This window comes from Ranitomeya imitator, chromosome 5 (genome assembly GCF_032444005.1).
Source record: "Ranitomeya imitator isolate aRanImi1 chromosome 5, aRanImi1.pri, whole genome shotgun sequence".
Lineage (NCBI taxonomy): Eukaryota > Metazoa > Chordata > Amphibia > Anura > Dendrobatidae > Ranitomeya > Ranitomeya imitator.
In genome coordinates this window covers 339,606,207-339,894,564 of record NC_091286.1, presented here as the reverse complement: position 1 = coordinate 339,894,564, position 288,358 = coordinate 339,606,207, and the positions used below count along the sequence as shown (strand labels likewise).

Here is a 288,358-nt window from a genome sequence, read left to right as displayed (position 1 = left end):
CACAATTCCCCCCTTTGACATTTTCTTTTATTTATTTTATTACCACAGGGCCAAAGACAAAGCCTTTATTTGGTATTACACATGTACATGCTTGTATTCAATAAGAGAATCAAATCTAGTATTAATTCTTCCGTTTAACTCTCGCAACCTTTTCTTTGTTTTGCAATAAGTACAGATATTACAAAGGGATAGCAAAATAAGCGCAATAATCAGTATTAGCAAAGGATAACATAAGAGAAGAAGGAAAAAAAACTTTATACTCTTGCATCTATTACACAAAGTTTATCTGTGCATACTGAGATACTCTTGAGCACAATCTGGAATAGTACGTATATGACTACAATAATCATAACTATATGTATTATGCTCTGCATAATCCCAGCAACCCACCCACCGATTCCTCTGAACCAGTTGGCTGGGTTAAGAAAAGAAAAGGTATCTGACCACCAGCTATCCTTATTCTGGTCATTGTCTTTGTCATACTCATAGTACTATTCGGGTCTATATAATGACAGCAGGTGGGTCCGATGATTTGACACATACCCCCTTGTGAGGCAGTTAGGTAATCCAATACCAGGGTATGTTGGTTGACGACTATTATAAGCTGATTCTGTACAGCTATACTAGTGTTTAATATGTCCAATATATCCCAGATCTGATCATCTAGATAATCCGTGGCTCTAACTAATTTATCCCACATCTGTGTTAACATAGGATAAATAAAAATGGTACTAGCAATTTTGTTAGGAATTCCCATTTGTACTATATGTGGCCTCCCCGAGGGACGTGGTGAGTTATCTGCAGCTCTTTTATACAGTGTGTGCTTGGGCACGGCTTGCATATTCACTTGTTTATTTGAAATTATGAATGTAGCCGGGGTTAGGCGTCCTAATGTACAAGTACCCTTTATACCTACGGGAAGCCATTTATATGCTCCTTCTCCGCATATCCAAAATGTACCTTCAGGCAGATCCCATAGAGCTGAGTGCTGCAATACCAATCTGTGAGCCAAGTCCACAAATCTAGATACATTCTGAAGCATACACCAAGAGGGTTTTTGTCCCAAGGGGCTACAGTACCCGGCTGCGGGATTCCCACATACAGGCATTCCTTTGATATACTCATTGGATTCATTACAAACCAGGTTCCCCAGCTTACTTGTACAACTGTTTGCATCACCTTGGGGGAACAATTTAGAATGTTTCCATTTTCTATTATGTATGTATCTTTCCAATACTACAGGTTTGAAAGCATCAGAGGGGGGGACGGTTGTACTGAAACTAAGCTGTAGATTTTCTGTGGGGACCTGTCCTAAATTAGTTAATCCAGTCTTATTTCTAGGTACCCATTTTCCTCCCCTAAATGCTAAATATTGTAGATGTGTGTTACTCCCTGAGAGATTACCCTGCCACCAAGGAAATTCTACCCATCCCACAATTGGTATGGCGATTGTAGTATTCCACAGCCTAGCATTACCAATTTGGTTGTTGGCCAGGTTGTCTGAACAATTAGGCCAAGCGAATATTTCTTCTGCTAATACGGGAACTGCTAGAAAAGGTATACTTGTGGCTGATACCGGCGAATGGGTACAGATCCAACAATCTGTCAGGGTTTGTGTATTGTTTAACAAGTCATGCACTAATTTTCTATGATGTTGTACGAATCTATTGTTCAAAGGGGCTAGAGAATTCAGTCTATCCCACGCCTCCGTTGAGGTTATCATTATTAACATCAATATCATGAGTTTATACTGCTTTTCTTGCAATGGCTTGCATGTATCCATGATGCCTTTCCTTCAAGCTTGACTGATGTAGGTGTTGTCAACAGGACTTGGAAGGGTCCGTCAAACCTTGGTTCTAGAGCCTTTCTGGTGTGTCTTTTTACATAGACTTGATCACCTGGTTCCAACTTGTGACTTCCTTCTGTGTTGTCAGGATCTGGAAGGGAAGCAAAAACTTGTGCATGCACCTTAGTTAATTGTTTCTGAAGATTTTGCACATAAGAAGTCAATGACTCAATATTTAACACAAGTTGCTGTGGAAAATAACATCCTAAATTGGCAGTCCTGCCAAACAAAATTTCATATGGAGACAGTTTAGTCTTACCCCTTGGGGTATTGCGTATTGAGTAAAGGGCCAGTGAAAGGCATTCTGTCCAAGGCTTTCCTGTTTCAGCCATGGCTTTCTGTATTTTTAATTTTAAAGTTCCATTCATGCGTTCCACCTTACCAGAACTTTGAGGATGGTACGGAGTGTGTAACTGACTTTCAACACCCAACATTTTCAGTACATTTTGAAATATTTCTCCAGTGAAATGAGTACCCCTATCTGACTCGATCACTTCAGGGAGACCGTAACGGGGTATCAGTTCGGCAACTAGCTTTACAGCAGTGTTTTTAGCTGAAGCCTTCCGAACTGGATAGGCCTCTGGCCACCCCGAGAACATGTCCACACATACCAACACATACTCATACCCATTACTTTTTGGCAGCTGGATAAAGTCTATTTGTAATCGCTGAAACGGGTAGAGAGGTCGGACGTGGTGCTTCATAGGGGTCTTTGTTGTCTGTCCGGGATTATGTGCCAGGCATATAACGCATGCAGCACAATAGTCTCTTGCATAGTTGCCAAAACCTGGAGCCAACCAGACTTGCTTTGCCAGTAGTGTCATTGCATTTGCAGACACATGAGTAGGGTGGTGCAGTCCACCAACTACAATCGGATACCAGGCTCTAGGTAGACATATTAGTCCATCTTTCTTCCAAATTCCCGCTTGTTCTTCTGCCCCTTCCTTTTTCCACCTGTCCCTCTCCTCTTCTCCTGCATCTTCCTGTGCTTGTCTCAGTCTATCTTCAGTATTTTCTGTGGGGTTTACAGTATGAACCTGTTGTAAGGGTTTGACAGCTGCTGCTTTGGCTGCTTTATCAGCCCTATCATTTCCCCTAGATTCCCTAGTGTCGAGTCTCACATGTGCAGCTACCTTGATTACTGCTACTTCTTTTGTTTCTTGTGCAGCCTCTAAGATCTGTTTGATCAGAGAAGCATGTTTTACAGGTTGTCCTGACGCTGTCATGTAACCTCTAGCTCTCCAGATTACTCCAAAATCAAACACAATACCATGTGCATACCTAGAATCAGTGTATATATTAGCTGTCTGGTTCTCAGCTATTTTAAGAGCTTCAATCAATGCTGTTAGTTCTGCTTCTTGTGCAGACTGTTTCGGTGGAAGTGGTTCTGCTTTGAGAGTTTCAGATTCTGACACAACTGCATACCCTGTATGGAAGTTACCTGTGTCATCTGCAAACCTACTACCATCTATAAACAGCTCTAAATCTGGATTTTGAAGTGGTGTTTCGGATACATTGGGTAAGCCTACCGTTTCTTGTAAAATGAGCTCTGTACAATCATGTGTGTCTGTAGGGAAAAAATTTGCGTGTGGATCAGTGTCCTTATTCCCCCCTTCAGACTCGAGAGGTAGCAGTGTAGCTATATTGAGAGTCTGAAGCCTAGCAAATGTGATAGTAGAGGGGAGCAACAAAGAACACTGTAGCCGCAAATGTCTGGCCATGGAAATGTGTTTTGGTTGGACCTGGTTTAATATCCCATAAACATCATGTGTAGTTTGAACTGTGAGTGGATGCTCTAGGACAATTTCTGATGCTTTGTCCAACAATAGTGAGACAGCAACAACTACACGTACACAGGTTGGCGCTGCTCTAGCTACGGGATCTAACCTTGCTGAAAGATATGCAATTGGTCTTTGTTTCCCTGCATGCTTCTGGGTAAGAACTCCTGTAGCATGGGAATCAACTTCTGCAGCCATAAGCTGAAACGGTTTGGTGTAGTCTGGTAGCCCTAACGCTGGAGCTGAAACAAGGGCATCTTTTAATTGTTGGAACGAAATCTGACCTTCTTTTGTCAACAAATAAGGTTCACTTTTTACACAGTCATACAGTGGTTGCATTAGTTGACTGGCATGTATAATCCATTGTCTACAATGAGACACTATTCCTAAAAATGCTCGTAGCTGTTTATGATTTCTAGGCTCATTCATCTGTCTTATTGCTTCAGTTCTTTGTGGTGTAAGATGCTTTTTACCTTGAGAAATGCAATGACCTAGAAAGACCACTTTGGTCTGACAAACTTGTAGCTTTTGTCTATTCACTTTACACCCTTCTTTTTCTAAAAAACATAGTAAACTCACAGTGGACCTTTCTGCAGTTTCTAGATCTGGGCAGCAAAGTAGTAGGTCATCCACATACTGCAAAATTACTACCTGTGGTTCGGGTTCAAACCTCTGAAGGACTGTTTGTAGGGCATTTGAATAAAGAGTAGGGGAGTGTATCATTCCCTGTGGAAGGCGTGTCCACGCCAACTGTTTGCCCTTAAATGTAAATGCAAACAAATGCCAACTATCTTGGTGTAAAGGAACCGAGAAAAATGCATTTGAAAGATCTATTACAGTAAATACTTGAGAACTGGCTGGTATCTGTGATAGTAACGTATGAGGATTGGGTACAACTGGGGTGATTGGATCTAGAACTTTGTTTATTTCTCTTAAATCATGTACCATACGATATTTGGGCATAGAACTCTTATCAAGAGTTCTCTTCTTGACTGGATACAGAGGAGTGTTAGCAGGTGATTGTATCTCTACCAAAACTCCTTTCTCTTTATATCCCTCTATCTGTTTTGTAATCGCTAGTTCCTGCTGGGCACTCACAGGGTATTGTCTGAGCTGTGGGAGAACAGTTCCTGGTTGCACAGATAGTTTTACAGGAGAGATATGCAATAGTCCCACATCGGTGTCACCCTGTGCCCACAGTGTTTCTGGGACCATTGAGAGGTCTAGATCTGTGGTGTACTCTTTTTCTTCAGCATAATCCTCAAAAGCCTGAATTCTAACATATTGTTCTAATGTTTCTGCATCATCAGGGATAGTCAGTATAACTGTGCCATCTTCCCTAAAATTGATGTTAGCTTCTAATTTCTTTAGGACATCAGTTCCTAACAAACATGTTGGGGCACCTCTGGCATACAAAAATCTGGATGCAAAACATTTAGGTCCTAATGAGACCTCTAGGGGCACAGTATATGGCAGTGTTCGAATTACCCCATCATAACCCTCAGCAAAAGTTGTTTGTTCTGAAATATCTTCCGGATTCGGAAGAAAATCTTGATTCAAAATTGAGGAAGTTGCACCTGTATCTATCAAAAATGGAATCTCTCTCCCCCCACATTCACCTGTATCATAGGTCTTCTAGCTGGTAGGGAAGTTTGTAACACATCGAGTCAATCTGAATCTGGTATGGGACCATCTATGATGGTAGATTTCTGCTGGTTGTCCGTTTGGGGAGGGTTATTTCTGGGAACAAATTTGCCTGACTTTATATCTGCCAACTTCTTCCTGCACTCTCTTTGGAAATGACCTGGCTTTTTACAGTAGTGGCAAGGAAAGTTGTGTCTCACTCTTCCTCCTGTATTAGCTTGTGCTATTCTAACAGGCTTACGATTCTCTCTCATATCCATGACTATTCCTAAACATCGTTGTTTCACAATATTTGGTTGTTCAATTGTTCTCCAATCTGGAGTAGAGGATTTAAATTTTTCTCTGATTTTCGGATCTAGCCCCTCTATTAATTGTTTTGTAAAAAGTCTCCTTACTGAAGCATCAGTCAAATCCAATCCTTCATCCCTAAAGCTATTTTCTAATTCTTGACTATATTCTTCAATACTTTGCCCAAATTTCTGCATAATCACACCCGTAGATCCCCTTTCCCTCTGTTTTTCTCTCATGAAAATTATTAATGCCTCTGTGAACTGGGTACCTGATGCTTCTGTCTGTAAGGCACCCCCTTCTGCCACTGGTCTATTGGGCTGTAGGTGTGTCAATAATTCCTGAAAAAGTCCGGGGGACATTTTCATTCTACATAATTCTTCCCCGTCCGCCCAGACCCCAGCATGAGTCTGCATGATTTGTTGTATGTATTGTGCAAATCGGATGGGATATTGAGTGGGATCAGGCGCATTATGCAGGAGGGACATACCTTCAGCAGGGGACCAAGGAAAATACTGTCGGGTCTGGTGATATCTAGTTCCCATTACCCCGTCAGCACCAGGTTCCCTAAAGGGTCTTGGTACTACCCTAACAGGGGCAAGTACAGCGCCATGTCTAGGTGTACCACAGACTAGGCAATCATTTCTCCAATCTGGATTTTGTTGTCCACAGTGTGAACATACCCATCCTCCTACCCCACCAAGATTGGGATACAAGGCTGGAAATTGTTTTCCTCCTTCTGCTCCTCCAGATGGTACAAATGATTGGGCTTTTGGATCTAGGTAAGGTGGTGGGATTATGTCACAACTTTTTCCCTTCCCCATAATCCATTTGGAAGTGTCTGGATCATACTTCCAATTCTCCTCTTTAGCTGTTTTTGAGACCTCTATCATACAGTGTATGATTTCTTCCCACCCATTGTCTTTGATAATTCCACCTCGTTCTTTACTCAGTCTTTCCCATTCAGTGCTAAACATAAGTGCTTCTGAAATTCCCAATTTTTCTCTTACCCTTCTAATCTGACTTCTGACTGTCTTCCCACATCTTTCCTGTATGATATCTGCTGCTTCCACTTGTCCTAAGACGGTTTTTGTCTGTTTATTTCCCATTTTTCTTTTTTTTTTTCAATATTAGCTATTTCTACCCCAGGTGACGTTTGGACAATCACTTATCCTAGGTGATGTCTCGTTGCCTTCTCTCCTAGGGAGCTAAAATATTGAAGGGCTGATCTGCTCCATTCTTTCTAATGTGCAGAATGTACTTAAGTGCTATTATGCACGCAAACAGACCCAGCAACACCATACAGATCACAAAACTTTCTGTGTCAGTTAGCATACTTGTCCCAGGCTCATGGACCCGCGTCCTGGGCTCATTCTATCAAACCTTATCCAGAAATGAAGGAGGTTAAGCACTTAAATGAGAGTCAAGCATGGGCGGAGGTCTCCCCGAAAGGACGCAACCACATGACCCAGTTAGGCTGACTTCCGTGTATAAGGCTTATACCCCAACTATTTCGGCTTATTTTTCTACGCACTTTTGCTCTTCTTTCACAACATACCACAACCTTCACTCTGTTCACACACTGCCAGGGACAGGACTCATAAATCTATACAATATAGTAACCCGAGTTTTATAGGTATCTACTCACTACTAGACTAACCCAGCGTGACACGGCTCATAGAGATCTTTCGGATAATACAAGGCAGATAAAAGAGAACTAATAATGTCTCTTACCTGGCCAGGTTTTTCAGTTCATTTGCCGTCCATTATCCCAGATCTCCGTTGTCCGTATCCGCAGGTGAATCTCGAGCAAATACTCTCATCTCGGGTCCCTGTTCGGTGCGCCAAAGAAATGTTAAGTCCTTCTCAGTCCCTGGCTTACTAGAGGTAGGGATCCAGAGTAAATGACACGCAAACAAGGTATTGTGTGATCATATACAAGGGAAGCCCAGGAGCACATCTCTCTCTCTGGGCTTTGCCCTTCCTTTATATAGAAAAGAATTATTCTTTTACAGACATGCGTACAAGCGCTCATATTTCACTATCTCTTACATAAACAATCTATACCAGTCTTTATCAGTAGAAAGTTACATCATCTGGAAGGTGAATGAAAGGCTGCTATTGAAAGAAGGAATGCACACATGATTACTTCCATAAAAGGAAATGTCAAGTCAGCAGAAATGTATCTTGTTGTAAGCGAGATTTCTCAGGAAGAAGATAAGATGGATTCCTTTAGTTCAGTCTGATCTCCACAACACCCCTCCATCTTTTCTATCTTTCCTGTCCTTTCTAAATGTAGTGTAACCCTCTATGTTTGTCATCAAGTCATGGCTTTCGTCCAGCCAGGTTTCTGTAATGCCCTCCATATCATATTCTGTGGCTGACATCAGAGTCTTCAGTTCATTCATTTTGTTTTTAAGACTTCTTGCATTTGCCAGTAGACATTTAATGCTATTAGCACATGTATTACTCCTTCTCTCCTTCCTAGGTTCCTTACATATCCCAGCCCTCTAAATCCTACTGTCTCACTTTCTCTGTCTACTCTATCCCTTTTTAACACATCTACCCTCCCTCCCCATAGATCCTAGTTTAAAAGCTCCTCCATCCTTCTGACCATTTGTTCTCCAAGCACAGCTGCACCTTCCCCATTGAGGTGCAACTCGTCCCCACCTTAAAGCCTGTAGCATACAGATAAGTAGGTCCAGTTCTTCATGAACCCAAACCCTTCTCTCCTGCACCTCCTTGTCTATCTAGTCCGCAATATACCGAAGCCGAGCACCCGGCAGACAATACACGGTTTGGCATTTACGTCTCGGCGGCAGGTGACCCTGTCTGTTCTCCTAATCACAGAGTCCCCTACTACCAACATCTCTCTGGCCTTTGCTGCAATTTTATGTCCCTTCTTCCCACGGCAATCATTTTCCAGATTGCTAGTGTGACGCCCCAGGGTCCTGGTTGTCACAGTGACATTGCTTTCCTCACGGGGAGAGTGATATTACGTTTGGAAGCGATGAAGGAAGATCTTTTATCAGGTAACCACAATGCATACAACATGTTCACACTCCAGATCAGAAGGGGGAGCTCTAAACCTGTTTAACCCCTTTCTGACCTCGGACGGGATAGTACGTCCGAGGTCAGATCCCCTGCTTTGATGCAGGGCTCCGCGGTGAGACCGCATCAAAGCCGGGACATGTCAGCTGTTTTGAACCGCGATCTGCCCGCACCTATTAACTAGTTAAATGCCGCTGTCAAACGCAGACAGCGGCATTTAACTACCACTTCCGGCCGGGCGGCCGGAAATGACGTCATCGCCGACCCCTGTCACATGATCGGGGGTCGGCGATGCATCAGGATGGTAACCATAGAGGTCCTAGAGACCTCTATGGTTACTGATCACCAGTGGCTGTGAGCGCCACCCTGTGGTCGGCGCTCACCGCACACCTCCATTTCTGCTACATAGCAGCGATGAGCAGATCGCTGCTATGTAGCAGAGGCGATCGAGTTGTGCCAGCTTCTAGCCTCCCATGGAGGCTATTGAAGCATGGCAAAAGTTAAAAAAAAAAGTTAAAAAAAATGTGAAAAAAATAAAAAAAATATAAAAGTTTAAATCACCCCCCTTTCGCCCCAATCAAAATAAATGAATAAAGAAAAAATCAAATCTACACATATTTGGTATCGCCGCGCTCAGAATCGCCCAATCTATCAATTAAAAAAAAGCATTAACCTGATCGCTAAACGGCATAGTGAGAAAAAAAATTGAAACGCCAGAATTACGTTTTTTAGGTCGCCACGACATTGCATTAAAATGCAATAACGGGCGATCAAAATAACGTATCTGCACCAAAATGCTATCATTAAAAACGTCATCTCGGCACGCAAAAAATAAGCCCTCAACTGACCCCAGATCACGAAAAATGGAGACGCTACGAGTATCGGAAAATGGCGCAATTTTGTATTTTTTTTTTAGCAAAGTTTGGAATTTTTTTTCACCACTTAGATAAAAAATAACCTAGTCATGTTAGGTGTCAATGAACTCGTACTGACCTGGAGAATCATAATGGCAGGTCAGTTTTAGCATTTAGTGAACCTAGCAAAAAAGCCAAACAAAAAACAAGTGTGGGATTGCACTTTTTTTTGCAATTTCACCGCACTTGGAATTTCTTTCCCGTTTTCTAGTACACGACATGCTAAAACCAATGATGTCGTTCAAAAGTACAACTCATCCCGCAAAAAAATAAGCCCTCACATGGCCAAATTGACGGAAAAATAAAAAAGTTATGGCTCTGGGAAGGAGGGGAGTGAAAAACGATCACGGAAAAATGAAAAATCCCAAGGTCATGAAGGGGTTAAGGTGAACTCCCCTATTATGACATCCTGATCTGGAGGGAAAGGAGAGTTCAGTTTCAGTTCAGAGAGTGAGAGACACAAAAGAGAGCAGACTGACATAGATTGTCAGAAGGTCCGAAGGGGCCTGTAGTCTGAAGTACTGCAGCTCCAGGAGGAAGAGACATACAGAAAGCCGAACATTGTTCAGTGAGTGTGCAGGAGAGCGAAGCACAGGAGAGTAACGTCAGGGGAGACCAGCTAAGATCAGGCTGCCTCCCTCTGAAGAGCAGATAACCGGTAAGTGGACCACCGAGGTTGTAAGGACTCTACGACTTAGAGCAGAGACCGGCAGGACAGCTGAATTGCAAGTTATCGGTCCCCACATACACCTGAAGGCACGGTGACATCCTTAGAGGCTGAGGCATGCTAGAGTCCCTATAAACTGCCTTAAGTCACCAGTCATACGGGTCGTGTCCTATCCTATACGGGGGACAAAGAGAGAACATCTGTGAGGACCTTATCTGAAGCCACAGGCAGTAAGGAACTACAACACCACTGCGCTAGAGGAAGGCTTTTAACTCCGCTTGGTAAAGGGGACTCTGGATTTGCTTCCAAGCTGACCGGATCCTGCCTGCCCTGTGATCTGGTGCCCTGGACTGTGGCTCCCGAAGTCTTCAGTAAATAAGGTAAAGAGACTGCAAACCTGCGTCCTCGTTCTTTACTGCGCCATTCACCATCTTCCATCTACACACCGGGAGCCCTGGGGATATACTTCACCTGTGGGAAGTTATACCATCTAGCTGCCATAACATCACCCAAGAGGACCCCTTAAAGCAGCGTCGGACCCCACTGACGGAACACCACAGGTGGCATCATGAACATAAACCTTATTCCCTTTAAAGACTTTTCCCTTTTACATGGGCGCCCAGGGCCACGGACCGGGTCGCAGCCAACGTGACACCCCCCTGTGAACCGCCGGACCCGGTACAGAGTACCCCACGGCCCTGGCGGGTGACTCACTAGTAGCAACATCCTGCTGCTGTGATCCCAGTCCTGGGCCTGCATTCCTAATATCAGCCAAACAGGCATATTTACAAGGTTGTGCCAGATCAGGACTGTGCTCCCTGGCACTTTTCCCCCTACCCATTCTTGTGAAAGTTATCCAGCTACATACTTCTGAGTCATGTTTTTCTCCACCTACACCCTCCTTCATATCACTGGCCTCAGCCAGTGCAAGCTCAGTGAGCTCTAAACGCCTCTCCAGGTTTGCAATGTTCCTGAGTGTTGCAAGTGTAAGGTGGACAGGGTGGTAGTCATGGTGAGGGGCTGTTGTGTTTGCGCACACTGGCACCCCGCAAAGAAAATATAATGTCCCTCTGTTGTGTGATGTGTGTGCAGTGTCAATTACTCACTTTTGAGTTAGAGTCTTCCTCAGTTTGTAGAGTCCTGGTTTCCATCAGCATCACACATTATGATTATCAGAGTCCAAGTTCATTTTCAACAATTCAACTTTACCTGGCTCATCCAGTTCAGTCACAGGTATCACAGGTATCGCACAATAATCCTCATTGAGTATACATATTCCTTCCCCTGTGCTGTCCCTTGTTCTTCCTGCTATCCTTTGCTCCTATACTGTACCCTCCAGTACCGCAGCTTCCGGGCTACCTGAACTAACTCTTGCCTGGAGATCCCCGTCCGTTTTCCCCTCCGTGGGTGAAACTAAAGGATGGCACTTCCAATCCTTCTCAGACCATAGGTCTCTGATGTTCCAGGATTACCCATTAAGCCTAGCCGCTGTCACTCTCATGCTGCCCTGGTTCTCTCATGCTCTTGTGACTTCCATTCCCAAGGCCCTGGACTGCTGGGCTTCTCTGCTTAAATTGGTTCCTGCAACAACCTTATGTGTATCATACTTTTATCCCAATCCTATCCATAACATCTCTCCGTAATCCTATCATAAAGTCAAAACATACAAAAGTAGATATAAAACCCATACACATTATAATAACCACATCAATAAAAGTATGATACACATAAGAATCATTTACATTACCACACATTAACTGTAAGCACATGGACATTAGGGGGAAATGTGTATGACACCTCTTGTCACACCCTTACATTACTCCCTCCTCAAATATGGTCGTCCCCTACCCTGTCCCCCAAGGTGCACATTTAGATCCATTAACTGGCCTTTCAATCATGTAACTGTCTGACATTGAGTGCAGATATATTCACCCTCAAACGGCTGTTCAAAGCATGCATATGCGATGCCCACTAGGGCCGTGTGGTACTTGGAACCTGGTCGGACGATTCTTAAAGGGGTGGTCATGGCAGCGGTGACCTGGTCTGTGGCCCTGGGCGCACAATAAAAGTGATGAGGGAATGTTTGTAGGGGATTTCACATGACGCCACCTGTGGTGTTCAGCAAAGAGTAGCCGACGCTGCTTAAAGGGATCCTTGGGGCTGATGGTGTCATAGCCAAGATGATTCTGCTCCCCACAGGTGGAGCAAGGCCACAGGGCTATGAGTACAGTCTATCAGGGATCGTGGATGTTAGGGTACAGGACTGAGGGTGTGGGAAAAGGACTTGAGGACACAAAGACTGTAGTTTCTTTTACCTTTATTGGCAGATGCAGTCCAAGGCACTAGTGACAGGTGGTCATAGAGAGTCGGGCAGCCTGGAAGCATTTCAGGATCCACCTAGCTAGGTGGATTTGGAGGCCTTCCCTCTGCGCTGCTCCCTAGGTCCTTGGTGCCTTAAGCTCCCCACAAGACCCTGTTACAGTCTGTCCATGAAATGGAACATTTCCCCACATGGAAGGCAGCTTGAGCCTGTTCCAGGTCTCACTCCCTCATGGTGACTCTTGTATGCTGCTGTGCCTCAGGGTGTCAGTTGGGGCCAGGAGACTTGCAGTCTCCTGCCCTCCAGCTTTAGTTGCTTGGTCTGCAGTTCACACAAAACCATGGACTCCGGTGTCCAGTCTTTGGTGCTCAGTGCTGGGGTGAGCTCAGTCGCAGCTCCAATCCCCCAGGTTCTCCTCACTTACCACTTCCTCCTTCAATCACTGTTTCCCAGACTCACACTGACTCTGACTCTTCTAATACCTCCTCCAGGCCAGAATTTATAGGGAAGCTCCCCTAAAACAGGTGTTAGAGCTCCCCCTTCTGGTCTGGAGTCTGGAAAGGTGTTGTATGCTGAAGTTGCCTGGTAAGGTGACCCCTCTTTGCTTCCAGGCATGACATCACCCTCTGTGATAAAAAGGGGGTAAAACGAGGATTTAAACTGTGCTGTTGAATGATTCAAGATCCAAATGTGTAGCCATTAAATCGTGGATTTATTCAACGCGTTCCAAAGTACAAGACGTCTTCATCATGACACCACAGTATTCATCAGATACTGTGTGGTCCTGATGAAGAAGTCTTGTACTTTGAAAAGCGTTGAATAAATCCACGATTTAATGGCTACACATTTGGACCTTGAATCATTCAGCAGCGTAGTTTAAATCCACATTTTACCCCCTTTCTTATCTCTGGTTGGTCACGAGTGGATCGGTGGTCTGCTGCAGCAGGATACATCTATGAGCCTGTCTTTCGGCTCAAATTGGTGAGTAGAATTTGATCTTTCTAATCAATTGTATCTCGGATAAGACCCTATTGACCCTCTTTTCTCCAGCAGCATTTAATGGATCACCCCCTGTGAGGGAGGCAATGCCACTGTGGCAGCCGGACTCATGGGCTGCCACACATACATTTCAAAAGATGCACTCTGGGTAGTATTGTCCATGTAGCACAAACTAATGGGGATAAACCGTAGAGATAAAAGCAGAAAAACATCAAACTATGATCTAGAGTTAAACTATTATATAGTGTTTAACTATGCACTTACCTGCAGCTCTGTGCTTAAAGGCAGCCCTCTCTCCACTCAGCAGTCCTCACTTACAGTACATGGCACTTGTCATCCTCCAACCAGCAAGCACAGGTGATTACATTTCTGGATTTCTTGACGGGGTCCAGCGTGATGGAGCAGCAGCCAATGGATTACACGCCCCAGCCTGCTCAGTGTTGTACAAGAAACAGAAAAAAAAGCATTTCAGCTCACCAAAGATTCATCCAATTGTGGTCACTCTGGAGTTAATAAAATGTGGTGCATGGACATGAAGATCCTGAGCCGACTCCCAAGTGAATGAAACATATAGACAAAAAGAAGAAGGAAGTCCAGTCATTTGACAAAGGACCCTGTGTGGTCTGAAATGGCGCAAGCACAATGTTTTTATGAAATTACAATAAAGGACAAAGGGTTTCTTTTAAATCATAGCCTAATTTTCCTCTACCTAATACGTCATTTTTGCTCAGTGTTGTGCCTGCTGCTGCATAACCTATTCAGGTGACACTTTCATCATCAGTGTTTTTTTTTTTCAAATTGTCTGTTGTGATCTGTACACGGTGCACTTTATCTTTCTTTTTCTCTATAGTCCCTATTCTTAGATTAGGAGATAACTTATGGGGATTTGACAGCTGGGACCCCTGATGTTCGTCCTTCGTTTTCGAAGATGACCGTGACTTCAGGGTTAGAAGAGAATTAGTAGTTATGGGTCCGGAGGTGGCTGATGAGTCCAATCCGGGCCCTGAAGGTTCGCCCACATACTTGACATAAGAAGCAGATGTGGTCAGTACACCAGATTCTACTTGTGCCTTGCGTACAGCGCGCTTTCTTTTTGCGCCAAAGATTTTCCTATCTTCAGCTGCACGTGCTCCTGAGGTGATCCTGCCCCGCCAACCTGGACGATCCAGGGCAAGATCTTCCCATTCATTGGTGTTGACTTCCAGGTTTTTGAGAGACACCTTAAGGCAGTCTTTATAGCGCTTCTTCTGCCCCCCAACTGCTCACTTTCCTTGGCACAGTTCTCCGTACAGCAGTTGTTTCGGTAGTCGGCTGTCAGGCATTCTGACCACATGTCCAGCCCACCTGGCTTGGACTTTCAGCAGGAGAGTGTAAACGCTGCAGAGCCCAGTTTGTTCCTGAATTGCCGTGTCCGGGACATTGTCTTGCCGCCTGATGTGGAGGAGTCTGCGGAGGCAACTCATGTGGAAATGATTAAGCTGTTTAGCATGCCGACTGTACACTGTCCAGGTCTCGCTAGCATAGTGTGGTGAGGACCACCGCGCAATGGACCTTCAGCTTGGTGGTAAAGCTGAGTCTCCTTCATTGCCAGATGTTCTTACGCAGTCTCCCGAAGGCGGCACTGGCTTTGGAGATTCTGTCATTTCCCCCCCGGATATATGGTTACTTCACGGGAAAGTGTGCTGCCTAAGTAGGTGAAGTTATCGACTGCTTTGAGGTTTTGTTCCTTCACCGTGATACGTGGCTCCTTGTACAGTTTTCCTGGTACCGGTTGATACATGACTTCGGTTTTTGTAATGTTGATCTTGAGATCAAAACTGTCGCAAGCTTGCGAAAAACAGTCCATTTCATGCTGCATCTGCTGTTCCGTGCTAGCGTTAAGTGCACAGTCATCAGCAAATAATAATTCACGGATAACAGTCTCATGCACTTTCGTAACCGCCTTCAGGCGTTTTGGGTTGAATAGCTTGCCATCAGTCCTGTACGTAACCTGGATTCCATCTTCACAGTTGTTAAAGGTATCACTTAACATTGCAGAGAACAGCATACTGAACAGGGTTGGAGCAAGCCTTGTTTTACGCCGTTTGTTACTGGGAAAGCCTCAGATACGTCTTCATCGTTCAGGACCTTCACCATCATGCCATCATGGAACTGCCGGATGACTGAGATGAACTTGCTCGGGCAGCCGAATTTTGCCATGATCTTCCACAGGCCATCTCTACTGACTGTGTCGAAAGCCTTGGTCAAATCAACAAAAGTTACATAAAGGTCACGGTGTTGCTCCTGGCACTTTCCCTGAAGTTGACGTGCTGAAAAGACCGTATCTACTGTTCCACGTTTAGCATGGAAACCACACTGGCTTTCTGGTAATAGTCCTTGCTCAAGGTGATGTAAAAGGCGGTTGAGCAAGAGACGAGCCAATATCTTGCCTGCAGTGGACAGAAGGGAGATGCCTCGATGGTTGTCACAAGATTGTCGATTACCGTTCCTCATGTATATGTGAATTATGCTGGCATCTTTCATCTGTTGTGGAACCTGTTCCTTTGTCCACATACTGTATATTGGAATAGTTTAGTCACCGTTTGCATCAGAACAGGGCCTCCAGCTTTATATACCTCAGCAGGTGTAGCATCATTTCCGGGTGCTTTTCCACAAGAAAGTTGTTTTACTGCTTTCCTGACTTCATCTTCACTTGTAAGAACATCAAGCTCCTTGTTGATTTCTACCTGGGGCAGGCGAGCAATAGCCTCATCATTGATATTGGCAGAGCGATTAAGAATATTATTAAAGTGTTCAGCCCACCGTTCCAGAATTTGTTTCTTTTCTGTCAGCAGCTTAGTTCCATCTGTGTTAAGCAGAGATGAAGAGTTTGATGACTGGGGTCCATATACAGCTTTGAGCGCATCGTAGAAGCGTTTCTGGTCATGGGTATCTGCATAGCCCTGAATTTCGTCGGCCTTCTTGCTAAACCAGATATCCTGCATCTCGCGTAGCTTGATTTGTACCTTTCTTTTTATGTTGATAAAGGCACCTTTCTTAGCTAACGACGTGGGGTCATTTTGATACACCTTGTACCGCTGATGTTTCTCTTCTAGGAGTGTCTTTATTTCCTCCTTGTTTTCATCGAACCAGTCTTGATTATTTCTGGCTGCTGATCTGAGATGCTCCAGAGCAGTATTATAAATAGCATCTCTCAGAATTGTCCACTGTTCCTCAATGCCAATCTCCTCTGCCTGTAGTATATTTAACAGTCTGCCATCAAGGTCATTGGCAAATTCCCTTGCAATTCTTTTATTTTGCAGCTTATAGATATTCAGCCTCTTTGTCGTTTTCTGCCCTTGGGGTCTCTTCGCAGGCAGGATGCAGAGCCTGCACTTAGACACAATGAGGCGATGGTCAGTCCAGCAGTCTGCACCACACATGGCCCGCGTCACTCTAAAGTCCATCTCATCCCTTTTCCTGGCAATGATGTAATCAATGAGATGCCAATGCCTCGAGCGTGGGTGCATCCATGATGTCTTCTTGCATGTGGGTAAGCGGAATAAAGTGTTGGTGATGACAAGGTCATGTGTGGCACACATCTTGAGGAGCAGCAGGCCATTACTGTTACACTTGCCAGTGCCATGTCTCCCAATGACCGCTTCCCAGTTTTGATGGTCTGTTCCCACTCTGGCATTAAAGTCTCCAAGTATAATGAGCTTGTCTGCCTGTGGGATTGCTGAAATAAGTGTGCCAAGTTCATCGTAGAACTTATCTTTAATGTCATCCGGATTAGTCATCATAGGAGCAAAGGCACTGATCAGAGTCGTGTGTTTCTTGTTTGTAAGTGGGAGCTGAAATGTCATCAGACGGTCATTGATGCCCTCCGGAAGCCAGGTAAGTTTACGAGCAAGATGAGTTTTGATAGCAAATCCCACGCCTGCTTCTCATTTTTCAGTGCTGCCTCGACCACTCCAGAAGAATGTATATCCACCACTATGCTCTGTCAATTGACCGTTGTCTGCCAGGCGTGTTTCGCTGAGAGCTGCTATATCAACCTTGTAACGAGCTAGCTCCCGAGCAACCAATGCCGTTCTTCTCTCTAGTCTGTCTGCCTTGGTATTATCCAGCAGAGTTCTCACATTCCATGTGCCAAGGTTGAGTACCATCATTTTCTTTTTCTTTATTGTGTGTCAACCGCTGTATGGGAAACCCGCCAGCTGCGGTAGGCTGGGCAGGTGAAATGAAGCAGACTGTTTGAGGCACCTTTTCTAGCCCCATCCTCGATTGAGGTGAGCAGTGATCCTGAACAGGACTGCTCAGACACCCAGGAGGCTGCCGAACTCCACTGCTGCTTTGGTCCAGTGGAGAGCAACCATATGGCCTGGGCCGCCTGCGTGCAGGTTCATGACTACAGCTTCCAGTGACTCCACACCTGCTGCTTTGCCACTCTCCCATCGCCACAGGACTTTTGATACGCAGTGGTTGAAGTCATGACTTGCGCTTGACTTGGATTAAAGTGAGGAAGAGTTGCGCAGTCGTCAACCTCACTCTCTCGCCCATACCTATTGAGCTCCAGTGGCAAGAACTAGGTGAGACAACTGCAGATAGGTCAGGGTGCAGTGGATGGCCAGCAGTGTCCTATATGTGCCTTGCTGTGCCCTCTCAGCGCTCCACAACGCTGTGCTGTAAATCGCTTGTCTGTCCGTTGAATCTTGGTTTCTTCCACACAGTCTGCTATATCCAGTCTTCACATGCAAGGGTAGGCAAAGCCTTGAAAATCACTGTAGGTCTCAAAGAAACCCAACAGCTACCCTCACCTGGTTTGGCCCGCCTGCCGAGGCGGTGTTCCGGGGTGTACCCGCTGCCGCATGCTAGCAGCTACTTGGAGGTACAGGTGAGAGTTGAGCATCAGATGAGGACCAAAGATGGAAGAGCTGTCCAAAAAGGACATGGCAAGCACTCCAACAGAGGTGCTACCTCTATCTAGATACCCCATATACCCCTAGTGATTCCAAGAATGAAGATTGGCTCTGGAGAGCCCTACCTTAAGTGGAGTGGTGATGCACAACATCCAGTCCATTCATTGTCCATGAAACTGCCGGAGAAAACTGAGTACATCATTCAGCTATTTCTGACAGTGGCCTTTGTCATGTTGTAGTTGAATAAAGGAACAGAAGGTATTATCAGAGGGTAAAATCTAGCCAGGTTCTTACAATGCCCAATATATAAAGAATATTTTGAACAGTACGCAGGACCACTGATCTGGTTTCTTCTGGACATTCTTAGAGGTTAATTAAAAAGTTACCATCAATTCTAATGGACAAAATTTGATGTGCTGCTGGTAACAGTGAAGGCTGGAACCATTGGTTTTACATAATTATCCTGTCAGATAATAGATATTGAGCTCAGTAACAGTCATATCTGTGCAGTTTTGGTTCTTTCAAGCAAAATACTTTAAGGTAGGGACATAAGCAGCCATATATAAATGTTTAATCTGGAGTTTATGGAGCGCCCCCATGTTAGGGCAATGGGGTACTCAGTACCAGGTCCTTCATTTCTAGATGGGGATGTCACATGGCCCAACCCGGTCCGTGGCCCTTCGAGGGGCATCCAATGAAATCAGGAGTTTCTATGAGAATAGTGTTCGTGACGCCACCTGTGGTATTTGGTCAGGGTGACCGACGCTGCTTAGGGCCAGAGTCTGGCCGGTACAAAGGCAAATCCAGAGTTCCCCTTATCCAGGTGGAATTTAATAGCCTTCCTCTAGTGCCTGTGTATTGTAGTCCCTCCCTGCTGAGCTTCTCGGTGAGGTCCTCACAACTATTGCAGATGTAATGTCTCTTTCTCTCTGTCCCCCTGATGGATAGGATAGGACAAACCCATATGACTGATGGCCTGAGGCTTTTTACAGGGACTCTATCATGCCCCGGCCCCCACAAGTTGCCACCGTGCCTCCTGGGTATAAGGTCGGGTAGCCAACGTGGAATCAACTGTCCTGCCAGTCTCTGAAGTAAAGCATAGAGATCCTTACTCCCTCGGTGTTCTGCCTACCGGCTCCTGCGCATCAGAAAGAAGCAGCCTTTTGCAGGGCAGAACTCCTTCTGGTTTCCTCTCCTTTGATATGACTTTGTTTCTCACTCACTACAAGACAATTCCCTTCTGATATCTCTTTCTTAGGATGCTGCTGCACGTGGGGCAGGCGCAGCTCCGTGGACCCTTGTCCTTCCCAGACCTCAGTCTGCATCTGGCTCCCTCTCTCTCCAGCCAGCTTCTCCTTCTCTGCTCTCCAGACTACCAGTTTTACCTAATTGTGAGGAGTGCCCTAATAGATAGAAGCATGGCTCCCCCTGGCGGCCTAGAGTGTGAAGTGTGTTGTGTGGTTTGTGATACCTGGAAAGGTGATCTCCTTTATTGCCTTCAGACGTAACATCACTCTCCCTGGTGGAAGAATGACATTACTGCAACGACCAGGACCATGGGGCGCTGCATTTACAGTTCGAAATGTATGCATGTAGACGCTGACCATCATATGTAGCAGTATATGTACTGTAAATAATGTCATAATCTAGCACCAACATGGATTTACAAGGGATAGATCCTGCCAAATTAATCTGATAAGCTTATACAACGTAAATTCGAGACAGGACCAGGTTAATGCCATAAATGGTGTATTGTCTATCTGGACTTTCCAAAGGCATTTGACACAGTGCTCCATAAAAGTTGGTACATATAATGAGAACAATGGGACTATGGAAAAATCTGTGTAATTGGGTGGGCAGCACGGTGGCACAGTGGTTAGCACAGTAGCCTTGCAGCGCTGGAGTCCTGAGTTCAAGCCCCACTAAGGACAACATCTGCAAAGAGTTTGTATGTTCTCTCCGTGTTTGCATGGGTTTCCTCCGGGCACTCCAGTTTCCTCCCACATTCCAAAGACATACTGACAGGGAATTTAGATTGTGAGCCCCAATGGGGACAGCAATGATAATGTGTGTAAAGCACTGCGGAATATGTTAGCGCTATATAAAAAAAAAAAAAAATAAAGACAAGAAGAAAGAACTCCTGTACCAGTCGTGACTTGTATCGTTTAAGATTACTGTACTTGTTTTTATTATGTATACCCCTCCTCACAAGTAAAGCACCATGGCATAAATAAGGTACCTTGTTGTAGGGACATCATACAATGTGTGAGGACATCATACTATGGAGGGCTTTGTGGGGCATCATACTGTGTGAGGTGCTTTGAATATCATATTGTATTAGGTCACATTATCTTATGTGGGGGTTTTGTTGGGTCATCATACTGTGGAGGAGCTTTGTGGGGTCATTATACTGATTTAGGGGCTGAGTGGTGACATCATACTGTGTGAAGTGCTTTGTGGGGACATAATGTATGGGGACTTTGTGGGGACATCATACTGTGTGAGGTGCATTTTGGGGACATCATAATACTGTATGTGAGATATTATGCGGAGACATCATACTGTGTTGGGGTCTATGAAAGGACATGTATTCTGTGTGTGGACATCATACTGCTTGGGGGGCTGTATGGGGACATCACACTGCATGTGGCCTGCGTTAGGATATCACACAGTGTGAGGGGACATCATATTGTGTGAGGGGTTTAATAGGGACATCATACTGCATGGTGTAATCTGTGGGGACAGTGTGGGGGATATCATATTGTTTGAATTACTTTGAGGAGACATCATACTCTGTGGAGAATTGTATTGGGACATCATACTCTGTGAGGTAAAATCTGGGGACATTATACTGTGTGGGAGCTTTGTGGTGATATACTGTGTGTGGGGTCTTAGTGGGGACATCATTCTGTTCGATGGACTATGTAGGAATATCATACTGTTAGAGGGGACATCGTACTGTGTATGGTGATTCGCAGGGACATCATAATGTGTGCAGGCCTTTTTGTAAGATCATACTGTATTGGAAGCTTTGTGGAGACATTATACTCTGTGGGGAGCTATGTGTGGACCTCATACTTTGTGGGGACCTGTAAGAGGAAATCATAACACTAGGGAGGACATAACAATGTGAAAGGTGCTTTGTGGATACATTCTATTGTGCAGAGGGTTTTGTTTGGTCATCTTTGTGGGGACTTTATACTGTGTTGGGGTCTGTGAAGGGATTTCATACTGCTTGGGGGCTTGTGGGGATATCATACTGCATGAGGGGCTGTGTTGGTATAGCTTGCTGCATGCGGTCTGTGTGTGGAAATCATACTGCTTGGAGTTCTGGATGGGGATATCACATTGCGTGGGGGCTGTGACAGGATATCATTCAGTGTCAGAGGCTTTGTGGAGACATACTGCATGGGGTGATTTATGGGGACTGTGTGGGAGATATCATATTGTGTGAGGGCCAGGGCTTTGTGGGAACATCATGCTGTACAGGTCCTTCTCAAAAAATTAGCATATAGTGTTAAATTTCATTATTTACCATAATGTAATGATTACAATTAAACTTTCATATATTATAGATTCATTATCCACCAACTGAAATTTGTCAGGTCTTTTATTGTTTTAATACTGATGATTTTGGCATACAACTCCTGATAACCCAAAAAACCTGTCTCAATAAATTAGCATATCAAGAAAAGGTTCTCTAAACGACCTATTACCCTAATCTTCTGAATCAACTAATTAACTCTAAACACATGCAAAAGATACCTGAGGCTTTTATAAACTCCCTGCCTGGTTCATTACTCAAAACCCCCATCATGGGTAAGACTAGCGACCTGACAGATGTCAAGAAGGCCATCATTGACACCCTCAAGCAAGAGGGTAAGACCCAGAAAGAAATTTCTCAACAAATAGGCTGTTCCCAGAGTGCTGTATCAAGGCACCTCAATGGTAAGTCTGTTGGAAGGAAACAATGTGGCAGAAAACGCTGTACAACGAGAAGAGGAGACAGGACCCTGAGGAAGATTGTGGAGAAGGACCGATTCCAGACCTTGGGGAACCTGAGGAAGCAGTGGACTGAGTCTGGTGTGGAAACATCCAGAGCCATCGTGCACAGGCGTGTGCAGGAAATGGGCTACAGGTGCCGCATTCCCCAGGTAAAGCCACTTTTGAACCATAAACAGCGGCAGAGGCGCCTGACCTGGGCTACAGAGAAGCAGCACTGGACTGTTGCTAAGTGGTCCCAAGTACTTTTTTCTGATGAAAGCAAATTTTGCATGTCATTCGGAAATCAAGGTGCCAGAGTCTGGAGGAAGACTGGGGAGAAGGAAATGCCAAAATGCCTGAAGTCCAGTGTCAAGTACCCACAGTCAGTGATGGTGTGGGGTGCCATGTCAGCTGCTGGTGTTGGTCCACTGTGTTTCATCAAGGGCAGGGTCAATGCAGCTAGCTATCAGGAGATTTTGGAGCACTTCATGCTTCCATCGGCTGAAATGCTTTATGGAGATGAAGATTTCATTTTTCAGCACGACCTGGCACCTGCTCACAGTGCCAAAACCACTGGTAAATGGTTTACTGGCCATGGTATTACTGTGCTCAATTGGCCTGCCAACTCTCCTGACCTGAACCCCATAGAGAATCTGTGAGATATTGTGAAGAGAAAGTTGAGAGACGCAAGACCCAACACTCTGGATGAGCTTAAGGCCGCTATTGAAGCATCATGGGCCTCCATAACATCTCAGCAGTGTCACAGGCTGATTGCCTCCATGCCACGCCGCATTGAAGCAGTCATTTCTGCCAAAGGATTCCCGACCAAGTATTGAGTGCATAACTGAACATTATTATTTGATGGTTTTTTTGTTTGTTGTTAAAAAACACTTTTATTTGATTGGATGGGTGAAATATGCTAATTTATTGAGACAGGTTTTTTGGGTTATCAGGAGTTGTATGCCAAAATCATCAGTATTAAAACAATAAAAGACCTGACAAATTTCAGTTGGTGGATAATGAATCTATAATATATGACAGTTTAATTGTAATCATTACATTATGGTAAATAATGAAATTTAACACTATATGCTAATTTTTTGAGAAGGACCTGTATGTCGGATTTGTGGATACATCATACACAGCGAGGAGCAAAACTAAAAAAGTGGAGTAAGCCATAAACCACTAAAAATTGTACACTAGGTAAATTTTATTAGTACAAAAAAACAGACATGTTAAAATAGAAAACATATACAAGAATATAATAGAAACGTGGAGGAGATGTAGGGAGGTGGACCAGGCTAACGGTCCCTCTTGTGTGTCTGGGCTGGAACTGTTGGGACTGTCACCATTATTCCTGGGGGAAGAGATTTCTGACCGGAGCAGGCCAGTACACCTGACAGATGGGGGCGTGTCTGATATAAAAGCAACTGAGCATGAAAAGACAGGGTTTTTCGCGGGGAACCTGTGCGTGGAGACAGAGACGGTGGACTCCTTTTCAACTGACCTAAGCTAGCTAGCTGTGCCTCTTCACCTGGTTAGCAATCCCACCCAGACGGATGCTGCACAGCGCAGAGAGACCCCCGCACCATTCTGTGACCGAGACAGAGTCCACGAGGCCGTTCTGCTGACTATCGTGGAGGCCCGACTCAGTATTTCCCCTGCCTGGACTCCATCGATATCTGTTGCCGGTACCCTGGACTGAGGCTGTCCATCGTCAGTAAACCAGGTAAAGACTGCAACCCTGTGTCCTCCATTTATTTGCTGACATTTACCATCCCTGCCAAACACACCAGGAACCCTGGGGACCCCAATTCACCTGTGGGAAGTGTCACCATCTTTGCTGCAGTAACACCGCCTTAGAGGATCCCTTTAAGCAGCTTTGGTCCCCTCTGACCAAAAACCACAGGTGGCATCATGAATACTAACTTTATTACAACTCCGTTAAAAGACCTTTCCCTTTTACTTGGGCGCCCAGGGCCATGGACCGGGTCGCTGCCACCGTGACCACCCCTTTAATTGAGACTGGACCCGGTACCAAGTACCCCAGGCCCTGGTGGGCGACTCAGAAGAATTAAGGAGAGAACTTATGAGTATAAAGGGAGAATTGGTCAATGTAAAGAAGAAAGCGGAGGCTACTAGCAATCCACCAGTAGCAATCCACCAGGGGACAGAGAAGGCCTGCACCTCGCCGTGACTCCAGAATGTTTCGCCGGCAGAGACTTCTCACTTGCTTCAACTGCGAAGAGAGCGGACACATTGCGCAGGAATGCACCCGCCGAGGAAGAGTGATGTCTAGTTGCCCATTAAACTAGAGGGCTCCGAGTCGGGGGGACACTGCCCGGAGCCAGAACAGGTGAGGAAGAGTAGTGGAAGTCCTGCAAGTTTAGTGTTAACATGCCCTCTGATATGGGATGAGATGGATGGTTGGGCAGTGCGATGCCTAGTAGACACGGGCTCACAAGTTACAATGATGCCAGAGACTTATTTCCGGCAACATTTTCCCAGAGCAAAAAGGCCTGAGAGGGGACCTGTGATAAAGTTAATGGCTGCCAACCAACTGCCCATTCCGGTCGCAGGGGTGGTATGGATGCAGGTGTCTATTTGTGGGAAAGAATATAGGTGACTAGCACACTCCAAAGTGTTGTGATGCAAAAGAAGGGGATTTATTACATACAGTAATCACAAACGTTTCGGTCGATACTGGACCTTCATCAGTGTGCTACAAAAAAAATTATATACAAAAACAATTAATGTGTAATAAAAAACAAAACATAGTACAAAAACAAAAGTATGTACATCACGGAGACCAGAGTCATTGAATTAAGGAGAAAAAACAACCATGGACTACAATCAACATATACAGGTCTATATATATATAGTGCTGCAAGATCGACGTCTACACATTTGAACAACAGGGACTAGTACCCGAGAGGGAGTGTGACGGGACTATTGTGATGGAATGTTAGAAGTGGAGAATGGAGTGATGTATCAAAGAAAGGAGGACCGGTGTCTAGTATGGAACCTACCTAAATACACTTGTATGCTTGTATAGGCCCCAAAGAGATTGGTTACTTTATTTTGCATCTATAGTAAGAGAGGTGAGGTAATTACGTATACAATAGTGATGCAGTCAAGGAGTGCTATGGGGAGCTTGACATGGGGGTACATACAAATAAAATAATTCTGGTAAGAAATAGACCCAGCTAGAAAGCATAAGGCCGTCTGTGGAGGAAAGCATAATAAATCATGGGAGTATATTGGAAGCCCCAAAAGGTTATGTGATGTTAACGGTAGCAGAGTGCCATACTGGGCACATTTAAGGGGTACATACACAAGGAGAGGTAGGCCAAAGAATATAGGGCGATGAGGCATCTAGAAGCCATCTGTAGGGGGAGGATATAAATAAATAATTAAGGGGCTGCTCTGGAACAGGCAAATTACGTGACAACCGTCAGTAGAAAAGAAAAGAAGTGTCCCACAAAGGAAGACTTACCAGCGCACAAGGACGCATGTGGGTATACGCGGTATCCACTGCTAGTAAGGTGTAAGGTGAAGCGCCTAGGTCCCCTTTTTATAGTGTGGGGCAGAACATAATATGCGCTGTAAATGTCGGCATGTGAACCGGAAGGGGCGGGGCCGTGATGGCGCAGGTGTCAGATGACCGCAGGGGGCGGTGACGTGAGCGTTCCACAGACGAGGATAAAGATGGAGGTGCGTTCCAGCAGGGAAGGTGGTGAATCACTGTGCACAGATATGGTGGCCGCAGAGTGTCACAAAACGGCAGAGAGGTGGAATCAGAGCGGGCGGTTCTGTAGGAAGAAGCAATCAATTAGTATCACGATTCAAACAATTGCAGTAACTATGTCAAAATAACAATTCCATATATGGCACACAATGGGACCCATACCATGATTCAGGAATTAGTGCAAATACTAAAGACATGCAGGAATATACCCATATCAATCAAATGTCAGATCATGTAACGGACATGAAGGTATAATACAATATAAATCTCTATGAGACATCAGGGTAAAAGGACCCCTATGGGTACATATGAATTGGCCCATAATATATCATTAAGTGGTGATGACAACATAGGGTACCAAGGTGCACTTATGGATATATAACCTGGTAAAAGGACATCATATGAGGTCCCAAACAAGTGGAGGTATTCTTGTCCAGGTGAAATAGCTGCAAGTTATAGATGGTATAAAAACATGAATACACATAATGGGCAATGATAACAGATATATGGTCTGAATTGTGTTTCAGTTCGCCTGATGGTAGACCCATATAATGCCTGACTGATTCAAAGATGTGTCACAGCCTGTATATAAAGTGGGACGAAATAAATAGGAAGAATTTAATGCTCTAAAAATTGAGGTGCTTATTTTAAATAAAGGACATCAGTTCGTAATCCCTATTTAGTCCTTTAGGGCTTAGAGTGTTAAACTCGTGTATCCAGTATGCCTCTCTGCGTTTCAACATAGAGATACGATCCCCGCCGCGCCGGGGTGGTGTCACCTGTTCGATTATTTGAAATTTAAGTTGGGACAAATTGTGGCCTTTTTCAATGAAGTGTGACGGTAAAGGAAGCAGGAGGTTCTTACACCGGATGGTGGACTTGTGTTTGGATATTCATGATTTCACTGATTGGGTAGTCTCACCCACATATAACAGACCGCAAGGGCATTTAACCAGATAGACTGCGAAATGGGTATCGCAGGTAAAGAAACTGTTAATTGGATATCTTTTTCCCGTGTGCGGATGGTGGATGGTATTGCCCTTAAGTACATTGTTGCACTGATTGCAACTGAGGCAAGGGGAGGTGCCTGTTTTGGGATTGCTCAGGAAACGCTGAGTTGGACCAGAGTAAAATGGGCCAATATCTGCACGAACTAGACTGTCCTTGATGTTGCGAGGTCGCTTGAAGCACGGTAGGAAGGGGTGTTGGAACTCTTGGACTGTAGGGTACGCCGCTTGGAGAATATGCCAATGTTGGCGAATGGTTTTGTGTAGTCTGTATGCTGCAGGGTGATACTGGTGCACGAATGGTATGCGTGACATGGCAGACTCCCTTTCCCTGGTAGTACTGCTGGTGTGGACGGTATCGAGTATACGTGGGTGGTATCCTCTCTCTCGGAATTTGGACTTCATCTCTGACGTTCTCTGATCTTTAATTTCTGGATCAGAAACAATTTTGGATTCTCTGTTCAGCTGTGATTTTGGGATGGACTTTTTCATATTTTTCGGATGGAAGCTCTCGTAATGCAACAAACTGTTGCGGTCTGTGGGTTTAGAGTACAAATCTGTTGATAGGTTACCATTGGCATCCTTGATGAGCAATGTATCAAGAAAACTGATCTGGTGAAAATCGTATGTCATCGTGAAGTCCAATCCGGGCCACGAGGTTCTAAGAAATTGAAAAAAATCCTGCAACGATTCGAGATCGCCTCTCCAAATACAGAAGACATCATCTATATAACGCTTCCATATCAAAACATGGCTACGGAAGAGTTCTTCAGTGTATATAGATGTGTCCTCGTAGTGGGCCATATAGGCATTGGCATATGGAGGTGCCACATTTGAGCCCATGGCTGAGCCCTTTATCTGGAGATAATATGTGTCTTCGAACAGAAAAAAGTTATTATTCAAAACGATAGACAAGAGTTCACAACACAAGCCAACAAGATCAGGGTTCATGTGATTGGTAGTGAGAAGCCAACGGGTAGATTGTATGCCATTTGTGTGTGGTATTGACATATATAAGTCCTTTACGTCGAATGATACCAAAAAAGTATCGGGAGGGATGGGGGTTATGCTCCTAATTGTTTCAAGAAAAGCTACAGTGTCTAAAAGAAAGGAGCTGGTGTTCCTGATGAGGGGTGTCAAGATTTTTTCTAAATAAATAGAAATAGGAGCCAAAACCGAATCTGTGGAAGCCACAATTGGTCTGCCAGGTGGATTTTGTAGACTCTTATGTATTTTGGGCAGGATATAAATTACTGGTGTAATTGGATGTTTTTTTGTCAGAAAGGCTCGTGTTTTACAATCTAGGATGCCACGGAATTGGAAACCATCTAGAGTTGTGTAGATGATATTTTGAATGCTACTTATAGGGTTATGAGGGAGTTTTTTATAAGTGGTATCACTGAGTTGGCGATACACCTCATTCCTATAAAAGAGTTTGTCCATTACCACTATGGCCCCTCCCTTATCCGCTGGCTTGATGATAATATCCTTCTCCTGTTGTAAGGATTTCAGGGCCTGTCTCTCAGTTGTGGAAAGGTTTGAAGGGTAGTGGATCCTCACTCTGTCAGTATCGTTCCGTAATTTTTGAAAAGAGCTGTCTACAAATTGGATAAAAGTCTTTAGGGGATGTGACCCTTTAGGTGGCTGGTATGTACTTTTGTCTCTCAGACCGAGGCTTGCTGCAGTAATCCCTACTGGTGGAGGGGTCTGTGAGCTAGATGGTGTTACATGATCAGTGTCGGCGAAGTGTAGTTTTAGCCTTAAAGATCTGTAGAACTTCTGCAGATCCATATCCATTTGGAAGGTATTGTGTTTATAACTAGGACAGAAGGAAAGACCTTTCTGTAAGGCGCTGTATTCAGATACTCCTAAAGATTTAGAGGAAATATTTACAACTAATGGTTGTCTACCTGTGATCGTGTCACTCTCATGAAGTCCATGTTTCTGGGTCCTGTGGAGCCCCCATCTAGTCCTCTTCTTTTCCCCTGTTGTCTTTGTCAGCCTAAAAAACGACCTGGATATGGGTATCTGCCGGGTCTCTCCGGATCTGACTCAGAAGTTGTGTAGTCCACAGATGAGTGGTAGCCATCCTGTCAGGAGGGTTTTCTGGATGTAGACTTGTCTTGCCATTGGTAGACTCTATTTAGTCCATAGTCCTCGAGATCCCTCTGGAACTTAGTCCTCTTCTTGAGTTCGATGTCACGGCAATGTTGGCACTGTTAGACTCGATCTTCTTCTTAAGGGTGTTAAATTCGTCCACCGGTATGGTAGAGGAAAGTTGACTTTCAATACTCTTGATTTGTTCCTGGGTAGTGGAAATCTCCTTGTGCAGGTGTTCTAATGTAAGGACCATAAGATCAAAGGAGCATTTGTTTAACCCCTTCATGACCCAGCCTATTTTGACCTTAAAGACCTGGCCGTTTTTTGCAATTCTGACCAGTGTCCCTTTATGAGGTAATAACTCAGGAACGCTTCAATGGATCCTAGCGGTTCTGAGATTACTTTTTCGTGACATATTGAGCTTCATGTTAGTGATAAATTTAGGTCAATAAATTCTGTGTTTATTTGTAATAAAAACGGAAATTTGGCGAAAATTTTGAAAATTTCACAATTTTCACATTTTGAATTTTTATTCTGTTAAACCAGAGAGTTATGTGACACAAAATAGTTAATAAATAACATTTCCCACATGTGTACTTTACATCAGCACAATTTTGGAAACAAAATTTTTTTTTGCTAGGAAGCAGCGATTTCTCATTTTTACCACGAAATTTACAAAACCATTTTTTTTAGGGACCACCTCACATTTGAAGTCAGTTTGAGGGGTCTATATGGCTGAAAATACCCAAAAGTGACACCATTCTAAAAACTGCACCCCTCAAGGTGCACAAAACCACATTCAAGAAGTTTATTAACCCTTCAGGTGCTTCACAGCAGCAGAAGCAACATGGAAGGAAAAAATGAACATTTAACTTTTTAGTCACAAAAATGATCTTTTAGCAACAATATTTTTATTTTCCCAATAATAAAAGGAGAAACTGAACCACGAAAATTGTTGTACAATTTGTCCTGAGTATGCTGATCCCTCATAAGTGGGGGTAAACCACTGTTTGGGCGCACGGCAGGGCTTGGAAGGGAAGGAGCGCCATTTGACTTTTTGAATGAAAAATTTGCTGCACTCTTTAGCGGACACCATGTCGCGTTTGGAGAGCCCCCATGTGCCTAAAAATTGGAGCTCCCCCACAAGTGACCCCATTTTGGAAACTAGACGCCCCAAGGAACTTATCTAGATGCATAGTGAGCACTTTAAACCCTCAGGTGCTTCACAAATTGATCCGTAAAAATGAAAAAGTACTTTTTTTTCACAAAAAAATTCTTTTAGCCTCAATTTTTTCATTTTCACATGGGGAACAGGGTAAAATGGATCCTAAAATTTGTTGGGCAATTTCTCCTGAGTACACCGATACCTTACATGTGGGGGTAAACCACTGTTTGGGCATATGGTAAGGCTCGGAAGGGAAGGAGCGCCATTTGACTTTTTGAATGAAAAATTATCTCCATCGTTAGAGGACACCATGTCGCGTTTGGAGAGACCCTGTGTGCCTAAACATTGGAGCTCCCCCACAAGTGACCCCATTTTGGAAACTAGACCCCCCCAAGGAACTTATCTAGATGCCTAGTGAGCACTTTAAACCCTCAGGTGCTTCACAAATTGATCCGTAAAAATGAAAAAGTACTTTTTTTTTCACAAAAAAGTTATTTTCGCCTCAATTTTTTCATTTTTACATGGGCAATAGGATGAAATGGATCCTAAAATTTGTTGGGCAATTTCTCCCGAGTACGTCGATACCTCACATGTGGGGGTAAACCACTGTTTGGGCACACGGCAGGGCTCGGAAGGGAAGGCGCGCCTTTTAACTTTTTGAATGGAAAATTAGCTCCAATTGTTAGCGGACACCATGTCGCGTTTGGAGAGCCCCTGTGTGCCTAAGCATTGGAGCTCCCCCACAAGTGACCCCATTTTGGAAACTAGACCCCCCAAGGAACTTATCTAGATGCATACTGAGCACTTTAAACCCCCAAGTGCTTCACATAAGTTTATAATGCAGAGCCATGAAAATAAAAAATAATTTTTCTTTCCTCAAAAATGATATTTTAGCTTGGAATTTCCTATTTTGCCAAGGGTAATAGGAGAAATTGGACTCCAAATGTTGTTGTCCAGTTTGTCCTGAGTATGCTGATATCCCATATGTGGGGGTAAACCACTGTTTGGGCGCACGGCAGGGCTCGGAAGGGAAGGCACGCCATTTGGCTTTTTAAATGGAAAATTAGCTCCAATCATTAGCGGACACCATGTCGCGTTTGGAGAGCCCCTGTGTGCATAAACATTGGAGATCCCCCCACAAATGACCCAATTTTGGAAACTAGACCCCCAAAGGAACTAATCTAGATGTGTGGTGAGCACTTTGAACCCTCAAGTGCTTCACAGAAGTTTATAACGCAGAGCCATGAAAATAAAAAAAAAAAAATCTTTTCTCAAAAATGATTTTTTAGCCCGCAATTTTTTATTTTCCCAAGGGTAACAGGAGAAATTTGACCCCAATATTTGTTGTCCAGTTTCTCCTGAGTACGGTGATACCCCATATGTGGGGGTAAACTACTGTTTGGGCACATGCTGGGGCTCGGAAGTAAAGTAGTGATGTTTTGAAATGCAGACTTTGATGGAATGCTCTATGGGCGTCACGTTGTGTTTGCAGAGCCCCTGATGTAGCTAAACGGTAGAAACCCCCCACAAGTGACCCCATTTTGTAAACTAGACCCCCCAAGGAACTTATCTAGATATGTGGTGAGCACTTTGAACCCCCAAGTGCTTCACAGACGTTTACAACGCAGAGCCGTGAAAATAAAAAATCATTTTTCTTTCCTCAAAAATGATGTTTTAGCAAGCAATTTTGTATTTTCTCAAGGGTAACAGGAGAAATTGGACCCCAATAATTGTTGCCCAGTTTGTCCTGAGTATGCTGGTACCCCATATGTGGGGGTAAACCACTGTTTGGGCACACGTCGGGGCTCGGAAGTGAGGGAGCACCATTTGACTTTTTGAATACAAGATTGGCTGGAATCAATGGTGGCGCCATGTTGCGTTTGGAGACCCCTGATGTGCCTAAACAGTGGAAACCCCTCAATTCTACCTCCAACACTAACCCCAACACACCCCTAACCCTAATCCCAACTGTAGCCATAACCCTAATTACAACCCTAACCCCAACACACCCCTAACCACAACCCTAACCTCAACACACCCCTAACCCTAACCACAACCCTAATTCCAACCCTAACCCTAAGGCTATGTGCCCACATTGCAGATTCGTGTGAGATTTTTCAGCACCATTTTTGAAAAATCTGCGGGTAAAAGGCACTGCGTTTTACCTGTGGATTTACCGCGGATAGCCAGTGTTTTTTGTGCGGATTTCACCTGCAGATTCCTATTGAGGAACAGGTGTAAAACGCTGCGGAATCCGCACAAAGAATTGACATGCTGCGTAAAATACAATGCAGCGTTTCCGCACGGTATTTTCTGCACCATGGGCACAGCGGATTTGGTTTTCCATATGTTTACATGGTTCTGTAAACCTGATGGAACACTGCTGCGAATCCGCAGCCAAATCCGCACCGTGTGCACATAGCCTAATTCTAAAGTTATGTGCACACGCTGCGGAAAGCGCTGCGGATCCGCAGCAGTTTCCCATGAGTCACACTCCCTCTCGGGTACTAGTCCCTTTTGTTCAAATGTGTAAATGTCGATCTTGCAGCACAATATATGTATAGACCTGTATATGTTGATTGTACTCCATGGTTGTTTTTTCTCCTTAATTCAATGACTCTGGTCTCCGTGATGTATATACTTTTGTTTTTGTACTATGTTTTGTTTTTTATTACACATTTATTGTTTTTGTATATAATTTTCTTTGTAGCACACTGATGAAGGTCCAGTATCGACCGAAACGTTTGTGATTACTGTATGTAATAAACCCCCTTCTTTTGCATCACAACACTTTGGAGTGTGCTAGTCACCTATATTCTATACGTCAAGGTTTGGGCACCTATGACTGTGCACCTCCCCTCTTAGGCTGTGCTTTGCATCCTCTATACCACTCTATTTGTGGGAAAGACCTGGGACGGAAAGGTGTGATACTGACCCAGGGAGAAGTGAATAACGGACACACCGTTACCTTGGGTATGAACGTGCTAAAGGAGTTCCGCAGCCTTATCATTGGAGAGCCCTCTAATGAGACTCTAAAGCAGTGGAACAGACATACCCCCCAAAGGATATTTTTTCAACAGCTGGCATGAGTGGCTCAAGTACAAGAGTCTGGCCGTGAGGGAGGAGTGTTGGGAAAAGTGATTGTTCCTGTCTCCACCAAACTTGTTCTTCCACCAGGACAAACGGTACTAACGTTGCCCGTCTGTGCTGTGCTCGTGTCCCCTTGGGGGGGGGGGGGGGTTGAGGTCCAGATTGAACCATCTCTTCCAGAACATATGCCTACAGGACTCCTAGTGGCGCATAAGTAAGCCATTGTATGAGAAGGGACTGTTCCCGTGCGATGCATTCATTTAGGAGATCAGGACATTGCCGTATTTCCCAAAAGTGTAGTGGCCCGGGTAGTGAGTCCACCTGAAGAGATAATACCCCCCAAATGGTGTAACTCGAGCTACAACCAGAGGAACCTTGGACTTTGTCAGTAAACTCCATTTATTCAGTTGCAATGACAGCACCACGAGAGGGGATCCGCCCTTCAGGGACAGTAAACCTGCAGACACAAAAGGGCGGCACCTCTCTCCCGCATCAGTTGGTTTCCTGTGCTGACAAAGGAACCTCTTCAGGCAGGCCTTGTGAAGTAGGTCAAAGAAAAGAAAATAGCCCAGTCCTGGAAGACCAATTCAGGTAGCGGGGATCCCCTACCTCGGTCTATCCAGGATACTGGAAGCACCACACGGCAGGGGGACTGCTGGTGTCGGTGGCAGCAGAGAAAAGCAGCCTTCAAGAGAAGTGCTTGCTTCTTAGTGGCCCATCATCGCAGGTACCTGGTGAGTATGTGGAGCCCATCTTATGAGTCCGTGCCTAGCGGGGCCTCCCGGGGTCTGCTCGCGTCCCTGTGGGTGTGTGCGCGTCGGTCCGGGCAGCGCTGACTTGCTCGGCCACGCGTCGACTCGCAGGCCACGGCCACGACCGGAAGGGGCATGCCCGGATGACACAGCTGGCCGTGCGACCTGATGACGCAGCAGGGCATGCGCAGTAGAGCCGTGTCGGCTGATGGCGTCGCTCTGGGCGTCCGAGGCAGGGCGATCTATCTGGCAATTGTGGGGGGACGGACGCACCTTGGGGGGATCCCTGTGGTCAGCCAGGGGCGCGGTCTTGGGAGAGTGAGGCACTCCACCATTAATCATGGTACCGGGCAGGTCACCTGGAGAACCTGCTGACCCCCATCAGGGGGTGGTACCTTTGGGGGCATATTTAAGAAGAGTATGGTGGCTGCTGGGTGCTTCCAACCCATTCTTAAGATGGAGTCACTGGAGCAAGGAGCACCGCAGCTTGACAAGCAGCAGCAGCTTCAGCCTATTAAGGAGTCTCATCCTATCTCCCAGCGGCGATCTAGTGGTAGTAGTCACGCTGGTGGAGTTAAAAGTACTCAGAAATCCAGGCCGAACAAGTTCTCAAACAGTAGGACATCGCTGGCTAGGAAGGGCCCCCCCCCCCGCTTATTACGGTACCACTTACTACACGTCTTGGGTAAGTGATCTACGTGAAAGTTCACTTAGTGATGGTCTGTTCCTCCTTATGTTCCCTCTCTCCTTGTTAGGGGAAAAAATGTTCTGCCAAAGCCAAACATAGGGAGTGTGCCGAGCGTGGGGAACCACTCCCAGAAGGTTATTAAAAGAGATTATGTAAACTCTGCATACAATGCTTAATTGAGGAGGAGGCCCCTGACCTTACTTCCACTTTAAGGGATATGGTTAGACAAGAAATCAGAGGTTCTATTAAATTCATGTCCCAGAAAACAGACTTCAAAAAGGGGAAAGATATCAGATCCCCATTTTCGAATTTGGGTTCGGACTTGGGTGAACTCAGTTCAGATTCCTTCCCATCATCCTCTTTGTCTGTAGACGCCGAGTCTGGTCTTTCCTGTTTACCGCTGGACAGAGTTAACCACCTTGTTAAGGAGGTAAACAACACAATGGGGTTTGAGGAGACCCAGTCAGAATGGTCCATGCAGGACATAATGTTTAAAGGTCTAGATCGAAAATCCCAAAGGTCATTTCTGGTGGTTGATAAGATAAATACGTTGATTACAAGAGAAAGGAAAAAACCCGAAAGGAAGGGTTCACTCCCACCAGCATTTAAGAGAAGGTATCCATTCGAGGAGGAAGCATCGTCCTCATGGGACAAGGCCCCGAAGCTGGTGGTTTTCCTTTTTGGATGCTGCCCTTCCCGTGGTTGTTCCTTCCCGGTGAAAGACCTGGCTATTTATTGCTTGCATTGAGAAACGCGTGATGGTGTCTCCGCGGCTTTTCTACATGCATTTGCATATTTCCCATAAGGGACGGGAGCAGTGTTCTGGATCACTGCGTTGAGAAACACGTGATGGTGTCTCCGCGGTGTTGGATGTTTTGATCTCCCCGAGGTCATTCATCCTTATGTTTATAATTCAGGCGGCAGCAGCTTTTCTTTCAGATGCGCCGGCAGATTCTGTTAAGTTGGCTGCCAGATCTTCAGCCCTTTCTAACGCAGCCCGTAGGGCTTTATGGATAAAATGTTGGCCAGGAGACTTACAGACCAAATCAAAACTATGTAGCATTCCCTGTGAAGGGGTACATATATTTGGACCGGTACTTGATGAACTGTTGGAGAAAGTGGGCGATAACAAAAAACGATTCCCTTTCTTAGGAAGACCCTCTTATAGATGGGATTACAATAGAGGATGGTTTAACCGCAGAAGGTCAAATAGAGAAAGATCCAGATATGACAGTAATGGGAAAAAAGGTTATATGTTTAATACCTCTCGGGACTATAGAAAACCACAATGACTGCCGGTCCAGGAGGGGGGCAGGTTTTTAGCCTTCTATACTGCCTGGTTAAAAATTTCCAATAGCCCATGGATTCTCAGAAACTGGTCTAAAGTTCGAGTTCCAAAGGATTCCTCAAGACAAATTTAGTTTAACGCCCATCCATTGTTCTTCTGCAGAGCAATTGGCAATGGAGTCAGAAGTCCAGGAACTTCAGCAAAAAGGAGTTTTGATTAAAGTGCCTGCATTACAAAGAGGTAAGGGGTTCTACTCCCCTCTCTATCTTGTCAAAAAACCTGACGGATCCTTTCGTACCATCATTAATTACATTAAGTCCTAAATAAATTTCTGCTGGTTCCTTCCTTCAAAATGGAGTCTGTAAAGGCAGCAATAAAACTTCTAATTAATAATTGCTTCATGGTTATCTTGGATCTGAAAGACGCCTATTATCATGTCCCAATACACGCAGACCACCAACAATTTCTTAGGGTGGTGGTTTCACTTAATTGTACAGTAGAGCACTTTCAATATTGAGCACTCCCCTTCGGAGTCGCGGTCGCACCCCGAGTTTTTACTAAGATCATGGTAGAGGTTATGGCACGCCTTCACGAACAGGACATATTAATAATTCCCACCTATATGACTTATTGATTGTGGGACATTCAGAGTCACATTGCAAGGACCAACTGGGAAAGCTGATGGCGGCGTTTCAGGAATTGGGGTGGATCATTAATCTCAAAAAAATCTCATTTACAGCTATTAAAGGTACAGGAGTTTTTGGGTCTTGTCATAGACTCTAGGCAACAGGAATGTCGCCTGCCAGATTCAAAAGTGGATTGTATTCAACGGCTGGCAACCAGAGTGATTAATAATCCATCAGTCTCTGTAAGAGGGGCAATATCACTGTTAGGTTCACTCACATCATGTATTCCGGCAGTTCTCTTGGCTCAATATCACACCAGAACACTACAGTGGGACGTTTTACATAATACCCGTCGCCTAATAGCCCATCTTGACAGTAAATTTTCACTATCCATTGAATTTATTCAGTCATTACATTGGTGGACACACATACCAAATTTACGTAGGGGTGTTCCCTGGATAAATCATGTAACTTGGATAATAACTACAGATGCTAGCCCCAAGGGCTGGGGGGCACACATGGAGAGTAGTTGGGTCCAGGGACAGTGGTCTCAATCCGAACAAAATTCTTCTTCCAACCTAAAAGAATTATTAGCTGTAGAACGCGCTTTAAGTAGTTTCCTTATACCCCTGCAGGGTCAACACGTCAGAGTTTTCTCAGACAACCAGGTAACCGCAGCCTACATTAACCATCAAGGAGGTACTCGGTCCCGTTCGTTAATGGAGGTCGCGGATCATATTTTTCAGATGGCCAAAAATCATCTACTATCTCTCACAGTTCTTCACATAAAAGGAAAGCTCAATATCATGACAGATGTTATGATAAGGTAATTCAGTACCACAATGGACAAAGAGGTCAGAGCACATACAGTGACCTGACAATAACCCAAAAACATAGAACAGGCTCTGAGACGTGGGAACTCTGCTGACCGCAATCCCTAATCCTCTCCAATCACACTAGAGGCAGCCGTGGATTGCGCCTAACGCTCCCTATGCAACTCGGCACAGCCTGAGAAACTAGCTAGCCTGAAGATAGAAAATAAGCCTACCTTGCCTCAGAGAAATACCCCAAAGGAAAAGGCAGCCCCCACATATAATGACTGTGAGTTAAGATGAAAAGACAAACGTAGAGATGAAATAGATTTGGCAAAGTGAGGCCCGACTTTCTGAACAGAGCGAGGATAGGAAAGGTAACTGCGGTCAACACAAAACCCTACAAAAACCACGCAAAGGGGGCAAAAAGACCCTCCGTACCGAACTAACGGCACGGAGGTACACCCTCTGCGTCCCAGAGCTTCCAGCAAGCAGGAAAAAACAAATAGACAAGCTGGACAGAAAAAAACAGCAAACAAAATAGCAAAGCGGAACTTAGCTATGCAGAGCAGCAGGCCACAGGAATGATCCAGGAGGAAACAGGTCCAATACTAGAACATTGACTGGAAGCCAGGATCAAAGCACTAGGTGGAGTTAAATAGAGCAGCACCTAACGACTTCACCACATCACGTGAGGAAGGAAACTCAGAAGCCGCAGTACCACTTTTCTCCACCAACGGAAGCTCACAGAGAGAATCAGCCGAAGTACCACAGGAGGGAGCTCTGCCACAGAATTCACAACAGACAGACTACCTAAGCCACAACAAACTCAGACAGGGAGATTAGACACTAAATCCGACCATCTTCAATCAAATCATACAATTGTGGGGATACCCAAACATAGATCTTTTTGCCAACCGAGAAAACAGAAAGCTACATCGTTTCTGCTCCTTAAACCCCAGAGACAATCCATATGCGTTGGACGCTCTCCTAATCTCATGGCACTTCAGTCTCGCTTATGCCTTTCCCCCTCTAAATTTAATTCCAATAGTTCTGTGGAAAATATGGGAAGACAGGGCCCGGGTAATCCTGATAGCCACGTTGTGGCTCAAAAGACCTTGGTTTCCTTGACTGAGGAAGATGTCCATTTCCCAGCTGTGGATTCTCCCAGAAATACCAGATCTCCTCTCCCAGGGCCCAATTCTCCATCCACGAGTGGCCAATTTACTTCTAGCAGCATGGAATTTGAGAGGTCATGCGCTTAAGGGGGAAAGGGTTTTCTTGAGACCTTGTAAATACATTGCTAAAGAGTAGGAAGGTTTCTACAACAAACATTTATGTCAGGATTTGGAAAAAATTCTTAGCAGTTTCGGGAGCACGAATTGACCAGAAAGCCTGTATTAACCAAATTTTAGAATTCTTACAGAAAGGTTTAGAAATGGGCCTAGCCACAAGCACTCTCAGGGTTCAAGTGTCGGCTCTGGAAGCGCTATACAATAGTAATATAGCCAGCAATCACTGGATAGTCAGGTTCTTCAAGGCAGCTACTAGATCCAGGCCCGTTATTAAACAAAATGTAGTTCCATGGGAGCTAAATCTTGTGTTCTCAGCTCTAACGCAAGCTCAATTTGAGCCTATTGATACTGCCCCAATAAAAATCCTGTCTTTAACATGGCCCTCTTAGTTGCACTCACATCCGCTAGAAGGATTGGTGATCAACAAGCTTTGTCTAGACAGCCTTCGTACATGCAGTTTAGGGAGGAAAGAGTTATTATGAAACCTGATCCTCTTTATCTTCCAAAAGTAGCTTCAAAATTTCATAGGTTACAGGATGTTGTTCTACCTTCATTTTGTCCTAATCCCACTAATGATAAGGAACATAAATTCCATTCTTTAGATGTAAGAAGGTGTCTTCTTAGGTATATTTCAGCTACAAACACTTGGAAGAAAGATAATTCCTTATTTGTATCCTTCCAGGGAGTTAGGAAGGGACTTAAGGTACCGTCACATTAAGCGACGCTGCAGCGATATAGACAGCGAGCCGATCGCTGCAGCATCGCTGTTTAGGTAGCTAGGAGACGTCAAACACCGGCAACAGCTGAACAATGCAGGAGCGATCCAGTGACGTACTTATCGTTCTCGCTGGTTGTTAGCTCCATGAAAAACCATTGCAGGCATCGTTGCTTTTGCTGTCAAACATGACGAATCACGCCGACCTGATGACCAAATAAAGTTCCGGACTTCTAGCTACGACCAGCGATGTCACAGTGGGATCCTGATCGCTGCTGCATGTCAAACACAACGAGATCGCTATCCAGGACGCTGCAACGTCATGGATCGCTGTCGTTCTCGTTGGAAAGTTGCTCAGTGTGAAGGTACCTTAAGAGTATCTAAAAACACACTAGCTAGATGGATCAGGGAAGCAATCTCTTTAGCTTATACAGTAGGTAGCATGGAGATCCCAGAAGGTATTAAAGCTCACTCCACTCGAGCCATGGCTACATCCTGGGTGGAGAGATCAGAGGTGTCAATTGAAGACATTTGTAAGGCGGCCACATGGTCTTCTCCATCTACTTTCTTTAAACACTATAGACTAGATCTGGGTAGCAATCCCGCCCAGACAAACACTGCACAGCACAAGACTCCCGCACCGTTCTGTGACCGAGACGGAGTCCACGAGGCCATTCCACTGACTATCGCGGAGGCCCTGCTCAGTATTAACCGTGTGGTGCACGCTGAGTGCTGGACTGCGCCTGCGGCTGCGACCGCTGAACTGTGTGCTTCACCTGCGGCCCCCAAACAGCATCTTGTACCAGGACCAGGAGACCATGTGGCGAAGGAACCAGAGGATTACTCACCATACAGAGACAGTGTATTTCCTACCTACGAGACAGGATTGTAGACTTCTCACGCCGCCTGCGGTGCCACTGAGGGATCTTCCAGCCGCCTTCTTCCAGAACCCTAAGACTGATACGTTGAAAGGTTGCTTCCCCTTATTGTTCTTCCCTGCACCTGTAAGCTCATATTTTTACCCCTGCTTTCACCTATATCCTCCCTGTGCGGAGGGACACTGCTACCCCTATAGTTTTGATAAAATATACTTGTTAACCCTTGTTCTGCCTCCTGTGTGTTACTACATCCTACGCACCTGCTAGCAACCTACAGAGACATGGAAGTAGGTGCAGCGCCCCGGGGTCCTGGTCGTTGCAGTAATATCATTCTCCTCTAGGGGAGGGTGGTGTTACGTTTGGAGGCAAAGATGGACCACTGCATCCAGGTATCACAAACATGCAACACATTTCACACTCCAAGCCACCAGGGGGAACTCTGCTCCTATTTATTAGGTCACTCCCCACCCTTAGGTAAAACTGGTGACCTGTAGGGAAAGTTAGTGAGTTGCTGGCTGAGCTTCACTCAGGTAGTTGGTCCCTGACAGGGGTGGGATCCTGTCAGAGATCGAGGAAGAAGGACACAGAGCTGTGCATGCCCTGATAGCTGCAGCTTCCAGAAAGAGACATTGAAGGAGAACTGTATTGCAGAGAGGGTGAAAGAAGTCATAGCAAAGGAGTGGATACCAGAAAGAGCCCAGCCCTACACACGCTGCTTCCTTCTGAGGTGCAGGATACAGCCGGGACACCGAGGGAGCAACGACCCTTTATGCCTTGCTCCAGAGACCGGCAGGACTGCTAATTTCATGTTACCTGCCCGCCCTTTACCTAGGAGGCAAGGTGGCACCCCTTAGAGGCTGGGGCATGATAGAGTCCCTATAAACCGCCTCAAGCCACCGGTCATATGGGTTTGTCCTATCCTATCCGGGGGGACAGAGAGAGAGACATAACATCTATAACATCTGTGAGGACCTTATGAGAAGCTTAGCATTAAGGGACTACAACACCGCAGCGCTAGAGGAAGGCTACTGATTTCTACCTGGACAAGGGAACTCTGGACTTGCATCCAAACCGGCTGGACTCTGTCTGCCCTGTGATCTGGTGCTCTGGACTGTGGATGCTGAAGTCTTCAGTAAAGGTAAAGAGACTGCAACCTTGTGTCCTTGTTCTTCACTGCGCCTCTCACCATCCACCATCTACACACTGGGAAGCCCTGGGGACATAATTCACCTGTGGGAAGGTATACCATTTGCTGCCATAACATCACCCCAGCGGACCACCTTAAAGTAGCGTCGGTCACCCTGACCGTATACCACAGTTGGCATCATGAACATTTCCCCTTTAAAGACCTTTCCCTTTTATATTTTTACATGGACGTCCCAGGGCCACTGACCGGGTCAACCACCGTGACATTCCCCCGTGAACCGAAGAACCCGGTACCGAGTACCCCGCAGCCCTTGGGGGCGATCCATAGGCAAGGAGGAGAAACAGACAGAGATACAAGGTAGAACCAAGGGAAGCAGATCTGTAAATAAACTGTTGCAAAAGCCAATACAGCATCAGCGGCAACAAGTAAATAGACTCAGTAATAAAGTGCATAGTGTGCATCAAAAGTCAAGCCTGCCATAAAAGAGTCATCTGCTTACCTATAATCAGCCTAGACCACTGTCACCCTCCTTGTGGCCCCTGACGCATGTTTCGCGTACTGCTTTATCGAAGGGGTAGGAGGAGGAGGCATTAGACTGCATGAGGGGCTTTATAGTGATATCTTACTGCATGTGGGGATTTGTGGGGATTATGTGGAAGATATACTGTTTAAGGTACTTTGTGGGGATATTATACTGTGTGGGAGGTGTTGTAGGGACATTATACTGAGTGAGGTGCTTCATGAAGGCATCATACTCTGTACAGAGTTGTGTAGAGACATCATACTCTTAAGGAGCTTTGTGGTGCTCTCATACTGCATGTGAGGGCTTAATGGGGACACCATTGTTTTGGAGGGGCTGTGTATTGACATCATACTCCTTGAGGGGACATCATACTGTGTAAGGTACTTTAGGAAAGGCCGTACTGGGCCCCTGGCCCTCAAGGGAAGCCAGCATGATGGGGTCACGGGGAATGGCAGAGACTCAGGGTGGGCAAGGCAAGTCGGGGTTAAATAGTTTGCTTGGGCTGTGTACCTTTGAATTTGGACAGAGGGGGGTGGGGTTTGGATGAGGCAGGGAGGAGCAAGCGGGGGGGAGCTTACTGAGGGGGTGATTTGGATAAGAAACTGCTCCAGGGGAGCTGGCCATGTCACAGCTGCAGATAGGAGCACTTCCCAGCACGGGCAGCGTTACGCTGGCTCAGGCATCTTCACAGCGGAGGCGTCAGCAGCAAGGGACCCTGCACCTTCTGATGGGGTGTCACAGGACGGCAGTCGACAGTCTGACTTACCCGGGGACCAACGGATGGAGAGCTAAGGAGAGGAGCACGTACGTCTGGCTTCAGGATCTTCGGCTGCCGGGTCCACAGCGCTCGGGCAGCTAGGTGAGGACAATCATTTTCTTTCATGTACCCCTGTGTTAGCTCCCTCTGTCAGTGTTAGTAGGGATGTATTTATGGGGGGAGTCGGGGGGTAGGTCTAATCATGCATAGCCTTAGAGATCTGGCGGCGCTATGGGGATCGGGGGGTTCAAACCTGGGGTCTTCTCCTTCTGCGGCATGGCTTGTGAATCCGGGGGAAGTTTCGGGTTTGAGGGGTTCTCTGGGGGGTTCACTGATATGAGTTCTAGGAGTATGTCGTCAGATAACGTGGGGAATGATGCTGCGGTGACGAGTGCCGCCGTACCTTCGGTTAGCGTGTTTGTTGCTAGTCAGGCAGGGGAAGCAGAAAAAGATACCTCAGTGCGTTTGGATGATGAGGCCCGTGGGGAGGTATACGTTTGTTTCGAGGGACCATTGGGGGCACACTTAAAAAGTGAACCTAGGGAAAAAATTTATAAAGGGAAATACGTGGAATTATTCTCCTTATTACCACTAGAGCGTTTTCAATTGGACAGGCTGCGCAAAGATGATTTAAAAAAAGAGGAGGAGTAAAAAAGGCGTTTTAGGCTGATTCCTAGGACGTTTTCTAATTGGTTACAGGCATTCGCCATTTTGGCGAGTATGATTCGTGAGAGGTCCCCCGAGAACTGCTTGGGGTTTTTTTGTTACATGGATGCGATTGGGGAAGCTTATCGGACTTACGGGGGCCAAGGTTGGCTCAGATACGATGAGCAATTCTGGCAACGGAAGGCCATTAGGCCCAGTATTTGGTGGGATCACAAAGATATAGCTTTGTGGATGAAGGTTATGGTCCCATCACGGTTCGGGTCAGGCAGCCAGTCGTTTCTTGGAAGCGCTGGGGGTTCAGGGCAGTCGGGACACTCAGAAGCAATGCAGAGAGGACTGTGCTTTGCATTCAATGAAGGGTCATGTAAATTTGGGGGAAAATGCAAATTCAAGCATGAATGTGCAACTTGCGGGGGACCACACGGGTCATCCAAATGTTTTAAGGGTGGCAAACAGAAGCGGAGACGGTTCTGAAAAAAGGAATGACGCCAATTCTTCTGGACATGATGGTGCCATTTCTAAATAGGTACCCTGATTCACCAGCTGCAGCTTTGTTAGAAGGAGGTTTTCAGGATGGTTTCCATATTCCATTCGTGCATGCGGAACATAAATTTTCCACAAAAAATTTGAAATCGGCTCTGCAATTTCCTGACGTGGTTGCTAAAAAGCTGGAAAGCGAAGTTAAATTGGGTAGGATGGCCAGCCCTTTTCCAGTGGCGCGTATACACAATCTGAGGGTTTCCCCATTGGGCGTGGTACCAAAAAAGGAACCCAATAAATTCAGATTGATTCATCATCTGTCCTTTCCTAAAGGGTCCTCACAGTAAATGACGGAATTGACCATCAGTTATGTTCGGTGATTTACACTTCATTTGATGCGGCTATGGATTAGGTGCGGGTATGTGGGGGTGGCGCACTGTTGGCAAAAATGGATATCGAAGCGGCTTTCAGGCTACTACCGGTTCACCCAGAGAGTATGCATCTCCTGGGTTGCTATTGGGATGGAGGTTTTTATGTCGATCGCTGTCTCCCCATGGGTTGTTCCCTTTCCTGCGCGTACTTCGAAACTTTTAGCACCTTTTTGGAGTGGGTGGTGAAAGACGTGTCGGGCTTGAAATCCTGCATTCACTATCTGGATGACTTCCTGTTTATAGGCCCGGCTCAAAGTACCGATTGCTCGGTGCTATTGCACACTATGGAGAGAGTGTGCAAGATTTTCAGGGTTCCTTTAGCTCCAGACAAAACTATGGGTCCAGTCACTGTTCTGAATTTTCTGGGTATAGAAATCGATACCTTAGAAATGGTGTGCAGGCTGCCAGGGGATAAGGTTAGAACTCTGAGCGAAGAGGTGTCTAGGGCATGTAGTGCTAAAAAATTGAAGCTGAGGGAGGTACAATCTTTGCTTGGCAAATTGAACTTCGCTTGCCGTATTATGCCGATGGGAAGGGCATTCTGCCGCAGGTTGTCGTTGGCGACCAGGGGCGTTCGATCTCCAGTTCATTTTATCAGACTAAAGAAGGACTTGCGTGAAGATTTGGCAGTATGGGCAAATTTTTGGGAGAATTACAATGGAAAGTCTATCTGGATAAAACCGGTTGTGAATTCAGATGATTTGGGTTTGGGCAAATTTTTTGGAGAATTACAACGGAAAGTCTATCTGGATAAAACTGGTTGTGAATTCAGATGATTTGGGTTACATCATTGCCATGGTGGATGATCGTGGTTTTGGTTTGTTTTTTCAAGGCAGTTGGTTGTTGGCTGAATGGCCTGGTTTCTGGCGGGAGCAAGGTTGGCTACAAAATTGGGTTCTTCCTCATTTGTTCCCTATCGTTGTTGCGTTGTCGTTATGGAGTAACAGTGTGCGAGACAGGAAGATTTGTTTTCCATGTGGGTCCGATGCGGTTGCCGTGGCAATAAATTCACTGTCGGCTGATTCACCGGCGGTAGTAAAAATTTTGCAGCGTTTGGTGTTTTGGGGCTTATCTTTGAATTTTTGGATTGTGGCAGAGGTCAGGTCGATGGCTTCTAACCCTGTCTCTGTTGCTCTTTCTCACTTGCAGGGAGATCGTTTTTGAGAATTGGTACCTCAGGCGAAGTCGACAGGCTGGGAGTGCCCAGCGGAGTTATGGAAGCTTCCTGGCGGGCAGTAGATTATCTGTTTCAGAATTCTTTATCGGCTAGGTCTTGGAGTCAATATCAGCAGGCATGGGGTACTTGGGAAGAGTGGGGTGTTTCTTTAGGGGCAGGACTACAGGATGAGAGCAGATTATTGTTGTTGATCGGGCATTTTAAAGAGTTAGGTTGGTCCGTGTCTAGACTGAACAAGTTGTTGGTGGGCATTGCATTCGGTTTCAAGGCTCGGGGTCTTAATTACGTCACAAAGTCTTTTTTGGTAGTTCAGACGTTAAAGGGATGGAGAAAAGGTTGGGTGGTGAGCGATAAAAGACGCTCGGTATCATACGAGGTATTGTTAATTTTGGGCAATCAGTTAGCTTCGGTCTGTTCATCGCAATGGGAAATAATTCTTTTTAAGGTGGCCTTCACATTAGCGTTCTTTGGAGCCTTTCAGTTAGGGGAGTTGGTCAGCCCCTCTAAAAGAACCAAAGGTGGTTTGTTGAGGGAAGTCGTGGACGTGTATAATGATAGGGTAGTCATTCGGCTTCGATTTTCTAAGACAGACAGTCAAGGTAAAGGCTGTAATGTGGTGTTATTTAAGGTGGCCGGTTCCCCGTTATGCCCGGTCCTATGTGTCAATGCTTTCATGGGGATGGGCGGAGGATTGTCCAACCCCCTTTTGGTCCATAAAGGACAGTTCCTTTTTATCTCGATTTCAGTTCATAGCGGTTTTTAAGAAATGTTTGATCGCAGGGGGAATTTCACCGGGGGATTACAGTGGACACTCATTTAGGATTGGCGCAGCTATGGAAGCTGCCAGGAGGGGCCTGAGCGAGGAGGTGGTAAAAAAGATCGGTCGGTGGGAGTCGAGGAGATTCATTTCCTATATCCGCCCGAACATGGTCTAATGGTTTAATAGTTGAATTGTTTTTTTCTTATTGTTGTGTTATCTATTTCAGGCCGTGAGCAGCGGCTGGTGTGGATCATGGGCCACTTTTTTGGGCGGCTTTGCGGGCCGCAATTCGGCCGGACGGGCGGCAACTGGGGTTCTCAAGAGAGACAGCGATTCTGCGGTGGATCGGGAAACGCGGAATGATATGGAGCCAGCTTTCGCCAGAGTTCCACCAGTTTGTTCGTTTGGACCGAGCTCCGGATGTGGTAGTAATTCATTTGGGCGGGAATGACTTGGGCAAAAGGCCCTGTAGGGAATTGATAAAGGACATAAAGTTCGACATTTTAAGACTTTGGGCGACATTTCCAAAGTTGTTAGTTGTCTGGTCGGATATTATCCCAAGGAAGGTGTGGCGAGGTGCTCGCTCAATTTAGGGGATAAATAAGGCCAGAATAAAAGTAAATAGGGCGGCATCTCGGTTCATGTCGTGGAATGGGGCATTGGTAGTGCGTCATGTAAATTTGGAATCCGGAAAGGACGAATATTGGAGGGCAGATGGCATGCATTTAAATGCAATCGGGGTTGACATGTGGTGTCTCGCTGTTCAGGAAGGAATTGAGACGGGTTTGAAGGTTTGGAGGGACACAAATGTTTGAGGTGTCAAACATTTATGTTGGTGGCGGGGGAGGGAGGTCCTCAAAGTTGGTGGAAAGAGGGGAATGGCGGATTCTAGGGGGGGACCTCTAGTGGTCCTGGACTCCCCCGGAGCAGATTGCGAGTGGATGTGGTAGATCAGCCCGTGGAGGGGCTGATTAAAGGATTTGGTAATCGGTTGGATTGGCCGGGTTGGTCATTATCTGCCTCCGAGCTGGTGCTTAGCGGCTGGAGGCAAGACTAAGCCTGGAGGCCAAGGTACACAATTTGAATTTCTTCAAGGTTATTTTTGAGGCTTCGAGGACCACCACTCCCTGGTGGGATATTGTTTACATGTTGTATTTATGTTTAATAAAAGGCTACTGTGGCCATTTAATCCAAATTTGGTGTAATGTCGTTATTCAGGCGGGGATCTTACGATAAGGCAGTTTACGAGAGATCCGATGCAGTAAGTAATTAAGGTTAGGCATTTAAGTCAGTAAAGGAGGTCATGAGTCACGTGTACCCCTTACGTTATGGAAAGGCCGTACTGGGCCCCTGGCCCTCAAGGGAGGCCAGCATGACGGGGTCACGGGGAATGGCAGAGCCTCAGGGTGGGCAAGGGCAAGTCGGGATTAAATAGATTGCTTGGGCTGTGTACTTTTGAATTTATACAGAGGGGGGTGGGGTTTGGATGAGGCAGGGAGGAGCAAGCGGAGGGAGCTTACTGAGGGGGTGATTTGGATAAGAAACTGACAATTTCACCTCAGCAACTGCCACGCTCACCTGCTGGTCCAGCGGTGGCAGAAATCCCCACCCACCCTCCCTTTTTCTTGTTTCGATTTTGTTTAATCACGTTTATTTTAAGGTTATGTTTTTGTTTAAGGGGAAGGAGTAATTTTTGTCATAGCAGTTAGGCGGGGGAGGGAGGTCCTCGAAGTTGGTGGAAAGAGGGGAATGGTGGATTCTAGGGGGGAGACCTCTAGTGGTCCTGGACTCCCCCGGAGTGGATTGCGAGTGGATGTGGTAGATCAGCCCGTGGAGGGGCTGATTAAAGGATTTGGTAATCGGTTGGTTTGGCCGGGTTGGTCATTATCTGCCTCTGAGCTGGTGCTTAGCGGCTGGAGGCAAGACTAAAGGTACCTTCACACTCAGCAACTTTACAACGAGAACGACAACGATCCGTGACAATGCAGCGTCCTGGATAGCGATCTCGTTGTGTTTGACACGCAGCAGCGATCAGGATCCCGCTGTGCCATCGCTGGTCAGAGCTAGAAGTCCAGAACTTTATTTCGTCGTCAGGTCGGCGTGTATCGTCATACTGTGTGTGGAGTTGTGTGAGGAATCATACTGTGTGGGGAGCTTGCAGGGATATCATTCTGTGTGGGGGGCTGTGTGGGGACATCATACTGTGTAGTGGCCTCTGTGAGAACAATATACTGTGTGTGGAGTTGTATGAGAACATCATACTACTGTACTTAGGAGGCTTTGTGGGGATATCATACTACATGGTGAAATTTGTAGGGTGGGATATACCATGTAGGAGGCTTTGTGGGAACATTTTACTCTGAGCAACATATTGTGGGACATCATACTGTTTGAGGGGCTGTGTGAGGACATTATACTGTTTGATGGATCATCATACTGTGTAAAATACTTTGTAGGGACATTATTCTCTTTGGAGGGCTTTGTGGAGACATTATACTGTGTGGAGAGCTTTGTGGATACATTATAACCTTTGGAAAGCTGTGTAGGAACATCATACCGTGTGGGAGGACTGTGTTTTATATTGTATTGGGAGCTGTTGATCAAGGTACAAGGGCAGCATAACAGGAGCAGTATAAAGAGCAGTAAGTTGCATGGTTTTGATTAGCTGCTACTGATAAAAATACATGTTACAATAAGCCCTGTCGTAATATGTATTAGCATTAGTAACTAGTCAACAGAATTCAGTCTGCTCAATATAAAAACTAATATAAACAATAATAATACATTGCATAATTAAGTTCAGCGTGTTGCCCTCCACACAGTCACAGTCGGTCATCTGGCCCCTTTGTGAAATGAATTCCTCACCCCTGATCTATGGTGTATATATATATATATACTATGTAAGCAGTCAGCTATTCCTGGTAAATGTTTGTGTCCATACAGTGCAAGGTCTCTTTATCTGTTGCATTTACGCCTCTTGATTCTAACTTTACCAGAGGAAGCCTGTGCTTACTATCTCCTAAGATGTAAATTTAGTGTTGCCCAAGTCGAACCATATACACAAATTTGTTGATGTAAATTAGCAAGAATACACGTGAAAGTGAAGATTGAAACACTGATCATCAATGACAGCGATATTACAAAGGGAAACTTTTCCTGCAATATGATTCCATCACTGTATAAAAAAAGTCATATCTGCTGCCCGATAGGACAATGGCAATGTTCAGTTGTAGTATTGTCACTTTGAACTTTCCGATATAGCAGAATAAAGAATAAAAAAAAGTTTTTCTTGATGATCTGAGAACACAGATCATACTATTTTAAGAAGACGTTATGGGTAACATCACTGTACGGATTACTAATAACAAATCCCCTAAGAACCAGACATCAGAAGTCAATTCCACTGACTTTTTTTGTTTGTGAAGGAACACCTCCCAGATCCTCCTATGTAGAGTCCCCTCCTTCTGTGAATGAAATGAACTTTATGTTAGCAGCCAGATCAGTGCACAAGGAGTTTCTAGAAGTGCACTTGCCAGCTGGTGGTAATGCAGCTTGTGTCTGTCCTGTTGCTGCTCTGCAGTGAGCTTTGCGCTGTTTCTGCGTCCTTTCAGATCACTATCCTGCATACGAATGATGTCCACGCTCGTATAGAGCAGACCAACAAAGACTCTGGTAAATGTGGCGACCCTACGGACTGCTACGGAGGGGTGGCCAGGAGACTCACAAAGATCAAGGAGATCCGTGCCAGCCATAATAATGTTCTTTTATTGGATGGAGGTGACCAGTATCAGGGGACAATATGGTTCAATGTTTATAAGGGAGAAGAAGCTGCGTATTTCATGAACCAGTTAAACTACGATGTCATGGTGAGTGACAGATATTGCCTTATTATCTTTGCCTTTGTAGCTGAGGCAGTAGAGAACCCTGAACAGCACACATAAAGACGAACACAAGTGCGATTGTGTGTGACACAGTGCAAAGTCTCATGAAAAGAACTAAGCTTCAACCTAAGGCAAGAGTCACATTTTCCGACATTTCCTTTTACGTGTATTTCTGAGTTAGGTACATTCATACTCATGTGCATTGCCAAAAAGCATAAAGTTACAGACAGACTAGAATCAACCAAAATAGCATAATTTCATTTCAAGTGTGCAAGATGTACAGATTTATGTGAACTCGTAGCATGCACTTCACAGAACATTCCTATAGTGTACGACTGTTTTGACAGAGTATGCAAAGGTGAATTTTAGTGTTTCATGAAGTCTACTTTACTGTGGACCAGTCTTTATCCAGACACGATTATCTTATAAAAGAGAACACAATACATGAATTGTGTGAGTATCCGTGAAACTGTGTTCCTTTGTGATTCCTGAGTGATTAAAGTCCCTGAATCTCACCGGCATGCCCTGGGATTTATGCTTGATAGCAGAGGGCAATGCTTAGAATTTGCCAACAATGGAAACAATGTATCACTAAAATACTCAAGGACTGTAAATTCACATATCTCCTTTGGTGAGAACCTTGATGAGAGACCCTGAATTATTTATATTTCAAGGTACAAAACTCATGGCGAGATCCCAATGTGTTATCTGTGCTTCCACATAGGAAGATCTTGCGCACTATGGTGGGATTTATCAAGGCTTTTTTTTGCCAGCTTTCTAGAATCAAAAAGTTGCACATTTTGCCTCATTCAGTTTTTTGGCATTTTTTACAATTTTGACATACTATAACTCTTGCAGTGTTTATCAAACATTGTGTAACACTGATAAATTTGGAGAAAATTAGTCAACTACAACCACTGGTGATCATGTTGAACGAACATGCTCAAATAAGGTGTTATCCAAGAAAGCTCAGGTGCTAACAGAGTATCTTTGGTGTGTTCTAAATACTATGTTCTGGTCCCTGCGGCTGCATGTCTCAGTGCTGTTCAACAGCCACAACACATGTCAAACCCTGCATGTGTTGTTGCTGTCGGACAGCCACAAGATATGCAGCCGCAGGGACCAGAACATAGTATTTGAGCATGCCGAAGATACTCCGAACTTGCTTGGATAACACTTGGATAACACCTTATCAGAGCACGTTCGCTCAATACTTGTGGTTGACTCATGTATCAAAGCTTTGACATTGGTTTAAAGTTGCACATTTTGGCTATGTGCACACATTGCAGAATCGTGTGCGGATATTTGTGCACCATTTTTGCAAAATCCGCAGGTAAAATGCACTGCAGATTAGCTGCGGATTTACCGCAGATTTTGTGCGGTTTTTGTGCAGATTCCACCTGCGGTTTTACACCTGCGGATTCCTATTGAGCAGGTGTAAACCGCTGCAGAATCCCTACAAAGAATTGACATGCTGCGGAAAATACAACGCAGCGTTTCCGCGCGATATTTTCCGCAGCATGTGCACTGCGGATTTGGTTTTCCATACGTTTACATGGTACTGTGCAACGCATGAAAAACTGCTGCAAATCAGCAGCGTCAAATCCGCAGCAAAATCCGCAATGTGTGCATAGCCTTACTCTCACTAAAGTGGACGTAAGGAGGTACAGTGGGGCAAAAAAGTATTTAGTCAGTCAGCAATAGTGCAAGTTCCACCACTTATAAAGATGAGAGGCGTCTGTAATTTACATCATAGGTAGACCTCAACTATGGGAGACAAACTGAGAAAAAAAAATCCAGAAGATCACATTGTCTGTTTTTTTATCATTTTTTTTGCATTTTATGGTGGAAAATAAGTATTTGGTCAGAAACAAACAATCAAGATTTCTGGCTCTCACAGACCTGTAACTTCTTCTTTAAGAGTCCCCTCTTTCCTCCACTCATTACCTGTAGTAATGGCACCTGTTTAAACTTGTTATCAGTATAAAAAGACACCTGTGCACACCCTCAAACAGACTGACTCCAAACTCCACTATGGTGAAGACCAAAGAGCTGTCAAAGGACACCAGAAACAAAATTGTAGCCCTGCACCAGGCTGGGAAGACTGAATCTGCAATAGCCAACCAGCTTGGAGTGAAGAAATCAACAGTGGGAGCAATAATTAGAAAATGGAAGACATACAAGACCACTGATAATCTCCCTCGATCTGGGGCTCCACGCAAAATCCCACCCCGTGGGGTCAGAAAGATCACAAGAACGGTGAGCAAAAATCCCAAAACCACGCGGGGGGACCTAGTGAATGAACTGCAGAGAGCTGGGACCAATGTAACAAGGCCTACCATAAGTAACACACTATGCCACCATGGACACAGATCCTGCAGTGCCAGACGTGTCCCACTGCTTAAGCCAGTACATGTCCGGGCCCGTCTGAAGTTTGCTAGAGAGCATTTGGATGATCCAGAGGAGTTTTGGGAGAATGTCCTTTGGTCTGATGAAACCAAACTGGAACTGTTTGGTAGAAACACAACTTGTCGTGTTTGGAGGAAAAAGAATACTGAGTTGCATCCATCAAACACCATACCTACTGTAAATCATGGTGGTGGAAACATCATGCTTTGGGGCTGTTTCTCTGCAAAGGGGCCAGGACGACTGATCCGGGTACATGAAAGAATGAATGGGACCATGTATCGTGAGATTTTGAGTGCAAACCTCCTTCCATCAGTAAGGGCATTGAAGATGAAACGTGGCTGGGTCTTTCAACATGACAATGATCCAAAGCACACCGCCAGGGCAACGAAGGAGTGGCTTCGTAAGAAGCATTTCAAGGTCCTGGAGTGGCCTAGCCAGTCTCCAGATCTCAACCCTATAGAAAACCTTTGGAGGGAGTTGAAAGTCCGTGTTGCCAAGCGAAAAGCCAAAAACATCACTGCTCTAGAGGAGATCTGCATGGAGGAATGGGCCAACATACCAACAACAGTGCGTGGCAACCTTGTGAAGACTTACAGAAAACGTTTGAACTCTGTCATTGCCAACAAAGGATATATTACAAAGTATTGAGATGAAATTTTGTTTCTGACCAAATACTTATTTTCCACCATAATATGCAAATAAAATGTTAAAAAAACAGACAATGTGATTTTCTGGATTTTTTTTTCTCAGTTTGTCTTCCATAGTTGAGGTCTACCTATGATGTAAATTACAGACGCCTCTCATCTTTTTAAGTGGTGGAACTTGCACTATTGCTGACTGACTAAATACTTTTTTGCCCCACTGTATGTAAATAAAGAGTTAGCCAGATTTCTAAATTGTGACTTAGAAAACTTTTAAAAAGTAGCATAAAAAGCGCAAACTCACTCTTGTAACAGGGTGGTGTAAAAAGTTGTGTAAGAATTCTAGGTAGAAGTGTAATATTTTATTATAGGCTGTATATTACCGTATATTAAGGCTCTTTTGCCAGTTTTCTGGAAAAAAAAGTTGCACATTTTGTAACATGCAATTTTTGGGCATCATTTTTTTATTTTGATATGACTTTCCCATGCTGCTCAACTTAGAGGAAAATAATTGCTGTAGGGAGAAACAAGTATACTAGAGTAAAACCCTAATGGAGGAGGGTAGAAAAAATATGAATCAGTTGTGCTCACCTGGGGTGGTTGTGTGAGACACAACCACTATAAAGGCTTTAGATACCAGCTTCCTGGTGGCTGGGGGAAGATTCAACCACATAATTTTCCAAGTAGGGACAAAAACACACGATTAAAAAAGTGGCTAGGCTCCTGGAAAAAAGTCACTTGCTGTACCTATTTTAAAGGCTCTTGTTATTCCACTACGCGTTTCACTGCTTTTCAAAGTGAAAAAAAACAAGACTGATATATTTGGAGCTAATTAAGTAAAGGCATCTACAAACACTGGTTCCCATATGTGTATAAATCAGAAGAGTGCAATCCAATAAAAAAATCGGATTGTACTCTGACTAATGTTATTCTATGAATTCCTGCTCATTTGCTATTTTTTTCTCAACTTGGATTGGACTGAGATAAAAATCACAGCATGCTTCAAGTGACCACGTATTTTGGATGATACTCTAAAGGGCAAGTGAATTGGGTGCAAGAAGAAAATTGCATGGCACGTGGACCACGTCTGATTTTTACACACACATCTCAAAGGAAACCTGACATTTCATCAGCCAAGTACAGTAAATTCACAGTCAGAACAGAATAGATAGAATAGATAGAAATATGTCAGTGTGATATAAATACCGTAATCAGTGTTTTGCGTATGTAGTCTTCTGTACTAGTATTTAGCTAATAAATAAATATATTAAAAAAATGGTGCAAGGTTCCCCTTATTTTTTATAGCCAACTTAGGGTAAGCAGAGAGCTTGGGGCTGGTGTTATTATTCTGGGAAGGGGCCAATATCCATGGAGCTTCACAGCCTATTAATAACAGCTCATAGCTGCCTGCTTAGCCTATACTGGTTATTAAATGGGGGGACTAAAAAAAATGATGTGGGATTCCTTCTATTTTTAATAACCAGAAAAGGATAAGCAGACAGCTGCGGGCTGATATTTATAGGTTGGAAAGGAATCATGGATATTGGCCCCTTCCCAGACTAATATCACCAGCCCTCAGCTGATGAACAAGCTACACAAATCCGGGCACTTGGCCTCTGCTTTTCCCAATTGCCTTGGTGTGGTGCCAAATGGGGTAATGGTTTTGGGGTTCATATTAGCTGCCTAACATCATGCCCAGGAGTTAGTAATGGAGAGCTGCCTATCAGACACCCCATTACTAGATGCATAGTGAAAAGAAATAAACACACACCCAGAAAAGTCCTTAAATTGTAAATAGCACTCCGCGACAATTACCCCCTTTTACCCAATTAGTACCATAAAAAATAAAATAATCCAATGGGGTCAACCATAAATCTATAATATGTACGTCCCACTACGATCCCTGGCTGGGAAGCTATTATAAGCGGTCACATCAGTGATGTGACCACCCACACGGCCACTGGAACACACTAAAAGTAGTGTGTGAAATGCATTAACCTTAATGACGTCACTGCTTGCAGCATGAGGAACAGCAGTAAGTTTTTTGGGTCCGTCCTTTTTAATAGCCAGTAAAGGCTAAACAGACAGCTGTGAGCAGAATGATAACACCAGCCCCCAGCTCACTGATTTCCCTCAGCTGGTTATTAAAAACAAGGGGATCCCAAATATTTTTTGTTGAATTATTTGTTCATTTAATAGAGTTAGCAAGGATAAACATCCTTTAGTGCCTAATGAAATGCTTTAAAATGTGCTACTTTATTATATGAAAGGGACTTGGGACATTAAATATCTAAAGGACATCCATCCTATTCTGGATGGATTTTGGAGCAATCATTTTGGAGAAATCATTGTGGAAAGTTTTGCCATTTTACACTGCTCTCACAAAAGTTGGCATGGGGATACCTATGAAAATGAGGGTTCAGCCAGGTTTCTGCAAAAAAAGGTGCAAACTCATTCTTAAAAAGTTATGTAACGTTTCGATAGAGAAGTAAAATATCTTAAGATGTGCAAAATGTATCAAACATCGTACAACACTTTGATACTTTGGCCACAAATGAAGGCTATTATTTTTTTATTATTATTATTATTATACATTTTTATAGCACCATTTGTTCCATGGCGCTTTACATGTGAATACGGGGCAAATATAGACAAATACATTAAACATGAGCAAAAAACAAGGCACACGGGTACATAAGGAGGGAGGACCCTGCCCACGAGGGCTCACAGTCTGCAGGGGATGGGTGAGGATACACTAGGAGAGGGTAGGGCAGGTTGTGCGGCGGTTCAGCAAGTTCAGAAGGAAAAGTTTCTTTAAGAAATCCATTTATAATAACTTTGCCGTACTGACTCTAAAACTTCTTCTCGGAGATATTACGCATTTTCCTGCAGCCGCCACAAGGGGGAGATTAGAGCTTGGCGATTATTACAGGTTTTATTGGGCTTTGGGGCGGCTTTATACATCCAAGGCAGTGAGCGTCCCCTAGTGGTGGCTTCAAACAGTTTCTTTCATTCACAACTATGTGAAGATACGTAAGCAGAGGATTTATGGTGTTTTACCAGCTTTTAAAAAAAGATCATTAGATGTGTTTAAAATGGAGGTATACACAGCTAATGCTGGATTTCCATACACAAATTGTGTCCTGTTAGTCGGTCTCTCTCTCTGAGCTCCACACAATTTATGTTGGCGTTATGTGAATTTTATGCACCGGTTCAGCATATGCAGCAATATTAGAAAGCTCTGATGCATGTATGGTGATCTGATTTTTGTGATCAGTTCTACCATCAATTTATCAGCAGCATTTCTATACTTCTATGGAGGTTACAAAAAAAAACAAAAAAACAGATGCTTGATGAATGGAAACAATGCATAAGTAAAATGCATAATTCCACAGCTGATACTATGTTGGTACTTGACTAGTAATGTTCGTGAAGGGGGCTGGCCAGCTAGCTCATTCTCCATTAGCACTTACACACAGTGAAGCAGTATGACTTAGCCTTTGAAATGAGCCACTTGGCCAGTCCCCTTCACTCAAATAACTAGGGATTTATCTACACAGGAACAGGGTCGCCAACTTGACTTTCTATTTTTTCTGAACATCTTATCAAAAAATCATGGACATCCAACATTTTTTTACGGACACATTGGAAACCATAATAAATCATTCTAAGTGATCCATGTCCATTCTTCTGACATGAGACATCAGCTGCATTCACTGTGAACGGTAAAATGCTGATAATTATAGTAAAAATCATCTGTGTAAGTTTTTTCAGCTTTTATTAGTTTTTCCCAGAATGGGCAAAAAATACTGCCTTATTTTTATGGACTGTCTTGGAATTTCCTAAAAGTTGGCGACTATGGAGGGGAAGCTTTCTCCTGGATAAAATCCAATAGGAGGTAGAGCAGCCAGGACATTAGTGGAGTAATGAAAGAACATTAGTGAGATGTAAATATTTCAGTTCTATACACATCTAGATATGTTTTTCTAGGTGGACAACCCTTTTAAGAGATGCATATGCCAATGTGTTTCTGCCAGCTTTATACTGTAAATCTATGGAGAATGACGGCATACAGAGTGAGCATCATATTGACAGAGGCAAGTGACGTTGGCAGGGCTTCACAGTTTGCACCTACACCTTCACCGAAAGTTCTAAAACATTCCTCCACTTTTCTATTTCTCAAAGTGTTGGAAAAGAGTCCAAACTATGTCCCAATTCTTTATTCATTTTGATTGTTTTTTAGCAAACTTTTGGATCTTAGTCATTTGTATATTTGTGTACTAAATTCCATTTCTTTTTCAGCCTGCGGTCATTTCTTTTGAAAATTTTCAACAATGTGACTGTGGTTTATTTTTGACTAATTGATTACTTTTTTCAAAATGTTTCGGGATTCAAGACATATCATTTCTCCTTGCGGAGAGTGACATGATAAGCATGTCGAGATCAGGAGACTTAAAGCCGCAATGCTCCTCTGGGAAATATGCAAATTGTCTCTTCAGAGAGGAAGAGAACTAGAACTCTAGTGCCACATACACAATAAGCATATTTCCCAGAGGAGCATTGCGGCTTTAAGTCTCCTCATCTCGGCATGCTTAACATGTCACTCTCCGCAAGGAGAAATGATAAGTCTTGGATCCCGGTCAGACGCCTCCCAATCACCCAAACCATATTTCCGCTTTGCACTGACGAGGGGCAGTACCCCGAAACACAGTGTCTGCAAATTGAGATTCTGGTTTGGCTATTATCCTAAGTCATATGACAAGGCTCGTTAAAGGGTCGACATTGACTGTTAGGATTGCTACTTCCAATAGGTGACACTAGAGTTCTAGTCCTCTTCCTCTCTGAAGAGACAATTTTCAAAATGTTTGCCCAATGGTACTTGTGTAGAATACAGAATGTGTAACATAGCTTGCTGGAAAGGATTGTGAAATATTGTTTTATAAAAGATACAATAGAGCAAATGCACCATTTTGATGAATTTGGGGCAAAGTCCACAAGCAGCACACTGCAAAACACAGAATGAAGGGACTCTTATGGCCATTAAAAAAAAATACTGGGAACAGTATGGATCGTCATGTGTTCGTACTGTACAATGTGGGAACATTATTCATACCTTTATATATTACATGGAATCTGCCACCTGATCTGAGAGCAGCATGACATAGGGGCAGAGACTATGATTCCAGTGATACCACCTTACTGGGCTGCTTCTTGTCACTAGAAAATTAGTTGTCTACTGCTGTGAAGTCCTCCTGCTCTGTGTAACCACGCCCACACTACTGATTGGCAGCGTTTTGCCTATGCACAGCGAACACAGAAAGCTACCAATCAGTGATGTGGGCAGGTTTATACAGTGCTCAGCATTCAGAGAATTGGAAGATCTGCATAAGATAAAACTGAGATTTTCTCAAAACTGTACCAAGCAGCCAATTAACTGATACCTCGTTGGATTCAGGATCTCTGTCCCTACATCATGCTGCTCTCAGATTACATATCAAAAATCTGGTGACTGATTCCCTTTAAAATGTATAAAAATATCCATCATAGCTTTTTTCAGCAATGACTGGATCAATAATGGTGCCAGCTGTCCCATACTCCCTTTCTTCTTTTTCTCTGCTTTCATTAGCGTCAGTTTTGACACTTCTGTACTTCTAGCATTTTATTAATAAACACATAATCTACTAATGAGCAGACTCCAGTTCCTTTCCAGATGCTTGTGCATTTGACTGAATACTTAGTATAATGAGGGTCCATGGCATGCAGTCTTTCTCACTATACTGTGTCAGAAATTGTATATTTCATCTATTTGTAAGGCTGGAAAATGAATGTAATGCCAAATGAAGATTTCTTTCAGTGAAGGAAGAAATGCTCATCTGTATGCATCTGGTGCCTGGGGTTGTCTGGAATGTATGTCAGTATGTTTTCTGTGTGTGCATACCGTACAAAATACTGCAGAATATAAGAAACAGATGAATCAGAGCACCTCCATCACTGTGCATCCAGCAGGACATGACTGGAAATAGGTGGAGCAGTGGCATTACCAGTTTTTGATTTCCATTTCATGCCTCTGGCACTTCTTATTTATTCAGGGAGCTCATTGAGAGAAGTGACTTGCCGATTTGAAAGACATATGACACGTAAATACATAACTTAATCATTCTTAAAGTGACTTGAATAGGTTTTTTCTTTTTACGAGGCATCTGGAAAACAGCTGTGCTGCCAAATTAAAATAGGACTTGTGCAGACGTATTTCAGAACTGATTGCCTGTGAGTAGTGTTGAGCATTCCGATACTGCAAGTATTGGGTATCGGCCGATACTTTCTGTATCGGAATTCCGATACCGAGTTCCGATATTTTTGTGATATCGGAAATCGGTATCGGAGTGTGCGGTGCGTGTGGTTCCCAGGGTCTGGAGGAGAGGAAACTCTCCTTCAGGCCCTGGGATCCATATTAATGTAAAAAATAAAGAATAAAAATAAAAAATATGGCTATACTCACCCCTCCGAAGAACCCTGGCTGTCACCGCTGCGAGCGTCTGCCTCTGTTCCTGAGAATGCAGAGAGTGAAGGACCTTCGATGATGTCGCGGTCAGGTGAGTGCGGTCACGTGAGCAGTCAGGTGACCGGTCACCTGACTGCGATGTCATCAAAGGTCCTTCACTCTCTGCAATTCTCAGGAACGGAGGCGGACGCTCACAGCGGTGACAGCCAGGGCCCGTCCGAGGGGTGAGTATAGCCATATTTATTATTTTTATTCTTTATTTTTTACATTAATATGGATCCCAGGGCCTGAAGGAGAGTTTCCTCTCCTTCAGACCCTGGGAACCATCGAGGATACATTCCGATATTTGTGTCCCATTGACTTGTATTGGTATCGGGTATCGGTATCGGCGAGATCCGATATTTTGCCGGTATCGGCCGATACCATCTGATACCGATACTTTCAAATATCGGAAGGTATTGCTCAACACTACCTGTGAGTAGCATCAGCCAATTACTGCCCCCTGCCTGCTGTATCCATTTTTTCTCATAGACTTGTATTAGCGACGGATTGCAACGGATGGTCTAATGTTTCATCCGTTTTTTGCCGGATCCGTCGAAAATTTGTTTTCCGGTGGCCGGAGTAAACGGTCATAGTAACGCTTTTTGTGTCCGTCAAAAAAACAGACAACGACGGATCCATCACCATCAGTTGTTTGCTACAATGGAAACCTACGGCGCCGGATCCATCAAATGACAGAATCCGGCGACGGATTCCTTTTTTTTTTTAACTGAGCATGCTCCAATTTTTTTAGGATCCAATTAGCTGGATCAGCTAGTCGGATCCGTCGAAAAAATGGATCTGTCGCATCAGTTTTTCACAATCTGCGATGTGAAGGGGGCTTAATACAGGGAAGGAAGTCACTTACTGATGTAACACTGACTTGTTGCCTACTAAGACCACAATTACCAGAGATTTACATGAACAAGATGCAAAGTAAGCTAAGTTCATCCGTACGTCTGTTCTTCGTCACAAGTTCTGGTATCCTTACTGGAAGTAGACGCACAGTATGATGTGTTTCTTTTCCATTTCCAATTTTGTTTCCACTGAAATAAACACAAAAAGCTGAGTCTGCTCCGATATATGGCAGATCCAATAAAAATCGCCAAGATCCACTGACAATCAAGCATCCATGACCAGCCAAATACACCTCAGCCATTCAGCATCTGACATTGACAGTCAACATATGAAAGATAGCAAAAGAAAAAAGTAGGATGCACTCACCAATCTTCAAAGTAGCAAATTTTTATTGAGTCTTCACAATTAAAACTTCATGGCCGGGGGGGAAGAAAAGGAGCTCGTGCGAGCAGGGGAGACGACGGCCGTTTTGCGCGGTCCTTGCGCTTCAACGGGTCTGTTATTTCATGGTTTTGCACCCGATATCTTTTTCGCCATGGCTGTTGCTGACATGATATAGCTTTTTAGTACCGGCTTTCCTGAAGATTATGGATTTAGTTGGGGCAGTGCCGTCCATATGCTATTTTTTCTCCTTTATTCGTTCAACATATGAAAGAGACTGTCACAATTTTTTCCACACAGTTTTGGTAAGTGAAAAAAAAAGTCTCATCTGAACAGTCAAATTAAATAACTTTGTTCTGAGCATGTCTGTGGTTTAAATGGCAAAAATTCACTACACTCTCTAATGGAATGATTCGCAACCATCTGTGGAATTTTATTTTAGACAAAGAAAATAAGTGCCAAGTTACAAAAATTGGTGCACAACCCAGTAAAATAGAGACACCCGACGTTTCGACCCTCCCGGGTCTTAATCATGGGATTTACTTGGGTTCAAAAGGAATGCGAGCCAGAGTTAGCGAATAGCTGTATATAAGTTTCCATGCGGATAATGGTAGGTTGTAAATAAACCTTTGGAGGATATGAAATGTACCAGGTAATGATAATAGGTCAGAGGTAACGTTAAGAGGCTTTGAATGGAGGCCCGGTAGAGTCCCGTGCAGTAAAAAGCGTTTCTTTTTGTATGTAATATATTTTCCGTATCTGGTGTGGTAAGATATACGTGTTGCTTCGTACTTATAGTCAGAATAATGCCAATCATTGATGGCCAATGGTGGTAACTACGTCCTGAGGCTGTAGAACAGTCCGGGATATGCTTGCGCCCTGCTCCCCTGGCTGTGCTTTGTCAGTTTTTTCACGGACAGCACTCATAGCAAAAATATGGTCATATGAACTTAGCTTTAGGCCAGGTTTACACAGTCAGTATTTGGTCAATATTTTACCTCAGTATTTGTAAGTGAAAACCAGGAGTGGGTGAGAAATGTGGTGACATATTTATATTATACTTTTCCTCTAATTGTCCCACTTCTGAATTTAGCTTACAAATACTGATGTAAAATACTGACCAAATACTGCTAGTGTGAACGTAGGTTTACATTGAATGATCTCTCACAAAAATATATATCAATCTGTTCGGAGCTTCTTGTTCAGATTACAGAGCACTTGCAATCTGATAGGTTTCATTCTACAATGTCAGCTGTTCCTCTATACTAACTTAGACTTCCTTCATACATTCGTATAACATGTACATGCAGGCTCGGACTGGGAACAGGGGAAATCCCCGGTCGGCCCCTGTGCAGACACGGGCCCCCAGCCCCACTATATGGGTAGTACTTTTAATAATTCACTTGATTCACTCTGTAGAGAAAAAAAGCAGCATTTCATTCATTAACCAAACCACCTAGTTTATTGTTATCTAGAGACAGAGGTAAATTTGTGAACCATGGTAGTGCAGTATTTGCATGCAGGTGAAAAGTAGGCCCCCAAAGTCAATGTTATTGATGGGCCCTTGGCACCCCAGTCCAACACAAAGTACATGAAAAGCAGGTACCGGTATCATCCGTGTGTTATCAGTGTGTCTGTTTCTATCATCAGTGTGTCATCGGTGTTTTTCCGGTATGGTTAAAGAAAGCATAAAATTACAAAGCTTCTCCTATAGTTTCCTATACACATACAGCACACGGATGAGATATGGATTCATTTTTCACAGACCCACAGACTTGTATTGGCCCTTGTCATCCTTCTGTTTTCCTTTAGGTCTATGGAGTAACAAGCATACCCGAACACCCAGATGATCGATCGAGTGGCGAGCACACTGGCTCATAACTACTCCTTATTGTAAAAAGGTGGTTGAATTGTAGATGCTTTGTGGTTGTGAGTGGCAGAGACTGGTATTACTGTAACGCAGAAATTTGTGGATAACATCAAGTCGTGTTCTGCTCATTATTGTTTGGTGCATTAAGGTGTAGTATATCATATCAGAAAACTATACTTTGATAGTTTTTTTTACGGTGTTAAAACTTTAAAATTAGCCCTAAACTTTTCTCGGTTCTACATGTCGCAGTCCTGTTTTGGAACCCGGCATAGTAACAGTCACGGTTTTAGGAAATTGACTACTCGCAGTATTGTAGGCCATCACCAGATCTGACAAGCTCTGTAACAGAAATTAGCTTGCCAGGGTCAGTGATGGCAAAGAGCTCTCCTTTGATTGCTGTGATTGGTCAGTCAGTTAACACTGACTGGCCAATCACAGTGATCGCCGGCAAGGGACCAGTTTCGTTATTCCCCGGACAGAATGATTTGCCTGAGACAGTTGCACTTCTGAGCTAGTCACTATGTTCTTAGATATGGGAATAGTTTAATGTCTTGACGTAACTGTCAGATTGAGCTAAAGCACTTACAATCTTGACGAACAGTTACGTCATTTTACAGGAAAAGTGTGCTAGTTTTTGGTAGAGTTCAGGAGCCTGAACACTGTGACACGCAGAATATTATGTATAAGACATTTAATAAAATAGCTTTGTGTATTATACAGCTCAGATAAAAGAGATTTGTATACATGCATCTAAAGGGTTAATCTGCAATAGGAGGACATAGCTGCTTCTAGAGGACTAATCTGACAGGGAAGGAAACAGCCGTTTGTAGAAGGTTTGTCTGAGTCTCTCCTCATGCACACATAACCAATAGTTGCCACAATGAATGGAAGACTGACTGTAGTGATGATCGAATATATTCATTGCCCGGGTTTTCCCGAGCACGCTCGGGAGGTCTCCGAGTATTTGTTAGTGCTCTGAGATTTAGTTTTTGTCGACACAGCTGCATGATTTACGGCTGCTAGACAGCTTGAATACATATGGGGGTTGCCTGTTTGTTAGTGAATCCCCACATGTATTCAGGATTTCGAGCAGCCGTAAATCATGCAGCTGAGGCAAGAAAAACTAAATCTGTGAGCACTAACAAATACTCGGAGATCACCCGAGCGTGCTCGGGGAGACACGAACAATTATGCTATTCGCTCATCATCACTACTGACAGGGTTTACCTCTATTGCTTCTGACATGCTCCTCCTATGCATCCTGATGCTCCATAATACACAAGAATCCATCTTTCATTTTTTTTATATAAAATGTCATAATGTATGAAGTTACACGGTACAGTTGAAAAAAGTCACGTGTCCAAAGGATGAGAGATGATAAAGGCAGGGGTCTATGTACAACCATAATGCATGAACCAGTCTGCCCAAAAGTATAAATATGTCACTCCTGATCTTGAATGTCAGTCAATTGGATCAACATTTGAAACAAGAGTCTTACACATGTACATAACTATTTGGTTACAAATCCTTTCAGAAACCATTGACGACTTTCACTGTGACTAGCTCCTGAGGTAGTTTTTCCTACAGATTATTATTTTTCAAGGTAAAGAAGGCTTGTCTCCTCTGGAGATTGAACTTTTTTTCCAGATTGAGTTACAGCCCTATTGTTTTTTGAGGGGGTATCATATAAAACAGCTTTTAACCATACTTTTTGTATGCACCATTTATATACTGTGACAAAGTCACTAGCAAAGTGCTGTAGGGGAGATATGTTTCACTGAGGCTATTTGCTTCAGTGATTTGAAATCTAGAAGTTTGCTTCAGCACACTAAAGGTACTGTCACACTAGACGATATCGCTAGCGATCCGTGACGTTGCAGCGTCCTCGCTAGCGATATCGTCCAGTGTGACAGGCAGCAGCGATCAGGCCCCTGCTGGGAGATCGCTGGTCGGGGAAGAAAGTCCAGAACTTTATTTCGTCGCTGGACTCCCCGTAGACATCGCTGAATCGGCGTGTGTGACACCGATTCAGCGATGTCTTCACTGGTAACCAGGGTAAACATCGGGTTACTAAGCGCAGGGCCGCGCTTAGTAACCCGATGTTTACCCTGGTTACCATCCTAAAAGTAAAAAAACAAACACTACATACTTACCTACAGCCGTCTGTCCTCCAGCGCTGTGCTCTGCACTCCTCCTGCTCTGGCTGTGAGCGTCGGTCAGCCGGAATGCAGAGCGGTGACGTCACCGCTCTGCTTTCTGGCTGCCCGGCGCTCACAGCCAGACCAGAGAAGCAGAGCGCTGAGGACAGACGGCTGTAGGTAAGTATGTAGCGTTTGTTTTTTTACTTTTTAGGATGGTAACTAGGGTAAACATCGGGTTACTAAGCGCGGCCCTGCGCTTAGTTACCCGATGTTTACCCTGGTTACCGGGGACCTCGGGATCGTTGGTCGCTGGAGAGCTGTCTGTGTGACAGCTCTCCAGCGACCAAACAGCGACGCTGCAGCGATCCGGATCGTTGTCGGTATCGCTGCAGCGTCGCTAAGTGTGACGGTACCTTAAGTGCGAGGTTAATCAGCAAATTTAGGGGCTGGGTTTTATTTGAACAACTAAAGAGTGGGTGGGAGGTTGTTCACCATATCTCTACCCCAGGGCCAGAGTGGGGTTTAGAAAGTAATTAGCCTTGATTGTCTTGTTTGAAGACACAAAAGAGCATAGTAGAACCCAAAACACTCAGTTTCAAAAAATCACAGTAATCCTCAAGTGCTAGTAAAAAGATGTAAAAAACAGGGTATTTGGTTGATACGTTTTTTGCAAAAAATGTATACTAAGCTGCTCCACCAGCCTTGATTGTCTTGTTTGTAGTAAACTGAAACTTGTGTTTGGTAATCCTGAGTGGGCGGATCCCCGCAGCTACACAGACTCTATACCATTTTGTTTTGTTTTCCTGTTTTGCCCGAAGGGCTGTGCTTATTTTTACTTTGCATTGGTTTATGCCACATGTATATAATAAACAAGAGGAATATTTAAAGAGACAGCATACCTCCGTGTGCTGCCGGGTTAGCTGATCTACCACAATATGCGTACAAGTTAGCTATGACGACCTTTTTTAGAAATAAATATATTTCTCTTAATGTTTCTCATAACTAAGATCCTCTATGCTCTTTATCAGTTTTGTGGTTCTTATTTGTTTGTTTTCAAACTCCAGGACATCCTATCTATTAACTGATGCCCAGAACTGAACAATTCGGCACATCTTACTTTTGCATGCCTATCACTAAAACTGTTGAACAAAACAACAGTAATGAATTGAACCCAATAAGGCTTAACACATACATACAGTTAATTTAGCATCAACCCACTAAGCTGTGTTTACAGTCCCAGGTCTTACAATGTTTATCGAGGACTATTTTTTTTTTACTATGGGCCTAAGTACTAAGAGGCAGGTAGTTACTACCTACCTACCTGTATTGCTTGGCGTGGATCTCTCCCAGTACAGACCTGTCACAGACCGCTCCTGTGGGTGACTCAGCGCCTTCCGCTGACGTCACTTCTGCAGAGCAGCAGCTTCTCTTCCACTTTGCTCTGTTGATGGGACGTGACTGTCAGAATCATACTGATTGACAGCCATCTCTCCATTGTACAACTGTGGGAAGCCTACTGTTAATCAGCTTGATGTAGGCAGACCCACCCCATCAACATAGCTGCTGGAAAAAAGTAGAGCTGCTCTGTTGACATGGAGAAGTTGAAGCGGTCAACGACTGCTCTGTGCCAGCACCACATAGAACAGGTAGGTAGTTAGCAACTTCCTGCCGGTTACTTTTATCTTTGAAGGCCCAATGCACTGTGTGTCGCCATATGGTGCCCGTGAATTACACCATATTTAAATAAGGAAAATGATCCAGCTCACCCTTTCCAAAAGGAATCAAGTCAGTGGAGAAGCCAAGAAAGCACGCCACTGCATGGTGTTTTGGGAAGATATGTCCAAGAAAGTTGAAGCATCCAGCTTCCAGTATATATATATATATATATATATATATATATATATATATATATATACATATATACATATATATATATATATATATATATATATACACTGCTCAAAAAAATAAAAGGAACACTAAAATACCACATCCTAGATATTACTGAATAAAATATTTCAGTTGCAAATCTTTATTCATTGCATAGTGGAATGTCTTGAGAACGATAACACATAAAAATTATCAATGTAAATCAAAATGAATATCCCATGGAGGTCTGGATTTGGAATGATACTCAAAATCAAAGTGGAAAATCAAATTACAGGCTGATCCAACTTCAGTGGAAATGCCTCAACACAAAGAAATGATGTTCAATTGTGTCTGTATAAACCAAAGTTCTGAATACATAATAACAAAATCTGGGAAAGAGGAGAAATAGTCACTATAATAATCACCCAGATTATATATCCGCTCCAAAAACTAATTGTAAAGCAAGGAGAAAAACAAAGGAGCATATAGTAAAGGTATCAGTAAAAAATCTTTATTACTATAAACAAGTAAAAACAATCATTGAATGTCGGTAATTATACACAATAACCCACAACAAAGCACATGAAAGGGGGAAGAAACCCCCCCCCCACACACACACACACACAACTAACAACCCCCACCTACAGTACAAAATACTGCCTATGTAAAGAACGTCACACAATATATATACTGGAAGTAAAAAGGAAAAAACAACCAAAACAGGGCCCAGAGAATGAATAATCAATAATGTCAGCAAGGATAGCCTCTGTAACCAAAATATACCCCCACCCAAGGCATATGCAGAACCTAATCAGCAGAATGGGGCAGGTAAAGAGTAACAGCCATAGTGGCCCCTATCTACCCCAAAGGAGTATAGCATGTCAGGAGCCCAACAGGATGGGGGAGCGATGGAAGAATGAAAGAGTCACAACAGGACAAACAATGTCCTGAACAGAGGTGTAAGCCAGCATGCGGTGTCGGCTGGGATAACCCCAGCAACCATAATATGGCCCAGAAATGATTGCTTACCCGTGCAGATGGAGGGGAGGAAGATGAGGGGGGGATCCCACCGGTGAAAGCGCCCCGACGCGCGTTTCGCGGCGTATACACGCCGCTTCCTCAGGGGGAAGTGTAGTGCGGTGAGATAGGACCTGTCTATAACCCCCCTGACCCCGGTCACATGTCTAGAGACTGCCAATCCGAATAGCGCTGTCGGCGCATGCGCGCTGCGGCGGCACAGCCCGACAGGAAGACACAGCGCCCAGCCAGGCACGGCGGCCTAAAAAGCACACCGCACCGGACATAAGGGGCACCTGTCCACACGCCGGAGCCAACCGCACACAAGGCGATGCGCACGGCCGTAAGGAGGCGTGCCAAAAAATCAGGTGACCAGAAAGGTAAAAAATGGAATAAACAATAAGTGGAAGCGATCCACAAATATGCGTATCATGTAAAAACATATGCACATAGTTACACTGAGGGAACTGGAAAGTGGTATACAAAAATATCACTACAGCAGTAAAATATCGTAGATTAGTCCATCATGGAGACAAAATCGTGCAGCAAATCCTGTAGATCGCTCCGTAGATATTGCAAGGAGATATATACGAAAAAGGAAAACCTTCCAATGATGGTCACACATGTGACTGGCACTGATGATTTAGGCAGAAGATAACGGTGTACGACGTGGCCAGGAGCCAAAAGGACCACAGAAGGGCTCACCGAAAATACCTACTGGTGATAAAAAGAACAATGAAATAATTAAAAACAATTAAAAACAACAAAGAATCCACCGATGGTGTATGTTCAAACAGAAAGGAATGGGACACAGCCAGATTAGTGATGTATGGACGGGATTAGAGATAGGGAGCAAAACTAAGGGACTCATTGAGACCCTTAGGAGTTACCGTGTCGAGCGTGGCAATCCACCTCGTTTCGATCTGGGCTAATCTTTTTTTGTTGTCCCCACCTCTAATTCCCAAATGGAGTACATCAATCCCCCGCACTTTAAGTAGTTTCTCGTTGCAATTGTGATGCAACTTGAAGTGACGGGGGATAGTTTTGAGATCCGCCATTGCTGACACCGTCCTCGCCGCGCCAATGTCCCGCACATGCTCCCTGATACGAACCCTAAGTTCGCGGGTCGTGAGACCCACGTATATCCTGGGGCACGGACAGGTAGCATAATAAATAACATTGGTCGTGCCGCAGGATATACGCTGTCTAATCTGAAAAGTTCTAGAACCATCACTAGAGGCAAAATCAGAGCAGCGCAGGACATTGGCGCAGGCAAGACAGTGTCCGCATGGCACACAACCAGCACGAGGGCCGCCGGTACCAAAGAAGTTTTTTTCTGGTGCAGGGATGTAATGACTCCTCACCAGCATATTACTAAGGTTAGTGCCTCTCCTTGGGGTCATAAGAGGAAAGGAGCCCAGGGCAGCACACAGGGAAGGTTCGACCTGAAGAACAGGCCAATGTTTTTTCAAGATAGACCTCATACTCTCCCATTCATGATTGTAGGTGGAGATGAATCTGATATGACCATCCCCACCTACCGCACGACGTTGGGCATTAGAATGTAGTAGATTACTACGTGGTGTTTTACGAGCTCGATCATAACCGGCCTTAATAGACCTGCGACTATACCCACGGGCCACAAATCTTTCCCTCAGATCGATGGCCTGTGCCTCAAAACGGGCCTCGGTAGAGCAGATCCGCCGCACCCTGAGGAACTGTCCGACCGGGACGGCCCTGATGGTGGCTGAATAGTGAGCAGAAGAGGCATGTAATAGAGAATTCACAGCGGTCGGCTTCCTGTACACATCCGTCTGGATGCGCCGGTCAATGTCAACCTCCAGACGGATGTCCAGGAAGTCGACCGCAACTTCGCTTGAATTGTAAGTGAGCCGTATGTTAAACAAATTCTCATTAAGGCTCATCATAAATTCCTCGAGCTGGCGGTGCTTTGTTGTGGGTTATTGTGTATAATTACCGACATTCAATGATTGTTTTTACTTGTTTATAGTAATAAAGATTTTTTACTGATACCTTTACTATATGCTCCTTTGTTTTTCTCAATTGTGTCTGTGTTGCCTCCATGTGCCTGTATGACCTTTCTACAATGCCTGGGCATGCTCCTGATGAGGCGGCGGATGGTCTTCTGAGGGATCTCCTCCCAAACCTGGACTAAAGTGTTATGAACTGGTGGCCTAGGAGCAGCATGAGACGTACTCTGGAGAAGGTGGTACCTGTACTGACCGCAGACCCTGAACTTAGCACCGCAACTAGAAGTAGCCGTGGGGTGTACCTAACACTCCCTAGACACCTCGACACAACCTAAGGACTAACTTCCCCTAAAGATAGAAACGGGAAAACTATTTTGCCTCAGAGAAAATTCCCAAAGGATAGACAGCCCCCCACAAATATTGACTGTGAGAGGAGAGGGAAATGACATACGCAGACTGAAATCAGGATTTAGCAAAGGAGGCCATTCTAGCTAAAAAGAAAGAATATGACAGAGTACTATGCGGTCAGTATTAAAACACTAGAAAATATCCACCACAGAAAATACAAAATCTCCACATCTGACTAAAGACATGGAGGGTATATCTGCATCTCCAGAGATACAGCTTGGCTGAAAAAATCCTTACGCAGACCAAGCTGGACAAGACAAAACATGAAAATGCACTGAACTATAAAGTCCACAGCATGTGGACAGCAAAACAAAGCCAGAACTTATCTTTGTTGAAATGAACAGCAAAACAGGAGAGACCAGGTAGGAATGTGAATCCTCCAAAAACAATGGACAACTGGCACTGACTAAAGAATCAAGCAAGACTAAATAACCCAGTCCAAATTGCAACAAGTGGACACACCGGATAAATGCTGCAATCCAAAGACAGCAGCACTACCACTCATAACCACCGGAGGGAGCCCAAGAGCAGAATTCACAACACTAAAACATCCGCAAACTCCTGGACAGTCTGTGGTGCAACGTGACGTTGGTGGATAGTGTCAGGTCTGGGGAATGGGCGGGCCAGTCCATAGCTTCAATTCCTTCATCTTGCTGGAACTGCTGACACACTCCAGCCACATGAGGTCTGGCATTGCCCTGCATTAGGAGGAACCCAGGACCAACCGCACCAGCATATGGTCTCACAACGGGTCTGAAGATCTCATCTCGGTACTTAATGGCAGTTAGGCTACCTCTGGCGAGCACATGGAGGGCTGTGAGGCCCTCCAAAGAAATGCCACCCCACACCATTAATGACCCACTGCCAAACCGGTCATGCTGAAGGATGTTGCAGGCAGCAGATCCCTCTCCATGGTGTCTCCAGACTCTGTCATGTCTGCCTCATGTGCTCAGTATGAACCTGCTTTCATCTGTGAACAGCACAGGGCACCAGTGTTGAATTTGCCAATCCTGGTGTTCTGTGGCAAATGCCAATCATCCTGCATTGTGTTGGGTGAGCACAACCCCCATCTGTGGATGTCGGGCACTCAGACCATCCTCATGGAGTCAGTTTCTAACCGTTTGAGCAGACACATGCACATTTTTGGCCTACTGGAGGTCATTTTGCAGGGCTCTGGCAGTGCTCCTCCTGTTCCTCCTTGCACAAAGGCTGAGGTAGCGGTCCTGCTGCTGTGTTGTTGCCCTCCTATGGCCCCCTCCACATCTCCTGGTGTACTGGCCTATCTCCTGGAAGTGCCTCCAGCCTCTGGACACTACGCTGACAGACACAGCATCCCTTCTTGCCACAGATCGCATTCATTTGCCATCCTGGATGACCTGCACTACCTGAGGCACTTCTGTGGGTTGTAGAGTGCGTCTCATGCTACCACGAGTGTGAAAGCACAACCAACATTCAAAAGTGACCAAAACATCAGCCAGAAAGCATTGGCACTGATATGTGGTCTGTGGTCCCCACCTGCAGAACCACTCCTTTATTGAGTGTGTCTTGATAATTGACAATAATTCCCATCTGTTGTCTATTCCATTTGCACAACAGCATGTGAAATTGATTGTCAAACAGTGTTGCTTCCTAAGTGGACAGTTTGATTTCACAGAAGTTTGATTTACTTATATTCTGTTGTTTAAGTGTTCCCTTTATTTTGTTGAGCAGTGTATATATAGAACAAATATAATTTTATTTAATCCATTACAAAAATTTAAATATATACTTTGCACGGTACACCACAACTAAGAATGCTGTAGCATTCGAAAAGCATTGTTTTTTATTGAAAATATTCACCTCAAACTTTTGCAAAATATGCAAAATTTTCACTTTTTTAATGGATTACATAAAATGTGATGCTTTTTTTATATATATACTGGAGGCTGGATCTTTTACCTTTGTTGGACATATTGCACCATATTACATAGTCTCCTCATTAAGCAAGTGGAGAATGACAGTGTAATATAATACCCTCATATGAAGTCAAAAGCATAGTTGTACAGATTGCTATGAGTATTAGCATTCTGGATATTTCTACAATTATTAATATTCTACATATGACGTAGGGCAGAGGATGACTGTTTACTTGCTACACTTTAATAAATTAGTATTTTTTATAACTAATTAACTTGCTACAACTATAAATCACACTGCTATCATTTATACTTGATTGTTTTGCCCATTTACAGGGTAATTATGATTCCTAATGGAATCATTCAAACCCTTACCAATAACTACCATGTATATATTGGCTTCAACTCACTCTCAAAGTTGATGTTTGCAAGGGTGTTGTCAAAGTAACCTTTATTAAAGATTGACACAAACGTTTCCTGTATTTTGAAAGATCGGCAACTCTTTGTCCCATGGACAGTTATCAGAATTCTGATTAACAAATGGATTTAGCTTCCTGCCTCTTGCCCTGAATAAGTAGAGCAGGATATATTGTATAGGAAGATTTCCTTACATAGAAAAGCAGGTCGAAAAGGCCTTGCTATTATCACTATCCTGAAGTATGTCCAAACACAGATCTTTGCATAACCCAGTGATGACAATGAGTCATTTTGCTGAATGTCTGGAAAAGGGTCATGTTACATTCAGCTCCTGATTTCACTTGCATTCCCTTAATATTGCCAATGTATATAATCCATTAATGACTGAGAACATATATACAAGTTTCTCTGAGGCTCGGATAAGTTGCTTTGTGGCTTACTGTATAGCTTCATTCAGAGGTACATTTTTCACATGCATTTTCTATCCAAGGTTTTCAAGAATGGAACACACAATTTATGGAACTGTTAGCTAATTTTTGGTGCAACAAATAAGTAAATCACAAAGTGATCGAGATCTCCTGCCGGTGCCGGAAAAAAATGAACACATGCACTGCAGTGAAAAAACAAGTTCTGTTCTTACTTCTATTAACAAATTCAGGTTTCCAAAGATGCAGATCAGTTTAAAGGGAATCTGTCAGCAGGTTTTTGCTACCTCATCTGAGAACAGCCTGATGTAGGCAAAGGGATGCTGAATCTAACAATGCATCACTTAGATTACTGTGTGCAGCAGTTCTGGCACATTCAGTTTTTACATTTAATAACGCAGCAGAGCTGAGAAAGCTAGCCCCGCCCACACCAGACTCTGTATACAGTGAGCTGCTTATCAGGGAAGGGGGTGGATGTCAGGCTAGGGCTGCTGGTGCTAAATCAATCAGGACAACGCTTGATAAGTGAAGCATAGCTGAAATTTGTGATTTAAGCCCTACCTCCTGGTGTCTTCAGATTACATACCAAAAACTTGCTGATAGATGCCCTTTAAGTGACCAGACCACTCTCCAGGCAGCTCTTGGAACACCGCTCACCAGTTTATTAAATACAAGTTTAAAAATAAAGCCATTGTGAAAAAAACAATCCAAGAGATACAAAAAAAGATGCATCAGGGCAAAAGACACTGACATGTTCTGAAGTTTCCTCCTGCAAATCTTGCTTAGTTTGCACGTCTAAAATAAATTGTGTGCACATACCCTTAAAATTCCAAGTCAATGAGTCCATGAGAAATCACTGACAGCACATATTGCCATCTGAGTGCATTCTGTGTGCTGTCTATGATTAACATTGTAGATAAGAGAAGCATTGTAATTTATTTAAAGGGAACCTGTCACCCCCAAAATCGAGGGTGAGGTAAGCCCACCAGCATCAGAGGCTTATCTACAGCATTCTGGAATGCTGTAGATAAGCCCCCGATGTATCCTAAAAGTTGAGAAAAAGAGGTTAAATTATACTCACCCAGGGGTGGTCCAGTCCGATGGGCATCGCGGTCCGGTCCAGCGCCTTCTATCTTCATCAGATAACGTCTTCTTCTGGTCTTCACACTGTGGCTCCGGTGCAGGCATACTTTGTCTGCCCAGAGCAAAGTACTGCAGTGGGCAGCGTGAAGACCAGAAGAAGACGTCATCCTATGAAGATGGGAGGCCCCGGACTGGACCGCAACGCCCATCGGATCGGACCACCTGCCCAGGTGAGTATAATCTAACCTATTTTTCTCATCTATTAGGTTACATTGGGGGCTTATCTACAGCATTACCCTTGATGCTGGTGGGCTTAGCTCACCGTCGATTTTGGGGGTGACAGGTTCCCTTTAATTTTCATATGAGAAAAACACTGATAGAAAACAGACACACTGACCAATCACTGATGAAAATCAGATCAAAAGCACTGATGAGATGTAGACCCTTTTTTGTGTAGGTGAAAAAAACCCTTACATCTGAATGAGACCTAAATGTTGGTATGTATGTAACATTCAACATGGTACAAAATATTTGTCAGGAAATCATCTCCTTTTCAGTTCAGTTCTTTTATCAGTGTTTATTAATTTATGAAACATGCATCAGACACTAATGTACTTGAAGGGTTATTCGCATCTCTTTTTTTTATGGCCGAGACAGGAATCACAGCCGAGACTAGCTGTGCTAAACGATTTGTGTAACTCTCATAAAAATGAATGGGAGTTATGGTAACAGTGATCTACACTGCTCCCACAACTGAGAAGTTACGTTATTGCAGCGCCCCAGAGTCCTGGTTCATTGCAGTAATGTTGTTCATCCACCAGGGGGAGTGATGTTACGTCTGAAGGCAATGAAGGAGATCTGCTGTCCAGGTATCACAACCACACACACACTTCACACGCCAGTCCTACAGGGGGAGCTAAGGGTTCTATCTATTAGGCCACTCCTCACATAGGGTAAAACTGGAGGGTTGGTTAGGAAGTTCGTCAGTATCAGGAGAAGGAGAGGAGAGGCGAGTTCCTGGCTGGGGACCGACGAGGAAAGGTCTCCCGGTCAAGCTGGCTGCGGTGATTCCTGGTCAGATCCAGACTGAAGTCTGAGGAAGAGAGAGGGAAGGACACGGAGCTGCACCTGCAACCCATGCGGCAGCATCCTAAGAAAGGACACGAAAGGAATTGTGCTGTAGTGAGTGAGAAAAGAAGTCATAGCAACAGGAGTGAAACATCAGTGGGAGACCAGCTAGAAGCATGCTGCCTCCATCTGAAGCGCAGATCCGGTGGCCAGAATACCGAGGGAGTAAAGAGCTCTATGCCGTTACTTCAGAGACTGGCAGGGCAGTTGATTCCAAGTTGGCTGTCCAACCTTTATACCTAAGAAGACACAGTGGCAACTTGTGGGGGTCGGGGCGTCTCTAGTGTCCCTATAAACAAGCCTCAGGCCATCAGTCATACGGGTTTTGTTCTATCCGTACCATCTGGGGAAAGAGAGAGAAGTAACAACAGTGAGGACCTTATGGTAGCTTATGCAAGTAGGGACCTACTACGTTACTGTGCGCAAGGGGAAGGCTATTGAATTCCTCCTGGATAAGGGGACTCTGGATTTACCTTCAGACCGTCCGGACTCTGCCTACCCTGTGGTCCCTACTCTGGATTGTGGATGCTGAACCTTCAGTAAAAGGTCAAGAGACAGGAACCTTGTATTCTCGTTATTCACTGCGCCTCACACCGTCCACCACCTACACTCTGGGAAGCCCTGGGGACATACTTCACCTGTGGGAAGGTATACCATCTAGCTGCCATAACATCACCCCAACGGACCCCTAAGCAGCGTCGGTCACCCTGACCGAATACCACAGGTGGCGTCACGAACACTATCTCACTATAAACTGTCCACCTTTTATTGGACGCCCCTCAAAGGACCACGGACCGGGTCAGGCCACCGTGACATCCCATCCCCCGAACCGAGGGACCCGGTACCGAGTACCCCATTGCCCTGACGTGGGGGCGCTCCATTATCACTTTGCTTCTTTCTTTCTATAACTCCTATTAATTTCTATAGGAGATACACAAACACCATTGCCCAGTTACTTTAGGATTTTTTTGCTATGCTGCTTCTGGTAGCCAGAATCTGGAAACGGTAAATCCCAATCTCCAACATGAAAGGCAGAGATGGGAAAAACCCTTTACATATGGTAACTGGTGATTTTTTCTAGGAATTGACAAATTACAGCAAAGATAGCAAAATTAATAAAAAAAAATAGTTTTATCAATTTCTCAGTCTGTAAACCCAACAAAGTGGAGAAACGTGGAACTTGATGAGGACTTACATTTTGTCCTGCTAAAACCCTGATAAAATTGAACTTTGCAGTAATATGGAAAATTACTTCTGAGAATATTTTCTTAACACAGAAGAACGAGAATCCACTCTGACTAAAGGAAATGGGAACTTGGCCGCCAAAAACAAGTCAAACAGGGTGCCTTGAATTGGATGCAGCCTCCATTTGGATAAATAAATAGGGCCTGGATCATTATTGCATTTGTGCCTTTTTCATCAGTTATTTTGGAATTTTTCATCTTTTCCTTTGCACCTTATTCTTCTTTTAACCCCTTTAAGACCTTGGACCTAGAAGTATGTCCATGGTCACTTTCCCCTGTTTGCTGCGGGCTCCATAACTTTTTTGGCACAGGTCAGCTGATATCATCAGCTGAATTGTGCCCCTAACAGCCACGGGTGGAATCCCAATCCACCCACGGCTGTTAATATGTTAAATGCCCTCTGTCAGTCTGACAGCAGCATTTAACATGATTGCACGAGAAGCTCGTCACAAACCCTGCCCATTGGCGCCCATGTCACATGACTTCAGGTCGACCATAGGTTGGCATGACAACCTGTGGTCAGCAGGAGACCCCCATGGTTGTCATTGCTGGATAGGTATGAGTGCCGCCCCGTGGCCATCGCTCATAGCAGGTGATGATGATGCCCTGCTATGTGTAGCACAAGCGATCAGAAGATAGCAGCTTCTAGTCTCTCGTGGAGACTATTGAAGCTAGCAAAAAGTAAAAAAAAGTTTTTAAAATATTTAAAAAATAAAAATAATGCAAAAGTTTAAATTACCCCCTATTCTCCCTATTTAATTTTTTCCTCAGACTTGAGTGATTCCATAATTTTTCCCCTATGCTTGGTTAAAAAAGTTACACTTACTGACTACCCATTTTTGTTCTTGATTTCTTTTAGTGTTTCTTAAAGCCAGAAAGTTGCCATTTGAAATTACTTTAGTTTTGTGCCATGTATGTCATCTGCTTTTTTTCTACAAAATTAAACAACTGAATGAACATCCTCCAAGCTCGGTGATTCCATAATTTTTGCCAGGGGTTGTATGAACTTGTAATGACCTGGAGAATCAAAAGTAGAATCACAGGACCTGTCTGTTGGCACCACGAGCAGAAGAACTTTCTTATGCTCGTGGTGCCATCACATACGTAACTGGAGTTCACAGAGAGACACTGAGTATGCGGCGCTCAGTGTGTCTGCTGGATGACAGGTTGCATGGTCACATCATGCAACCATGCAGCCTGGCATCTAGATGTAGCAGATCTGGACCCATTGTGGGACAAATGGATTAGCAGTATCTCTGTGGAAAGGTGAGGAATATTGTAACTTTTTTTTAACTCTTTTGCAGATGATGAGGGCATTGGGGGAATGGGCATGGTCGTAAGTATGGTTTAATTAAGATTATTAAAGGAGTCTGTGCCTTTCTTTCAATTAAAATACTTTTTTCTGGGTGTCTGTGTTTTCTTACAATATGACTATGGGGCTAGTAATGGCGGGTGTCTTGTTGATGCCTCTCCAATACTAAGCTCAGGGCTTGATGTCACCTGATAATACAATGGGCACATCAACCCCCCATCTATCACCCCACTTGCCACTGCTACAGGGGAAGTGGGAAGAACGAGACTAAGTGCCAGAATTGGTGTATCTTAGAGATGTGCCTTTTCTGGGGCAGCTGAGAGCTGATATTTTTAGCCTGGGGGGGGGCAGTTTCCATTGCCCCTTCCTAGGCTATTAATATCAGCCCACAGCTGTCTGCATAGCCTTTGCTGGTTATTAATTATAAGGGAACCCTACGTCATTTTTTTAATTTCATAGGGTCCCCCATTTTTGTAGCCAGTTAAGTCTAAGTATACAGCTGTGAGCTGATATTAATAGCCTGGGAAGCTCCATGGGTATTACTCCCTTCCCAGGCTATAAACATCAGCCCCCAGATGTCAGCTTTGCCTCTGCTGGTTACAAAAATTATGCGGGAGCCAATGCCATTTTTTTCAGAAAAATCTTTTACTAATTAAATACATGTACAGTAATTTTCACACACACTGTCCTAATTGTATTTGTCACTGACATCTATATATCTACCCATTCTATATGTATTTCCTGTATGCAATCCATCTCTTCTATCCTGTCGACTCCTGCTGTGACTTTACACTATGCAGCAGATGAATTACCGGCTTTTCTACTATTTAACTATCTATGTAGCATCAATACATAGTATAATATGCACACTGACATCTATATATCTATGTATTCTATGTGTATATACAGTACAGAGCAAAAGTTTGGACACACCTTCTCATTTAAAGATTTTTCTGTATTTTCATGACTATGAAAACTGTAAATTCACACTGAAGGCATCAAAACTATGAATTAACATATGTGGAATTATATACTTAGCAAAAAAGTGTGAAACAACTGAAAACATGTTTTGTATTCTAGGTTCTTCAAAGTAGCCACCTTTTGCTTTGATGACTGCTTTGCACACTCTTGGCATTCTCTTGATGAGCTTCAAGAGGTAGTCACCGGAAATGGTTTTCACTTCACAGGTGGGCCCTGTTAGGTTTAATAAGTGGGATTTCTTGCCTTATAAATGGGGTGGGGACCATCAGTTGTGTTGAGCAGAAGTCTGGTGGATACACAGCTGATAGTCCTACTGAATAGACTGTTAGAATTTGTATTATGGCAAGAAAAAAGCAGCTAAGTAAAGAAAAATGAGTGGCCATCATTACTTTAAGAAATGAAGGTCAGTCAGTCTGAAAAATTGGGAAAACTTTGAAAGTGTCCCCAAGTGTAGTGGCAAAAACCATCAAGTGATACGAAGAAACTGGCTCACATGAGGACCGCCCCAGGAAAGGAAGATCAAGAGTCACCTCTGCTTCTGAAGATGTTAATCTGAGTCACCAGCCTCAGAAATCGCAGGTTAACAGCAGCTCAGATTAGAGACCAGGTCAATGCCAGACAGAGTTCTAGCAGCAGACACATCTCTACAACAACTGTTAAGAGGAGACTTTGTACAGAAGGCCATCATGGTAAAATAGCTGCTAGGAAACCACTGCTAAGGACAGGCAACAATCAGAAGAGACTTTTTTGGGGCTAAAAAACACAAGGAATGGACATTAGACAGTGGAAATCTGTGCTTTGGTATGATGAGTCCAAATTTGAGATCTTTGGTTCCAACCACCGTTTCTTTGTGCGACGCAGAAAAGGTGAACGGATGGACTCTACATGCCTGGTTCCCACCGCAAAGCATGGAGGAGGAGGTGTGATGGTGTGGGGGTGCTTTGCTGGTGACACTGTTGGGGATTTATTCAAAATTGAAGGCATACTGAACCAGCATGGCTACCACAGCATCTTGCAGCGGCATGCTATTCCATCCGGTTTGCGTTTAGTTGGACCATCATTTATTTTTCAACAGGACAATGACTCCAAACACACCTCCAGGCTGTGTAAGGGCTATTTGACCAAGAAGGAGAGTGATGGGGTGCTGCGCCAGATGACCTGGCCTCCACAGTCACCAGACCTGAACCCAATCGAGATGGTTTGGGGTGAGCTGGACCGCAGAGTGAAGGCAAAAGGGCCAACAAGTGCTAAGCATCTCTTGGAACTCCTTCAAGATTGTTGGAAGACCATTTCCCGTGACTACCTCTTGAAGCTCATCAAGAGAATGCCAAGAGTGTGCAAAACAGTCATCAAAGCAAAAGATGGCTACTTTGAGATCCTAGAATATAAGACATATTTTCAGTTGTTTCACACTTTTTTGTTAAGTATACAATTCCATATGTGTTAATTCATAGTTTTGATGCCTTCAGTGTGAATTTACAATTTTCACAGTCATGAAAATCCATTGTGGTCCTCCATTGCACCATTTTTCTTTTTTGTTGTTAATATCAGACCGGAAAAGTTCCCATTAAAGTTATGTGCCCAATTTCTTTTCTTCAGCTTTAGGGCTCATTCACACATCAGTTTTTCATGTACAAGTGCTTTCCTATAGCATTCATACATGTGATAGTCTGTAGAGGTGTTCACATGTCCGTCTATTTGGGCTAAAGCAGCCTGTTCATGAAAAAAAGTTATTCTTTCATCTTTATGACTCAATGTTAAAAAAAAATACTCTATAAATCGCCAGTGGATTTAAAATGTTGACTACACCCATTGATAGATTTCTCAGAGGTTTAAAGTTACAAAATGGGGTCATTTGTGGGGGTTTCTGCTTTTTTTCCACCTCAGGCACTCTGTGAATGAGACATGAAAAAAAAATTACAAAACTATATTTTTTTAGGGACCACTTCACATTTGAAGTGACTTTCAGGAGTCTATATGACAGAAAATGTCCAAAAGTGACACCATTCTAAAAACTGCATCCCTCAAAGTCCTCAAAATCACATTCAAGAAGTTTATTAACCCTTAAGTTTCTTCACTGGAATTAATGGCATGTAGAAGGAAAAAATTAACATTTACATTTTTTCACAAAAATTTTACATTAGACCACATTTATTTATTTTCATAAAGCTGACATGAGAAAATGGCACCCAAGATTTGTTGTGTAATTTCTCCTGAGCACGCCAATACACAATATTTGCGTGGGAACCACTGTTGGGGACTCTAGACGGGAAGGATCAACGCTTTACTTTTTTAACTCAAAATTGGCTGGAATCAAGAGTGAATGCCATTCCTAAACAAAGGAAACACATCTACAAGTGTGGTGAGTACCTTGAACCCCTAGGTGCTTCACAGAAGTTCTCAATGTTGTGCTAAGGAAATAAAAGATCAAATTTTTTCCACAAAAATGTTCTTTAATCCCAAAATTTGCATTTTCATAAGGGTAACAAGATAAATTGCACCATGCAATTTGTTGTGCAATTTCTGATATGTGGGAGAAAATTACTGTTTAAGTGCACAGCAGAGCTTGGAAAGGAAGGAGAGTCATTTGACTTTTTGAATGCAAAATATTCTGCAATCATTAGAGGATGCCATGTTGCGTTTGGAGAGCCCCTGATGTGCCTAAACAGTGGAAACCCCCACAATTTAATACATTTTGGAAACTAGATCCCTCAAGGAATGTAACTAGATGTGTGGTGAGCATTGAGAACCTTCAGGTGCTTCACAGAAGTTTATAAATTTATGTTGAGCTGTGAAAATAAAAATTCTAATTTTTCTCACAGAAATGTCCTTTTAGCCATAATTGTTATATTTCCACAAGGGTAACAGGAAAAATCACATCATACAATTTGTTGTACAATTTCTTCTGAGTATACTAATATGTGGTCGAAAACTACTTTTGAGGCACAGTGCAAAGCTCAGAAGGGACGAAGCGCCATAGTGGAGCTCAGATATTGCTGTAATGGTTTGAATGTGCATTGTCACATTCGCAGAGCCTCTGAGGTGCCATAACAGCAGAAACCCTCCAAAAGTGACCACATTTTACAAGCTATACCTCTCAATGAATACTTCTATGGGTGCAATGAGCCTGTTGACACCACAAGTGTCTCACAGAAATTTATACCATTGGGCGGTAAAGAAAGAATAATTATATTTTTACCACTAAAATGTTGTTTTTGCCCCAAATTTTTAATTTTTATATGTGCTAATAGCAAAAAATGGACCTCTCATTTTGTTGTGCAATTTCTGATGAGTACACCAATACCCTACATGTAATTGCAAAATACTTATCTAGATGTCTGGTGAGCACTTTGAACCACCAAGTGTTTCACTAAAGTATATAATGCCTGGGCGTGAAAATAAAAAATCCTATATTTTTCCCATGAAAATGATCTTTTAGTCCTCAATTTTTAATTTTCTCAAGGGTAACAGGAGAAATTGGACCCCAAAAGTTGTTGTCTAGTTTGTCCTGAGTACGCCGATAACCCATATGTGGGAAAAAATACTGTTTGGGCACACGTCGGGGCTCGGAAGGGAAGTCATGACGTTTTGGAATGCAGACTTGGATGGACTGGTCTGCAGGCATCATGTTCCATTTGCAGAGCCCCTGATGTGCCTAAACAGTAAAAAAAAACCACAAGTGACATCATTTTGGAAACCCCCAAGAAACTTATCTAGATGTGCCCCCTTTTTGGAACTAATCTTCTGTTTCCTGTAAAGTAAATTACTAGTGCATGGAGGTGTGGTACAATTTGAAGCAATCCTTCATACACAGGCCAGGTTTTTCGGGGCAGGTTTTCCATTGATAAATGTTGTCCTTGTGTATACCCCTTTTGTAATACACTCGGCACCTTTTTTGCAACTCACCTCTTTTTCCAGTTTGCGGGACCTCTCCTGGGATATACTGACCTGGTACGATACGAGCACCTTCAGATCCGGAATTACTGGGGCCCTCTCCTTCCTGAGTGCCAAATATCAGGGTCTTAACCACTACCTCCTGGAACTGAAGGCGCGACGTATCAGTGTGACATGCACATTGTGACAGCAGGTAAGTGTTGCCATTTGTACTATGTGCACGGCCAGCTTTTTGTACCACACCCTGGCCTTTATCAAAGCACTGTACAGTTGGAGGAGTTGATCGTAGAGATCAACGCCCCCCATGTTTTTGTTGTACCCCAGTACATAGTCCGGTTTGCAGACCTGTGTAGAGGTACCTCGTACAGTGCTGAGTGTGCTGCCATCACCATATATGGTGGTCTTGTCCTTGTACTTGACCCCCAGCAGGTGGTCGCTACATTGGGCTCTGCTGTCACCCGTTCTGATCATTTGCCCAAGTAGAGTTTTTGGGAGGCCTCTCTGATTTTTGCGGACAGTACAATAGGCTGTGGTACCTCGCGCAGAGAGTGATTAAAAGAGTGGGATGCTGGAATAAAAGTTATCGGTGTAGAGGTGATAGCCTTTATCCAGCAGTGGGTGCACCAAATCCCACACAATTTTCCCACTCACTCCCAGGACAGGAGGACATTCAGAGGGTTCAATCCTGGTGTCCTTCTCTTCGTATACTCTAAACCTGTAGATGTACCCTGAGGTTCTCTCACACAGCTTATAGAGTTTGATTCTGTACCTGACCCTCTTGCTGGACAGGTACTGATGAAATCAGAGCCTTCCCTTAAAATGAACCTATGACTCATCCATGCAGATGTCCCTTTTGGGCACGTACACTTCAGCAAACTTTTTGTTGAAGTGTTCAATGACTGGCCGAACTTTGAACAGACGGTCAAAGTTGGGATCATCTCGTGGGGGACACTGTGCATTATTGGTATAATGCAGGAATTTGTGAATGGCCTCAAAAAGTATCCGTGCCATGACCATTCGGAATACTGGAGTGTTGTATAAAATATCAACACTCCAAAATTGCTGAATTTCTGGCTTCTTCGGGATCCCCATATGAAGAACCAGGCCCCAAAACTGCATAATTTCAACTGCATCTACAGGAGACCAGTTAGAATATAATGAACCGGGGTTTTGTTCCAAAAATTGATGGGCGTACAAATTAGTTTGCTCCACCATAAGGTTAATAAAATCCTCAGAGAGAAAGACTCTGATAATCGCTGCTATGTAGCTGAGCCGATCGAGTGGTGCCAGCTGCTTCTAGTCTCCCATGGAGGCTATTGAAGCATAGCAAAAGTTAAAAAAAATGATTTTAAAAATTTGAAAAAATTTTAAAAAAAATATAAAAGTTTAAATCACCCCCCTTTCGCCCCATCCAAATTAAAACAATTTAAAAAAAATCAAACCTACACATATTTGGTATCGCTGCATTCAGAATCGCCTGATCTATCAATAAAAAAAACATTAACCTGATCGCTAAACAGCGTAGTGAGAAAAAAACTCGAAACGCCAAAATTACTTTTTTTGGTCGCCGCGACATTGCATTAAAGTGCAATAACGGGTGATCAAAAGAACATATCTGTACAAAATTGGTATCATTAAAAATGTCAGCTCGGCTCGCAAAAAATAAGCTCTCACCCGACCCAAGATCACGAAAAATGGAGACGATATGGGTATCGGAAAATGGCGCTTTTTTTTTTTTTTAGCAAAGTTTTGAATTTTTTTTCACTTAGATAAAAAATAACCTAGACATATTTGGTGTCTATGAACTCATAATGACCTGGATAATCATAATATCAGGTCAATTTTAGCATTTCGTGAAGCAAGCAAAAAGCCAAACAAAAAACAAGTGTGGGATTGCACTTTTTTTTTTCAATTTCACCACACTTGGCATTTTTTTTGTTGTTTTCTAGTACAAGACATGGTAAAACCAATGATGTTGCTCAAAAATACAACTCATCCCGCAAAAAATAAGCCCTCACATGGCCATGTTGATGAAAAAATAAAAAAGTTATGGCTCTGGGAAGGAGGGGAGCGAAAAACGAAAACACAAAAACGAAAAAGGGCCGCGGTGGGAAGGGAACATGGGTATCTGAGCAAAGGGTCTGAATACTTATGACCATGTGATATTTCAGTTTTTCTTTATTAAATTTGCAAAAATTACAACATTTCTGTTTTTTTCAGTCAAGATGGGGTGCAAGGTGTACATTAATGTGAAAAAATGACCTTTTTGAATGTACCAAATGGCTGCATTGAAACAAAGAGTGAAAAATTAAAAGGGGTCTGAACTCTTTCCGTACCCACTGTTTATTAACTAAATATATATATTCATCTCTTGTATTACTCAAAGTTCATGTGGGTTGCAAGTTACTCATAATGAATAAATAGATATTATACACATTAACTTCTAGCAAGGGGTGCGTCCTCTTATAGGAGGGAGTGTTTGTGATTTTAACCAGATAACATTTGGTATTACCTGAAGCTGCCAAATCCACTATAAATAATGCAGATGGTATCAGTGACTATGGCAGACATTCTGCACTCAAACCTCTCCAAAGAATGCTGCGTTATGTGGCTCCACAGACTTCTGTTGGAATAATATTACTTGATTCCACAATAGATATACAGTATTAGTTAGTACATGGAAGAAGAAAGGAAGTAAATCCCCAGCATGAAACTTGGATAACAGTTCAATTTATTTAGACAAATCCATTAAAATCCTTGTTTCATAGTGGTACAGCAAATAATGGAGTACATGATGCGAACAACGAGTTTCGACCTGTTAGGGTCTTAAAGGGCCACTGTCACCCCCCTGCAGCTGTTATAAACTAAAAGAGCCACCTTGTGCAGCAGTAATGCTGCATTCTAACAAGGTGGCTCTTTTAGTTTTGTGTTCAGGTATTACTAAAATAAAGCATTTTGAAACTTTGCAAAAATACCTATCTTTGTCCACGGAGGCTGGTCCTCACTCCTCAGCTTGAACGGTATTCTGTTGTCACTCACATCTTCAGGGGCTTTCGGCGCCACCCCCTCCGCGCTGTTTTCTTTTCAAATCCGGCGCCGGCGCTGTGTAAATGTTTGCGTGCTTGCAGTGCGGCCACCCACCTCGGTAATCCCTGCCCCGCACTGTGTTATGCATTGTGCACAGTGCGGGGCTAGGATTCCTGGGCATGCGCACTGCACTTCTCAGCCTGTCACCCACGTCCCCCGCCCCCCGCCTTACAGCGTCTTTATACTGTAATCAGCTGATCGTGCCTCCTCCTTCTCTCACTAGCAGTCGCCGGGAAAGAACCAACATTGGAAACTTGCCTGCTAGCTGGTGTGTGTTTTTTCTAGGTGTATTCTTTAGGTGTATGGAATCTGTTACTAAATTGGTGGCGAAATTTACCCAGCGAGAATGAAAGTTATATACTGATGTGGACATAACATACCGCACTGTGGATGCATATTGGTTGTTGGGGGGCATTAGACCACACTGCAGCTGAATATACGGCATATGTGCGGCATAATGCTCCCCAATATCTCCGTATATTCAGCTGCAGTGTGGTCTAATGCCCCCCAACAACCAATATGCATCCACAGTGTATAGAGAAAAAAAAGGGGGGGAAAAAGCAAAAACAAGAAACGTGCACTAATTAAAAGTTCCAACATTGGAACACAAGCAATTGAAATACAATGATTCACAGAAAAATGCAGTAATAGCATTATGGCACTGTATAGAGATTTCCAGATCAAATGAACAATGGAGATAAATATTACCACTAAAGTACAGAGGATAATATATATATATAGGTATACAAGAAGAACATTCTTTTAATCATATTGTGTTCAGACCCAACGGGGTTCCAGTTGCAATTTAACCCCTTCCCGACCTTTGACGCCACGTAGGCGTCATGAAAGTCGGTGCCATTCCGACCCATGACGCCTATGTGGCGTCATGGAAAGATCGCGTCCCTGCAGATCGGGTGAAAGGGTTAACTCCCATTTCACCCGATCTGCAGGGACAGGGGGAGTGGTAGTTTAGCCCAGGGGGGGTGGCTTCACCCCCTCGTGGCTACGATCGCTCTGATTGGTTGTTGAAAGTGAAACTGCCAATCAGAGCGATTTGTAATATTTCACCCATTATAACGGGTGAAATATTACAATCCAGCCATGGCCGATGCTGAAATATCATCGGCCATGGCTGGAAATACTAGTGTGCCCCACCCCACCCCTCCGATCGCCCCCCCAGCCCTCCGATCTGGCCGGTACACTGCTCCGGCTCCCCTCCGTCCAGTGCTCCGCTCCCCCCCGTGCTCTTGTCCGCTCCCCCCGTGCTCCAATAACCCCCCCGTGCTCCAATCACCCCCCCTGCACTCCGATCCACCCCCCCCCCCGGTGCTCCGTTCCACCCCCCGTGCTCCATTCCAGCCCCCCCGTGCTCCGTTCCACGCCCCCCGTGCTCCGTTCCACCCCTCCCGCACTCCGATTCCCCCCCCCCCGTGCTCCGATCCCCCCCCCCCCCGTGGTCCCCCCCCACCCCATCATACTTACCGATCCAGCCGGGGTCCCGTCCGTCTTCTCCCTGGGCGCCGCCATCTTCCAAAATGGCGGGCGCATGCGCAGTGCGCCCGCCGAATCTGCCGGCCGGCAGATTCGTTCCAAAGTGCATTTTGATCACTGAGAAATAATCTATCTCAGTGATCAAAATAAAAAAAATAATAAATGACCCCCCCCCCCTTTGTCACCCCCATAGGTAGGGACAATAAAAAAATAAAGAAATTTTTTTTTTCCACTAATGTTAGAATAGGGTTAGGGTTAGGGTTAGGGTTAGGGGTAGAGTTAGGGCTAGGGTTAGGGTTAGGGCTAGGGTTAGGGTTAGGGCTAGGGGTAGGGGTAGGGTTAGGGTTAGGGCTAGGGGTAGGGGTAGGGTTAGGGCTAGGGTTAGGGTTTCGGTATGTGCACACGTATTCTGGTCCTCTGCGGATTTTTCCGCTGCGGATTTGATAAATCCGCAGTGCTAAACCGCTGTGGATTTATGGCGGATTTACCGCGGTTTTTCTGCGCATTTCACTGCGGTTTTACAACTGCGATTTTCTATTTGAGCAGTTGTAAAACCGCTGCGGAATCCGCACAAAGAAGTGACATGCTGCGGAATGTAAACCGCTGCGTTTCCGTGCAGTTTTTCCGCAGCATGGGCACAGCGATTTTTGTTTTCCATAGGTTTGCATTGAACTGTAAACTCATGGGAAACTGCTGCGGATCCGCAGCGTTTTCCGCAGCGTGTGCACATACCTTTAGAATTAGGCTATGTGCACACGGTGCGGATTTGGCTGCGGATTCGCAGCAGTGTTCCATCAGGTTTACAGTACCATGTAAACATATGGAAACCAAATCCGCTGTGCCCATGGTGCAGAAAATACCACGCGGAAACGCTGCGTTGTATTTTCCGCAGCATGTCAATTCTTTGTGCGGATTCCGCAGCGTTTTACACCTGTTCCTCAATAGGAATCCGCAGGTGAAATCCGCACAAAAAACACTGGAAATCCGCGGAAAATCCGCAGGTAAAACGCAGTGCCTTTTACCCGCGGATTTTTCAAAAATGGTGCGAAAATATCTCACACGAATCCGCAACGTGGGCACATAGCCTTAGGGTTAGGGTTGGAATTAGGGTTGTGGTTATGGTTAGGGGTGTGTTGGGGTTAGGGTTGTGGTTAGGGGTGTGTTGCGGTTAGGGTTGTGTTTAGGGTTATGGCTACAGTTGGGATTAGGGTTAGGGGTGTGTTGGGGTTAGTGTTGGAGGTAGAATTGAGGGGTTACCACTGTTTATGCACATCAGGGGTCTCCAAACGCAACATGGCGCCACCATTGATTCCAGCCAATCTCGTATTCAAAAAGTCAAATGGTGCTCCCTCACTTCCGAGCCCTGACGTGTGCCCAAACAGTGGTTTACCCCCACATATGGGGTACCAGCATACTCAGGACAAACTGCGCAACAATTACTGGGGTCCAATTTCTCCTGTTACCCTTGTGAATCAAAAAAAATGCTTGCTAAAACATAATTTTTGAGGAAAGAAAAATGATTTTTTATTTTCACGGCTCTGCGTTGTAAACGTCTGTGAAGCACTTGGGGGTTCAAAGTGCTCACCACATATCTAGATAAGTTCCTTGGGGGGTCTAATTTCTAAAATGGGGTCACTTGTGGGGGTTTCTACTGTTTAGGCACACCAGGGGCTCTGCAAACGCAACGTGACACCCGCAGACCATTCCATCAAAGTCTGCATTTCAAAAGTCACTACTTCCCTTCTGAGCCCCGACGTGTGCCCAAACAGTGGTTTACCCCCACACATGGGGTATCAGCGTACTCAGGAGAAACTGTACAACAACTTTTGGGGTCCAATTTCTCCTGTAACCCTTGGGAAAATAAAAAATTCTGGGCTAAATAATTATTTTTGAGGAAAGAAAACGTATTTATTATTTTCACGGCTCTGCATTATAAACTTCTATGAAGCACTTGGGGGTCAAAGTGCTCACCACACATCTAGATAAGTTCCTTTCGGGGTCTAGTTTCCAAAATGGGGTCACTTGTGGGGGGTTTCTACTGTTTAGGCACATCAGGGGCTCTGCAAACGCAACGTGACGCCCGCAGAGCATTCCATCAAAGTCTGCATTTCAAAACGTCACTACTTCAATTCCAAGCCCCGGCATGTGCCCAAACAGTAGTTTACCCCCACATATGGGGTATCACCATACTCAGGAGAAACTGGACAACAAATATTGGGGTCAAATTTCTCCTGTTACCCTTGGGAAAATTAAAAAATTCTGGGCTAAATAATTATTTTTGAGGAAAGAAAACGTATTTATTATTTTCACGGCTCTGCATTATAAACTTCTATGAAGCACTTGGGGGTTCAAAGTGCTCACCACACATCTAGATAAGTTCCTTTGGGGGTCTAGTTTCCAAAATGGGGTCACTTGTGGGGGGTTTCTACTGTTAAGCCACATCAGGGGCTCTGCAAACGCAACGTGACGCCCACAGAGCATTCCATCAAAGTCTGCATTTCAAAACGTCACTACTTCACTTCCGAGCCCCGGCATGTGCCCAAACAGTGATTTACCCCCACATATGGGGTATCAGCGTACTCAGGAGAAACTGGACAACAACTTTTGGGGTCAAATTTCTCCTGTTACCCTTGGGAAAATAAAAAATTGCAGGCTAAAAGATCATTTTTGAGAAAATAATTTTTTTTTTTTTCATGGCTCTGCGTTATAAACTTCTGTGAAGCACTTGGGGGTTCAAAGTCCTCACCACACATCTAGATTCGTTCCTTTGGGGGTCTAGTTTCCAAAATGGTGTCATTTCTGGGGGATCTCCAATGTTTAGGCACACAGGGGCTCTCCAAACGTGACATGGTGTCCGCTAATGATTGGAGCTAATTTTCCATTTAAAAAGCCAAATGGCGTGCCATCCCTTCCGAGCCCTGCCGTGCGCCCAAACAGTGGTTTACCCCCACATATTGGGTATCTGCGTACTCAGGACAAACAGGACAACAATATTTGGGGTCCAATTTCTCCTATTATCCTTGGCAAAATAGGAAATTCCAGGCTAAAAAATCATTTTTGAGGAAAGAAAAATTATTTTTTATTTTCATGGCTCTGCGTTATAAACTTCTGTGAAGCACCTGGGGGTTTAAAGTGCTCAATATGCATCTAGATAAGTTCCTTGGGGGGTCTAGTTTCCAAAATGGGGTCACTTGTGGGGGAGCTCCAATGTTTAGGCACACAGGGGCTCTCCAAACGCGACATGGTGTCCGCTAACAATTGGAGCTAATTTTCCATTCAAAAAGTCAAATGGCGCGCCTTCCCTTCCGAGCCCTGCCGAGTGCCCAAACAGTGGTTTACCCCCACATATGCGGTATCGACGTACTCGGGAGAAATTGCCCAACAAATTTTATGATCCATTTTACCCTACTGCCCATGTGAAAATGAAAAAATTGAGGCGAAAAGAATTTTTTTGTGAAAAAAAAGTACTTTTTCATTTTTACAGATCAATTTGTGAAGCACCTGAGGGTTTAAAGTGCTCACTAGGCATCTAAATAAGTTCCTTGGGGGGTCTAGTTTCCAAAATGGGGTCACTTGTGGGGGAGCGCCAATGTTTAGGCACACAGGAGCTCTCCAAACGCGACATGGTGTCCGCTAACGATGGAAATAATTTTTCATTCAAAAAGTCAAATGGCGCTCCTTCCCTTCCGAGCCCTGCCGTGCGCCCAAACAGTGGTTTACCCCCACATATGAGGTATCAGCGTACTCAGGACAAATTGGACAACAACTTTCGTGGTTCAGTTTCTCCTTTTACCATTGGGAAAATAAAAAAATTGTTGCTAAAAGATAATTTTTGTGACTAAAAAGTTAAATGTTCATTTTTTCCTTCCATGTTGCTTCTGCTGCTGTGAAGCACCTGAAGGGTTAATAAACTTCTTGAATGTGGTTTTGAGTACCTTGAGGGGTGCAGTTTTTAGAATGGTGTCACTTTTGGGTATTTTCAGCCATATAGACCCCTCAAACTGACTTCAAATGTGAGGTGGTCCCTAAAAAAAATGGTTTTGTAAATTTCGTTGTAAAAATGACAAATCGCTGGTCAAATTTTAACCCTTATAACTTCCTAACAAAAAAAAATTTTGTTTCCAAAATTGTGCTGATGTAAAGTAAACATGTGGGAAATGTTATTTATTAACTATTTTGTGTCACATATCTCTCTGGTTTAACAGAATAAAAATTCAAAATGTGAAAATTGCGAAATTTTCAAAATTTTCGCCAAATTTCCGTTTTTATCACAAATAAACGCAGAATTTATTGACCTAAATTTACCACTAACATGAAGCCCAATATGTCACGAAAAAACAATCTCAGAACCGCTAGGATCCGTTGAAGCGTTCCTGAGTTATTACCTCATAAAGGGACACTGGTCAGAATAGCAAAAAACGGCAAGGTCTTTAAGGTCAAAATAGGCTGGGTCATGAAGGGGTTAAAAATCCAAAAGGATTCATGGTTCAAGAGTCAAGACCTTAGGTCTGAAGTCCCGTCCCCACCTCGACTCGAATCTTTGTTATTTTTTCATCTGTATTAGTAATATTAGAATTTTTTCATAATTGTATTGTTAAATTTTAACTTGAGGGATGCTACTAGTTTTTTTAACATAATCATTTTATTGATATACTGAAACAAAAAAGTGAAATAAAATATAATATTTAACTGACTTTTTTTTCTATTTCAACTGTGTTTATTGAATTTTTTATAAAGAAAGGGAATGAAAAGGGGAGAGATGTTCTAATCGGACCCACGCTCTTCTATAACAACACGGTAAATAGGTAACACTAAAGGTACCTTCACACTCAGCGACGCTGCAGCGATACCGACAACGATGTCGATCGCTGCAGCGTCACTGTTTGGTCACTGGAGAGCTGTCACACAGACAGCTCTCCAGCGACCAACGATCCCGAGGTCCCCGGGTAACCAGGGTAAACATCGGGTTACTAAGCGCAGGGCCGCGCTTAGTAACCCGATGTTTACCCTGGTTACCAGCGTAAAAGTAAAAAAAACAAACACTACATAATTACCTACCGCTGTCTGTCCCCGGCGCTCTGCTTCTCTGCACTCCTCCTGCTCTGGCTGTGAGCACAGCGGCCGGAAAGTAGAGCGGTGACGTCATCGCTCTGCTTTCCGGCTGACCGACGCTCACAGCCAGTACAGGAGGAGTGCAGAGAAGCACAGCGCCGGGGACAGACAGCGGTAGGTAAGTATGTAGTGTTTGTTTTTTTTACTTTTACGCTGGTAACCAGGGTAAACATCGGGTTACTAAGCGCGGCCCTGCGCTTAGTAACCCGATGTTTACCCTGGTTACCAGTGAAGACATCGCTGGATCGGTGTCACACACGCCGATCCAGCGATGTCTGCAGGGAGTCCAGCGACGAAATAAAGTTCTGGACTTTCCTCAGCGACCAACGATCTCCCAGCAGGGGCCTGATCGTTGGTCGCTGTCACACAGAACGATTTCCTTAACGATATCGTTGCTACGTCACAAAAAGCAACAATATCGTTAACGATATCGTTATGTGTGAAGGTACCTTAACATAAATGCTTATCAGGGTTAATAGTCTTGTAGAAGACAGAATTAGGCCGGCGTCACACTACCGTGTTTTACGGACGTAAGAGAGGTGCTGAAAATACGGATTGCATACGGTACAATGCTTCTCTATGCCCCTGCTCCTATCAGCCGTATTTTACTGATCCATATTATACGGTCTTCTACGGCCGTAGAAAATCGCAGCTTGCTGCGTTTGTCACCGTATTGAGCAAAAAATACGCCAATGAAAGTCTATGGGAGCCAGAAAAATACGGAATACACACGGACCAGCAGTGTGACTTGCGAGAAATACGCAGCGTTGTTAGAGAGAAAAGCCGGCAATTCAGTGCGGTGTACAGTAAAATCACACTGACAGCTTAAAATAGAATAGGTAGAATAAATGTGGACACATAGAATAGGTATATATATAGAGAAAATCTCGCAGTACGGATGCCATACGGATTACATACGGAGGATGCCATGCGCAAAATACGCTGACACACCCTGCCTACGGATGAGATACGGACCACTATTTTGGGGACTTTTCTGTGTATTACGGCCGTAAATTACGGACCGTATTTTTATACGCTGAGTGTGACGCTGGCCTTAAACTGATGTCTAGGAAATATAGAATTCCAATGATCCCATTTTTTTAAAATATTTCTCTAGGCAGCCATTATTTGTGGCAAAGCTAAATTCCATAGAGCTATGCAGGTAAAACATTTCCATATTGCCAGAGAATTTTGGTGTCTCTGTTTTTTCCAGCAGAAAGCTTCTCCTCCCTCGGGAATGGTTTAATCAATATTAATTAGCTTTTATGATTCCTTTTTCCTCTTAAGCATTACTTCATTCTTTATTAATATAAGGTGGACACGCTATCATATCAAAGTCTACATAATTGTTCTAAAACTACTGACAGGTATGATTTCTATCACGTAGACACATAATCAGTCTCTTTGATTCATAGTGTTCATATAAGCATCCATTTTGTATGTATGCAGTCATTTTCGGTATCTTCAATCAATTACTGTACATATCCTTAACATAGTCAACTACAAAACTAGAAAAAAACAATATAAATCTTGCGTTTATATTATTGACAAATAGTTTGAACAATAGCGGGCACAGCAATTAATCTTGAGGTACACCACTTACAACCGGAGACCATTCAGAGTAGCAGTCATTTACCAAAACTTTCTGGTGTGGTTTCTGAGCAAGTTTTCAATCTATTTGTAACCATAGGACCTCCTACACATTAGACTAATACTGAATGACTGGATAAAGTGTATGGGAGTGCTGGCCGACTTATGGCTGGAAGAGTTGTCAATCCCGCATCTCTGATTGAGAACTGCCGTTGCATGTTCTCGGGGAGACAAGCCACCAACCGATGTGTCAGATGGTGGCTTTCTCAGAGAGAATACAGGAGCATTTGGCTGAACAAGCTCTCCTGTGTATGGGAGATTCGACTGAGATGGATGGCAGACAAACAATTAGATGAAGCATCATTCGGCCAACAGCTTTCCATTGTGTATGGCCAGCTATACTTTCTATGTCTACAGACGTTAAATCACTTTAATTTGGTGCCTATGTGGGAGAGTTTCGAATGCTTTTGTAAATTCCAAAAATACTATATTCACAGTTATTCTTCTGCCCAAGATTTTATTCACTTCTTCATAAATTCCTGTCAAGTTAATTTCCCAACTTCGGTCTTTTGCAAAACCATGTTATAATATTTATAATATTATTTCATGTTATGTAATTCCTTAAAAGCCTGTCAAATATTTTTACCAATGGATTTTAAGCTTACGATGTATAATTACTGGAAAAGATCTGGAGACCTTTTTGAAAATGAGCACCACTTTGCTCAAGTCGCTCAGCACAGTACCAGCCCCTAAAGAGTCTCTTAAAATTATGTACAGGAACCAAGCAAAAACTGAGCTGAGTTTTGTAAGAACTCTTGGGTGAAGGCCAACTGGGCCCAGAGTCTAGTTCACGCTAATGTTATTTAGTTTTGTTTGGACCGTCGCAATATTCAGTCAATTGAGTATAGATTTTAGATGATCTGGATAGGGACAGAAGCACACAGAATATGGTAATATCCTAAGGTCAGGAGGGGGTGTAAACAGTGTTACCTGGGGATGTTGTGCGTAGGCACAACATCTGTAAAAGCATAGAAATCTGCTTTTTCTGACTCGTGGCTGGAGGAAATGAACTGTTCCAGCAGTAAATTTGCCAAATTGGATGAATCACAATGAATGGGCTGCGCTGCAGGAATTAAAAAGCCTTGGCAATCAAAATAGTGTTTTTTATTAGTTACCAACACGTTTCAGCACTGGACTGGCACATTTTCAAGATAAAAAAGCAAATGTCGACTTTTTTAACCTTGAAATTTGTGCCAGTCTATACCAAGATGCATTACTAATAAAAATCCTTATTTTCATTGCCAAGGCTCCATCACTCCCACAGCGCAGCCCATTTACCTTGATACATTCAATTTGGTAAACTTAGTATAGATGACATAAGAGATGGGATCAACTACATCCATCAATCTTTCTTTGTTCATAAATACAGAACTGAAGAACCTACAGTATATAATAGTTTTGTCTTCTTTTAATCCTCAATAAGCAACCTCCCATTACCATTATTTAGGGAACCCACATGTGCAGACCTTATTTTCTTTGTATTTATATATTTAAAGGATTTCTTTGAATTTGACTTGTTGTCCTTGGCTACCTACCATTCATTTTCTACTTTAGCTGATTTGATTACTTTTTTCTGCCTTGTCCTCTCTCCTCATCCCTAGTTTAAATACTAAAGGAAGTACTCAACCAGGCTACAAAGTAACAATCAGCAGCAACAATTTTTTTGTAAAATTCTCATTTATTCCCAAGCCACTTATCGTAACTCACATTGTAGTGGAACCACTGTGCCCTGAACCAAGGAGAGCCTGGAGAGACATGCCTAGGTGAACATCTGATTCTTCGCTAGAGCTCCTTTTCGAACTTGGCGTACAGATGTTTCTTCCTCAACCTCTGCAGAACCTGGCGAAAATCCGTCCTGTTTTTGGATAGATCGGGAGAGAACACCAATATGTCGTCTAAGTAGACCACCACACACGAGTAGAGTAGATTCAGGAAAATATCTTTCACCAGTTCTTGGAAGATGGCTGGGGCATTGCAGAGCCCAAATGGCATTATACAATACTCATAATGGTCATCCTGTGTGTTAAAAGCAGTCTTCCATTTGTCCCCCTAACATATTCGGATTAGGTTATATGTATGCCTCCAGCAGATCAAGCTTAGTAAACATGCTGGAACCTCTGAGACAACAAAAAAAACTCAGAGATGAGGGGAAGAGAATACTTATTCTTGCTCATTATCTGGTTGATGTCCTTATTGTCAATAAACGGACGGAGTGAGCCATCCTTCTTCTTAACAAAGAAGAATCCTGCTCCAGCAGAAGAGGATGATTTCCAGATAAATCCCCTAGCTACACTCTCCTTGATATTTTCAGACATGGCTTGGATCTCTGCCTGTGACAAAGAGTAGATACAGTGCCACGTAAACTTAATGGAGTTAGCAGAAGTCAAACAAGATGGCTAGGGACAAGACATTTCTCATGATAGGACTGACCCCAGCAAAGTACCTCTCCAGATCCCCTATCTAAGACAGGCTTGTGCGCTCAAAAAAAGGCAGTCTCAGGAGCAGAGGATGGGACAAACCTGGTACCACATAAAAGGAGATCTCCTCCTAGTGCAAAATTCCTACCTGAAGTTCTACTGGCTTGGAAACAAAAAAGAAAAGCTTTGGATAGAGGTCTCCCATCCACGCATGTTACCACTAAAGGACTGTGAAGACATTGGAGGGGGATCTGATGCTGGTCCAGCATGGCCTATTGTATGAAATTTCCTGCGGAACCAGAGTCCAGATATGAATGTTGCAACAGGAAACGGACACTGATAGTCAGCGGAGGAGAGGAATAGTTCTCACCCAGGGTAGCATCTTCTACAGACAGTAGGCTTTGGAGTTTCCCGGCTTCTTAGAACAGGAGCAAATTAAATGTTCAGGACTACAGCATCAAAATCACCTCCCCTCGGAACGATGGACCTCCTGACGATGCTTAGCCAGCTTCACATGGCCAACTTGCATAGATTCGAAAGGGGGTGTCAAAGCTGAGGTCTGCGGCATGATCGGCCTGTGGAAGGTAGGAACTAAGCGCATAATTTTCCTCTCAGATTATCTCCCTGGAGCGCTCCTGAAACCCGAGGTCGATCCAGGTAGCCTAGGATACCAGGTCATGTAAACAGACAAGAACATCTCAACTGGCCAGTTCATACTTAATTCTCCCAGACAGGTTACCAGCAACTCATTATTTGAAGTAAGCTCAGACGACTGGGCACAAAAATAGACAGCGTATTTGCCCACAGTAAGATTTCCCTTGTGCAGTCTGAGGAGGGAGGATGCTGCGGAGGAAACAAGGCCCAGCTTATCAAAAACCTTTCTGAAAGGCCTCTAGAAAAGCAGATTTACCGCGGTTTTTGTGAGGATTCCACCTACGGTTTTACACCTGTGGATTCCTATTATGGAGCAGGTGTAAACCGCAGCGGAATCCGCACAAAGAATTGACATGCTGCGGAATAAACAACGCAGCGTTTCCGCACGTATTTTTCCGCAGCATGTGCACTGCGGATTTTGTTTTCCATAGGTTTACATGGTACTGTAAACTCATGGAAAACATCTGCGAATCCGCAGTGTCAAAACCACCGCGGATCCGCAGCAAAATCTGCAATGTGTGCACATACCCTTACAAGTTCTGTGCTTTTCACCGAATTTGTAACCTAATATACTCTAATAGGTACTTGGAAGTCTATGGGTCTGTGTTAAAGTCGGAGAGCAGTCGGATGCCAACCATATGCAGTCCGTTTATCACAAACTGATATTAGAAGCTGAGAAACCTACATCAGTTTATTTTTTCACCTGAAAAAAACTGATGAAACTCTGATGGCAAAAGCATGGACCCAGACCAAACTCTGATGAAGCTCTGATGAAACTCACACAGTTTTTAGCATATGAGAAAATTGACTGATTTCTAAATGAACCCTAAAGAAAAGCTAAGTATTCTTTTGAAGTAAGAATTGTACTAATAAATTTGTCACCCATTCAAGGTTAAGAAACCGACGACCATTCATATAATTATTGTAAATGAGCAGTTTGATATTTAATTTTTTTTTTTTCAAAACTCGATGTCATTGGCTGTAGTTTTTATAGAATCATTGTTTTTATCAAAAGATTATCACTAGACATCTGGTAAACCTGCTGCCATGTAGTCCATCCTGCCACCACCACTGATTGACAACTTACAGATGTCCGTTTATTTTCACAAATGCAAAAATATGAGTGTATCGGTGTTTTCCATCTGAGTGCCATCAGTATTTGGTCAGTGTCAGTTTTGACCATCAGTTTTTCATCAGTGATTATTGATAAACAAATCAATTACAAAGCTTCTCCTATACTTGTAATGCTAGTCACTGACAGCACACGGACTGCACACTGATGCCAACTTTGCACTGTAAGTGATTTTCACGGACCTTTTGGCTACCTTCCCGCAATGAGCTTTTGGTGAGTTTTTGATGTTGCAGATTTTCTGAAGCAATTCTGTACCTATTACATAAATTATGTTACTTGCTTTTTTTCACATGCGTTTTTATCACGTTTTTGATGCTGAGGTTTTTGTCTTTTGTTGGTGTGTCATAATAAAGCTGCTCTGTTTTTGATTTGACTTTGATTAAACTTCTTGTGTGGATTACTTGTGTTTTTGACGCGTTTTCGCTGCTGAAACTCGCTAAAAAAGTATGTGCATTTTCTGTCTGTGGATTTTCCACATCTACTGCAAATCTATAGGGAAAATTCACACATAAAAATCAGCATACCTGCAAGAAAAATTGACATGTCGCACATCTGAAACATGCACGGCAGGTTAGTTTACGGTGGAGTAAAAAAGAAGCACCGTGAGCATGAGATTTCTAGAAATCCCATCCACTCTGCTGGAACTGTAAGAAACTGTGAGTTTGATGCAGCGAGAAGAAGCAGCATCAAAAACTCACTAAACAGTCATGGTGGGCACACAGCCATAGACTTACACAATTTTACTCCATAACGGCGACAAAAAAACGACATGTCTCCAGGATTTTTTTCCTGACACACAGTCTGCAAAGAACATGAATAGCCCCAAAGACTACAATGGATGCGTGTTCTATCGGTGAAAACGAGTTCAGACATCTTAATGAGGCCTGAGGGTCCCTGCAGACGAGCGTATTAGAAATGGTAAAAATTTCATCCCGGAAACTTGGACAATTTTTTTCCCATTTTCATCCATGTGCCAATTGTGTGTCTGTTTTCTTACATCTGTGTGACATCCTTGTGATGTCCGTGTGCAATAAGTTTTCATACTTCTTCATTAAAACATATACATGATCATTTACAGTTTCCTAAGTTTATAATAGAGATGTATCCATAAAATTGGACGCCACTCGGATATTCCTTTTGAGATCAGATTTTTTTTATGCTCCCATAGACTTCAATGGATCTCATCTGAGACTCGGAGGAATAGCGCGTGCTGTGATTTTTTTTAATCTCATGGACAGTCGGGCCAATAGAAAAATTGTTCATCTGAACAAACTTATTGAATAACATGGGGCAGTGTGCCGTCCAATCAAAAAACAGATAGCACGTCAGATTTATACACTCGCCTATGTCGGCAGAAATAGTGACTCAACTGCATGTGTGTGCAGCTAACATCTGGCTGGTAGTAAGTTGGGATAGATTCGTTGTCCTGGCGCAGGTTCTACATAACTCTGTGGAGCTGTGAGCGATTTTTGTTTGCTAGATTAGTGCTGTTTCACAAATGTAAACTATGTTCTTTTTATCATGATGTTTATGTACAACTTTGCTTAAAACCCGTTTGATCCTTTTTTTTTCTATCATAAGATAAATGGTGTCAGACAAGGCTGGCAGCCAATAGTCCCACAAGCAAAATATTCACGAGCTGAACAAGCATTTTAGGATCCTTTACAGAGAACTAGTGATGAGCGAGTATACTCGTTACTCATGTTTCACTGAGCATGCTCGGGTGGAAACCGAGTATTGACCCTCGTGTGCCTGTGCTTCGTGCCTGCTCTTGTGCTTGCTCTTTTGGTATATTGACTCTTGCCTGGCTTTTTGACTACCCGCTCTGTCTCTCCCCTCTGGTACCACTCTGGTATCTCTGATTCTGACCCCGACCTGGCCCTAATTACGTCCCTGACTGTCCCCTCTGGTAACGGTGTTGTCTTCTGGTTGTGGCCTCCACCTCTCTGACAGCTCTCCTTCTTTCCCCGCCGGAGCCTAGCTCTTCGGAGCTCAGCAGTGGTCTCCACCCCCAGTCACTCACCCGGTGGTCACGTGCTTCAGGTCCTGTCCACTTGAAGCACATCTCTTCGCCACCTCCGTCCCACATCTCTGGGAATCTAAAATGACCCCGAAATCTGTCGTTCTGGGCACTCGCACTGGGCTAGTCTGTAAGTACCATGCGGAGTGCATGACATATGGCCATGAGAATGAAACTGCAAAAATAGATTTCTTACTAATGCTCCCAGTAAGGATCTTTTGCACCTAGCAAAGTACAGAAGTGAGGTTCATACAGCAATAGTTCTTGCAATCATTCACTTTACCACTTTCAATTTTTAGCAGCCAAAAATAATTTTCAGGTTGACATGAAAGATGTCCATCAAGTAATTGCTGGTTTTGTGTATGTTTATATGAAGTAATGGTTCATTCAGAAAATGCATGTAGCACATACATGCCCTATCCATGTTTTTCCGGATACAACATGTACCCACTATAGTCTATGGGGTTGTTCACATGTCTGCCTTTCTGTCCATGCAAAATTCATGAAGGAAAGTTTATTTTTTCCAGCAGCACAGTTGAAAAGTGTTGATATAAATCTATTGGTCTGTGAAAAACCAGTACAGCACACAGATGGCGTCCATGTGCCATCCATCTGCTGTGCGTGTTTAACATTACATGTATAGGAGAAGCTTTATCATTTATTTATCTATATGTGAAAAATATGTGAAAAACACTGATAACACACAAAACCATTTCTCTGTTACTTTGAAAAAAGCATTTAAATTGTTATGCAAATGAAGCTGGAGACCTATTGCAGATCTGAGGGCTCTGTCACTCCAGCTCTATTTCCTGCTCAACGCCATCTCCTCTCTGCTGACAGATTCCTCTTAAAGGGAGTTTGTTCCAAACATACTGGAGAACTAAACACAGATCTTATGTGTATCTAGGCTTGCAATTGTCTATTGCTGTACATGATTTACAGGAATACGTCGATGCAACTTTGAAACGCGAAGCCTTGTAATCTAATTTTGTTGAAGTGTTGAACTATACTCTGGACTGATGCCCTACTTCAACAGTGCCTTATTCCCATTTTTTCCCTTTTCATTTTCTTAACCAAGTCCTGAGCTTATGGCACTGCTGGACATCCTCTGACTTTTTTTAGAGAATTAAAGGGGTTGTTTGGGACTTTAACATTCATGGCCTATCCTTAAGCTAAGTCATTAATGTCTGATCACTGGTGGTATGACACCCACCACCTCTGTCATTCAGCTGTTCCCAGTATCACCAGCAGTCCAGAACTGCTCGGTTACAGAGCTGCACAGCTCCATTGACTGTATGGTGCTTCATCCAGGCACTGCACATCCGCCCCCTATTAAAATCAATAGGGGGCTAATGTGCAGTATCCAGCAATGGCCACTATTCCAGTGACGGAGCTGTGCTGTGCAGCTCCGTAATTGATCAATTCAAACAGCTGTCGACACAGTGAACAGCTGATCGTCGGGGTGGTGTAGATCCACTAATCACGTATTGATGACCTATCCTATGGATTGGCCATCAATGTAAAAAGTCCTGGACAACCTCGTTAAGCATAATGTGTATTTCATCTGCTGCACTGAGTTTCCTTAGTCAACTATTGTGTCTGCGACCTTGAAGTTGTTCTTTTCTTAGGGTCTTTAACTATGAGTAATGAAGGCAGATACTTAGCCATCATGCATTACCATTAAGGAAACATTTGATTGGCTCAAAAAAAAAGAACAAGGAGGCCTGGAAATGATTATGTTGCCCCACAGAGCCCTCATTTCAACATAATCGAGTCTGTCTGGTATTATATGAAGAGACAGAAGGATGTACACAAGCCTACAACTACAGAAAACCTACAGATAGTTCTCCAAGATGTTTGGAACAACCTCCCTACCGAGTTCCTTCAAAAACTATGTTCAAATGTTCTTTACAAGAATTTATGCCTTTGATGTTATTTTGAAAATATTGATTTGATTTAGATTTTTATTTTGTTCATTCACTTTACATTTTGTTAATACATAAAAATAAACTAACACTTCAACGTATACATTATTTTATCATTAACTGTTCTTAATTTGCAGCATTTTTTCTACACCTGCCTAAAACTTTTGCACTGTACTGTATATACAGTATATATGTGCAAAAGTAATATGCAGCAATAAATGTAATTATATTCACTTATTTGAGTTTTTTAAATAATATAATACATTCATGATATATATCATATATTATAAATAAAAATAGTATAACACATTTAATTACACTACTGTGCAAAAGTTTCATGCAGATGTGAAATAAAAAATGCTACAAATTATGAATGCTTTTAAAAATGATTGATAATAATAAAGTGAAAAAACTAAGTGAATGAACAAAAGACAATCCTAAATGATAATGCTAAACTTAGAAAGAGTCCAACAATGTAGAAATAATCCCATAGAGTTAATATCTATTCTTTAATGGTTAAAATAAATTGTCAAAAAATACAAGAGCCAATGAAGTGGCCTACATGTAAATCAAATATACATTTGGTCTAACCACTTTTTTGCTTCCAAAACAGCATTAATGAATAATTTTAGATATATTTGTACAGTTTTGAATGAACTTGACAATGAGATTGTTCCAAACATCTAACCACAGATCTTCTGTGGATGTAGGCTTGCACAAATCCTTCTGTCTGTTGATGTAATCCCAGTCTGAATTGGTGATTAGGGCTCTATGTGGACCACATCATCACTTTCGAGACTTACTGTCCTTCTTTACACTGAGGATAGTCCTTATCCATCATTTAATACCATCAGTTAGGCATCTGATTTCCTCCAAATGTATTCTGCAACAGGATATTGAGCCCAAAACATACAGCAATCAAGAACTATCTTCAGGGTAATGAAGAACAATGAATCCTAGAACTGATTAAATGGATCCCATAGAACCCTGATCTCAACATCATCAAGTTAGTCTGGGATGACATGAAGATTCAGAAGGATTTGCTGAAGCCTACATTCACAGAAAAACTGTGGTTAGTTCTATGAGATGCTTGGAACAACCTCCATGCCGACTTTCTTCAAAAACGGAGTGCAGGTGTACCTAGAAGTACTGATACTTTTATGATGTTATGAAAGCAAAGGCCGGTCTCACCAAATATTGATTTGATTTAAATTTTTCTTTTATTCCTTCACTTTATATTTGGGTAATTAATAAAATTAAACCATTAACACTTCTATTTTTTTAGTATCTACTGGCTAGCACGGTACCAAGATATATATCTTTTCTATTTTTTTAAGAATTCTTACTTTGCAGCATTTTTTTCACATCTGCCTAAAATACTAATACAATAACATCACAACCGTATATTGTTCTTGAAACTTTAGCCATATAATTGTTAATACTGTGCTACATTGTATAATGCATTTTCATGTTTTTCATTTTACAACAATATTAATCTTCTTCTCTCTGTTTAGTCACTGGGAAATCATGAATTTGACAACAAAGTAGCTGGTCTCGTAAGCCCATTCCTTATGAACGTAAAATTTCCGGTTTTAAGTGCCAACATTAAAGCGGACTCAAACATTGCCTCTAATATCAGTGGATATATTCAGCCATATAAGATTTTGGATGTTGGTGGTGAAAAAATTGCAATAGTTGGATATACCACGAAAGAAACCCCAGTATTATCTGATCCAGGTGAATGCGCTCATTCCTACAACACCTTATGTGCCTAATGTGCATTAAAATGAACGCTTGCAAAGAAGTGATTTTTATACAGATATACTGTATCATTATTTATTAAAGGGAACCTGAAAGGAGGTTCATGCTTTCTAACCCACCGACAGCATGGATCAGCAGTGTATGTTTTACTCTGAAATGCTGTAGCATTTTCATAGATATCATACTTTGAAAAGCCAGCACTGGGGCTACACGTTCCAGATGACTAGTCCAAGGCCAATCTCAACGGCTTCTCTACACTACATTCCCCAAGATTGACAGGTTTCTTCCTAAACATACAAAGGGGTAGACCTGTCATGTTTGAAACCGGGATTGAGAGAAGTCTCTGGGGACTAATGATTATAGTCCATGGCTGGCTTTCCAAATTGTGTGTCTCTGACTATAGGTTGAAACTTCATTTTAGCACAAATGTTGTATAAAACTAATTTTTAAATATGTTCCCTTGATTCAATGTGTTTAGACTAGGACTATGGGCACTTTGTCTGCCATAAAAATGTCAGTCTGTAACTTATGGTGAATATCTGAATCTAATATTAGGCATGTACTTTACAAGATTCTGGAAAAATTGAACTCTTCCACTAAATTATACAGAACTCATGACAGTCAGTGGGGCCTTTTCGTATCCCTGGTGTATTTCCGCTTTTCTGCCAGAATTCATCAGGTGTGTCATTTTCCATCATACCATGGCATGCTCCATTATGGACGTATTCTCTGAAAGAAGGATTAATTCTAGGAAAGAATATCTCTATAAATAGGATGATGTTCAGAGACACTATATGCTACTACATGGAGTATCTGCCATTCTATACCAGTAGCTATTTCAAAAGAAAAGACATTTCTCTTTTCAAATCTATCTGCGACGGTTGCTTTATCATTCTGCTAGAGCTGCAAGTAGGCCACCACCATAGGTTATCCAAAACACTATACATTGAATTCAAGAGAAATTGTTTTAAAATGTGTGACTTTGTTAAAACCTCACACTGCTCAAACCACATCCACAATGGTGTTTGGGACTAGAATATCATGAAAGATAAAAATGCAAAATTCTTTAAAGTGAACCTGTATCAGGATTGTGCACAGTAACCTACAGACACTGTCAGGTTGGCGACATTACACTGATTAAAATGATACCTCGGTTGATTAAATCCATCTTGAGATTGTTGTTTAATCTGTATTTTCAGTTTTCTGTTAATGAGATTCTCGTGCTCCAGGGCAGCACTTTGGGTGGATCCTTTTTGGTACCCTGTTCTTATACTCATCCTTATGGGCTCCCTCCTATCTTAAATACTGTGCTTGCGCAGTTCATATAGTGGTCTTTGGAAAAACAAATTTAACTACAGCAAAATGCACTGACGAATTAAGAATTAAGTCATCTAATCACTTATAACGAGTAATAGTGTAATACATAAATAAAACCAATTCTTGACCAACTATTGATTTGTTCATTCTGCCTCCCAAAGATATCAATGAGGCTTGGCGCACTTTTATCCTGCGCTCTATGCTGAACGCTTATTTTCATGTAAATCTATGAAATACATGATTCAGATGGAACCCTTGGCAGAAGATTCACTATAATGAGGCAGATGAAGACACTGTGGATTCTGTCTTGCCTGTAGTACAGAAGTGCATGTCTTTTTAAACGTGAACAAAAGCACGCATCGGCCACAGGTGTAGTTTTTAAAGTGTGATCACATATGTCACTGGTGTTAAGCTGTCCTGCTGATAGACAAGCAATCCCTGCATGTGTTGTGGTTGTCTTTCGCCACAAAATATGCAGCCATAGGGACTCAAAAATATTATCCGAGCACACCCAATATACTAGGATAACGTTATCCGAGCATGTTTGCACATCAACATCACTTGCTCCTACCCTTCAAAGCCCTTCTGTGCACCAAAACAGTAGTTTTTAATTACATCTGGAGTATCCGTTTTCTCAGAGAAATTGCACAACAAATTGTATGGTCCACTTTCTCCTGTTATCACTGTGAAAATGAAAAATGTGGATCAAAACCAACCTTTTTTATTTTTGCAAAAATGTATTGTTTACTTTTCACAGCTCAATGTTATAAAATTCTGTGAAGCATCTGTAGGTTGAAGTTGCTTACCGCACCTCTAAATAATTTTCTTGAGGGAGTAGTTTCAAAAATGGTATAACTTGTGGAGGGGGTTCCACTGTTAAAGCACATCAGGGGCTATGAAAATGCAACATGGCGTCTGCTATCTCTTTCAATCAATTTTATGTCCCAAAAGCGTTCCTTCTCTCCCAAGCCCTACCGTGTGCCCAAACAGTAGTTTTCCATCACATACAGTTAGGTCCATATATATTTGAACAGAGATAACATTTTTCTAATTTTGGTTATAGACATTACCACAATGAATTTTAAACAAAACAATTCAGATGCAGTTGAAGTTCAGACTTTCAGCTTTCATTTGAGGGTATCCACATTAAAATTGGAAGAAGGGTTTAGGAGTTTCAGCTCCTTAACATGTGCCACCCTGTTTTTAAAGGGACCAAAAGTAATTGGACAATTGACTCCAAGGCTATTTCATGGACAGGTGTGGGCAATCCCTTTATGTCATTCTCAATTAAGCAGATAAAAGGCCTGGAGTTGATTTGAGGTGTGGTGCTTGCATTTGGAAGGTTTTGCTGTGAAGTAAACATGTGGTCAAAGGAGCTTTCCATGCAGGTTAAACAAGCCATCCTTAAGCTACGAAAACAGAAAAAACTCATCCGAGAAATTGCTACAATATTAGGAGTGGCAAAATCTACAGTTTGGTACATCCTGAGAAAGAAAGAAAGCACTGGTGAACTCATCAATGCAAAAAGACCTGGGCGCCCACGGCAGACAACAGTGGTGGATGATCGCAGAATAATCTCCATGGTGAAGAGAAACCCCTTCACAACAGCCAACCAAGTGAACAACACTCTCCAGGAGGTCGGCGTATCAATATCCAAATCTACCATAAAGAGAAGACTGCATGAACGTAAATACAGAGGGTTCACTGCACGGTGCAATCCACTCATAAGCATCAAAAATAAAAAGGCTAGACTAGACTATGCTTAAAAAACATCTAAAAAACACTGCACAGTTCTGGAAGAACATTCTTTGGACAGATGAAACCAAGATCGACCTCTACCAGAATGATGGAAAGAGGAAAGTATGGCGAAGGCATGGTACAGCTCATGATCCAAAGCATACCACATCATCTGTAAAAGACGGCGGAGGCAGTGTGATGGCTTGGGCATGCATGGCTGCCAGTGGCACTGGGTCACTAGTGTTTATTGGTGATGTGACACAGGACAGAAGCAGCCGAATGAATTCTGAGGTATTCAGAGACATACTGTGTGCTCAGATCCAGCCAAATGCAGCCAAACTGATTGGCCGTCGTTTCATATTACAGATGGACAATGACCCAAAACATAAAGCCAAAGCAACCAGGAGTTTATTAAAGCAAAGAAGTGGAATATTCTAGAATGGCCAAGTCAGTCACCTGATCTCAACCCAATTGAGCATGCATTTCACTTGTTAAAGACTGAACTTCAGACAGAAAGGCCCACAAACAAACAGCAACTGAAAACCACCACAGTGAAGGCCTGGCAGAGCATCAAAAAGGAGGAAACACAGCGTCTGGTGATGTCCATGAGTTCAAGACTTCAGGCAGTCATTGCCAACAAAGGGTTTTCAACCAAGTACTAAAAATGAACATTTTATTTAAAATTATTTAATCTGTCCAATTACTATTGGTCCCTTTAAAAACAGGGTTGCACATGTTAAGGAGCTGAAACTCCTAAACCCTTCATCCAATTTTAATGTGGATACCCTCAAATGAAAGCTGAAAGTCTGAACTTCAGCTGCATCTGAATGGTTTTGTTTATAATTCATTGTGGTAATGTCTATAACCAAAATTAGAAAAATGTTGCCTCTGTCCAAATATATATGGACCTAACTGTATGGGGCAATAACGAACTCAAGAGCAATTGCACAGCAAATTATATGGCCCACTTTTTCCTGTTATTCTTGTGAAAATACTAAATGGGAGGCTCAAGCATCTTTTTTTATGGGAAAAGTTGCAATTTATTTTTGTCTTCCAAATTGCTTAAATTCCCATGAAACACTTGAAGGGGTAATAAACTTATTGAATGTGTTTCCGAGCACTTGAGAGGTGAAGTTTTTAAAATGGTGTGACTTTTGGGTATTTTCTGCCACTTAGGCTCTCAACGCCACATCAAATGTGAAATGGTCTCTAAAAAAATTGGTTTTGTAAATAAAGCTGGAAAAACAAATTGCTGATCAACTTTTAATCTTTCTAATTTCCTAACAAAAACAAATTATGTTTAAAAAATGTTGCTGAAGTAAAGTAGACATATGCTAAATGTTATTTATTTACTATTTTCTGCAATATAACTACCGTATCTGGTTTAAAAGCATAAAAAATAAGTTCGAAAATTGCAACATTTTTAAAATTTTTGCCAAAAAAACTAAATTTACAACTAACATAAAGTACAATGTGTCATGAAAAACCATTTTCAGTACCATTTGGATGTGTTGAACCGTTCCAGAGTTATTACCGCATAAATTGACACTAATCAAAATTGGAAAATTTGGCCAGAAAGGTGAAAACAGGCTGGAAAAGGAGACAAACAAAAACAAGTATAGAGACAGAGAACTGATAAGGAAAACAAAAGGATCCTCCAAATGCACAATAGTGTCTAAAAAGTATCGATTTTTTTATTTAACAATTATTTTAAAAAAGGACATAATTAAATAAAGGAAATGGCAACACATACAAACAGAAAATGAAAAATAAACTGTGCAGAGGTTATATTAAGAAGCACTCCATTAACATGCAAGGATTAATATGCAATAAACAAAGTGCTGAGTGCTTAATACATACACATGGTGCTGGAAGATTATCATTATTATTATTACCGTATTTATTTATATAGCACCATTAATTCCATGGTGCTGTACATGTGAAAAGGGGTTAAATGCAGGGTAATAGATATCGTTAACATTAAACAAATTTACAATGACAGACAGTACAGAGGGGAGAGGATCCTGTCCTTGCGGACTTATATTCATCGGGATAATGGGGAAGAGACAGGAGGTCGGTGTGCTGCAGCACTGGTGGTGGTGAGGCGGCAGCTCTGGTGGTGGTGAGGCGGCAGCTCGGGTGGGTGGTGAGGCGGCAGCTCGGGTGGTTGGTGAGGGGGCAGAATGGTTATTGCAGGCTGTAGGCTTTCCTGAAGAGATGGGTTTTCAGGTTCCATCTGAAGGATCCGAGGGTGGTGGATAATCGGATGTGTTGAGGCGTGGAATTCCAGAGGCTAGGGGATATTGGAAGAAATCTTGGAGGCGGTTGTGTGGAGGAGAGTAGGAGGTCTTGGGAGGATCGAAGATTACGTGAGGGAAGATAGTGGGAGATTAGTTCAGAGATATAGGGAAGGGACAGGTTGTGGATGGCTTTGTAAATCAGTGTTAGTAGTTTGAAACTGGATTTGTTGGGGAATTGGGAGCCAGTGGAGGGATTTGCAGAGAGGTGATGCAGGGGAGTAGCGAGGAGAGAGGTGGATTAGCCAAGCATCAGAGTTGAGGACAGACTGGAGTGGTGCAAGGGAGTTAGCGGGGAGGCCACAGAGGAGGGTGTTGCAGTAATCGAGGTGGGAGAGGATGAGGGCATGCACAAGAGTTTTGGTAGATTGTGGGCTGAAGAAGGGACAGATTCTGGCAATATTTTTGAGTTGGAGGCGACACAAGGTGGCAACAGTTTGGACATGTGGTTTGAAGGGCAGAATCGAGAGTTACCCCGAGGCAGCGTATTTCAGGTGTGGGAGAAAGCGTGATGCCGCTTACCATAATAGATAGATCAGATGCTGGAGTCTGTCCTAGGTGTGTGGTGCAAACCAGACGGCTTGGATATTAGAAATAGGCCAGGGTCACACTTGCGAGTGTGATGCGAGAAATTCGCACGAGTCTCTCGCCTCAATACCCGACACTGCCGCCGGCACTCGGGATACATACTGCATAGAAATACATGTAGCCACACACTCCGGTGCCGAGTGCCGGCGACAGTGCTGGGTATTGATGCAAGAGACTCGTGCGAGATTCTCCCATCACACTCGCAAGTGTGAACCCGGCCTATTTCTAATATCCAAGCCGTCTGGTTTGCACCACACACCTAAGACAGACTCCAGCATCTTCCAGCACCATGTGTATGTATTAAGCACTTAGCACTTTGTTTATTGCATATTAATCCTTGAATATTAATGGAATGATTCTTAATATAACCTCTGCACAGTGTATTTTTAATTTTCTGTTTGTATGTGTTGCCATCTCCTTTTTTTAATTACCGTATGTCCTTTTTTAGTGTCTAAAAAATCAATACTGTTTAAACACTATTTTGCGTTTGGAGGATCCCTTTTTTTGCTTATCGGTTCTTAGTCTTTGCGGTCCGCCGTGCTACTATTTAGGAAACAAGAGGCCCATATACAGGTAAGTGTTAAAATTGTTGCAACTGCATGCCAGTTGCATTTTATTTGCACAAGTCCACACAAAAAAATCCAATTGCAATCTTTTTTTATGTGTTTTCCCACTTTTTAATACGCTTTGGGTATGGATTCGACTTTTTTATGTTTCAGTTTTCTTTTCTTTTACTACTATCCCACAGCTAAAAGCACAATTCTGATAGATATCAAAACTCCCCATAAAATGCTGTGCATGAGTTTTCAAAACATCCAATCCAATTTGCCTGAACTACTAAAGTAAGTTCACATGAAGCAATATGGCTGACTGTTTTACAGAGATTTTACAAAATTGTTCTATAAAGAAGTCGACCCATGCTGTCTCAGCAACTTCTATTCATTCGTGTGGGAATTGCGGGAAACAGTGGGGCTCAGCCAATCATGGCTTTTTCTGCGTAGTTCCATCTTAAGTCGATTGAATCTAGGTTAGTTCTATTTCCATCTTGGTAGTGAGAGACTTATAAAGGAATAACCCTTTAAAATGTGACTAAACCTTTAAAGGTTTTTATATCATTACAAGCAGACTGGTGGGGTCCAGGTCCTCAAAACCCCACAACCACTCCCCCAAATCCTTTCTTCCAAGAGATGCACAGCTGAGGAGACAGGAGCACACAGCTTCTACTGTGCGTGCGCATTGAGCAGCTTAGGGATTCAATAGAAATCACAGACAATTATAGGACGCTATGAAGCCTATATTCTCTATTGAACCCGTACTCTTCACTATAGTAGGAGCTGTGTGCTCCTGTCTCCTGAACTGCTGCGTACCTGGAAGGGTAGGGGGTGAGCGATTGGTGCAAGTCTCAGGACACAACTTCGACCGGTCCGCTTGCAATTATTAAGCCAAATAAATATCAAAAGACATTACAATGGTTTAGTTACTCTTTAAACATTGGCTAAAATTAGAGAATATGAGAGAGTTGTAAAATATGATAAGTATCAATCACCTTATTAATCCCCAATGATCTCGCCGAATTCTAACGCTGCCACAAGTCACTGTCCTCAGAGGTCACTTGCCCGTCATCCTTGTGTGGCAGCAAGAAATTGACAAATGCTCGTCACCAGATATTTTTAACAGGGCCTAGTATCACTTCAAGAAACCAGACCTAAGACGTATTTAATGCATATTCTGTTGTCAAACTGTCATGGTGGAAATAGTCCTGTACGTAAGAATATTGCAGGCATAATTATTGGGATGACCATGGAGGTGGCCCTGCAATCAAACATGCCAGTCCTGGTATGACCTTTAAAGAAAAGAAAACATCAAGGCAGTTGCGTTGTGTCTGCGTTACTGATTTATTCCTAAATTTTGTTTTGCAGGTCCAAATCTGATTTTTGAAGATGAAATTGATGTGTTACAAATTGAAGTTTCAAAAGTGCTAACCCTTGGTGTAAATAAGGTCATAGCACTGGGACATTCCGGCTTCGAAACTGATAAGCTCATTGCTCAGAAAGTGAGAGGAGTGGATGTAGTAGTAGGAGCACACTCACATACATTTCTTTATACAGGTTAGTAGTAAACTCAGTAACATCAATGGCTCTTGGAACCATGGAAAGGGCTAATCTTCCACTACTATTATATTTCTTACATTAAAGGGAATCTGTCACCCCAATATTCACCTATAAGCTAAGGCAACCGCGATCAGGGGCTTATAGTGCTGTAGATAAGCCCCCGATGTAACCTGCAAGATAAGAAAAACAGGTTATATTATACTCACCCAGGGGACGTCATCGTATGAAAATGGGAGACGCCGGACCCGGACCGCGACGCCCATTGGACCGGACCGCACCGGGACCGCCCCTGGTGAGTATAATATAACCTGTTTATCTTATCTTAGAGGTTATATCGGGGGCCCCTGATGCCGGTGGCCTTAGCTTATAGGCGAATTTTGGGGTGACAGATTCCCTTTAAAGAAAATCTATCTGTAGAATCATTTACATACAAAAAAGCAGATTTCTCTGGAAAAAAACCATTGGATCACAGATATCAAAGTATCAATTTATTCAGCTTCCTATGACCTACATGCCTATATAGATGGTGTAGATGGGTTGATCCTACTGACAGATCCCTTTTACCTTATTGCATTTAGGATGGATTCACACACTAATTAAAATAAATAAATCATTATTCTTATAAAAAAAAACATGCTACAGCTAGATGTTTGCCGAAAGACAAAATGAAACTTTGAGATGCACTATACATGGTGCTTTTTTATCTGGCATTTTCTTTTTCCTTTTGTATTTTGTGTTTTGTGATTATTGCTTTTTATAAGAAAGCACAGTATGTTACAAGTATAGCTTTTTTTCCATGCATTAAAATGAATACAGCTCAGCATATGACATATCCCTTGATTGTTTTGAGCCCAGAGACAGCGATTAATGGTGCGAGGTCACTCAAAAACGTGTTGGTGGTGCCTGTCATTTGAAGAAGCCTTGTTTTATCCTCCACTTTGTATCCATGGGAATAAAAACCGTTCACAGTTCATTGAGATGGAACCTTGTTCTTCCTCTTTGTTCTTTTACCCACTTTGTAGCTTTCTTCTTTCGCACACCTCCATCATTATACACAATAGTAATGTTATCCTAACAATGTCTCTGTATCTTCATTGGATGCTGTTTATTATTTGTACAGAAGTGTTTGTCTGTACTCCCTATGTCCCAATATAGGAGAAATTCATGCCAAATGCTGAATGAGTGCCAATTTTCTCCCATAGAAATCAACAAAGATAGAAAATTGCAATTATGTATACAAATTGTTGTGAATTCTACTGTGTACTGTACAAGTATTGTTTTTCAAGAAGCTTGGTTCGGAAGTATGAAATACTTTAGGATACATAAAGCACCCATACAGGACAGTATCTGTAATTCATGCTATAGTAGACATGGCACCCATATGGAACACAAGGAAATTTGATCAAGCACATGCTCACGATAGAGGGACTGATTAAGAAAAGTGTTCTAATAGAAACTGATGTGGTTGGGGATTTTGCAAGATTTATAACAGCAGCTTGTCAGGAGCTGAAATTGAAGGTGAGAGAGGTAAGAAGATAACTGCTGTATAGAAATCGATGGGCTGGAGCGAGTTGTCTGGAATGTTAGGTGTTAACCCCTCTGCTGGAATGTAACTACTGTGAGCTATTGGTCAAGGTCTGGGAAGGCACTAGTAGCCAAGCTCCATGGATATAATGCACAAGAATGACAGCAGATAGAAAAAGCAAGTCAATTGTAAACTTGCCTATGTTTATGCTGCTCAGCTAATTAAAGCAATTTAACAACTTGAGAACACACCTTTAAATGCTGTCTTTATAACAGATTCTTATTTTATATTGGTGAATGTTTATGATTACAGGCACGCCACCTTCCAATGATGTACCTGTCGAGAAATATCCCTTTATGGTAAATTCTGACGATGGTCGAACTGTGCCAGTTGTTCAAGCATATGCCTTTGGAAAATATCTTGGCTACTTAAATGTTACTTTTGATGCACAAGGAAATGTTTTACATTCTTCTGGAAATCCAATTCTACTGAACAGCAGCATTCCCGAAGGTTAGCAAAATATCTGTTCTTTTTTAACTCAGCTAAGGTAGCTATGCCCATATGTTGAGAACTTCATCTTTGTACTTTTGAAACTGGGTCAATAGTGCATTTGCATTATTCATGCACGCCTAGAAATGTCATGAAATTTGTTTGGTATCATATAAACTATGTCTTTAACAAAAAATAAATACATTCATAAATAAGTATACATTTTCTATAGTAGTGACATTCTATTATAAAGCACCTTTGGTGAATGCAAAGTTGGCAACAACTAAAAACTAGAGAAATATACATAAAGATACTTCAAGGGAGAAACCGCATGGCCAAAAGTGTGTGGGTTTACATCCACTCAGTTGCAGAACATTTCACTGAAAAACATTGCCTGTAATATTGAGTTGGTCTTTTCTGCTGTAAAAGTCTATAGTCCAGGAAAGGCTTTCCAACACAGTTTGGATATGTCTTAGGAGAATCACATCCATTCAGCAATGTTAATGAGGCCGGGCACTGGCACCGGCTGAAGAGGTTTGGCTTCCACTCGGTATTCCAATTCATGCCAAAGGTTGTTGATGGAGTTGAGGTCTCGTCTCTGGTCAGGCCAGTCAAGTTTAATAAACCATTTTTCAAGGATGTACCTAGTACATGAGGGGCTTTGTCATATTAATTTTGTTGCAAAGTGAGAAGTATACAAATCTCTTCGATGTATGATATTATACTACAATTAATCTTCACTGTAGCTTTGAAACCCAACACAAACCGTAAAAAAACCCCTCATAATTCCTCTTTCTCCAAATGTTACAATAACTGTTAATCAGGCAAGAAACATTCTCCTAGAATCTGCCAGACTCTGATATGTTTGCCAAACAAACAATAATAGAGTGTTTTTCATTATAGCTTCAATAGGAGAGCTTTGAATAAAATAACATTTTTATTTGAGTTTCACAGAATGATTACAGGAGAACAGTTGAACATCACACAACTAAAATTAAAAATAGTTCATATAGGGTCATGGTGTTTGGGTTACAGTAGAATATGAATTTAATAGACAATGCAAAAAAAAGTGTATTGTGTGATCAAATAACCTCACTGATTGGCATTTGCCATTGAACATTCTGGATGAAGAGGATAATCAATTCAAAGTTATTTATTTAAAAAAACCTCTTTATGGAATGCCATGTAAGTATAAGGCCGGTGTCACACTTGCAGCTGCAATGCGAGAAACTCGCCTCAATACCCGGAATTGCTGCCGGCACTCGGGACCGGAGTGTGTGGCTGCATGTATTTCTATGCAGCTGAACGCTCCCGTCTGAACTGCCGCCGGCAGTGCCTGGTATGGAGGCAAGAGACTCGCTCAAGTTTCTAGCATTGCAGTTGCAAGTGTGACATCGGCCTTACTTGTATCATCTTGTGAAAAGTCATTAATTTTATTGATGATGAAATTTAACTTCAAAAAAACCTTGATTAACCCTTTCCCTCAAAATGATGTATATGGATGTCACCAATGGGATTGTGACTGGGATTGATTCCCACAGTGACTGCCAGAATTGTAGAAAACTCTGATCCCTTTTGTTGAACCTGTGATACACCACAACCAGTACTGATGGATCTTACTTTGTCCTGTCTTCCGATCAGTCTGACTGACTGAAATGTACTGAACCTAATAAAGCTCCCCAGGGATGTTGAATAAGTCATATATCATTTTGTCTGTTTGGCAGATGTTACATTTTTTTATGTTGGGTGTTTTATTGTTTTATTTTCTTTGTTCCTTAATCCCATGAAAAAGGCAATGTAAATATTACATAGATACTACAGCATGCACAAGTAACTCAACTGAATAAATATTAACTTGAACAGGAAATAGAAGTCTGGTCAATTTTAATAGGTTTTAGAATAACAGGTGTGGAGTAGAAATGAGTGAATGAGTGAATAAATTCAAGTGGAATTGAATTCAACTCGAATTTGGCGAAAATAGAAATTCGACAAAAATGCTAATTTTGGAGGGATTTCATTTTCACGTTGACTTAGCAAAATGGCGGCTGCTTGGCCACCATATTATTGAAAAATGATGAGCCATCACAATGATAAAAAAATATTCGGCCTCTCTGCTACTCACCTACACCTGTCCAGTCATTGATGCATGTTCTGATCTCCTAGCACTTGTGATGGAATCTTTAGGCCTCTCTCCCTGTACCGGACTTCCAGATGTAATGGCAATTGAGAAGGTGATGCGTATGTGCTTAAAGGTCAAGACACACATCTTGACATCATGATGCCATTGACCTCTAGCGTGGCTGTGCAGTACCCTCACCTGGAGGTCCAGCAGAGTGAAAGAGGGCAGGAGATTCAAATGCAAGTGGTGGGGAATCAGAAGATGGGGTGAGGACGGGCCAAATGTCGGTGAAAAAGCGGAGGGGCAAGAGAGATCAGCATTAAGGTGATTTTTCTTATTTTTTTAAATATTACGTTCATGGCGTCTGGTGACACCTCAAAGTATAATAAGCGACATTTAAATTTTTCCTGACTCGGTCATCTCAAGTGAGGAGATTTTAACTTGTAGAATTTAGCTTAGATGAGATGAAACGATATATGATCTGTTGATGGTGAATATTGCAGGCAAAGTTGTATAGCTTGAATAAGTGCAACGTGATCCAGGGGAAATGCCATCATAATTGACAATGCCTGTGAGACATCTGTGTATATCTCTTTTCCAGATCCAGCACTTTTACTGGAAGTTAACAAATGGAAGGAGCAATTAAATAACTTTTCTGCACAGGAAATTGGAAGAACCTTAGTGTTTCTAAATGGTTCATCTGTGGAGTGTCGATGGCGAGAATGCAATTTGGGAAATCTGATATGCGATGCTATGGTACGGGGCTGTAAATATATTTATTTCTTTGTTCTAAAATTACCGTATGCAATGAAACACACAGCAGGGGCCCAATTAATTATTGCATCTGAGTCTTTTTTGCCTAGTTTTTCATGTTTTAAGGCTACTTTCATTTTCACAAAATTCTTCTTTTAATTTCTGCTTTTTTTAAGTCTATTTTATATGTGTTTTTATTTTGCTTTTTCCTTATCTGCCAGAATTGCCCTTGTTTTTGTTTTCCAATTGTTTGCGGCCAAAAGTTTAAAAAGTTGCTATATGTTTGAGACCTTGTACTCCAGTCCCCTGTGGAGTGATTTTTGACACATTTTGTAGTATTTTAGCAGAACATGCAGCTTTTTGTTCTAAAATGGCAAAAAAAAGTCAAACACAAAATTAAAGAGTATTTTTTCTCTTTCACAAAATTCATAAACCATGTGTACATGTACCATGTGCTCGGTCCTATCAGTGATTGGCAGCCACCTGTGTGTGCACTTATACAGAGACAGCTGTCACTCCCTGATGGGATCACACACTGGACAAGAAAGGGCAGAGGATTAAATGCTGAAAAAACAGGTTATACTGAATCTTCTGACAAAACTGCTGTATAGATCAATCTTCTCAGCTCCTCCTGATCTATAACATGGGGCCTGCAGCATTTTCATGGTGACAAGTTCCTTTTAATCCCGGGTGAAGGTTAGCATACAATTCCATCCAGGTCATACTAATGTTTCAGGGAAATCGAGATCTGGGTCTCAGAGTTCTCACGCTAGAAAGCTTAACATGGGTTTTCAGTCTCTGAATTTGAACCGGCATGTTCTCATTTATTGACCTCAAAGATATTGAACAAAGCATATTAGAAAGCATAGTATAAATGCATTATAAATGTATTGTTCAAGGAGTTGTACTGGACTTTTTTTTTTTTTTTTTAATTCTGGGCCTAAAAACTAACAGGCAGGTAGTTGCTAATAGAGGCCACTACATGGCTGCTCTACCTGGTGCCAACTCAGATCAGTCACCAACCACTCCTGTTGGCAATTCTGCTGCTCAATGTCAACAGAGCAGCTCTTCTTCTTCCAGACAGCTCTAAAGAGTGCAAGAGAAGATACTATTCTGTCAACGTGACATCAGTGGAAATCACTGAATTGCTGGCTGGAGCAACCTGTGACCACTCTGTGCCGGCAGAGATTGGCACCGGGCACAACAGACAGATAGTTAGCTTCCTGTTAGTTCTTAGGCTAATTTTCCTACTGCCAGAGACAAAAAATGACATAGTGAAAAAAGTAATATAGTCTTGTATAACCTCTTTAAATTTTAGTATACAATATACTGTATCTACGTATAAATATAAGTGGCATGTAAAAGGTTACTGTTATTATGAATAGTTAAACAACTTAAAAATGAAATAATCTCTAAGAGGCCTGAAGTTAAAGGGAAGGTGCCGCAATTTTGTTTTTGTATTAAAAATGATGGTTTATATAAACAATTATTTTTAATACAAAATTAATTTTTTGAACTTTAATATCTTTTTTATTATTAATTATTTTTGCAGCCACTGGGCGCCGCCATTTTGCTTTGCAGGAGTGTAAGTGTAGCTGCACGACACTTACACTCTGCAAATATGGCAGCCCTGGGCATAGAAGTCAGCAGTCGGCGTCCGACCCCATACCTATCATTGAGCTGCTCCCTGCTGTGATCTGGCCACGCCCCCTGGGCTGACTCCACATCACAGCAGAGGCAGGAGATCGGCGCCATCTTTCTTCAGCCTACAGTGGAATGTACCTGTGAGCTCCACTGTGACTGAGAGCTGTGCTGTTGGAGGGGCAGCTCCATCTGTCTCCCCCTCACACTGTCAGCGGCCGTTCCCTGTCCTCTGCTGCCTGTAATCTCTAGAATCCCTAGAGAGGCAGAAGTGCTGCGGTCTGATGTCCTCGTATCATGAGCTGCAGAGGTAACAGGGAGAGGGGGAGAGTCTCTTTGTGCTGTTTGCTCCCTGCCTCTCACTGCAGCCACTGATCAAGGACATCAGACCGTGGTGTATCTATTACTATACTGTGTGATACTGACTGCTGATCCGAGTATGTAATCCTCTGCTGTGTGATACTGTCTGCCGGCCATGTATCTAATTCTCTCCTGTGTGATACTGACTGCTGAGCCATGCATCTAATCCTATCCTGTGTGATACTGACTGCCGCCCTGTGTATCTAATTCTCTCCTGTGCCATACTGACTGCTGAGCCGTGTATCTAATCCTATCCTGTGTGATACTGTCTGCTGAGCCCTGTATCTAATCCTATCCTGTGTGATACTGACTGCTGAGCTGTGTATCTAATCCTATCCTGTGTGATACTGTCTTCTGAGCAATGTATCTAATCTCATCCTGTGTGATACTGTCTGCTGAGCTGTGTATCTAATTATCTCCTGTGTGATACTGCCTGCTGAGCCGTGTATCTAATCCTATCCTGTGTGATACTGTCTGCTGAGCTGTGTATCTAATCCTCTCCTGTGTGATACTGCCTGCTGAGCAGTGTATCTAATCCTCTCCTGAGTGATACTGACTGCTGAGCCATGTATCTAATCCTATACTGTGTGATACTGACTGCCGCCCTGTGTATCTAATTCTCTCCTGTGTGATACTGACTGCAGAGCCATGCATCTAAACCTATCCTGTGTGATACTGATTGCCACCCTGTGTATCTAATTCTCTCTTGTGCCATACTGACTGCTGAGCTGTGTATCTAATTCTATCCTGTGTGATACTGTCTGCTGAGCCCTGTATCTAATCCTCTCCTGTGTGATACTGTCTGCTGAGCTGTGTATCTAATCCTCTCCTGTGTGATACTGCCTGCTGAGCTGTGTATCTAATCCTATCCTATGTGATACTGTCTGCTGAGCCGTGTATCTAATCCTATCCTGTGTGATACTGTCTGCTGAGCCGTGTATCTAATCCTATCCTGTGTGATACTGTCTGCTGAGCTGTGTATCTAATTCTATCCTGTGTGATACTGACTACTGAGTCGTGTATCTAATCCTATCCTGTGTTATACTGTCTGCTGAGCTGTGTATCTAATCCTCACCTATGCAGTCCTCTCCCCCCTGCATGTCTTTCCCCATTGCACACACAGCTCAGTGCGTGCAATAACAGGAGCAGCTGCGGTCAAGCTGTATTATGGCATTATGTGTGATCTATGGCTGTATTATATGTGATCTATATGGCAGTATTATTTTGATCAGTATTGTGGAATGATGTAAAAGCTATACGACGGTATATGAGAACTAGATTGTGGGATTATGTGTGATATGTGGCGGTATTATGTGAAAATTATATGGTGGTATTGTGTGTGTTCTATATGGCGGTATTATGTGAGACGTATGTGGCGGTATTATCTGAGACGTATGTGGTGGTATTATGTGTGATCTATATGGCGGTATTATGTGGTGGTATTATGTGTGATCTATATGGTGGTATTATGTGGCGGTATTATCTGAGACTTATGTAGTGGTATTATGTGTGATCTATATGGCGGTATTATGTGAGATGTATGAGGCGGCATTATGTGTGTTCTATGTGGCGGTATTATGTGAGAACACTGGCGGTATTATGTGTGATCTATATGGTGGCATTATGCGAGAACACTATGGCAGTATTAGTGAGAACACTATGGCGGTATTATGTGAGAACACTATGGTAGTATTATCTTCAAAAAGGGGACCCATTCTAGGGTTGTTCTGGCTGAGCAGCTGCACACAGGTCTGGGGTAATAGAGGGGGCAGCATGACCTCCAGTTAGGTGCAGTCATGGGAGGGCTGGTGAGGCAGCTGAAGAGAGGGGTCTCATTTTTATCATTACTATATGGCTACATTTCCCCCCAGCGTCACACCGGACCGCGCCTGTCGCCTCGCTTTCACATATTGCCAGGACAGGATGGAGAAGACCAGATCTGAGGAGGGGAATGGGGTCTGTATGCAAAGTCTGGATCAGAACAGGCCATCAATCCACAGAAATGTTTCCTGGATTTCTGTGGAGCAGACAAGCAGACAGTCCATCCATGTGTATGAAAGACTGTGCTCTATGTACAATCCCTGGCTGCTCCGCGTACCACACACTCTCCTGAAATACTCTGCGCTGCTGTCACCCTGCTTCCTCCACCATATATCTCCCAGAATCCTTGCTGCCTGCCATCCTCGGTGACTGTCTACTTGTCAGTATAACTGCAATCACCAACAAAATGGTTGCTCACTGGGTTCCTGAATATCATCCTCTCTAGTTGGAGCGCCCCCAGACACAGGGCCACAAGTCACTCGGTACTGGTCCTTTCTGCTCGGTTATGCGGTTGTCACGGTGGCTGGACCCGGTCGTGACCCTGCTAAGGGGCGTCCAATAAAGGTGATAATACAGTCTGTCAGGGGTTCGTGACGCCACCTGTGGTGTTCGGTCAGGGTGACCGACGCTGCTGTGGGGTCCGCTGGGGTGATGGAATGGCAGCTGGATGGTATACCTTCCCACAGGTGAAGTATGTCCCCAGGGCTTCCCAGTAAGGTAGATGGTGATGGTGTGAGGTGCAGGCAATAACGAGGACACAAGGTTGCAGTCTCTTTACCTCTTTACTGAAGGCTTCAATATCCTCAGTCCAGAGCACGTTCAACCGGGCTATCAGAGACCGGCCGGTCCGATGGGCACATCCAGAGTTTCCTTCGCAGATGGAAATCGTTGCCTACCAATAGCGCCTGTGCGTTGTAGTCCTACCCTGCTGAGCATTCGGAATAGTCCTCACAACCGCTGCTCTCGTTCGTTCGTTCTCTACAGCTTGCTTTCTCTCTCTCGTTCTTTGGTTCCAGATGTTCCTAGTTTCTAACGTCCCCTAGATATGTTATGGCTAGGATGCCACCCGTTTGACGGGAAGGCTTGGAGGTCTTCCGAGACCCTAGAGACGCCCCTCTCCCAATGTTGCCCCCTATGTCTTCGTAGGTGTAGAAGGTAGACAGCCAACCTATGATTAACTGTCCAGCATAATTTGAAGTAAGGCCTGAAGTCAGTTACTCCTACGGTGATCCGGCCACCGACTACGCGCCTCAGTAAGATGTTGCCTTTCTCTCTCGGCACGACTCTTACTGGCTCTCCTTTGTGCTGATCTCGTTTACACTGTTCCACAATATCCTTCCCTTCGTGTCTCTCTCCTGGATACCGCCGCAGGGTGTGCAGGCGTGGTTCTGTTACGTTCTGTTCTGTTCGCTAGGCACCTGCCAGGTTCCCACGCCTGACAGGGTCCCCCCTGTGCCTTCCCCCTGCAACACCCCCTAACACGGGATGTTGCCTGGTTCCAACCCAGTCAGCTTCTAACTAACTTCCTCCCCAGCCCCTAGTTTTACCAGTGTGAGGAGTGGCCCAATAAATAAAGCCCTTTTCTCCCCCTAGTGGCCGGAGTGTGAAGTGTAATGTGTTCTAGTGATACCTGGTCAGGAGAACTCCTTAGTGCCATCAGACGTACCGCTGCTCCCCTTAGCGGCAGAGCGCCATACTGCAACGACCAGATCTCTGGGGCGCTGCATAATCCCTTAGCAAACACCCAGAAGGGGAGGAGAGGAGACATCACACACGTCAGCAGACTCAGCCCATATTTACTGCAGTGCTGTAATGTGAGCTAGTTGTACACTAGGTTTTTGTCAAATTTCAGCAGCTGCTCCCCCTAGTGTTTAAAAGTGGAAATGCCAAACCTTTTCAAATTATTTTTCATGGTTTACTAAATTATAAACAAATGATAATGTTTTTTAAGAAAATGTGAACATTAATTCTTTACATTTTTTCAATTGCTGGAATTTTTTGATGGCACCTTCCCTTTAAAGATGACACATTAACTTTGTCTTTTACGCAAAAAATACATATATTAATTTTTTTCATTTTACAAATAACATGGGCTGATGCAAATGTTTGGGCACCCTTAGAGAATTGTGTGGTCAAATAACTTTGACCAAGATTTCAGACTGTTAGGGTTAAGTTTTGTTCACTATCATTGTTAGGAAAGGTCAGGTGATGCAAATTTCACAGCTTTATCAAAACCTTCTAACCTGGCACTCTGAAAATGAAAATGGCGGAGGCCCAAAAAGCAGGAGAAGGCTATGAGAAGATAGCAAAGAATTTTCAAGTTGTCCTTTCCCAATGTGTCAAGCAAACAAACTTGACATCACTCTCTAAAACACCCAGGGTTGTGTATGTAGGCAGCCAGACTTGCCCATCTATTAGACTGGCCTTAAAACCTGGCCCAGATGCACATAACACGCCTCTTAGTATTATGTGCACTAGAGCATAACCCCAAGTTTACATAAAAAATAACCACTGCAGTGATGCATACCTCCCATCAACTATGTGTCTGGCAGCCACCTTACATACATCCCCCTCTGCTTAACACCTTCTACCACTAGACATGGGATTCTCGTGAGGGTATCGGCATTACTACGTAGCTTCCCAGCTCTATGGTCTACATAGAAGCTGAAATCTTGGTAGGCTAGAAACCAGCAGGTAATCATAGTACCCTACAATTCCTAGAAACACTCTCTTAATTTGCTTCTTTGATAGCGGTCTCGGACAGTTTTGGATTGCATCCACTTTAGTGACCTGGGGTTTGATCTTGACTCTAGCTACTACATATCCTAGATGCTTTTGCACAGTATTGTATATATAATGTATATACACATTCTATAGCTATAGATCACACTTCAATTATTCTTTTAGCAGGGTTTCTGCTTTTATGTAAATTTGGCTTATAGCAAGTTATAAATGGAAAAATATACTACTACATTTACATACCTATGTTGTAGGCAAGACATGGTATTTTTTTCACTGGTAGGCCCAGGATTATATTCACAAGGTTGCCTTGGAGCTTTTTAGGTGATCCATCTTAACCAGCAGAGAGAGTTATTGTTTTTAAGCAGCATGTGCCAATATTTCCCCTCCATTTTGAATATGTGGAGTATTCAGCAAGTATATTTTTAGACCTGAGCTTAGCACTATTAGAGTTCAGGATAGTTGAGCTAATTTCGGGAGCATTCACACAGTGTGGTCAAATTGTTCTTTATACAGAAAACTGAGACATGACTTTACTGTCTGAATATACCTTAAAAGAGAAATATATTCTATTAAATTCAAGAGATGAGTGGATTGCCATGCAGAGGATCGAATTACAGTTGAATTTCCTTAAATTCTCAGTTTCACATGAACTCAAACATTTTCAGAATCGATTAACAGTTCACATAGAAAAAACTTGCCAGGAACTGTTTCTTACATGCTGAAGCGAATATTTTGCATGTCGCAAATAAATTATTTTGGACAAACTTAGCAATCAGCAAATACGAATTTCAAAAGATTCGTTCATCTCTATTTAATACCTAATGACTAGTGTTGAGCGATACCTTCCGATATCGGAAAGTATCGGTATCGGATAGGATCGGCCGATATTCAAAAAATATCGGATATCGCCGATACCGATACCCGATCCCAATGCAAGTCAATGGGACCAAAATATCGGAATTAAAATAAACCCTTTCTTGCCTTGTAGGTTCATTCTACATGAAGGAAAACAACTAAGAATAATGCCGGATGTATTTGGGGAGGTGGCGCAGACATTAAAGTCATAGAGGTTTATCCCAATCAAATAGAATAGCATGTTTTTTGGGTTTTTTTAAGACGTTCGGAGTGACAAAGATATTGACTATGTAAATATTTTTTTTATTTTGTCAGATATTGATGTTTCACTATTCCACGCCCTTCCCCTTCTTTTTTTTCTTTTTTTTTTTCTTTTCCCACACTTTCATCTTCATCATCATCAGCATATTTGACATCAACTTCTTCTTCACCTTATTCATCTTCTTCTTCATCCTTTACCTTTTTTTTTTTTTTTTTGATTACATTCTTCATATTCATTTTATTCAACTATTATTATTCTTCCTATTCTACATATTCTTTTTATTCCACTGTTATTATTCTTCCTATTCTACTTCTTCATCATATTCTCATTTGTGACAGGCATTCCCGTAGTTGTTATCTATAAAAGTTGGAAGATTACACCTTCCGTTCTGCCAGTCACAAAAGTTACATTTGTCCGCGTTCAGTTTGGCCTGCAGCATCAGGCTTTATCCAGGGGCACCACGAGGAGGAACGGACTCACCCCCATACACTGCTTAGTCTTCTTCTGCATATAATTTAGATAATATCTTTTGCTCTGATATTAAGTCTTATGCTTAATGTTCTTCTGCTCTTTGTTCTGCAGCCTCTTGTTCTTCTGCTTCTCGGTCTTCCATGTCGTCGTCTCCAGGGTCGTCGTTTCCAGTGTCGTCATCTCCGCCGTCGTCGTCTCAGCCGTCGTCGTCTCCGCCGTCGTCGTCGTCATCGGGGTGGTCTTCCGGGTCGTCGTCGTCGTCGTCATCGGGGTGGTCTTCGGGTCGTCGACTTTAGGGTCTTCAACTTGGAAATGTAGCAGAAGGTACAAGAAGGCTGAGAAAATGCCAAGAACCAGCTGATGGAACTGGAACTCGGATGGCTACCCGAAGGTTCAAGAGCCTATGGAACTACCGAGGACCAGCTGACGTTACTGGAACCCGGTTACTAAGCAGGAGGTACCCGTGCTAAAAAGCACTACCAAGGACCGCCTGACGTTGGCGGAACTCAGATACCCAGAAGGAGGCACCTAAGCCAAAGGCTCTGCCCGGAACCAGCTGACGGTACTGGAACCAGGATGGGGAGCAGAAGGTACAAGAGCAAAAGACACTGCCGAGAACCAGCTGACGGTACTGGAACCCGGATGGGTAGCCGAAGGTCCAAGAGCCAATGGAACTACCGAGGACCAGCTGACGTTACTGGAACCCGGTTACTAAGCAGGAGGCACCTGTGCCCGAAAGCACTACCAAGGACCACCTGACGTTGGTGGAACTTGGATACCCAGAAGGAGGCACCTAAGCCAAAGGCTCTGCCCGGAACCAGCTGACGGTACTGGAACCAGGATGGGGAGCAGAAGGTACAAGAGCAAAAGACACTGCCGAGAACCAGCTGATGGTGCTGGAACCAGGTGGTGGACCTGAAGGTCCACAGGAGAGGAGAGAACAGCTAGGCCGCGAGGCAGCCGCAGTTACCGAACCCCAACAGTCCTACAGGGGGAGCTGGGCCTACTGGCACTACAGAACCAGCCTTGACTACCAGTTCACGCAGCCCACATAGGAAGCTCCTGGAGTTGGCTAACCCGACCGCACCACGACGGGGCAAGCATAGGCGTCTCAGTGAGCTTGACACAACCCGGAAACAGCTGACGGTGCTGAAACCAGGCTTGGCACGAGGGAGTACCTGTGTCAAGAACACTGCCGAGAACCAGCTGGCGGTGCTGGAACCCAGATGCGTTGCCCCAGTGTGCAAGAGCCAATGGCACGACCGAGGACCAGCTGGCGGTGCTGGAACCCGGTTACTAAGCTGTAGGTGCCCGCGCTTAAAAGCACTACCAAGGACCGCCTGACGTTGGCGGAACTCGGATACCCAGGAGGAGGCACCTAAGCCAAAGGCTCGGCCTGGAACCAGCTGACGGTGCTGGAACCAGGTGGTGGACCCGAAGGCCCACAGGAGAGGAGAGAACAGCTAGGCCGCGAGGCAGCCGCAGTTACCGAACCCCAACAGTCCTACAGGGGGAGCTGGGCCTACTGGCACTACAGAACCAGCCTTGACTACCAGTTCACGCAGCCCACATAGGAAGCTCCTAAACTGGAGGCACCCTGGAGTTGGCTAACCCGACCGCACCACGACGGGGCAAGCATAGGCGTCTCAGTGAGCTTGACACAACCCGGAAACAGCTGACGGTGCTGAAACCAGGCTTGGCACGAGGGAGTACCTGTGTCAAGAACACTGCCGAGAACCAGCTGGCGGTGCTGGAACCCAGATGCGTTGCCCCAGTGTGCAAGAGCCAATGGCACGACCGAGGACCAGCTGGCGGTGCTGGAACCCGGTTACTAAGCTGTAGGTGCCCGCGCTTAAAAGCACTACCAAGGACCGCCTGACGTTGGCGGAACTCGGATACCCAGGAGGAGGCACCTAAGCCAAAGGCTCGGCCTGGAACCAGCTGACGGTGCTGGAACCAGGTGGTGGACCCCAAGGCCCACAGGAGAGGAGAGAACAGCTAGGCCGCGAGGCAGCCGCAGTTACCGAACCCCAACAGTCCTACAGGGGGAGCTGGGCCTACTGGCACTACAGAACCAGCCTTGACTACCAGTTCACGCAGCCCACATAGGAAGCTCCTAAACTGGAGGCACCCTGGAGTTGGCTAACCCGACCGCACCACGACGGGGCAAGCATAGGCGTCTCAGTGAGCTTGACACAACCCGGAAACAGCTGACGGTGCTGAAACCAGGCTTGGCACGAGGGAGTACCTGTGTCAAGAACACTGCCGAGAACCAGCTGGCGGTGCTGGAACCCAGATGCGTTGCCCCAGTGTGCAAGAGCCAATGGCACGACCGAGGACCAGCTGGCGGTGCTGGAACCCGGTTACTAAGCTGTAGGTGCCCGCGCTTAAAAGCACTACCAAGGACCGCCTGACGTTGGCGGAACTCGGATACCCAGGAGGAGGCACCTAAGCCAAAGGCTCGGCCTGGAACCAGCTGACGGTGCTGGAACCAGGTGGTGGACCCGAAGGCCCACAGGAGAGGAGAGAACAGCTAGGCCGCGAGGCAGCCGCAGTTACCGAACCCCAACAGTCCTACAGGGGGAGCTGGGCCTACTGGCACTACAGAACCAGCCTTGACTACCAGTTCACGCAGCTCACATAGGAAGCTCCTAAACTGGAGGCACCCTGGAGTTGGCTAACCCGACCGCACCACGACGGGGCAAGCATAGGCGTCTCAGTGAGCTTGACACAACCCGGAAACAGCTGACGGTGCTGAAACCAGGCTTGGCACGAGGGAGTACCTGTGTCAAGAACACTGCCGAGAACCAGCTGGTGGTGCTGGAACCCAGATGCGTTGCCCCAGTGTGCAAGAGCCAATGGCACAACCGAGGACCAGCTGGCGGTGCTGGAACCCGGTTACTAAGCTGTAGGTGCCCGCGCTTAAAAGCACTACCAAGGACCGCCTGACGTTGGCGGAACTCGGATACCCAGGAGGAGGCACCTAAGCCAAAGGCTCGGCCTGGAACCAGCTGACGGTGCTGGAACCAGGTGGTGGACCCGAAGGCCCACAGGAGAGGAGAGAACAGCTAGGCCGCGAGGCAGCCGCAGTTACCGAACCCCAACAGTCCTACAGGGGGAGCTGGGCCTACTGGCACTACAGAACCAGCCTTGACTACCAGTTCACGCAGCTCACATAGGAAGCCTGGAGTTGGCTAACCCGACCGCACCACGACGGGGCAAGCATAGGCGTCTCAGTGAGCTTGACACTACCCGGAAACAGCTGACGGTGCTGGAACCAGGTTTGGCACGAGGGAGTACCAGTGACAAAAACACTGCCGAGAACCAGCTGGCGGTGCTGGAACCCAGATGCGTTGCCTATTAAAGATTGTCTTCCTAGAGCCCCAACTAGCGGTGCTGGAGCAAAGGGTTGCAGGGGGAGCAGAGTGTAGGCCGAAGCCTGCACTGGAGGCAGCTTTGTGTCAGCGTTGCGTTTGCAGGACACTTTGCCGGCTACACAGTGGGGGAACAGCTGGCGTTGCTGAACCCCACTAACACAATGGCGGGTGTTTTTCTCTGTGCAGCTAGCACTTGCGGGCAAAAACTAGCGATGTTAGAGCCCGTGGTGGAGGAGGAGGAGAGGAGCAGAGTGTAGGCCGAAGCCTAGTTGAACCAATTTCAAAGGAAACCTTTAACCCCCCCTCAGGTGTCACAAAGTACAAGAGACACACCTTGTGCAGTATTAATGCTGCACAAGTGAAAGGTTGCTCTATTAATTTGTCTACTCGCACACGCTGAATGAAAGACGTACACAATTTAGCCCATTCTACAGTCAAACTGTAGTGGATGCGTGACTTGGCTTTTTAAGGAGACGCAGCACAGGTGTCCCAAATAACGCCTTGGTGCTTGGCGCAGCTTCCTGAGCGTTGTTATTTGCTGTACTGGAGTCTGCACTCTTGTGTTATCCCTTGGCAATGCCCTGTTAGAGCTGCCCGTCTTATGACCTCATTTCATGTTGGCCGGTGCGGTTAACGATGGCCATAAATCCCAGACCCACAGTGCCTTTTCATAAAGTCACACTGCGGTGCTGGGATTCATGGCCTTGAGCAGTAAATATTTTGGCCGCTCACACACGTCCTTACACCTGCTTCAGACTGGGCGGCCTCTGCTGATCCCTTCTCGCATGCCGCGGCCATGAGGCTGCACAGTCTGAAGAAGGCGGAAGGAGATGAGTTAAGACAGGCGAAGATATGCACTGCTCGTGCCCATCAATCACACCCTCGCAGTCAAAATAAGTAAGACAACGAGGAGCATTGTTTCAGGAGGGCGGACGCACAGGCGCAACAAGCCAACCAATGATGTCAGAAGACGGGAAGCGCTACCAAGGGGGGTGCTGCGTATCATTAGAAAGGAAAGTCACACCTCAGGGACAGTGGAATGGTCTCAATGAGACACATTTTGTACGTGTTGAGTTCCACGTGGGCAAGGAGAAAAAGTCAGCCACCTTGTACAAATGCAGCAGTACTGCTGTACAAGGTGGCTGTTATACATAGAAACACCTGGGGGGGTGGGGCCAGGTTCCCTTTAATTTCAGTTCATGTGCCTGCGTGGCGTTTGCAGGTCACGTTGCCGGCTACACAGCAGGGGAACAGCTGGCGGTGCTGAACCCCACTAACACATTGGCTGGTGTTTTTCTCTGTGCAGCTAGCACTTCCGGGCAGAAACTGGAGGTGTTTGAGCCCAGGGTCAGCAGGAGGAGGAGAGAAGCAGAGTGTAGGCCGAAGCCTGCACTGGTGGCAGCTTTTGGTCAGTTGTGCCAGCGTGGCTTGTGCTGGACACGATGCCGACTACACAGCAGGGGAACAGCTGGTGGTGCTGAACCCCACTAACACATTGACTGGTGTTTTTCTCTGTGCAGCTAGCAGTTCCGGGCAAAAACTAGCGGTGTTTGAGCCCAGGGTCAGCAGGAGAGGAGCAGAGTGTAGGCCGAAGCCAAGCTGAACCAATTTCAAAGGTTACCTTTAACCCCCCCTCAGGTGTTGCAAGGTACAAGAGCCACACCTTGTGCAGCATTAATGCTGCACAAGTAAAAGGTTGCTCTATTTAATTTGCTCCTTGCACACGCTGAATAAAACACGTACACTATTTAGCCCACTATACTGTCAAACAGTAGTGGAGGCGTGACTTGTCTTTTTAAGGAGATGCAGCACAGGTGTCAAAATTTACACCTAGCTGCTGGGCGCAGATTCCTGAGCGTTGTTATTTGCTGTACAGGAGTCTGCGCTATTGTGATCCCTTGGTCATGCGCTGTGAGCGCTTCCTGTCTTCTGACCTCATTTCATGTCGGCCGTTGCGGTTAGCGATGGACATGAATCCCAGACCCACAGTGTGTTTTCAAAAAATCACACTGCGTGGCTGGGATTCGTGGCCTTGTGCAGTAAATATGTTTGACACTCACACATGTCCTTACACCTGCTTCAGACTGGGCGGCCTCATCTGATCCCTTATCGCCTGCCGCGGCCATGAGGACACCCAGTCTGAAGAAGGAGGAAGGAGATGAGTGAACACAGGCAAACATATGCACTGCACATGCCCATCAATCACACCCTCGCTGTCCAAAAAAATAAGACACCGAGGGGCGTTGTTTCGAGCAGGGCAGACGCACAGGCGCAGCCAGCTAACCAATGATGTCAAAAGACGGGCAGCGCTAACAAGGGTGGTGCTGCGTATCATTAGAAAGGAAAGTCACACCTCAGGGACAGTGGAATGGTCTGTAATGAGACACATTTTGTACGTGTTGAGTTCCACGTGGGCAAGGAGAAAAAGTCAGCCACCTTGTACAAATGCAGCAGTACTGCTGTACAAGGTGGCTGTTATACATAGAAACACCTGGGGGTGGGGGGCAGGCTCCCTTCAATTTCAGTTCATGTGCCTGCGTGGCGTTTGCAGGTCACGTTACAAGCTACACAGCAGGGGAACAGCTGGCGTTGCTGAACCCCACTGACACATTGACTGGTGTTTTGCTCTGTGCAGCTCGCATGTCCGGGCAAAAACTGGCGGTGTTAGAGCCCAGGGTCAGCAGGAGGAGGAGAGGAGCAATGTGTAGGCCGAAGCCTGCACTGGTGGCAGCTTTTGGTCGGTTGTGCCAGCGTGGCTTGTGCTGGACACGATGCAAGCTACACAGCAGGGGAACAGCTGGCGTTGCTGAACCCCACTGACACATTGACTGGTGTTTTTCTCTGTGCAGCTCGCATGTCCGGGCAAAAACTGGCGGTGTTAGAGCCCAGGGTCAGCAGGAGGAGGAGAGGACCAATGTGTAGGCCGAAGCCTGCACTGGTGGCAGCTTTTGGTCGGTTGTGCCAGCGTGGCTTGTGCTGGACACGATGCAAGCTACACAGCAGGGGAACAGCTGGCGTTGCTGAACCCCACTGACACATTGACTGGTGTTTTTCTCTGTGCAGCTCGCATGTCCGGGCAAAAACTGGTGGTGTTAGATCCCAGGGTCAGCAGGAGGAGGAGAGGAGCAATGTGTAGGCCGAAGCCTGCACTGGTGGCAGCTTTTGGTCGGTTGTGCCAGCGTGGCTTGTGCTGGACACGATGCAAGCTACACAGTAGGGGAACAGTTGGCGTTGCTGAACCCCACTGACACATTGACTGGTGTTTTTCTCTGTGCAGATCGCATGTCCGGGCAAAAACTGGCGGTGTTAGAGCCCAGGGTCAGCAGGAGGAGGAGAGGAGCAGAGTGTAGGCTGAAGCCTAGTTGAACCAATTTCAAAGGTTACCTTTAACCCCCCCGCAGGTGTTGCAAGGTACAAGAGCCACACCTTGTGCAGCATTAATGCTGCACAAGTAAAAGGTTGCTCTATTTAGTTTGCTCCTTGCACACGCTGAATAAAACACGTACACTATTTAGCCCATTATACTGTCAAACAGTTGTGGAGGCGTGACTTGTCTTTTTAAGGAGACGCAGCACAGGTGTCAAAATTTGCACCTAGGTACTGGGCGCAGATTCCTGAGCGTTGTTATTTGCTGTACAGGAGTCTGCGTTATTGTGATCCCTTGGCCATGCGCTGTGAGCGCTTCCTGTCTTCTGACCTCATTTCATGTCGGCCGTTGCGGTTAGCGATGGACATGAATCCCAGACCCACAGTGTGTTTTCAAAAAATCGCACTGCGTGGCTGGGATTCGTGGCCTTGTGCAGTAAATAGGTTTGCCGCTCACACATGTCCTTACACCTGCTTCAGACTGGGCGGCCTCAGCTGATCCCTTATCGCCTACCACAGCCAGGAGGCCGCACAGTCTGAAGAAGGCGGAAGGAGATGAGTTAAGACAGGCGAACATATGCACTGCTCGTGCCCATAAACCACACCCTCGCTGACAAAATAAATATGACAACGAGGGGCGTTGTTTCTAGCAGGGCGGATGCACAGGCGCAGCCAGCTAACCATGATGACAAAAGACGGGAAACGCTACCAAGGGGGGTGCTGCGTATCATTAGAAAGGAAAGTCACACCTCAGGGACAGTGGAATGGTCTCAATGAGACACATTTTGTACGTGTTGAGTTCCACGTGGGCAAGGAGAAAAAGTCAGCCACCTTGTACAAATGCAGCAGTACTGCTGTACTAGGTGGCTGTTATACAAAGAAACACCTGGGGGGGTGGGGCCAGGTTCCCTTTAATTTCAGATCATGTGCCTGCGTGGCGTTTGCAGGTCATGTTGCCGGCTACACAGCAGGGGAACAGCTGGCGTTGCTGAACCCCACTAACACATTGGCTGGTGTTTTTCTCTGTGCAGCTAGCACTTCCGGGCAGAAACTGGAGGTGTTTGAGCCCATGGCCAGCAGGAGGAGGAGAGGAGCAGAGTGTAGGCCGAAGCCTGCACTGGTGGCAGCTTTTGTTCTGTTGTGCCAGCGTGGCTTGTGCTGGACACGTTGCCGACTACACAGCAGGGGAACAGCTGGCGGTGCTGAACCCCACTGACACATCACCTAGTGTTTTTTCTGTGTAGACAACACTTCCAGGTGGCAACTGACAGTGTTGAAACCCAGGGAATCAAAGAGGAGCAGAGTGTAGGCCGAAGCCTGCAGTGGAGCAAGTTGAAAGGGAACCTTTAACCCGCCCCCCCCCCAGGCATTTGTTGCTGAAAGAGCCATCTTGTACAGCAGTAACACTGCACATGGAAAATGGTGGCTCCGAAAATTATGCTCCTTGCAAACGCTGAAGTACACACTCATATAATGTGTCCCCTCACACCGTCAAACCATCCCGGAAGTGGGACTTTCCTTTGTAATGTGACACAGCACAGCCGTCATTCCAACCCCCTTGGTGCCGGGCGCCACCTCCTCAACGTTGTTTGGTTCTGTCACGGAGCCCGCGCTGTAATGTTATCCCTTGGACATGCACAGTTAGCGGTGCCCGTCTTCTGACATCATGTAGGTGTCAGGCTGGCAGTGCCTGTGCATCCAAGCTGCCCGAGATCCAACCTTGCAGTGTCATCTAATGTAGTCCCACTGCGGGCCAGGGATCCATGGGCATGCGCAGTGCATATCATCGCCTCTCACTCACCTCCTTCCTGCTTCTTCAGACTGTGCGGCGTCACGGCTGTGGCATGCTATTAGGGATCAGCTGACGCCGCCTAGTCTGAAGAAGCGTGAAGAAGGGGAGTGAGAGGCTAGTATATGCACTGCGCATGGCCATGGATACCAGGCCCACTGTGGGATCACATTAGACGACACTGCGAGGTGTGATTTCGGGCAGCGTGGACGCACAGGCGCAGCCAGGACGACAACAAATGATGTCAGAGGACGGGCAGCGCAAACTGTGCATGGCCAAGGGATAACATAACAGCGCAGGGTCCATGACGGAATCAAACAACGCTAAGGAGGCAGCGCACGGTGCCAAGGGGGTAGCAATGACGGCTGTGCTGCGTCACATTACAAAGGAAAGTCCCACCTCCGGGACGGTTGGACGGTGTGAGGGGACACATTACATGAGTGTGTAGTTCAGCGTTTGCAAGGAGCATAATTTCAAGAGCGACCTTTCCCTTGTGCAGTATTAGTGCTGCACATGGTGGCTCTTTCAGTAACAAACGCCTAGGGGGGGGGGGGACAGGTCCCCTTACATTTTAGTTGTGCCAGCGTGGCGGTCGCATGACACGTTGCCGGATACACAGCTGGGGATCAGCTGACGTTACTGAACCCCAATAACAGAGGAGCGACTGTTGACTGTGCACAAAGCACTTCCAGGCACCAACTGGCGGTGTTAGAGCCCAGGGACAGCAGGAGGAGCAGATTGGAGGTATTGCCGCACACACAGCTGGGGATCAGCTGACGTTACTGAACCCCAATAACAGAGGAGCGACTGTTGACTGTGCACACAGCACTTCCAGGCACCAACTGGCGGTGTTAGAGCCCAGGGACAGCAGGAGGAGCAGATTGGAGGTATTGCCGCACACACAGCTGGGGATCAGCTGACGTTACTGAACCCCAATAACAGAGGAGCGACTGTTGACTGTGCACACAGCACTTCCAGGCACCAACTGGCGGTGTTAGAGCCCAGGGACAGCAGGAGGAGCAGAGGAACAGAGTGTAGGCCGAAGCCTGATTGGAGCAAGTTGAAAGGGAACCTTTAACCCCCCCCCCAAGACGTTTGTAGCTGAAAGAGCCATCTTGTGCAGCACTAACGATGCAAAAGGAAAAGGTGGTTCTTTTAATTATGCTCCTTGCAAACACCGAAGTAAACACTAAAAATGTGTCCCCTTATACCGTTAAACCGTCCCGGAGGTGCGAATTTCCTTCGTAAAGGGACACAGCACAGCTGTCATTCCTATCCCCTTGGTGCCGTGCGCTGCCTCCTCAGAGTTGTTTTAAGCTGTCACGGAGCCTGCGCTGTTCTGTTAGCCCTTGGCCATGCCCAATTAGCGCTGCCTGTCTTCTGACATAATTTGGTGTCAGGCTGTCACTGCCTGTGCGTCCACGCTGCTCCAGATCCCACCTCGCAGTCTCGTCCAACGTAATCCCACTGCGGGCCTTGGAACCATGGACATGCACAGTGCATATCCTCGACTCTCACTCCCCTCCTTCCCTCTTCTTCAGACTGTGCGGTGTCACGGCCGTGGCATGCTATTAGGGATCAGCTGACGGCGCACAGTCTAAAGAAGGCGGAGGGAAATGAGCGAGACCCCGAGGGGAAGATATGCACTGCGCATGCCCATGGATCCCAGGCCCGCAGTGTGACTCAATCAGAAGACACTGCGAGGCGGGATCTCGGGCAGCGCGGTCGCACAGGCGCAGCCAGCCCGACACCAAATTATGTCAGAAGACAGGCAGCGCAAATAGGGCATGCCCAAGGGATAACAGAACAGCGCAGGCTCTGTGACAGCTTAAAACAACGCTGAGGAGGCAGCGCATGGCACCAAGGGGGTAGGAATGACGGCTGTGCTGCGTCACATTACGAAGGAAAGTCCCAGCTCCGGGACAGTATAACGGTATCAGTGAACACATTTTATAAGTGTTAAGTTCTGCGTGTGCAAGGAGCTAAAAAAAAAAGAGCCACCTTTTCCTTGTGCAGCATTACTGCTACACAAGATGGCTCTTTCAGTAACAAACGACGGGGGGAGGGGGGGACAGGTTCCCTTACATTTAGGTTGTTGTGCCAGCGTGGCGGTCGCAGGACACATTGCCGGCTACACAGCTGGGGATCAGCTGATGTTACTGAAACCCAATAACACTGGGTCGTATGTTTTTACTGTGTAGCCTGCACTTCTGAGCCGCAACTGGCGGTGTTGGAGCCCAGGAATAGCAGTTCAGGTGGTAGAAAGATGAACACAGCAGGAGACCTGGATGACACCCAATTACTTAATCAGGCAGAGGAGTGGCAAATTCCTGCGAGATCCAGGCCTGGTTCATTTTCAGGAAAGTAAGCCGGTCAACGTTATCGGAGGATAGTCGCATGCGACGGTCTGTTAGTACACCACCTGCGGCACTAAAGACACGTTCCGATAAGACACTAGCCGCAGGGCAAGCCAGCACCTCCAATGCATACTGGCTTAGCTCTGGCCATGTATCCAGCTTAGAGACCCAAAACTTGAACGGGGAAGAGCCGTCAGGGAGTACAGTAAGAGGGCAAGCCATGTAGTCTGTCACCATCTGACGGAACCGTTGCCTCCTGCTGACTGGAGCCGCCGGTGATGGTGTAGACATTTGGGGCGGGCACACAAAAGTGTGCCAGAGTTGTGCCATACTGGGCTTGCCTTGGGCAGAGGCACTGCTTCTGCTCCCTCTTTGGGCAGAGCCTCCCCCACTGCCTCGACGCACTGAGCTGCTTTGTAAAGCACTAGCAGCACTCCTCTCAGTTGGACAGGAGAAGATGATGGAATTCACCAGTGTGTCGTGGTACTCCCGCAATTTACGCTCCCGGGTCAACGCTGGGATGAGGTTTTGGACGTTGTCCCGGTAGCGAGGATCGAGGAGGGTGAACACCCAATAATCAGGCATGTTGAGAATGTGGTCGATGCGGCGGTCGTTTCTCAGGCACTGCAGCATGAAATCCACCATGTGCTGCAGAGTGCCAACTGGCCCAGAAACGCTGTCCCCTGCTTGAGACATGATCTCTGCCCGCTCGTCATCACCCCACCCTCGCTGTACACACTGACCACTGGACAATTGTGTCGCTCCCTCCTCTGGACGGAGCTCTTCCTCCTCCATTGACTCCTCCTCATCCTCCTCACAAATTGGCCCCTGCGTACCCCTTTGTGAGGAACCACGTGGCGCTGACTCTCCAGAAGCTGATGGAAAAGGTGACTCCTCATCCTCCACCTCTTCCACAACATCATCCCTTAACCCTTGCAAAGTTTGCTGAAGCAGGCAGATAAGGGGGACAGTCATGCTGACTAGTGCATCATCTGCACTTGCCATCCGCGTGGAATAATCAAAAGGACGCAAAACCTGGCAGACGTCCTTCATAGTGGCCCACTCTGTGGTTGTGAAGTCTGATCGGCGCTGACTGCGACTTCTTTGCGCCTGATGCAGCTGGTACTCCATAACTGCTTGCTGCTGCTCACACAACCGCTCCAACATATGTAACGTGGAATTCCACCGGGTAGGTAGGTCACATATGATGCGGTGTTCCGGAAGGCGGAATCGGCGCTGCAGAGCAGCAATGCGGGATCTGGCCAAGCTGGAACGCCGCAAGTGAGCACACTCTAGGCGGACCTTGTGCAGCAGGGCATCAAGATCCGGATAGTCCCTCAGAAAACTCTGCACAACCAAATTGAGCACATGTGCCAGACATGGGATGTGAGTGAGGTTGCCAAGGGCCAAAGCTGCCACCAGATTTCGGCCATTGTCACACACTACCATGCCTGGCTGGAGATTCGCTGGCAGTAACCACACATCGCTCTCCTGCTTGATGGCATTCCAGAGCTCCTGCGCTGTGTGGCTTCGATGCCCCAATGAAACTAGTTTCAAGATGGCCTGCTGACGTTTGGCCACGGCTGTGCTCATGTCGGTCATAGGTAAACATTCACGGGTCCATGTGGAGGTGGACTGTGACGGATCCTGCAGAGAGGAATCTGAGGAACTGGTGTAAGAGGAGGAGTCGATGCGTACAGACTGGATTCCTGCAATCCTTGGAGTGGGCAGGACACGTCCTGCGCCACTCGCACGATCTGTACCTGGCTCAACAACATTAACCCAATGGGCAGTGAGGGAAACATATCGCCCCTGTCCATGCTGACTGGTCCACGCATCGGTGGTGAGGTGGACCTTGCTACTGACGGCGTTCAGTAGCGCATGTTTTATGTTTGCCTCAACATGCCTGTGCAGGGCAGGGACAGCCTGCCTGCTGAAGTAAAAGCGGCTGGGCACCTTGTACTGTGGGACTGCCAATGCCATCAAGTCACGGAAGCTGTCAGTCTCCACCAGCCTGAACGAGAGCATTTCCAGGGACAACAGTTTGGCAATGCCTGCATTCAGAGCCTGTGCTCGGGGGTGGTTGGCCGAGAATGCCCGCCTTTTCTCCCATGCCTGTACTACCGATGGCTGTAGAGTAGACTGGGAGTGTGAGGATGACTGGGAAAGTGGTGCTGTGGGTGGAATTACACTAGGTCTCTGGACAACAGTGGAGGAAGAGGCAACACGAGATGAAGAGGTGGTAGCTGCCGCTGTTGGTTGGCCTACGTCTTCACTGTGTTTCTGTAACTCCACCGCGTGCCTGGCCCGCACATGTTTCCACATATTTGTGGTATTGAGGTTGCTGACACTTTTACATCTTTTTACTTTCTGATGACACAGCTTGCATTTGACAAAACAAATGTCATCTGCAACTGTGTCAAAAAAGGACCAGGCACTGCAAGTCTTGGGAGCGCCCTTTTTGGCTTTGGAAAGAGACAGGCTCCTAACGGGTGCCAAAGTGGAGGCTACAGGCTCCGCAGTCTTCCCCCTCCCTCTCCCTCTTTGGCCCGTAAGGGGAAGCTCTTCCTCAGAGCTGCTCCCACCACCTTCCTGTTCCTCACGCCACGATGGGTCAAGGACCTCATCATCTCCACTACCCTCTGCCACCAACTGCTCCTCCTGGGTAGTCTCGGCAGCACAGTACGCATCAGAAAGCGGCACCTGAGTTTCATCATCAGATGCGTACTGCGCTGTGGTCACCGGAGGCACTGGCCCACCTGCCTCTTCAGAGTCAGAGAGAAAAAGCTGTTGGGCATCACTGCACACTGCCTCTTCTTCCATTTCTCCAATGCTGCTTGGCTGGCCCCCTGTTTCCAAGCCAAGAGATTCAGAGAACAGAAGTAGAGACGGCTCCTGTCCTGGGCTCTCTGACTGCCTGGCCAATTTGGCAGGTGGTGAAGAGACAGATGGCTGCTCTCCAGTGCTCTGTGCCTGAGAGGATGTGGCACTAACTGAAGTCGATGCCGAGGCGTTAGCTGCCATCCACCCGACAACGGCTTCAATTTGGTCTTCACGCAGCAGCGGTGCACGGCGCTCTCCGACAAAGCTGCGCATGAAGGACTGTTCCCTGCTGAAACTGAGTGACGACGAGTCACCGGCGCCCGCAGCAGGCACAGAATCACCACGTCCACTCCCTGCTCCTCTCCCTGCTCCGCGCCCACGCCCACGTGCCTTACTCCCTGCCCTCTTCATCTTGGTTGACAGATAAAGATAAGCAGAAAAGTACTAAGGCCTTAGCGTGCTTATTCCTGAAATGCTCCTCCTAACAGGTGTAAGAAACACTAATGTTGTAAAGTGTGGACTAAACTTTATTATTTTTCAAATGTGGCCTACACAAGTGTTAAGTTGTGTTTGGTGAACTTTACTTTTTTTTTTGTGCAGATCGGGCTACAGAGCTAGTTTAAATCACACGGAGACCGTGCAGACAGCCGTAAACGGCGCTGCAAGGCCAAAAAACCCTCCTCTAGGTTATCCTATGTAGTGTTTTTCCACTATTTAGCTGGAGACGGGTGGAAAGACACTAATAGGAATTTTTTTTTTTTAATTTTAAACAGGCTGCACTATTTGAAAAAAAGGAAATTGTTTTTCAAGGTATGAGGCAGTAACGCACCCTGAGCTGAATCCAACCGGCTATAGCTGCACACAGACTACAGGGCGAGCTGCGCTCACACAGAGACCGTGCAGACAGCCGTAAACGGCGCTGCAAGGCCCAATAAACCCCCTCTAGGTTATCCTATGTAGTGTTTTTCCACTATTTAGCTGGAGACGGGTGGAAAAGCACTAATAGGGAAATTTTTTAAAAATTTTTAAACAGGCTGCACTATTTGAAAAAAAGGAAAATTTTTCTCAAGGTATGAGCCAGTAACGAACCCTGAGCTGAATCCAACCGGCTATGGCTGCACACAGACTACAGGGCGAGCTGGGCTCACACGGAGACCGTGCAGACAGCCGTAAACGGCGCTGCAAGGCCCTAAAACCCCCCTCTAGGTTATCCTATGTAGTGTTTTTCCACAATTTAGCTGGAGACAGGTGGAAAAACACTAATAGGAAATTTGAGAAAAAATGTGCAGCAGGCTGCACTATGAGCAAAAAAGGACAACTGTGTGAGGCAGTGTGAACCCCCCCTGAGCTGAATACAACCGGGTATATGGCTGCACACAGACTACAGAGTGAGCTGCACACACACACACAGAGACCTTGCAGAACGCTGTTTAAACAGCGCTGCAAGGCAAGAGCAAGGTGAACAGTGAAGAACACACAGCGTTTTGCTAAATTAGCCTTTGGAAAGGAAAATAAAGCAATTAGCTAGCTCAACTGGTCCTCAGTTAGAACACAGCGTCCAGTCCCTAACTGAAATCACAGCAGAGTGAGCGCAAAATGGCGGCAGCGTTTTTTATAGTGCAGAGTGACATCATTTCAGCAGCCAATCACAGCCTTGCCAGTACTTACATGCCCACCATGCTAAACAGGATGTGCCCACACTTCCAATCATTCCTCATTGGCTGCTGCGTTCTGTTTGAATTCTGGGAACTTCCGATTCCGGTATCCGATACGCGGGAAGTATCGGAATTCGGTATCGGAATTCCGATACCGTAAATATCGGCCGATACCCGACACTTGCGGTATCGGAATGCTCAACACTACTAATGACACTACCAATTGACTGGTCATTAACTATGATAGGGATTGTCTTTTTGTTTTCTAAGATATATAATAATCTTCGGAATCCTGATGAAGTGAGATGGAATCATGTTTCCATGTGCATCATGAATGGTGGTGGAGTAAGAGCATCGATTGACGAGAAATCCAGTAATGGTATGTGTAAACCAATATGTCCATCTTATTAAGGATATACACGAGATGCATATACAGGAAAGTACTACTCTTCCTTTGACATTATAAGGTAAAGGCAATGATTACGTAAGATTTATGGGTTGAACACAGATCTCTTTGAGAATCTGCCTCCAGAGCTTATTTTAAATGAAGGGGGGCATTACCAGTGTGAGACATGTAGATCAGGAGAGCAGATTCTCAGTCATTACATGTCTCACACTGGTAAAGCCCCCTTTCCATTAAAATAAGTTAATGAGAAGGATTCTCAGAGAGATCCGTGTCCGTCTCATAGATCTTAACAGATCATTTACATATAAGAAAAACGTGGATTTCACTGAAACAAGACATCGGATCTCAGATATCAAGGTATCATTTTATTCAGCTTTCTGTGATCTACATGTCCATTTGGATGTCCACACATATCCCCTTTAACCTGACAAGTGATATAATGATAACTCTGAATGTAGTCTCTAATATGTATCAATACAATTATATGTGTTTAGCTGATTGCCATGTGTCTGGGGTGCACATATTTTTATCATCAATACTCTTGTTTAGCTTCCAATAAACAATTGTTTCATGCAATCAAACCACCAGGTTGGGAAAGATGGCTACGTAGATGATGGTGGGATTTGTTGTTTTATTTCTATTACTGTGGATTTTTCTAGATTTGCTTTTTTCGCTACGTAGATGATGCCTGAGGTGAAAAGTGGAATAGGGATTGTTGTAGAAATGGATTTTCTTCATTTGAAAAGGTGCTTTAATTTGAAAACCTGGGGTTGCGATGTAAATCCTTAAGCAAAGAGTGGATCCTCTAATTGATGAGTGACCATGCTTGGATAAGAGGTTATCCGAGTATGCCTGTGTGCTAATAAAGTATCTTCTACGTGCTCTAATACTATGTTCTAGTCGCCGTGGCTTCATGTCTCGTGGCTGTTTAACAGTGGCTACACATGCAGGGATTGCCTGTTTGTTAGGCAATCCCTACATGTGTTGCTCCGGTTGAACAGCCACGAGACATGAAGTCACGGCCACTGGAACATATTTTTTGAGCACGCTAAAGACACTTGGTTAACACCTTATCCTAGAACATTTGCTAATCACAAATCGGCACCAATTCATCAACTTTCAGTTGTATCCCGAACAATTTTGGCATGGTGAGCTTCTTTTTTTGGACGAGACTTTATAACATATTAGTGCAGTATCGCACTGCATGTATTCTTAGCCATATAAACATGTGCTAGAACTTTACAAGCTCTTCATCCAAAATCACAACACCATGGTAATTTATAGTGCGATTGCATGCAGTTTTCTATATGAATATCAATTCTTTGATCATTAGGCAGCATCATTTATCAGGTATACTGTATCTACATGTATTTTACTTATTTGAAGTTAGTGCTTTCAGATTTTCTGTTTTGACTGCCTTGTGTAAGTTTTTCTAGTTGGCATACTGGACCTGACCACTAAGTGACTGTTCTCTTTTCACATATTTTCCCATCCAGCTGAACTTCCTGCCAACATTTTTATTTTAGAAAACTTTTCATCTATTATCGCCTGTTCTAAAATGTCATTTCACATCAGACTAAAACTGTTTATTATTTGTATTCATTGCTAATAGTTTGCTTTCCATTCATTTAAAACGGTGCTGAAACCTTCATGGACATTGCTCGCTATTTTTAGTTATGCCTGTGTCATGTAGACTATGTCTCTAGCCAGACACATCCTTTGGCAAGCAAACCAGCACTGAAGTCATAGAGTATATATTGTCTGACTGAGTCTTAGACATAGGTATGAAAACAAGTGCAAAATAAAAGCAACGTGCTGCATTTCAATTTTCATGATATACTTTAAAATTAAAGTGTGATTTGATAGCAAACTTTACCTGCACTGTTTTATACTTGAGATGAATTCTTTACTTAACCCTTTCAGGACCGATGAAGTATATTTACGTCATCGACCATGTCCCTGCCTTGGATGCTGGCTGACACGCTGAGCTCATATCTTTCCCCGCACTTGATAGATTATTTAATTCACCCACGGCTGTTAACCAGTTAAATGCCTCTGTCAATTACTGATAGTGGCATTTAACATGTGCAAACTGTAAGCGCGTCATTGATCCCGCCTATCGGCACCCCCGTCACATGATCACGAGGCGTCGATGCATTGTTATAATAGCCAGGGGTCTGCTGAAGACCTCGCTGCTTGTCATCACTGACCTCCTTCACAGGAGATTGTGATTTTTGCTATACATAGCAGGGCTGAAGCACTTCTATGTATACTACAGGCGATCGGCACCTTCAAGTCTCCTAAGAGGACTATTAAATACAGTAAGAAGTTAAAAAAAAGAAGTTTTAAAAATAAGTAAAAACAAAAACATAAGTTAAAATCACACCCCCTTTTGCCCCATTAAAAATAAAACAATTTAAAAATACACATATTTGGTATGGCTGCGTTCAGAAATGTCCAATCTATCGAAATATAAAATAAATTAATCTGATTGGTAAACGGCATAACAAGAAATAAAATCAAAATGGCAGAAATACGTTTTTTTGGTCTCCGCAACATTACAATAAAATGCTATAAAAGGCAATTAAAACATCATATCTACCCAAAAATGGTATCAGTAGAAACGTCAGCTCAGGGCACAAAACATAAGCCCTCACACAGCCCCAGATCCCGGAAAATGAATATTTTACTGGTCTTGGAAAATGGCGACAAAAGACAAATTTCTGATGAATTTTTTTCACCACTTAAATAAAATAAAAAAATATGCATGTCTCGTATCTGCTTACTCATACTGACAAGGAGAATCATATTACCAGGTCAGTTTTACCATACATTTAACATGGTAAATAAAAAACTCAAAACCATTATGGAATTACTCATGGTCATTACATATTATTTGGCGCTGTATAAAAGCACAGTCCGCCACAGTTTTGTGCACTTCTGAAACAAAGGAAACTACTGAACAGTGGCCAGAGTGAGTCACGTCACTCGGTGACTTAGATGTAAACCCCAAAGTAATTGCTAAGCCTAAAGCGCAGTATAAATGTGATCCCAAACGTTATGTAAAATGTTCCCAATAGAAGCTTCAACTCGGCTGCTGCAGAGATAGGGTCAGAATCGTGGTTTTTAAAGTTTGTGTAGGTCCGCAACTCTTACATCCACAACTCCTGAGAAACCAAAAGTCCTTCTTAGGGCTAATTCGTGAGTCCCGATATTGCAGCGCTAGGCAGGCAGGGCACAGCATATCCACATCAGTGCAAGGCCTGCAGGCACTGTATGTGCGTCCACTGGTCCCACTGCATCCTTCCCAAAGCTCCATAACTGCCTGCTGCTGCTGCAGCTTTTTTACTGTCTATAAACCGTTTTTTTTTTCAAAAAAATCCCCCCCAAAAAAATATACAGTCTGTTCTGTCAGACTGAGGCCTGTTGAAAAATTATAGTTTGTCAGTCATACATAGCATAGTTGTGTGTGCTACCCTTCTGCCCACTTTTTTTTGTGTCTTAAATTCACTGAAAAAGGCCTCATATATCTCTGTGCTCTAAGTTTGGGCATTGGAGGCCGGTGTACTCACTTTGTGGCAGTATGATACTCAAATTCTATAAAGCGCTATTCAGCCTAAAAAAATTCTGAAAGGCCACAGATTTGTCAGTGTGGTATTTCTGTAACAGTCGGCAAGTATCTCTGCTCCAAGTTTTGCCATTGGAGGCTGGTGTACTTACTTTGTGGTTGTGTGATACTCAAATTCTATACAGCGCTATTTAGCCCCCCAAAAAATTTGAAAGGCAGCAGATTTGCCAGTGTGGTATTTCTGTAACAGCCGTCATATATCTCTGCTCCAAATTTTGCCATTGGAGGCCGGTGTACTTATTTTTTGGCTGTGTGATACTCAAATTCTATACAGTGCTATTCAGCCTAAAAAAAATTTTGAAAGGCCACAGATTTGCCAGTGTGGTATTTCTGTAAGAGCCGTCATATATCTCTGCTCCAAGTTTTGGCATCGGAGGCCGGTGTACTTATTTTTTGGCTGTGAGATACTCAAATCCTATACAGCGCTATTTCGCATACATTAACTTGAAAAAAAAAATTAACACAGTCTGTGAGGTCAGGTTGAGGCCTGCCTGTTGTTTGGGTTTGAAAAATCGTAGATTTTCAGGCATACTGATCACATATTATTTGGCTACTAATAAAGACATTTGTGTTGAGGATTTGAAATAGTGCAGTAGTCCATTTAGGGGCAAGGGGCAAGGGTCGGGGAAGTGGGCATGATGCTGATGGTGCATTCAGAGGACGAGGCCGTGAGCAAGGTGAAGGTGGGCAGCAACAAAGACCAACATCTTCTCGTTCGACCTTCCTGTCTCAGTTTATAGGGGACCGCAGCACACCACTATTGAAGCCAGAGCAGTGTGAAACGGTTGTTGGTTGGATAGCGGAAAATGCTTCCAGTCACTTAGCCACCACCACCTTGTCTTCCACATGGTCAAGTCTGAGTAGCCGTGAGTGTGGCCAGGATATTCCTCACCCTGATCCTCTTTCCTCCCACCATGCCGAGTGCCCTGAGACAACTGATCCCATACTTGGACACTCTGATGAGCTGTTCAGTTTTCCATTTCAAGATTCAGAAATCTCTGCCGGTCGACTTGAAGTGGGGAAAGATGAGATCGCATGAAGAGCAGCCCAAAGCTTTGACCTGCCCCGGTCACACGAATGCGATGGTGGGAAAAGTATCACAAGAGGTGGACGATGATGAGACACAATTGCCAGAAAGTCAGGAGGAGGAGCAGGATGCGGATGTAGAAGAAGAGGTAGTGGATGACATAGTGACTGACCCAACCTGGCAGGAGGACTTGCATAGCGAGGACAGCAGCACAAATGGGGAAGGAGGCATATCCCCCCAACAGGCAGGAAGAAGCACTGTGGTGGCCACAGACAGAAGGCGTGTATCCGTTCCCCGTAACACCAACATGAGTGAAGTTGCCATTCCACCTGTGAGATCATCCCGAGTCTGACAGTTTTTTAAAGACTCTACCGATAACCCCAAACAGGCCATTTGCAGCACTTGCCATGCCTGCATCAGCAGGGGTAGCAAAACAACCAGCCTGACCACCACCAGCATGATCAGGCACATGCAAGCAAAGCACCCGACTTTGTGGGCTGAACCCCAGGCTCCAGGACCACTGCCTGCTGGTAACACCACTGCTTCTTCCACTGTTTTGCGTAGAAGCCAATCCCCAGTACACCGTGCATGTGAAGATGCCTCTAGTCCTGCACCTGTTGTGGCCCACAGTCAAGCAGCACCATCAGCAAGCGCGTTCACATCCTTGTCCCAGCACAACGTTCAGTTGTCTATAACCCAGTGTTAGGAACGCAAGCGGAAATACCCCGCCAACGCCCCACAGGCCACAGTCCTCAATTCTAATATTTCTTTTCTGCTTGCACTAGAAATGTTGCCTTTTAGGCTTGTTGAGAAGGAAGCTTTCCGCAACCTGATGGTGGCGGCCGTCCCAAGGTACTTGGTCCCCAGTTGCCACTATTTCTCATGGTGTGCCGTACCGGCATTACACCAGCATGTGTCCCACAACATTAGCCATGCCCTCAACAATGCTGTTACCGGGAAAATCCACCTAACCATGGGCACATGGATAAGTGCTTGTGGGCAGGGACGGTACATCTCAATGATGGCACACTGGGTTAACATAGTGGAAGCCGGGACCCAGTCCTACCTTGGGATGGAACACATCCTCCCCATGCCGATGATTGCTGGCCCTACGTCAGTAAGGGTTGCCCCCACAGTCTACAGCTCCTACACCTCTTCCTCCTCTTCATCCTCCATGTTTGAAATCAACACATCAGTCAGAAGCAGGAAGCACTGCAGCACTGCCTCAGCCAAGCGGCAATAGGCTGTGCTGAAGCTAATCTGCATAGGTGACAAACCGCACAATGCAGAAGAGTTGTGGACAGCGCTGAAAGAGCAGTCAGATGTTTGGATGACACCTCTGAACCTACAGCTAGGCATGGTCATGTGTGACAATGGCCTTAACCTGGTGGCGGCTCTGAGGCAAGGTGAGCTCACACACGTACCTTTGCTTGGCCCATGTGCTTAACCTCGTGGTTCAACATTTTCTGAAAAGCTACCCGGAGCTACCGGGTCTGCTAGTGAAAGTGCGCCATCTGTCTGCCCATTTTAGAAAGTCAGCTACAGCTTCAGCTGCCCTTGCCTTGCTACAGCAGCGGTTTCAGCTTCCAGCTGACCAACTGTTGTGTGATGTCCCCAAGCAATGGAACTCTACGCTGCATATGTTGGAAAGGATTTGTGAGCAGAAGAGGGCAGTTGTTGACTACCAACATCAACAAGGCCATCATATTTCTGGTCAGACTCCACACATAAGACCTCAAGAATGGACATTGATGTTAGACATATGTAACAGCCTCCATAACTTTGAGGACTGCACCAAGATGGTGAATGGCGATGATGCCATAATTAGCCTCACCATCCCGCTTCTCAGCATTCTGAAAAACTCTCTGCTCACAATCAAAGAGGATGCATTGCAGGCAGAGCACGAGGACATGGAGCAAGGAAACATACAGGGGGATTACACTCAGCCCAGCCTCATGTCTTCTCAACGTGGATTGGTAGGCAATGAGGAGGAGGAGGAGGAAGAACAGGAGCTACTTTCATGTGCTATAGACGGTACTACAAACACATCTGTATTAGTTTCTGTTCAGCGGGGATGGCCTGAGGACAGGGAGGAGGAGGATGAGGAAGAGGACGAGGAGGACAGCATGGTCAGTCGTCCTGTTGGTGAGGACACAGAAGTCTTGCCTGTTAGCAGTCTGGCATGCATGGCTGACTTTATGTTGCGCTGCTTTTCACGTGATCCTCGGATTATCAAAATTTTGGGTGACACTCATTACTGGTTGGTGACCCTTCTAGACCCACACTACAAGAAGAACTTTCAATCTCTTCTGCCTGAGGCAGAGAGGTGTACAAAAATGCTGCAGTACCACAGGGCCCTTGTAGCGAAAGTACTTAGAAAATTCCCATGTGAGAACGCTGGCAGCAGACATCAGAGTTTGTTGTACAACCAAGGACTCCAAGTGAGAGAGACAGAAGTACAATCCAGCTCAGCCAGGGGAACAGTGGCCAAGTTCTGTAACAGTTTTCTCAGACCCTCCCATCGTGGCAGCACAGAGGCAAGGGGTGCTGTCACAAGAAGTGCAATGTTTGGGAAGATTGTGAGGGAGTACCTTGCAGATCGTACAAACGTCCTCAGTGATTCCTCTGTGCCTTTTAATTATTGGGTATCCAAGCTGGACACATGGCATGAACTGGCTTTCTACGCCTTGGAGGTCCTGGACTGCCCTGCTGCTAGCGTTCTGTCAGAGAGGGTCTTTAGTGCCGCTAGTGGAATTATAACAGACAAGCGCATCTGCCTGTCAACTGAAAATGCTGAAAAGCTGACTCTTATCAAAATGAACAAGGCCTGGATTGGGAAAGACTTCTGTACACCACCAAGTGAAAGCAGCGAAACATAACCTCAAATACATTCTCTGTTTTGAGGAGGTGTATTCTCATGCACCTGTTCACAACCACACATAGGTATACGCTTCCAGATTTGGTCTGTTTGTTTTTATCCTCCTCCTTATCCTCATCCTCCTCATCCAGAACCACTATATTCAGGGTGAACGTGGTCTGTACGGTTCATTTTGGCCAAGGGTGCTGTGATGGCACTCTTTTATTTTTTTTAAAAAAGGACAACCCATTAGGGAATTGGGCATGACATTTCTCTGGGCCTACTTCTTAACTCGGTCTCATGCAATCTGTCCTGTACCTGCCAGTAGATCACCAGGGTGAACGTGCTCTGTACGGTGCATGTTGGCCAAGGGGCCTGTGATGGCACTCTTTTCTTTTTAAAAAAAAGGATCTTACATTGGGGAATTGAGCATGACATTACATTGGGCCGACTTCTTAACTCGGTCTCCTCCAATCTAAAATGTACCTGCCACTAGATCACCAGGGTGAACGTGCTCAGTACTGTTATAGGCCGTTGAAGTTTGGGCTAGGGGCATTCAATGGCACTAGTGTATTTTTAAAAAAGGAACCCCAATTGGGGAAATGTTTGGCAGATCATGCACTGCATTAAAAGTCTCAGAGACCCACACCACTACATTGGCCCTAATTCTTAACTCTGTCTCCTGCAATGTCTATTTCTTATCTCCGACGACATGATGCACGTGCTCAGTACTGTTATAGGCCGGTGATTTTTGGGCACTATTTTATTTTGTAAAAATAGGACCCCACATTGGGAAATTGGGCATTACGTTCCATTTGGCTTACTTCTTAACTCTGACTCCTGCAATGTATCTTGTTTAACTGCCACTAGATCACCAGGGTGAACGTGCTTTGTACTGTTGTAGGCCGGGGAAGTTTGGTCAAGAGGGGCTGTGATGGCACTAGTCTATTTTTACAAAAGGTACCCCCCATTGGTGAAACCACATCCTTGTTGGCAAACACTTCATAGCATTTGTGTACCTTAAAGAGCTCACTTGATAAGATCCTTTTTGTGTTGCCTGGTTGCTAACATTGGACACAATACACTTCATATAAATTTGATAAAGCAATGCTGTTACTTTGCCTCAGTAGTTCATTAAAAAATATAGCTTTGTCCACTATATTTGTTTCTCTCCTTGTGAGCCTTAACTTTGTCTGCCTCAAATGTACAAATGGAGAATATACAAATGGCGATTTGCAAAAAAGATTGAAATACTGTATACTGAATGCATTCAGACAATCACATAGCTGCATTTCCTGTAAAACATTTAGAGATGTGACAGACAATGCTCATAGTGACACAATCTTGATAAATGTTTGTTTATTCACTTCACAAACAGTTCTAAGCCTCTATATGTTTGCTGTTTGTCATTGTAAAACATTAAGGTTTACTGAAACTATGCCAGTGGTGGTTTGAACTAAATCCTTGTGGCTTTTATTTTCTAGGGGTTTATGACCCCTCGTCTGATGACTCCATGATATCTTAGTTTCATCCAACCTTGAAAAGTGGCCACTTGAAGGTGTGGGTGAAACTTGAGTTACTACATAGTGTTATTCACTATATAAGACCAGAGAAACATGACTAAGACACATGCCAAAAATGGGGGACCTGTAAATGTACAGTGTGCTGATACCTGCATAATTGGGAACGCCCATGCAGTGTAGGTAATCTCCCAGGGGTTCTCTGTCTTGGTGTTGCTTCTCTGATATTTCAGAGGGATGATGTTTGCAAGCCTCTTGGTGATGTACTACCTATACTGTATGTAGTTAATCTTCATATATACGTAATCAGTATATTTATGCAATCCTTATATGTACTTATGTACTTAAATGTTTCTTTCCGTTTTTTTTTTAAATTAACCGCTCATTAAGGCCTCTTTCACGCTTGCGTCAGTACGAGTCCGTCGCTATGCGTTGGGCCGATGTACTGACGCACGTTGTGAAATTTGTGCACGACGTGGGCAGCGGATGCAGTTTTTCAACGCATCCGCTGCCCACGTCGTGCACAAATTTCACAACGTGCGTCGGTACGTCGGCCCGACGCATAGAGATGGACCAGTACCGATGCAAGTATGAAAGAGGCCTTAATGAGTGTTTAATTTAAAAAAAATGGCGTGGGCTCCCGTGCAATTTTCTGCACCAGAGGGGGAAAACCGACGGCCGGGGGCCAATATTTGTAGCCTGCTATGATTATCAGCCCGCAGCTGTCTGCGTAGCCTTTACTGGCTATTAAAATAGGGGGACCCCCCAAAAAAATGGCGTGGGGTCCCCCTATATTTTATAGCCAGAAAGGCTACGCAGACAGCTGCGGGCTGATATTCATAGCCTAGAGAGGGGCCATGGATATTACCCCCCCCGGCTACAAATACCAGTCCGCAGCCGCCCCAGAAATGGCGCATCTGTAAGATGCGCCAACTCTGGCACTTAGCCCCTCTCTTCCCACTCCCGTGTAGCGGTGGGATATGGGGTAATAAGGGGTTAATGTCACCTTGCTATTGTAAGGTGATATTAAGCCAGGTTAATAACGGAGAGACGTCAATAAGATGCCTATCCATTATTAATCCAATAGTAAAGGGTTAATAAAACACGCACACATTAGGAAAAAAGTATTTTAATATTCTTCATTTAACCATACTTACCATACTTCAGCGCCTGCAAAAAACGTAAAATAATAAACCGTATACTACCTGTCCGCCGTAGTCCAATTAATAACGAGTGTCCCACGACGATCTCCCCTATAGAACAGTGACATCGGGTGATGTCACTGCTCTATAGGACCCTCAGTGACACACTGACAGGAGACAATGGCTCCTGCAGTGCATCACTGAGAGGTTACCTCAGGACAAAGTCTCACTTTATGGCAATTGCTGCGTGGGAAAATTTATCACACAGCAATGCCAAAAGTGAGACTAGGGAATATTTTCTTTACAGCGGCGGAGGAATACAGTGCGGAAGGATACCTTCCTCCCGTCATTGTGTTCCTGGAGCCCCTGGAGAGCGGTCGCATCAGCTGATGCTGCCGTTCTCCACGGGAGATCGTCATGGGACACTCGTGGATTTCTGCGGACAGGGAGTATATTGGTTGTTTGTTATTTTAATCTTTTTTTACAGATTACACTGGCTTTGGGGAACAAAGTGACAAGTAATGGTGAGTATGTACTCTATGTTTAATGTACTGTATGTCCATATGTATGTATTGTATGTAATGTATGAATGTACTGTATGTAGTATGTATGTAGTATGTATATAGCATGTATGTTTTTTTTTTCATTCAACACATTAGCCGCATGATGGGACTACTACTGTCCCATCATTGGCTAATGTGTCAATCACTGTCAGTGTAGCAGGCATCGTCCGATGGGACTTGTGGTGCCATCGGACGATGCCTGCACACACTCACAGAGCCCCAGCAGGCCAGCATAGAGCCCCGGCAGGCCCACATAGAGCCCCGGCAGGCCGCATAGAGCCCCGGCAGGCCGGCACAGAGCCCCGGCAGCCCGCATAGAGCCCCGGCAGGCCGCATAGAGCTCCTGGATATCGGAAGGTATCGCTCAACACTAGTTCTCTGTCTTGGTGTTGCTTCTCTGATATTCCAGAGGTATGATGTTTGCAAGCCTCTTGGTGATGAGCTAACTATACTGTATGTAGTTAATCTTCATATATACGTAATCAGTATATTTATGTACTCCTTATATGTACTTATTAACCTTTGTATGTTATTGTTAACATATACAAAAATGTACACACTCAAACTATTCAATCTTAGGATTCCTTGAATTTTGTAGTTTGCAATGAAATTGCCTTGTATTGCAAGGATTAGCCTTATTTAAAGCCGCATCTGAACCTTAGTGTTAAAAACATGGCAAACACAATTCTCCTGTAAATAATTATGTAAAGAGGGAACCATCATACCATTAAAAAATACGAGTGAATTTTCCTGGGCCCATCGAGTATGTGGGTTCCAAGGCCTAATGGGGTGCATATGACTATGCAGCAGGGCTCGCCTCCCTGGCAATGTATAAAACAAAGGAGTATGGAGCACACAATGCATATTGTGAAGTGGATTTTCATGGGCACATCCACTATGTGGGTTCCAAGGCCTAATAGGGTGCATATGACTATGCAGCAGGGCTAGCCTTCCTGCCATTGTATAAAACAAAGGAGTATGGAGCACAAAATGTATATTGTGAAGTGGATTTTCCTGGGCCCATCCACAATGTGGGTTCCAAGGCCTAATGGGGTGCATACGACTATGCAGCATGGCTCGCCTTCCTGCCAATGTGTATAAAACAAAGGAGTATGGGAGCACAAAATGCATATTGTGAAGTGGATTTTCATGGGCACATCCACTATGTGGGTTCCAAGGCCTAATGGGGTGCAATTGACTGACTATGCAGCAGGGCTGGCCTTGCCGCCAATGTTTAAAACAAAGGAGTATGGAGCACAAAATGCATATTGTGAAGTGGATTTTTATGGGCACATCCACTATGTGGGTTCCAAAGCTTATTGGGGTTTATATGAATTGGTAGCAGGGCAGGCCTTGAATTCAATGCAACACTTTTTCAGGAGTCCCCCTGGACATCTTATAACAGGGGTATTGTGGTGCATCGTAATTCTTGGCAGCCCATCCACTCACAGTGTAGGCTACAACAGCTTAGGAGACCCACTGTTTAATAATGGCCCTTTAAGAAGATTAATGTCGCCTGATGCACCAGTAAAAATAGGCCCTGTGACTTTAAGAGTCCCTCCGTACATGAAACAAGATGGATCTGCTAAATGTGTCACACACCACATGGCCAGCTAGGGGTGTTAAATGTTACAATGACATTTCCCAGTGAATGCATTTGTAGTGGTTGAAAGCAAGGTTAAAGTTGAAAAACGCTTCAAAAACGCAGCGTCTGACTAAGGCTAGGGTCACATTGCGTTAGTACAACCCGTTTAGCGCTAGCGGGTTGCGCTAACGCAATGTTTTTAATGTGGCCGCGTCCCGGGGTTGCGGTAACGTCCCCGCTCTCGCAGATCCCCGATCTGCGAGAGCGGGGAACGGACCGCGGGCGCGCCTCGGACGCTGCAAGCAGCGTCCGCGGCGCGCCAGGAGACACCGGCGCGTCGCTAGCGCGTGCCGAACATGGCGCGCGCTAGTGCTGCGCGTTCCCATTGCCGTGAATGGGCGCGCTAACTGACGCCTTGCACGGCGTTAATTTCGCCGTGCAACGCTGTCCGTTAGCGGGTTCCCATTAACGCAATGGGAACCAAGCCTAAGCCTAAGTGGGAGAGGAAATTTTCAGTCTGGAGTGAAAAATTTGGCCTTACCTGCAAAGGATGTACCTTGACATATTTCCAAGCAAAACCCATTTTGGTTTCATTTTCATGTGTTTTTTGTGGCACCGGGAAAAATTGCATGAATGTTGGAAACAAATGATTAAGGCTGTGAACTAGGAGTCAGAAATGCTTCCAGGGGTGATCCCCATGATGTTCCTGTGTCATTTGAGCAGTGTTTCCATCATTTTCAGACGTTTTTAGACCTTAAAAGGACCCCCAGGGGGATCGCGGTAAAAATACTCGGGTCTCCCATAGACTTACATTGGGCTCATTTTTCTGGCCGAGTACCCGAGTATTCCAATTTGCTCGACCCGAGCAACAAGCACCCGAGCATTTTAGTGCTCGCCCATCACTAGTCACCTGTCAATAGAAATATAGGGGGCTTACATATTACTGGTAGCACAAAGGTTCTGGAAAAGCGTTATGGCTCCTTGCATCCCAAAAGAAATCCAACAAATTATGCACTCCCTAATCCAATACTCTCTCTCCCTTCTGAGCCCCAGTGTGCCTAATCCATATTTAGCATTTCTGTGGCAATTTACAGGTGCATGTACACCTAATTTACAGGTGCATGTCTCCAGAAGCATGAGCTGGGCACCACACTGTACTGTTTACTTTAGCGTACTTGTCACTACAACATACTGGGCACTACAATGGCAGTTTGCATTTAATTTAGTAACATCCACTACTGCTTGTTTCTGGAAAACACCCGTAGAGTCAAAATCTTTACTACACCTGATAAATTTCCAAAGGGGTATAATTTACAAAATGGGGTCACTTGAGGGGGAATTTTGCTTTTCTAGCACTTAGGTGCTCTGTATATGGAGTCTGCAAACTACTCTAGGGAAATCTGCACTCCAGGAGGCAAATAGCGCTGTGCCCCCCTCTCTCCATATTCTACAGCCACATATGGGGTATTTCTACATTCAGAAGAAATTGTGGTACAATTTTTGGTGCCATTCTTACCCATTTAACTTGTGAAAATGTAAAATCTGGGGCTAAAACAATTTTTGTGGTAAAAATATAATTAATTTTTCTTCACAGCCCAATGGTATAAAATTCTGTGACACACTTGTGGTGTCAGTGTGATCACTGCAGCCCTAGATTAATTCATCAAGAGGTGTATTTTGTAAAATGGGGTCACTTATGAGAAGTTCTGCTATTCTGACACCTCAAGAGCCTTACCAGTGGGTCATGGCAAACATTTTTTTTTCACTTTCACAGTTCAACGTTATAAAATCCTTTGAAGCCCCTGGGGGTTCAAGGTGCTCACCACATGTCCAGATAAATTCCTTGAAGTATCTACTTTCCAAAATGGGGTCACTGTTTAGTCACACCAGGATCTCTCCAAACATGACATGACACCTACAGACAATTCCATCAAAGTCTGTGTTCCAAAATGTCATTCCTTCCTTTCTGAGTCCTGCTGTGCAACCAATCCGTAGTTTCCCCCACATATGGGGTATCGACGTACTAAGGACAATTTCACAATAAATTGTATGGTGCAATTTCTCCTATTAGGCCAGGGTGACACTTGCGTGAGCAATGCGAGAAACTCGCGTGAGTTTCCCAGCACTGCCGCTGACACTCGGGACCGGAGTGTTCAGCTTCATAGAAATACATGGAGCCACATGCTCCGTTCCCGAGTGCCTGTGGCAGTGCCAGGTATTGAGGCGAGAGACTCGCACGAGTTTCTCTCATTGCACTTGCAAGTGTGACCCTGGCCTTACCCTTATGAAAATGCTAAATTTTGAGCTAAAGAACATGTTGGGGAGAAAAATGTGATTTTCTTATTTTCCCAGCTCAACGTTATAAACTTCTGAGAAACACCTTGGGGGTCAAGGTGCTCACCATACATCTAGATAAGTTTCCTGATGTGTCTAGTTAAAAAAAATAGTGTCATTCCTGGGGTTTTTCACTTTTAAAGACATCAGGGGCTCTCCAAACAAGACATGGTATCTGCTAATTATTCCAACAAATTTCGCTTTCAAAAAGACAATGGTGCTCCTTCCCTTCCAAGCCTTGCTGTGCGCCCAAACAGTTGTTTTCCTCCACAGTAGAAATTTCTCCTGTTACCCTTGTGAAAATGCAAAATTTGGGGCTAAAATACATTTTTGTTGGAAAATGTATTTTTTTTATTTTCGTGGCTCAATGTTATAAACTTCTATGAAGCACCTGAGAGATCAAGGTGCTCACCATACATCAAGATAAGTTCCCTGAGGGGTCTAGTTTCCAAAATGGTGTTACTTGTGGGTAGTTTCACTGTTTAGACACATCAGGGGCTCCCCAAATGCAAATAAATATATATGTAAGGGGTGCACTCCTGCACAAATCAAAAAATAGGGTGCAAAACCTGGTCTGTAAAGTAGTCTAGACAAAGCACAAAGAGAAAAAGACAAGACCAAAAAATGGTATGCACACCCAAAAGGTACGAAAATCAATATATAAACTTTAATAACACCTCGAAAAACAACAGACACAGAATAAAACCATTTAAAATCGGCCTAAATATAGGACCAATAGGCCCCACCCCTATACAGTGGTACAGAATATGGCATAGTGAAACAAAATACCAAAAACAATAACATAAATGGCTAGATATAGCAACATATAGCGTCCCTAATACATGGTGTATAATACAACCCAAAGCTGACAAAATATATAACCCAAAGGTCTAACTGACCTGATGACACAGCTGAAAAAGGTGATGGTACACAGTATACTTCAAATATAATGAAAACCGGAAAATTATTTACAAAAATGTGCACATATAAATGATGCCATGACAGATATAGGGCATGTGCACATATTGTTGCACCATACCAATATAGATCGTGGGGTACCCATGATAATACGCAACTAGTAATAAGTATACCCCAGTGAAGTCAGTCAAGGAGACAACTGATACTACCGGAAAGATGGAAAAGGTAGCGTCAGTGTTAGCAGCTCAAGTCAGTGACCCATAGTCAGTAGGACGCAAGGAGGTGACCTCAATAAATTATTATTAAAAAAGGAGGCTAGATGGATTATTCGGATTCGTGCTCAAGGTCCATTAGGCTTTAATGACAAACTCGACATGGCTGTGTTTTTGTGATTTGTTTTTATTTATCTGTTTTTAACAATATTTTTTGTACTGCATGTATCTGGTTTTCACTTGTTCACAATTAATGATATGCTTTCACCTGATGGTGGGTGGGACAAGGGCGATGGCTGCTGATAAATATTCTGTGAGCTTTGTCCTACATATCACCTGTTGAAACACAATGTAAGCATGAAATGATCGTCGTCTGTATTTGCTCCACTATCTTATCTGCCTGCTGTTGGTATGATGATGCCACAATAAAGGATTTTGTTGCACGGGATGGTATGTGCCTATCCACTTTCTTTTCTATGGACATATATACCGTATTTTCCGGTGTATAAGATGACTTTTTAACCCCTGAAAATCGTCTCAAACGTCGGGGGTCGTCTTATACGCCGGGTACGGCGTGTGCAGGGAGCGGTCCTGGATGGTTCCCAGGGTCTGGAGGAGAGGAGACTCTCCTTCAGGCCCTGGGATCCATATTCATGTAAAAAAAAAGAATAAAAATAAAAAATATGGATATACTAACCCTCCAACGGCCCCCGGCTCTCAGCGGTGAAAGCTGTGGCCTCCGTTCCCAAGGATGCATTGCGCGAAGGCCGGAAATGACGTCATGGTCACATGACCGTGATGTCATCTCAGGTCCTTCGCTCAATGCATCCTTAGAAATGGAGGCCGCCGCTTGCACCGCTGAGAGTCGGGGGCCGTCGGAGGGTAAGTATATCCATAATTTTTTTTTTTTTTTTACATTTATATGGATCCCAGGGCCTGAAGGAGAGTCTCCTCTCCTCCAGACCCTGGGTACCATCCGGACCGCACAGGCCGTATAAGATGACTGGGCATATAAGATGACCCCCCTCTTATACGGCGAGTATATCCCAAACTCCATATTTAATATGGAAAAGTTGTGCGTCGTCTTATACGCCCAGTCGTCTTATACACCAGAAAATATGGTATATATATATATATATATATATATATATATATATATATATATATACACTATACTATATATATCGGTCATAGCGGTGCTCTGACCGCTATGTCCATTGTGGTACTGAATTGCCTTTCATAACACATATATATATATATATATATACAGTTATGTGAAAAAGTGTTTGGTACTTCACTTTGTCAGGCAGGTCCTATTTAAGTGATTTCTTGATTGAGAACAGGTGTGGCAGTAATCAGGCCTGGATGTGGCTAGGGAATTTGAACCCCCCTTTCCAAAGATATGATAAACCACAGTTAATTTATATTTTAAGGGGGGACAATCACTTTTTCACACAAGGCTCTGTAAGTTTGGATTTATTTTTACCTTAATAATAAAGACTTTTATTTAAAAACTGCATTTTGTGATTACTTGTGTTATCTTTATCTTATATTTACACACTGATATAAATGCAGCTGCTCTCCTGAATCTTGGATTCTGTTTTTCTTTTTTTTATCCTGGGCTTCTCCTCTTCCTTGTTAGTGAAGTGGGTGTGATTATCAATGCTTCTCTGTAGGCATCCACATGATAGTCAAACACCCATGGATAACAAGGCTAGATTTTACATGCAAGAAAGAAGGCACCATATCTGTTGTGAATTCTGTGGCAGAGCTCCCTCCTGTGGTCACAAGTGGTACTTCGGCTGATTCTCTCTGTGAGCTTCTGTTGGTGGAGGGAAGTGGTACTGCGGCTTCTGAGTTTCCTCCCTCAGGTGATCTGGTGAGGTCGTTAGGTGCTTCTCTACTTAACTCCACCTAATGCTTTGATCCTGGCTTCCTGTCAATGTTCCAGTGTTGGACTTGCTTTTCCCTGGATCATTCCTGTGGCCTGCTGCTCTGCATAGCTAAGTTCTTCTTTGCTATTTGTTTGCTATTTTTTCTGTCCAGCTTGTCTAATTTGTTGCTGGAAGCTCTGGGACGCAAAGGGTGTACCTCCGTGCCGTTAGTTCGGTACGGAGGGTCTTTTTGCCCCCTTTGCGTGGTTTTCTTTAGGGTTTTGTGTAGACCGCAAAGTTACCTTTCTATCCTCGCTCTGTTAAGAAAGTCGGGCCTCACTTTGCTGAATCTATTTCATCTCTACGTTTGTCTTTTCATCTTAACTCAGTCATTATATGTGGGGGGCTGCCTTTTCCTTTGGGGTATTTCTCTGAGGCAAGGTAGGCTTATTTTCTATCTTCAGGCTAGTTAGTTTCTCAGGCTGTGCCGAGTTGCATAGGCAGAGTTAGGCGCAATCCACGGCTGCCTCTAGTGTTGTTTGGAGAGGATTAGGGATTGCGGTCTGCAGAGTTCCCACGTCTCAGAGCTCGTTCTATGATTTTGGGTTATTGTCAGATCACTGTATGTGCTCTGACCGCTATGTCCATTGTGGTACTGAATTGCCTTTCATAACACATATCTAAGGAATATAAAGGCACAGGTACAGGAAAACATGGCATATTTAAGATAAGGGGGGCATTTAGGCCTCTTAAAAATATGTATATACTAGCTGAAGAGCCCGGCGTTGCCTGGGCATAGTAAATATCGGTGGTTAGTTATAGCACCTCACTTCTCTTATTTTCCCATCACGCCTCTCATTTTCCCCCTCACTCCTCTCATTCCCTCCTAACACTTGTCATTTCGACCTCACATGTCATTTTCCGATCACTCCACTATTTTCCCTCACTCCTCTCATTTTGCACTCACACCTTTTCATTTTTCCATCACACCTCTCATTTTCCCCTCAGTATATACATGTTTGTCATTTCCCTTATATATAGTATACACCTGTATGTCATCTCCTGTATATAGTATATACCTGTGTCATCTGCACCTGTATATAGTATATACCTGTGTCATCTCTTCCTGTATATAGTATATACCTGTAAGTCATCTGCTCCTGTATATAGTATATACCTGTATGTCATCTCCCCTGTATATAGTATATACCTGTATGTCATCTCCTCCTGTATATAGTATATATCTGTGTGTCATATCCTCCTGTATATAGTATATATCTGTGTGTCATCTCCTCCTGTATATAGTATATACCTGTGTGCCATCTCTCCTGTATATAGTATATACCTGTGTGTCATCTCCTCCTGTATTAGAACGCATTCACACGTTATTTGGTCAGTATTTTTACCTTAGTATTTGTAAGCTAAATTGGCAGCCTGATAAATCCCCAGCCAACAGGAAGCCCTCCCCCTGGCAGTATATATTAGCTCACACATACACATAATAGACAGGTCATGTGACTGACAGCTGCCGTATTTCCTATATGGTACATTTGTTGCTCTTGTAGTTTGTCTGCTTATTAATCAGATTTTTATTTTTGAAGGATAATACCAGACTTGTGTGTGTTTTAGGGCGAGTTTCGTTTGTCAAGTTGTGTGTGTTGAGTTGCGTGTGGCGACATGCATGTAGTGACTTTTGTGAGATGAGTTTTGTGTGGCAACATGCGTGTAGCAACTTTTTGTGTGTTGAGTTGCATGTGACAGGTTAGTGTAGCAAGTTGTGTGCAGCAAGTTTTGCGCATGGCGAGTTTTGCGCGTGGTGAGTTTTATGTGTAGTACCTTTTGAGTATGTGCAAGTTTTGTGTGAGGCAACCTTTGCATGTGTTGCAACTTTTGTGCATGTGGCAATTTTTCCGCGTGTGCAAGTTTTGCGTGTGGCGAGTTTTCCATGAGGTGAGTTTTGCACTTGTGGCGAGTTTTGCGTGAGCCTAGTTTTTGCATGTGGCGAGTTTTGAGCAGCGACTTTTATGTGGCGAGGTTGGTGTATGTGTGGTGAAATGTGTGCTGAGGGTGATATGTGTTCAAGCACATTTTGTGTGTGTGTTCATATCCCCGTGTGTGGTGAGTATCCCATGTCGGGGCCCCACCTTAGCAACTGTACGGTATATACTCTTTGGCGCCATCGCTCTCATTCTTTAAGTCCCTCTTGTTCACATCTGGCAGCTGTCAATTTGGCTCCAACACTTTTCCTTTCACTTTTCCCCATTATGTAGATAGGGGCAAAATTGTTTGGTGAATTGGAAAGCACGGGGTTAAAATTTCACCTCACAACATAGCTTATGACGCTCTCGGGGTCCAGACGTGTGACTGTGCAAAATTTTGTGGCTGTAGCTGCGACGCCTCCATCACTTTTCCTTTCACTTTTTCCCCATTATGTAGATAGGGGCAAAATTGTTTGGTGAATTGGAAAGCGCGGGGTTAAAATTTCACCTCACAACATAGCCTATGATGCTCTTGGGGTCCAGATGTGTGACTGTGCAAAATTTTGTGGCTGTAGCTGCGACGCCTCCATCACTTTTCCTTTCACTTTTTCCCCATTATGTAGATAGGGGCAAAATTGTTTGGTGAATTGGAAAGCGCGGGGTTAAAATTTCACCTCACAACATAGCCTAAGACGCTCTCGGGGTCCAGATGTGTGACTGTGCAAAATTTTGTGGCTGTAGCTGCGATGGTGCAGATGCCAATCCCAGACATACATACACACATACACACATACACACATTCAGCTTTATATATTAGATTTTTAGAAAATAACTAGTCCTCTTTAATGGTGTACACTGTCTTGTGCAATTGGTCAATTTTTATGAAGAAATGCTATAAGGACTCTTCAATTTGAGTTTAATCAGTGCTTGATCAGTGTCAGTTTTTACCCTCAGTGTTTGATCAGTGCTTTTACCATCAGTGTTTTTCACATATAAATCAGTAAATTACACAGCAGCTTCTGCTATCTTTTGCAATATTAATCTCAAGCAGCATACAGACTACACACTACACATCCATGGACTGTCAGTGATTTTCACGGACCCATAAACTTGTATTGGTATTTTTCATGCATGATGATGACTCTTGTGGAAATAATCTTATGTTCTCTCGTTCACAGGGAGTATAACTCTTGAAGACTTGATATCTGTGTTACCATTTGGGGGTACTTTTGATCTAATTGAAATTAAAGGATCAACTCTTAAAAAAGCATTCGAGCACAGCGTTCATCGCTATGGGGCCAGTACTGGAGAATTTTTGCAAGTTGGTGGTATGTTGAATTTCTCATTTTCTAAGTCATTCCTATGCCATTTTTTAACAAAGGTGTGCAATCATTCTTTTTCCAGTCCAAATGAAAAAAGAATGTAATAACTTTGGTACCAGATAGTTTATTCCTCTTCATTACCAAGCCTGTGTTTGGATTGACATATTCAGAGAGCTTAGTTTTTGCAGGATGAGCTTTAATATTCAATTATATTTGTGGGTACGTATAAATTAACATATGAGCTTTTTGGGAAACAGAAGACCATCATTCACCACATATTACATGGTAACTGGTCACATCATGATGAGGAGGCTGGAGGTCTGAATAAACCATGTTTTTTACTTTTTTATTTCTCTGTTGCAGATATTAGCTTGTATATTTTATATACTAATTTCCACTAAAACCAAAGGGGCATTAGTGATTCTTCACTGGGCTTGTTTACTTTTCCCCTGCATGACATTGACCAATCAAAAGCATGAGGCAACATGCAGAAGAAAAAGGAAAATGCCCCCAGAGAATGTCAGAATCTGCTTTTTCTGTGATATGGTGAGACTGATGTGTCAGAGGCATTTCACACAGTTCTAATTGCTGGCGATTACTGTGTAGAATGATGAGAGCAGAGCAGTGTACCCTTACAAACAAAAAGGCACTATCCCAGGTATTGAATACAAGGGGACAATACAAATATCTCGCTGAGGATCTGTTTATACCAAGGAAGGTGACGGGCACAAGGGGGCATTCTTTGCGTCTGGAGGAGAGAAGGTTTTTCCACCAACATAGAAGAGGATTCTTTACTGTTAGGGCAGTGAGAATCTGGAATTGCTTGCCTGAGGAGGTGGTGATGGCGAACTCAGTCGAGGGGTTCAAGAGAGGCCTGGATGTCTTCCTGGAGCAGAACAATATTGTATCATACAATTATTAGGTTCTGTAGAAGGACGTAGATCTGGGTATTTATTATGATGGAATATAGGCTGAACTGGATGGACAAATGTCTTTTTTCGGCCTTACTAACTATGTTACTATGTTACTATGAATAATAATGCCCTTTTACCAGGAATTGATACAAAGCAGTGTATGTGACAAGCACTAAAGCACACTATGCTTTTCATCTCACAGCATGACAACATATAAAAGCATTTCAAAATGAAGTGGCCACACCCCTGTATCCATAATGATTAATAAGTAAGCAGTGAGCATAGTATACCAATGATATTTGCCATAATATGCATTGCTACAAAGTGCTAACAACAGTGCAGTAGACAAAAAAAGGAGGGAGGGAAAGGATAATAACAACATCAGTAGTCATCTAATATATAATTGCCTAGAATACTACTTCCTGCAATTTGTGCCAACTTCCGTGGCTTTGTCCGGAGCTAATGTCCGGAGCTAATGTCCGGAGCTAATGTCCGGAGATTAATTGCCTAGAATACTACTTCCTGCAATTTGTGCCAACTTCCGTGGCTTTGTCCGGAGCTAATGTCCGGAGCTAATGTCTGGAGCTAATGTGCGGAGATAATGTCCGGAGCTAATGTCCGGAACTAATGTCCGGAGCTAATGTCCGGAGATAAGTGACGTCAACAGTGTCCAGTGTCTGATTGGTTGCCGCCTGCTGCGAGCGACCAATCAGAAACGTGCCGTACTGTGACACACTCTGCCCGCCATTTTGGTGTGATTTTTGAATTTTTACCTCACAGCAAGTTTCTACTGCGTGGAGGCGGGCCCAGTGACGTTGCTCTTCAAGCTCCTGCCGAATTTCGTCAAAAAAATGATAATACCATTTACCAAAACTATATATATTTAGTTGTGAAGTGGTTCAGTGACATTTTCACACCAATTTTGAACTTTTGTTTGGTGTTTTCTCCATATACTGCCTATTATTTTTGTTCTTTCTTACTATTATTTATTAATTGTATTATTCTTACATTTGAATAAATAAAGTATATATGGATTCTAGACTCCCGATTCTTTAGAATCGGGCTGCCATCTAGTTTTATATAAGCATGATTAAGAAAAAAACCTGACAACAGTATCTAATACATAAGGCCAGACATGGAGGAAAAATGCTACCAAAAGGTCAGGCGTGGGCGTCCCCACAGATGACAAAATGACCCAGGAAAAGCAGAGCCCATGTGGTACAAAGTAGCCCAACACTATGAATGGGCCAGAATTGAGAACCCTGAGTGCCAGAATCAGCACTGGGGGTGTAAAGCAGAAAAGGAAAAATAATAGTGATGAGTAATATAAATGATGATAATAATAGTCCCAATGTTCCTATACAAAAATGGTACCAACAAGGGGTTACAGTAAAGATGTTCAGGCACCTGGTATGTAAGCCTCCATCAGATGGAAAGGCCCATCTGGATCAAAAAGCCTTGAAGTGGCTTTTTTCACCCTGCATGACACCTCCTGCTTATGATTGGTCAATGTCACGCAGGCGTAAATATAAAATTCCCTCAGTGAAGAATTTCAGCTAACACTCCCTTGATTTTAATGTAAATCAGCAAGTAAAGTTTACAAGCTAATATCTCCACAAAGCAAATGAGGAATGAAAAAATAAAAAATGTTTTAGGTCTCAGAAGTGAATGCACACGCTGACTATTCCCCAGCATTCCCATTATGAGTGGACAGCCCCATGACCACCTGTATGCGATTTGCATATCTGAAGTCATGTGCTGACTAGTCTCATTCAGATTTTCTCTGGCAAATCGCATATAGACTGCCCATCCATACTGGGAATACAAGGAAATTGTGACAATATGCCTTAACACAGATTATCACATTTGAGCAATCTGTAGTCACATACAGTGGGAAAAAAGTATTTAGTCCGCCACCAATTGTGCAAGTTCTCCCACTTAAAAAGATGAGAGAGGCCTGTAATTGACATTATTATTATTATTATTTATTGATATAGCACCATTAATTCCATGGCGTGGTATATGAGAAAGGGGTTACATACAGAATTATAGATATCATTTACAGTACACAAATTTATGATGACAGACTGGTACAGAGGGGAGAGGACTAGTTGTGGTCATAGGTAGACCACAACTATGAGAGTCAAAATGAGAAAACAAATCCAGAAAATCACCTTGTCTGATTTGGCAAGATTTATTTAGCAAATTATGTTGGAAAATAAGTAATTGGTCATTAACAAATGTACATCTCAATATTTTGTTATATATCCTTTGTTGGCAATGACAGAGGGCAAACGTTTTCTGTAAGTCTTCACAAGGTTGGCACATACTGTTGGTAGTATGTTAGCCCATTCCTCCATGCAGATCTCCTCTAGAGCAGTGATGTTTTGGGCCTGTCGCTGGGCAACACGGACTTTCAACTCCCTCTAAACGTTTTCTATGTGGTTGAAATCTGGAGACTGGCTAGGCCACTCCAAGACATTCATATGCTTCTTACGAAGCCACTCTTTCATTGCCCTGGTGGTGTACTTGGGATCATTATCATGCTGATAGACCCACCCACGTTTCATCTTCAATGCCCTTGCTGATGGAAGGAGGTTTGCACTCAGAATCTCACTATGCATGGCCCCATTCATTCTTTCATGTACATGGATCAGTTGTACTGGTCCTTTTGCAGAGAAACAGCCCTAAAGCATGATGTTGCCACCCCCATACTTCACAGTAGGTATAGTGTTCTTTGGATGCAACTCAGAAATCTGTCTCCTCCAAACACGATGAGTTTTGTTTCTACCAAACAGTTCTACTTTGGTTTCATCAGACCTTATGACATTGTCCCATTACTGTTCTGGATAATCCAAATGCTTTCTAGCAAACTTCAGATGGGCCCAGACATGTACTGGCTTAAGCAGGGGGACACGTCTGGCACTGCAGGATCTGAGTCCCTGGTGGCGTAGTGTGTTACTGATGGTAGCCTTTGCTACGGTAGTCCTAGCTCTATGCCGGTCATTCACTAGGTCCCCCCGTGTGGTTCTAGGATTTTTGCTCACCGTTCTTATGATCATTTTGACCCCACGATGTGAGATCTTGCATGGAGCCCCAGATCGAGGGAGATTATCAGTTGTCTTGTATGTCTTATATTTTCTTATTATTGCTCCCACAGTTGATTTCATCACACCAAGCTGCTTGCCTATTGCAGATTTAGAAAGAACATAGCAAAACATATACCCTAACATTTTTAAACAAATAAAAAATATAATAAAATTATACATCAATAACAGAAGAATATGGTTGCTAGATGAAAGAATGGCAAACCATTCGGAATATAAGAAACACCAAGAAAACACAACCACAAACCTAGGATCTCAAAAAAGGTACAAATACAATTTAAAAAAACTAAATAAAATGGCCTTTATTTAAATATGAATGGTAAACAGTAGCACTATAGAAAAATGTGCCCGTACTTGGGGGGTACAATGAAAACTCGTAAAAAGAATAGTTACAAAAGATATATATTAAAGGGACTCTGTCACCTGAATTTGGCGGGCTATGTAAATGCCCTGTGTCCGGTCCGATGGGCGGTGTTTCCTCTTCTTTCATTCACCTCTTCCTTTCCCGCTGTCCGCAATATTTTCTTGAAGTTGAGTAGGTTTCCTCCGTAGTTCATGCGTGCGCAATGCAATCTTGCCTTGCGCACGCGCAGTATGCTTTGCCTAACTGCGGGCAAAGCCAAAAAGCATTACTGCACATGCGCCGCCGTACTATGTCCCGGAACACAGCAAAATACTTCCGGGACGTAGTGCGGCAGCGCATGCGCAAGATTGCATTGCGCACGGGTGAACTATGGAGGAAACCTACTCAACTTCAAGAAAATATTGTGGACAGCGGGAAAGGAAGGGATGAATGAAAGAAGAGGAAACACCGCCCATTGGACCGGACACAAGGCATTTACATAGCCCGCCAAATTCAGGTGACAGAGTCCCTTTAATATATAAGAAAAGAAGCAGCGGGCCAAAAAAATTTACATTTGTATATAAAATTATCTGGGAACATGTATGTACATCCCAAGGAAAAAATAAATAAATATATATATATATATATATATATATATATATATCCGATAAACACAATATACATTCATTATATATACATTGTCCCTAGTGATTGCTCAAAAAAATGCCTTCATATGTACAGCATATTAAGAGGAATGCAAGAATTATAAGTGTAAATATATACCAGGTGTGTGCAAATCAAGTGCAAAAAGATGACCAAATAATGAAATCAAACGATATCAATGGTAATAAAAAAGACACAATGTTGTGCAAAAAATATATAGCAATTCAATGTGTAGGGCAAGGGTGTCAAACTGCATTCCTCGAGGGCCGCAAACCATGCGTGTTTTCAAGATTTCCTTAGCATTGCACAAGGTGCTGGAATCATTCTCTGCAGGTGATTAAATTATCACCTGTGCAATGCAAGGAAATCCTGAAAACATGACCTGTTTGCAGCCCTCGAGGAATGCAGTTTGACACCCCTGGTGTAGGGGATAATGATGGTAATAAAAAACACAATATTGTGCAAAAAATATATAACAGTACAATGTGTAGGGGATAAAATAGGGAAGAATAGTGAAATATATATACTGAACACCAAGTGGAAAGCAACTAAAGAGCAATAAAAGGTTGTTATGCACCTTTAAGGCCCTCTGGTCCAAGTACAGTCCACCCCGACTCGCGTTTCAGATTAAATCCTTTGTCATGGGGTATGCACTACCTGAACCGGGTGTTATATACAGTGGTAAGCGCCGATAGGAAGGAGTCAAAGTGGAGTTAGCGCATGCACCTCCAGGAGGACTCGAAAGTCAACAGAGCCTGTGTCACGTGACCCGGCAATACGGAAGAAAACTCAGTGCTGCCAAGACAACATAGACGTGGGATGTGGATAGAGTTTTCTTCCATGTTGCCGGGTCACGTGACGCGGGCTCTGTGGACTCCCGGGTGTGACTGTCTGAGGTTGTGGACAGGTGTCTTTTATACTGATAAGTTCAAACAGGTGCCATTACTACAGGTAATGAGTGGAGGACAAAGAAGTCTCTTAAAGAAGAAGTTACAGGTCTGTGAGAGATAGAAATCTTGCATGTTTTTAGGTGACCAAATACTTATTTTTCACCATAATTTGCAAAATAAATCTTGCCAAATCAGACAAGGTGATTTTCTGGATTTGATATCACATTTTGTCTCTCATAGTTGTGGTCTACCTAGGATGTCAATTACAGGCCTCTCTCATCTTTAGTGGGAGAACTTACACAATTGGTGGCTGATTAAATAAGTTTTCCCCCACTGTATAGTGGGGCTAGATGGCAACATTTCACAAAGCAGCAATTCTCTGAAAAGTAGCCCAACAAAAACATTTTTTTCTAATTTGTGTGCGACTTGCCGTCACACAACTATTTTGGTGCAAGACAGTCAAGATACAGATAATTTGCAAAAAAAAATATATAATAAATATATCTCTGCAACCACTCTTACATTGTGTGTCCAATACAAAATATACAATTTGGGGAAAAATCCTGTGTGGCAGGCACAACACCTGCATGGAGAGCTTAAAAAACAGGCTCTCCATGCATTTGCTGTGAGTGTCCCATCCGAGACACATGCAGCTGCGGTGCGGAACAGCTGATTATCGGGAGCGCACCTGGTATCCGGGTTGCCGAGGCGGCTATTTGCTAAGTGCTATAGCTATTCGGATAAGGAGTTATCCAAAGCTATTCGCTCATCACTAGTGGTAATGCTTCCTGCTAAGGTTCGTTTAAAACACAAAGTACAGAAATGTTTGTTGTTTTGAACAAAATATAGACCGCGAATCAAGCAAAGCCTTGCATGCAGGACTCAGCCAGCAAGTCAAAGAGCAGTGTGCCCTGAATTTTGATTTCATGATAGGGGGACCAGTAATCTTCCGCAAGTTATACATGATTAGTGATGTACACAGTGAGGGAGAGCAAAAGCCATAGAAGCAGTGCAGGTTCCACAATTCTATCAAATATATGATTCTTTGGTCCCCTTTAGTCTGTGCGGAGCCAACATCAGCAACGGTAGAATTATGTCTATTCCATTCCCCAGTCGTCATGTTTATCATTGGGCTATCTTATTTTAGGATAACATTGCAGGTTAAAGTGCTGGTTAATAAACTTTTTATTCTCATACTTTGTGATATATGTATATACATAAACATTGCTGTGCAGTTTTTTTTTCTACAACCTGCCTAAAACTTTTGCAAAGTAAGAATATTTTCAAAAATAGAACTGTTAATAGTTTATTTTTATTAACTAACAAAATGCAATGTGAGTGAACAAAAGAGAAATCTAAATCAAATCAATATTGGATATGACAAGTCTTCACCTTTCAAACAGTATCAAAACAGCAATTGTTCTAGGTGCACTTGTACGTAGTTTATGAAAATGCTGTCCAGGGTAATTCCAAACATCTTGGTGACCTAACCACAGATCGTCTGTGGATGCAGCCTTGCACAAATCTTTTTGTCTGATCATGTACTTCTAGACAGACTTGATGATGTTGAGATCTGGACTGGTGACCATATTATCAGTTCCAAGAATTCATATTCTTCTTTATGCTGAGGATAGTTCTTAATGATATTGGATGTAATGTTTGAGATCGTTATTCTCCAGCGGCATAAATTTAGAGTCAATCAGATGCTTTCTTGATGATATTGCATGTTGAAGTATCCACCTGTATTTATTATCACTGAAGACATCTATCTTGAACCAATTCTCAACTCCATTTGCTGAAAAGCAGCTCCAAATTTGCAACAAAACTTCACTAAGCCTCACCGCTACCTGCAGACTCTTACAATTGCACCCCTCTCCAGCCCTTCAGCAAATAAACTTACTTCTGTTGCAGCCAAATATTTTAAATGTTGATTAATCAGTACAGAGCTCCCTGCCATATTTCTGCACACTAGTTTCTATGTTATCATGCATAGTTTAGTCACTTCGCCTTGATCCTACTTTTAAAGTATGGATTTTGGCAACAATTCTTCCATGAAGACCACATCTGGTCAGACTTTCCAAATTTTAGATGGATATAGCTGTTTCCCACTGGTTTCTGCCAATTCTGAGCTGATGGCAGTGCTGTACATCTTCCAATGTTGAGGGGAAATAAGCATGATGTTTCTTTAACCTGCTGCACGAAGTTTCCCTAGTCCACCACTGTATCTTTGAACCGCAACTATGACTATATCTTGGCGTGGCAATGCCGAGAAATACTATCCATCATGTAATATTATCAGAAAGACATCTGTTTGGCTCTAAATTTATTCTGCACCAGTACAATAACTTCAAATTACAGCCAATGTGAATAAGAACTATCTTCAAAATAAGAAGAACAAAAAGTCATGGAAGCGATGATATGGCCACAAAGCCCTAATCTCAAAATCATCAAGTTTGTCTGGGATTACATAAAGAGACATATCCATCTGTGCAAGACTAAATCCACAGAAGATTAGTGGTTAGTTCCCCGAGATGTTTGAAACAACAATCCATCAGAGTGTTTTAAAAAACTGTATGTAAGGATTTATGCTTTGATGCTGTTTTGAAGGCAAGGGGTGGTTACAAATATTGATTGCATTTCTTTTTTCTACACACTTTACATTTTGTTAATCCATTAAAATAAACTATCAACACATCTATTTTTTAAAGCCTTCTTACTGTTAGAGGCCAGGATTTCCGTTCTGTGCGGGATGTGTCTCAAGCACTGTTTGTTGCTCTGGTCTTCCATTCAGGTCCAGCTGCTGGGTCTGCTGCTTAGTGCAGACATTGGTCCAAGCACCTTGCTCAAGCTCCTGTTATACACATGGTTACTGCTGGCTCTCCAGCTAAAGTCTATGATAATCAGTGGGATACGGCAGCCCCTCTCCTGGAGTCTAAGACCAGAAATCACCTTACTGAGCATGTCTGTGATGTGGCAGCTCCGGACTGGCCACGGGTGACGCCATGTCCGAATGGGCGTGAGTGTTTGGGGTGGAGCCTGGCGCATGAAGGGCTTTCAGTCATGTTCTCACTGACTGAATATATGCTATCTGTTTCCGTCCCATGTGTATGCTATACTTCCCTGTGGGGTTAACAGGATATTGCACCACAGAGCAAGTTCAACCCACGTGTTCTTTTGCAGTGGTTTAAATGGGGTATTGCACACTTTCTACTTTCCCTGCACCCCTAGGTGGTTAACTGAGCTGGTACTTACTTTCCCTGGTACTCCTCGGTGGTTAGCTGAGCTGGTACTTACCATTCCTGTAGCCCTTGGTGGTTAGCCGAGCTGATTCTCTGCTTTCCCTGTACCCCTCGGTGGTTAGCTGAGCTGGTACTTGCCATCCCTATACCACTCGGTGGTTAGCCGAGCTTGTTCTCTACTTTCCCTGTATCCCTAGATGGTTAGCTGAGCTGGTTCTCTACTTTCCCTGTACCCCTCGGTGGTTAGCTAAGCTGGTACTTACCGTTCCTGTACCCCTTGGTGGTTAGCCGAGCTTGTTCTCTACTTTCCCTGTATCCCTAGATGGTTAGCTGAGCTGGTTCTCTACTTTCCCTGTACCCCTCTGTGGTTAGCTGAGCTGGTACTTACCATCCCTGTACCCCTCGGTGGTTAGCCGAGCTTGTTCTCTACTTTCCCTGTATCCCTAGATGGTTAGCTGAGCTGGTTCTCTACTTTCCCTGTACCCCTTGGTGGTTAGCTGAGCTGGTACTTACCTTCCCTGTACCCCTCGGTGGTTAGCCGAGCTTGTTCTCTACTTTCCCTGTACCCCTCGGTGGTTAGCAGAGTTGGGACTCCTCTCTCTGTGCATCTCTGAGTGTTATCTGGGTTTGGATTTCTGCGTTACATTCACACTGAGTGGAGTTAACTCAGTGTGTTTTAAGGAGGAACGTTTGCTAGATTTTTATCTGTCTTTCTTCACACTAGCAGCAGTTTTCTGAACGGTGGACACAGGGTTGCGGTTGCACCTTAATTATTATTTATTCTTATTGGTGCAATCCGCCAACCCCAACACTTAATTTGCAGGATTTTTTCCACACATGCCTAAAATTTTTTGCACAATACTGTAAGTATACAATGAGGTATTTTGCAGATGTCGATTGCAGAATGTGCAGTTTTAATAAATGATTCACTGGCTTTGCTTACAGGGGTCATCTGGTCTCTGAAGGGAATGCACACACTGACTATTTCCCTGCATTCCCCATATGAGTGGACAGCCCCATGACCGCATGTATGCGATGTGCACACTTGAAGACATGCGCTGACTAGTCTCATTCAGATTTTCTCAGGCAAATGGCATATACTGTAGACTACCCATTCGCACTGGGAATATAACAAAAGTTTGACAATACGCACTACCACACAATCACAGTTCAGCAATCTGTAGTCACACATAGCGACCGCAGACTTTTCTTCTAAGATGAGACAACCCCTTTAATAGTGATGTACTAACTATCAGCTATTGTAGTTTATGAAAAAATGCATGAAAGTAAAAAAAAAAAACAAAGAATGGGAACATTAAGAAACCTAAAACAGTACATAATAAAATTATGTGTATCTTGGCACCTGACAAACCTCTGTTACTTATTCTGTATTTTGAAGAATGCATTTTCTTTCAGATATGTAAAAGTGTGATCCTCGCCTAAGGGTTAGTTCACACTCATAATATTTATATAAAAAATTTCTAAACTGAAAAGCTACGGCATACGTCTGAATGGGGATGTAACATGTTCATGGAATTCTCCTAATCCAATTTAATTAGATAGGACAGTGGCACCAAATCTGCTGCTTGTGCATAAACTGTAAATGTCATACAAACTGAAAGATAATGGAAGATTCTTTGGGGGAAACAAATGTAACTCTTTATGGTAAATACTTCAAAAATAGTACATGTATGTATTCCTTCCTCTTCTGTTACATCTCTAACATCATGTCCTCCCTCTATCTGAAACTGAACCTGTCAAAAACTGAACTCCTCGTGTTCTCTCCCTCTACTAACCTACCTTTGCCTGACATTGCCATCTCCGTGTGCGGTTCCACCATTACTCCAAAGCAACATGCCTGCTACCTTGGGGTCATCCTTGATTCCGAGCTTTCATTCACCCCCCACATCCGATCACTGGCTCGCTCTTCTTATCTGCACCTCAAAAACATTTCTAGAATTCGCCCTTTTCTTACTTTCGACTCTGCAAAAACTCTTACTGTTTCACTTATTCATTCTCGTCTGGACTATTGTAACTCTCTACTAATCGGCCTCCCTCTTACCAAACTCTCCCGCTCCAATCTGTGCTGAATGTTGCAGTCAGGATCATATTCCTCACCAACCGTTACACCGATGCCTCTAACTTGTGCCAGTCATTACACTGGTTACCCATCTACTCCAGAATCCAGTACAAAACTACTACCCTCATCCACAAAGCACTCCATGGCTCAGCACCACCCTACATCTCCTCTCTGGTCTCAGTCTACCACCCTACCTCTGCCCTCCGCTCCGCTAATGACCTCAGATTAGCATCCTCAATAATCAGAACCTCCCACTCCCGTCTCCAAGACTTTACACGTGCTGCGCAAATTCTTTGGAATGCACTACCTAGGTTAATACGATTAATCCCCAATCCCCACAGTTTTAAGCGTGCCCTAAAAACTCATTTGTTCAGATTGGCCTACCGCCTCAACGCATTAACCTAACGATCCCTGTGTGGCCGATCATAAAAAAAAAAAAACATAATCAGGTTCCTCGCAACATGTTCTCATACGCTTTATACAGTTAATAGCCCTTTGTGTCTGTACTGCTACATATTTAGGCAGTTAACTGCTTCTTGCAGCTTTACATGAACACCCGAGCCTTACACTATGGCTGGTCCGAATAACTAAAGCAATTGTCACCATCCACCTCTCGTGTCTCCCCTTTTCCCCATAGTTTGTAAGCTTGTGAGCAGGGCCCTCACTCCTCCTGGTATCTAATTTGAACTGTGATTTCTGTTATATGGTCTGTACAAGTCCCCTCTATAATTTGTTAGGCGCTGCGGAATATGTTGGCGCTATATAAATAAAATGATTATTATTATTCTGTTGCAGGAATTAAAGTGGTTTATAATTTAAATAAAAAATCTGGAGAAAGAGTTGTCACATTACAAGTTCTGTGCACCAAATGTCGGGTACCAAAATATATTCCGGTGGAAACGGATGAAGTGTACAAAGTTGTTCTTCCGGCTTTCCTTGCTGATGGGGGAGATGGTTTTAGTATGCTGAAAGATGAGTCCTTGAAACATGATAGTGGTAAGTTGTGCAGAATTGCCCCATGCCTTTAAAATGAAAGTAAACAGTATTAGAAGACATCAATACATTACATGGTTTCTATTCATTGCAGCCAATATCTGCCAAATCTCTCTATAGCCTATTCAAGGTAATCTGCTTCAGCGTTGGCATCTTGAGTTTTTATTATTTCTGTCCTGCTTACCAAGTAATCATGGACAGCCAACATATTTCACTGACACATTGGAAAACCATAATAAACCATTAGGATTCTAAGTGACGTAGGTCTATACCCACACCTCTGATATGAAGACATTATCTGCATTCACTATGAACTGTAAAGTATTTATAATTGCAGTCATAATAAGGCTAGGCTCATATTAAAACAGTTCTTTACTGCTCAACTCTACATCGGGATTTTTGTCAAAATCCACCTAGAAATTCCAGGTTAGGCCTCCTTCACATGTCCGTGTTTCCAGAACGTGTGGTATCCAGTTTTTGGTACAGATGCCACAGATATCCATTATAACCTATGCTGCTGTGCACATCACCGTGTTTTTACACAGTGTGTCCATGTAGACCACAAGGAGACATGTCCATTTTTTACCAGCAACACATATGACAAGAGCCAATACAAGTCTATGGGTCCGTGACAAACCCGTACAGCACATGGATGGTATCAGTGTGCTATATGTGTTTTATCATTGCAAAGTATAGGAGAAACACTGTAATTTCTTTTTCTTTTGCCATACTTGAAAAACACTGACAACACATTGATCCAATACACTGATTACACTGTTTTTACCAGTACTGGTTTTATACAGACGTGTGAAGGAGGACTTAGTTTGTAAAAAAAAAAAAAAAAAATGCACTTTTTTTTGTCCTGCTCTAAAAAGACATGATTTTTTGTTTTAAGCTGATACAGATAATTTTGACTAAGATTATTATTCTTTTAAGGTCTTTATATCAGAATCATGGGCTGCAGACATCTATCACTTCATTCAAGTAGATGGCTCAGTTGGGGATCTATTGGAGTTCTCTTCAGCAAACAGTTTTCGAGGATTCCAGCAACAGTGTTTGGTGGAGAGAACTTTATTACTGTATGTGCACACATCAGGATTTCTTGCAGAAGTGTCCTGACCAAAACCGGACATTTTCTGCAAGAAATCCACAATCGTTTTTTTTTCGCGTTTCTTGGGCGTTTTTTTTTTTGCAATAATATAGTGGGAAATCCGCAAAAAATCTCCAAAATTAATGAACATGCTGCGTTTTTTACCGCGATGCGTTTTTTTGCGGAAAAAAACGCAACATATGCATATGTAGTAGCAAAGATGTAGCGGAATATTTTTTACAGTGAAAAAGATTGAAGTCACTGTTCGAGACAGTATCCTTGCTAGTTGCAACTGACTGTATTAAGTGCTTGCTTTCTTATGCAATTCTAGTTATGAAGGCAGAAATACTATATAAGAAAATGATAAAAAAAAACATTTAAATGTGAGTCTACCTCTCAAAATGTGAGTGTGCCAAGACAAACTTGCACATCTTATTTACTATTCATACTTTATATCTGTACTCCCAAAGAAATATTGCACACTCTTGCAGGTGCTGGCTTTTAGAACATGTGCCTGGCTAGTATTTCTTATGTCATTTTTTGCAAGAGGGTTGAATTTGATAAATAAAATATTTTTATGGCTATTTTTTTTAAATGTATATATTTTGTGCATGTCTGTTTTTGCACATCTGTTTCTAGTCCATTTTGGCAACTGTTTACACCACACCTATAGTATATGCGTTGACACATTTTGCTTTCTTTCTGTGTACCTGCCTAGCATGTCTTGTTATGTCCTTTTTGGCAAGGGTTAAATAATTGGAGTTGAAAAGAGTATCAAAATATTGTACAAAATGTATGGTAAAAGAAAAAATGGCAATGGGTAGTGTAAACAAAAAAAACCCATACCATGACTAAGATTGTGAGAGTCACTAACAGCTGCACCTGCACCACTGGTTTTAGCCGTCCATGCAGTAGTACTACCAAATTAGCTTCTTTTGCTTCTGGCAAGCATACTAGTGGGGAGGAAGTGGAAGGCGTTATGAAATATATGGCTCATTACTCATCTCAGTAACTACAGGATGTTTGCCTCTGATAGTGACACCATCAGTTTGAGTTAGTGTTCTGCAAAGAACAGTCTGTCTCATAAAAAAATTACTAATAAGGATAATTTTTGGACTGTTTTTTTTTATTTTAAAAAGCATGACAAAATTGACTGTCGGTTACTACCATATTTCTGTGATACGATCACATTAACATTACTAAGGCTATGTTTGTGTTCAAGAGTTAAAAAGGAATTGGGTACACTTCTAGACCTTAGGATGTTACACATGTGTTTTATAGAAATACTATTGTAATTTGCAGTCAAGCAATAAATTGCTAATCACATTTTGTTTTATTATATAAATCCAGCAAATTTAAATTTCAAAAGATTCAATCATCTCTACTTACCTCTTATCTCTATGTAATCAAGCCCCACCAGGTTTTATAAACTGGTTGGTGGTATGGAAAGGTGGGTGGTCAGTGTTCTCAATAAGTGGCTTCAAAAATAAATGTCACTTTCTGGAACTCTATGGATATGTTCCTAATGGAACAATGGTTGTAGTACTGCTTAAGTAGGATCAAAACCATCTTACCAGCAGAAAAAACATGGGATACAAGTCTTTGAACCTTTTAATACCTACTGTGGTTCAAGAACACTTGTCAAATTTAAAAATGGCTCACAATCTGGAAATAATTTAAAGACTTCAAGATAGGATCATTTTATGTGACAAGCAGTAAAGCCATCTAGCTTGTTGCATGTTACAGGAAATTGTAGCTGGATCATGGGTACGGCTGATATTAGTGGATATCATTAGTAACTCAATATTCAGTTTTAAATTATTAAATCATGCAGTGATCTTTATATTTTTACATTTGTACTTTGTTTTATTCTTGTTTGCTTTTTTTTGTAGGTGATCTTGATGTAGCAGTGGTTGGCAATTATATTCATAGAATGTTACGAATTTACCCTGCAGTGGAAGGGAGGATTCAATTTTCAGAAGAAGATTCTCCCAATTCTTCTTCAGTCGTCATTGAAATGAACTTATCCATGGTCTCTTTGATGCCTTTATTTGTGCTGATATTTAAAATACTCTGAATAACATCAAATATGTGAAACAAAGATTTATTCTAAATATTAAATATAGTTTTGATCTATTTTTTTCTAGCAGAAAATGAATATAACAATGCAAATCATGCCATACCTCTTTTTTTATACCTGTAGCATCTAGAAATTTCACATGTTCCCATGTTCCTGGTTTTGTGGCATGCTTGAAAATTTTCTCTCTCTCAAACCCCGGAATGCCGAACATTGCAACGGACTTCTGCAAGAAGTTCGTGCTTGGTATTTAGCCCCGGATACTAACTGTCCAGTATGAACCCTGTCAGAAGCCAGTACGTATACTGAGTAATTATAGAGTACAAACAATAAACCACAAGTGTGAAAAAAGAAATTTACAAAACTGCCACAATATACTGGGCAAGTGAGGTTTAAAAAGGACCCCCGGAAGTTGAGTTAAATATAAGTTTACAGTAAGGAGCATCCACCTTTTGCCTAAAGCCCATATAGCATGATGATATGGAGGCAGAATAATTAATCAGCAGAAAATCTACTAATAGAGGTGACTAAGTTAAGCACCAAATCATAGCAAAGAGGAGACTTCCTTATGGAAATTGGAAACAGAAGTACAAACCTGTACATTCAACAAAGATAACAGGCTTTAGACAATATTAAAAGATTACTTTGTAGAACAAGTACAGAATCCAAGAAAGGGACACTTAATATACCGTACCTAATTTTATCTGTACAGTGATTATAAAAAGTTTTGAGACTGACACAAATTTTGGCTTTCACAAAGTTTGCTGCTTCAGTTTTTATGGTGGCAAATGAATTGCGAAAAGTTACAGTAATTTATTTCATGAAAATTAACTTAATATAAAAAAAACCTATTTACACTGAATTTCATCCTAAAACCATTCATGTGTGGTGTTTTTCATTGGCCCCAAAATAATTCTGCCTAAGAACACTGTATTGAATAAAAAATCGTATGCAAACATGCTGCAAGACAAACTTCTATCGACGATCCAGCATCATTGCAACGATCTAGGGGAAATTTGATTTTGAACAATAATTTTCTATCATGATGTTGCACCATGTCACAAAGCAAAGTGATAAGTTAAGTACCTTGGTGAACAAAACATTTCAATTTTGGACCCATAGCCAAGAAATTCCCAGATCTCAATCCCATGGAGAATCTGCGGTCAATCTTCAAAAAGCGGTGGATGAGCAAAAACACAGAAATTGTGATAAACTCCAAGCACTGATTAGACAAGAATGGGCTGTCATCAGGATTTGGCCCAGAAGCTGAGATCCAGTATGTTAGGGAAAATTGTAGAATTCTTGAAAAATAAGGAGTCACAACTTTAAATTTTGAAGTCTTTCAGAGACTTGATTTATTTAACAATAACAAGTAAAAAAAAAACAACTTATGAAATGTTTAGAATTTTACTTTAGTAATCATAGAAATATCTAACTAAAAGATTAAAAAACACTGAGGCAGCAAATCTTTTGAAAAACAAAATTTGTGTCATGACTATAGGCTAGACTGGATAACAAAAATGTAAGTTGGAATTACATTAACATAGTCAATTTTCATTTAGTGTTTAGGTAAAGAGCAACCAAATGTTTAACTTCAGAAAAGGCAAGTTTTCATTGCTAAAAGTAGATCTTAAAGGAAATATAATTCTAAATAAATTTCAAAATGCCTGCAATTAAGTAAAACACACTTCCTTTATCTAAGGAAGCAATCGCTATGGAATTAAAATGGCCACCACCTTGTTATACTAACTGAAACCTGTCAAATAATGTAAATAGGTCAAATGCCTGGAAGCTCTGCCCTTCCCTTCATGTGTTGGAAGATGTGCTCAGTGGATATTCTGATATAATACTGCTGGAAATATCAGGGGTTCTGAGGTGTGAAGGGGCACTCACAATACTGCCCACTATGTGTTTCTGATTTAATTCTAGAGGTACCATAAGTTCTGAGGTAAGAAGTGGCTGCTCACACTGTTGTCCACTCTGTCTGACTGATCAAATACTGGAGATATCATAAGTTCTGAGGTAAGAAGTGGCTGCTCACACTGCTGTCCTCCCTGTCTGACTGATCAAATACTGGAGATACCATAAGTTCTGAGGTAAGAAGTGGCTGCTCACACTGTTGTCCACTCTGTCTGACTGATCAAATACTGGAGATACCATAAGTTCTGAGGTAAGAAGTGGCTGCTCACACTGTTGTCCACTCTGTCTGACTGATCAAATACTGGAGATACCATAAGTTCTGAGGTAAGAAGTGGCTGCTCACACTGTTGTCCACTCTGTCTGACTGATCAAATACTGGAAATACCATAAGTTCTGAGGTAAGAAGTGGCTGCTCACACTGTTGTCCACTCTGTCTGACTGATCAAATAATGGAGATACCATAAGTTCTGAGGTAAGAAGTGGCTGCTCACACTGCTGTCCTCCCTGTCTGACTGATCAAATACTGGAGATACCACAAGTTCTGAGGTAAGAAGTGGCTGCTCACACTGTTGTCCACTCTGTCTGACTGATCAAATACTGGAGATACCATAAGTTCTGAGGTAAAAAGTGGCTGCTCACACTGTTGTCCACCCTGTCTTTCTGATCTGATGCTGAAGATACCAGGGGTGCTGTGGTAATAAGAGGCCACTCTTGATGTGGTCCACTCTGTCTTTTTTATCCAATACTGGAGATGGCATGGATGCTGATGTAAGAAGAGGCTGCTGTCCACCCCGTCTTTCTGAATGCTGAACTGCTTGCTGTGAGATAGAGAAAACTTGACAGCATGTAGTATAGAAATTATCTGCCTTTCACAGACTAGCGTCCTGCTGCACATGCTGAAAGGCACCTGTCGTATTAACATTCTAGAACAAATTTCTGTCAGTGTACTAAGACAATGGTCATTTTAATGTCCTATAGTAGAATGGGGAGAAAATATTAGGTGTCAGTCCATTCAAACTAATCTGATCAGCTTCCGTGAAGAAGTTGAATTACGTTGCATGAATTAAGTATTTGTGTCATTTGTGGGGGGTTTCAATGTTTAGGCACATCAGTGGCTCTCCAAACGCAACATGGCATCCCATCTCAATTCCTGTCAATTTTGCATTGAAAAGTCAAATGGCGCTCCTTCGCTTCCGAGCTCTGTCATGCGCCCAAGCAGTGGTTTACCCCCACATATGGAGTATCGGCGTACTCATGACAAATTGTACAACAACTTTTGGGGTCCATTTTCTCCTGTTACCCTTAATAAAATAAAACAAATTGGAGCTGAAATAAATTTTTTGTGAAAAAAAGTTAAATGTTCATTTTTATTTAAACATTCCAAAAATTCCTGTAAAAAACACCGGAAGGGTTAATAAACTTCTTGAATGTGGTTTTGAGTACCTTGAGGGGTGCAGGTTTTAGAATGGTGTCACACTTGGGTATTTCCTATCATATAGACCCCTCAAAGTGACTTCAGATGTGATGTGGTCCCTAAAGCAAATGGTGTTGTAAAAATGAGAAATTGCTGGTCAATTTTTAACCCTTATAACTCCCTAACAAAAAAAAATTTTGGTTTCAAAATTGTGCTGATGTAAATTAGACATATGGGAAATGTTACTTATTAAGTATTTTGCTTGACATATCTCTGTGATTTAATTGCATAAAAATTTAAAGTTGGAAAATTGCGAAATTTTCAAAATTTTCACCAAATTTCCATTTTTTTCACAAATAAACGCAGGTAATGTCAAAGAAATTTTACCACTATCATGAAGTAAAATATGTCTCGAGAAAACAATGTCAGAATCACTGGGATCCGTTGAAGCGTTCCAGAGTTATAACCTCATAAAGTGACAGTGGTCAGAATTGTAAAAATTGGCCTGGTCATTAACGTGCAAACCACCCTTGGGGGTAAAGGGGTTAATATTAACCCCTTCATGACCTTGGGATTTTCCGTTTTTCCGTGTTCGTTTTTTGCTCCCCTTCTTCCCAGAGCCATAACTTTTTTATTTTTCTGTCAATATGGCCATGTGAGGGCTTATTTTTTTGCAAAACAAGTTGTACTTTTCATCAACATCATTGGTTTTACCATGTCGTTTACTAGAAAACGGGGAAAAAATTTGTGTGGTAAAATTGCAAAAAAAAGTGCAATCCCACACTGTTTTTTGATTGGCTTTTTTACTAGGTCCACTAAATGCTAAAACTGACCTGCTACTATGATTCTACAGGTCAGTACGAGTTCATAGACACCAAACATGGCTAGGTTCTCTTTTATCTAAATGGTGAAAAAAAAATTCCAAACTTTGCTAAAAAAAAAAACATTGTGACATTTTCCGATACCCGTAGCGTCTCCATTTTTCATGATCTGAGGTCAGGTGAGGGCTTATTTTTTGCGTGCTGAGCTGGCGTTTCTAATGATAGCATTTTGGTGCAAATATATTCTTTTGACCCACCTATTATTGCATTTTAATGCAATGTCGCGGTGCCCAAAAAAACGTAATTCTGACACTTCTAATTTTTTTCTCGCTACGCCATTTAGCAATCAGGTTAATCCTTTTTTTATTGATAGATCGGGCGATTCTGAATGCGGCGATACCAAATTTGTGTAGGTTTGATTTTTTTTTATTGATTTATTTTGAATGGGGCCCAAGGGGAGGTGATTTAAACTTTTATATTTTTTTAAGTTTTTTCACATTTTTTAAAACATTTTTACTTTTGCCATGCTTTAATAGCCTTCATAGGAGGCTAGAAGCTGGCACAACGCGATCGGCTCTGCTACATAGCAGCGATCATCAGATTGCCGTTATGCAGCAGAAATGCAGGTGTGCTATGAGCGCCGGCCACAGGGTGGCGCTCACAGCAGGCCGGCATCAGTAACCATAGAGGTCTCAAGAACGTCTATGGTTACAATGCAGAAGCATCGCTGACCCCTGATCATGTGACAAGGGTTTGCGATGTGCTCATTTCCGGCCGCCCGACCGGAAGTGCCGGTTAAATGCTGTCAGCGTTTGACAGAGGCATTTAACTAGTTAATAGCAGCGGGTGAATCACAATTACACCCACCGCTATTGTGGGCACATGTCAGCTGTTCAAAACAGCTTACATGTCCCGGCTTTGATGCGGGCTCACCGTCGGAGCCCTGCATCAAAGTGCGGTATCTGACCTCGGACGTACTATCCCGTCCGACGTCAGAAAGAGGTTAAGTACAGAAAACTTTGTTTGCAATTTCAGGAGGACAGATATTTCCTGTAGTTCTTGACCAAGTTTGTACACACTTCAGCAGGGATTTTGGCCCACTTCTCCATACAGAACCTCATCAGGTATTTCAGGTTTAGTAGCAGTAGCTGAGCAACATTGAGTTTTAGCTCCCTCCAAAGATTTTTTTATTGGGTTCAGGTCTGGAGACTTTCTAGGCCACTCCAGGATCTTGAAATGCTTATTACAGAACCGCTACTAAGTTGCCCTAGCTGTGTGCTTTGGGTCATTGTCTTGCCGGAAGACTCAGCCATGACCCATCTTCAAATCTTCAATGCTCTTACTGAGAGGAGGTTGTTGGCCTCACAATTTATTACCCCATCCATCCTCCATTCAATACGGTGCAGTCATCCTATCCCCTTTGCAGAAAAGCACCCCAAGGTATGATGTTTCCCCCATCATGCTTCACGGTTGGGACATTGTTCTTAGGGTTGTACTCGTCCTTCTTCCTCCAAACACAGCGAGTGGAGTTAATACCAAAAAGTTCTAGTTTGGTCTCATCTGACCACATAATCTTCTCCCATGCCTAATCTGGATCATCCAAATGTTGATTGGTGAACTTCAAACCGAGACATAGAAAAATTCAGAGAAATATACTAGAAGGAAACAGCCTTACCAAAAGCAGTCAGATCACAAATGCACAAGCAGGATGTAGGATATATCCAGCCTGTGCATTTGTGATCTGACTGGTCTTGGTAAGGCCGGTCTCACACGTCCAGATAATTCCGGTACCGGAAAAACCGGTACCGGAGTTATCCGTGTCTGTGTGCTCACGTGGCACATCAGTGTGGCACATGTGCGGCAGCCATGTGCTGTCCGTGTGCCAACTGGGTACCACACGGATCATGCAGGAGACAGCGCTACAGTAAGCACTGTCCCCTGCTTTGGGTGCTGAATCCGGAATTCATTCCTTCTTCCCAGCAGCGTTCACTGGAGAGAAGGAATGAAAAATCATAGTTTTTTTATTTTTTTGTTGTTAAAATAAAGTTCCCGGTAATATTCCCCCTCCCACCCCCTGTGCGCCCGCCCGCTGTAAATAAAATACACACCCAGCTCCCTCGATGCATCTCCATGTTTTTCAAACGGACACACGGTCCATGAAAACACGCTGACATGTGCAGAGACACATTGATTTTAATGTGTCTATGTGAGTCAGTGTCTCCGGTACGTGAGAAAACTGTCACCACACTTACCGGAGCCACTGACGTGTGAAACTGGCCTTACTAACGGTAATGTTTGAGACTGTGGTCCCAGCTCTTTTCAGTTAATTCACCAGGTCCTCATGTAGTTCTAGGATGATTCCTGACCTTTCTCAGAATCATCCTTATACCACGATGCAAGATCTTGCATGGAACCCCAGACCAAGGAAGATTGACAGTCATTTTGTGTTTCTTCCATTTTCTAATAATTGTTGCCTTCTCACCAAGCTGCTTCCTATTGTTCTGCAGTCCATCCCAGTTGAGCAAGGTCTACAAATTTGTCCCTGGTGTCCTTAACAAGCTCTTTTGTCTTGGCTATGGTGGAGAGGTTGGAGGGTGATTGATTGAGTGTGAGAACAGGTGTCTTTTATACAGGTTAAAAGTTCAAACAAATGCTTCACTGACCGGTTAGGACACTTATCTTAAGGATATCAGGAACCAACCTATTCTAAATGAAATGGAGACCCCGCAACAAAATGCTTCCAAACACTCATTCCTGGTGCCCTTCATCATAAACCTTAAACATGTAAAGGCCAATGGATTTAGCCCCTATCCCTGGAATTTCAAGTGTTTCCATAGTTTATCAGGTACAATTGACCTAAAGCATTTAGGTTCCTCATACTACAGTCCCACCACCATTGATAACTTGGTACGAGGTCATGCCTTCCTGAACCAGACAGTAGCTAGGGCTGACTTGTGGATGTGTGGAAATGGTGACTTTTATCCAGCACTGCCAGTGGGATGAGAGGGTACAAGTATTATTGTTAAATTCCTGCTACCATTCCAGATTGTGACTCCAAATACAGATAAGCACCACGAATATGCAACGGAAAACCAAAGACACCAGTATTTCTACTCTTTTTGACTCTCGTATATATAGTAACAGTATTGAAGGTTGAAGGAAGACTTTAAGTCCATCTAGTTTAATCCACAGCCTAACATGTTGATCCAGAGGAGGGCAAAAAAAAACCCTTGTGGCAAATACTAAGCTCCACATTGGGAAAAAGAAATCCTTCCTGACTCCACATACGGCAATCAGACTAGTTCCCTGGATCAATCCCCTATCAAGGAATTTAGTGTATAGAACCTGTAACATTATAATTTTCAAGAAAGGCATCCAGTCCTTTTTTAAATTTTAGTAGTGAATCACTCATTACAACATCATATGGCAGAGAGTTCCATAGTCTCACTGCTCTTACAGTAAAGAATTTGCGATTTGTGATTATGATTAAACCTTCTTTCCTCTAGACATAGAGTATGCCCCCTTGACCCCGTCTCAGGTCTGAGAGTAAAAAGATCATCAGAAAGGTCTTTGTACTGTCCCCTCATATATTTATACATTATAATAAGATCACCCCTAAGCCTTCGTTTTTTCAAACTAAATAACCCCAAGTGTAATAACCTGTCTTGGTATTGCATGCCCCCCAGTGCTCTAATAACCTTGGTCGCTCTTCTCTGCACCCGCTCCAGTTCAGCTATGTCTTTCTTATACACCGGAGACCAGAACTGTGCACAGTATTCTAAGTGTGGTCGCACTAGTGACTTGTATAGGGGTAAAATTATGTTCTCCTCATGAGCATCTATGCCTCTTAATTCTTTTAATGCATCCCATTATTTTCTTTGCCTTTGCAGCAGCTGCCTGACACTGGCCACTAAATGTGAGTTTGTCGTTCACCCATACACCCAGGTCTTTTTCAGTGACAGTTTTTCCCCAGTGTTTTACAATTAAGCACATAATTATACATCTTATTTCTTCTGCCCAAGTACAAGTGCGCCTGTGAAAAGCAGAGCATCGCTTGAACGCAGGCGACTTGTCAGATCCGGTGTACCGGTTCACTGTAGTTAGATAACAGACTGCCAGTTCCCTGCTAGCCTCCGTGCCAGGAGGTGACTCACAGTTGAAACCAGAAACTGTAGCGTGCGCACAGCCCAGTGAGAAGCAGGTGACTAGGCCAGAGCCTCTTAGCCAAGTAACTATATACACCACGGAGCAAAGCCTTGTGCCGGCAGTTCTTCCTACTAGACTGAGCACCGTATTTGGAGTTTGAGTGCAGAAACTCCCTGCACTCTTCAAAGACTCTTCACCCGCTCCGTGAATTGGACCCCCGTCCTCTACAGACACCTTCGAAACGTCACGTGCCACTGTTGGAGAATCGAGACGCTGCAATCAAGAAGACTAGACTGATAAGTTTTATTGCCTCGGTTTCTTCCTATCAAACTATCATTTGTTCCTGCCATACCCCACTCCAGCTCCCAGTTCTGCCCTTCTCCCTAACACACCTCACGTGTCCTGCCACTCCCTGCGCGGAGTGTACATGTTGTTAATAAACCTGTTAACTCTTGATCTGCCTCCTGTCCGTGACAACATCTCACGTTCCTGCGATTTCTACAACACCACGTCCACTGCGTTTCCTTGGTCCAGTCCAAAACTTACCTCTTCATAGAAGCTTATCAGATTAATCTGACAGGAACGGTCCCTTGTACACCCATGTTAATATTGGGTCATAAGGTTATTCTTCTTCAGATATTCCAGTATAGCATTTCTTAGAAAGCCCTCCAGGATTTTACCCACAGTAGAGGTTAAGCTTACTGGCCTATAATTTGCAAGTTCAGTGTTTTTCCATTTTTGAATATTGGCACCACATTTGCTATACGCCAGTCCTATCGCACAGACCCTGTTATTATGGATCCAATAATAAAATACAGAGTGCTGTCCGTATTTTATTATTGAATGTTTGAACCTTTCCAAGATGGACTTATTGGATCTGACGTGCGCTACAACTTTGGGTAATATTAACCCTGTGTTTGCATGAGGTGCTGTGAGCTAAGGAATACCTGTTATTATGGAATCTTTAAAGATTAAAAATAATGGTCTATCAATGACTGTACTTAGTTCCTGCAGTACTCGGGGGGGTGTCCCATCCAAGTCTGGGGATTTGTCAACTTTTGTGATTTTTTGACTCCAACGTACTTCCTGTTGTCCTTCATGGGATTTTCTTGTGTAAATACTGTTGATAAAAAGTTAGCATATTGGCTTTTTCTTCATCCACCATTTCGCCCAGACTATTTTTAAGGGGGCCAACACTATCATTTTTTAGTTTCTTACTATTTATGTAGTTAAAGAATATTTGGGGATTATTTTTACTCTCTCTGGCAATGATTCTCTCTGTCTCAATCTTTGCTCCCTTGATTTGCTTTTTACTGAATTTATTTAATTTTCTATATTTATTTAATGCCTCATCACTACCTACTTGCTTTAATTCTTTAAATGCTTTCTTTTTGTCACTTATTGTGCCCCTTACAGCTCTATTTAGCCATATTGGTTTCCTCCTATTTCTAGTATGTGTATTCCCATAGGGTATATACTATGCACAGGTCCTATCCAGGATGCTAATAAACGTTTTCCATTTTCTTTGTGTACTTTTATGTCTCAGGATATCATCCCAGTTTATTGCACTAAGATCATCTCTCAACAGTTGGAAATCTGCCTTCCTGAAGTTTAGTATTTTAGATGCTATTGTAGTTTAAAGAGGAGTACCAGATGAGTTCCAAGCCAGAGATCAAGTAGTAGCAGGATTAGGCTAGGTTCAGATTGCGTTCAGGGGCAACGTTAAACGGAGTACGTTACACCGTGGCATAACGCGGTGTAACGTACTCTGTTAACGCCGCCATTGAATGCAATGTCGGACGCATCGCCTAGGGCACGGCCAGAATGGGCGTGCGCTAGTGATGCGCCGTCATTGAGTGACGGACCCAAGACGCTGGCTGCAGCGTTTCCGGGTCAGTCACTGCTAGCGCAGATGGAGCTAGCAGAAGCTCCATCTGCGCTAGCGTGATGTAGCGCAGGCACTTGCGCTAGCAGCAGCCCGTTAGCGTATGTGCTGAACGGGCTGCTGCTAACGCAATGTGACCCTAGCCTTAGAATCGCTATTCCCCCTTGTTACAGTGAATAAAAATGTGGACTGGATAAATGATATCCGTTATGACCAACTCTTGGATGCCAACTCTGACCAGCATATGAATGTGGCACCCGTACAGTTTTCTTGCTTGTTGTGGTTTGTGTGTGTGTCCATCCGATGGTGTGTCAGGCAGACTGAACTGGAGAGTCCAGTGAAGCAGTGTAGGAAGGCCAGCTTCTTCCATTAGTGGAGGAGAATGTATGTAGGGGAGTCTGTAAATGGGCACTTCAGCTGGAACAGCCACCCACTGCCACAAGAGAAGGGAACTGTGAAAGCAGGTGTTAGGATTGGCGGATTGCACTAACTTAAAATAAACTATAAAGTGCAATCACAACATGGGGTCCACCATTAAGAGATGTAAAACTGCACTAGTGTAAATAATGATGGATAAAAAAAAGAGAACGTTCCTCCTTAAACACAGAGTTAACTCCACACAGTGTGAATGGAATGCAGAAAACCAAACCCAAATACAACTCAGAGGTGGACAGGGAGAGGAGTGCCTACTCAGCTAATCATCGAGAGGTACAGGGACAGTAAGTACCAGCTCAGCTAACCACCGAGGGGTACAGGGAGGTAAGTATCAGCTCAGCTAGCCACTGAGGGGTATAAGGACATTAGGAAGTGTGCAATACCCCATTAGAACAGCTGCAAAAGAACACGTGGGTTGAACTTGCTCTGTGGTGCAATACCTTGTTAACCCCACAGGGAAGTTTAGCATACACACGGGATGGAAACATACCAAAAACTCACAGTCAGTATGAACATGCAGCAAACCTCCTCTCCGGAGGCGTCGGAATTCTGATGGCTAGATGCCAGCCCTGAACTCACAAAGCCAATCTCCTCTCCGGAGGTGACGGAATTCTTATGGCACAGTGCCAGCCCTGAACACATGCTAACACAGATCACTGATGTCCCACTTGTAGCTGATATGGTGGTAAACACACAAAACACACAGATAAAGCGGTAGAGAATCCAAACTCACATACACCAAACACAAGTGACGCTAGCACGCCCACATACTTCACTGAAAGCCCTTTATGTGCCAGGCTCCACCCCAAACACTCACACCCAGTCGGACAGGGCATCGCCCGTGGGCCAATCCAGAGCTGCCACATCCCCAGAGCAGAAAGCATCTGAGCACCAATGACAAGGCACCACATCACAGACATTCTCAGTAAGGTGGTTTCTGGACTTAGACACCAGAGAGTTGGGCTGCCTAAGTATACCACTGTTATCATAGAATTTAGCTGGAGAGCCAGCAGTAGCCACATGTACAGTCATGGCCAAAATTTTTGAGAATAACACCAAAATTATATTTTCACATGATCTGCTGCCCTCTGGTTTTTATTAGTGTTTGTCTGATGTTTATATCACATACAGAAATATAATTGCAATCATATTATGAGTACCAATAGGTTATATTGACAGTTAGAATGAGTTAATGCAGCAATTCAATATTTGCAGTGTTGATCCTTCTTCTTCAAGACCTCTGCAATTCTCCCTGGCATGCTCTCAATCAACTTCTGGACCAAATCCTGACTGATAGCAGTCCATTCTTGCATAATCAATGCTTGCATTTTGCCAGAATTTGTTGGTTTTTGTTTGTCCACCCGACTCTTGATGATTGACCACAAGTTCTCAATGGGATTAAGATCTGGGGAGTTTACAGGCCATGGACCCAAAATCTCTATGTTTTGTTCCATGAACCATTTAGTTATCACCTTTGCTTTATGGCAAGGTGCTCCATCATGCTGGAAAAGGCATTGTTGGGTGCCAAACTGCTCTTGGACGGTTGGGAGAAGTTGCTCTCGGAGGACATTCTGGTACCATTCTTTATTCATGGCTGTGTTTTTAGGCAAGACTGTGAGTGAGCCGATTCCCTTGGCTGAGAAGCAACCCCACACATGAATGGTTTCAGGATGCTTTACAGTTGGCATGAGACAAGACTGTTGGTAGCGCTCACCTCTTCTTCTCTGAATAAGCTGTTTTCCAGATGTCCCAATCGAAAAGGGGATTCATCAGAGAAAATGACTTTGCCCCAGTCCTCAGCAGTCCACTACCTGTACCTTTTGCAGAATATCAGTCGGTCCCTGATGTTTTTTCTGGAGAGAAGTGGCTTCTTTGCTGCCCTCCTTGAAGCCAGGCCTTGCTCAAAGAGTCTCCGCCTCACAGTGCGTGCAGAAGCACTCACACCAGCCTGCTGCCATTCCTGAGCAAGCTCGGCGCTGCTGGTAGTCCGATCCCGCAGCTGAAACAGTTTTAAGATACGGTCCTGGCGCTTGCTGGTCTTTCTTGGGCGCCCTGGAGCCTTTTTGACAACAATGGAAGCTCTTTCCTTGAAGTTCTTGATGATGCGACAGATTGTTGACTGAGGTGCAATATTGGTAGCTGCGATACTCTTCCCTGTTAGGCCATTTTTGTGCAGTGCAATGATGGCTGCACGTGTTTCTTTAGAGATAACCATGGTTAACTGAAGAGAAACAATGATACCAAGCACCAGCCTCCTTTTAAAGTGTCCAGTGATGTCATTCTTACTTAATCATGACTGATTGATCGCCAGCCCTGTCCTCATCAACACCCACACCTGTGTTAATGGATCAATCACTAAAACGATGTTACCTGCTCCTTTTAAGGCAGGACTGCAATGATGTTGAAATGTGTTTTGGGGGTTAAAGTTCATTTTCTGGGCAAATATTGACTTTGCAAGTACAGTAATTGCTGTTAAGCTGATCACTCTGACATTCAGGAGTATATGCAAATTGCCATTAGAAAAAATGAAGCAGTAGACTTTGGAAATATTAATATTTGTCTCATTCTCAAAATTTTTGTCCATGACTGTATAACAGGAGCCTGAGCAAGATGATTGGACCAATGTCTGCGCTAAGCAGCAGACCCAATGGCCGGGCCTGAATGGGAGACAAGAGACAAGTGCCTGTGATACATCCCACCTGGCAGGGAAGTCCCAACCTCTAACAGCAGGATTTATATTTATCTATCCTGACTCCATCTTGGCTTCTTCTACATGCATCGCTTTCCTTGCAAGATAAGGTACCTTCACACTAAACGATATCGCTAGCGATCCGTGACGTTGCAGCGTCCTGGCTAGCGATATCGTTCAGTGTGACACGCAGCAGCGATCAGGATCCTGCTGTGATGTCGCTGGTCGGGGCTAGAAGGCCAGAACTTTATTTGGTCGCTGGCTCTCCCGCTGACATCGCTGAATCGGCGTGTGTGACGCCAATTTAGCGATGTCTTCGCTGGTAACCAGGGTAAACATCGGCTTACTAAGCGCAGGGCCGCGCTTAGTAACCCGATGTTTACCCTGGTTACCATCGTAAAAGTTAAAAAAACAAACACTACATACTTACCTTCAGCTGTCTGTCCCCCGGCGCTATGCTTCTCTGCACTGGCTGTGAGCGCCGGGAAGCCGGAAAACAGAGCGGTGATGTCACCGCTCTGCTTTCCGGCCGCTGTGCTCACAGCCAGAGCAGAGAAGCAGAGCGCCGGGGACAGACAGCGGTAGGTAAGTATGTAGTGTTTGTTTTTTTAACTTTTACGATGGTAACCAGGGTAAACATCGGGTTACTAAGCGCGGCCCTGCGCTTAGTAACCCGTTTACCCTGGTTACCGGCATTGTTGGTCGCTGGAGAGCGGTCTGCGTGACAGCTCTCCAGCGACCAAACAGCGACGCTGCAGCGATCGACATCGTTGTCGGTATCGCTGCAGCGTCGCTGTGTGTGAAGGTACCTATAGAGTCTATGATCAGATAAGTCTCAGGAATGTCTTTGTCTAAAAACATAGAGATAACAGAGAAAAACTAAACTAAGGGGGTAGTACAACACCAGAAGCTGGGTGTCAATAATGTTAACTTAGCCAATTAGAAGTACGTATGCTAAAACTAGCACATATTTAGAGATAGGCTGAGCCAATTATATTGTTACAATGTATAAATACTATTAACTAGGGATGAGTGAATAGCTTCAGATAACTCCTTATCCGAATAGCTATAGCTAGTGTTGAGCATTCAGATACCGCAAGTATCGGGTATCGGCCGATACTTGCGGTATCGGAATTCTGATACCGAATTCCGATACTTCCCACGTATCGGATACCGGAATCGGAAGTTCCCAGAATTCAAACTGAACGCAGCAGCCAATGAGGAATGAATGGAAGTGTGGGCACATCCTGTTTAGCATGGTGGGCATGTAAGTACTTGCAAGGCTGTGATTGGCTGCTGAAATGATGTCACTCTGCACTATAAAAAACGCTGCCGCCATTTTGCGCTCACTCTGCTGTGATTTTAGTTAGGGACAGGACGCTGTGTTCTAACTGAGGGCCAGTTGAGATAGCTAATTGCTTTATTTTGCTTTTCCAAGGCTAATTTAGCAAACGCTGTGTTCACTGTTCAGTTCACCTTGCTCTTGCCTTGCAGCGCTGTTTTAACAGCGTTCTGCAAGGTCTCAGTGTGTGTGTGTGTGTGCAGCTCACTCTGTAGTCTGTGTGCAGCCATATACCAGGTTGTATTCAGCTCAGGGGGGGTTCACACTGCCTCACACAGTTCTATCCATTGTCCATTTTTGCTCATAGTGCAGCCTGCTGCACATTTTTTCTAAAATTAGTGTCTTTCCACCCGTCTCCAGCCAAATAGTGGAAAAACACTAGATGGGATAACCTAGAGGGGGGTTTTTGGGCCTTGCAGCGCCGTTTACGGCTGTCTGCACGGTCTCCGTGTGAGTGCAGCTCGCCCTGTAGTCTGTGTGCAGCGACAGCCCGTTGTATTCAGCTCAGGGTTTGTCACTGCCTCATACCGTTAAATAACTTTTCCTTTTTTTTCAACTAGTGCAGCCTGTTGAAAATTTTGTAAACAATTTCCTATTAGTGTCTTTCCACCCATCTCCAGCAAAATAGTGTAAAAACACTAGATAGGATAACCTAGAGGAGGGTTTTTGGGCCTTGCAGCGCCGTTTACGGCTGTCTGCACGGTCTCCGTGTGAGTTAAACTCGCTCTGTAGCCCGATCTGCCCAAAAAAAAAAAAGTAAAGTTCACCAAACACCACTTAACACTTGTGTAGGCCACATTTTATCAATAATAAAGTCTAGTCCACACTTTACCACATTAGTGTTTCTTACACCTGTTAGGAGGAGCATTTCAGGAATAAGCAGGCTAAGGCCTTAGTACTTTTCTGCTTATCTTTATCTGTCAACCAAGATGAAGAGGGCAGGGAGTAAGGGTCGTGGGCGTGGAGCAGGGAGAGGAGCAGGGAGAGGACGTGGTGATTCTGTGCCTGCTGCGGGCACCGGTGACTCACCATCACCCAGTTTCAGCAGGGAACAGTCCTTCATGCGCAGCTTTGTCGGAGAGCACCGTGCACCGCTGCTGCGTGAAGATCAAATTGAAGCCGTTGTCGGATGGATGGCAGCTAACGCATCGACTTCAATTAGTGCCACATCCTCTCAGGCACAGACCACTGGAGAGCAGCCATCTGTCTCTTCACCACCTGCCAAATTGGCCAGGCAGGCAGAGAGCCCAGGACAGGAGCCGTCTCTACTTCTGTTCTCTGAATCTCTTGGCTTGGAAACAGGGGGCCAGCCAAGCAGTATTGGAGAAATGGAAGAAGAGGCAGTGTGCAGTGATGCCCAACAGCTTTGTCTCTCTGACTCTGAAGAGGCGGGTGGGTCAGTGTCTGCGGTGACCACAGCGCAGTACGCATCTGATGATGAAACTCAGGTGCCGCTTTCTGGTGCGTACTGTGCTGCCAAGACTACCCAGGAGGAGCAGTTGGTGGCAGAGGGTAGTGGAGATGATGAGGTCCTTGACCCATCGTGGCGTGAGGAACAGGAAGGTGGTGGGAGCAGCTCAGAGGAAGAGATTTCCCTAACAGGCCAAAGAGGGAGAGGGAGGGGGAAGACTGCGGAGCCTGTAGACTCCACTTTGGCACCCGTTAGGAGCCTGTCTCTTTCCAAAACCAAAAAGGGCGCTCCCAAGACTTGCAGTGCCTGGTCCTTTTTTGACACAGTTGCAGATGACATTTGTTTTGTCAAATGCAAGCTGTGTCATCAGAAAGTAAAAAGAGGTAAAAGTGTTAGCAACCTCAATACCACAAATATGTGGAAACATGTGCAGACCAGGCACGCGGTGGAGTTCCAAAAACACACTGAAGACATAGGCCAACCAACAGCGGCAGCTACCACCTCTTCAGCTCGTGTTGCTTCTTCCTCCAGCTCACGCACAGCTGGTTCGGCTTCCTCCTTGGATCGCCATGGAAGAACCTCTGGCACTGTTGTCCAGAGACCTAGTGTAATTCCACCCACAGCACCACGTTCCCAGTCATCCTCACACTCCCAGCCTAGTCTACAGCCATCGGTAGTACAGGCATGGGAGAAAAGGCGGGCATTCTCGGCAAACCATCCCCGAGCACAGGCTCTGAATGCAGGCATTGCCAAACTTCTGTCCCTGGAAATGCTCTCATTCAGGCTGGTGGAGACTGACAGCTTCCGTGACTTGATGGCATTGGCAGTCCCACAGTACCAGGTGCCCAGCCGCTTTTACTTCAGCAGGCAAGCTGTCCCTGCCCTGCACAAGCATGTGGAGGGACAAATCAAACATGCGCTACTGAACGCCGTCAGTAGCAAGGTCCACCTCACCACCTATGCGTGGACCAGTCAACATGGACAGGGGCGATACCTTTCCGTCACTGCCCATTGGGTTAATGTTGTTGAGCCGGGTACAGACCGTGCGAGTGGCGCAGGATGTGTCCTGCCCACTCCAAGGATTGCAGGAATCCAGTCTGTACGCATTGACTCCTCCTCTTACACCAGTTCCTCAGATTCCTCGCTGCAGGATCCGTCACAGTCCACCTCCACATGGACCCGTGAACGTTTACCTGTTACGACTGACATGAGCACAGCCGTGGCCAAACGTCAGCAGGCCGTCTTGAAATTAGTTTCTTTGGGGAATCGAAGCCACACAGCGCAGGAGCTCTGGAATGCCCTAAAGCAGGAGAGCGATGTGTGGTTTGTGCCAGCGAATCTCCAGCCAGGCATGGTAGTGTGTGACAATGGCCGAAATCTGGTGGCAGCTTTAGGCCTTGGCAACCTCACTCACATCCCATGTCTGGCACATGTGCTCAATTTGGTTGTGCAGAGTTTTCTGAGGGACTATCCGGATCTTGATGCACTTCTGCACAAGGCCCGCCTAGAGTGTGCTCACTTGCGGCGTTCCAGCTTGGCAAGATCCCGCATTGCTGCTCTGCAGCGTCGGTTTCGCCTTCCTGAACATCGCATCATATGTGACCTACCTACCAGGTGGAATTCCACGTTACATATGTTGGTGCGGTTGTGTGAGCAGCAGCAAGCAGTAATGGAGTACTAGCTGCATCAGGCGCAAAAAAGTCGCAGTCAGCGCCGCTCAGACTTCCCAACCACAGAGTGGGCCACTATGAAGGACGTCTGCCAGGTTTTGCATCCTTTTGATTATTCCACGCGGATGGCAAGTGCAGATGATGCACTAGTCAGCATGACTGTCCCCCTTATCTGCTTGCTTCAAGAAACCCTGCAAGGGATAAGGGATGATGTGGAAGAGGTGGAGGATGAAAAGTCACCTTTTCCATCAGGTTCTGGACAGTCAGCGCCACGTGGTTCCTCACAAAGGGGTCGGCAGGGGACCCTTTGTGAGGAGGATGAGGAGGAGTCAATGGACGAGGAAGAGCTACGTCCAGAGGAGGGAGTTCCACCATTGTCCAGTGGTCAGTGTGTACAGCGAGGGTGGGGTGATGAAGAGCGGGCAGAGATCATGTCTCAAGCAGGGGACAGCGTTTCTGGGCCAGTTGGCAGTCTGCAGCACATGGTTGAGTTCATGTTGCAGTGCCTGAGAGACGACCGCCGCATCGACCACATTCTCAACGTGCCTGATTATTGGGTGTACACCCTCCTCGATCCTCGCTACCATGACAATGTCCAAAACCTCATCCCGGCGTTGACACGGGAGCGTAAAATGCGGGAGTACCACGACACACTGGTGAATTCCATCATCTTCTCCAGTCCAACTGAGAGGAGTGCTGCTAGTGCTTTACAAAGCAGCTCAGTGCGTCGAGGCAGTGGAGGAGGAGGCTCTGCACAAAGAGGGAGCAGAAGCAGTACCTCTGCCCAAGGCAAGCCAAGTATGGCACAACTGTGGCAAACTTTTGTGTGCCCGCCCCAAATGTCTACACCATCACCGGCGGCTCCAGTCAGCAGGAGGCAACGGTTCCGTCAGATGGTGACAGACTACATGGCTTGCCCTCTTAGTGTACTCCCAGACGGCTCTTCCCCGTTCAAGTTTTGGGTCTCTAAGCTGGATACATGGCCAGAGCTAAGCCAGTATGCATTGGAGGTGCTGGCTTGCCCTGCGGCTAGTGTCTTATCGGAACGTGTCTTTAGTGCCGCTGGTGGTGTACTAACAGACCGTCGCATGCGACTATCCTCCGATAACGTTGACCGGCTTACTTTCCTGAAAATGAACCAGGCCTGGATCTCGCAGGAATTTGCCACTCCTCTGCCTGATTAAGTAATTGGGTGTCATCCAGGTCTCCTGATGTGTTCATCTTTCTACCACCTGAACTGCTATTCCTGGGCTCCAACACCGCTAGTTGCGGCTCAGAAGTGCAGGCTGCACAGTCTAAACATACGACCCAGTGTTATTGGGTTTCAGTAACGTCAGCTGATCCCCAGCTGTGTAGCCGGCAATGTGTCCTGCGACTGCCACGCTGGCACAACAACCTAAATATAAGGGAACCTGCCCCCCCCCCCCCCCACTCGGCGTTTGTTACTGAAAGAGCCATCTTGTGCAGCAGTAATGTTGCACAAGGAAAAGGTAGCTCTTTTATTTTAGCTCCTTGCACACGCAGAACTTAACACTTATAAAATGTGTTCACTGATACCGTTATACCGTCCCGGAGCTGGGACTTTCCTTCATAATGTGACGCAGCACAGCCGTCATTCCTACCCCCTTGGTGCCATGCGCTGCCTCCTCAGCGTTGTTTTAAGCTGTCACGGAGCCTGCGCTGTTCTGTTATCCCTTGGCCATGGCCAGTTTGCGCTGCCTGTCTTCTGACATAATTTGGTGTCAGGATGGCTGCGCCTGTGCGCCCGCGCTGCCCGAGAACCCGCCTCGCAGTGTCTTCTGATTGAATCACACTGTGAGCCTGGGATCCATGGGCATGCGCAGTGCATATCTTCACATCGGGCTCTCGCCCATCTCCCTCCGCCTTCTTTAGACTGTGCGCCGTCAGCTGATCCCTAATAGCATGCCACGGCCGTGACGCCGCACAGTCTGAAGAAGAGGGAAGGAGGGGAGTGAGAGTCGAGGATGTGCACTGTGCATCTCCATGGATCCAAGGCCCGCAGTGGGATTACAATAGACGACACTGCGAGGTGAGATCTGGAGCAGCGTGGACGCACAGGCACTGACAGCCTGACACCAAATTATGTCAGAAGACAGGCAGCGCTAATTGGGCATGGCCAAGGGATAACAGAACAGCGCAGGCTCCGTGACAGCTTAAAACAACGCTGAGGAGGCAGCGCATGGCACCAAGGGGATAGGAATGACAGGTGTGCTGCGTCCCATTACGAAGGAAATTCCCACCTCCGGGACGGTTTTACGGTATAAGGGGACACATTTTTAGTGTTTACTTCGGTGTTTGCAAGGAGCATAATTAAAAGAACCACCTTTTCCTTTTGCATCCTTAGTGCTGCACAAGATGGCTCTTTCAGCTACAAACGTCTTGGGGGGGGGTTAAAGGTTCCCTTTCAACTTGCTCCAATCAGGCTTCGGCCTACACTCTGTTCCTCTGCTCCTCCTGCTGTCCCTGGGCTCTAACACCGCTAGTTTTTGCCCAGAAGTGCTAGCTGCACAGTCAACAGTCGCTCCTCTGTTATTGGGGTTCAGTAACGTCAGCTGATCCCCAGCTGTGTGTGCGGCAATACCTCCAATCTGCTCCTCCTTCTGTCCCTGGGCTCTAACACCGCCAGTTGGTGCCTGGAAGTGCTGTCTGCACAGTCAACAGTCGCTCCTCTGTTATTGGGGTCCAGTAACGTCAGCTGATCCCCAGCTGTGTATCCGGCAACGTGTCATGCGACCGCCACGCTGGCACAACTAAAATGTAAGGGGACCTGTCCCCCCCCCCAGGCGTTTGTTACTGAAAGAGCCACCTTGTGCAGCACTAATACTGCACAAGGAAAAGGTCGCTCTTGAAATTATGCTCCTTGCAAACGCTGAACTACACCCTCATGTTATGTGTCCCCTCACACTGTCCAACCGTCCCGGAGGTGGGACTTTCCTTTGTAATGTGACGCAGCACAGCCGTCATTGCTATCCCCTTGGCACCGTGCACTGCCTCCTTAGCGTTGTTTGATTCCGTCATGGACCCTGCACTGTTATGTTATCCCTTGGCCATGCACAGTTTGCGCTGCCCGTCCTCTGACATCATTTGTTGTCGTCCTGGCTGCGCCTGTGCGTCCACGCTGCCCGAAATCCCACCTCTCAGTGTCGTCTAATGTGATCCCACAGTGGGCCTGGTATCCATGGCCATGCGCAGTGCATATACTAGCCTCTCACTCCCCTTCTTCACGCTTCTTCAGACTAGGCGGCGTCAGCTGATCCCTAATAGCATGCCACGGCCGTGAGGCCGCACAGTCTGAGGAAGCAGGAAGGAGGTGAGTGAGAGGCGATGATATGCACTGCGCATGCCCATGGATCCCTGGCCCGCAGTGGGATTACATTAGATGACACTGCGAGGTTGGATCTCGGGCAGCTTGGACGCATAGGCACTGCCAGCCTGACACCTAAATGATGTCAGAAGACGGGCACCGCTAACTGTGCATGGCCAAGGGATAACATTACAGCGCGGGCTCCGTGACAGAACCAAACAACGTTGAGGAGGTGGCGCACGGCACCAAGGGGGTTGGAATGACGGATGTGCTGTGTCACATTACAAAGGAAAGTCCTACTTCCGGGACGGTTTGACGGTGTGAGGGGACACATTATATGAGTGTGTACTTCAGCGTTTGCAAGGAGCATAATTTTAGGAGCCACCATTTTCCATGTGCAGTATTACTGCTGTACAAGATGGCTCTTTCAGCAACAAATGCCTGGGGGGTTAAAGGTTCCCTTTCAACTTGCTCCACTGCAGGCTTCGGCCTACACTCTGCTCCTCTTTGATTCCCTGGGTTTCAACACTGTCAGTTGCCACCTGGAAGTGTTGTCTACACAGAAAAAACACTAGCTGATGTGTCAGTGGGGTTCAGCACCGCCAGCTGTTCCCCTGCTGTGTAGTCGGCAACGTGTCCAGCACAAGCCACGCTGGCACAACCGACCAAAAGCTGCCACCAGTGCAGGCCTCGGCCTACACTCTGCTCCTCTCCTCCTCCTGCTGCCCCTGGGCTCAAACACCGCTAGTTTTTGCCCGGAAGTGCTAGCTGCACAGAGAAAAACACCAGCCAATGTGTTAGTGTGGTTCAGCACCGCCAGCTGTTCCCCTGCTGTGTAGCCGGCAACGTAACCTGCAAACGCCACGCAGGCACATGAACTGAAATTGAAGGAAGCCTGCCCCCCACCCCCAGGTGTTTCTATGTATAACAGCCACCTTGTACAGCAGTACTGCTGCATTTGTACAAGGTGGCTGACTTTTTCTACTTGCCCACGTGGAACTCAACACGTACAAAATGTGTCTCATTGAGACCATTCCACTGTCCCTGAGGTGTGACTTTCCTTTCTAATGATATGCAGCACCCCCCTTGGTAGCGCTTCCCGTCTTTTGACATCATTGGTTAGCTGGCTGCGCCTGTGCGTCCGCCCTGCTCGAAACAACGCCACTCGGTTTCTTATTTATTTTGACTGCGAGGGTGTGATTGATGGGCACGAGCAGTGCATATCTTCGCCTGTCTTTACTCATCTCCTTCCGCCTTCTTCAGACTGTGCAGTCTCATGGCCGCGGCATGCGAGAAGGGATCAGCAGAGGCAGCCCAGTCTGAAGCAGGTGTAAGGACGTGTGTGAGCGGCGAAAATATTTACTGCTCAAGGCCACGAATCACAGCACCGCAGTGTGACTTTATGAAAAGGCACTGTGGGTCTGGGATTTATGGCCATCGTTAACCGCACCGGCCAACATGAAATGAGGTCATAAGATGGGCAGCGCTAACAGGGCATTGCCAAGGGATAACACAAGAGCACAGACTCCTGTACAGCAAATAACAACGCTCAGGAAGCTGCGCCAAGCACCAAGGCGTTATTTGGGACACCTGTGCTGCGTCTCCTTAAAAAGACAAGTCACGCCTCCACAACAGTTTGACTGTAGAATGGGCTAAATTGTGTACATCTTTCATTCAGCGTGTGCAAGTAGACAAATTAATAGAGCAAACTTTGACTTGTGCAGCATTAATACTGCACAAGGTGTGTCTCTTGTACTTTGTAACACCTGAGGGGGGGTTAAAGGTTTCCTTTGAAATTGGTTCAACTAGGCTTCGGCCTACACTCTGCTCCTCTCCTCCTCCTGCTGACCCTGGGCTCTAACACCACTAGTTTTTGCCCGGAAGTGCTAGCTGCACAGAGAAAAACACCCGCCATTGTGTCAGTGGGGTTCAGCAACGCCAGCTGTTCCCCCACTGTGTAGCCGGCAAAGTGTCCTGCAAACGCAACGCAGACACAAAGCTGCCTCCAGTGCAGGCTTCGGCCTACACTCTGCTCCCCCTGCTTACCCTTTGCTCCAACACCGCTAGTTGGGGCTCTAGGAAGACAATCTTTAATAGGCAACGCATCTGGGTTCCAGCACCGCCAGCTGGTTCTCGCCAGTGTTTTTGTCACGGGTACTCCCTCGTGCCCAGCCTGGTTCCAGCACCGTCAGCTGTTTCCGGGTACTGTCAAACTCACTGAGACACCTATGCGTTGCCCCGTCGTGTTGCGGTCGAGTTAGCCAACTCCAGGGTGCCTCCAGTTTAGGAGCTTCCTATGTGGGCTGCATGAATTGGTAGTCAAGGCTGGTTCTGTAGTGCCAGTAGGCCAAGCTCCCCCTGTAGGACTGTTGGGGTTCGGTAACTGCGGCTGCCTCGCGGCCTAGCTGTTCTCTCCTCTCCTGTGGACCTTCGGGTCCACCACCTGGTTCCAGCACCGTCAGCTGGTTCCGGGCCGAGCCTTTGGCTTAGGTGCCTCCTCCTGGGTATCCGAGTTCCGCCAACGTCAGGTGGTCCTTGGTAGTGCTTTTAAGCGCGGGCACCTACAGCTTAGTAACCGGGTTCCAGCACTGTCAGCTGGTCCTCGGTGCCATTGGCTCTTGCACACTGGGGCAACACATCCGGGTTCCAGCACTGCCAGCTGGTTCTCGGCAGTGTTTTTGTCACGGGTACTCCCTCGTGCCCAGCCTGGTTCCAGCACCGTCAGCTGTTTCCGGGTAGTGTCAAGCTCACTGAGATGCCTATGCTTGCCCCGTCGTGTTGTGGTCGGGTTAGCCAACTCCAGGGTGCCTCCAGTTTAGGAGCTTCCTATGTGGGCTGCATGAATTGGTAGTCAAGGCTGGTTCTGTAGTGCCAGTAGGCCAAGCTCCCCCTGTAGGACTGTTGGGGTTCGGTAACTGCGGCTGCCTCGCGGCCTAGCTGTTCTCTTCTCTCCTGTGGACCTTCGGGTCCACCACCTGGTTCCAGCACCGTCAGCTGGTTCTCGGCAGTGTCTTTTGCTCTTGTACCTTCTGCTCCCCATCCTGGTTCCAGTACCGTCAGCTGGTTCTGGGGAGAGCCTTTGGCTTAGGTGCCTCCTTCTGGGTATCCAAGTTCCACCAACGTCAGGTGGTCCTTGGTAGTGCTTTCAGGCACGGGTACCTCCTGCTTAGTAACCGGGTTCCAGTAACGTCAGCTGGTCCTCGGTAGTTCCATTGGCTCTTGGACCTTCGGCTACCCATCCGGGTTCCAGTACCGTCAGCTGGTTCTCGGCAGTGTCTTTTGCTCTTGTACCTTCTGCTCCCCATCCTGGTTCCAGTAACGTCAGCTGGTTCCGGGCAGAGCCTTTGGCTTAGGTGCCTCCTTCTGGGTATCTGAGTTCCGCCAACGTCAGGTGGTCCTTGGTAGTGCTTTTTAGCACGGGTACCTCCTGCTTAGTAACCGGGTTCCAGTAACGTCAGCTGGTCCTCGGTAGTTCCATAGGCTCTTGAACCTTCGGGTAGCCATCCGAGTTCCAGTTCCATCAGCTGGTTCTTGGCATTTTCTCAGCCTTCTTGTACCTTCTGCTACATTTCCAAGTTGAAGACCCTAAAGTCGACGACCCAGAAAACCACCCCGATGACGACGACGATGGCGGAGACGACGACGGCGTAGACGACGACCCTGGAGACAACGACCCTGGAGACGACGACATGGAAGACCGAGAAGCAGAAGAGCAAGAGGCTGCAGAACAAAGAGCAGAAGAACATTAAGCATAACACTTAATATCAGAGCAAAAGATATTATCTAAATTATATGCAGAAGAAGACTAAGCAGTGTATGGGGGTGAGTCCGTTCCTCCTCGTGGTGCCCCTGGATAAAGCCTGATGCTGCAGGCCAAACTGAACGCGGACAAATGTAACTTTTGTGACTGGCAGAACGGAAGGTGTAATCTTCAAACTTTTATAGATAACAACTACGGGAATGCCTCTGTCACAAATGAGAATATGATTTAGAAGTAGAATAGGAAGAATAATAATAGTTGAATAAAATGAATATGTAGAATAGGAAGAAGAATAATAGTTGAATAAAATGAATATGAAGAATGTAATAAAAAAAAAATAGGTAGAAGATGAAGAAGAAGATGAATAAGGTGAAGAAGAAGTTGATGTCAAAGATGCTGATGATGATGAAGATGAAAGTGTGGGAAAAGTAAAAAAAAAAAAGAAGGGGAAGGGCGTGGAATAGTGAAACATCAATATCTGACAAAATAAAAAAAAAATATTCACATAGTCAATATCTTTGTCACTCCGAACGTCTTTAAAAAAAACAAAAAACATGCTATTCCATTTGATTGGGCTAAACCTCTATGACTTTAATGTCTCCGCCACCTCCCCAAATACATCCTGCATTATTCTTTGTTGTTTTCCTTCATGTAGAATGAACCTACAAGGAAAGAAAGGGTTTATTTTAATTCCGATATTTTGGTCCCATTGACTTGCATTGGGATCGGGTATCGGTATCGGCAATATCCGATATTTTTTGAATATCGGCCGATCCAATCCGATACCGATACTTTCCGATATCGGAAGGTATCGCTCAACACTAGCTATAGCGCTTCCTGAATAGCTGCATCAGGAACCCGGATACCTGGAGTACTCCTGCTGATCAGCTGTTCGGTTCCGCAGATGCATGTGTCGCGGCTGTGTGACAGGCATGAAACATGAATGGAGAGCCCAACAAACAGGCTCTCCATGCATATGTTGTGACTGCCACACAGCCACGACACATGCAGCTGCAGCGCCAAATAGTTGATCATTGGGAGTGCTCCAGGTTTCTGGGTTCCCGATGCAGCTATTCGGGAAGGACAATAGCTATTCGGATAAGGAGTTATCCAAAGCTATTTGCTCATCCCTACTAATAATCTGTATAAAGAAAGACTGAATGAGGCAATATAGACCTGCTTTGTTGTTCAATGTATCATTGTAGCTCTTCTGTGCATGTATTTGAATTTTACAATTTAATTTGGAAAAAGCACAACGTCTCAGAATGTCCCACATTACGACAATTCTATCACATCATTTTACAAGCAGACAAGTGACAGGGGATAGGTAGTGGAAAAAAGAGGAAAGGGATGAATATCACAGGCCTGAAGAGTTCTTTTGACCCATTGGCCAACCTGATGTAAGCCATATTCCTCAAAACAGTCTGAAGTATGGCAGCAGTAAGTCTCAGAATTGTCTCTGCAAGTCCGCCATACACATGAGATGGCTATTGGACGAATAATCCATTTGTTCCACCAGCAGCCATCTCAGCTGAGTGCTCCTGTGTTCTCTATTTCCAGGAGACAATATGAGTGGCATACCAAAATTGGACATGTCAAAATGATATCTTCCCCAACAGTCAATTCTCTGGTTCTCCTATACACAGACTCTCAGCCAAACCCATTGATATTGATAGGTTCGGCTGATATTCGAATAATGTGTTACATTTTTTGCTCAGATGAACTTGTGGCTACATATCTTTGTTTTGGACTTAAGTATCAGTAGGTGACCATAGAATAAGGTCCCAGTTGTAGGGGTAGGACCTACCCCACTTTTCTTAACCCAACCTTTTCAAGACACGCAGGAGAAATAAATGTGACAAATGAGACATGAACTAGATATCCAAACCCAATATATTTCTTTTCACATTCCCATGGACACAGACATACAAAATAACTTATTTTTGTGTGGAGATGATAAAGACAACTTTTCAACACTTGTGGGGCCCTTTGTACATAACTGTTTGATTTACTATTTCAATTGTGAAGGCCCAATGTAAAAGGAAGTATAGCCCAGTATACAGTCACCTGAGATTGCAGAATTTCAGGATCTGTTTGATCTCAATAGTCTTAATTTTTGGCTGAATTTTAGGCAAGTTTTCCGTGAATTTTTGACTACTTGCTTGTTTCTTAACAAGACTTCTAGGATCTTGATAATCACCTCTGACTTCCCAAAGGTGACCTCATACCTTTTGCTGAACAATAATAATTCTAAATAAGTGCAGTTTTGATCACTGCACAAAAAGCCTACCACATTGTCCAAGTAGAGCAATGACTTTGCCATTTGCCAGTCTGGCTAAAATGTTAAATGCTAGCACATCTATACCAAGGGAGTACTGCCTTGAAACTGTCTAAGAGACTCATCTTCAAAAAATAATCTTATAAATTTCACAGCCAAGATGAAAAAAATCAGTTAATACTTGTGTTATGACCATTACAATCTGTTTAATCTCTTGTTTTAGGATAACGTTATCCTTTAAATTTAGTCCACATTCCATCCATTTCTTTACAAAAGCTTTTTCTGCTAAGCAGATGAAAATACCAGGATTCTACAGGTCAAACATTACTCATAAAGCAAACGTTCACATAGATTGTATCAAAAAGCATCACATTTATGGATTTCAAGTAATTACAATTTTTTTGCCAAAAGATATAAATATATTCCATATGTGATGATAAAACTGTAAACCTAATGCAAGCTAATAAAATAATAGGAGCTAAAACAGACATAAAACAATAGCTAAAGTACCAGGGTTCAACGAGTAAATGGGCTAAGGCGAGTCAGATGTCACCACATGAGTAGCTAGATGCTGCTTAAATGGTATGAGAACCCAGATTAGAAACGTCCTTTAAAGGATTAGTCCTGCTCAGCTCACGTCCTTCAAGATGAGTGGGGCTGATGATGTTACACCTATGGATATGTGCTGGGACACAAGTTTCACTCATCTCATTCATTAGAAGAGAAAAAAAATATTTTTTTTCGTGTTTATGAACAATTTTATGAATCTATTCACATCAATTAAAGCATTGTACAGATTAAATGTTTATTTTATGGGCACAAAATCGAGACCATTGGAAAACCTATATCTGGTTAGTAGTAAAAGTACTTGTAAATATCAGTATTGTAACGGTATGCTACTGTACACACCTAGTGTGAAAAGCCTTGTTATTTTACTGATGTCCATGCATTGCAAGTAGCTTGGAGCATCCTAATGAGTAGATAAAGTCCCTCAGAGGGGTGACTGGAGTCACAAAGTATGCAATACCATGGCTTTTTGGATTTTGAGTCTGGACATGACAGGTTGAACCTTCAATTGTTTCTATTATTTTTTATTAATGCATTATAAAAATGCACAATTGCGACATATTGTCTGCTGTTCTTATGTACTTGCATATATGTTATCCTACAGGGCACTTTCAGACATAAAAAATGTTTTCCCCTACCTGTTTGGAGCATGCTATTCTATTGTACTTTATTGACAAGCTACTTTGCTTTTAATGACAGTTATTGAAGAGGAATTCAATGATGGTATTCTTCTTCACTACATACTACTGTATGCTGATATTGCATTGCATAGTGGCATCTACAGTGGCAGGTAAAAGTTTCGGTCAAAAAGGAAATGTGTCATCTTTAATGTTAGGTCTTTTAGAGATCATTTAATCTTCAAGTTGCTTTGCTGTTCACAATAACAGTAATTTTGACCAGGGATGCCCAAATGTTTACATGGCATGTGTATGGTTAAAGGGTTATCTCCATAATCAATAGCATGTTTTCAGTTTTCTGTACATACAGAGTTAATGCAGATTGTCAATATAGCCTATTTTAAATCTGCAGATTTTCAACTATTGTTTATGGAATGTCATGGTGTTGCTACCATCAAGCTAGGGAATTATTGTATAGACATGCTTGTGGCACAGGCAGGGGAGCAGTTTCTTTGTAGCACTTGATGGTTTTTGCCACTGCACTTGGGGACACTTTCAAAGTTTGCCTAATTTTTCAGACCGACTGACCTTCATTTCTTAAAGTAATGATGGCTACTCGTTTTTCTTTACTTAGCTGCTTTTTTCTTGCCATAATACAAATTCTAACTGTCTATTCAGTAGGACTATCAGCTGTGTATCCACCGGACTTCTGCACAACACAACTGATGGTCCCAACACCATTTATAAGGCAAGAAATCCCACTTATTAAACCTGACAGGGCACGCCTGGGAAGTGAAAACCATTCCCGGTGACTACCTCTTGAAGCTCATCAAGAGAATACCAAGAGTGTGCAAAGCAGTCATCAAAGCAAAAGGTGGCTACTTTGAAGAACCTAGAATATAAAGACATAATTTCAATTGTTTAACACTTTTTTGTTAAGTATATAATGCCACATGTGTTATTTCATAGTTTTGATGCCTTCAGTGTGAATGTACAATTTTCATAGTCATGAAAATACAGAAAAATCTTTAAATGAGACGGTGTGTCCAAGACCTTTGGTCTGTACTGTATTTTTTTTTTCCATTTTTGTGGTCAGGGTTAGAGTTGGGGCTATGTTAGGGTTATGTTAGGGCTATGTTAGGGTTAGGGCTATATTAGGGTTAGGTTTAGGGTTGGACTTAAGGGTTAGGGGTGGGTTAGGGTTGGGGTTACAATTGTGTTTTTTACAAAAGTAAAAAAAAAGATGATATGACAGTTAGTTTTGAGCGCAAGTGCTCGCTACTCGAGTTTGCATTGGGTGCTCGGGTATGCACTGAGTTTTGCGGATCCCTGCATGTATTTTTTATTTTGGGTGTCTAAAAGCCACAAAACATGCGGGTCAGGCACCCACAATATTCGATGAATATCCGATCACCCGATGCAAATTGGAGTAGCAGGCACTTTCACTCAACACTAATAACATTCACAACTTCATCTTTTGGACTTAGTGGTCCTCCGCAGCCACCCACACAGACGGACATACACTAGACCTGGTCTTCACCCGTCTCTGCTCTCTAACTTCACCACCTCCCGTCTCCCTCTATCCAACCACCATCTGCTCACTTTCTCATTCCTGTCCTTCTCACCGGTCACCCATGTCCAGCAACATGCGCACCTCCGCAGAAACCTTGCACACCTAGATTCCCACATGCTCTCTGACTCTATCCTACCACTGGCATCCATATGCTCACTCCACGACACAGACAGTGCCACTGCTTTCTACAATGCCACTCTCGCATCAGCTATTGACATGGTTGCCCCTCTCATTCATGGCAGAGTGCGAAGTATCAATAGACAACCCTGGCACAATAACATCACTAAAAAGCTCCAGGAACTGTCTAGGGTTGCAGAGCGGCATTGGAAGAAAACAAATTCGCAAGACGACTTCACTGCATTCCAACAGGCAACACTCGCTTTTAAATCTGCTCTCACCTCTGCTAAACAGGCCTACTTCACAACCCTCGTATCTTCCCTATCCTACAACCCCAGTTATTCAAAACCTTTAACTCCCTCCTCCGCCCCCACTGCCCCCTCCAACCTCCCTCATCTCTGCTGAGGACTTTGCCACACACTTTAAAAATACAATCGACCAAACAATGCAAGTCTTCATTGTTCAACCACCACAACCCCTTTGTATACCAGACCAATGCCCAAACCCCATAACCTCCCTCTCCAAGATCACTGAAGGGGGGCTTAATTATCTCCTCTTCAAATCGCACCTCACCACCTGTGCGCTTGACCCCATCCCATCTCCTCCCCAACCTCAACACCACACTTATCCCATCCCTATCCCACCTCTTCAACCTATCTCTAACTTCTGACACCTTCCCTTCTGCTTTCAAACATGCCACAATCACGCCTATCCTTAAAAAGCCAACCCTCCACCCAACAGCTATTTCCAGCTATCGCCCAATATCGCTGCTTCCATTCACTTCCAAAATCCTGGAGCAGCACATCCATGCTGAACTTTCCTCCCACCTCTCATCTAACTTGCTATTTGATAATCTACAATCTGGTTTTCACCCCATCACTCAACTGAGACAGCCCTGACCAAAATCACTAATGACCTACTTACAGCCAAAGCTAACGGACAATATTCTGTACTCCTCCTTCTAGACCGGTCCTCTGCTTTTGACACAGTTGACCATTGCCACCTACTACAGATCCTCTCCTTTGGCATCAAAGATCTCGCCCTATCCTGGATCTCCTCATACCTTTCCAACCACACATTCAGCATCTCCCACTCCCACTACCTCCTGATCCCACCCTCTCTCTGTTGGAGTCCCCCAAGGCTCTGTTCTAGGACCCCTACTCTTCTCAATCTATACACTTGGCCTGGGACAACTCAAAGTCCAATGGATTCCAGTACCACCTTTTTGCAGATGACACTCAGATCTACCTTACTGGCCTAGACGTCACCTCTCTGCGGTCCAGAATCCTGGAGTGTCTATCAGCCATATCTTCCTCCTTCTCCTCTTGCTTCCTCAAACTCAATGTGGACAAATCTGAACTCATCATCTTTCCTCCATCTTATAGATCTTCCATACCTGACCTATCTATCGCAATTAACGACATTATGCTTTCCCCATACCGGAAGTCCGCTACCTCGGAGTAACCCTTGACTCTGCCTTGTCCTTCAAACTGCACATTCAAGCTCTTTCCACCTCCTGTGGCCTCCAGCTCAAAAATAACTCCAAAATCCGTCCTTTCCTCAACCATCAATCTAATAAAATGCTTGTGCATACCCTCATCATCTCCCGCCTTGACTACTGCAACATCCTTTTATGTGGCCTCCCTGCTAAAACCCGTGCACCTCTCCAGTCCATTCTTAACTCTGCTGTCTGACTAAATCATCTCTCTCCTCACTACTCCTCTGCAAATCTCTTCACTGGCTCCCATTCACTCAGCATATCCAGTTCAAATTACTAATACTGACCTACAAAGCCATCCATAATGTGTGTCCTCCATATATCTCTGAACTAATCTCCCGATATCTTCCCTCACGTAATCTCCGGTCCTCCCAAGACCTCCGTCTCTCCTCCACACTTATGCGCTCTTCATCCAACTGCCTCCAAGACTTCTCCAGAATATCCCCCATCCTCTGGAATTCTTTGCCCCAACACATCCGACTATCAACCACATTCTGATCCTTCAGACAGAACCTGAAAACCCACCTCTTCAGGAAGCCTACAGCCTGCACTGACCCTGCTGCCTTCTCACCACTACCGAAGCTACTGCTGTTGTGAATTCCGCTCTTGAGCTCCCTCTGGTGGTTGTAAGTGGCACTTTTGTGAGTTCTGCTCTTGGGCTCCCTCCGGTGGTTTTAAGTGGTATGGCTGCTCCTTGGATTTAGCAGTCTGCAGCTGCTTCCACTGATCGTCTTTCTGCTCGGCTATTTATGCCTGGCTCTCTCTTCAGCCAGTGCCACTTGTCAATGGTTCCTGGTTGGATTCACATCTCTTTGGATTTCCCTGTTATCCTGACCAGTTCAGCAAAGCTAAGTCCATGCTTGCTCTTTTCTGTCCACAGGTTGTGGACTTATCCATTCTGTGCTTTCTATGTTTGTCCAGCTTGTCAGTATGAATTAATTCTGTGTATCTGGAAGCTCTGGGAAGCAGATTTACCCTCCACACCTTTAGTCAGGTGTGGAGATTTTTGTAAACTCTGTGTGGATTTTTTGTAGTGTTTTATACTGACCGCACAGTATTCCATCCTGTCCTATCTATCTAGCTAGACGGGCCTCCTGTGCTCATCCTGGTTTCATTCTGTGTATGTCTTTTCCCTCTCCACTGACGGTCATTACTTGTGGGGGGCTATCTATCCTTTGGGGATTTTCTCTGAGGCAAGATAGTTTTCCTGTTTCTATCTTTAGGGGTAGTTAGTTCTCAGGCTGTGACGAGGTGCCTAGGGAGTGTCAGGAGCATCCCACGGCTACTTCTAGTGTTGTGTTGAGCTTAGGGACTGCGGTCAGTACAGGTACCACTTCCTTCAGAGCTCGTCCCATGTTGCTCCTAAACCACCAGATCATAACAGTACAAGTGGCCAAAAATAAATTAAATGCATCTCAAAAGAAGGAAAAAATTCTGAGCCATTTTTTTTTCTGTGCTCTGTTCTGTCTTTTTTTTCCTCTTGATCTCTGGGTGGTTCAGGATTTATGCTCTGGCATGGATGTTCAGGGTTTGTTTTCTCGTGTGGATCAACTTGCTGCAAGAGTACAGAGTATCCAAGATTATGTTGTCCAGACTCCGGCTTTGGAGCCTAGAATTCCTACTCCTGATTTGTTTTTTGGGGACAGATCCAAGTTTTTGAACTTTAAAAATAATTGCAAATTGTTTTTTGCTTTGAAACCCCGTTCTTCTGGTGATCCCATTCAGCAAGTTAAAATCATCATATCCTTGCTGCGTGATGACCCTCAGGACTGGGCATTCTCCCTTGAATCAGGGGATCCGGCATTGCTGAATGTAGACGCATTTTTTCAAGCGCTCGGACTATTGTATGACGAACCTAATTCTGTGGATCATGCAGAAAAAACCCTGGTGGCCCTGTGTCAATGTCAGGAAGCGGCAGAATTATACTGCCAGAAATTTAGGAAATGGTCTGTGCTCACTAAATGGAATGAGGATACTCTGGCTGCTATTTTCAGAAAAGGTCTTTCTGAAGCCCTTAAAGATGTTATGGTGGGCTTCCCTACGCCTACTGGTTTGAGCGAATCTATGTCTCTAGCCATTCAGATTGATCGGCGTCTGTGCGAGCGCAAAGCTATGCACCATATGGCAGTGTCCTCTGAGCAGAGTCCTGAACCTATGCAATGTGATAGGATTTTGACTAGAATAGAACGGCAGGAATTCAGATGTCAGAATAGGCTGTGTTTTTACTGTGGTGATTCTGCTCATGTTATTTCTGTTTGCCCTAAACGTACTAGGAGGGTCGCTAGGTCTGTTACCATTAGTACTGTACAGCCTAAATTTCTTTTATCTGTGACCCTGATTTGCTCATTGTCGTCCTTTTCTGTCATGGCATTTGTGGATTCAGGTGCTGCCCTGAACTTAATGGCCTTGGAATTCGCCAGGCGCTGTGGTTTTTCCTTGCAGCCTTTGCAGAGCCCTATTCCTTTGAGGGGCATTGATGCTACACCATTGGCCAAGGATAAACCTCAGTACTGGACGCAGATGACCACGTACATGGCTCCTGCACATCAGGAAAATTGCCGTTTTCTGGTGTTGCATAACCTGCATGATGTTGTTGTACTGGGTTTTCCATGGTTACAGGAACATAATCCGGTGCTGGATTGGAAAACTATGTCTGTGACTAGTTGGGGTTGTCAAGGGGTACATAGTGATGTTCCTTTGATGTCAATTTCCTCTTCCCCCTCTTCTGAGGTCCCTGAGTTTTTGTCGGATTTCCAGAATGTATTTGATGAGCCCAAGTCCAGTTCCCTTCCTCCACATAGGGACTGTGATTGTGCTATTAACTTGATTCATGGTTGTAAGTTCCCTAAGGGCCGACTTTTCAATCTGTCTGTGCCAGAGCATGCCGCCATGCGGAGTTATGTTAAGGAATCTTTGGAGAAGGGGCATATTCGGCCGTCTTCATCACCATTTGGAGCGGGTTTCTTTTTTGTTGCTAAGAAGGATGGCTCCTTGAGACCCTGTATAGATTATCGTCTTTTTAATAAGATCACGGTCAAATTCCAATACCCCTTGCCTTTGCTTTCTGATTTGTTTGCTCAGATTAAGGGGGCTAGTTGGTTTACTAAGATTGACCTCCGAGGGGCATATAATCTTGTTCGTATTAAACAGGGTGACGAATGGAAAACTGCATTTAATACGCCAGAAGGCCATTTTGAATACCTTGTGATGCCATTCGGGCTCTCTAATGCTCCATCTGTGTTCCAATCCTTCATGCATGATATTTTCCGCAATTATCTTGATAAATTCATGGTTGTATATTTGGATGATATTTTGATTTTTTCCAATGATTGGGAGTCTCATGTGAAGCAGGTCAGGATGGTGTTCCAGATCCTTCGTGATAATGCTTTATTTGTGAAGGGGTCTAAGTGCCTATTCGGAGTTCAGAAGGTCTCTTTTTTGGGATTTATTTTTTCTCCCTCGTCTATGGAAATGGATCCTGTTAAGGTCCAAGCTATTCATGACTGGATTCAACCCACATCTGTGAAGAGCCTTCAAAAATTTTTGGGCTTTGCTAATTTCTATCGCCGTTTCATTGCCAACTTTTCCAGTGTGGTTAAGCCCCTTACTGATTTGACGAAGAAAGGAGCTGATGTGACGAATTGGTCCTCTGCGGCTGTTGAGGCCTTTCGGGAGCTTAAACGCCGATTTTCTTCTGCCCCTGTGTTGCGACAGCCGGATGTTTCTCTTCCTTTTCAGGTTGAGGTTGACGCTTCTGAGATTGGGGCAGGGGCCGTTTTGTCTCAGAGGGATTCTGATGGTTCTTTGATGAAACCGTGTGCGGAACGCAATTATGTCGGCAATCGGGAGTTGTTGGCTATGAAGTGGGCGTTTGAGGAGTGGCGACATTGGCTTGATGGAGCTAAGCACCGCATTGTGGTCTTGACTGATCATAAGAATCTGATTTACCTCAAGTCGGCCAAGCGGCTGAATCCTAGACAGGCTCGATGGTCCCTGCTTTTCTCCCGTTTTGATTTTGTGGTCTCGTATCTTCCGAGATCTAAGAATGTTAAGGCTGATGCCCTCTCTAGGAGTTTTTCGCCTGATTCTCCTGGAGTACTTGAGCCGGTTGGCATTCTTAAGGAAGGGGTGATTCTTTCTGCCATCTCCCGTGATTTGCGGCGGGTGCTTCGGGAATTTCAGGCTGATAGGCCTGACCGCTGTCCAGTGGGGAAGATGAATGTTCCTAATGGATGGACAAGTAAGGTGATTTCTGAGGTTCATTGTTCAGAGTTGGCTGGTCATCCTGGGATTTTTGGTACCAGAGATTTGGTTGCTAGGTCCTTTTGGTGGCCTTCCTTGTCGCGCGATGTACGTGCTTTTGTGCAGTCCTGTGGGACTTGCGCCCGGGCCAAGCCTTGCTGTTCCTGCGCTAGTGGGTTGCTTTTGCCTTTGCCGGTACCTGAGAGGCCCTGGATGCATATTTCCATGAATTTTATTTTGGATCTTCCTGTTTCCCAGAAGATGTCTGTTATCTGGGTTGTTTGTGACCGGTTCTCTAAAATGGTCCATCTGGTACCTTTGCCTAAGTTGCCTTCCTCCTCAGATTTGGTTCCATTATTTTTTCAGCATGTGGTTCGTTTACATGGCATTCCGGAGAATATTGTGTCTGACAGAGGTTCTCAGTTTGTCTCTAGGTTTTGGCGGGCCTTTTGTGCTAGGATGGGCATTGATTTGTCTTTTTCTTTGGCGTTTCATCCTCAGACTAATGGCCAAACTTGGCGAACTAATCAGACCTTGGAAACCTATTTGAGATGCTTTGTGTCTGCTGATCAAGATGATTGGGTGGCTTTCTTGCCGTTGGCCGAGTTTGCCCTTAATAATCGGGCTAGTTCGGCTACTTTGGTTTCACCTTTCTTTTGTAATTTTGGTTTTCATCCTCGTTTTTCTTCGGGGCAGGTTGAGCCTTCTGATTGTCCTGGTGTGGATTCTGTGGTGGACAGGCTGCAGCAGATTTGGACTCATGTGGTGGACAATTTGACGTTGTCTCAGGAAAAGGCTCAACGTTTTGCTAATCGCCGTCGGTGTGTTGGTCCCCGGCTTCGTGTGGGGGATTTGGTTTGGTTGTCTTCTCGTCATGTTCCTATGAAGGTTTCATCTCCTAAGTTTAAGCCTCGGTTTATTGGTCCTTATAAGATTTCTGAAATTATCAATCCGGTGTCTTTTCGTTTGGCTCTTCCAGCCTCTTTTGCCATTCATAATGTTTTCCATAGATCTTTGTTGCGGAGATATGTGGTGCCCGTTGTTCCCTCGGTTGATCCTTCTGCCCCGGTGTTACGTGAGGGAGAGTTGGAATATGAGGTTGAGAAAATTTTGGATTCTCGTTTTTCGAGGCGGAGGCTTCAGTATCTTGTCAAGTGGAAGGGTTATGGCCAGGAGGATAATTCTTGGGTTGTTGCCTCCGATGTCCATGCCGCCGATTTGGTTCGTGCTTTTCACTTGGCTAGTCCTGATCGGCCTGGGGGTTCGGTGACCCCTCCTCAAGGGGGGGTACTGTTGTGAGTTCTGCTCTTGGGCTCCCTCCGGTGGTTGTAAGTGGTATGGCTGCTCCTTGGATTTAGCAGTCTGCAGCTGCTTCCACTGATTGTCTTTCTGCTCAGCTATTTATGCCTGGTTCTCTCTTCAGCCAGTGCCACTTGTCAATGGTTCCTGGTTGGATTCACATCTCTTTGGATTTCCCTGTTATCCTGACCAGTTCAGCAAAGCTAAGTCCTTGCTTGCTCTTTTCTGTCCACAGGTTGTGAACTTATCCATTCTGTGCTTTCTATGTTTGTCCAGCTTGTCATTATGAATTAATTCTGTGTAGCTGGAAGCTCTGGGAAGCAGATTTACCCTCCACACCTTTAGTCAGGTGTGATTTTTGTAAACTCTGTGTGGATTTTTTGTAGTGTTTTATACTGACCGCACAGTATTCCATCCTGTCCTATCTATCTAGCTAGACGGGCCTCCTGTGCTCATCCTGGTTTCATTCTGTGTGTGTCTTTTCCCTCTCCACTCACAGTCATTACTTGTGGGGGGCTATCTATCCTTTGGGGATTTTCTCTGAGGCAAGATAGTTTTCCTGTTTCTATCTTTAGGGGTAGTTAGTTCTCAGGCTGTGACGAGGTGCCTAGGGAGTGTCAGGAGCATCCCACGGCTACTTCTAGTGTTGTGTTGAGCTTAGGGACTGCGGTCAGTACAGGTACCACTTCCTTCAGAGCTCGTCCCATGTTGCTCCTAAACCACCAGATCATAACATACTGCCTCACCAACTCCGGAGCTCCTACAACCCTCAAACTACTGTCTCCTTCCCCATAATCCTGTATAATGTAAGCCCACAAGGGCAGGGTCGTCACCCCTCTGTTTCAGTCTGTAATTGTTAGTTTGATTACTGTAAGTGATATCTGTAATTTGTATGTAACCCCTTCTCATGTACAGCACCATGGAATCAATGGTGCTATATAAATAAATAATAACATATTCAATGTGACAACCTAATGTTATCAAATTCTGTGTCATACCTGTGGGTTTAAAATGCTCACTAAAATTCTGTTTTCTGAAAGGTACCTCAGGCTGCCATATGAGGCAAAATGCTCATCTCGAATCATGGCATAATCGGCTCTGTGTTCTCTATGTACTATCCTGTGTTTATTTAATCTTTTATGCGCTCTTGGAAAAAAACAGAACTTGCCCTCTTTAGAACATCTTTTTTCCCCTCTGTCCATAAAAACAAATTACTGTTACTAACACTATGGCTCGTCCTTCTTCACTTGTCCGATTCACGTATTTTTTGCTCTAACATTTACAACATACTGTATATCTTATGGTCTGCAGCTTCAAAATATTGTTTCTAAACCCCTTACTTAACATTCGTGATTCTGCTAACATGCCAGCACATGCCCTCATATCCTGACGCCTACTCCTTCCTCTTTGACTTGTCATTATACAGACTGGCACCACTTCAATCAGTTTTAAACTTAGACTTGCAGTTTTCACTGCTGGCTAATCTAAGGATACAACTTTTACTTGTACCCTACACTGGCTACTAACAAACCAGCAAATCACAATTGAAATCTTAAAGTTAACCACACTTACAACGCTTTCTACAACTTCACCTTCCCATACATTTGGTTTTAAATGATTCGACTGACATTTATTCTGTATGACCAGCTCCTGTGTCTATCCCATAATTTTGAGATTTTAAGCTTTTATGGGTAATTCTCATTTGTAACTATGCGCACCAGTTAGTAATAATAATAAAAAATATTTTTGGCTATACATGTCACTGAATCACTTTTACTCTATGTATCATTGGTTTAACATTCTTAGAAGCTTGGGACTTGGCAGCTATTATACTTGAATCATGGTCACCAAAAAGGATTATGGCAAGGCATTGTTACCTCCTTATTAGGTGATACCTTGAACATGGGTCATATCCACTGGTTGGAGGAGTAATTAAAAACTTGTTCTCTTAAGGGGAGGCTTCTTTGTGGCTTAAGAGGGTAATAGTCCTTAAAGGAATATTTCCATCTCCTAGATCCTATCCCAATATGTAGTAGGTGTAATCAGAATAATTTTAGCAAACACCTCCAATTAGAAATATAGTATAGTTCTTCAGATTCGCTATGTCGCTTACCCCATGTGCAGGATATTACAGTAGCTTAGGTATCCATGGATAAGACTACTAAGAATGACAGTTAACTGTTAAAGGTCATATGCATGGATATCTAAGCTACTGCAACGCCCTGCACATGGAGTGTCATAGCTAATCAGAACTATACTACATTTCTAATTATTATTTGCTATTTGAGTTATTTGCTAATATTATTATTATTACATCTAGTACATATTGGGATAGGATCTTAGAGATGGAAATACCCCTTTATCTTTCTTGTGAGGGAGCTGGAAAGCAAACAAGAGCAACAGGGTCTTACCAGAAAGTAATTATTTGAAATGGGATTTTCCAACCTGATAAAATTGTGTACCTCACAACATTTTATGAGCAATCACGTGTTGCAGATCCACAGATCACAAGATTCAAGTAAAGGCCCCGTCTCACTTAGCGACGCTAAAGCGATCCCGACAACGATACGACCTGTCAGGGATCGTTGCTGCGTCGCTATGTGGTCGCTGGTGAGATGTCAAACAGTGAGATCTTCCCAAGGACACAGCAGCGATGCGGCGACCTGTAGCGACCTGTACAACGATGTCGTTGGTCATTGTGACCCTATCACATGGCAGCTATTATGACGATTGAGACCTCGATGAGGACGTCCTGTGTGACGTTGTAGTCACACAGGCGTGCATTTGCGTTGCCTTTTCCGTGCCCATTCAGTTCCGATTGGTGGTCGCTACTGCGTTCTGATTGGTGGCAGCCTTGCCTTATGAGGCGACACAATAGCCCTTTGGTGGGAACGCATTTGAGACCCCAAATGATACCTACCGTGCACAAAAGGTGTCAGAAGAAACCGTTGAAGAATAGATAAATTGAAGAGGAGTCGCAGGCCGGAGAACTCTACAACGATCTGCAAACCACCACGTGGTCGGGAACTAAGGATGGAAGCGCCACTGTGTCGCCTTCTGTTGACCGCCAATCAGAACGCAGAAGCGACCACCAATCGGAGCAGAGGGGTGCGGAAAAGGCAACGCAAATGCACGCCTATGTGTCGGTGTCTGAGTCGTCAATGAGGTCGTTGGTAAGGTGTCAAACACAGCGATGTGTGCTACCCAGCGGGACCTCAACGATCAAAAAAAGGTCCAGGCCATTCTGACACGACCAGCGATCTCACAGCAGGGGCCTGGTCGCTGCTACGTGTCAAACATAGCGAGATCGCTACTGAGGTCGCTGTTGCGTCACAAAACTTGTGACTCAGCAGCGATCTCGCTAGCGACCTCGCTTAGTGTGAAGTAGCCTTAAGGAAGAAAAAACTGTGGACTATTCAGTGCAGCTGAAGGAATGATAAGGATCCAGTATACAGGGAGCTGTATTTTGTGGCTTTATTATTGACAAGTTTCGAAGTATAGCAAACTTCTTCACAATATAACCACAAATAGATATGCTGACAGAAAAAATAGCTTTAAAGGAATTAAACTCAAATAAAGGCATCAAGGAGGCATATTACATTTCAGAGTTCACCTCTCATCCGGTCCGATAAAAAACCCATTGTCAATAGTGTCATATGTTTTCAGTGTTTTAAGATATGAGAGGAAGGTTAATGAATCTTGATTACAGATTTTTGCCAAAAATAGTTTTCCGCAGTTTAATAGGATTGATGTGTCATTATCAACACTTGAATAGATCACATTAATGAGTCAGGCACAAAAGAGATATGAAAATGCTTAAGGGACAATGTACAATCGCATGCTAGAACAAAGTTTTTAATTGCTTTCTATGAAATATTTGCCCCTGATACATAATCTTACTGACAAGTTCAGTGGTTTTAGTCTGCAGCTTTAAAAATGCACAAATTCCTTTAAAATTATTGCTTTGGTTCATAGGATCCATTCAAGCATCAAGCAAGAACACATTCTACTCCATCATAACATGTTTTAAAGACTAACCTTATTATATAAAATATAATACTTACACTAGGATAGGTCATCAAGTTGGCAGGGGTCTTGTACTCGGCGCCCTCCACTGATCAATTTTTTCACTGCTTTGGAGATGGCAGGATGTAAACTCTGAGCGGAGTTGAACATTAAACAGAGCTCTGCTCTTCACCTTGGTTATGTTTATGTGCAGCCATCTTCAGAGTGAATTACATCTGATTGGTGGGAGTGCCAGGTGTTGTACACGCACATGGTCTGTAATACTAATATTATCCTATCTAGAAGAAATCGAGAACTACAGAACCTATATTCCCAACAATACTGAGATAATGTTGCACTATAACAGGCAAATACCACCAGACCTTAGCCAATTCTTATCTTTTGTGTCCCAATTACAGTGCATCCTCTGTGCCTTTACACAGTGATAATGTTCCCTCTATACTTCTTCATAGACAAAATGCTCCCCTCTGTGGTCCTTAGCTATACAGCACCCTATAAAAAGAATATCCACCTGGGCCGCCTTATAAATCTATATTTTTTCATCATCACATTAGCCTACTCACTTTATGATGGCCCCTCACTAGCACCTACGCTGTATGATGGCCCATAAGTAGCCTCCATATAGTATAATGCTCTCCCCATAGTGCTATCATATCCCTGGATTCGATAGCTTGGGTTTGTATTCTGTTGTCAACTTCTCTTTCTGCTGAGAAATAGGAGAGACAACTTTTCTCTTGGTATTTGGGTTCTACTGGGTTAGTTGCATTTCTTTAGCGTATAACCTATTTTCTCGAGTGAGTTGTGTAAGATAGCGCTCACTGAATGTGTTGGTGGAAACTCACTTCCAAGCGAGATAAAGGCACACAAGAATGATTTTCCACTTAAAACAGTCCGTTTGATTATCACAGCATAAACCGCATAAAGTATAGTCCATTTCTTAACATGAACAGAACTTGTTATGACCACTAGTCGGTTCCAATAGCAGATACACTTGTCTGCGTTTACTACAACCCCCTTGTCTGAGGTTACCTTCCAGGAGCTCCACTCCACATGCTGACTTCTTGTCAGTCCTGGCTTACTAGGATCACTGACCTGTACTATGTCTTGCTCGACAAGCTCAAACCCATCAGTTCCAGACCCTCAGAAGGACAGTAGCTTTCCTCAACGCAGATAGCTGTCAAGGACTCTGCAGGCTGACTAGGAAGTCATTGTAGGCTGCAATCTGGACCTCTCCAGGACCCAGGTGTCCTTTTGCAAGCAGGATATCCTTTACACCATTCAGTGAACTTTGCCAAAAGCGACTATATGAATAAGACCCTACGAGGGTCGAAACATTATGTTCTTGTCGCCTCACCATTTTCTCTATCCCTGCACCAATTCCTTTTTTTATGAATTGTTAACGCTGCATCCACACCTGTATAATAAAGTCTTCACAAGTATCTATTAAGAGTGTGCGGTGATTAAACATTACTCTATTGTGGGGATTGCCATCCCACTTCACCAGCACCTCGGATCTCAGCAAGAGTGCTCGCCACACTACCTGTCTATCTTTTTCGGAGAACACACCTCCGAAGTCCTTCAGGTACCCCGGAAGACCCTCCAGACTAGTGGAGCATATATGTACATTTTTTGACATTTCTTATAACAATTGAGGCTCCATTTCACAATCTCTAAACTAAAGGTACCTTCACACATAACGATATTGTTAACGATATCGTTGCTTTTTGTGACGTAGCAACAATATCGTTAATAAAATCGTTATGTGTGACAGCGACCAACGATCAGGATCCTGCTGGGAGATCGTTGGTCGCTGAAGAAAGTCCAGAACTTTATTTCGTCGCTGGATCTCCCGTGGACATCGCTGGATCGGCGTGTGTGACACCGATCCAGCGATGTCTTCACTGGTAACCAGGGTAAACATCGGGTAACTAAGCGCAGGGCCGCGCTTAGTAACCCGATGTTTACCCTGGTTACCATCCTAAAAGTAAAAAAAAACAAACAGTACATACTTACCTACAGCCGTCTGTCCTCCAGCGCTGTGCTCTGCACTCCTCCTGTACTGGCTGTGAGCGTCGGTCAGCCGGAAAGCAGAGCGGTGACGTCACCGCTCTGCTTTCCAGCCGCTGTGCTCACACAGACAGTACAGGAGGAGTGCAGAGCACAGCGCTGGAGGACAGACAGCGGTAGGTAAGTATGTACTGTTTTTTTTTTACTTTTAGGAAGGTAACCAGGGTAAACATCGGGTTACTAAGCGCGGCCCTGCGCTTAGTTACCCGATGTTTACCCTGGTTACCGGCATCGTTGGTCGCTGGAGAGCGGTCTGTGTGACTGCTCTCCAGCGACCAAACAGCGACGCTGCAGCGATCCGGATCGTTGTCGGTATCGCTGCAGCGTCGCTTAATGTGAAGGGGCCTTAAATCTCCAACTAAATTTCCCTAACCCTAACTTCAGAACCAGTCCTGAATCAATAAAGTTAGCAGCAGACCCACAGTTAATGAACGCCAATGTTGATAACACCTGGTTCTCAAAGAAAATCATATTTATCAGTACTTTATCAAAGGAAGAAAAAGTTACCTGGGAGTCTGGATGACCTCCTCAGTCATCACCCAGACTCAGACATTCTCCCGATGGTTTGAAAGCTTGAGGATGAGTTGGATAATTCTTAAGAAAATGTCCAGAGAGACCACAGTATTGACAGTGTAAGAGCTTTTGTCTCTGTCTTCTCTCCGCAACACAAAGACTGGCAACTCTAACCTCGGATAAATGGACCTGCCCCGGGAAAGTATAACATGTGGCCTGCTGTTCACCATGTCTCTCACGGATTCTGCGGTCCATTCTTATGGTCTGAATCATAGCCTCCTTCAGAGAACAAGGAGCGTCATGGAGGACCAGAGCATCCTTGAGTGTCTCTGAAAGGCCTCTTTGAAACTGGCACCTGAGAGCAGCATCATTCCATAAAACTTGGGTGGACCACTGCCGGAACTCAGTACAGTAGTCCTCAGCTGTACAACCTCCCAATGCCAAGTTCATGATCTTAGCATCAGCAACCTGGATTCTGTCAAGTTTGTCATATTTCAGACCGAAACTGTCAAAAAAGGTATAAACGGAAAATAGTTTTGGGGCTTGTGGGGACAAAGAAAATGCCCAGATCTGAGGACCCCCTCGCAGTAGGGACATGATTATTACCACCCACTGGAACTCCTCCCCTGATAATTGGGGGCACCGGGGAAAAAAATAACTTACATCTTTCTGTGAATCCCCTTAACTGGTCTTTCACTCCCGAAAATTTATCAGGGAGGGATATCACAGGTTCGGGAGAGACCAACTGTACATCAGAGGGTCCTGACATCACAGCCACTGATCGCAGTGAGGGCTATGGGTGGTCTTCATCAAGTTATTTATCTGACACTGCAACTGATATTGCGATGAATCCAGACTCTGACAATCCTTTGCCAGATCCTGAGTCATCTGCGTCAATTTCACCACCTGGTCACAAAGCGTGTGAACAGGATCCATACTGGTGAAAAAGAAAAACGTATCAGCTAGACGTCATGTGACGCTTGTCCCTTCTCACAGCCAAGTCATAAGTTAGAGTGGCCAAGGGGTCCAAGGTCAGAAGCCAGGAGTGTACATCATAAGCAGAAGGAAGAGACAAAAGCGTAGTCAGGTAACGTTCCAAGGTCAAAGTACCAGGAGGATAACTGATCAGAGCTGAAGGGGTTAAAAAGGCGGATGGTCAGAACTAAGTCCAAAGTCAGGCAACAGATCAAGCATACACAACTCAAGGCACAGAAAAGCAGAAGGCTCACACACTAAATTTAAGTCTGGCAGAGTTCTGGCAAACACAGGTCAGTTAAGAAGCATGGCAATTGCCTGGTATAATGAACACTTGGAGACAGCTGACACCTCAGTCTCAGATTGGATAGCCAATCTGTCAATCAACACACTGACAGCACAGCACGCCCCTGTACCCAATTGGATGGCCAAGCAGTCAGTAACTGCATCCCAAACACACTGAGGGGTGGAACCGTGACATGCTCGCTGCTCAGAAATAGAGAGATTTTGCAGGCAGAGCAAGTTATGATGGCGCAAGTAACTATACTGGGTGATGCTACACAGCTCAGCCTCATCTCTTCTCAACGTTTATTGGATAATGAAAAAAGAGGATCAGGAAATGGTTTCCTGCGCTACAGACGGTAGTACCCACATCATCTTCATTCCGTCTATTCAGTGTGGATGGCCTGAAGATGAGGAGAGGGAGGACAAATCAACAGTCATCCTCTTGGTGGGGACAGGGAAGTATTGGCTGTTAGCAGTCTGGCACACATGTCTGAGTTTATGTTCTGCCTTTCCCATGACCCTCGCATTGTACGCAATTTGGACAACTCTAATTACTAGTTGGTTACCCTTCTAGACCCATACTACATGGAGAACTTCCCATCTCTCCTTCCCATGATGGAGAGGTTTAATAAAATGTTGCATTACCAGAAGGCTCTAGTCAAAGAATTATTAAAAAATTCCCATCTGACAATGTTGGTGGCACAGGTCATAGTTCCTTGGAAGGCCAAGGAGTGGAGACTAGGTAGACACATCAGAGCCAGCAGAGGAAGGGAAATGCTTTCAAAGGTCTGGAACAGTTTTCTCAGACCCTCACAATGCACAGGCACTGATGCACGGGGTACTCTGACAATGAAACAAACATTTTGGAAGATGCTGAATGAGTACTTTGCTGCCCATACTAGCACCCTCCGTGATTAATTTGTGCTTTACAACTATTGGGTATCCAAGTTAGACACGTGGAATAAACTGTCAACGCCTTGGAGGTCCTGGCCTGAACTGCCACTAGTATTTTGTCAGAGCGCGCTTTTAATGCCGCCGGGGGTATTATAACCAATAGTTGCATCCGCCTGTTAACTCCAATAAGTCTCTTCAAAGGCAAAGGGGTATTGGAATGCCTCCTTCTAATTTTTGGCATCCCTTGCACTTCGTAAATATGCTTTACCTGTCTTGGAGACCCACTCCTTAGTAATGGGAAAAAATGCTTTTTTGAGGATCCACCTAGTTAAGGAAAAAATTTTGAAACCAAAAGACCGGTTGTTGTATTAGTATACAATCCAGTGCCTTGATGTGGGCTGTCATGTAGTCATCACATAGGGAGTTCTCACACTGCATACAGGATTTCACAGCTGGGACAGGAGAGTTTGTACAATAAGTACATAAGATTCTGGTCTCCGCCATATCAGGCTAAGTAGATGCAAAATGCTTCACTATTCATCCCCAACAGGGTTGATGAAATAACAGTCATTGATGTTTAAACATTAAACTAATCGCTGTTTTCAGGGCTAAATCAAAGAATCTATTCTATTATAATAATACCGCTCTTATCTGCACTTACGGTGAGGTGTGGCAGTAGTCAGGATTATTGCTTTATAAATTCTAAGCCTTGCTGTTGCTTTTTCCCATGGACTCATTGACCGCTTCATGTTTTTTACAATGATCTGTACTCAGAAATTCATCACAGCAGGCAAAATTGAATGATTTTGTGTGTACATTCACAGTTTCTCTCTATCATCTGTATGGAAGAGGTAGTGGTTGGAAACTTTATGCTATTGGAGCTGGAATTACCATTTCTTAACTCTCCAGTGCTTTTTTTCCATATATTTCTGGGTGGATCTTGAAGTATGTTTGGGGTCATTGTCCTGCTGGAAGACCCGTGACCTAGGATGGAAACCCAAGCTATCTGACCCCGTGCACTACATTGCAACTCAAAATCCCTTGGGAATCTTCACATTTTATGATGCCTTGCACACTGTCAAAGGCACCAAGGCCAGAGGCAGCAAACCAACCCCAAAATATCTTTGAACCTCCACCATATTTGACTGTAACTAGTGTGTTCTTTTGTTTGTAGGCCTCATTCCATTTACAGTAAACAGTAGATTAATGTGATTTACCAAAACACTATCATGCTCTCATCAGTCAACAAGACGCCTGCTGGCCCTCTAAAAATAGTGACGACTGTCTGCTGGCCCTCTATAAATTGTGAGGGCCGCCTGCTGCTCCTGCAAGTTTTAAACTTTACAGTATTAATACGGAATTTTTTTTTTGCCTACCTCAGATGGATAAATTATACTGAAGTAGCAATATATAGCTGTGCAAAGCATAGCTGACTGCTGGCCCTCTGAAAATGCATAGTGAGGGGTAGCTGCTGGACCTCGAAAATTAGAGTAAAGGCCGCCTGATAGCTCTCTGATAATAGTGAAGGCCGCCTGATGGCCCTCTACAAATAGTGATGGCCGCCTGATGGCCCTGGGAAAAAAAAAGTGCGACTTTCAGAGTCCCTCCTTCATAAATTAAACATAACATGTCTGATCATGCCTTACACACAAAATGGACAGATAAGGCATTAAAATGATAAAATATTTCCTGTTGGAGGGTTTTAACCATTGAAAGCAATGCAATCGTGCAACAACTTAGCCTAAGGTGTGGAGGAGCATTTTTTTCCTCTTATTTCAAAGTCTTATATACACGTCTTTCTCCTGGAAAGAATGTTTTAACATTTTTTCCAGTCAAATCCATTTTAAATGTGGTTTTGTTTGTTTGTCTGTAAAAGTGGCATATGACAACATTGTTCCCAGCAGCAACCTGAGAAACAGAGAGGCTGTCGGAGGTCTTCCCCATGCTGTTTCCTTGCCATTTCAGCACTAGTTTCATCGAGTTCAGTAATTTTTAGACCCTCCTCCAAAACTCTGGGGGTCTGCTGGAAAAATACTTGAGTTTTTCATTGACTTACATTATACTAGTCCGGTCGAGCACCTGTATATTACTATTTGCTCAACTTGAGTAACATATACCCAGGCATTTTAGTGCTTGCTCATCACTAGATGTAACAACATCACTTGTTGGCAATTGTGTCTCATCACCCAGCTATTTTGACAGTCATTGCATTTTCCCACCGTCGCCTTCGTGTGTGATTGCGCAATTATTTGGGCATTGCTACATGCGATCTCATGTCCCACTTGAAACAGGCAGGGCGAGAGGCCATAATCTATCATTGGAAATGTGAACTTTGGAGTCTCCAAATGTGGGATCACTTATCTCCGAGCAATTGGCATGGAGGGAGGAATAAGGACTGTGTGGTCCAGAATCACGACTACGGAGACTGGACCGTGTGGAAGATAGGGTGGGCTGGCAAAGCGACTGGAAGCATTATCTGTTATCCATCCAACAACCTTTTTACTGTGGTCTGGTTTCAAGAGTGGTGATCCACGCACACCTACAAAGTGGGACGGGAAGCTAGGTCGACATGATGTGTGTGTTTATTGTGCTCCTGCAGGAGGCACAGATTGACCTTGCCCTCGGCCTCTGCGCTCACCATAAGCATCACTTCCCTGTCCCTTACAATGTCCCTTGTCCATTTTACATTATGTATGCTACATTCCTGTTGAGAAAACTTTGCAGGATTAGTATCGCAGAAAAATTTGCCCACCTCAGATGGATTTGCTACTGTGCAGGAGCAATATAGCCATGCTATTTCTAACCAACGCTGGATTTTTTTATTTTGATGCACAACTGTCGCATTATAAATGAAGTATATTTCCCAGCTGAAAAAAATTTGCGGGAATACCAATGTTAAGGACCGGCGGAACGCACCTAGTATAGATGATATGAAACTAGGTGCGTTCGCAGTCCGAGGTCCACCGTGCAGGTAAAAGACCCTGCTGCTAGTAAGACGGACTATATGGCGGTACTAAGTATACACACATGGGTTAACTTCACCCTGCGTGAAGGAAGCGATCCTGTTGCGTCACAGGACCGCAGTACCGCACATAGAGCGCGAGCAAGAAGTCAGCGAACTCAACCCCTTCACAGGATTGAAGTCCGATTAGACACTTGCTGGCACAACACCGCAACGGGGTGTGTAAGGAAACTTATAAAATAGAATCTATAGGCACGAGAGTGCGTGCGGTGCCGCACTGACGGACGCCACTAACCACCCAGGCTTGGGTAAGGAATGCGCAGAGGAAGCGCACGGCGCCGTACTGGCGGGCACAGCAACAGGACGCTGTGATGTGTGTTACGTGCAGATGGCTAGTCGGGCGCTAGATAGCTACCATCATCCGCGAGCAGTCAACAACTCTAGGGAGGGATACTTAGGAGCTTTCATCCATCGACATACATCCATCTACACACACACATAATATCAAGACAATACTAGCGCATGGCCGTGCGGTCATGCGCAGTTTATATAGCTGCAGCACAGGAAACAGCTACAGAAGTTTTGCCCTTTCAGGACCTGCCAAAAGGACCAATGGGATGTGCTGCAGTACCTGAGCATGTGACCCTCGATCTCCAACGGGAGATCTTGCCCTGGGCATGCTCAGTGTGTGCAAATAAGGACTTAGTCCCAGAGAAGCCCGCTCGCCGCAGATCAGTGCAGGGTACAACAGGAGAGCCAGAAAAGGCAGCAGTAACCCTTTGCACAGAATCAGTCCCAGCAAGATGCTGGGAGCGACGCCTCCGCTGAGCAGAGCCCACTGCGTGCGAAGCAGAATGGGAGACCGCAGCAGACACGGATCGAGATTCCCCCTGTGCAGCAGAGGAAACTCAACTCTTTACATTGCCCCCCTCCTTGGGCCTCGCTACGTTCGAAGGCAGCAATAAGCTGCGGAGCCCGAATGTGCTCAGCAGGCTCCCAGGACCTATCCTCAGGGCCGTAACCCTTCCAGTCCACCCAAAAAATTTTTTTGCCACGTACCACCTTGCACCCCAAGATAGCGTTCACCTCGAAATCATCCGTAGACTAACCCGATGTCTCGGCAGATGACTCAGAAAACCGGGACATGTATACGGGCTTAAGGAGGGACACATGAAAGGTGTCGGTGATACCAAGGCGTGGAGGAAGGGCCAGACGGTAGACCACAGGATTAACCTGTTCGAGGACCTTGAAGGGGCCCAAGTAGCGAGGAGCAAACTTAGTGGACTCAACTCGCAGCCTGATGTTACGGGCGGAGAGCCACACCAAGTTGCCAGGAGCAAAGGTCGGAGCGGGGCGCCGATGAGCATCGGCGGAGGACCTCATTCTCTCCTTAGAGGCCCGAATGGCATCCTGAGTGCGGTCCCAAATATCCCGTGCCTCCACAGCCCAGTCTGCCACCCTGGAGTCTGCGGAAAACACGGGCATAGGCACAGGTACCCGTGGATGCTGACCATAGTTGAGGAGGAATGGAGTTTGTCCAGTGGAGTCGGCTACAGCGTTGTTCAGCGCAAACTCTGCCCATGATAGCAAGGATACCCAGTCATCCTGCCTGGCTGAAACAAAATGTCGCAGGTATGTGACCAAGGTCTGGTTGGCCCTCTCTACCAACCCATTCGTCTCGGGATGATAAGCGGAAGAGAGATTCAACTCGATACTGAGAAGACGACAAAGCTCTCTCCAGAACCGAGACGCAAACTGGGGACCCCGGTCACTGACAATTTTGTCAGGCATACCATGTAGGTGGAAGATGTGTTTAATGAACAACGCTGCCAAGGCCCGTGCAGAAGGTAACCGTGGTAGCGGCACCAAATGCACCATTTTTGAGAAATGATCGGTGATGACCCAAATGATGGTACAGCCGCGAGTCTTGGGTAAACCCACGACAAAGTCCATCCCGACCATCTCCCAGGGTCTATCTGCCACCGGCAAGGGATAGAGCAACCCAGCTGGCCTTTGACGCGGAGATTTATTTTTGGCGCAGGAGACACATGCCAGAATATAATCCCTGACATCCCGGACCATATGCGGCCACCAGTACGTCCTCGCCAGTAGCTCAGATGTCCTTTTTGTCCCAAAGTGTCCACCCACCCTGGACGAATGAGCCCAAGAGAGAACCTCCGGTCGCAAATTAATGGGCACAAAAGTCTTGCCCGGAGGCACAGACTCTAGCGAAACCGGCGCGACGGTTCTCAGGCTCTCAGAAGGGACAATAAGCCGAGGCTCCTCTTCCTCCTCCTCAGTTGACATAAGGGAGCGAGAGAGAGCGTCGGCACGAATATTCTTCTCCCCGGCGAGATAATGCAGAGTAAAATGGAACCGGGAGAAAAATAAGGACCATCTGGCCTGACGAGAATTCAGCCGCTGGGCTGTGTGTAAATACACCAAATTTTTGTGGTCCATGAAAACCTGGAAGGGAAACCGTGCACCTTCCAGAAGATGTCTCCACTCTGAAAAAGCCAACTTCATTGCTAGCAACTCCCTATCCCCGATGGAGTAATTTCTCTCCGCTGATGTGAAGGTCTTAGAGAAGAAGCAGCATGGATGCTTCCGACCTTGAGCGTCCTTTTGATAGAGGACTGCTCCAGCACCAACGGATGAGGCATCCACCTCCATTAGGAATGGCTTATCCACATCGGGGCGATGTAAGATGGGAGCGCTAGCAAAATGAGACTTAACAGAAGTGAAGGCCTTGGAGACCTCTTCCGACCACAATTTGGGATTCGCTCCCTTCTTGGTGAGGGCCACCAAGGGAGCTACCAGAGTTGAGAAGTGGGGAATGAACTGGCGGTAATAATTAATGAACCCCATAAAGCGCTGCACCGCCTTAAGAGAATGGGGCTCTTGCCAGTCCATCACAGCCTGTAGTTTGGCAGGATCCATAGCCAATCCCTGGGCGGAGATGATATAGCCCAGGAACGGTAAAGACTCCTGCTCAAACATACACTTCTCCAACTTTGCATAGAGAGAGTCTGCCCGTAAGAGGTCGAAGACTCTGCCAACATCTCTCCGGTGGGAGTCAATATCTGGAGAAAAGATGAGAATATCATCCAGATAGACTACAACCGAGGTGGAAAGCATATCCCGGAAGATATCGTTGACAAAGTCTTGGAAAACGGCTGGGGCATTACAGAGCCCGAAGGGCATCACCAGATACTCATAATGCCCATCTCTGGTGTTAAACGCCATTTTCCATTCGTCCCCCTCACGGATGCGAATCAGGTTGTAAGCACCCCGCAGATCTAATTTAGTAAACACTCTAGCTCCCCGAAGCCTATCAAAGAGCTCGGATATCAAGGGCAAAGGATACTTGTTCTTAACGGTGATAGCGTTAAGACCCCTGTAGTCTATGCATGGACGTAGTTCCCCATTCTTCTTCTGCACGAAGAAGAACCATGCCCCAGCAGGTGACACTGACTTCCTGATGAACCCTCTTGCCAGATTCTCTTGAATGTACTGAGACATGGCCTCCGTCTCCGGGAGAGATAATGGATAAACTCGACCACGGGGAGGCTCTGCACCAGGCAAGAGATCGATAGGACAGTCATAAGGGCGATGGGGCGGAAGGGTCTCCAACGCCTTTTTGGAGAACACGTCTGCATAAGACCAGTATTGCTTGGGGAGAGAGGAAAGATCTGCGGGTACCTCAGTAGTAGCAACCTGAACACACTCTCGGTAACACCTACCCTCACATGATTCACCCCATCCCAGAATTCTGCCTGAGGACCACTCAATGTGAGGAGAGTGGAACCGTAACCAAGGTATCCCCAACAGGACCTCATCAATCCCCTCGGGAATGATGAGCAGAGATATAATCTCCTGATGGGATGGTGACATGGACAGAGTAAAAGGGATGGTCTGATGTGTTATCTGTGCAGGGAGTGTCGACCCATTCACCACTCGTACCGTTACTGGATGAGATAGCATAACCAGGGGTATTGCGTGACGCTGGGCGAAGGCAGAAGACATGAAATTGCCTTCCGCCCCAGAATCCACGCAGAGCTCTACCGAGTGGGAGGATGAGCCAAAAGTTATTGTCCCCTTAAAGGACAATTTGGAGGCAAACATCGCCGTGTCTAGTGCACCTCCACCTACTACCACTAGACGCTGACGTTTCCTCGACCGCTGGTGACATCTGGTGGCAAGATGTCCTGACTGTTGGCAAACATGGCAAACCTGGAGTGCACGAGCGGTCCGGGACTTAGATCCCGCTCGAGACACTACCTTAGGTTCATGGGACTCAGGAGCCTGGACTGGAGATTCCAAAGGTTTGGCGAAGGTGGGAGCCAGCCGAAACCTCTGCCTACACTGGGCTCGCTCTAACCTCCGCTCGTGAAAACGGAGGTCAATACGAGTAGACACTGTTATTAATTCTTCCAGTGTGGCGGGAATCTCCCTAGTGGCCAGGGCGTCCTTAACGTGGTCAGCCAGCCCCCTCCAAAATATAGGAATAAGAGGTTTATCCGACCACTTCAGCTCAGATGCTAGAGTGCGGAAGCGGACGGCAAAATGGCTGACCAAGGACGAGCCCTGAGTCAATGCCAACAGTTGGAGCGCCGTATCATGGGTGACACGAGGTCCTAAAAAGACCTGTTTCAGAGTGCTCAGGAATAACAGAGCACTCTGCACCACATGATCGCCACGCTCCCACAGCGGCGTAGCCCACTGCAACGCCCTGTCCGACAGTAAAGATACGATAAAGCCCACCTTAGCCCGCTCTGTAGGGAAACAAGAGGCCAGAAGCTCGAGATTTATTGAGCACTGACTCACGAAACCCCTACAGGACTTACTGTCACCAGAAAATTTCTCTGGTAGCGGGAGGCGAGATAGCGTCGGTACAGGGGCGGCAGTGGACAAGGTAGCTGCAGCCACACTTGCAGCCTGAACAGCGACAGCAGTAACATCCACAGCTGAGGTTGAACGCTCAAGAGCCGCCATCCTTCCCTCCAGCTGCTGGATGTACCGCTGTAAACGCTGATCGTCAGTCATTACTAGCCAGACATTGGCGCTAGTATTATGTTAAGGACCGGCGGAACGCACCAAGTATAGATGATATGAAACTAGGTGCGTTCGCAGTCTGAGGTCCACCGTGCAGGTAAAAGACCCTGCTGCTAGTAAGACGGACTATATGGCGGTACTAAGTATACACACATGGGTTAACTTCACCCTGCGTGAAGGAAGCGATCCTGTTGCGTCACAGGACCGCAGTACCGCATATAGAGCGCGAGCAAGAAGTCAGCGAACTCAACCCCTTCACAGGATTGAAGTCCGATTAGACACTTGCTGGCACAACACCGCAACTGGGTGTGTAAGGAAACTTATAAAATAGAATCTATAGGCACGAGAGTGCGTGTGGTGCCGCACTGACGGACGCCACTAACCACCCAGGCTTGGGTAAGGAAAGCGCAGAGGAAGCGCACGGCGCCATACTGGCGGGCACAGCAACAGGACGCTGTGATGTGTGTTACGTGCAGATGGCTAGTCGGGCGCTAGATAGCTACCATCATCCGCGAGCAGTCAACAACTCTAGGGAGGGATACTTAGGAGCTTTCATCCATCGACATACATCCATCTACACACACACATAATATCAAGACAATACTAGTGCATGGCCATGCGGTCATACGCAGTTTATATAGCTGCAGCACAGGAAACAGCTACAGAAGTTTTGCCCTTTCAGGTAGGGTTGAGCGACCTTGACCGTTTTAGAGTCGAGCCGTGTTTCGCGAAACCCGACTATCTTAGAAGTCGAGTCGAGTGGAATCGGCTGATTATCGCGAAAAGTCGGGTATCGACCGAAACACGAAACCCAATGCAAGTCAATGGGGGAGCATAGTCGGCAGTGAGTGGAGGCCAGGAAAACACCTACACTGCCCATTTTAATGGCAAAAACATCCATTCTTGTTACAGAAGCTTGTCAATCGTAGTTTAGCTTATAATTTGGAAGGCATTTGAAATTGGGGGTCATTTGGCTAAAGTTGTGGGGGATAGGGCTGGTTCAAGTAATTAGTGGGCCCATTAAATCTGGACGACGTCACGGCAGTGGAGCAGGGAGAGGTAAGTATTTCAACTTTGCAAGTGCTGTGATCCTGAGCAAGCAGGGGGGGCCCACTCGTTGGCATTGGCACTGGCACAGGGCCCCTCAAAGTACAGCGGTGTGTTTGCACGGCGGGGGCGCCTCCCACCGGCAGCAACACTTTTGCGTACTATGAGAGGCCCTGTGCCAGTGACGTCGCCAACTAGTATTCCTCCCCCCACCTGATGAAGGAACCTGCACTTTCATCTGCACCTTCCTCTTTGTCCCCGTGTAAGGTGGTATGGCATGTGGGAAGAGGAACCTGACTTTCAGCAGGGTCACAATCTTGTTGTGTAGCGTGCACGGGGAATGTTGCGTTATGGGTCAATGTACCAGCAGACTCATCTATCACTGGCTGGGCAATGGGCAGGATGAGGAGGAAACACAGATATAGGCCCAAAGAATAAAGTTGGCTAAATGCAGTTCAAAATTGGTAACACAGGACTAACCAGGGGGCATTGCAGTGGAGGACAACTGGAATGAGAGGCTGACACAGAGAGTAGGCCCAAATCAGTAAGTAGTCGAAATGCAGTTCAAAATTGGCAACAGTCGTAAACAGGCGGCACAGCTTTGTTCAGTGGAGGAGAACAGCAAGGAGTGGCAGACACCGATAGTAGGCCCTAACCCAACTAGTAGGCCAAATGCAGTTGTTCCATTTAACCACTATTTAACAAGAGCCTGAAGATAGAAGCTCAGGAAAGGCAACCTGGAGAACACCTTGGAGTGGAAGACACCGTCTCTACACCCCATACCCAATTTGTAGGCCTAATGCAGTGTAGTTTCCAACAACTACTAAACGAGAGTCGGAAGACCGAAGCAATGGCGAGGAAACCTGGGGAACACCTTGGAGTGGAACACACCGTCTCTACACCCCATACCCAATTTGTAGGCCTAATGCAGTGTAGTTTTCACCAACTACTAAACGAGAGTAGGAAGATCGAAGCAATGTGGACGAAACCTGGGGAACACCTTGGAGTGTAACACACCGTCTCTCTACACCCCATACCAAATTTGTAGGCCTAATGCAGTGTAGTTTGCAACAACTACTAAACGAGAGTAGGAAGATTGAAGCAATGTGGACGAAACCTGGGGCACACCTTGGGGCGGCAGACACCGTTAGTAGGCCCTACCAAAGTTGTAGCCCCAATGCAGTTTTAAAATTCCTAGAGGCTGAAAACAAGACTATTGACGCTCAGCTTTTTTCAAAGGAACACAGCTGTATTGAGTGGCGCAGACAGACACAGGTAGTAGGCCTTAAACCAAAAATGTGGCTCACTGCAGCTTTAAAAAGGTTACAGGGGTACACAGGCAGCATTGCTCTGGGCAGTGGAGGACAATTTCAAAAGTGGACCACAGACAGACTTTGTACGCCTACTATTAAAAAAAGGATGCTCTATGCAATTAAAAATAGGTTCCAGGGGTACACGGGCAGCAGTGGTCTGGTCAGTGGAGGAGTAGTAGAAAGAACGGGCCGCAGACAGGCTTCGAAGGCCTAAGATAAAAAAATATTGGGCTGTAGGCACTTTTAAATAGGTTCCAGGGGTACACGGGCAGCAGTGGTCTGGTCAGTGTAGGAGTAGTAGAAAGAACGGGCCGCAGACAGGCTTCGAAGGCGTAACATAAAAAAATATTGGGCTGTAGGCACTTTTAAATAGGTTCCAGGGGTACACGGGCAGCAGTGGTCTGGTCAGTGTAGGAGTAGTAGAAAGAACGGGCCGCAGCAGGCTTCGAAGGCCTAACATAAAAAAATATTGGGCTGTAGGCACTTTTAAATAGGTTCCAGGGGTACACGGGCAGCAGTGGTCTGGTCAGTGTAGGAGTAGTAGAAAGAACGGGCCGCTGACAGGCTTCAAAGGCCTAACATAAAAAAATATTGGGCTGTAGGCACTTTAACATTGGTTCCAGGGGTACACGGGCAGCAGTAGACTGGTCAGTGGAGGCCTAGTGGAAGGAGGGACCGCAGACAGGCTTCGAAGGCCTAACATAATAAAATTTGGCTGTTGGCAATTTAACATTGGTTCCAGGGGAACACGGGCAGCAGTAGACAGGTCAGTTGAGGCCTAGTGGAAGGAGGGACCGCAGACAGGCTTCGAAGGCCTAACATAATAAAATTTGGCTGTAGGCAATTTAACATTGGTTCCAGGGGAACACGGGCAGCAGTAGACTGGTCAGTGGAGGCCTAGTGGAAGGAGGGACCGCAGACAGGCTTCGAAGGCCTAACATAATAAAATTTGGCTGTTGGCAATTTAACATTGGTTCCAGGGGAACACGGGCAGCAGTAGACAGGTCAGTGGAGGCCTAGTGGAAGGAGGGACCACAGACAGGCTTCGAAGGCCTAACATAATAAAATTTGGCTGTAGGCAATTTAACATTGGTTCCAGGGGAACATGGGCAGCAGTAGACAGGTCAGTGGAGGCCTAGTGGAAGGAGGGACCGCAGACAGGCTTCGAAGGCCTAACGTAATAAATTTGGGCTGTAGGCACTTTGAATTCTCTTGCAGGGGTACACAGGCAGTGGGCACCATTGGTGTCGTCAGCGGCGGCCGATTGTAATGAGTGTCTGCCAGTTAGTAGTCCCAAAAAATAAATACATGTTAATGTCTCGCATTACAAGAAAAAGAAAAACCAAAAGGGTGCAATCAGTAGGTACAGGGGTGGACTTCTCTGCGTAGTTTCAGACCTAGTAATTTGGCACAAAGTATTTACTTGGGTAAATATAGGACACTGCCCCTGACTATGTTAAGTACCATCATACATGTCAACACAATGGTATTGTCAGTGGCAGGAATTTACGGATGTCAGCGCATAGACTAAACATAGGTGGAACTGTGAGAGATAATTGTGCAAGTGGTAGAGCAATGTTTGAGCTGGGGGTGGGGGAACTCTCTTGTGGCCGGCGGTACATGCCCAGGGCCCCTCATGTTACAACAGTGTGTCTGACGTTGGGTGCGCACCACCACCGCCAGAGACACTTTATTGTACCATGAGGGACCCAGTGGCAGTGCCGTCGACCAAAAGCGTGCACACCCACCTCTTCAGACAAACAGCACTCTCACGGGTGCTTGCGCCAAGTGGCGATACCACGGCCCCGTGTGGGGAGTTTGGCCATTTAGGGAGGTGTAAACATGTCGTATGCTGGACAATCAGCTGCTGCAAATTACGAGATTGGTAAAGTCATTCAGAGTAGTCCACAGGCAATACCTTTTCATAGGAAAGCTAGGTGTCGGCCGGGCAAGGTGGGGCAAAAGAATTCGAAATCCAGTTGTGGTTCATTTTAATGAAGGTTAGATCATCAACATTTTGGGTAGCCAGACGAGTCCTTTTTTCGGTTAATAGAGTTGAGCGACCTTGACCTTTTTAGAGTCGAGCCGGGTTTTGCGAAACCCGACTATGTCCAAAGTCGGGTCGAGTGAAATCGGCCGATTATGACGTAAAGTCGGGATCGACCGAAACACGAAACCCAATGCAAGTCAATGGGGCAGCATAGTCGGCAGTGAGTGGGGGCCAGGAAAACACCTAGAGTGCCCATTTTAATGTCAAAACCATCCATTCTTCTTAATGAAGCTTGTCAAGCGTAATTTACCTTAAAATAATTGGAAGGCATTTGAAATTGGGGGTCATTTGGCTAAAGTTGTGGGGGGTAGGGCTGGTTCAAGTAATTAGTGGGCCCAGTAAATCTGGACCACGTCACGGCAGTGGAGCAGGGAGAGGTAAGTATTTCAACTTTGCAAGTGCTGTGATCCTGAGCAAGCAGGGGGGGCCCACTCGTTGGCATTGGCACTGGCACAGGGCCCCTCAAAGTACAGCGGTGTGTTTGCACGGCGGGGGCGCCTCCCACCGGCAGCAACACTTTTGCGTACTATGAGAGGCCCTGTGCCAGTGACGTCGCCAACTAGTATTCCTCCCCCCACCTGATGAAGGAACCTGCACTTTCATCTGCACCTTCCTCTTTGTCCCCGTGTAAGGTGGTATGGTATGCGGGAAGAGCAACCTGACTTTCAGCAGGGTCACAATGTTGTTGTGTAGCGTGCACGGGGAATGTTGCGTTATGGGTCAATGTACCAGCAGACTCATCTATCACTGGCTGGGCAATGGGCACGATGAAGTGGAAACACAGATATAGGCCCAAAGAAGAAAGTGGGCTAAATGCAGTTCAAAATTGGTAACACAGGAATAACCAGGGGGCATTGCAGTGGAGGACAACTGGAATGAGAGGCTGACACAGAGAGTAGGGCCAAATCAGTAAGTAGTCGAAATGCAGTTCAAAATTGGCAACCGTAGTAAACAGGCGGCACAGCTTTGTTCAGTGGAGGAGAACAGCAAGGAGTGGCAGACACCGATAGTAGGCCCCAACCCAACTAGTAGGCCAAATGCAGTCTAACATTAACAACTACTTAACGAGAGGCTGAAAATGGAATTTCAGGACAGGAAACCAGGAGAACAGCAAGGAGTGGCAGACACCGATAGTAGGCCCCAAACCAACTAGTACGCCAAATGCAGTTGTTCCATTTAACCACAATTTAATGAGAGCCTGAAGATAGAAGCTCAGGAAAGGCAACCTGGGGAACACCTTGGAGTGTAACACACCATCTCTCTCCACCCCATACCCATTTTGTAGGCCTAATGCTGTGTACTTTTCTACAACTACTAAACGAGAGTCGGAAGACCGAAGCAATGGCAAGGAAACCTGGGGAACACCTTGGAGTGTAACACACCATCTCTCTCCACCCCATACCCAATTTGTAGGCCTAATGCAGCCTACTTTCCGACACCTACTAAACGAGAGCATGAAGATCGAAGCTCAGGAAAGGCAACCTGGGGAACACCTTGGAGTGTAACACACCATCTCTCTCCACCCCATACCCATTTTTTAGGCCTAATGCAGTGTACTTTTCTACAACTACTAAACGAGAGTCGGAAGACCGAAGCAATGGCAAGGAAACCTGGGGAACACCTTGGAGTGTAACACACCATCTCTCTCCACCCCATTCCCCATTTTTTAGGCCTAATGCAGCCTACTTTCCGACACCTACTAAACGAGAGCATGAAGATCGAAGCTCAGGAAAGGCAACCTGGGGAACACCTTGGAGTGTAACACACCATCTCTCTCCACCCCATACCCATTTTGTAGGCCTAATGCTGTGTACTTTTCTACAACTACTAAACGAGAGTCGGAAGACCGAAGCAATGGCAAGGAAACCTGGGGAACACCTTGGAGTGTAACACACCATCTCTCTCCACCCCATACCCAATTTGTAGGCCTAATGCAGCCTACTTTCCGACACCTACTAAACGAGAGCATGAAGATCGAAGCTCAGGAAAGGCAACCTGGTGAAAACCTTGGAGTGTAACACAACCTGTCTCTACACCCCATACACAATTAGTAGGCCTAATGCAGCGTAGTTTCCAACAGCTACTAAACGAGAGCCGGAAGATCGAAGCTCAGGAAAGGCAACCTGGGGAACACCTTGGAGTGTAACACAACCTCTCTCTACACCACGGAAGGGCTGATTCTTAGGAAGGAAGGCTGTTGTAAATAAGCATTGCGCGTCCGAGGGTGATTATATTCTTATTCGGTATCTACTCACCCTCGGACGCGCCATGCTTCTTGATTTGTAATTAATGTTTATTTGCAATGTGCTTTTGACTTACTCAATTATTTTTTTAATTATTGATTTTATTAAATTAATAGTTTAACATCTTATTGGAAATAATTTAAAGGAGACGCGACAGGACAACACTCGGTGGATGCCATATCTGTGTTAACAACTCCAAAAAACTTTCAGTTAACTTCTTGCAGGAGAAAGAAATTGTAGCTGTTGGACCTTTGTAGTACAGTTCCAGATATTTGTTGTGTGTTTGTTTTGATTGTTAAAATGTCTGCATTTGAGATCTCAACACGATCTTATTTTTTATAATCAAATTAATTTTTTAAATATTTTATTAGGTTGGTTCAAGGGGTACACGGGCCGCAGTAGACAGGTCAGTGGAGGCCTAGTGGAAGGAGGGACCGCAGATGCGCCACTGTTTCACCCATACACAATTAGTAGGCCTAATGCAGCGTAGTTTCCAACAGCTACTAAACGAGAGCCGGAAGATCGAAGCTCAGGAAAGGCAACCTGGGGAACACCTTGGAGTGTAACAACAACCTCTCTCTACACCACGGAAGGGCTGATTCTTAGGAAGGAAGGCTGTTGTAAATAAGCATTGCGCGTCCGAGGGTGATTATATTCTTATTCGGTATCTACTCACCCTCGGACGCGCCATGCTTCTTGATTTGTAATTAATGTTTATTTGCAATGTGCTTTTGACTTACTCAATTATTTTTTTAATTATTGATTTTATTAAATTAATAGTTTAACATCTTATTGGAAATAATTTAAAGGAGACGCGACAGGACAACACTCGGTGGATGCCATATCTGTGTTAACAACTCCAAAAAACTTTCAGTTAACTTCTTGCAGGAGAAAGAAATTGTAGCTGTTGGACCTTTGTAGTACAGTTCCAGATATTTGTTGTGTGTTTGTTTTGATTGTTAAAATGTCTGCATTTGAGATCTCAACACGATCTTATTTTTTATAATCAAATTAATTTTTTAAATATTTTATTAGGTTGGTTCAAGGGGTACACGGGCCGCAGTAGACAGGTCAGTGGAGGCCTAGTGGAAGGAGGGACCACAGACAGGCATCGAAGGCCTAAAATAATAACACATGGCTGTAGGCAATTTTAAATTGGTTCCAGGGGTACACGGGCAGCAGTGCCCTGGTCAGTGTAGTAGTAGTTGAAAGAATGGACCGCAGACAGGCATCGAAGGCCTAAAATAAAAAAATTGGGCTGGCTGTAGGCAATTTTAAATTGGTTCCAGGGGTACACGGGCAGCAGTGGTGTGGTCAGTGGAGGCCTAGTGGAAGGAGTGACCGCAGACAGGCATCAAAGGCCTAAAATATTAACACATGGCTGTAGTCAATTTTAAATTGGTTCCAGGGGTACTTGGGCAGCAGTGCCCTGGTCAGTGTAGTAGTAGTTGAAAGAATGGACCACAGACAGGCATCGAAGGCCTAAAATAAAAAAATTGGGCTGGCTGTAGGCAATTTAAAATTGGTTCCAGGGGTACACGGGCAGCAGTGGTGTGGTCAGTGGAGGCCTAGTGGAAGGAGTGACCGCAGACAGGCATCGAAGGCCTAAAATAATCACACATGGCTGTAGGCAATTTTAAATTGGTTCCAGGGGTACACGGGCAGCAGTGGTGTGGTCAGTGGAGGCCTAGTGGAAGGAGTGACCGCAGACAGGCATCGAAGGCCTAAAATAATAACACATGGCTGTAGGCAATTTTAAATTGGTTCCAGGGGTACACGGGCAGCAGTCGTGTGGTCAGTGGAGGCCTAGTGGAAGGAGTGACCGCAGACAGGCATCGAAGGCCTAAAATAATAACACATGGCTGTAGGCAATTTTAAATTGGTTCCAGGGGTACACGGGCAGCAGTGCCCTGGTCAGTGTAATAGTAGTTGAAAGAATGGACCGCAGACAGGCATCGAAGGCCTAAAATAAAAAAATTGGGCTGGCTGTAGGCAATTTTAAATTGGTTCCAGGGGTACACGGGCAGCAGTGGTGTGGTCAGTGGAGGCCTAGTGGAAGGAGTGACCGCAGACAGGCATCGAAGGCCTAAAATAATAACACATGGCTGTAGGCAATTTTAAATTGGTTCCAGGGTTACACGGGCAGCAGTGGTGTGGTCAGTGGAGGCCTAGTGGAAGGAGTGACCGCAGACAGGCATCGAAGGCCTAAAATAATCACACATGGCTGTAGGCAATTTTAAATTGGTTCCAGGGGTACACGGGCAGCAGTGGTGTGGTCAGTGGAGGCCTAGTGGAAGGAGTGACCACAGACAGGCATCGAAGGCCTAAAATATTAACACATGGCTGTAGTCAATTTTAAATTGGTTCCAGGGGTACTTGGGCAGCAGTGCCCTGGTCAGTGTAGTAGTAGTTGAAAGAATGGACCGCAGACAGGCATCGAAGGCCTAAAATAAAAAAATTGGGCTGGCTGTAGGCAATTTTAAATTGGTTCCAGGGGTACACGGGCAGCAGTGGTGTGGTCAGTGGAGGCCTAGTGGAAGGAGTGACCGCAGACAGGCATCGAAGGCCTAAAATAATCACACATGGCTGTAGGCAATTTTAAATTGGTTCCAGGGGTACACGGGCAGCAGTGGTGTGGTCAGTGGAGGCCTAGTGGAAGGAGTGACCGCAGACAGGCATCGAAGGCCTAAAATAATAACACATGGCTGTAGGCAATTTTAAATTGGTTCCAGGGGTACACGGGCAGCAGTGGTGTGGTCAGTGGAGGCCTAGTGGAAGGAGTGACCGCAGACAGGCATCGAAGGCCTAAAATAATAACACATGGCTGTAGGCAATTTTAAATTGGTTCCAGGGGTACACGGGCAGCAGTGCCCTGGTCAGTGTAATAGTAGTTGAAAGAATGGACCGCAGACAGGCATCGAAGGCCTAAAATAAAAAAATTGGGCTGGCTGTAGGCAATTTTAAATTGGTTCCAGGGGTACACGGGCAGCAGTGGTGTGGTCAGTGGAGGCCTAGTGGAAGGAGTGACCGCAGACAGGCATCGAAGGCCTAAAATAATAACACATGGCTGTAGGCAATTTTAAATTGGTTCCAGGGTTACACGGGCAGCAGTGGTGTGGTCAGTGGAGGCCTAGTGGAAGGAGTGACCGCAGACAGGCATCGAAGGCCTAAAATAATCACACATGGCTGTAGGCAATTTTAAATTGGTTCCAGGGGTACACGGGCAGCAGTGGTGTGGTCAGTGGAGGCCTAGTGGAAGGAGTGACCACAGACAGGCATCGAAGGCCTAAAATATTAACACATGGCTGTAGTCAATTTTAAATTGGTTCCAGGGGTACTTGGGCAGCAGTGCCCTGGTCAGTGTAGTAGTAGTTGAAAGAATGGACCGCAGACAGGCATCGAAGGCCTAAAATAAAAAAATTGGGCTGGCTGTAGGCAATTTTAAATTGGTTCCAGGGGTACACGGGCAGCAGTGGTGTGGTCAGTGGAGGCCTAGTGGAAGGAGTGACCGCAGACAGGCATCGAAGGCCTAAAATAATAACACATGGCTGTAGGCAATTTTAAATTGGTTCCAGGGTTACACGGGCAGCAGTGGTGTGGTCAGTGGAGGCCTAGTGGAAGGAGTGACCGCAGACAGGCATCGAAGGCCTAAAATAATCACACATGGCTGTAGGCAATTTTAAATTGGTTCCAGGGGTACACGGGCAGCAGTGGTGTGGTCAGTGGAGGCCTAGTGGAAGGAGTGACCACAGACAGGCATTGAAGGCCTAAAATATTAACACATGGCTGTAGTCAATTTTAAATTGGTTCCAGGGGTACTTGGGCAGCAGTGCCCTGGTCAGTGTAGTAGTAGTTGAAAGAATGGACCGCAGACAGGCATCGAAGGCCTAAAATAAAAAAATTGGGCTGGCTGTAGGCAATTTTAAATTGGTTCCAGGGGTACAGGGGCAGCAGTGGTGTGGTCAGTGGAGGCCTAGTGGAAGGAGTGACCGCAGACAGGCATCGAAGGCCTAAAATAATAAAACATGGCTGTAGGCAATTTTAAATTGGTTCCAGGGGTACACGGGCAGCAGTGGTGTGGTCAGTGGAGGCCTAGTGGAAGGAGTGACCACAGACAGGCATCGAAGGCCTAAAATATTAACACATGGCTGTAGTCAATTTTAAATTGGTTCCAGGGGTACTTGGGCAGCAGTGCCCTGGTCAGTGTAGTAGTAGTTGAAAGAATGGACCGCAGACAGGCATCGAAGGCCTAAAATAAAAAAATTGGGCTGGCTGTAGGCAATTTTAAATTGGTTCCAGGGGTACATGGGCAGCAGTGTATGGTCAGTGGAAGTCTAGTGGAAGGAGTGACCGCAGACAGGCTTCCAAGGCCTAACATAACAAACTTGGGCTGGCTGTAGGCACTTTTAAATTGGTTCCAGGGGTACACGGGCAGCAGTGGTCTGGTCAGTGGAAGTCTAGTGGAAGGAGTGACCGCAGACAGGCTTCCAAGGCCTAACATAACAAACTTGGGCTGGCTGTAGGCACTTTTAAATTGGTTCCAGGGGTACACGGGCAGCAGTGGTCTGGTCAGTGGAAGTCTAGTGGAAGGAGTGACCGCAGACAGGCTTCCAAGGCCTAACATAACAAAATTGGGCTGGCTGTAGGCACTTTAAATTGGTTCCAGGGGTACATGGGCAGCAGTGTATGGTCAGTGGAAGTCTAGTGGAAGGAGTGACGGCAGACAGTCTTCGAAGGCCTAACATAACAAAATTGGGCTGACTGTAGGCACTTTTAAATTGGTTCCAGGGTAACACGGCCAGCAGTGGCCTGGTCAGTGTAGTAGTTGTAGAAAGAAGGGACCGCAGACAGGCTTCGAAGGCCTAACATAACAAAAATGTCAAAACAATGGTATTGTCAGTGCCAGGCATTGAAGGATGTCAGCGCCTAGACTACACATTGGTGAAGCTGTGAGAGATAATTTTGCTAGTGGTAGAGCACTGTTTGAGCTGGGGGGGGGGAACTGGCTTGTGGCCGGCGGTACAGGCACAGGGCCCCTCATATTACAACGGTGTGTCTGACGTTGGGTGCGCACCACCACCGCCAGAGACACTTTATTGTACTATGAGGGACCCAGTGGCAGTGCCGTCGACCAAAAGCGGCCACACCCACCTCTTCAGACAAACAGCACTCTCAAGGGTCCAAGCGCAAAGTGGCGATAGCACGGCCCCGTGTGGGGAGTTTGGCCATTTCGTGAGGTGGAAACATGTCGTATGCTGGACAATCAGGTGAAGAAAATTACGAGATTGGAAAAGTCATTCAGAATAGTCCACAGGCAAGACCTTTTCATAGGAAAGCTAGGTGTCAGCCGGGCAGGGTGGGGCAAAAGATTTTGAAATCCAGTTGTGGTTCATTTTAATGAAGGTTAGATCATCTACATTTTGGGTAGCCAGACGAGTCCTTTTTTCTGTTAGTATTGAACCTGCAGCACTGAATACTCTTTCTGATAGGACACTAGCTGCCGGGCAAGCAAGCTCCTGCAATGCATATTCTGCCAATTCTGGCCAGGTGTCTAATTTGGATGCCCAGTAATCAAATGGGAATGACGGTTGAGGGAGAACGTCGATAAGGGATGAAAAATAGTTTGTAACCATACTGGACAAATGTTGTCTCCTGTCACTTTGAATTGATGCTGCAGTACCTGTCCTGTCTGCGGTCATAGAAAAATCACTCCACAACCTGGTCAGAAAACCCCTCTGGCCAACGCCACTTCTGATTTCTGCCCCTCTAACACCTCTGGTCTGCTGGCCCCTGGAGCTCGTGTGAGAACGATCACGGGCGCTGTGTGCAGGGAATGCCAGAAGCAAACGGTCAACAAGAGTTGATTGTTTTGTTGCTAATATTAGTTCCAAGTTCTCATGTGGCATAATATTTTGCAATTTGCCTTTATAGCGAGGATCAAGGAGGCAGGCCAACCAGTAATCGTCATCGTTCATCATTTTTGTAATGCGTGTGTCCCTTTTGAGGATACGCAAGGCATAATCCGCCATGTGGGCCAAAGTTCCCGTTGTCAAATCTGCGGTTGTGCTTGGTTGAGGGGCAGTTGCAGGCAAATCTACGTCACTTGTGTCCCTCAAAAAACCAGAACCCGGCCTTGCCACGCCACCAATTTCCCGTGCCCCCGGGAAAGCTTCCTCATTAAAAATATACTCATCCCCATCATCCTCCTCATCCTCCACCTCCTCTTCGCCCGGTACCTCGTCATGTACACTGCCCTGACCAGACAATCGCTGACTGTCATCAAGGCTTTCCTCTTCCTCTGGTGCAGACGCCTGATCCTTTATGTGCGTCAAACTTTGCATCAGCAGACGCATTAGGGGGATGCTCATGCTTATTATGGCGTTGTCTGCACTAACCAGCCGTGTGCATTCCTCAAAACACTGAAGGACTTGACACATGTCTTGAATCTTCGACCACTGCACACCTGACAACTCCATGTCTGCCATCCTACTGCCTGCCCGTGTATGTGTATCCTCCCACAAAAACATAACAGCCCGCCTCTGTTCGCACAGTCTCTGAAGCATGTGCAGTGTTGAGTTCCACCTTGTTGCAACGTCTATGATTAGGCGATGCTGGGGAAGGTTCAAAGAACGCTGATAGGTCTGCATACGGCTGGAGTGTACAGGCGAACGGCGGATATGTGCGCAAAGTCCACGCACTTTGAGGAGCAGGTCGGATAACCCCGGATAACTTTTCAGGAAGCACTGCACCACCAGGTTTAAGGTGTGAGCCAGGCAAGGAATGTGTTTCAGTTGGGAAAGGGAGATGGCAGCCATGAAATTCCTTCCGTTATCACTCACTACCTTGCCTGCCTCAAGATCTACAGTGCCCAGCCACGACTGCGTTTCTTGCTGCAAGAACTCGGACAGAACTTCCGCGGTGTGTCTATTGTCGCCCAAACACTTCATAGCCAATACAGCCTGCTGACGTATGCCAGTAGCTGCCCCATAATGGGAGACCTGGTGTGCAACAGTGGCAGGTGCGGATGGAGTGTTTGTGCGACTGCGGTCTGTGGACGAGCTCTTGCTTCTGCAGGAGGACGAGGAGGAGGAGGAGGAGGAGGAGGGGGTGCGAACGGCTACAGACAACTGTTTACTAGACCGTGGGCTAGGCAGAACTGTCCCAAACTTGCTGTCCCCTGTGGACCCTGAATCCACCACATTTACCCAGTGTGCCGTGATGGACACGTAACGTCCCTGGCCATGCCTACTGGTCCATGCATCTGTTGTCAGGTGCACCTTTGTGCTCACAGATTGCCTGAGTGCATGGACGATGCGCTCTTTAACATGCTGGTGGAGGGCTGGGATGGCTTTTCTGGAAAAAAAGTGTCGACTGGGTAGCTCGTAGCGTGGTACAGCGTAGTCCATCAGGTCTTTGAAAGCTTCGCTTTCAACTAACCGGTAGGGCATCATCTCTAACGAGATTAGTCTAGCTATGTGGGCGTTCAAACCCTGTGTACGCGGATGCGAGGCTAAGTACTTCCTTTTTCTAACCATAGTCTCATGTAGGGTGAGCTGGACTGGAGAGATGGAGATCGTGGAACTAGCGGGGGTGCCGGTGGACATGGCAGACTGAGAGACGGTGGGAGATGGTATTGTTGCCGCCGGTGCCCTAGATGCAGTGTTTCCTACTACGAAACTGGTGATTCCCTGACCCTGACTGCTTTGGCCTGGCAAAGATACCTGCACAGATACAGCAGGTGGTGCGCTAAATGGTGGTCCTACACTGCCGGAAGGGATGTTGCGTTGATGACTAGCTTCATTGGCCGAGGGTGCAACAACCTTAAGGGACGTTTGGTAGTTAGTCCAAGCTTTCAAATGCATGGTGGTTAAATGTCTATGCATGCAACTAGTATTGAGACTTTTCAGATTCTGACCTCTGCTTAAGGAAGTAGAACATTTTTGACAGATGACTTTGCGCTGATCAATTGGATGTTGTTTAAAAAAATGCCAGACTGCACTCTTTCTAGCATCGGATACCTTTTCAGGCATTGCAGACTGAGCTTTAACCGGATGGCCACGCTGTCCTCCACCAGGTTTTGGCTTTGCCACGCGTTTTGGGCAAGATACGGGCCCGGCAGATGGAACCTGTGGCGATGTTGATGCCTGCTGCGGCCCCTCCTCCTCCTCTGCTTCAGAACTGCTGCCGCCTGCACCCTGTTCCCCCAATGGCTGCCAATCGGGGTCAAGAACTGGGTCATCTAATAACTCTTCTTGTACCTCCTGCGCAACTTCGTCTGTGTCACCGTGTCGTTCGGTGGTATAGCGTTCGTGATGGGGCAACATAGTCTCATCAGGGTCTGATTCTTGATCAGCACCCTGCGAGGGCAATGTTGTGGTCTGAGTCAAAGGACCAGCATAGTAGTCTGGCTGTGGCTGTGCGTCAGTGCACTCCATGTCAGATTCAATTTGTAATGGGCATGGACTGTTAACTGCTTCACTTTCTAAGCCAGGGACGGTATGTGTAAAGAGCTCCATGGAGTAACCCGTTGTGTCGCCTGCTGCATTCTTCTCTGTTGTTGTTTTTGCTGAAGAGGACAAGGAAGTGACTTGTCCCTGACCGTGAACATCCACTAACGACGCGCTGCTTTTACTTTTACCAGTTTCACGAGAGGAGGCAAAAGAGCTAGAGGCTGAGTCAGCAAGATAAGCCAAAACTTGCTCTTGCTGCTCCGGCTTTAAAAGCGGTTTTCCTAATCCCAGAAAAGGGAGCGTTCGAGGCCTTGTGTAGCCGGACGACGAACCTGGCTCCACAGCTCCAGACTTAGGTGCAATATTTTTTTCCCCACGACCACCTGATGCTCCACCACTACCACTACCCTCATTACCAGCTGACAATGAACGCCCCCGGCCACGACCTCTTCCACTAGACTTCCTCATTGTTTTAAAAACGTAACCAAACTAACGTTATTTGTTGCAGTCACACAACTTACACGGTGAGCTATAACTTCAGTATGATTTAGCTACCCCTTTACAGGTTGGTGAGACCACAGCGAAAATCAGGCCCAATGTTACACACTCTTTTTTTGGTGGCTGCAAATTAGAGAGATGCCCCACACGCAGGACTGTCACTGAAGCACAAATGTTAATATTAATGTCACACTATTATTTTTTTTTTATTTTTTTTTTTTTCAGGAACACTTTAGAAACCCCCCCCCAAAAAAAACATTGATTTTTGCAGGGAGAATTTAGAAAACAAATGTAACAAACTATATGCTTTCTATGGGCCACTGAGTGAGAGATGACGCACACAGGAATCAGGAGTGGCACACAAGCCCAGAGGCCAATATTTTTCTACCAATGATTGATGGAGTTATTTTCTCTGGTAGATTTTGGAACCCAAATCAAGGAAAAAAAATATAGGCTTTCTATGGACCACAATTGGAGAGAGAGAGAGAGAGAGAGAGAGAGATGGCACACCCAGGAGTCAAGACTGGCACACAAGCAGAAAGGCCAATATTAATCTCCCACTGTTTTTTTTTTTTTTTTTTTTTTTTTTCAGGGAGACTTTAGAAAAAAAAATAATAAAAAAAATATGATTTTATCAGGAAGAATTTAGAAACCAAATAAAATAAAATGATTTTTTCAGGGAGAATTTATAAAACAAATAAAACCAAAAATAGGCGTTCTATGGCCCACTGACTGAGAGATGACGCACCCAGGAGTCAAGACTGGCACACAAGCAGAAAGGCCAATATTAATCTCCCACTGTTTTTTTTTTTTTTTTTTTTTTTTCAGGGAGACTTTAGAAAAAAAAATAATAAAAAAAATATGATTTTATCAGGAAGAATTTAGAAACCAAATAAAATAAAATGATTTTTTCAGGGAGAATTTATAAAACAAATAAAACCAAAAATAGGCGTTCTATGGCCCACTGACTGAGAGATGACGCACACAGGAATCAGGAGTGGCACACAAGCCCAGAGGCCAATATTTTTCTACCAATGATTGATGGAGTTATTTTCTCTGGTAGATTTTGGAACCCAAATCAAGGAAAAAAAATATAGGCTTTCTATGGACCACAATTGGAGAGAGAGAGAGAGAGAGAGAGAGAGAGATGGCACACCCAGGAGTCAAGACTGGCACACAAGCAGAAAGGCCAATATTAATCTCCCACTGTTTTTTTTGGTTGATTTTTTTTTTTTTTTTTCAGGGAGACTTTAGAAAAAAAAATAATAAAAAAAATATGATTTTATCAGGAAGAATTTAGAAACCAAATAAAATAAAATGATTTTTTCAGGGAGAATTTATAAAACAAATAAAACCAAAAATAGGCGTTCTATGGCCCACTGACTGAGAGATGACGCACACAGGAATCAGGAGTGGCACACAAGCCCAGAGGCCAATATTTTTCTACCAATGATTGATGGAGTTATTTTCTCTGGTAGATTTTGGAACCCAAATCAAGGAAAAAAAATATAGGCTTTCTATGGACCACAATTGGAGAGAGAGAGAGAGAGAGAGAGATGGCACACCCAGGAGTCAAGACTGGCACACAAGCAGAAAGGCCAATATTAATCTCCCACTGTTTTTTTTGGTTGTTTTTTTTTTTTTTTTTCAGGGAGACTTTAGAAAAAAAAATAATAAAAAAAATATGATTTTATCAGGAAGAATTTAGAAACCAAATAAAATAAAATGATTTTTTCAGGGAGAATTTATAAAACAAATAAAACCAAAAATAGGCGTTCTATGGCCCACTATTTGTGAGAGAGATGGGACGCTCAGGACTGGCACAGATGGCACGCTCAGGAATGGCACAGAAGCCCAGAGGCCAATATTAATCTCCCTTTTTTTCTGGGAGAATTTATAAAACCAAAAAAATATTTAAATAGGCTTTCTATGGCCCACTATTTGTGAGAGAGATGGCACGCTCAGGACTGGCACAGATGGCACGCTCACAACTGGCACACAAGCCCAGAGGCCAATATTAATCTCCCTTTTTTCAGGGAAAATTTATAAAACCAAAAAAAAAATTAAATAGGCTTTCTATGGCCCACTATTTGTGAGAGAGATGGCACGCTCAGGACTGGCACAGATGGCACGCTCACAACTGGCACACAAGCCCAGAGGCCAATATTAATCTCCCTTTTTTCAAGGAAAATTTATAAAACCCCAAAAAAAATTAAATAGGCTTTCTATGGCCCACTATTTGTGAGAGAGATGGCACGCTCAGGACTGGCACAGATGGCACGCTCACAACTGGCACACAAGCCCAGAGGCCAATATTAATCTCCCTTTTTTTCAGGGAGAATTTATAAAACCAAAAAAAAAATTAAATAGGCTTTCTATGGCCCACTATTTGTGAGAGAGATGGCACGCTCAGGGCTGGCACAGATGGCACGCTCAGGACTGGCACACAAGCCCAGAGGCCAATATTAATCTCCCTTTTTTTCAGGGAGAATTTATAAAACCCAAAAAAAAATAAAATAGGCTTTCTATGGCCCACTATTTGTGAGAGAGATGGCACACTCAGGACTGGCACACAAGCCCAAAGGCCAATATTAATCTCCCACTGTATTTTTATCAGGGAGAATTTATACACCCCACAAAAAAAAATACAGAAAAATGAAAAGGCTTTCTATGGCCCACTATGTGAGAGAGATGGCACACACAGGGATGGCACTCTAGCAGAAATGCCAAATTGCCAATCTTAATCTCCCACCAAAAAAAAAAAAAAAAAAAAAAACAGGGAATGTCCTACAATTACTATCTCCCTGCCTGCAGTAATCTCAGCCAGGTATGGCAGGCAGCTACTATCTCCCTGCCTGCAGTAATCTCAGCCAGGTATGGCAGGCAGCAATAAGGAGTGGACTGATGCACAAATGAAATAAAAAGTGTGGACAAACAAAAAAGATAGCTGTGCAGAAAGGAAGGAACAAGAGGATTTGTGCTTTGAAAAAAGCAGTTTGGTTTGCACAGCGGCGTACACACAGCAATGCAGCTATCAGGGAGCCTTCTAGGGCAGCCCAATGAGCTACAGCGCTGAGGGGAAAAAAAAAAAAAAAAAACTTCCACTGTCCCTGCACACCGAGGGTGGTGTTGGACAGTGCAAATCGCTGCAGCACAAGCGGTTTTGTGGTTAATGGACCCTGCCTAACGCTATCCCTGCTTCTGACAAAGCGGCAGCAACCTCTCCCTAAGCTCAGATCAGCAGCAGTAAGATGGCGGTCGGCGGGAACGCCTCTTTATAGCCCCTGTGACGTCGCAGACAGCAAGCCAATCACTGCAATGCCCTTCTCTAAGATGGTGGGGACCAGGACCTATGTCATCACGCTGCCCACACTCTGCGTTTACCTTCATTGGCTGAGAAATGGCGCTTTTCGCGTCATTGAAACGCGACTTTGGCGCGAAAGTCGCGTACCGCATGGCCGACCCCGCACAGGGGTCGGATCGGGTTTCATGAAACCCCGACTTAGCCAAAAGTCGGCGACTTTTGAAAATGTTCGACCCGTTTCGCTCAACCCTATCGGTTAATATTGAACCTGCAGCACTGAATACTCTTTCTGATAGGACACTAGCTGCTGGGCAAGCAAGCTCCTGCAATGCATATTCTGCCAATTCTGGCCAGGTGTCTAATTTGGATGCCCAGTAATCAAATGGGAATGACGGTTGAGGTAGAACATCGATAAGGGATGAAAAATAGTTAGTAACCATACTGGACAAATGTTGTCTCCTGTCACTTTGAATTGATGCAGCAGTACCTGTCCTGTCTGCGGTCATAGCAAAATCACTCCACAACCTAGTCAGAAAACCTCTCTGTCCAACGCCACTTCGGATTTCTGCACCTCTAACACTTCTGTTCTGCTGCCCACTGCTGCTCGTGTGAGAACGATCACGGGCGCTGTGTGCTGGGAATGCCTGAAGCAAACGGTCAACAAGAGTTGATTCTTTGGTTGCTAATATTAGTTCCAAGTTCTCATGTGGCATAATATTTTGCAATTTGCCTTTATAGCGAGGATCAAGGAGGCAGGCCAACCAGTAATCGTCATCGTTCATCATTTTAGTAATGCGTGTGTCCCTTTTGAGGATACGTAAGGCATAATCCGCCATGTGGGCCAAAGTTCCAGTTGTCAAATCTGCGGTTGTGATTGGTTGAGGGGCAGTTTCAGGCAAATCTACGTCACTTGTGTCCCTCACAAAACCAGAACCCGGCCTTGCCACGCCACCAATTTCCAGTGCCCCCGGGAAAGCTTCCTCATTAAAAATATACTCATCCCCATCATCCTCTTCGTCCTCCACCTCCTCTTCACCCGCTACCTCGTCCTGTACACTGCCCTGACCAGACAATGGCTGACTGTCAACAAGGCTTTCCTCTTCCTCTGGTGCAGACGCCTGATCCTTTATGTGCGTCAAACTTTGCATCAGCAGACACATTAGGGGGATGCTCATGCTTATTATGGCGTTGTCTGCACTAACCAGCCGTGTGCATTCCTCAAAACACTGAAGGACTTGACACATGTCTTGTATCTTCGACCACTGCACACCTGACAACTCCATGTCTGCCATCCTACTGCCTGCCCGTGTATGTGTATCCTCCCACAAAAACATAACAGCCCGCCTCTGTTCGCACAGTCTCTGAAGCATGTGCAGTGTTGAGTTCCACCTTGTTGCAACGTCTATGATTAGGCGATGCTGGGGAAGGTTCAAAGACCGCTGATAGGTCTGCATACGGCTGGAGTGTACAGGCGAACGGCGGATATGTGAGCAAAGTCCACGCACTTTGAGGAGCAGGTCGGAGAATGCAGGATAAGTTTTCAATAAGCACTGCACCACCAGGTTTAAGGTGTGAGCCAGGCAAGGAATGTGTTTCAGTTGGGAAAGGGAGATGGCAGCCATGAAATTCCTTCCGTTATCACTCACTACCTTGCCTGCCTCAAGATCTACTGTGCCCAGCCACGACTGCGTTTCTTGCTGCAAGAACTCGGACAGAACTTCCGCGGTGTGTCTATTGTCGCCCAAACACTTCATAGCCAATACAGCCTGCTGACGCTTGCCAGTAGCTGGGCCATAATGGTACAACTGGTGTGCAACAGTGACAGCTGCCGATGGAGTGGTTGGGCGACTGCGGTCTGTGGAAGAGCTCTCCCTTCTGCAGGAGGATGAGGAGGAGGAGGGGGTGCAAACGCCTACAGCCAACTGTTTCCTAGACCGTGGGCTAGGCACAACTGTCCCGAAATTGATGTCCCCTGTGGACCCTGCATCCACCACATTCACCCAGTGTGCCGTGATGGACACGTAACGTCCCTGGCCATGCCTACTGGTCCATGCATCTGTAGTCAGGTGCACCTTTGTACTCACAGATTGCCTGAGTGCATGGACGATGCGCTCTTTAACATGCTGGTGAAGGGCTGGGATGGCTTTTCTCGAAAAGAAGTGTCGACTGGGTAGCTCGTAGCGTGGTTCAGCGTACTCCATCAGGGCTTTGAAAGCTTCGCTTTCAACTAACCGGTAGGGCATCATCTCTAACGAGATTAGTCTAGCTATGTGGGCGTTAAAACCCTGTGTACGCGGATGCGAGGATAAGTACTTCCTTTTTCTAACCAGAGTCTCATGTAGGGTGAGCTGGACTGGAGAGCTGGAGATCGTGGAACTAGCGGATGTGCCGGTGGACATGGCAGACTGAGAGACGGTTGGAGACGGTATTGTTTCCGCCGGTGCCCTAGATGCAGTATTTCCTCCTACGAAACTGGTGATTCCCTGACCCTGAGTGCTTTGGGCTGGCAAAGAAACCTGCACAGATACTGCTGGTGGTGCAGAAAATGGTGGCCTTACAGTGACGGAAGGGATGTAGCGTTGCTGACTAGCTTCATTGGCCGAGGGTGCTACAACCTTAAGGGACGTTTGGTAGTTAGTCCAGGCTTGCAAATGCATGGTGGTTAAATGTCTATGCATGCAACTTGTATTGAGACTTTTCAGATTCTGACCTCTGCTTAAGCTAGTTGAACATTTTTGACAGATGACTTTGTGCGGATCAATTGGATGTTGTTTAAAAAAATGCCAGACTGCACTCTTTCGAGCCTCGGATCCCTTTTCAGCCATTGCAGACTGAGCTTTAACGGGATGGACACGCTGTCCTCCAACAGTTTTTAGCTTTGCCACGCGTTTTGGGCCAGATACTGGCCCGGCAGATGAAACCTGTTGCGATGTTGATGCCTGCTGCGGCCCCTCCTCCTCCGCTTCAGAACTACTGCCGCCTGCACCCTGTTCCCCCAATGGCTGCCAATCGGGGTCAACAACTGGGTCATCTATAACCTCCTCTTCTAGCTCGTGCGCAACTTCATCTGTGTCACCGTGTAAGTCGGTGGTAGAACGTTCGTGATGGGGCAACATAGTCTCATCAGGGTCTGATTCTGGATCAGTACCCTGCGAGGGCAATGTTGTGGTCTGAGTCAAAGGACCAGCATAGTAGTCTGGCTGTGGCTGTGCATCAGTGCACTCCATGTCAGATTCAACTTGTAATGGGCATGGCCTGTTAACTGCTTCACTTTCTAAGCCAGGGACGGTATGTGTAAAAAGCTCCATGGAGTAACCCGTTGTGTCGCCTGCTGCATCCTTCTCTGTTGTTGTTTTTGCTGAAGAGGACAAGGAAGCGACTTGTCCCTGACCGTGAACATCCACTAACAACGCGCTGCTTTTACATTTACCAGTTTCAAAAGAGGAGGCAAAAGAGCTAGAGGCTGAGTCTGCAAGGTAAGCCAAAACTTGCTCTTGCTGCTCCGGCTTTAAAAGCGGTTTTCCTACTCCCAGAAAAGGGAGCGTTCGAGGCCTTCTGTAGCCAGACGACGAACCTGGCTCCACAGCTCCAGACTTAGGTGCAATATTTTTTTTCCCACGACCACCTGACGCTCCACTACCACTACCATCATTACCAGCTGACAATGAACGCCCACGGCCACGACCTCTTCCACCAGACTTCCTCATTGTTTTAAAAACTTAACCAAAGTAACGGTATTTGTTGCTGTCAAACAACTTACACGGTGAGCTATAACTTCAGTATGATTTCGATATCCCTATACAGGTTGGTGAGACCGCAAGGAAAATCAGGCACAATGTTACACACTCTGTTTTCTGTGGCACCAAATCAGAGAGATGCTACACACGCAGGACTGTCACTCAAGCACAAATGTCAATATTAGGGTTGAGCGAAACGGGTCGAACATTTTCAAAAGTCGCCGACTTTTGGCTAAGTCGGGGTTTCATGAAACCCGATCCGACCCCTGTGCGGGGTCGGCCATGCGGTACGCGACTTTCGCGCCAAAGTCGCGTTTCAATGACGCGAAAAGCGCCATTTCTCAGCCAATGAAGGTAAACGCAGAGTGTGGGCAGCGTGATGACATAGGTCCTGGTCCCCACCATCTTAGAGAAGGGCATTGCAGTGATTGGCTTGCTGTCTGCGACGTCACAGGGGCTATAAAGAGGCGTTCCCGCCGACCGCCATCTTACTGCTGCTGATCTGAGCTTAGGGAGAGGTTGCTGCCGCTTTGTCAGAAGCAGGGATAGCGTTAGGCAGGGTCCATTAACCACAAAACCGCTTGTGCTGCAGCGATTTGCACTGTCCAACACCACCCTCGGTGTGCAGGGACAGTGGAAGTTTTTTTTTTTTTCCCCTCAGCGCTGTAGCTCATTGGGCTGCCCTAGAAGGCTCCCTGATAGCTGCATTGCTGTGTGTACGCCGCTGTGCAAACCAAACTGCTTTTTTCAAAGCACAAATCCTCTTGTTCCTTCCTTTCTGCACAGCTATCTTTTTTGTTTGTCCACACTTTTTATTTCATTTGTGCATCAGTCCACTCCTTATTGCTGCCTGCCATACCTGGCTGAGATTACTGCAGGCAGGGAGATAGTAGCTGCCTGCCATACCTGGCTGAGATTACTGCAGGCAGGGAGATAGTAATTGTAGGACATTCCCTGTTTTTTTTTTTGTTTTTTTTTTGGTGGGAGATTAAGATTGGCAATTTGGCATTTCTGCTAGAGTGCCATCCCTGTGTGTGCCATCTCTCTCACATAGTGGGCCATAGAAAGCCTTTTCATTTTTCTGTATTTTTTTTTGTGGGGTGTATAAATTCTCCCTGATAAAAATACAGTGGGAGATTAATATTGGCCTTTGGGCTTGTGTGCCAGTCCTGAGTGTGCCATCTCTCTCACAAATAGTGGGCCATAGAAAGCCTATTTTATTTTTTTTTGGGGTTTTATAAATTCTCCCTGAAAAAAAGGGAGATTAATATTGGCCTCTGGGCTTGTGTGCCAGTCCTGAGCGTGCCATCTGTGCCAGCCCTGAGCGTGCCATCTCTCTCACAAATAGTGGGCCATAGAAAGCCTATTTAATTTTTTTTTTGGTTTTATAAATTTTCCCTGAAAAAAGGGAGATTAATATTGGCCTCTGGGCTTGTGTGCCAGTTGTGAGCGTGCCATCTGTGCCAGTCCTGAGCGTGCCATCTCTCTCACAAATAGTGGGCCATAGAAAGCCTATTTAATTTTTTTTTTGGTTTTATAAATTTTCCCTGAAAAAAGGGAGATTAATATTGGCCTCTGGGCTTGTGTGCCAGTTGTGAGCGTGCCATCTGTGCCAGTCCTGAGCGTGCCATCTCTCTCACAAATAGTGGGCCATAGAAAGCCTATTTAAATATTTTTTTGGTTTTATAAATTCTCCCAGAAAAAAAGGGAGATTAATATTGGCCTCTGGGCTTCTGTGCCAGTCCTGAGCGTGCCATCTGTGCCAGTCCTGAGCGTCCCATCTCTCTCACAAATAGTGGGCCATAGAAAGCCTATTTTTTTTTTTTTGGGGGTTTTAGAAATTCTCCCTGGAAAAAAAAAGGGAGATTAATATTGCCCTTTGGGCTTGTGTGCCAGTACTAAGCGTTCCATCTCTCTCTCTCTCTCTTAGTCAGTGGGCCATAGAACGCCTATTTTTGGTTTTATTTGTTTTCTAAATTCTCCCTGAAAAAATCATTTTATTTTATTTGGTTTCTAAATTCTTCCTGATAAAATCATATTTTTTTTATTATTTTTTTTTCTAAAGTCTCCCTGAAAAAAAAAAAAAAAAAAAAAAAAAAACAGTGGGAGATTAATATTGGCCTTTCTGCTTGTGTGCCAGTCTTGACTCCTGGGTGCGTCATCTCTCAGTCAGTGGGCCATAGAACGCCTATTTTTGGTTTTATTTGTTTTATAAATTCTCCCTGAAAAAATCATTTTATTTTATTTGGTTTCTAAATTCTTCCTGATAAAATCATATTTTTTTTATTATTTTTTTTTCTAAAGTCTCCCTGAAAAAAAAAAAAAAAAATCAACCAAAAAAAACAGTGGGAGATTAATATTGGCCTTTCTGCTTGTGTGCCAGTCTTGACTCCTGGGTGTGCCATCTCTCTCTCTCTCTCTCTCTCTCTCTCTCCAATTGTGGTCCATAGAAAGCCTATATTTTTTTTCCTTGATTTGGGTTCCAAAATCTACCAGAGAAAATAACTCCATCAATCATTGGTAGAAAAATATTGGCCTCTGGGCTTGTGTGCCACTCCTGATTCCTGTGTGCGTCATCTCTCAGTCAGTGGGCCATAGAACGCCTATTTTTGGTTTTATTTGTTTTCTAAATTCTCCCTGAAAAAATCATTTTATTTTATTTGGTTTCTAAATTCTTCCTGATAAAATCATATTTTTTTTATTATTTTTTTTTCTAAAGTCTCCCTGAAAAAAAAAAAAAAAAAAAAAAAAAAACAGTGGGAGATTAATATTGGCCTTTCTGCTTGTGTGCCAGTCTTGACTCCTGGGTGCGTCATCTCTCAGTCAGTGGGCCATAGAACGCCTATTTTTGGTTTTATTTGTTTTATAAATTCTCCCTGAAAAAATCATTTTATTTTATTTGGTTTCTAAATTCTTCCTGATAAAATCATATTTTTTTTATTATTTTTTTTTCTAAAGTCTCCCTGAAAAAAAAAAAAAAAAATCAACCAAAAAAAACAGTGGGAGATTAATATTGGCCTTTCTGCTTGTGTGCCAGTCTTGACTCCTGGGTGTGCCATCTCTCTCTCTCTCTCTCTCTCTCTCTCTCCAATTGTGGTCCATAGAAAGCCTATATTTTTTTTCCTTGATTTGGGTTCCAAAATCTACCAGAGAAAATAACTCCATCAATCATTGGTAGAAAAATATTGGCCTCTGGGCTTGTGTGCCACTCCTGATTCCTGTGTGCGTCATCTCTCAGTCAGTGGGCCATAGAACGCCTATTTTTGGTTTTATTTGTTTTATAAATTCTCCCTGAAAAAATCATTTTATTTTATTTGGTTTCTAAATTCTTCCTGATAAAATCATATTTTTTTTATTATTTTTTTTTCTAAAGTCTCCCTGAAAAAAAAAAAAAAAAATCAACCAAAAAAAACAGTGGGAGATTAATATTGGCCTTTCTGCTTGTGTGCCAGTCTTGACTCCTGGGTGTGCCATCTCTCTCTCTCTCTCTCTCTCTCTCTCTCCAATTGTGGTCCATAGAAAGCCTATATTTTTTTTCCTTGATTTGGGTTCCAAAATCTACCAGAGAAAATAACTCCATCAATCATTGGTAGAAAAATATTGGCCTCTGGGCTTGTGTGCCACTCCTGATTCCTGTGTGCGTCATCTCTCAGTCAGTGGGCCATAGAACGCCTATTTTTGGTTTTATTTGTTTTATAAATTCTCCCTGAAAAAATCATTTTATTTTATTTGGTTTCTAAATTCTTCCTGATAAAATCATATTTTTTTTATTATTTTTTTTTCTAAAGTCTCCCTGAAAAAAAAAAAAAAAAAAAAAAAAAACAGTGGGAGATTAATATTGGCCTTTCTGCTTGTGTGCCAGTCTTGACTCCTGGGTGTGCCATCTCTCTCTCTCTCTCTCTCTCTCTCCAATTGTGGTCCATAGAAAGCCTATATTTTTTTTCCTTGATTTGGGTTCCAAAATCTACCAGAGAAAATAACTCCATCAATCATTGGTAGAAAAATATTGGCCTCTGGGCTTGTGTGCCACTCCTGATTCCTGTGTGCGTCATCTCTCACTCAGTGGCCCATAGAAAGCATATAGTTTGTTACATTTGTTTTCTAAATTCTCCCTGCAAAAATCAATGTTTTTTTTTGGGGGGGGGTTTCTAAAGTGTTCCTGAAAAAAATAAAAATAAAAAAAAAATAATAGTGTGACATTAATATTAACATTTGTGCTTCAGTGACAGTCCTGCGTGTGGGGCATCTCTCTAATTTGCAGCCACCAAAAAAAGAGTGTGTAACATTGGGCCTGATTTTCGCTGTGGTCTCACCAACCTGTAAAGGGGTAGCTAAATCATACTGAAGTTATAGCTCACCGTGTAAGTTGTGTGACTGCAACAAATAACGTTAGTTTGGTTACGTTTTTAAAACAATGAGGAAGTCTAGTGGAAGAGGTCGTGGCCGGGGGCGTTCATTGTCAGCTGGTAATGAGGGTAGTGGTAGTGGTGGAGCATCAGGTGGTCGTGGGGAAAAAAATATTGCACCTAAGTCTGGAGCTGTGGAGCCAGGTTCGTCGTCCGGCTACACAAGGCCTCGAACGCTCCCTTTTCTGGGATTAGGAAAACCGCTTTTAAAGCCGGAGCAGCAAGAGCAAGTTTTGGCTTATCTTGCTGACTCAGCCTCTAGCTCTTTTGCCTCCTCTCGTGAAACTGGTAAAAGTAAAAGCAGCGCGTCGTTAGTGGATGTTCACGGTCAGGGACAAGTCACTTCCTTGTCCTCTTCAGCAAAAACAACAACAGAGAAGAATGCAGCAGGCGACACAACGGGTTACTCCATGGAGCTCTTTACACATACCGTCCCTGGCTTAGAAAGTGAAGCAGTTAACAGTCCATGCCCATTACAAATTGAATCTGACATGGAGTGCACTGACGCACAGCCACAGCCAGACTACTATGCTGGTCCTTTGACTCAGACCACAACATTGCCCTCGCAGGGTGCTGATCAAGAATCAGACCCTGATGAGACTATGTTGCCCCATCACGAACGCTATACCACCGAACGACACGGTGACACAGACGAAGTTGCGCAGGAGGTACAAGAAGAGTTATTAGATGACCCAGTTCTTGACCCCGATTGGCAGCCATTGGGGGAACAGGGTGCAGGCGGCAGCAGTTCTGAAGCAGAGGAGGAGGAGGGGCCGCAGCAGGCATCAACATCGCCACAGGTTCCATCTGCCGGGCCCGTATCTTGCCCAAAACGCGTGGCAAAGCCAAAACCTGGTGGAGGACAGCGTGGCCATCCGGTTAAAGCTCAGTCTGCAATGCCTGAAAAGGTATCCGATGCTAGAAAGAGTGCAGTCTGGCATTTTTTTAAACAACATCCAATTGATCAGCGCAAAGTCATCTGTCAAAAATGTTCTACTTCCTTAAGCAGAGGTCAGAATCTGAAAAGTCTCAATACTAGTTGCATGCATAGACATTTAACCACCATGCATTTGAAAGCTTGGACTAACTACCAAACGTCCCTTAAGGTTGTTGCACCCTCGGCCAATGAAGCTAGTCATCAACGCAACATCCCTTCCGGCAGTGTAGGACCACCATTTAGCGCACCACCTGCTGTATCTGTGCAGGTATCTTTGCCAGGCCAAAGCAGTCAGGGTCAGGGAATCACCAGTTTCGTAGTAGGAAACACTGCATCTAGGGCACCGGCGGCAACAATACCATCTCCCACCGTCTCTCAGTCTGCCATGTCCACCGGCACCCCCGCTAGTTCCACGATCTCCATCTCTCCAGTCCAGCTCACCCTACATGAGACTATGGTTAGAAAAAGGAAGTACTTAGCCTCGCATCCGCGTACACAGGGTTTGAACGCCCACATAGCTAGACTAATCTCGTTAGAGATGATGCCCTACCGGTTAGTTGAAAGCGAAGCTTTCAAAGACCTGATGGACTATGCTGTACCACGCTACGAGCTACCCAGTCGACACTTTTTTTCCAGAAAAGCCATCCCAGCCCTCCACCAGCATGTTAAAGAGCGCATCGTCCATGCACTCAGGCAATCTGTGAGCACAAAGGTGCACCTGACAACAGATGCATGGACCAGTAGGCATGGCCAGGGACGTTACGTGTCCATCACGGCACACTGGGTAAATGTGGTGGATTCAGGGTCCACAGGGGACAGCAAGTTTGGGACAGTTCTGCCTAGCCCACGGTCTAGTAAACAGTTGTCTGTAGCCGTTCGCACCCCCTCCTCCTCCTCCTCCTCCTCCTCCTCCTCGTCCTCCTGCAGAAGCAAGAGCTCGTCCACAGACCGCAGTCGCACAAACACTCCATCCGCACCTGCCACTGTTGCACACCAGGTCTCCCATTATGGGGCAGCTACTGGCATACGTCAGCAGGCTGTATTGGCTATGAAGTGTTTGGGCGACAATAGACACACCGCGGAAGTTCTGTCCGAGTTCTTGCAGCAAGAAACGCAGTCGTGGCTGGGCACTGTAGATCTTGAGGCAGGCAAGGTAGTGAGTGATAACGGAAGGAATTTCATGGCTGCCATCTCCCTTTCCCAACTGAAACACATTCCTTGCCTGGCTCACACCTTAAACCTGGTGGTGCAGTGCTTCCTGAAAAGTTATCCGGGGTTATCCGACCTGCTCCTCAAAGTGCGTGGACTTTGCGCACATATCCGCCGTTCGCCTGTACACTCCAGCCGTATGCAGACCTATCAGCGTTCTTTGAACCTTCCCCAGCATCGCCTAATCATAGACGTTGCAACAAGGTGGAACTCAACACTGCACATGCTTCAGAGACTGTGCGAACAGAGGCGGGCTGTTATGTTTTTGTGGGAGGATACACATACACGGGCAGGCAGTAGGATGGCAGACATGGAGTTGTCAGGTGTGCAGTGGTCGAAGATTCAAGACATGTGTCAAGTCCTTCAGTGTTTTGAGGAATGCACACGGCTGGTTAGTGCAGACAACGCCATAATAAGCATGAGCATCCCCCTAATGCGTCTGCTGATGCAAAGTTTGACGCACATAAAGGATCAGGCGTCTGCACCAGAGGAAGAGGAAAGCCTTGATGACAGTCAGCGATTGTCTGGTCAGGGCAGTGTACATGACGAGGTACCGGGCGAAGAGGAGGTGGAGGATGAGGAGGATGATGGGGATGAGTATATTTTTAATGAGGAAGCTTTCCCGGGGGCACGGGAAATTGGTGGCGTGGCAAGGCCGGGTTCTGGTTTTTTGAGGGACACAAGTGACGTAGATTTGCCTGCAACTGCCCCTCAACCAAGCACAACCGCAGATTTGACAACGGGAACTTTGGCCCACATGGCGGATTATGCCTTGCGTATCCTCAAAAGGGACACACGCATTACAAAAATGATGAACGATGACGATTACTGGTTGGCCTGCCTCCTTGATCCTCGCTATAAAGGCAAATTGCAAAATATTATGCCACATGAGAACTTGGAACTAATATTAGCAACAAAACAATCAACTCTTGTTGACCGTTTGCTTCTGGCATTCCCTGCACACAGCGCCCGTGATCGTTCTCACACGAGCTCCAGGGGCCAGCAGACCAGAGGTGTTAGAGGGGCAGAAATCAGAAGTGGCGTTGGCCAGAGGGGTTTTCTGACCAGGTTGTGGAGTGATTTTTCTATGACCGCAGACAGGACAGGTACTGCAGCATCAATTCAAAGTGACAGGAGACAACATTTGTCCAGTATGGTTACAAACTATTTTTCATCCCTTATCGACGTTCTCCCTCAACCGTCATTCCCATTTGATTACTGGGCATCCAAATTAGACACCTGGCCAGAATTGGCAGAATATGCATTGCAGGAGCTTGCTTGCCCGGCAGCTAGTGTCCTATCAGAAAGAGTATTCAGTGCTGCAGGTTCAATACTAACAGAAAAAAGGACTCGTCTGGCTACCCAAAATGTAGATGATCTAACCTTCATTAAAATGAACCACAACTGGATTTCAAAATCTTTTGCCCCACCCTGCCCGGCTGACACCTAGCTTTCCTATGAAAAGGTCTTGCCTGTGGACTATTCTGAATGACTTTTCCAATCTCGTAATTTTCTTCACCTGATTGTCCAGCATACGACATGTTTCCACCTCACGAAATGGCCAAACTCCCCACACGGGGCCGTGCTATCGCCACTTTGCGCTTGGACCCTTGAGAGTGCTGTTTGTCTGAAGAGGTGGGTGTGGCCGCTTTTGGTCGACGGCACTGCCACTGGGTCCCTCATAGTACAATAAAGTGTCTCTGGCGGTGGTGGTGCGCACCCAACGTCAGACACACCGTTGTAATATGAGGGGCCCTGTGCCTGTACCGCCGGCCACAAGCCAGTTCCCCCCCCCAGCTCAAACAGTGCTCTACCACTAGCAAAATTATCTCTCACAGCTTCACCAATGTGTAGTCTAGGCGCTGACATCCTTCAATGCCTGGCACTGACAATACCATTGTTTTGACATTTTTGTTATGTTAGGCCTTCGAAGCCTGTCTGCGGTCCCTTCTTTCTACAACTACTACACTGACCAGGCCACTGCTGGCCGTGTTACCCTGGAACCAATTTAAAAGTGCCTACAGTCAGCCCAATTTTGTTATGTTAGGCCTTCGAAGACTGTCTGCCGTCACTCCTTCCACTAGACTTCCACTGACCATACACTGCTGCCCATGTACCCCTGGAACCAATTTAAAGTGCCTACAGCCAGCCCAATTTTGTTATGTTAGGCCTTGGAAGCCTGTCTGCGGTCACTCCTTCCACTAGACTTCCACTGACCAGACCACTGCTGCCCGTGTACCCCTGGAACCAATTTAAAAGTGCCTACAGCCAGCCCAAGTTTGTTATGTTAGGCCTTGGAAGCCTGTCTGCGGTCACTCCTTCCACTAGACTTCCACTGACCAGACCACTGCTGCCCGTGTACCCCTGGAACCAAATTAAAAGTGCCTACAGCCAGCCCAAGTTTGTTATGTTAGGCCTTGGAAGCCTGTCTGCGGTCACTCCTTCCACTAGACTTCCACTGACCATACACTGCTGCCCATGTACCCCTGGAACCAATTTAAAAGTGCCTACAGCCAGCCCAAGTTTGTTATGTTAGGCCTTCGAAGCCTGTCTGCGGTCACTCCTTCCACTAGACTTCCACTGACCAGACCACTGCTGCCCGTGTACCCCTGGAACCAATTTAAAAGTGCCTACAGCCAGCCCAAGTTTGTTATGTTAGGCCTTGGAAGCCTGTCTGCGGTCACTCCTTCCACTAGACTTCCACTGACCATACACTGCTGCCCATGTACCCCTGGAACCAATTTAAAAGTGCCTACAGCCAGCCCAAGTTTGTTATGTTAGGCCTTCGAAGCCTGTCTGCGGTCACTCCTTCCACTAGACTTCCACTGACCAGACCACTGCTGCCCGTGTACCCCTGGAACCAATTTAAAAGTGCCTACAGCCAGCCCAAGTTTGTTATGTTAGGCCTTGGAAGCCTGTCTGCGGTCACTCCTTCCACTAGACTTCCACTGACCATACACTGCTGCCCATGTACCCCTGGAACCAATTTAAAAGTGCCTACAGCCAGCCCAAGTTTGTTATGTTAGGCCTTCGAAGCCTGTCTGCGGTCACTCCTTCCACTAGACTTCCACTGACCAGACCACTGCTGCCCGTGTACCCCTGGAACCAATTTAAAAGTGCCTACAGCCAGCCCAAGTTTGTTATGTTAGGCCTTGGAAGCCTGTCTGCGGTCACTCCTTCCACTAGACTTCCACTGACCAGACCACTGCTGCCCGTGTACCCCTGGAACCAATTTAAAAGTGCCTACAGCCAGCCCAAGTTTGTTATGTTAGGCCTTGGAAGCCTGTCTGCGGTCACTCCTTCCACTAGACTTCCACTGACCATACACTGCTGCCCATGTACCCCTGGAACCAATTTAAAAGTGCCTACAGCCAGCCCAAGTTTGTTATGTTAGGCCTTCGAAGCCTGTCTGCGGTCACTCCTTCCACTAGACTTCCACTGACCAGACCACTGCTGCCCGTGTACCCCTGGAACCAATTTAAAAGTGCCTACAGCCAGCCCAAGTTTGTTATGTTAGGCCTTGGAAGCCTGTCTGCGGTCACTCCTTCCACTAGACTTCCACTGACCATACACTGCTGCCCATGTACCCCTGGAACCAATTTAAAAGTGCCTACAGCCAGCCCAAGTTTGTTATGTTAGGCCTTCGAAGCCTGTCTGCGGTCACTCCTTCCACTAGACTTCCACTGACCAGACCACTGCTGCCCGTGTACCCCTGGAACCAATTTAAAAGTGCCTACAGCCAGCCCTATGTTATTATGTTAGGCCTTCGAAGCCTGTCTGCGGTCACTCCTTCCACTAGGCCTCCACTGACCACACCACTGCTGCCCGTGTACCCCTGGAACCAATTTAAAATTGCCTACAGCCATGTGTGATTATTTTAGGCCTTCGATGCCTGTCTGCGGTCACTCCTTCCACTAGGCCTCCACTGACCACACCACTGCTGCCCGTGTACCCCTGGAACCAATTTAAAATTGCCTACAGCCAGCCCAATTTTTTTATTTTAGGCCTTCGATGCCTGTCTGCGGTCCATTCTTTCAACTACTACTACACTGACCAGGGCACTGCTGCCCAAGTACCCCTGGAACCAATTTAAAATTGACTACAGCCATGTGTTAATATTTTAGGCCTTCGATGCCTGTCTGTGGTCACTCCTTCCACTAGGCCTCCACTGACCACACCACTGCTGCCCGTGTACCCCTGGAACCAATTTAAAATTGCCTACAGCCAGCCCAATTTTTTTATTTTAGGCCTTCGATGCCTGTCTGCGGTCCATTCTTTCAACTACTACTACACTGACCAGGGCACTGCTGCCCGTGTACCCCTGGAACCAATTTAAAATTGCCTACAGCCATGTGTTATTATTTTAGGCCTTCGATGCCTGTCTGTGGTCCCTCCTTCCACTAGGCCTCCACTGACCTGTCTACTGCGGCCCGTGTACCCCTTGAACCAACCTAATAAAATATTTAAAAAATTAATTTGATTATAAAAAATAAGATCGTGTTGAGATCTCAAATGCAGACATTTTAACAATCAAAACAAACACACAACAAATATCTGGAACTGTACTACAAAGGTCCAACAGCTACAATTTCTTTCTCCTGCAAGAAGTTAACTGAAAGTTTTTTGGAGTTGTTAACACAGATATGGCATCCACCGAGTGTTGTCCTGTCGCGTCTCCTTTAAATTATTTCCAATAAGATGTTAAACTATTAATTTAATAAAATCAATAATTAAAAAAATAATTGAGTAAGTCAAAAGCACATTGCAAATAAACATTAATTACAAATCAAGAAGCATGGCGCGTCCGAGGGTGAGTAGATACCGAATAAGAATATAATCACCCTCGGACGCGCAATGCTTATTTACAACAGCCTTCCTTCCTAAGAATCAGCCCTTCCGTGGTGTAGAGAGAGGTTGTGTTACACTCCAAGGTGTTCCCCAGGTTGCCTTTCCTGAGCTTCGATCTTCCGGCTCTCGTTTAGTAGCTGTTGGAAACTACGCTGCATTAGGCCTACTAATTGTGTATGGGGTGTAGAGACAGGTTGTGTTACACTCCAAGGTTTTCACCAGGTTGCCTTTCCTGAGCTTCGATCTTCATGCTCTCGTTTAGTAGGTGTCGGAAAGTAGGCTGCATTAGGCCTACAAATTGGGTATGGGGTGGAGAGAGATGGTGTGTTACACTCCAAGGTGTTCCCCAGGTTTCCTTGCCATTGCTTCGGTCTTCCGACTCTCGTTTAGTAGTTGTAGAAAAGTACACAGCATTAGGCCTACAAAATGGGTATGGGGTGGAGAGAGATGGTGTGTTACACTCCAAGGTGTTCCCCAGGTTGCCTTTCCTGAGCTTCGATCTTCATGCTCTCGTTTAGTAGGTGTCGGAAAGTAGGCTGCATTAGGCCTAAAAAATGGGGAATGGGGTGGAGAGAGATGGTGTGTTACACTCCAAGGTGTTCCCCAGGTTTCCTTGCCATTGCTTCGGTCTTCCGACTCTCGTTTAGTAGTTGTAGAAAAGTACACTGCATTAGGCCTAAAAAATGGGTATGGGGTGGAGAGAGATGGTGTGTTACACTCCAAGGTGTTCCCCAGGTTGCCTTTCCTGAGCTTCGATCTTCATGCTCTCGTTTAGTAGGTGTCGGAAAGTAGGCTGCATTAGGCCTACAAATTGGGTATGGGGTGGAGAGAGATGGTGTGTTACACTCCAAGGTGTTCCCCAGGTTTCCTTGCCATTGCTTCGGTCTTCCGACTCTCGTTTAGTAGTTGTAGAAAAGTACACAGCATTAGGCCTACAAAATGGGTATGGGGTGGAGAGAGATGGTGTGTTACACTCCAAGGTGTTCCCCAGGTTGCCTTTCCTGAGCTTCTATCTTCAGGCTCTCATTAAATTGTGGTTAAATGGAACAACTGCATTTGGCGTACTAGTTGGTTTGGGGCCTACTATCGGTGTCTGCCACTCCTTGCTGTTCTCCTGGTTTCCTGTCCTGAAATTCCATTTTCAGCCTCTCGTTAAGTAGTTGTTAATGTTAGACTGCATTTGGCCTACTAGTTGGGTTGGGGCCTACTATCGGTGTCTGCCACTCCTTGCTGTTCTCCTCCACTGAACAAAGCTGTGCCGCCTGTTTACTACGGTTGCCAATTTTGAACTGCATTTCGACTACTTACTGATTTGGCCCTACTCTCTGTGTCAGCCTCTCATTCCAGTTGTCCTCCACTGCAATGCCCCCTGGTTATTCCTGTGTTACCAATTTTGAACTGCATTTAGCCCACTTTCTTCTTTGGGCCTATATCTGTGTTTCCACTTCATCGTGCCCATTGCCCAGCCAGTGATAGATGAGTCTGCTGGTACATTGACCCATAACGCAACATTCCCCGTGCACGCTACACAACAACATTGTGACCCTGCTGAAAGTCAGGTTGCTCTTCCCGCATACCATACCACCTTACACGGGGACAAAGAGGAAGGTGCAGATGAAAGTGCAGGTTCCTTCATCAGGTGGGGGGAGGAATACTAGTTGGCGACGTCACTGGCACAGGGCCTCTCATAGTACGCAAAAGTGTTGCTGCCGGTGGGAGGCGCCCCCGCCGTGCAAACACACCGCTGTACTTTGAGGGGCCCTGTGCCAGTGCCAATGCCAACGAGTGGGCCCCCCCTGCTTGCTCAGGATCACAGCACTTGCAAAGTTGAAATACTTACCTCTCCCTGCTCCACTGCCGTGACGTGGTCCAGATTTACTGGGCCCACTAATTACTTGAACCAGCCCTACCCCCCACAACTTTAGCCAAATGACCCCCAATTTCAAATGCCTTCCAATTATTTTAAGGTAAATTACGCTTGACAAGCTTCATTAAGAAGAATGGATGGTTTTGACATTAAAATGGGCACTCTAGGTGTTTTCCTGGCCCCCACTCACTGCCGACTATGCTGCCCCATTGACTTGCATTGGGTTTCGTGTTTCGGTCGATCCCGACTTTACGTCATAATCGGCCGATTTCACTCGACCCGACTTTGGACATAGTCGGGTTTCGCAAAACCCGGCTCGACTCTAAAAAGGTCAAGGTCGCTCAACTCTAGTCAATATTAATCTCCAACTGTATTTTTTTTTTTTTTAGGGAGAATTTAGAAAGCAAAAAAAATAAAAAATTGCCTATGGCCCAGTGCCCACTATTTGAGAGCGAGAGATGGCACACCCAGGAGTCAAGACTGGCACACAAGCAGAAAGGGCAATATTAATCTCCCACTTATTATTTTTTTCAGGGAGACTTTAGAAACAAAATAAAATAAAATGATTTTTTAAGGAAGAATTTAGAAACCAAAAAAAAGTAAAATGATTTTTTCCGGGAGAATTTAGAAACTAAATTAAAAAAAATTGCCTTTCTATGGCCCAGTGCCCACTATTTGAGAGAGAGAGATGGCACACCCAGGAGTCAAGACTGGCACACAAGCAGAAAGGGCAATATTAATCTCCCATTTTTTATTTTTTTCAGGGAGACTTTAGAAACAAAATAAAATAAAATGATTTTTTCAGGAAGAATTTAGAAACCAAATAAAATAAAAGGATTTTTTCAGGTAGAATTTAGAAACCAAATCAACAAAAAAAATTAATAGGCTTTCTATGGCCCACTGAGTGAGAGATGGCACACACAGGAGTCAGAAGTGGCACACAAGCCCAGAGGCCAATATTTAACTCCCAGTGACTGATTTACTGATTTTTTCAGGTAGAATTTAGAAACCAAATCAACAAAAAATAAATAGGCTTTCTATGGCCCACTGAGTGAGAGATGGCACACACAGGAGTCAGGAGTGGCACACAAGCCCAGAGGCCAATATTTATCTCCAACTGACTGATTTATTGATTTTTTCAGGTAGAGTTTAGAAACCAAATCAACAAAAAAAATAAATAGGCTTTCTATGGCCCACTGAGTGAGAGATGGCACACACAGGAGTCAGGAGTGGCACACAAGCCCAGAGGCCAATATTTATCTCCCACTGATTGATTTATTGATTTTTTCAGGTAGAATTTAGAAACCAAATCAACAAAAAAAATTAATAGGCTTTCTATGGCCCACTGAGTGAGAGATGGCACACACAGGAGTCAGGAGTGGCACACAAGCCCAGAGGCCAATATTTATCTCCCACTGATTGATTTATTTCAGGAGTGGCACACAAGCCCAGAGGCCAATATTTATCTCCCACTGATTGATTTATTGATTTTTTCAGGTAGAATTTAGAAACCAAATCAATCAAAAAAATAAATAGGCTTTCTATGGCCCACTGAGTGAGAGATGGCACACACAGGAGTCAGAAGTGGCACACAAGCCCAGAGGCCAATATTTATCTCCCACTGATTGATTTATTGATTTTTTCAGGTAGAATTTAGAAACCAAATCGACAAAAAAAAAAAAATAGGCTTTCTATGGCCCACTATGTGAGAGAGATGGCACACACAGGGATGGCACACTAGCAGAAATGCCAATCTTAATCTCCCACAACTTATTTTTTGTAGGGAGAATTAAAAAAATAAATAAATAAATAAAAGGGACTGTCCTACAATTACTATCTCCCTGCAGTAATCTCAGCCAGGTATGGCAGGCAGCAATAAGGAGTGGACTGATGCACAAATTAAATAAAAAGTGTGGACAAACAAATAAGATAGCTGTGCAGAAAGGAAGGAACAAGAGGATTTGTGCTTTGAAAAAAGCAGTTGGTTTGCACAGCGGCGTACACACAGCAATGCAGCTATCAGGGAGCCTTCTAGGGCAGCCCAATGAGCTACAGCGCTGAGAAAAAAAAAATGTAGCTTCCACTATCCCTGCACACCGAAGGTGGTGTTGGACAGTGGAAATCGCTACAGCACAAGCGGTTTGTGGGTTAATGGACCCTACCTAACGCTTTCCCTGCTTCTGACGAAGCGGCAGCAACCTCTCCCTAAGCTCAGATCAGCAGCAGTAAGATGGCGGTCGGCGGGAACGCCTCTTTATAGCCCCTGTGATGCCGCAGACAGCAAGCCAATCACTGCAATGCCCTTCTCTAAGATGGTGGGGACCAGGACCTATGTCATCACGCTGCCCACACTCTGCGTTCACCTTCATTGGCTGAGAAATGGCGCTTTTCGCGTCATTGAAACGCGACTTTGGCGCGAAAGTCGCGTACCGCATGGCCGACCCCGCACAGGGGTCGGGTCGGGTTTCATGAAACCTGACTTTGCCAAAAGTCGGCGACTTTTGAAAATGAACGACCCGTTTCGCTCAGCCCTACTTTCAGGACCTGCCAAAAGGACCAATGGGATGTGCTGCAGTACCTGAGCATGTGACCCTCGATCTCCAACGGGAGATCTTGCCCTGGGCATGCTCAGTGTGTGCAAATAAGGACTTAGTCCCAGAGAAGCCCGCTCGCCGCAGATCAGTGCAGGGTACAACAGGAGAGCCAGAAAAGGCAGCAGTAACCCTTTGCACAGAATCAGTCCCAGCAAGACGCTGGGAGCGACGCCTCCGCTGAGCAGAGCCCACTGCGGCCGAAGCAGAATGGGAGACCGCAGCAGACATGGATCGAGATTCCCCCTGTGCAGCAGAGGAAACTCGACTCCTAACAACCAATTGCAGGAAAAAAGGGCCCACCTGAGATGGCCTTCTTACACAGCAGGAGCAATATGGCAATACTATTGTTAACCAACCAAGTCTCGCTGTATGCTTTTGATGACTAGTTGAGGCAGAAACAAGTAAACCTAAACAACAGACTGTGTGTGAAAATGATCTGTGTTGAAAAGCAAACTTTTGTGAAGTTATTCATAAGCTAACTATTGTACATAGTTCCCACCAAGTGGTTGTTTAGTAAGAGACTGTTTTAGATTGATGGTCTCCCTCACTGAAGTTTCCAACATCTGTTCCTGACCAACCTAAGTCAATGGTAGCATGCAGCCTGCAAGAGCTTAGCGCCCTCATAGATTAAAACCACGCACCCACACAGGACTTTCACCTTCATGTAAAGTGCCACAGCGTGAGACAAGTACCTTGCCCACGGTTACCGCACTGAGGAACGTAATAGGTGTAAACCACACATATCCATGTGTTTGACGTGCCCGTGTGCTGTACGTGTTTAGCATTAAAAAGTATAGAAGCTTTGTAATTTTTTTTCTTCTTCAAGCATACCGGAATAACACTGATGACATTCTGATGGCAAACTGATGACACACTGATTGAAAACACTGATGACACCAGTACTGTTTTTTCATACTGGTTTTATACAGATGTGTGAAAGGGGCCTAATGCACTTTCAATATTTAACAGGTCCTATTTCAGCCTAGCCACACTAAAGCAGGCCTCCAACTATAAGTGGGATTTTCATGATATGGAAGTCTGATCAAAGAACTTGGCCTCCACCACTAAAAATGGCTAAGTATCAAGTACCAACAATGCGAAACCTTAAGATCCTTTCCTATTGGAAGAGAAAATTACAGATGCTTTGATTCAAGTAGATCAGGCCTAAGATGATTCAAGATAAATAAAAAGAAAATCATATCATAATGATGGAGAGCCTACCAAGTCTGAATTCTCATGCCAGAAGTTTAATTTCTGCAGTAGTAAGATTATTAAACTTGTTTCATGTTTGGCAATAGACTATTACAAACTAAAGGGTGTGGAACATCACAGAAAAAGCAACTCCCTATATTTCATCAAGTTTCCCAACACAGGATTATTCTGATGTACCTATGCTGAGTTTGTCAGGCTTATTTTCGTGTCCCTCCCCATGTGAGGCACCTTTTTAACTTTGTATGCCGAGCTATTTATTCTGTATTTTCATTATTTTGTTTTTCTTAATAATTTTGAGTCCTCACTGTGATGGCTTGGCTAATTATGCATGATAGTCTAGGCAAGTTGATTTCTTAAGTTTTGTCATTTAGTGACACGGTCATAGAAAACATTAAAATCCATAAATCAACTCCAGTGAGGGGGGCATTCATCCCCCTCATCTCTAATCACATAACTTCCAGTAGGAAAAATCTTACATTATAAACTTCCTTGATGTAGAATTGCATAATGCACATAGAGACGTGGGTAAATTATGCATAGCTAGGGGGTAAGGAGACCAATTAAGATAGCTTCAAAGGAACTTGAATGGTTAACTTTTCCTAAGACTCCCTTCAGAGTACAGGTAATTAGACCTGAAAGATCTTTTCTGAGGTCCAGATAACACACGGAACATGTGTTTATGGATATATAGAGATGTGCAAAATTCTCCTTTGTCCCCAGGAGACATCCTTAGGTGAAAAGAGACTATTGTTCCCTTCAGGGAAAATGTTAGGCCTGCAACTAGCCGCTGAAGCAATGGTGGAAAGTTATGAATATTGGGGTTTGTATAGGTCCCATAGTGATGGGACAAACATTTTCAACTTCAGGACTAATAGGGGAGCAATGTGCATATTTTTTTCATAACTGTGACACCTGCCTATCAACCCCAAATCAATAGTGGTCAGATCACTGATAGCCAAGTCATGTTTACCATCTATGCTAAGGTAAAATCCTGATAAATTTGGCGGTGATCTCGAACGTGGTCTCTTGTGAGTTGCTGAAGTCTTGAGAAAAGAAAAATTATAGGTAGCAAGTTTTCACTACAAGTATTATAAAAAAAATATGTTATACTGATTAGCATACATACACTTTAAACCAGGAGTTTACACACACTATATAAAAAGACACATATGCATGTTTTTCTCAATATCTGGCATGAAATCAAAATAAACTTTTTCTGTTTCAGGTCAATTAGGATTACCATAATTATTAATATTTACCAAATGCCAGAATGAAAAGATTGTAAGGCATTTTTACTTAATGCAAAGTAAAACGTTTACATACACTAAGATTACTGTTATGACCTGGTGGTCAGGACAATAATGGACCTGGTGGTTAAGAGCACACGGAATGACCTGATAGTTACTGATAATTAAGGACGAGCTCTGGGACGTGGGAACTCTGCTAACCGCAATCCCTAATCCTATCAAACACACTAGAAATAGCCGTGGATTGCGCCTAACGCTCCCTATGCAACTTGGCACAGCCTAAGGAACTAGCTAGCCCTGAAGATAGGAAAATAAAGCCTACCTTGCCTCAGAGAAATTCCCCAAAGGAAAAGGCAGCCCGCCACATATAATGACTGTGAGTAAGATGAAAATACAAACACAGAGATGAAATAGATTTAGCAAAGTGAGGCCCGACTAACTGAACAGACCGAGGATAGGAAAGGTTACTTTGCAGTCAGCACAAAAACCTACAAAAAGACCACGCAGAGGGCGCAAAAAAGACCCTCCGCACCGACTCACGGTGCGGAGGCGCTCCCTCTGCGTCCCAGAGCTTCCAGCAAGCAGGACAACAAAAAATAGCAAGCTGGACAGAAAAATAGCAAACCAAAGAAATACAAACTGGAACTTAGCTTCTGCAGGGAAGACAGGTCACAAGAACGATCCAGGAGTGAACTAGACCAATACTGGAACATTGACAGGTGGCCAGGAGCAAAGATCTAAGTGGAGTTAAATAGAGCAGCCCACTAACGAATTAACCTCGTCACCTGTGGAAGGAAACTCAGAAACACCCACCAGAGGAAGTCCATGGACAGAACCAGCCGAAGTACCATTCATGACCACAGGAGGGAGCCCGACAACAGAATTCACAACAGTACCCCCCCTTAAGGAGGGGTCACCGAACCCTCACCAGAGCCCCCAGGCCGACCAGGATGAGCCAAATGAAAGGCACAAACCAGATCGGCAGCATGAACATCAGAGGCAAAAACCCAGGAATTATCTTCCTGACCATAACCCTTCCACTTGACCAGGTACTGGAATTTCCGTCTCGAAACACGAGAATCCAAAATCTTCTCCACCACATACTCCAACTCCCCCTCAACCAACACTGGGGCAGGAGGATCAACGGATGGAACCACAGGTGCCACGTATCTCCGCAATAACGACCTATGGAACACATTATGGATGGCAAAAGAAGCAGGAAGGACCAAACGAAATGACACAGGATTGATAACCTCAGAAATCTTATACGGACCAATGAAACGAGGCTTAAACTTAGGAGAGGAAACCTTCATAGGAACATAATGAGATGACAACCAAACCAAATCCCCAACACGAAGTCGGGGACCCACACAGCGCCGGCGGTTAGCAAAACGTTGAGCCTTCTCCTGGGACAATGTCAAATTGTCCACCACATGAGTCCAAATCTGCTGCAACCTATCCACCACAGTATCTACACCAGGACAGTCCGAAGACTCAACCTGCCCTGAAGAGAAACGAGGATGGAAACCAGAATTGCAGAAAAACGGCGAAACCAAAGTAGCCGAGCTGGCCCGATTATTAAGGGCGAACTCAGCCAACGGCAAAAAGGACACCCAATCATCCTGATCAGCAGAAACAAAGCATCTCAGATATGTTTCCAAAGTTTGATTAGTTCGTTCGGTTTGGCCATTTGTCTGAGGATGGAAAGCCGAGGAAAAAGACAAATCAATGCCCATCCTTGCACAAAAGGAACGCCAAAACCTCGAAACAAACTGGGAACCTCTGTCAGAAACGATGTTCTCCGGGATACCATGTAAACGAACCACATGCTGGAAAAATAATGGCACCAAATCAGAGGAGGAAGGCAATTTAGACAAAGGTACCAAATGGACCATTTTAGAAAAGCGATCACAAACCACCCAAATGACCGACATCTTTTGAGAGACGGGGAGATCCGAAATAAAATCCATAGAAATATGCGTCCAGGGCCTCTTCGGGACCGGCAAGGGCAAAAGCAACCCACTGGCACGAGAACAGCAGGGCTTAGCCCGAGCACAAGTCCCACAGGACTGCACAAAAGAACGCACATCCCGTGACAAAGACGGCCACCAAAAGGATCTAGCCACCAAATCTCTGGTACCAAAGATTCCAGGATGCCCAGCCAACACTGAACAATGAATCTCAGAGATAACTCTACTAGTCCATCTATCAGGGACAAACAGTTTCTCCGCTGTGCAACGGTCAGGTCTATCAGCCTGAAATTTTTGCAGCACCCGCCGCAAATCAGGGGAGATGGCAGACAAAATTACCCCCTCTTTGAGAATACCCACCGGCTCAGGAACACCCGGAGAGTCAGGCACAAAACTCCTTGACAGGGCATCAGCCTTCACATTCTTAGAGCCCGGAAGGTACGAAACCACAAAATCAAAACGGGAGAAAAATAACGACCATCGAGCCTGTCTCGGATTCAACCGTTTGGCAGACTCAAGATAAGTCAAATTCTTGTGATCTGTCAAGACCACCACGCGATGCTTGGCTCCTTCAAGCCAATGACGCCACTCCTCGAATGCCCACTTCATGGCCAACAACTCACGATTACCAGCATCATAATTACGCTCAGCAGGCGAAAACTTTCTAGAAAAGAAAGCACATGGCTTCATCACCGAGCCATCAGAACTTCTTTGCGACAAAACAGCCCCTGCTCCAATCTCAGAAGCATCAACCTCAACCTGAAACGGGAGCGAAACATCTGGCTGGCACAACACAGGGGCAGAAGAAAAACGACGCTTCAACTCCTGAAAAGCCTCTACAGCTGCAGAAGACCAATTGACCACATCAGCACCCTTCTTGGTCAAATCAGTCAACGGTTTAGCAACAGTAGAAAAATTAGCGATGAAGCGCCGATAAAAATTAGCAAAGCCCAGGAACTTTTGCAGGCTCTTCACAGATGTCGGCTGAGTCCAATCGTAAATGGCCTGAAATTTAACAGGGTCCATCTCGATAGTAGAAGGGGAAAAAATGAACCCCAAAAATGAAACCTTCTGAACTCCAAAGAGACACTTTGACCCCTTCACAAACAAGGAATTCGCACGAAGGACCTGGAACACCATTCTGACCTGCTTCACATGAGACTCCCAATCATCCGAAAAGACCAAAATATCATCCAAATACACAATCAGGAATTTATCCAGGTACTCTCGGAAGAGGTCATGCATAAAGGACTGAAATACTGATGGAGCATTGGAAAGCTCGAATGGCATAACCAGGTACTCAAAATGGCCCTCGGGCGTATTAAATGCAGTTTTCCATTCATTGCCTTGTTTAATACGCACAAGATTATACGCCCCTCGAAGATCTATCTTGGTGACCCAACTAGCTCCTTTAATACGAGCAAACAAATCAGACAGCAACGGCAAAGGATACTGAAATTTGACTGTAATTTTATTAAGAAGGCGGGAATCAATACAAGGTCTCAAAGAACCATCCTTCTTGGCCACAAAAAAGAACCCTGCTCCTAACGGTGATGACGACGGGTGAATATGACCCTTCTCCAAGGATTCCTTTATATAACTCCGCATAGCGGCATGTTCTGGCACAGATAAATTGAACAATCGGCCCTTAGGAAACTTACTACCAGGAATCAAATTAATTGCACAATCGCAATCCCTATGAGGAGGTAGGGCACTGGCTTTGGGCTCATCAAATACATCCCGATAATTCGACAAAAACTCTGGAACTTCAGAAGGAGTGGAAGAGGAAATAGACAAAAATGGAACATCACCATGTACCCCCTGACAACCCCAGCTGGACACAGACATAGATTTCCAGTCCAATACTGGATTATGAACCTGTAGCCATGGCAACCCCAAAACGACCACATCATGCAGATTATGCAAAACCAGAAAGCGGATATCCTCCTGATGTGCAGGAGCCATGCACATGGTCAATTGAGTCCAGTACTGAGGCTTATTCTTGGCCAAAGGCGCAGCATCAATTCCTCTCAATGGAATAGGATGCTGCAAGGGCTCCAAGAAAAAACCACAGCGCCTGGCAAACTCCAAGTCCATGAAATTCAGGGCAGCGCCTGAATCCACAAATGCCATAACAGAATAGGATGACAAAGAGCAAATCAGAGTAACGGACAATAGAAATTTAGACTGTACCGTACCAATGGTGGCAGACCTAGCGAACCGCTTAGTGCGCTTAGGACAATCGGAGATAGCATGAGTGGAATCACCACAGTAAAAACATAGCCCATTCCGACGTCTGTGTTCTTGCCGTTCAGCTCTGGTCAAAGTCCTATCACATTGCATAGGCTCAGGCCCATGCTCAGATAATACCGCCACATGGCGCACAGGTTTACGCTCACGCAAGCGTCGATCGATCTGAATGGCCAAGGACATAGAGTCATTCAGACCAGCAGGCATGGGAAATCCCACCATGACATCCTTAAGGGCTTCAGAGAGACCCTTTCTGAAGATTGCTGCCAAGGCACATTCATCCCACTGAGTGAGCACAGACCACTTTCTAAACTTCTGACAATATACCTCCGCTTCATCCTGACCCTGACACAGAGCCAGCAAGATCTTCTCTGCCTGATCCACTGAATTAGGTTCGTCATAAAGTAATCCAAGCACCAGGAAAAACGCATCAACATCACGCAATGCCGGATCTCCTGGCGCAAGGGAAAATGCCCAGTCTTGAGGGTCACCACGTAACAAACAAATAATGATCTTTACTTGTTGAACAGGGTCACCTGAGGAGCGAGGTTTCAAGGCAAGAAACAATTTACAATTATTTTTGAAATTTAAGAACTTAGATCTGTGTCCAGTTTTGGGCACCGGTGCTCAGGAAGGATATAATGGAACTAGAGAGAGTACAAAGGAGGGCAACAAAATTAATAAAGGGGATGGGAGAACTACAATACCCAGATAGATTAGCGAAATTAGGATTATTTAGTCTAGAAAAAAGACGACTGAGGGGCGATCTAATAACCATGTATAAGTATATAAGGGGACAATACAAATATCTCGCTGAGGATCTGTTTATACCAAGGAAGGTGACGGGCACAAGGGGGCATTCTTTGCGTCTGGAGGAGAGAAGGTTTTTCCACCAACATAGAAGAGGATTCTTTACTGTTAGGGCAGTGAGAATCTGGAATTGCTTGCCTGAGGAGGTGGTGATGGCGAACTCAGTCGAGGGGTTCAAGAGAGGCCTGGATGTCTTCCTGGAGCAGAACAATATTGTATCATACAATTATTAGGTTCTGTAGAAGGACGTAGATCTGGGTATTTATTATAATGGAATATAGGCTGAACTGGATGGACAAATGTCTTTTTTCGGCCTTACTAACTATGTTACTATGTTACTATGTTACTATGTTATCACCAAAAAACAAATCAGGAATTGGAATCCTAGGCTCTAACATCAGATTCTGAACCACAAAATCTTGAATGTTTTGTACCCTTGCAGTGAGATTATCCATACAAGAGGACAGACCTTGAATGTCCATGTTTACACCTATGTCCTGAACCACCCAGAGGTAAAGGGGAAAATAGAGACAAAACACACTGCAAAGAAAAAAAAATGGTCTCAGAACTTCTCTTATCCCTCTATTGAGATGCATTTGTACTTTGGGCCACCTGTACTGTTATGACCTGGTGGTCAGGACAATAATGGACCTGGTGGTTAAGAGCACACGGAATGACCTGATAGTTACTGATAATTAAGGACGAGCTCTGAGACGTGGGAACTCTGCTAACCGCAATCCCTAATCCTATCAAACACACTAGAAATAGCCGTGGATTGCGCCTAACGCTCCCTATGCAACTCGGCACAGCCTAAGGAACTAGCTAGCCCTGAAGATAGGAAAATAAAGCCTACCTTGCCTCAGAGAAATTCCCCAAAGGAAAAGGCAGCCCCCCACATATAATGACTGTGAGTAAGATGAAAATACAAACACAGAGATGAAATAGATTTAGCAAAGTGAGGCCCGACTAACTGAACAGACCGAGGATGGGAAAGGTTACTTTGCAGTCAGCACAAAAACCTACAAAAAGACCACGCAGAGGGCGCAAAAAAGACCCTCCGCACCGACTCACGGTGCGGAGGCGCTCCCTCTGCGTCCCAGAGCTTCCAGCAAGCAGGACAACAAAAAATAGCAAGCTGGACAGAAAAATAGCAAACCAAAGAAATACAAACTGGAACTTAGCTTCTGCAGGGAAGACAGGTCACAAGAACGATCCAGGAGTGAACTAGACCAATACTGGAACATTGACAGGTGGCCAGGAGCAAAGATCTAAGTGGCGTTAAATAGAGCAGCCCACTAACGAATTAACCTCGTCACCTGTGGAAGGAAACTCAGAAACACCCACCAGAGGAAGTCCATGGACAGAACCAGCCGAAGTACCATTCATGACCACAGGAGGGAGCCCGACAACAGAATTCACAACAGATTACTATGCCTTTAAACAATTCTTGACTGCCCATATGATGATGTCATGTGTTTGGAAGCTTCAGTTTTTGGGCAGCATCTGAGTTAATTAGAAACATACCTGTGGATGTATTTAATGCATACCTGAAGCACACTGCTTTTTTGTGCAGTATCATGGGAAAGTCTGAAGAAATCAGCCAAAATATCAGGAAGATAATTGTGGACTTGCACAAGTCTGGCTCATCCTTGGGTACAATTTCAAGTTACCTGAAGGTGTCTCGTTCATCTGTACAAACAATTATATGCAAGTACACACAAGAAGAGAATGTCCAGCCATCATACCGCTCAGGAAGGAGACAGGTTCTGTTTCTCAGAGGTGAATGTGCATGTGCATATCAGCCGAAGGACAAAAGCAAAAGATCTTGTGAAGATGATGGCAGAAGCTGGTAAGATTGTCAGTATCCACAGTGAAACAAGTACTGTATCAACATGGGATCTCAATCCTATTGAAAATTTATGGGCAAAGGTGAAAAGGCAGGTGCGAGCAAGGTGACCTACAAACCTGGATCAGTTATATCAGTTTTGTCTGGAGGAATGGGCCCAAATTCCAACCAACTGTTGTGAGAAGCCTGTGGAAGGATATCCCAAACGGTGACCGAAGTCATTTAGTTTAAGGGCAATGGTACCAAATACTAATGAAATGTATGTAAACGTTTGACTTTGCAGTAAGTAATAAAAATGCTTTAAAAAATGTTCTCTCTCTCATTATTCTGGCCTTTGACAAATAATAATTATGGTAAGCCTCCTAATTGACCTAAAACGGAAAAGGTTTATTGATTTCATATCAGATATTGAGAAAAACATACCTATCTTTTGATGTAGTGTATGTAAATGTCTGGTTTCAACTGTATGTAAACACAGTAAAAATTTGCAATGCCTGTTATTGTAGAATTGAGACATTATTTAGGACATACATCAAATATCCTACTCCGCTGGAAACACCGGTTACTATCTGTCCTCCGTCTCTTGTTCTCTCTATATCTGAAACTCATCTCATCATGCAATTATACTAACCTACCTAAACACTTCCGTCTGGAGGTTATACTTGATTCAGACATATACAATATTCCCTATATACCTTACACTGCCAAGTTGCAACATTTTCAAAACCACTCCTTACCTCACTGATCAGATTCGAACCCTAGCCTTAAGCATTTCTTGTCTTGACTAAGGATTGTCTTGACAGGATTAACATCACAAAATTAAAGCATCTCTAGTATTGTTAATCATAAATGTAGCAGTCAGGTTGATTCAGCTGTTACACTAATGGCTTTGCTGAATATGGCCAAAGATCAAACTCAGCTATTCTGCTTTTCAACGCTCATCCTTGTTTGCCATGTACCCATGCTCCACCATTTGCATTATAACAAAAAACATTTGCAGTGTTCCATCAGAATGTTCAGACAGAATTTAAGCAGAATCGGATGGGCATGAGTGTCTCCCGATTCCCATCTTTATGTCAGATATTGCTGGATAGCAACAGGAACAATCTTAGTTCCTGTCCACTATTACCCACGCTGCATAAAAATATTTTGGTTAAGTGTATATTTGGAACCTAGAACAATAACGGTTAGACCAGTCTGTGCTTGGGCAGTGAACGATGGACATATGCAATTAGTATTAGCAAAATTTGCCAAAGGGATTGAATAATTTTGATTGTAACCATGTGTTCCAATTGGGGTGGATTATTATTATAACTAAAGAAAAAAGGAATGTAGTCAGCTTACCGGTCTTAGACGAAATCCCCAGACCTGCCAACGCCCAGCACGGTTCGGGGTGAGCGCCCACAGCAAATGAAGACAAAAAGAGAAATGATCCAGCTGGAGGTGGAGGCAGTTCAGACTTTGTGAGACTTTATTAGACAACTAAAGTCTTCGTTTTCATTCATACCCAGGTCCGCGGGTCTACTGCGCACGCGCAGATTCCGCAAGCCTCCTCAGACTTCCGGAGGCGCCGCTCCACATGACCGCAGTGCGTTCCACTGCGGATCATGGTGCGCATGTCCAGAAGTCCCCTTTGACATAGGAGGAGCGGCACTGCTGGCGTGCGCTATTCAGAGACCCATACGGACCTCCTCCCCTGGATATAAAAAGACCTGCCACTATCCACCTATCAATCCACGCCCCATTTAGAAGAAGTGACTCTGCGAAACGGCGCTTCTTGGGCGTGGGGGGCCTCCACACCACCTCACCTTCCACCTCCACCTGGGCGCACAGACTCGGATACATCTCAGGTAATTATCCTGGTTTTATGATTACAGGTTAGGCGCAATATGAGTACTTTCTTAGGCATTTAGTGACATTTATCACTCCCCAGAATCATTGCACAGCAGTCTCCGTTTTCTGCTAAACATTCTGGGTCTTTTTCTGCCTTCTCTACCTCATTATATTTCTTTGCCCTTCCTATACTCCACACTCAGGTACCTGGCATATGATTTTGTGTGCTGTCTATTACATTGATATCAGGAAATCCCCTAAGCCACTTTCACTGTTGATACACATGTGATAAATATAACAACCTGTGGACACACTTGTGACTAATTGCTTTAGCAGCCTGTTTTTGGGATCCCTGCTTATACTTTAGTGTTGTGGTGTGCCTCCCTGGTATTCGGAGGTTTCCGTTCCCCCATTTCATGTCTATTTTTATCTTATGCGTTACACGCTTTTAGATTATGTTCTAAATAAACTTATTTGTTTTAATAGTATCTTCTTCACTTCAATTTTTTCGCTTGGTACCCACCATGTGGAAATGTGCTTATACTTTATGTGGAAGTGACCTTAGCCTTTAATAAATATAGGACTATGGAAATAAATGAGAAAAAAAGAGGCATTCAAAGAAAAGAACACGGTCCCTACAGCCAAACATGGCGGAGGTTCCCTGATGTTTTGGGGTTGCTTTGCTGCCTCTGGCACTGGACTGCTTGACCGTGTGCATGGCATTATGAAGTCTGAAGACTATCAACAAATTTTGCAGCATAATGTAGGGTCCAGTGTGAAATAGCTGGGTCTCCCTCAGAGGTCATGGGCCTTCCAGTAGGACAATGACCCAAAACACACTTCAAAAAGCACTAGAAAATGGTTTGAGAGAAAGCACTGGAGACTAGGGTTGAGTGACTTAATTTTTAAGGGTCGAGTCGGGTTTTGCGAAACCCGACTATCTCAAAAGTCGAGTCGAGTGAAATCGGCCGATTATCGGGAAAAGTCGGGGTCGGGGATCGACCGACACACAAAACCCAATGCAAGTCAATGGGGGAGCATAGTCGGCAGTGAGTGGAGGCCAGGAAAACACCTACAGTGCCCATTTTAATGGCAAAAACATCCATTCTTGGTACTGAAGCTTGTCAATCTTAATTTACCTTATAAAAATAGTTAGCCATTGGAAATTGGGGGTCATTTGGCTAAAGTTGTGTGGGGTATGGTTGGTTCAAGTATTTAGTGGGCCCAGGAAATGTGGACCACGTCACGGCAGTGGAGCAGGGAGAGGTAAGTATTTCAACTTTGCAAGTGCTGTGATCCTGAGCAAGCAGGGGGGGCCCACTTGTTCGCATTGGCACTGGCATAGGGCCCCTCAAAGTACGGCGGTGTGTTTGCACGGCGGGGGCGCCTCCCACCGGCAACAACACTTTTGCGTACTATGAGGGGCCCTGTGCCAGTGACGTCGCCGAGTATCCCCCCCACCTGATCATGGATCCTGCACTTTCATCTGCATCTTCCTCTTTGTCCCCGCGTAAGGTGGTATAGTATGCGGGAAGGGGAACCTCACTTTCAGCAGGGTCAGAATCTGGCTGTGTAGCGTGCAAGGGGAATGTAGCGGTCTGGGTCAATGTACCAGCAGAGTCATCTAGCACTGGCTGGGCAATGGGCAGGATGAGGAGGAAACACAGATATAGTCCCAAATACAAAAGTAGGCTAAAAGCAGTTCAGGCAGCATTGGTGTGGTCAGTGGAGGACTATTGGAAGGAGGGACCGCAGACAGACTTAGTAGGCCTAACATAAAAAAGTAGGCTCTATGCTCTTTTACATAGGTTCCAGGGGTACACAGGCAGCATTGGTGTGGTCAGCGGAGGACAATTGGAAGGAGTGTCTGACACAGTTAGTACTCCAAAATAATACATAGATGTTAATGTCTCGCAAAAAAACAAAACAAACAAAAAAAGGGTGGCATACTTAGGTACAGGGGTGGGCTCCTCTGCTGACTTTCAGAAATTGTTATTTGGCGCAAAGTATTTACTGGTGTAAATGTAGGACAGGGCCACTGAATATTTTAAGTAGCATTATACATGTCAACCAATTGGTATTGTCAGTGCCAGGCATTGAAGGATTTCACCGCATAGACTAAACAGCGGTGGAGCAGTGAGAGATATTTTTGCAAGTGGTAGAGCACAGTTTGAGCTGGGGGGTGGGGGGCACTCTCTCGTGCCCGGCGGTACTGGCCCAAGGCCCCCCATGTTACAATGGTGTGTCTGATGTTGGGTGCGCACCAACACCGCCAGAGACACTTCATTGTACTATGAGGGAAACGGTGCCAAGGCCGTCGACCAAAAGTGGGCACACCCACCTCTTCCAACGGCACTCTCACGGGTGCTTTCGCCAAGTGGCGAGACCACGGCCACGTGGGGGGAGTCAGCCCATTTAGGGAGGTGTAAACATGTCGTATGCTGGACATACAGCAGCTGCAAATGGAGAAATTGGAACACTCAGTAAAACCAGTCCAAAGCAAGACCTTTTTAAAGGAAAGCTAGGTGTCAGCCGGGAAAGGTGGGGCAAAATAATTAGAAATCCATGAGTGGTTCATTTTAATGAAGGTTAGATCATCAACATTTTGGGTAGCCAGACGAGTCCTTTTTTCGGTCAGTATTGAACCAGCAGCACTGAATACTCTTTCTGATAGCACACTTGCTGCTGGGCAAGCGAGCTCCTGCAATGCATATTCGGACAATTCAGGCCAGGTGTCTATTTTGGATGCCCAGTAATCAAATGGGAATGACGGGTGAGGGAGAAAAATAGTAACCATACTGGACAAATGTTGTCTCCTGTCACTTTGAATTGATGCTGCAGTACCTGTCCTGTCTGCGGTCATTGCGAAATCACTCCACAACCTGGTCAGAAAACCCCTCTGTCCAACGCCACTTCTGATTTGTGCACCTCTAACACCTCTGCCCTGTTGCTCCCTGCAGCTTGTGTGAGAACCATCACCGGCGCTGTGTGCTGGGAAAGCCTGAATCAAACGGTCAACAAGAGTTGCTTGTCTGGTTGCCAATATTTGTTCAAGGTTCTCATGTGGCATGATGTTTTGCAGTTTCCCCTTATAGCATGGATCCAGGAGGCAGGCCAACCAGTAATCGTCATTGGTCATCATTTTTATAATGTGGGGGTCCCTTTTTAGGATACGCAAGGCATAATCCGCCATGTGGGCCAATGTTCCAGTTGTCAATTCACTGCTTGTGCTGGGTTGAGGAGCACTTTCGGGCAAATCAACGTCACTTGCCTCCCTCAAAAACCCTGAACCTGGCCTTGCAACGCCACCAGTGTCTATTGCCCCTTGAGAAGCTTCCTCATCCAAAAAATACTCATCCCCATCATCCTCCTCCTATTCGCCCGCCACCTCGTCCAGTAGACTTCCCTGACCAGACAATGGCTGACTGTCATCATGGCTTCCCTCTTCCTCGGCTGCAGATGCCTGCTCCTTTATGTGCATAAAACTTTGCATCAGCAGACGCATTAGGGGGATGCTCATGCTTATTATGGCATTGTCTGCACTAACCAGCTGTGTGCATTCCTCAAAACACTGAAGGACTTGACACATGTCTTGTATCTTCGACCACTGCACACCTGACAACTCCATGTCTGCCATCCAACTGCTTGCCCGTGTATGTGTATCCTCCCACAAATACATAACAGCACGCCTCTGTTCGCACAGTCTCTGAAGCATGTGCAGTGTTGAGTTCCACCTTGTTGCAACGTCGATGATTAGGCAATGCTGGGGAAGGTTCAAAGATCGCTGATGGTTCTGCATACGGCTGGAGTGTACGGGCGAACGGCGGATGTGCGAGCAAAGTCTGCGCACCTTCAGGAGCAGGTCGGGTAACCCCGGATAACTTTTCAGGAAGCACTGCACCACCAGGTTTAAGGTGTGAACCAGGCAAGGAATGTGTTTAAGTTGTGAAAGGGCTATGACAGCCATAAAATTCCTTCCGTTATCACTCACTACCTTGCCTGCCTCAAGATGTACACTGCCCAGCCATGACAGTTTCTTGCTGCAAAAACTCGGACACAACTTCCGCGGTGTGTCTGTTGTCGCCCAAACACTTCATTGCCAATACAGCCTGCTGATGCTTGCCACTAGCTGTTCCATAATGGGACACCTCATGTGCAACAGTGGCAGCTGCGGATGGAGTGGTCGTGCGACTGCAGTCGAGCTGTCGCTTCTGCTGGAGGACGAGGAGGAGGAGGAAGGGGGCGAACGCCTACAGCCAACTGTTTCCTAGACCATGGGCTAGGCAGAACTGTCCCAATATTGCTGTCCCCTGTGGACCCTGCATCCACCACATTAACCCAGTGTGCCGTGATGGACACGTAACGCCCCTGGCCATGCCTACTGGTCCATGCATCTGTTGTCAGGTGCACCTTTCTGCTCACAGATTGCCTGAGTGCATGGACAATGCGGTCTTTTACATGCTGGTGGAGGGCTGGGATGGCTTTTCTCGAAAAGAAGTGTCGACTGGGTAGCTCGTAGCGTAGTACAGCATAGTCCATCAGGGCTTTGAAAGCTTTGCTTTCAACGAACCGGTAGGGCATAATCTCTAACAAGATTAGTCTAGCAATGTGGGCGTTCAAACCCTGTGTACGCGGATGAGAGGATGAGTACTTCCTTTTCCTAACGAGAGTATCTTGTAGGGCGAGCTGGACTGGAGAGCTGCATATGGTGGTACTAGCGGGGGTGCCGGTGGACATGGCAGACTGAGAGAGGGTTGGTGATGGTATTCTTGCTGTTGGCCTACATACAGTGTTTCCTACCAAGAACCTGGTGATTCCCTGACTGCTTTGGCCTTGCGACAAAACCTCCGCATTTGCTGCAGGTGGTGTGGTAAACGTTGGGCTTACAGTGAGGGAAGGGATGTAGCGTTGATGACTAGCTTCATTGTGAGAGGGTGCAACAATGTTAAGGGACGTTTAGTAGTTAGTCGAGGCTTGCAAGTTCATGGTGTTTAAATGTCTACGCATGCAACTTGTATTTAGATTTTTAACATTCTGACCTCTGCTAAAGGTCCTTGAGCATTTCTTACAGATGACTTTGCACTGATCATTTGGATGTTGGTTAAAAAAATGCCAGACTGCACTTTTCCTACTATCGGATACCTTTTCAGGCACTGCACACTGAGCTACTTTAACCGGATGGCCACGCTGTCCTACAACTGGTTTTGGTTTTGCCACACGTTTTTGGCCAGATACGGGCCTGCCAGATGGAACCTGTTGCGATGTTGATGCCTGCTGCGGCTCCTCCTCCTCCGCTTCAGAGCTACTGCCGGCTGCACCCTGTTCCCCCAATGGCTGCCAATCGGGGTCAACAACTGGGTCATCTTTGACCTCCTCTTCTATGTCCTGTGCACCTTCCTCTGTGTCACCGTGTAAGCCGGTGCTATAGCGTTCGTGACGGGTCTCCATAGTCTCATCTGGGTCAGATTCTGGATCAGTACACTGCGAGGGCAATGTTGTGATCTGAGTCAAAGGAACAGCATAAGAATCTGTGGCTGTGCATCTGTGCACTCCATGTCCGATTCATCTTGTAATGGGCATGGCCTGTTAACAATTTCCCTTTTTAACCCAGGAACGGTATGTGTAAAGAGCTCCATGGAGTAACCCGTTGTGTCGCCTGACGCATCCTTCTCTGTTGTTCTGGGTGAAGAACGCAAGGACACGACTTGTCCCTGACCGGGAACATCCACTGACGACGCACTGCTTTTACATTTTGCACTTTCCGAACAGGAGGCAAAAGAGCTAGAGGCAGAGTCAGCAAGGAAAGCCAAAACTTGTTCCTGCTGCTCCGGCTTTAAAAGCGGTTTTCCTACTCCCAGAAAAGGGAGTGTTCGAGGCCTTGTGTAGCCAGACGATGACGGTGGCTGAACAACTTGAGACTTAGGTGCTATATTGCTTTTCCCACGCCCACCCGATGCTCCACCACCACTACCATCATTACCAGCTGGCAATGACAGCCCACGGCCACGACCTCTTCCACCAGACTTCCTCATTCTTGGAAATATGTAACCAAACTAACAAACGGTATTTGGTACTGTAAAACCTGTTACAAGGTGGACGCAAAATTGTTGTGAATATAAATCTCCCTTTATAGGTGTGTGAGAGTGCAGGGAAAATCAGGCCCACTGTATTACAGTACACAGTTTCAGTGGCTGACAGATATGCCACTAACAGGACTGACGCAGATGCACAGATTTGCCAATATTAATCTCCCCTTCTTTTTTGGGGGGAAGGGAGACTAGTGAATCAATCTGGCCCACGGTTTTACAGTAGTGTTTCAGTGGCACAAAATGACAGACCGATACCACAGACTGGACTGCCACAGATGCACAGATTTGCCAATATTAATCTCCCCTTCTTTTTTTGGGGGGGGGAGATGGGAGACTAGTGAATCAATCTGGCCCACAGTTTTACAGTAGTGTTTCAGTGGCACAAAATGACAGACCGATACCACAGACTGGACTGGCACAGATTTGCCAATATTAATCTCTCCTTTTTTGGGGGGGATGGGAGACTAGTGAATCAATCTGGCCCACAGTTTTACAGTAGTAAAGTAAAATGACAGACCAATACCACAAACTCGACTGGCACAGATGCACTGATTGACAATATAAATCTCCCCTTTTAGGTGTGGGACAGTGCAGAAAAATACAGGCCCACTGTTTCACACTACACAGTTTCAGGGGCAGAAAGTGGCTTGAAGATATATATATATATATATATATATATATATATATATATATATATATATATATATATATATATAGACTGTACTACAATTACTATCTCCCTACAGTAATCTCAGAAAAGTATGGCAGGCAGCAATAAAAAGGACTGTTGCACACAAAAGTGTGGACAAACAAACAAGATAGCTGTGCAGAAAGGAAGGAACAACAGGATTTGTGCTTTGAAAAAAGCAGTTGGTTTGCACAGCGGCGTACAAACAGCAATGCAGCCATCAGGGAGCCTTATAAGGCAGCCTAATAAGCTACAGAGCTGATGCACTGAAATCTAGCCTCCACTGTCCCTGCAAGGAAAAGGTGGTGTTGGACAGTGGAAATCGCTACAGCACTAGCGGTTTGGGGGTTTATATTCCCTGCCTAACGCTATCCCTGCTTCTGACGAAGCTGCAGCAACCTCTCCGTATGCTCAGATCAGCAGCAGTAAGATGGCGGTCGGCGTGCACGCCCCTTTATAGCCCCTGTGACGCCGCAGAAAGCAAGCCAATCACTTTAATGCCCTTCTCTAAGATGGTGGGGACCGAGAACTATGTCATCACGCTGCCCACACTCTGCGTCCTCCTTCATTGGCAGAGAAATGGCGCTGAACGCGTCATATGAAACGCGACTTTGGCGCAAAGGTCGGGTACCGCATGGCCGACCCCACACAGGGATCGGATTGGGTTTCATGAAACCCGACTTTGCCAAAAGTCGGCGACTTATGAAAATGACCGATCCGTTTCGCTCAACCCTACTGGAGACTTCTAAGTTGGCCAGCATTGAGTCCAGACCT

The 288,358-nt window shown here is 44.8% G+C and overlaps 1 protein-coding gene across 1 annotated transcript; it reads left to right on the top strand.

Moving 5' to 3' along the window:
• Positions 1-49,980: 49,980 nt before the first annotated feature.
• Positions 49,981-177,394, top strand: NT5E (5'-nucleotidase ecto). The gene is made up of 9 exons (XM_069726419.1): positions 49,981-50,363; positions 103,886-104,108; positions 111,991-112,179; positions 114,020-114,217; positions 116,917-117,071; positions 140,858-140,966; positions 161,811-161,960; positions 173,986-174,186; positions 177,166-177,394. Exons 1-9 carry the CDS (start codon positions 50,043-50,045, stop codon positions 177,348-177,350), a joined length of 1,731 nt encoding a protein of 576 aa, XP_069582520.1. The 5' UTR covers positions 49,981-50,042; the 3' UTR covers positions 177,351-177,394.
• The last annotated feature ends 110,964 nt before the right edge of the window (positions 177,395-288,358 follow it).

What these genes read in the sequence shown, in the direction of transcription:
- NT5E (XM_069726419.1), top strand. Translation starts at nt 50,043, where the DNA reads ATGCAGCTTGTGTCTGTCCTGTTGCTGCTCTGCAGTGAGCTTTGCGCT. An exon ending in AGTTAAACTACGATGTCATG is followed by an intron (nt 50,364 to 103,885) that starts GTGAGTGACAGA and finishes CTCTCTGTTTAG; the next exon opens with TCACTGGGAAATCATGAATT. An exon ending in ATCTGATATGCGATGCTATG is followed by an intron (nt 117,072 to 140,857) that starts GTACGGGGCTGT and finishes TTGTTTTCTAAG; the next exon opens with ATATATAATAATCTTCGGAA.